The following is a 280747-nucleotide window of genomic DNA, read 5'->3' on the forward strand; positions in this document are numbered from 1 at the left end:
AGACAAGGTCTCTGGCTGTCCTGGAACTCAGTATGTAGACCATACTGGCCTGGCCTCGAATTCACAGAGATCCTCTCTGCCTCTTGAGTGCAAGGGATTAAAGATGATTGCCACCACACCCCACCTGTCTTAGAATTTGAACCCAGATCATCTACAAGAGAGAGAATGGGAGCATCACCCAAGAAAGGAGGCGGGCACCCAAGGTAGGAAGCTCAAGACGGCCATGCAGTAGATACACCCTACAAAGAGTTAGAGACGTGAAACTCTAAAGCCCATGCCTTTTTCCCTTTCACGGGAGACTTGTAAACGAAAGGAGGAAACTTACAGAGCAGCAGGAGCCAGAGTGCCAAGTAGTGTGGCAGTCAACTCAGGTGAGAAGCAGGAAGTGGCCATTAGGTGGTGTGGTCTCCTGAACTGTGTCAGGGACACTGTTCTGGGACCCAGGAGCAAAAGGAAGAACTGGGCATAGCCGGATGAGGAGGGGGAGAGTTGGCATGAAGAGGAAGAGGACTGCCCACCACCACCACTCAGGGGGATGCCGAAGGAAGGGCTAGGGCAAGCTGCAGCAAACGCACTGCGGTGGGAGCAGCTGGGGAAACTGAGGAAAGCCAGGAAGACCCAGAGAATAAACCAGTATAGAACTCCGGGGGGGTCGGACGGGGAAGGACCTGGTAGTCATACTACCCACTTCAGAGTCAAATTCCTACAGAATATGATGGCATTGTGAGGTGCTGGGTATGACGGAAGAGGAAGTGTGTTCACAGGTATTCAGTTAAGGAAGATGAAAAGCTCTGGAGACTGGGGCTGGAGAGATGGCTCGGGGGTTAAGCTGTTCTTACCATGGTCCCAGGTTTGCTTCCCAGCACCTACATAGCAGCTCACAATCATCTGTAACCCCAGTCCCAGAGGATCTGATGCCTCTTCTCAAACCCCCAAGCACCATACACACAGTACAAATACACACACTCAGGCAGGCATCTATATACATAAATATATTTTTTAATTATGTGCATCAGTGGTAGTAATGGTTATAAGATACAAATGACTTAAAATGAGCCAAATAGATGAGCTCAACATACTCGGTTCGCACGCCATCCTATGTTGAGTTTTGAATCGTAAGGCCCCAGCCTTGAATAATAAAGGAAACACTTCCAGACTACAGGCTTAGATCAAAACGATGCGGAGGAAAGAGCTGTGACTACAGGCCTCTGTAACTACAGGCCTCTGTGTCCTGCTGGCAGAAAGACTGTCGGCCATCCCCAGCACAGCTCCCCAGAGAGCCTGACACAGAGCTGCTCTTGTATCAGTACTGAAAGCATCCCTGAGGGGAACATACCCCACACGGGGAGAATCACTCCGCTCTGTTGGTTGGGAGAGTCTGGAGACATAGAGGGGACTCTGATGACCAACTGTGACTGTTCCCACTGTTTCAATAGATCACCGTCTTACCCAAGAGGACACATTGCCCAACCCCCTTATGTCCTCACTGTGAGGAAACAGAGACTCGGAGAAATAAAGCTAGTCGCTCAGAGTCAACCCGCAGGTAAAAGTAGGGGTGTCATGTCTGTCCCCAGCAGGATGCTCCCCGAGGCAGACTCCCCTGACACCTTGTTCCGTCAACTCACAAGTGGCACGACTTGGCAAAACTCTTGTCCAGCCTAGTGGCAGGACAACAGCTCGCTGCCTTCTCACCTCACAGGGCAGCTGTGAGGATCAGGAAGGGAATGCAGAGGACTGGCTTTGTCCCCTTAAGATAGTAAGGCTCAGGCTGCAGGGTGGTTTGGCAGGAAAGTGCTTATCTGGCATGCATGAGGCCCAAGGTTCAGTCTCCAGCACTAATAAGAAGTTAAGGGGCGGGGCAGGGATGTGGCTCAGCTGGTAGACTGCTTGCCAGTCATGCATGAAGGCCCAAGTTCAACCTACAGCCCTGCACACACTGATGGTGGCTGGAATCCCAGAATTTAGGAGATGGAGGCAAGAGGATCAGATTTACAGGTCATCCTCAACTACAAAGAGACTCTGAGAGGAGCCTGGGCTACCTGAGTGAGTGAGTGAGTGAGTGAGTGAGTGAGTGAGTGAGTGAGTGAGTTAGTTGGCTGTCCTGAAACTCACTCTGTAGACCAGGCTGGCCTCAAACTCACAGAGATCCGCCTGGCTCTGCCTCCCGAGTGCTGGGATTAAAGATATGCACCACCATGCCCGGTACATTATCTTTGGACTTACTGGAATTAAAATAACTTTGCTTGCCTTCCAGGCGGTGGTGCCCAGCACTCCAGGAGGCTGAGGTGGGCAGATCTCTGTGAGTTCGAGGCCAACTTGGTCTACAAAGTTAGTTCCAGGACAACCTTTGCTATACAGAGAAACCCTGTCTCAAAAAAAAAAATAATAGTAATAATAACAATAACAATGTAAAGAAAAGAACTTTGCTCCGATGGGCTGGGAAGGTGGCTCAATGGTTATTGTTCTTCCAGAGGACCTGTGTTCAGTCCCCAGCATCCACGTCAGGGGACATGGCACCTTTTTCTGACTTTCCTCTGAGACAAGCAAAGCCAAGGGCTTGTTGGCTACCTCGCATGTCTAGTCCTTGGACCTGAAAGCCAAAGACTCTCGGCAGGGACTGGGGAAGAACTCGTCCACTCACTCATTCCAGGTATTCAAGAACTAAGTGATTCTAGTCCTAGAACTGTATGGAGATGAGTAGGACATGGTCCTGCCTGTAAGATCCTTACAGGCGGGTCTGGGGAGATTGCTTGGCTGTAAAGAGCACTCTCGGCTCTTCTAAAGGACCAGAGTTCTGTTCCTAGCATCCACATGGTGGCTTCTGACTGTAACGCTAGTCCTAAGGGACCTGGCACCCTCTTCAGGCCACCCTGGCACAAGGCACACACGCAGCGCACATACATACACTCAGGAAAGATACTTATGCACACAAAATACAAACAAATAAAAACAGGGTTTCTCTGTGTAGCTTTGTGCCTCTCCTGGGTCTCACTCTGTAGCCCAGGCTGGCCTCAAACGCACAGAGATCCACCTGGCTCTGCCTCCGGAGTGCTGGGATTAAAGGCGTGCACCACCACCGCCCGGCTCTTTTTTTTTTTTTTTTTTTTTTTTTTTTAAGTAAAGATGGTTACAGCCTGCAGACACAGACAAAACTGTAATGTGGTGATGGATGTCTATAATGAAGAGAGGCCCTGGATCCTGGGAGCTGCCTAGCACCGGGTGGTGGGTGTGGGAGAGCATCAAAGTACCTAAGAGGTGCTAGGCATGGTGGCACACCTTTAATCCCAGCACTCAGGGGACAGAGGTAAAGAGATCTCTGTGAGTTCGAAGCCAGCCTAATCTACCTAGAGAGTTCCAAGACGGCCAGGGCTACCCAATGAGCTCCTGTTTCAAAAGCAAAGAACCCTAAGGTGGTTGCCAGAGAATGAGGGCTTTCTAAGGGGCGCCCTGAACGCTGTGCTCAAACCAGTCAGGTCCCTTGCATGCGTGGAGGACTTCAATGGGACAGTGGAGAGAATGGGTAAGGAATGATGCGGGGAATGCCAGGGCAGACTCGCTGGTCCTCCTCACACCCTACACACACACACACACACACACACACACACACACACACACTGCCAGGGCAGACTCTCTGGTCCTCACACCCTAGATACACACACACACTCTCACACACACAATGCCAAGGCAGACTCTCTGGTCCTCCTCATACCACACACACACACACACACACACACACACACACACACACACACACCATCCTCTTCTGGGCAACCACTTTGACCTTCACAGCCGCGTGCTCCCTTAACTTCCCTCTGAGATCGCGTTCCCCTGGAACTCTCCTCCTGCTGCCCCCTCACCAGCGCCCCCCATCTGACCGCTCAGGTCCCAGCCCATCTGTCCTGAGCTATGTCAGAGTAAACCCTGAGCTCAGACCCCTTTCTTTGACCAGGTATGTGGCGCCCCCTGCTGGAAGGCCCCATCCGACCCTGAAGTTAGGATTTCAAGGCCCTGGCGGCGGAGCGCTAGGTAAGAAAGGCACGGAAAAGGTGGGGAGACCCGGAAAAACCAAGAGTGGAAAGGAAAGCGCAGGGCTGGAGGGCTGACATTCCCTGAGATGCTTAGGGGAGCTTGACTGGAGTCCTGAGAAGGCTCTCTGGGGGGTTGGAGGCAAAGGAAGTCACGCCCCCTAATGAGCCCTTTCTTTTTCTTTCTTTCTTTTTCTTTCTTTCCTTCCTTCCTTCCTTCTTTTTCTTTCTTTCTTTCTTTCTTTCTTTCTTTCTTTCTTTCTTTCTTTCTTTCTTTCTTTCTTTCTTTCTTTCTTTCTTTCTTAAGATTTATTTATCAGAATACAGTGTTCTGCCTGCATGTACACCTGCAGGCCGGAAGAGGGCGCCAGATCTCATTACAGATGGTTGTGAGCCACCATGTGGGTGCTGGGAACTGAACTCAGGACCTCTGGAAGAACAGCCAGTGCTCTCAACCTCTGAGCCATCCCTCCAGTCCCCCCTTAATGATTCTTTCTATCTCCAAACTACTGTGCCTCCACGACCACCGCTACAGCCCCTAACACAAACTCTGGATCCCGTCTCCCAGCCCCCAGCTTCTCACAGAGAAGCTGGAAAAGTTAGCAGGGCTGCCCAGGGACCCGGGCAAGGTAAGCATAGGGTGTGGAGAACATGATATGGAAAGGGGCAATAATTATACAGCAAGGGCCTCCCGGGGGCCGTGGGGCTTGTGGGCAGAGGCCTTGGAAGGATCCACTCCTTCAACATACCACCTCGGCCACAAACACCTCTCCACATCCCCAGAGGCCCATGCTTCAAGGGAGAGGGAGTAGGGAGCTAGGCCTCCGGGGACGCCCTCTCCCCTGAGCTACAACTCAACCATGCCATCCCTCCTCACCCACCCCAAGAAAGCCAAGTGCCAAGGAACAAAACCATTAACAACCCCCTCCCCAATAAAGCCTTTGAGGGCAAAAAGTGAGAGGAGACAGACGTAGGGAATCCTGTTAACCACCATGCCCTGACCTCGCCTAACCTCAGAAGCTGAACGGGGTCGACCCTGGGTAGCACTTGGATGGAAAGTCTCTCAAAGGAGGCAGCTCAAGGCGGGGAGAGGGGCTGCTGCAGGGCTGGGAAGCAGAATAGTCCTCAAGCCCCGCAGCAGCCCCTCTGAGCACAGCCTTGGCCTCGAACACAGGGCTGGGAAGCAGAATAGTCCTCAAGCCCCGCAGCAGCCCCTCTGAGCACAGCCTTGGCCTCGAACACTGGCCACGGAATCCCAGGGGCAGAAGTTCTCTTTTCTAAGGTTGTTAACAGACCGCACACCCTCAGACGCACTTCCGTCCCTCCCTCCGCCAGGTCCCGCCCCTTGGTACGTGCCTCCTTCTCACCGGCAGGGCAGCTCGCGACCTTCAAACTTCAACACCAGCCTCAAGCCCCTGCCCACATTCGCTATGAACCAGTCAGGGCCTTGAAGGGGGCGGGCCTGAAGGTTGCCTGGGTAACGCTAGGAGATGGGGGGGCACCCCTAGGAGGAAGGCAGTTACCAGGGTGACCAGGACAGTGGGGCTGGGACCCAAGCCAAGGCTGGCACATACTGGGATCAGCAAAGGGGGGGGGGAGGTTGCCGGGTTGGTTGTTAGGTTAGTTGGTTGGTTGGTTGGGCTGGCTGGGTTGGTTGGTTGGGTTGGTTGGTTGTTTGGGTTAGTTGGGTTGGTTGGTTGGTTGATTGGTTGGTTGGTTGGTTGGGTTGGTTGGTTGGTTGGTTGGGTTGGTTGGGTTGGTTGGTTGGCTGGCTGGCTGGCTGGCTGGGTTGGTTGTTTGGCTGGTTGGTTGGGTTGGTTGGGTTGGTTGGTTGGGTTGGTTGGTTGGTTGGCTGGTTGGTTGGGTTGGTTGGGTTGGTTGGGTTGGTTGGTTGGTTGGGTTGGTTGGTTGGGTTGGTTGGTTGGGTTGGTTGGTTGGGTTGGTTGGCTGGTTGGTTGGGTTGGTTGGGTTGGTTGGTTGGTTGGGTTGGTTGGTTGGTTGGTTGGGTTGGTTGGTTGGTTGGTTGGTGACAAGGTCTCTCTCTGGGTAGCCTGGGCTGACCTTGGCTCAGCAATCATCCTGCCTCAGCCTCACGACTATCCAGGTTACAGGCATGCGCTTTTGCCCCAGCAGCAAAAGTCTTACTGTTCCTCTCCGTTCCGACTCCTTTCCTATGGAGCAGCCAGCGCCCCCTGCTCATAACCGGGTCTGGGGCGCCCGGGGTGCTGACGCTCTGAAAGGAAACCCAAGAGACCCTTTCTGCACCTGAAAAGAATCCTAAGGGACCAGGCCTGAGAAGTCAAGGAAAGAGGCGACTCCGGGAGGGACTGGAGAAGGGACAAGGCTTACTGTTTCAGAACTTGGGTTGACGGTGTCGTTCACCGGTCCAGCGTTTGCCTCCCACTCCTGGGTTCTCCTGGGTTCCAGGTTGAGGAAAGGCACTTCCGGACTTGAAGTCTAAAGGGCAAAAGAGCAATACCACCGGACTGACATTTCTTATGAGTCCACCAGAGGGCAGGGTTGTCCACTTAATGGATTACCTGGAGTCCCAGCGAGGCGCGGTAATCAGCCTGGCAGATTGTTCCTGCCTCCTTGGTTACTGGGCCCACAACAACCCGCAGTGGACACAAATACACGGTTTTCTTCGGCCCACACCCAGCTCTCACCAGGTTCCCTTAGTAAGGGTCATGCAACCTTTTGCTCAGAGCAGCTAAGGAGTACGTTAGTGAAAAGTGTCCTGGTCTGCCGGGTGTCACGGTGTGAGGGTTACAGAGTCCAGAGGTGAGGACCACACTGTTAGAATTGTGCGTCAGACCTTAATCCTCACAACGTTTCAGAAAATAGCTGAAGTATTGTACTCCCCCCTGACAAAGAAGAACCCTAAGGTGTAAAGGGGTTCAGTAACTTGGGCTGGCAAGTCGGCTCAGCGGGGAGAGGCACTTGCCACCAAGCCTGAAGAGCTGACTTAGATCCCAGGGACCCACATGTGGAAAGAGAGAACTTACCCCAGAAATTTACTGTGCTGCCTTCACTCTCGTGTACACTTGCGCTCACACTTGAGGGTGCGCACACACATACATACACACACACACACACACACACACACACACACACACACACGCACACACACTTATTCAAGTTCACATAACCAGAAAGGGAGGTTGCTTAGATACGGGAAGCCTAGTTCCAGCAGAGAAGCTAGAGTAAGGAAAGGACTCCTGAACGATTTTATCTCAAGATTGCATCTATACTGAGACCTAATAAAAGAGTTACTTTGGCCAAGAGATTTGGAGAGTGGAAGTTGTGTGCTAGGATCAGGCCTTGACAGGCTAAGTGTGCACACACCACACTGAGCTCCTGAGCTCCAGATGAGTTGTTCTAAGGAGACAGTTCCTCCTCGGATGATAAATTGGAAAGCTACACCCGGGTATGTAGTCTGGGTGACTGACATTCGTTAAGCAAAGCCTGCAGGACAGGGCACATCTGAGGGGAGAGGACTTCTCTTGATCTGTGATGTTTGAGGTGCCTCGGGTTCTCTGGACTGGAGCATTAGCTGGTATTATGCACCTAATGTCTGCTGCTTGGAGGAAAGGGCTGGCTGTGTCTTAGCATCTCACTTGTCTTTGCATCTTCCACATTGGATAAGAGTGTGAAAGCTGTGTTCTCTAAAGAAACAGAAAAAGGAGACACCATTTCTGCTCTCAAGGTGTTGGCAGGGTGTTGTTGGTTTGTTTCTGTTTTTGTTTTCAGACAGGGTCTCACTGTGTCACCTTGGCAGTCCTAGAACTCTCTATGTAGATCAGGCTGACCTCAGACTCACAGATATCTGTCTGCCTCTGCCTCCCAGGTACTAGGGTAAAGGTATGAGCCACCATGCCCAAGTTCACAACAGTTTACAGGTTTTAATTCCAGAGAGGAAAGTCTACACACTTTATATTTGCCTATTTTTTTTTTTTCCGAGACATGCCTTCCTACTGAAGTTTATACATTTTGATCAGTGAACATTTCGTGAGATGGCAAACACTTTCCGTTTGCTAAGGGATCTCCAGAGACACGGATCCAAGAGCTCTCTGAAGGCTGGGGCAGGAAGATAACTTGAGTGTGAGACCAGCTTGGGATGCATTCCAGACTCTGTCTTGAAGAAGAAAAGGAGGATAGGGGAAAGGGTTTGGGGGAGGTGGAGAGGGAGAGAAAGAGAAACTGGGGTCCGGGAAAAGGTAACCAGTGTAAGAGACCACCTTGAAGCCATTTTATCACTTCTGTCCTTGGGGTCACACCTGAAGACCCAGGCTGGCCCCGCACCTGAGCTGCTCCCCCGTAGCTCGCTGCCTCCACGTCAGACATCTAAATATGGACCTCTCTCGTACTCTTATGCCTTAAACTTCAAGCTCTTATTCAGACATGTAAGACCCTGCAAACAAAGGCGCGGCTGGGAACGCAGGGGTCCGAACTCCAAGCACCACCACTTTCGAGCCCCGTCCCATCTGGCTCTTTGCCCCGCGGCTCCCACCCTTCCCAGCCCGATCGCTCCCTTTGTTCCATTAAACCTCAATTTCAAGCTCACGGGCCCCCTAGCTAGTTTTCTTCCGGTCTCAGTACTTGCCATCACCTCCCCAACTTCTCAGCGTGTTCCCGGCCTCCTCCTCTCCTAACTTCTTCCTTGAGACCTAGGAAAAGCCAGCCTGGTGTGTTTCACTTTCCGGCTTCGTTCAGCATCCTGGGCTGCCCCAAGTAGCTGAGGCCGATCTTCACCTCCCCGTCTGCCCCCCTGGGTGTCTCTCCGTCCCTCCTTCCGTGGGAGACTCCCGCCTTCTGCTCTTTGCTCTGCACCTGCCTCGCGGGGGGCTCCTGGAGCTCTCCGCCTGTGTCTGAGCCCCGGCCCGCTCCCCTGCCCGCCTCGCCCGCTCTCTCCGGTTCCGCTCGACTCCGGAATCCGGTCGGCCGCCCCTCGCTCGCGGCCGTCTACCTTTGTCTGTCTACTCCCGCTGTCCCGCTAGTTCTCCGTCTCTGCTCTGGCTCTCCCCTCGGTGACTTCTCTTTTGTCTCTCCTCTCCCCTTCCTATCTGGGTCTCTCTCTCTCTCTCTGGATCTGCCTCTCCCCCCACCCCCAACCCCTGCCCGTCGCCCCGTCTGTCCCCGGTCTCTCCGCCTCGGTCCCTCCCGACTCCCCCTCCCCCTCGTCCCTCGCTCGGTCTCTTCGTCTTTCTCTGGGCCCGTGCTCCCTCGCTCCCTCCCTCTCCCTCTCTCTCTCTCTCTCTCTTTTCCTCGGCTCTCTCCGGCTCCCTCTCTCGCCTCGGATGACAGCGCTACCTCTTTTGTTGGCTCCGCAGCCAATCGCGGCCGCTGACGACACGGGGGCCGGGGCTATAAAGGGCCCGGCCCGGGCTCGGGCCCCCCCAGCCGCCCGCCCCGGCCGCCCGCCCGCCCGCCCCGCCCGTGCGCCCGCCGCCCCGGCCCCGGCCCCCCTCGGCCGGGCAGCCCCCAATCCCGCGCCGCCCGGACCCCCTCCTCCTCCTCCTCCTCCTCCCTCCTCTTCCCTCCGCCCCCTCCCCGCGGGACTCCGGCGTCCCCGCCCCCCAGTCCTCCTCCCCTCCCCTGCAGCATGGTGCTCGCGGCCCCGCTGCTGCTGGGCTTCCTGCTCCTCGCCCTGGAGCTGCGGCCCGGGGGGAGGCGGCCGAGGGCCCCGCGGCGGCGGCGGCGGCGGCGGCAGCGGCGGCGGCGGCGGCGGCCGGGGTCGGGGGGGAGCGCTCGAGCGGGCCGGCCGCGTCCGCGGCGCCGGAGCCGGACGGCTGCCCCGTCTGCTTGTGGCGGCAGCACAGCCGCGAGCTGCGCCTGGAGAGCATCAAGTCGCAGATCCTGAGCAAACTGCGGCTCAAGGAGGCGCCCAACATCAGCCGGGAGGTGGTGAAGCAGCTGCTGCCTAAGGCGCCGCCGCTGCAGCAGATCCTGGATCTGCACGACTTCCAAGGCGACGCGCTGCAGCCCGAGGACTTCTTGGAAGAGGACGAGTACCACGCTACCACGGAGACGGTCATAAGCATGGCCCAGGAGAGTAAGTGGGCTGCGGGGTGCGCGCGGTGCGGTCCAGTCTCGGGAAGGACCCGGAAGCCCTTTCTGCAAAAACTTGACGGATTGGGGAGCCTGGCCACTCCACACAACTTTTTCCGAGCAGTGAAGATGGGCAGCGGAGCTGAGTGCACGCCCCGTTGGGGAGGGGGGTGGTACGTTGGGGGGAGGGCGGCCAAAACGGGCAGGTTGTGAGATAGTGCTTCCCACCCCTTGTGCGGAAAAAGATTCAAGTTGAAGTAGTCCAGAAACTGGCACCCAGCAGTGACTCTCCTTGCAGCGCTAGGCGGGGAGGTTCCGTGACTCGTGCAGTCAGTCCCAGCTGGGCCGCAGTGCCATCTGCCCATTGCTTTGGCACCAGCTCCAACTCCTGCCTAGTGCTCCGTGAGGCGCCCACCAGGCTGCGGAGAACTGAGGTTCCTCTAACCGCACAGGCATAGGACCCAGACCCGGTGTCCCTCTGACTGACACCTTTCCTCTCTGCACCTGATCTCGCTCGCACTGGGCATCCCCTAGGAGCTTGAAGAGCTTTTCCTTCTTGTACAGAAAGAGTTCAAGCAACTCCACTCCACTTCGCTTGCGACTTACTGAGTATCATTTGGTTACTCCCACCTTAGTGTTCTGTCCCGTATTCCCTGTCCTACCCACAGCTGGAGCCAGAGAAGACCCAGGGAGAAAGAACTAGATGGGGGGGGGGATGGGAGAACCCAGGCATCCGAGCCCCTGGCCAAACGGAGGATGAACACTCTAATAGACATGAGCTGCTTTGAAATTTTATGGCCTGGAAAATCCAGGCCAATACTACCACCCCCACTGCCTGCTCTCCCTAGGGTCAGGTGACTCCCTCCTCCCCTCCCCCACTGACTCTGTGTGTGTGTATGTGTGTGTGTGTGTGTGTGTGTGTGTGTGTGTGTGTCCACGTCCCCAACTCCAGGGAACCAGGCTTTCTCTATTCCCTAGTGGTTTGGCAAGCCCCCTCCTTTGGTTTTTATGACTCTGAACAGAAGGGGGGGGGGAGAGACTGGTTTATTGGCAGATGGGTCATAAAAAGCTGGGGGCTGCGGGAAATCCTAGTAGCCCACCCCCAATGGTAGAGGTACAGGAACCCAGGTGTGCATCTGGAAGGTTGAGTGCCTGGCACTGCCACCAGTTTCTGCAGAATTCAACTCCAACTTAGTCAGGCTTGTAAAGAAAAACTCTAAGAACCAGGAAACTAACTCACTCTCTCTTTCTCTCTCTCTCTCTCTCTCTCTCTCTCTCTCTCTCTCTCTCTCTCTCTCTCTGTGTGTGTGTGTGTGTGTGTGTGTGTGTGTGTGTGTGTGTGTGTGTGCGCGCGCGTGCATGGAGATCTGATCTTGGGTTCTCGGTCTCCCTTGTTCTTAATACTTCTACTTTTGGAAACCATGGTCAGTCTGAGATTGCTAAAGGCAGGGATGGGGAAAGGATTCTATCCAGAAAACAGTTGTAGAGAAATTATGAATGACCTGAAATTTCCGTGTTCGGTCTGTGTGGTGTAAAGAGTGTGTTTCCAGGGTGAGTGACCGAGCTGCGGGTTTCCCGTTGCCCTCCACTACCCCTAGCATCCCTTAACCAAAAGGCTCGAGCCGGGAATTAACTCTGGTAGTGGGAGCAGCAGGAAGTGAAGGGACTGGACGCCAGGACTGGGCAGTGGAGGTGAGCCCGGGGGTGGGAGTGCACCAGTAGCCGAGGCTGGGGTCTCGCCCTAACTTCCCTTTTAGTACCACTCCAGACTTTAGGTAATCCAGGAGCTGGGTTTCAAACCAGGTATTGTACTTCCCCTTTAAGAATCTAGCTGCGACCTTAAGGGAGGGAGGGGGAGCTGAGGGAGGGGAGGGAGAGAGAGAGGGGAAAGGAAAAAGAGACTTTTATAGTCTAATCCCCAGGGACCCGCTTTAATAAGAGACTTGTGCTCTGCTAATCGGGGGAGGTGTTTGTCAGCAGAGATGGCCTCTGCTCCCCTCCCCCTGCCTCCCCTCCCCCAGCCAACCCCGGACCCCAGCCCCCACCTTTCCTAGGCTGTTCTGCCTGCCCTAGTTCCCTCTAGCCTCTCACTCTCCCACCCTAGCCTGCATCCCTGGGAACCCAGCCCCCTGCTCTTCTGGGAGCCAAGCCCAGCCCCTCAGTTTGTCTCCTGTGCTCACTAAGAGGCCCCTGCCCTCTCGCCCAACCTCCTGCCCCTGGGCCATCCAGCCTGCGTAGGGAGAGGGTGTGTGGTGGGGTGGAGGCTGTAGGCAGAGAGGGGGTTGGGCCTTTGCTGAAAATAGTGCAATGACCTCTCTCCCCCATCGGCACCGCCTACTAAACCTGACCTGCCGCCTGCCACCAACCAAATCAATCCAACACAGATGTGGCCCCTTCCCCTCCCCACCAGAGCTGGGCCTAAATGGGTGTTGGGGACTCTCCAGCCCTCTCCTCTGTGGCTTTACCTGCTCCTTTGTTCCTTCTGCACCTCACCATCTCTGCCCCAGGAGGTCTGACTCTCCTACCCCTGCCCTCTTAACCCCTGCCCACCCAGCCTCCCACTTCCCAAACATTTCCTCTCGTTCCTCTGCTGCTCTCCTCTAACCTGCCTTCTTCCTTCTTACCTTGTCCTCGCCAGCTTCTTCCCCACATCTTGTTCCTTAGGAACACTACCTGCACACACACAGAGACATGTATGTGGATTCCCTGTGGTAGAAAAGAGAGGAACCCTTGTCCAAAGGATCCAGACTTAAGAGAGTATCCTATTGCCTTGTCTCAGCTTTAAGTGGGCTGCTTAGTTTATAAAATGAACATTTATTCATTATAGGATCATAATAAGCTATTATTTTCCACACTATTTAATCACACTGGGAAGTATGGTCAGTAAGGTTAGCGGGCAACAAGCCAGGCAATGGGTAAACTTACTTTGGTTGCTGCCAGAGAAGAGTCTAGAAGAACCTGCCATTCAACATAATTTACTGCTTGACATTATGGGGCACACGGAAACTGCAACAATGACAAGACAGTCTCAAGACAGGTATAAACCTCCAGAGAGATAAGAACCTAATGGCAAGAAACAGATGATTCTAGCTGGACCTGGTGGTACCTGTGTGTAATCCCAGCTTCTCAGGAGATTGAGGCAGGAATTTCTGAAGTTCAAAGCCTGCCTGAAGTACAGAGTTCAAAGCCAGCCTGGGCAACTCTGTCTCAAAATAGAGACCGGGAATGTAGCTCAGTGGTAGAGTGCTTGCCTAGCAGGTGTGAGGACCTAGGTTTGCTCCCCAGTAATACACACGCATGCATGCACACACGCACGCACAAATAATCTATGCTCCAATTAGATGTGATATGCCTTTGAACTCTGATCTCATCAGTATCTTTCCTGACCCAAACTATCCTAATCTCCTTATCCCTACGCTACCTTAAGAGAGAATATCAAAACACTGGGATCTTGGAAGAACATAAGGAAAGATGCTGCAGGACATGGTGTGTCACGTTCTGAGTATATAGTCATTGAGTACTTTCTCCCTCACCACATTTGGAGAATCCTCCTCCTGGGGTGATGGGGAGCTAACCAGAGACAACAGATTATGCAGGTGGTAATGCTGGGTGTGACAGACAGGCAAGGGCCTGGAGGTCACCATACTTCCATGTCTCTGGAAAAACCTCCTTCCATTCTTCCTATCTACAGTGAGAATGGCATACCTGTCCAAAGGACACATGACCTAGGCCATCTCTAGCACACTTAGGAGGTCAGGAAGAGCTAGGCATCATGGTACAGGAAGACTGCTGCTAGCTGAGGCCAGCATGGGCCACTTAGTTCCAGAGAAGCCAAGGACACAAAACAACAAAGACTGAAAAGAGTTTAAGGAAAACTGAGGGGAGCTGGAATAGAAGGAAAGGGATCTACTGAGACCTAGCCGGGCGGTGGTGGTGCATGCCCAGCACTCGGGAGGCAGAGGCAGGAAGATCTCTCTGAGTTCGAGGCCAGCCTGGTCTACAGAGTGAGTTCCAGGACAGACACCAAAACTACAAAGAGAAACCCTGTCTTGAAAACAACAACAACAACAAAAAAAAGTTAGAGCCATCCTTGGTAACAAGGGAAAAGGGCCAAAATGTAAAGTGGGGCCACTGGACCTTTGTAGACTTAGAGGCGCTGGACCGAGCAGACAAGGGGAGCTTGGGTAGAAAGATGGCTGCTTATAGTTGACTTGGTGTGTTAGGCATTATTTCTGATGCTCTGGGCAGGTAGGACACTCCGTAGCTTTTCCTCCTCTCAAAAGCTGAGATGAGTGTCTCTGCTGGCAGTGAGGACAGAAGTCAGAAACACAGGAAATGGTTGGCAGTTCCGTTCTGTACCATGTGCTGTTGGGAGTAAGAGCCTAGATCTGAATTCTGGTTCACTTTATAAATTCAGCCCACACTCCATCTCTTTGAACCCTGGGCTATTTCCTCTGATGCCCCCTTTGCTTTTTTTTTTGGGGGGGGGGGGCTGCCAGGCTCCACCTGCACATTAGACAGACCGGGGCAGAGATGGGGCAGAGTAACTTGGACAGCAGGTACAGTGAGAGTTACGGCTTCTGGGACGAACACTAAAGATCCACAAGAGGCTGGAGGCAGAGAAGGCTTCAGAGACTCAGTGACTACCTCAGCAGGTCAGATCCTGTGTGAGGAGAGATGGTATCGGGAGAGGGTATTGATCAGTAAGGCCTAACAAATTCATCATCCTAGAGATGAGATGATTTTAGGTACCAGAGACACGGTAGACACCAAGACACAGAAGGGTGAAGAAGACCTGGAAAACAGGCTGAGAAGAATCTGCTAATGCCACCCAGGGCTGCTAAGCCCTCCGCAAACACCCTTTGCTGACGCTGTGCCCCTTCTCTCCCATCAGCGGACCCCGCAGTGCAGACAGATGGCAGCCCTCTCTGTTGCCATTTCCACTTCAGCCCCAAGGTGATGTTCACAAAGGTCCTCAAGGCCCAGCTGTGGGTGTACCTTCGGCCTGTGCCCCGCCCAGCCACAGTCTACCTGCAGATCTTGCGACTGAAACCCCTAACTGGGGAAGGGACGGCAGGGGGAGGGGGTGGGGGCCGGCGGCACATCCGGATCCGCTCACTCAAGATCGAGCTGCACTCGCGGTCCGGCCACTGGCAGAGCATCGACTTCAAGCAAGTGCTGCACAGCTGGTTCCGCCAGCCGCAGAGCAACTGGGGCATCGAGATCAACGCCTTCGACCCCAGCGGCACGGACCTGGCCGTCACTTCCCTTGGGCCAGGAGCTGAGGGGCTGGTGAGCAGGGGCCTGAAGTGGTGGTGGATATGTGTAACCTGTCCCCAGGAGATAGGGGTTAGAAAAAAAAGTCAGGAATGTGGAGGTTGGGGCCAGAAACTAATTCCAGAGGAGGTGGAGGTGGGGTGGAAAACTATCACTTTTCGGGGATTTAAGCCAGGTAACAGCCGAAAACTGAAACTGGATTGGGGTGAAGGTGTCAGTTAGTGGGAGACCCGTGGGAACATAGAACTGACCCTTGTCTGGGCGTGGTGTTATCTAATCCTAGCACTAGGAGACCAGGGACGAGGATCAGGAGTGCTAGGCTATTTTCTGCTACATAGCAAATTGGAGGCCAGCCTGAGCTATGTGAGATCCCATCTCAAATCAAAACTAAACAACTTGGCCCTTGATGAGGCCCTGGGCCAAGGAACTGATGAGGTCACACTGCCAGGAAAGGAAGAATGAAGCAAAGTGAGCAGCAGAGCTAGCTGGATGGCGGGAAGTGGGTCGGTCTGTGGGTGGGAGCAGTGAGCCGGCAGAGATGCCAATGGTTTCTGACCTGATGCTCTTGAGATGCAGGTAGGAAAGTAAGAGAAACTCTTCAGGGCTATGTCACATCTCTTTCCCCTCTCCCTGACCCTCAGCATCCTTTCATGGAACTTCGAGTCCTAGAGAACACAAAAAGGTCCCGGCGGAACCTAGGCCTGGACTGCGATGAACACTCCAGTGAGTCCCGCTGCTGCCGATACCCTCTCACGGTGGACTTTGAGGCTTTTGGCTGGGACTGGATCATTGCACCTAAGCGCTACAAGGCCAACTACTGCTCCGGCCAGTGCGAGTACATGTTCATGCAAAAGTATCCACACACCCACTTGGTGCAACAGGCAAACCCAAGAGGCTCTGCCGGGCCCTGCTGCACCCCTACCAAGATGTCCCCAATCAACATGCTCTACTTCAATGACAAGCAGCAGATTATCTACGGCAAGATCCCTGGCATGGTGGTGGATCGCTGTGGCTGCTCCTAAGGTGTGGGCTACAGTGGATGCCTCCCTCATAAACCCTACCCCAAGAACCCCGGCCCTGGTCCCCATTCCCCCAAGCCCTAGAGCGCCCTCCACCTCTTCCCGTGAACACCACACCTTGTTCCCTGACCAAGCAGTGTGCAATACAACAGAGGGAGGCAGGTGGGGATGGAGGGTGAGGGGTTGGGAGGAAGGAAGGGCAGTCAGGGTGGAATGTATCTGAGATTTGCAGGTGAGAAGGTTTGGCAAGAAGACAGATGTAGAGACAGAGAGAGAAGACGAAGGATGGAGACAGAACAAACAGAGCAGCGCTGAGAAGGCAAAGGAGTAGAGGCTACAGACAGACAGACAGACAGACAGACAGAGCGGAGACGGGAGTACAATGAAAGCCCTGCCCCAAGCCTCCCTTCTACCAGCAAGGCCAGAGGCTTGGTCGAGTGTGGGGAGTTCCCCGACAACGCAGTAGGAGTAAATCAAAAGCCCATTCTTAGCTTCTCCCTTCCCTCCTTCCAGTAGTCGTCAGAAGTGGGTGAGGATGGGGCAAAGGAGGACCTGGGAATTTTTATTTATTTATTTATTGTGACTTTTCGTTTTTTTGGTATTTGGCTTTACTGGAACGGGAGGGACCCCGCCCTCTGTGCCCCACTGGTCCAGCCCCCCAACCCTGCTCTCCCCGCACCAACCCACTTAAGCACTTGTTTTACGCCTACAGGGTTGGGAGTGGGGTAAAGGCAGGAGGGCTGACACATGGAAGCTTCTAACCCATATCACCCTAACCAACCTTCTCGAGCCAAATGGGTTGAGCCGAGTGGTCATGGAAACAGAAAGTTCAGACTTAAGAGCTGGGGGGGGGGGGGGACGACCTCAACATCCAGGATCTATGAGAGCTACTAAACTACCCCTCAGGCCTACCTTATTCGTGGTATTATTTAGCCAGAGGGTACCGCCTGCTTACCCCAAACCCCCCTCAGCCAAGAGACCAAAGAGCCTGTGGAATGCTCCTGCTCTCAGCCTCTATCTTCAGGTCAGTAAAAAGTAGAAATCCCAGAGTCCCCCAGGTCTGGGAAGGGTTAAGGGTCAAGAAAATAGTAAAGAGGCTGAAGGTTACAGGGCATTTGAATCCAAATCACTGCTCTAGGCTAGGGAATACAGCCAGCAGACCAAGGTGGAAGGGATTCTGAAGGGGGGACATTTTAGTCCCCCTACCCCAAAGCTCAGGGTGGGAGAAGGGAGAACAAGGGAGCAGAGTGTCTATAATTTTATCTTTTATTTTTGGAATATAGCAGTCCTGAAAGCAGGGAGGGGACAGTATAGGCATGTGACAAGGCCAGTTTCAGCAGAGGATGGGAGGATGGAGAACCCTTGGTTTGGAAGGCTTAGGAAGCAGGCAAGCAATTAGTTGCCACTTCAAGTCACTAACTGGGCCCACTCATTCCTCCCACAATCCTGACCTACTCTCCTCTGGACTCACTGTGCCTCAGTTTCTTCCCCTTGACGGAATGAGAAACAGCAGCACCCGCCACAGCCAAGAGATGAATTCTGAGCACTTACCACGGGCACTTTATGGACATAAAATACCTCTCGCTGTGGGACTAGATAACCAGGGCACCACAATGTGAGGCTTAAAGGAGTCACAGGCTTCAGAGCACAAGCACCCTCTGCCTCTCAGCTGGACAATGCCTGAAGCCAAGGAGCTGAAAATCTCCACACCCTAACCATACCTCACCAGTGGCCTCTTGGCTCCAGACAAGTCTTAAGAGGATGGGGGAGAGGGGAGATTACAGCAAAATGATCACGTGTCGCGCCGGCCATTATGGTAGAAAAAGAACTGAACTGAATGAAGCCTGGCCAGGAAGGTCTGTGCTTCCTAAGAGCGTATTGTTTCTCTCCCTTGGGCCAGACCATAGAAAGGACAAAGGTATGTGACTATCCTTGGCACCTAACTCCTATTCTCATAGTGAGAACAGGAGATAAGATGTCTCCTATGAGGATGGACAAGGGTTAAGCCTTTCAACTCACTTCCCATGTAGCAGCTGTTAGTCCCAAGCCTCTCCTCTCTGGCCCTGTTCTTCGTCCTCTTTATCTACCCCATCTTAAAGAACAAGACACATTTGACCATCAACACTAAACCACACTTCCTTGGTGGAGGAGAGGAATAGAAAAGCAGAAGATGCTTTCCTCCAAGGTCAAATGCCTCTTGATCTTGGAAAAGGTAAGGGTTGGATAATTAGTTATCAGGTAAACTTCTCTACAGTTGAGAGAGCTGGGGCATTAAACTTCAAATATTGCCTCTTTATTACCACCAAGTAAATACCTTTCCAGGGGGAAGGGGTTCTCTTATGAATACAAACCTGAGTTAAGCCTCAGTTTCCTGGTCTTTTCTATCCCCTAAGAGGCTTGAGGACATGGCCTAGCAGTTGAGTGGGACCTGGCACTTCTCACACCTTACCTTCGTGGACTGGCCAGTCTCCTCTGAGAGTATCGTTATTAGTGTAATTCTTTACTGTGTATCTGTTACACCATCGTGTGTGATTGCCTTTGTTTGTTAGGGTGTCTGAGGACAGGGGCTGGCGGGGCACTGGAATGCCAGGAAAGGACTTCTCCACTGAAACCAAGGCTTCCAGGAAGGAACCATTACAAAAAGGCCATCAGGCAGTTTTCAAGTTATGTGACAGAGGGCAAAGATGGCCATAGGGTGCTCTGAGTTTTGGGACTGTCACATGACACAATCCAGCACTTGAACCTGAAAAAAGAAAAATAAAAGCAGTCAAAGAGTTTAGAATTCAGTGGTGAGCTCTTCTCCCTAATTGAGGGTCACGTTTACACCGGGAGACTAAGAACTAAAGCACCTAAGAAAAGAACCTTTTTAAGAAAAAGAGGACTAAGAAGATGAGGACCATGGAGCAAGAAAGGAAACACTAAGGGTATGGGGAATGCTGACTGGGACACACAGATGGAGGATGGACAGAGGCTGGGAAAGAGAGAGGACTTAAGAGTCAGTAGTATTACCAAAATCAACTGGCAGCTCCCCATTGTAACTAAGTGTTTCAAATGCTGAATCCACTAGAAAAACTCCCACATGCCTACAGCACAATTCATAAGGCACCAGAGCCAGGGGTAGCAAAGTAATCTTGCTTGAGTCCCAGGATTCACTGAACCACTTGGCTTTCTCTGTCCCATTAATTCCATCAAAGCTTTCCTGCCAATGAGCTAGATTAAAGGGGCAATGCCTGGGCCTCTTCTCAGTCTTACCCACCTGCCCCCACCCCAAAAGAAGCAAGACTGCATAAACAGGTGTATTCACACACACAGAGGCCAGATTACTCCACTCACCACCTGACCCCATCCTCTAGCTGGAACCTACTTGTGGGGAGGCGGAGGTGGTTCCCACTTATCCCAGATCTCAGTTTTACTTGGGTAAATTTCAGAATTAATACTCACAGAAACTACTATGTAAACTAATTAGGAATGTGTACTTAAGCACATGATAACGTCATTTAATTCTCACTGCAACCCTCACAGTAGTTTGCAAACAGTCACAGAGCATTTAAGTAGTAAGGTAGAACAAGGAATCGAACCCAGGTAGTTAACACGCAACAGTATGTTTTAATCTGTTTTCAAATGATATGAGAGGCAGCAAACTGAATTTAGGGACAACACAAAGTGAGAAAGTTGAAGAACACTTTGGATCCAAAGGGTTGCAGGGTACAGAACCTTTCCCAATGTCTTCCAAGAGAAAAACTAGTGAGCTCAGGGATGGGATGTAGCATGGCTGACAGAGTGCTTGCCTAGTGAATATGGAGTTCCTGCCCAGCACCACATAAAACAAGGCATACTGGCACAGGCATGTAATCCAAGCCCTACAGAGGGAGAAGCAGAAAGACCCAGAAATTCAAGGTCACCCTCAGCTTGCTTCATAGCCCATTTGAGGCCAGTCAGGGCTGTAAGAGACTTGCCTCAAGAAGAAAACAAGAAAAAGGACATTGGATTTTGGAGGGATTAATAAACAAAATAAGTGCCACTGTCTATCAGAGGCCTTATATGAGAGAGCAGTTAAGAAAAACTTATCTGAGAGTTTGAGACCAACCTGGTCTACAGAGCTAGTTCTAGGATAGCCAAGGCTACACAAATGCTGTCTCTAAAAACCAAAAAAATATCCTAGCCAGGTAGGGTAGCACACACCTTTAATCCCAGCACTTGGAAGGCAGAGGCACACACCCTTAATCCCAGCACTTGGAAGGCAGAGGTAGATGGATCTCTGAGTTCTTGGTCATCCTGGTCTACAGAGTGAGTTCCAGGACAGCCAAGGTCTCTACGTATAGAGAAACCCTGTATTGAAAAACCAAAGGGAAAAAAGTCATCTTATCTCAACTATCTGAATTCCCTCCTTCCTGTTTCTTATGTCAGACTAACATGTCTCAAAGACTCAAGAAATATTGCTCTTACACCTTCCTTCCTATAGCCGTCACCCCTAAAGTTTCTAGCCTTTCTACCTCCAGCAGTTCTCAGAGATGGCAGAACCATCAAAAGGTACAGCTTTACAGCTAAAGGAGCCAGCCCTCACTGTGGCTAGCACAGATCCCTTAGGAACTTCTGGGGAATGTCAATTATCAACCACAGAAGACTGGGAGATGAAGAACGGTGCTTGGATCCCAAACCTAGATGTCTGTCTAGCCAAACAAAATGGACTTGTGTTTTAAAGACTAAATTAGTAAAAACATAGGCATTCTGATCTACTCTTGCTCATTGTGTGGAATGACTAAAGGACACAGAAGAGGACGTTCAGGCTTAGAAGTTAAGAGAATCTTCTGACCATTGTATGAACAGCTAGAGAAATGGAACAAAAAGGGTTAATAGAGAAAAAAAGAGCTGGGTGGTGGTGGTGGTGGTGGTGGTGGCGGCGGCGGCGGCACATGCCTTTAATCCCAGCACTCAAAGGCAGAGGCAGGAGGATCTCTGTGAGTTCGAGGCCAGCCTGGGCTACAGAGTGAGATCCAGGACAGGCTCCAAAGCTACACAGAGAAACCGTCTCAAAAAAACAAAACAAAAAAAGAGAGAGAAAAAAAAAAGGTGGCACACACCTTTAATCCCAGCACTCGGGAGGCAACAGCCAGGCAGATCTCTGAGTTCAAGGTCAGTCTGGTCTACAGATTGAGATCCAGGACAGACACCAAAACTACACGGAGAAACCCTGTCTCCCCAAAAAAAAAAAAAGCCCCGTGGGATAAGAGGAGGACCTGGGGCTAGTCAGTCAATGCCTGCTGCTCAAGTATAAAGATCCTGAGTTTGGACTCCTACTTCCCACATAAAAAGCCAGGTCCAGTAGCATTTGTCTATAACTCCAAAAATGGAGGTTAGAGACAGTAGATCCTTGGAAATTATTGGCTGGCCAGCCTAGCTAAATCAATGAGTTCCAGATTCAGTAAGGGGCCTTGTCTCAATAAATCAAATGGTGAGAAACCTGATGTGGACTACCAGCTTCACCAGGCACACATACCTACCTATATGAACACATGTCTATGTCATACACACATAAAAGTAAAACCACAAAGACTCTTAGCCAGGCATGGCAGTAATCCCACCATTATTAATAATCCTAGCACTCAGGAGGCTGATGCTGAAGGATGCTGTGAATTCAGAAGCAGCCTGGACTACAAAGTGAGACACTGTCTCAAAAATGAGGGTGGGTAAGAGCAGAGAGAACCTAGGTTGAGTGGAGTATGTCTCTGCAAGGTTATGGAGGATAAAGAGATAAAGACCAGCGCTGGGTTGTGGAGTCTCACACCTTAATGGTGTGTGTGTGTGTGCGCGCGCGCACGTGCGCGCGCACGTGCGCGCGCCTGTCTCTGAGTTCAAGGCTAGCCTGGTCTACAGAACAAGTTCCAAGACAGCCAGGGCTAAATGGAGAAATGCTGTCTCAAAACAACAACAAAAACAGAAAAATCACATCGATACCAGGAATGACTTAATTTTAACACTGAGGTGGCAGAGGCAGGCAAATCTCTCTGAATTTGAAGCCAGCCTGGTCTACATAGGGAATTACAGGACAGTCAGGGCTGTTACATAGACACATCCTGTCTCAAAACACACCAACACCACATCGAAGGACCCCCACTGCTACATTCTATTATCAGCATCTACTTTATTCCTTCAGTATTTATTGATTTATACTCATTCTGGATATAAATACTAATGAACCTATACTCTGTCTCCTAATAGTTTTCTGATGGAGACCCTGTGGAGAGGAAAATAGTAACTGGAGGTTACAGTTTTGCGTAAGAAGGGGGGGGGGGCGACAGAAGAGAATGATTGGAAGAGAAACTCACCCAATTACATCATTGTTTTGGATGAGGGGATAGAAGTTTAATCAGCTTTTCCTCCTGTATTCAGTTTTTCCAAAGTGTCGGAGGAGACTGAGTTCACAACAATGGCAAACGAAGTCCTCCCGGGCCTTTCTAGGAGCCGGGGACAAGCATCGGCTCAGCCTGAGTCTGCCTCAAGCAGTGCTGTCACCACAGGCACACACGGCGCTGCACGGCACAAGACTGCAATGTTAGGGAGGTTAGCTTTCTACTAATTACAAACCCAGCTGGTCTGGGTAGAAGTAAGGACAAAGATTTACATCACAGCAACACAAGATTTAATTATGGTAGCAAAGTTTTCAAGTAAAGTGACTTTTATGACCTTCCCAAAGAAATCTCCCAAACCAAGCATTTATTGATCCGGAAATACAGAGATTAAAATGAGAAACCCAAGCAGGTGTGGTGGTGTTTGCCTGTAATCACAGCACTAAGAAGGCTCAACAGATTCAAGGCCTCCTCCAGGCTGCAGTGAGACCTCTCTCAAAAACCAGGAGGAAAAAGGGGACACGAGGAGAGGACTTATATTAACACATCGAAAAGGCTAAGTAGCAGGTTTCAGATTTCCATAGAACGCAGAGAAACAAGCAGTCTGCTCATTCAGCCAAGCCTCTGCTAAGTAGGTGACTCAGAAAAGAGAATGAATTTTAGTGACACCCAAGACACATTCCCACCATACTGCAATAGCACTCTGCAGCAGAAGAGGACAGAGGAGCACAGAGCCTGGCTACAAAGTGCAGCCATAACGTGCTTATCCAGCAGAGACACAGCCCTGTGTCTGACCCCCAGACTGGGATGGGGTCAAAACCACCAGGCATTGTGTTCTACTTATGCCCCAACAACCTAGGTAACAACACCTAACGTCTCTCTGACATCTGGTCTTGATTTAGGTTTCTATCCTTCTACTTAAGGAGTGGCCAGCCCACTCACCTTCTTGAGGGGTAACCACCAAGGTCCCACACACTGACTTCTGCTCTAATCAGACAGTGCCATGCCAAACCATCCTGGGAAACGGAGCCCTTTCATTATGGATTCTATTTTATCCAGTTAGGCTTCATTCAATGTCCTATATCTTATTCTTTACATTTCCTAAAATCTCCCACACTTTCTCCACATTATCTCAGCCTCTATTTATTTATTTATTTGGTTGGTTTTTTCAAGGCAGGGTTTCTCTGCATAGCCTTAGATGTCCTGGAACTCACTCTGTAGACCAGGCTGGCCTTGAACTCACAGAGATCCGCCTCCTGAGTGTTGGGATTAAAGACCACCACCCAGCTATTTCAACCTTTGGGTGACATGACCTCATCATGAAAAATAAATAAAAGCGTATCTGTAGGTATGAAAAAGATAATAAATAGGCTTAAAAGGTAGACTCAATCTCTTCTTACCTTCTTTTCCATGGGATGAAGGTATTACAGTTAACTCCCCCTAATATCTGCCACTGACACTCTCTCTGTGTGGTTTTCCTAACCTTGCTCTAGGAATTTAAAGGAGCACCTAATAAAACACATGTTCTCTTTTCTTTCTTTTTTTATTAATAAGCAAAATAATTAAAAACAAAAATATAACAACCTTAAATGCAGAGTAGCAGTTAAACCAAACTGCTGCTGGAATTCAAGGACGTACCCAAGGTACACGCTTCCTCACTGTGAGGCAAATGGCTCTGTGTGTGTGTGTGTGTGTGTGTGTGTGTGTGTGTGTGTGTGTGTATAAAAAAACAAGAATTTGAGAAACGGAAACCACTATGGGGCAGAAAGCATGAACTTTTCATTATGCAATCCCAAAACGCTCTGCTCTTTTCCTTTTCTTTGCCTGTAATGAAAAAGCAAGAAAAAAAAAATTAGATTGTAAGACAATAGCAGATTAAGTTCCTGGCAGCTTTAATCCAACCACATTAACTGTCAAAAAGGCCCAAGACGGCTGTAGAAGAATGTTGTAAGGGTGTTACTTCTGTTTATGTTGCAGTTGTTTAGCTCTGTGAAGCTGTGTTACTGTGCCTGTCTAACACACCTGATAGTCTAATAAAGAAGTGGCCATTAGCAATAAGAAAGGATGGGTGGGGCAGGAGGCAGAGAGAGTATACAGAGGGAGAAATCTGGGAGGAGAAATGGAGAAGGAGCCAGAGAAGGGGAGGACGTCAGGGGCCAGCCACCCAGCTAGACAACCAGCAAGCCACGGAGTAAGTGCAAGATTTACCGAAGTAAGAGAAACTAAGCCAAGCCAAGTCTGGACATTCTTAAGTAAGAATAAACCTCTGTGTGATTTATTTGGGAGCTGGGTGGTGGGCCCCCAAAAAGAGCAAAAACCCTCAACATGAGATAACCACTGACTTCAAGCCAGAGACTTTGTTCCTGAATCCCTCCAGCTACCTAGCCAGAAGTGGGGAGGTTTAGAGAAAAAGGAAGGTGAGAAACAAGGCAAAATGCATCCATACACATAACACAAAAATAAAGGTTAAACAGAGTGAGAGGTAGGAAAAACGATTAAGTGAGAAGGGGGAAGGAAGAGTGGCAGGAAATGGGGAGACATGAGATTTCAGGAGGAATGGGTTCAACAGTACTATCCACAGAGCAGTTGGAATAAGGCAGCAGCTATGCCTTAGGCCTCTAGTCCGCAGGGAAGTTGATTCTTCAATGCCAAGAGAGTAAGTTGGAGAAGAAAGGGTGTTTGCAAGAAAGTCCTTATTATGGATCTCTCTCTCTTTTTCTCCTTTTTTTCTTTTGGTTTTTCAAGACAGGGTTTCTCTGTGTAACAGCCCTGGCTGTCCCGGAACTCGCTTTGTAGACCAGGCTGGCCTTGGACTCAGAGATCCACTTGCCTCTGCCTTCTTAGTGCTGGGATTAAAGATGTTTACCACCACTACTGGTAACCTCAAACGTGATCCTTTTGCCTCTGCCTCCTTCAGCAAATCCTACCAGTGTGCTCCAACACAACCAGTTTTTGTTGTTGTTGTTTTTGAGACAGGGTTTCTCTGTGTAGTTTTGGACTCTGTCCTGAACCTCGCTCTGTAGAACAGGCTGGCCTTGAACTCACAGAGATCCGCCTGGCTCTGCCTCCCGAGTGCTGGGATTAAAGGTTTGCGCCACCAATGCCTGGCTTGTTTTTGTTTTCAACCAAGACTTTGCCCTCATGTCTGAACATTTATTCTTCCACCTTGTAAAGTGGTGCTGTTATGTCTCTAAGCATAACATAACATAAATAACATAACTGATAGCCTAGCTACTTTTAGATACCTTCTTAATTACCAGGGTCATATGGTGAGTACAATGTTATGTATATTATGCATCTCTTAAAGAAGGCACAAAACCAGCTGTAAGTAACTCAGGAAAAAGTATTTGTGTCCTTTATATTTTTTTCAACCACTGCCCCATAACGCAGGGAAGTTTTCTGTCATCAATTCACATTGCAGGTTTGATGTAGTTTTTTGTTTTGTTGGACTAATGACACAAACTCCTCTGGTCCACAGAAACTGCCTGAGCTTCAGAGCTACTCCTTCCTCACAGACTGAGTCCAACCAAAGCCACTGCTCCTACCACCTCTTGAACCCGGAGAAGCCAACGTACCCACTTAGTCAAATACCTAACAACAGCTTCCACGTAAGAAGGAAATATTCTACCAGAACTGAAGCAAGCTCATCTTGTTAATCAGTAAGTAAGCAGATACTTACTACAGATAATATTTTATTTTAGTGGAACAAAGTCTACAGATTCCTTTAGGTTTTTTCCTAATGAAGAACCTAACTTTATTTGACTATAATTTTTTTAGACTTACTTATTTTATGTGTTATTTATTTTATGTACATGCTTGGGATCAGACACAGGTCCTGTGCAAGAGCAACAAGTACTCTTAACTGCTAAGCCATCTCTCCAGCCCTTGATCTATAATTTTCATGGCATATATACTTATTTATAAAGAAACTTTAGGGAATAGCAAGATAGTTCATTTGGTAAAATGCTTATTGCACAAACAACCATCAGAACTCACATGAAAGCTGGGCGGTGGCTCATGCCCATAACCCTATCACTGGGTGAGGGGAAGATAGGCAGATTTCTGGAGCTCAATGACCAGGCAGCCTAACCCATTGGTGAGCTCGTTTCAGTGAGAGACCATCTCAAAAAACAGAGGAAAGCTGGGTGGTGGTGGTGGTCCACACTTTTTATCCCAGAGAGGCAGAGGCAGAGGCAGGCAGATCTCCAGGAGTTCAAGGCCAGCCCAGTTTACAGAGCAAGTTTCAAAACAGTCAGAGCTACACAAAGAAACCCTGTCTCAGAAAAAAACAAAAAAACAAAAAATTAAAAAATTCTAGAAGGATGAGGGAAACAAGTGGGAGTGTTAGCCAAGCAAGCCGGACACCCTGGGTTCAATCTCCAGAACAGGCACAGCCAGCCAGTCTGGAGTAAGCTAGAGATCAAGAAGGACTCCCCAGAGTTGTCCTCTGACCTCCACAGAAGCCTTGACATGTGAGGACATGTGTATGCATGTCTGCACACAATCCTGGTGGGGTTTTTTGTTTGTTTGATTGTATTATTAGCTCTATGAAGCATTCTAAATATAGTTTACCTCTGTGTCCTCAGTAGTTCCAGTTCCAGCTGAGTTTGTCACAATCCCAAATCTCTCCTTCCTTTTTTTCAGCTTCTCATCATCCTCAGACTGTCAACAGGTAAAGGCAACAGGTGAAACAAGTTAGTCTCAATTTACAAAGTTTATAGGAATAAAACTAATTTATTGGTTACAATATGCAAGTCAACCTTATATATCAAGAACCAAAGATCACATAAATACGAAAGACAGATAAGAAAATAAACACCCAGCCGGGCAGTGGTGGCACAGGCCTTTAATCCCAGCACTTGGGAGGCAGAGGCAGACAGATCTCTGTGAGTTTGAAGCCAGCCTGGTCTACAGAGTGAGTTCCAGGACAGCCAGGACTCAAATAAATAAATAAATAAACAAACAAACAAATAAAAATAAACACCCCAGTGCTATGGCTTAGGCTCAGTTTGACCCCAAGGATTCACGTGTTCTAAGTCTGGGGACTACCTAGTGTGACAGTAGTGGGGATGGGAGATCTTTAAGAGGTTGGGCATTAAAAGGCCTTGGATAGTCACGGGTAGTATTATTTCAGAAAGGATTAAGGTTGTTCTTGTAGAAGTCCGAGTGGATTCTTGTGAAAACAAATTACCCTAACAAATCTAACCTCTGCATCATGTTCGGACTTCCTGTTTGGAAATGTGATCTTTTCATCCTGCAACACTCCTGCCATCATGTATGGTAGCCAGGGGGTGGGGGGCCCTTGCTGTTTGGGCTTTCAGCCTCTAAAACTGTGAGCTAAGCAAGTTTCATGACCAAGTTACTCGGCCTCAAGTGTTTTCTTAAAGTAGTAAGAGATGAATACAGTTAACACAAAGCATATTATACCGAGAATAACTAAAACTTTTATGTTAAGTAGGGCCTCAAAACTCCTAAGTAGAGCCAGGCAATGGTGGCGCACACCTTTAATCCCAGCACTCAGAAGACAGAGGCAGGCAGATCTCAGCGAGTTCAAGGCCAGCCTGGTCTACCGAGTGAGTTCTAGGACATGCAGGACAGAGAAACCCTGTCTTGGGGAAAAAACAACAACAACAACTAAGTACAGTGAAATACTCAGGCATGGTGATAAGTACAATACCAGCATTTAGGAGAAAGACTCAGGAAGATTGTGAGTTCAGGGCCAGCCTGGGCTAACCGTGAGTTGAGGGCCAGCCTGGGCTAACAGTGAGTTCTAGGCCAGTATGAGCTATACAGCAAGACTGTCTTAAAACTAAAAGGCTAACATGGCTGAGTCACAGTCAAGTGCTTGTTGTATAAACATAAGAACACCAACTCAATCCCCAGCAACCATGTAAGGGACCAGATAAGGAACCATGTGTCTGTCCTCCCAACACTGAGGAGAAAGAGACAGGCAGACAGATCTCTAGGACTCACTGGCCATTAGCCTAGCTACTCAGCAAGCTCCAGGCCAATGAAAGACTACCTCAAAAAACACAGTGGAGCAAGCTGGACGGCTTCGCCAATAAAAGCCCTTGCTGGCAAGCCTGACCATCTGAGAATGATTCTTGACACCCACATGGTAGGAGAGAACCAATTCCTCTAAGTTGTCCTGTGAGACAGTCAGTCAGACAGATAGACACACACATACATGCAGTACCTGAATAACAGGCAAGGTTGACCTTTGGCCTCCACATATACACAAACTCATACATTTAAATAAAACAACTTTTTTATTTTAAAAGAAATACATGTAAAACAAATTCCTTTACTCAAGAAATACTGGCAATGCAGATAAGAGAAAAATATTTCACTGAGTAGATCCTACAGAAAATAAGTTGGTAAAGATATCTGAACTACTTCTTGTCCACTACTCACAAGTTCCAATATATATGGCAAGCAAGGAAGGAAAGAACAGGGCCAGAATTATATTTCAGAAATTTGCTAAGACAGTCAAGGGCTTGCCTGAACTATCCAGTAAGTCACAGAAAACTAGACAATATATAACTAACATAACCCCTGAGCATGTGTCTGTCATCACATGTGTGCCCAGTGACCAGAGTCCTGCAGAGGGCGTTGGATTCCCTGAACCAGAGCTACAGCTGCCTGTGAACCACCATGCAGGGCTGAACCACTCCCCTGGACAAGCAGCCAGTGCTCTTGATTGCTGAACAATTTCTTCAGTACCCAAAAAAGTTTTAAAATGAGACAGGTGACAACAACAGCCGTCTACAGAGAGGCTCTGGGTATTTCCCAAGCAGCTGAGGTTCACGTCTGCCCAGTAACTGGGGAGAGTACTTCAGCTTACTATGTATGAGTGGGAGCTGGTCATTTTCTTAAGGCTTTTTAAAGATCCAGGCTGCAGCTGAGTAGGGGGAAGTGTGCTGAGATTGAATGACTGGTGAATCTACACTCTAGTTGGGTGTAATAGAAAAGACAGTAAAAGAGGAAACACAAAGCAGATAAATAACTAAGCTGCACTTAAGTCCTCACAGGAATATATGTCGGCTCTCCATAAACAATACTGGAGAAAGCAGAAGGTCTGGCTTTTTGGTTTGTTTGTTTTGAGTCAGGTTTCTCTGTGTTCCTGGAACTCCCTTCTCACTCATCGATTCCCCTGCTGGAAACTAAGGCACAGGCCACCATACCAGGCTTTTTGTTTTCATTTTTGAATTGCATTCCTGTGAGGTTCTTCTAGGTTAGATTTTTTTGTTTAAATTTTGATTTTTTTTGTTTGTTTGTTTGAATCCCAAGAATTTATATTCCATAGGCCACACTACGTCTCTGAGTATTCCAAAACCAGGGGCCAAACCAAAGATAATCAAGAGAAGTACAGAAACACAAGAAATTGCCTTTGGCTTGGAAAGAAGAGGCAGGGGGATCTGTGAGTTCGAGGTTAGCCTGATCTACAGAGTACACTTCAGGACAGCCAGGGCTACACAGAGAAACCCTGCCTCAAACCTAAATAAATAAATAAAATAAAATGAATAAAAAATTTTCAGTTTTCAATTCCACACTGAGAGCACCTAAGCACGCTCAAAACACAACACACCAGAGGTGAAACGGCCATCACTGTGAGCACAAACCTGGGGACCATGTACCTTACAAAACTCATGTGCATATGGAATATGGTGAGCCAGCATTTTTTTGTGTATTTTAATTATTATATTGTTATTATTATGTGAATATGATGGGGGACACCTGAGGAGGTCAGAGGTCACCTTTGTAAAATCAGTTCTCTTCCGTTTTCCATGGGTTCTGGGAGTGGAATTCAGATCATGAGGTTCGCACATGAGGTAAGTGTCCTTACCTACTGAAGCCCCTCTCCAGCCCAGTGGGTTTTTTTGAAAAGGTCTCGTGTAGCCTAGGCTGGTATTGAACTCCCTAAGTACCTTAGGATGACCTTGAACTACAAGATCCTCCTACCATGTTGGGGGTGGGGGGCAGCCCATTCTGTAGTTTTTATTCTGATTCTGAGTCTGAATTCACCTTTTAAGCTGAAAGATGAGAGAAGAATGAGCCAGGAAAAGGTCCTGACAAATTATCTGACTCCATACAAGCTTTGTTTTTATTCAGATCTGAGGACTTAAGAGTTTAGGTAAAGCCCAAATATATCTTCCTCAGTCCAACAAATACCCTGCCTGCCTTTCCCTCCCCAACTCAGAACCCTCAGCTCTTTTCTAGTGCTGCTCCTCCTTGCCCTGCAGGGAAAAGCAACCAACAGTGCCAGTAAACCAACACAGTTCTGATGATCTCCCCAACTTGGCCCTTGCAGCACTGACTCTATCTCATAGAAACAAATATACAATAAACAGAGTGAGTTCCAGAACAGCCAAGGCTACAGAGAAACTCTGCCTCAAAAAAACCAAAGAGAAAAAAAGAAAAATGAACAGAATAACAAAAACAGGATAGGCTGGATGTGGTAGCTCATGTTTATAACCCTAGCACTCAGTACAGTGAAGTCATTACAAGTTTAAAATCAGCCTGGACTACAAAATGAGACCATCCCCCAAGGACAAGGAGACAAAGACAGAAAGAGGAAGAGACAGGACAGAAAGCACAGTCTACACTTGACAAGTGTTCATTTAAACACGGGTTTATTTGTTCAGTTTTTGTTGTTGTTTGGAGACAGGGTGTCTCTGTGTAGCCCTGGCTGTCATGAACTCCCTCTGTAGACCAGGCTGGCCTCGAACTCAGATCCACCTGCCCCTGCCTCTCGAGTGCTGGGATTAAAGGTGTGCACCACCACCGCCAGCCTGCTAAACATTTATTTTTATTTTTAAATTGTGTGTGAGTATGTGTACATGCCTGAGGAGGCCAGAATAGGACATCAACCCCCCTAGAGCTGCCCACATGGGTTTTGGGAACAAATTCGGGTCCTCTACTACAGCAGTATGTGCTCTCCAGTCCCTATCACTGCATTTCCCACTGTAAAAGACAGTGCAAACCTGGCCCTTTAGAAGGCACTCTTAACTTTTCCAAGTTGACTTCTCTCCTTATTCCCTTTTATATTTACCAAGTCCTCAAGGAATATTAAGAAAAAGACCCATTGAAAATATGACTAAGACATTCAAGAACGTTCTAAGATATGAATCACATGAACAAAAGTGCTTACCTTGCCAGGTGGCCTTTAACCTTGGAGGCAGAGGCAGGCTGATCTCTGTGAGTTCAAGGCCAGCCTGGTCTACAGAGCAAGATCCAGGACAGGCACCAAAGCTACACAGAGAAACCCTGTCTCAAAAAACAAATAAATAAATAAAAATAAAAAAGTGTTTGCTATACATAGTAACTATCCTGAGGTAGACAGATGCCAGGTGGTATCGCAGTGACTGATGTCAGGCTGCTCTGTCTTACTCAGGTGGCCCTGAATTGTGACAGTGCTCCTGCCTTAGCTTCCCTGTTCTGAGATTACAGGCAGATAGCATACACAACTCAGGTGTGTGTGTGAGTGTGTGTGTGTGTGTGTGTGTGTGAGAGAGAGAGAGAGAGAGAGAGAGAGAGAGAGAGAGAGATCTCTGTGAGTTCAAGACCAGCCAGGGTTGCACAGTGAGACTCTGTCTCAAAAAAGAAAAAGGATTTACTTCACCCTAAATACAAAAGAAATGTTTTAAAAATATCTCAGCTGTTCTAAGGAGGCAGAAAAGTAGGTACTGGATCATAACTACACACTTTACTTCAGAGCTTGTGGCAACCGTTTCCACTGCAGCCAGGAATTAAGCACACAGGAGAAAATTACCTACAGCAACTGGCAACTAATACCATCGTTTTTTAAAAAGGTGATTTTCTCATTCTTCCCACCAGAATACCAACATTAATCTCTTATCCAAAAATGAGTTCAAGCTTTTGTCGGCTTCCAAACTCAACTTTATCTTCAAGATTCAAATTCAAAAGAACATTTTAGAAAACTTACTAATTTTATCTTGAATATACAAAGACTGCTTGTACGTAGACTGATATAATTAGTGCCCTGTGAGCAGTAAGTTCAAGCATTCAAAACAGTCACCACTCTAGATCATAAAAAGAAAACCACAAGAAACTATGATCTGAAGTGTAATTCAGGCACATTTAAAAATTTTGAACTCAGAAATTCCCAAGAACACAAAAGTAGTCACCGGACTCAAAATTAGAAAAACATTCATTATTATCTTAAGAGACCAAACAAATCTGGGTACTCTTACTGGTGAGTGCAACAAAGTTATTCATCCATCAGCCCTCTTGTACCATGTGAGGACAAATTCCAATCTGGAGACCTAGATACCTCTACAAGTAGAAAGAACCTAAGGCACTACAACTAATTTTCCCTCAGGAAACCTTTCCTCTGGAGTGATTAAAGAAGCTTGACGTGAGCTGAGCTAACTGTCTTCCTGGCCCCACCCCACCCACCCCACAGTATAAGGATGTCCTTGAACACGTTAGCGCTCTACCACTGAGCTCTAACCCCAGCCCCAAGCCAGTAAAACTTTCCAAAATACCAAACAAGTAGCTAGTGCTTTCTGTAAATGGATTATATGCATTAAGATGTCAGCAGTTCTCAGGCTAATCTGATTTTCTAAATGAATTTAAGGTTGTAAGGCAAAAAGGCCTTAGGCTCACCACCTGAATCTACCACCATGTGACCGACAACAGGACGAAAAGCAGGGCCTAGGGGACAGTGGAAAATTAATGTCGATACGGCCTTGACTTCCCAGAGGTGAGCGTTATGACACACTCCAGGGTGAGTGACAACACTGGTGGCTTCTCTCAGAAACACTTCAAAGCTTGAGCACACAGCTGTCAGCGCCCCGCTTCAATGCCTGAAACCACCTCAACATTGTTTCCCTGAGTCTTTATGCCAGCCAGTGCAGAGAACACAAAGTGGTCCCCCAAAACTAATGTGCACAGTGAAGGCAGATTAAAGGTGAAACACTGGACGAGCGGGAGGCATGCCACCTTAGCACACGCGTGGTAAAGAGGTTTAATATAACACTCCTTAAACACATACACAATAAAGTTATCTTTCCTGCACTCAGCAGTCTCTGTGACATCAGAATCTTTTCTGGGGACAACAGAATGTGAGATCTGTAAAGCCAAATTGACTCAGAGACCACCGAGGACCCCTGTTTTCTACCTTTGTAGGGTTTTTAAACCAAAGTCATCATCACTCATCATGAAATACTCTTCTCACAAGTTCCTGTCACTTTTTCTGGACACCCCCCCCCACGACACACACACTCACCAGAGGAGGTCATCTCAGCCTTGCTCTCTAGCTGATTGTAGGACAAAGAAAAGAGGTGGAAGAAATGAAGGCTTCACACTTGAGACCCCAGGAAACCAATTTCTATTAAAAGTTCCCACCTTCTTCCCTTAGAAGCCAGGAAGCGATTGCTTCTAAGGATAAGTGATGCAGAGCTTGGCAGAAATGTCAAGAAGTCGATAAAGGGAAGTAAAACTTTTAAGAGAAAGTGAATGTTATCACAGCCAAAATATCCAGAGAGTAACAACACAACAGAAGGATTACTTGAGCACTCAGAAGTGCTTACTTGGACTATTTAAAAAGCACAGATCCACGGTGTCAAACCAACCCAATACATAAGGGTCTCAAAAGGTCAAGCCTACAGAGCTGTATTCTTTGTTATTATTTATTAATATTGTACATATGCACACGCGCGCGTGCGTGCGTGCGTGCGTGCGTGCGTGCGTGCGTGTGTGTGTGTGTGTGTGTACACATATGCTTGTACTGAAACAGTTCACGGTGAGCACTTAAAGGTCAGAGAACAATTTTTGGGATTCAGTTTTCTCCTTCAACTACAGATTCTTGGGCCCGAATTCAAGCTGCCATGCTTGCCAAGCAAGAACTCTCACCTACTGAGCATCCTGCTGGACTACTTCAAAGAGCTGTTCTCTTTGTTGTTTTGAGACAGGGACTTACTGTGTGAACCTGGCAGGCTGGTACTTGCTTTGTAGACTAGACTGGCCTTAAACTCAGATATTCACCTGCTTCTCCCTGGGATTAAAAGCATGCACTACCATGTCTTGCCAGGAACTGTTTCTTAAAAAGATCCTGGTATTTACTTACGTATAGTCATACTTAGAAATATCTACAACTATATTTGACAAAGTACTGATAAAAAAATTCAAAAACATCTCATCAAATCCAAATAGGGCTGCCATCTGGCTCTACTTCCCCCATAAATAAAGACCTCAGCTACAGAGATTTTTGTACAAGTCAAGAGAAAAGCTGGGAGGTTGGAGAGGTGGCTCAGAGGTTAAGAGCAGTGGCTGCTCTCCCAGAGGTCCTGAGTTCAATTCCCAGCACCCACATGGTGGCTCACAACCATCTGTAGTTGGATCTGGCGCCCTCTTCTGGTCTGCCTGCACACATGCAGGCAGAACACTGTATACACTATAAATAAATCAAAGGGCACTGGGTGCTTTTCCAGATGACCCAGGTTCTGACCCAGGTTCAACTGCCAGCATCTACATAACACAACCATTTCTAACTCCTGTTCTAGGGAATCTAATGCCCTCTTTGGTCTGCAAGGGCACTAGATACACAAAAAAATATACATGCAGGCAAAATACACATACACATAAAATAATAAAAAAATTTTTTTAACGAAAAAAAGAAAAGCAAGGAAAGAATCAGAGATACCTATTACATTCCTAGAATTCAAACAGAGAAGCAGTGAGAATCTTTCACAAGCATAACTCAACAAACAAAAATATGCCAAAAGCTTGAATCTGGAAATTGAGAGCACCCTGAGCAAAACAGCAAACCAAAGCTCAAAAAAATAATTAATGAATGAACTGTTTTTAAAAAGGCAACAAGATCAGGACACACTTGTGCAGAGTCAAGAGTAGGACAGTTAGATTCAACCCTGAAAAGGCCTTCAGAACTCACAGAGAAGCAGGTGTGTCAAAAGGATGGGGAAGGGATTTCTCTGAAGACACAGACTAGTCCAGAACACACTGAGGTCAATCCTCTGAGGCCTCTCAAAATACTGTTTATTTTCAACTGCTCCTTCTCAAAAATCACTTCCACATAAACGGCATGATAGTGAGAATTCTGTAACTGCTTCTGTGTTATATCCTAGTTAATTCTACACCAAAATAGTCTCTATAAAGTCTACACTAAGCATTTCAAACAATCTCAGTACGTTTCTGTGAAATAAATATGAGAAATTAAAAATAAATAGGTATAAATAAAAGACACACTCCACTCCAAAAACAAAACAAACACAACACAAAAAAGTCACAGAATATGTAGGTGAGAAAAGAAATTAGCATGTTCCAGATTTTGACAGAACACCCTAGACTATATTTATAACTATCACTGCCGTCACACTCAGTAACCGCCAGAAGAGTCTCGATAGGATGCTGCTCAGATATTTTCATTTTCCTGGAGACCCTATCCCATTACCAAGGTTAAAGCTATACAACTGCCACCCATCAACTTGTTTGTCTGGTTTTTGTTTTTTTGAGACAGGGTTTCAATGTGTAGCCCTGACTGACCTGGAGCTCATGAGTTTCATCTGCCTCTAGAAGAGGGCTGGGATTAAATTAAAAAAAAAAAAAAAAAGTCCAGATGAATTCACTAGTGAATTTTACCAGACCTTCAAAGACCACCACCAATGCTTCTCAAACTACTTCATAAAACAGAAAAAGCATATTACCAAACTCTTTTTCCTAATGAACATTCTCATCAAGATACTTGTAAGCAAAGGATGTATACTACTTTGTAATTAAAAATTATACTTTTGGGCCAGCAAGGTGGCTCAGGCATGAAAAGACAGTTGCTGCCAAGGCGGACAACCTGAGTTTAATTTCAGGGCCCACACTGTGGAAGGAGAAAACCAACTTTGGCAAGCTGTCCTAACTTCCTCAGACATGCACACAGTGGCATACACACCATCACCCCATAATAAACAATTTTTAGATTATAATTTTAAAGAAGATGTCTTAAGAAAGGTATCCTGCATAGGTGGACAATGCTTCCTCCACATGTTATAAAATGAAAATCTAAGTGCCCAGTGTGGGATATTTTCCTATGGATTATAAAGGCCCCCAAAGTAACACAGCCTATTAGTGATGCTATAAAATAAGACCTCATTGCTGAATACACAGCACTCTTTGCTATTGGGACACAGAAATCAAGCTAGAACTGACTGGGAAACTTCCTTCCTACTGGCTAGCTTTCACAGTGCCACTACACAGGACAGAGGACAGGGGCATAAAATCCATCAATGCACTTAGCTAACAGTGGACCCTGCAAGCCAGAATACCAACAAAACATGCCCACCAGTGAAAAAATGGTATGACCATTGTGATAGGTGACCAACTGCTTTCTGACTGATTTTCAGAACTGTTCCACATGTGGGAATTCATGCCTTGTACTATAAGCCTGGTCAAAAGCACATGGTGAGGGAGGATATAATCCCTAGGTGGGAACTCACAATTGTTGATTTGTTAAATGGACGCATTGTCAAACTATCTTCTAAATATTTATATTTATACCCACAGGCCACTCCTGCTCTCAACCTTAGCCAGAAAAGCTACTTTTTACAGTATGTAGCAGTCATGCAGACTCATAACTGGTTAACATGCTAAGAATGCTCAGCCCTAAACGGGATATACATATCAACCTCTCATGTAAGGCTCAAATAATATCAAAGAAAAGGGGAGTATTAGAAATATAAGAGTTAGGGCTAGAAATGTGACTCAAAAGTTAAGAGCACTTGTTACTCTTGCAGTGTGTTGGAAGCATAAGCACAAAAGTCCTTGTGCCCACAGAACTCCAGAGAAACCAAGAATGTTAAGCAACACAGGATGTCTCTCTCTCCAATGGTCAAGATGTCAAAAACCTGTTCTTCAGTCCAGAAAGCTGGAAACCAGAAGTGATTAACAGCCTGGTGATCTGCATTATCTGTTGGGCTAGGCCATATCAAGCTCCTATAACCAGGACCAGAGGTGGCTAGCATTCTAAATGACCCTTACAGTCAGGGGCTCCCCAAGCTCCCACAACCAGGACCAGAGATACCTAATGTAGGGAAAAGGGGCTAAAGAAACCCACCCTGACCGTGGAGCCCAGAACTAGTGAAAGAAACACAGCCTGGATTTGGGACCCGAGCCAGAGAAAAACATTTTATCCCTGAACCCAGAACCAAAGAAACATGCCCTGACTCTGAAACCAGTGCCAAAGAAACACACTTTGTCCCTGGAATCAGAGCCAGTGAAAGAAATATGCCCTAGCCTTAGAATTAGAGCCAAAAAGCCAAGAAAGGCCAGTGAAAGAAACACAATTTAGCCCTACCAAAATGTAAGTGAGTGTTGCAACTCTGGAGGAAAGGTATCCTGACTGCTCAGGAGTCTAAATGGCCCTTACATCTGTATAGCCAAAGGCTTCCCCAAGCTCCCACAACCAGGACTTGAGGTGGCTAACAGCCCAAATAACCTCTACACTATCTGCATGACCAAAACCAGGCCAAACCCTTCCTTAGGCTCTTAAGCTAGTATAGGCAGCCTATCTCTAGATCCCATCTTTTTAGAAGGAATTACATGTACCCCGAGTTGAGTTTCATTGTAATTCCGCTTCCGCTTCCTTATGCACTGGGAAACTTTATACCAGGAAACTTTTTTCCAAATTATGTTGTGTTTAAATTTGTTGGGAATAACCCGCCTGGGATCAGACTCCAAGTCTTGATCCTGGTTGACCAAGTCAATCTCAACTCTTGCTGTTTGCTTTCCTGCCTGCTGTGACCACCTACAGGGTCCTCCTCAGCAGAGGACCCAAGTTTGACTCCCAGTACTTATATGGTAACTCAAAACCGTAACTCTCATCCTAGGGAATCTGATACCCTCTTCTTTGATCAAAGCCAGCCAGGTCTTAAGCTCTCGTCCAGTCAGGTCTATAAAGTGAGACCCTGCAAGGGGCAAAAAAGCTATTAGGTATTATTTAATTTTATCTGAATGGTGCCTATGTAAGTAACTGCTACCCTCCTCAGCAATGCTCCAAATAATATCACATGTGTTAGCTTTTTGAGGGTCAGTATCTTAAACTTTCCTAAGCTTCTACAATCCATAGATCAGGAAAATTTCCTACCAAAAAAACCCCTAAGAGTTGTAGGTGTAGTTCCACAGTAGAGTGCTTGCTGCTTGAGTCTCTAGATTCAGTGCCCAATACTGCCCGCCCACCCCATAAAATTAAACCCCACAGACACACACACACACACACACACACACACAGACACACACACACACAGCAAAACAAACAAAACCCCAGTTAACACACAATATAGTCTGACACCACAAACCAAGCACCCCCATTTCCTCTTATACAGGTTTTTATAACTTTTAAATTGGTGTGTTTGTGTGAGTAATACTTAAAAAAAAACAACAACAAAGATGTGTCTAACCTTAAGGCAGAGTGTGAAAACAGAAGTGAACAAAGAAAACCCCATTACCATCTAGTTAAAATTAAGATTATCTTTTCAAGAACTCTGGGCAGGAAAAAAAAAATCTGCACTGGAAGTGTAACAGGAAGGAGAAAAAGCTGGGGCAGGGGAAATGATGAGGAGGGAGGTGAAGATGTATTTGTTACAAATAAACTGGACAAACAGAGGTCAGAGAGTCCCCTCTACTATCCAGGACAGGAACCAAACAAAGCTACATAGAGAAACCCTGTCTCAAAAAAAAAAAAAGAAAAGAAAAGAATCTATAGAACAAAGTTATTTTGTTTACAGTTCATATGATATAATCAACAGTAAGGCAGTGATATTCAAATGACTTATAAAAATGAAGTGCTAAGAAGCCAGCTTTAAAAAATGACTTCATGAAGTCATTTCTAATCTGTACAGGCTTCCCAGGCTGTTCTAAAATTCTAAAAACAGCGGTTACAGCAATATATATTACCTTTCTAGAGATGGAAGAGACATTCAAACCAAATCTCTGTGCTCTTTCCTTTAGTTTATCCAAGTTAACCTACAAAAACAGAGATACATTAAAAAATAAGAATAAAAAAACAGAGAAGGCAGAAACTATGGTCTAAAGCTGAGTTCAAATAAGCCTACTGACATTAACCATACCCTATGTGCCGAACTCAGAAAACACGTGACACCTACTAATCCCAATGACAAAAAGTCTCTTCTGAAATGTGGTGAAGGTGAAGGGTTCAGCTCTAACTCCTTTCTTCATCAATGGTTACAAGGGCTTAAGAGGGCTCAAAATCAAAGTAGGCCAAACACTGCTTGAAAAAAACTACCATATATATAAACCATTCTCTCTAAACACAAGCTCTAAAAGTCGTTTGTGTGACTGGTTTTTAAATTTTCTGCGACAGGCTCTCCCACTACGAAGCCCAAGACAGCCTTGAACTCACTATGTACTCCAGCATGGCCTCAAACTTGCAGCAATCCTCCTGCTGCAGTCTCCCTCCTGCATACTGAGATTACAAACTCTGCTAAGTGATTCCTAATTGTTATCTTCAAGCAAAGACAAACTTCTCAACTTTAGAAGACAAATGATACTACTCAACTCAATTCTCTTTCTTTTCTTGGAAGCCTTGGTACGATGTTAACTAATAGTAACAGTAATAAAATATTTTCATTTCAGTTACAATACAATCCTAACTGAAGCAGGATTTCAGTTGAATATATTTTATCACAATATGTTTCTATTTTTAAAACATGCTACCTAGTCACAATGGCCCAGAAAATACCAGTCTAATTCTACATTTTTAATTCTCATATATGCATATAATACATACACACACACACACACACACACACACACACACACACACACACACAATACGTAACAATATTTTTGTGTGTGACATCTGACCGTGTAGCCCTGGCTTGCTTGGCTCTGTAGACCAGGCTGACCTCCAAGTGCATAAAGATCCACCGCCTCTACCTCTGCTTCCCTCCCAGGTGCTGGGATTAAAGGCGTACACTACCATGCCTGCCTTCTCCTCTTCAGTAAGAGACAGAAGGCTGGGGATGCAGCACAGCGGGTGGAGCGCCTGCCGGGTGTGCAGCCTGGGTTTGACCCCCAGCGCCATATTAAGTGGGGCAGACAGAGTGTGGCAGAGTGAAGTATGCCTGCAACCCATCATTCTGAAGAGGCAAGAGAATCACAAGTTCAAGGCCATCCTCAGCTGACCCGGGAATCATGAGACCCTGTTTCAAAAAATTAAATAATTAATTGATTTTTAAAAAGAACAGTATCTGCAGATAGAATTTATTAAGTTGCTTCCACAGATTCTTTGCAGTCATTAAGAATCAGACATTGAACCGGGCAGTGGTGGTGCACCAGCACCCGGGAGGCAGAGGCAGGTGGATCTCTGTGAGTTCGAGGCCAGCCTGGTCTACAGAGCGAGATCCAGGACATGCACCAACACTACACAGAAACCTGTCTGATTCCCACCCCCAACCCTCCCAACCCCCCCAACCCCGCAAAAAAAAAAAAAAAAAAAAAAAAAAATCAGACACTGGGGCTGGTGAGATAGCTCAGCAGATAAAGTGTTAGTTCCACAAGCCTGGCAGTTTACACCCAGAACCCAAGTCAAGGTGGAAGAAGAAAACCAACCCCACCATGTTGTCCTCTAATCAACACACACACACACACACACACACACACACACACACACACACACACACACACACACACAGTGGCATGCCCCTCTCCAGCACTTGGGAGGCAGAAGCAAGTAGATCTCTGAGGTCTACAGAGTGAGTTCCAGGACAGCCAGGATACACAGAGAGACCCTGTCTCAAAGAAACAAAATTAATTATTAATTTGAAAAAATTAGGCATTACCAAAAGCTGTAAGGCCTAAAACTTCAGGGTCATAAAACCAAAGGGTTATTTAGCTAACAAAAATCTACTTATCCTTTCAAAGCGATGGCTGGTAGGAAAGAAGGTTATCTATAGTAACTTGAAGATGTGGCAATTTTTCTATCTTCCCCAGACTTCAAATACTTAAAATTCAAGGCACACTATACTGAGAAGTTAGCAAACTGATCTGACAGAGATTCTATCTGTAAAGCTGCACAGTCTCAGACCGGCGTGTGAGAGATTTAAAGGGTTTCATACCATAGGCTTGGTGTCAGATGACAGACCTGCGGAAAAAAGTTGAGTTGTTTAATATTGTTAGAACTTACACAATTAAATCTTCAAATCAAACGAAGAGCATAAACATAATACGCACGATAAAAACCCTTTAGACGTACATGAGACCTTGTCTCAAAATTTTATAATTGATTCAAAAAAGAACAATACCTACAAACAGACCGTTCTGTGGTTATAAGAATAAGACACAGGCTGGTGAGATGCCCAGCAAGTAAAGGTGTTTGTGCACAAGCCTGCAGTTCATCCCCAGAGTCCAAGCAAGGTGAAGAAGAGAACCAACTCCATCTAAGTTATCTTGTAGACATGAGTTAAAAAAATTGAAAAACATATATTCATACAAAAACTTACAAATATTCACAGCATCATTAACTGTATCAGATAAACAGTGAAAGCTATAAGCTACTATCAACTGATAACTGGTTAAATAAAATGGGGCATATCTGCTGTGGGATGGTCTGTATGTCAAATTACTCTGATTGGTCAATAAATAAAACACTGGCCAGTGGCTAGGCAGGAAGTATAGGCGGGACTAACAGAGAGGAGAAAAGAAAGAACAGGAAGGCAGAAGGAGTCACTGCCAGCCGCCACCATGGCAAGCCTCATGTGAAGACACCGGTAAGCCTCAAGCCACGTGGCAAGGTACAGATTTGTGGAAATGGATTAATTTAAGATATAAGAACAGTTAGCAAGAAGCCTGCCACAGCCATGCAGTTTGTAAGCAATATAAGTCTCTGTGTTTACTTGGTTGGGTCTGAGCAGCTGTGGGACTGGCGGGTGACAAAGATTTCTCCTGACTGTGGGCAAGGCAGGAAAACTTTAGCTACACATATCCATATAGTGGAATATACTATAAGCAATAAAATTAATGAAATATTCTTTAATATCAATCTAGGAGACATGTTAGACTGAGAATGTTCAGTGGCAAAGCACCATTTATATACACAGAGAGATAAGACATACAAGCCTGGCAGTGGTGGCACACGCCTTTAATCCCAGCACTTGGGACGCCGAGGCAGGTGGATCTCTGAGAGTTTGAGGCCACTCCAGTCTACAGAGGCAGTTCCAGGACTGCCAGGGATACACAGAGAAACCCTGTCTTGAAAACACAAACAAAAACAAAAAAAAAGACATACAGAACAGGCCCAGTGATGCAGATCTGTAATTTTAGCATTTGGGAGGCTAAAGGAGAAAGATCGTAAATCGGAGACCAGCCTAAGTAAGCTACACAGCAGGTCTGAGTCCTTCCAGGGGTACAAAGTGAAATTCTCTCTTCCTCAAGTTGCCTTTCATTATGATGTTTTGTCACATCAACAGAAAAGTAACTAATATAGTATTTATGTATCAGAGAATGGCCCTGAACCCCAAATCCTCCTTCATCCACTTTTCCACCCTCAAGAGCTGGGATTACAGGTAGGTACCACTATACTCGGTGACAATTATTTGTTCCAAACTGTAACAGGGCCCAAGATCTTAGTAAGCCCTGAGACCTTAGCATAATCATCCAGGATGGAAGTACCATTCAGGCTGTAAAACTCACCACATAGACCACATCATCTGCCAAAACTAAAACAAAGGCCTAACCCATCAAATTCCATAGTCTCTACGTGTACTAAACTTGCTTTTTGGCTTCTGAAGTTCTTTCTACTCCTAGCTAACTGTTAACTGAAGTATGTCAACCAAGGACATAGTTTTTGTGTATAAAAGCTCACCCTGGGAAAGGCTATACACTGGGATCCCAAACACCAAGTATATTCATCGGCAAAGACTTTATTTCTTTTAATGTATTTATTTTTTTTTAATTTTATGTGCATTGATGTTTTGCTTGCATCTGTGTCTGTATGAGGGTGTTGGGTCCCCTAGAACTGGAGTTACAGACAGTTGTGAACTGTCATGTGAGTGTTGGGAACTCAACCAGGGTCCTCTGGAAGACCAGTCAGTGCTTTTAACCACTGAGCCATCTCTCCAGCCCGGTAAAGACTTTCTATTGACTTAAACCCTTTCTATTGAGCAGTCTTCATGGGGGCTACCCCACAACAAAACTTTTTAAACTTTTCTTTAAACTTTCAACTAACCTTAATTTCTCAGAAGGGGTTCCCTAGCTCCCCACTGTAGACATTCAAATATATATGAACTATTAAGTGTCTGTCTTATGCTCTGGTTCAAAAAATATTATTTCCTTTCACATTTCCTAAATTCTTCTAAGAGTCATCCTGTAGTTTGTTTGCTTGTCTGTTTTTCGAGATAGGGCTTCTCTGTGTATCCCTGGCTGTCCTGGAACTCACTTTGTAGACCAGGCTAGACTCAAATTTAGAGATCCTCCTGCCTCTGCCTCCCCAGTGCTGGGTAGGATTAAAGGTGTGCACCACCACCACCACCACCACCACCACCACCACCACCACCACCACCCGGCTTATTCTGTAGTTCTAATGTCAGAATGTATAAATAACACTGCAAATGTTACTTATATATTACATTATTGACCAAGTTTCCTTTTCAGATTATTATTTTTGCTTTTGGGGGAGTACAGAGAAGAATTGGTTTTTGTTTTATTTTATTGTTTTGTTTTGGTTTTTTGTGGTGTTTTGAGACAGGGTGTCTCTACATAGCTCTGGCTATCCTGGAACTCAGAAAGATCTGCCTACCTCTGCCTCCCAGTGCTGGGCTCAAAGGTGTGTACCACCGTGACCAGCTTTAAAGTTGTTTAGACAAAGAGTCTCACTGTAAATCAGGTTGGCCTTGACTCTTGGTGACTCTGCTTCAGCTTCCCAAGTGCTGGCATTATAGCACTTGGGCCATATCATCTGGCTTAATTTTTGCTTTTATTTTTCTTCATAAAGCATCATCTTTTAAGTCATCTCTGTAGTATCCACACCAATTCTACTGGATTTCTTTTGATATAATCAAAATTGACAAAACATGTCATTTCTAAAATATTAGTGATGGCTGGCAGCTTTTCTCTTATTCTGTTTTAAAGTGCTGGGAACAAACGCAGGGGTATGCTCCAAGCCTTGGTGTTTTTGCAAGTATAGCAACCCGACCTCTTTGGGACATTTTTTTCTCAACACATTAAATTACTGAAAGATCACAAGATGACAGGACTGGATTGTAGCTACATTAAATCCTGGAGAACAGGTACTATATTCTTTTCTAAGACACAACTTTGAAGCCATGTGAGATGGTACACGCCTTGAATCCCAGCACTCGGAAGGCAGAGGTGGATTCTCTGAGTTAGAGGCCAGCCTGGTCTATATAGTTTCAAGTCAGTCAGGGCTACATAGAGAATATATATGTAACTTTCCTTCTTATTATTTTCTTTTTTAAAAAATAACACATATTTATTGTATGGATTAAAAAAAAAAAGCAAAAAGTCATTCAAAATTCCAGTAACATGGCCTGATTAATACAAACAAATCAGTGTATATCCTTCTGATCTTTTCTTCATGCCCATATGCTTTCTCTTTTATAAATAAGACAGTAGCCTATTTGGTAATATAATTATAGAACTTGCCTTTCCACTTATCTTTCTAACTGGTAAATATCTCATCCTTCTGTGAGGAGGGTAGGCTCTAAGGACCAAACCCAGGGCCTTGCTTATGCCAGGCCAGCACTCTCTACTGGGCCACACCCCCACACCTAGGATTCTTTTGCTGGAGCCCCATGCAAAGCTGACCCCCAACACCCTAGGTAGCTAATGACGACATGAACTGGGTCCTTGTGCCTCCGCGATCCAAATGCTAGTATTCAGGCAAGCACCATAACGCCTCGTTTACATAGTACTAGGGCTCAAAACCAGGGCCTCCTGCATGCTAGGCAAGTACCTTACAAACTGAGCTACATATCCAGCCATTAGGCCCTTCTTTTTTAAGACAGCCCCCACACCCACCCCATTTTTATTTATTTATTTATTTGTTTTATTATTTATTTATTTGTTTGTTTATCAAGGTAGGATTTCTCTGTGTATCCTGGAACTCTAGGCCAGACTGGCCTTGAACTCAGAGATCCACCTGCCTCTTCCTCCCAAGACTAAAGGTGTGCACCACTACCCCTCAGTTAAGACTTTTTTTTTTTTTTTTTTTGTTTTTGTTTTTTGAGACAGGGTTTCTGTGTGTGTGTGGCTTTATAGCTGGAGCCTTTCCTGGAACTCACTCTGTAACCAAGGATGGCCTCGAACTCACAGAGATCTGCCTGGCTCTGCCTCCCGAGTGCTAGGATTAAAGGCATTTACCACCACTGCCCAGCCAGGTTTTTTTTACTACATAGCTGGATTTCAACTAGCAATTCAGTCTCAGTGCTAGAACTGCAGGAATACACTGCTATACCCTATCTTAAAATATTATATTTTGTGTGTATATGGGAGGCCAGAGGACAGTCTCAGGCATGGTTCCTCAGGCTCTGTCCACTTAGCTGTGTTTGGTTGAGACGGGTCTCTCACTGGCCTAGAGCTCACCAATGAGGCAGGTTGGCAGGCAGAAGGTCCCAGGTACACCCCCACCTCAGCCTGCTCAGCCCTAGGATCATAAGCACGCACCATCATATTCTGCTGCTTTTTAAATCCGAGGTCTGGGGCTCAAACTCTCCTCAAGCACTTTACCCCTGAGCCACCTCTTCAGCCCTAAAGCAGCATTTAACATTCCAAGTAGTCCACTGTACTAGAGTATACACTTAATTAATCCTATATTAGATACATTCTTTCCAATTATTGATCAATATGTGATGCTAACATAAGTCTCATGGCTAAGTCTAAGTGTATCAAAGATCACTTCTTTGTTAAGCTCTTAAAAGTAAAATTGTGATGTTAAATACAGTCTCCTTCACTTTTAGTACTTATGTTAGCTCAGAGCCCTGAAAAAGTACACAATAACTTTATGCTAATAAGACACAAAAATAAGTAAACAAGATACCGGAAATTTCTCAGATGTCCTAGGAAAGGAAAACAAACGGTGAGATCTCCTCTATCATAATTTCAGAACCTTCTCTTAATCATTCCTAAGGTCTTAAGGGTGCAAATGCTATTAACTCTTTAAGGGCTTCTAGAGCTAACAAATTTACTTTAATTTGGAGGAATGAAATCTATTCTCAGAAAAGAAAGTAAATTTTCTTAGAAGAACCTCTGTATTCTCACCTTTTGTTGGAACAGAAGAAATTCCAAATCTGTAGGAAGAAAAGACAAGCTAAATTTTAGGAAGCTGTTCACACTCTTAGTTGTCTGTGTCCGTGTCAAGGGTACATGACACTTCTTCCTTGTGATCTCAAACTTTGCAATCATTAGCTAATTCTAACAACCCCATGAAAGAGGTTCAGTTACTCTCCTTCTCACCAAGAGTCCAGGAGTCCACTAACAGCCCTCACACTCAGGAGCAGCTGTCTGTTCTGACTTTTACCTATTATAGGAATCCTGACCATTGATGACAAAACCCAATGCATAGTGACAATATTCAAATCAGCAGAAATGTTCTGACTATGGCCCAAACTGTATTCATTAATTTTAATGAGAACACTACTCCACTTAAAATCAACAATTATATCTAGAAACAAAGATCTGACCTCTTGCACTAAACTTAACATCTCCAACTTGTGTCCAAAGGGCTAGACACACTCACCTGGCTGCCCGCGCAGCCTTCTTGCTCTCCAAGCTTACAGGGACATTGAACCGTTCAGCCCTCTTCTGCATTCTCTAAGTGATGACAGACGAAAACAGAGAACACTGTAATGTCTCGTTAAAAAGAAGTCAGTTAGGGTCATTTCTTAAGGTCTAACTGAAAACACTGACTACTTGAGACCATATCAAGTAGTATCCATTCTTAGGCTTAACACAACAACTATTTCCAAAAAGCAACACACACACACACACACACACACACACACACACACACACAACTATTATTACATTCACATTCTCAAAAACAGCAACAACAAAAAAGAGTAATTCTACACAAACCACAAACCACAAAAGTTGTATTTGGTTGCCCTGTGAAAAAGATCAAAGGAACATCTTGGTTCCAGTACAAGTAATCTAAAAGTTAAAAAACACTACTTGACTGAATTCTAAAATAAATAAATTTCTACTTTGAGCAGGGCAGTAGTAGCACACGCCTTTAATCCCAGCACTCATGAGGCAGAGGCAGGCAGATCTCTGTGAGTTCAAGGCCAGCCTGGTCTCTAGAGTGAGCTCCAGGACAGCCAGGGCAACACAGAGAATACTATCTCAAAAAACCAAACCAAAAAAACAAAAAAACCCTCTACTTTGAAAATATAAAAGCTTAACACAAGATCTCAAATGAAACCTGTTTTCATACATCTTGAAATAAGAATCCAAAGAAATTTCACTCTTACCAGCTACTAACAATTTAAAGGAACATCTACCATTGCTACTTTTCCAAGACACAACTTCTCATACTCTAATCCTACGCCTGTGAAGTTACTACTAAGACCACAGTGGTATATGTAACAGATGGCAGTTTTAAGGTAACTGCTCACCCTGCCAGCCCAAATATTTTCCTGAGTAGGTAGAGAAAAAAACATCAATTGTCAATATTGAATTTGTCTATTATTAATTTTTTTACATTTATTTATTTTTAATTTTGTGTGCATGCATGGATGTATGCATCTATGCTACAACATATGTAACTCCCTTGCTCCCTTCTAACATATGGTTCCAGGGGATCAAACTCAGGTTGTCACTTCAGCCTCAGGTACCTTTACCTACAAAGCCAAACTAACAGCCCTACATGAAAATTTTAAATGATGTAGACAGAAGAAAGCACAGTGACATGTACCTAGACTCCTAGCACCTGGGAGGTTGATTTGTGAAGATTATACTTGGGGCTAGCTTAAGCTACACAGTAAGATGCTGTTTCAAAAAACAAAAACAAACAAAACCAGCCGGGCGGTGGTGACGCACGCTTTTAATTCCAGCCTCGGGAGGCAGAGCCAGGCGGATCTCTGTGAGGCCGGCCTGATTTACAAAGCGAGTTCCAAGACAAGCTCCAAAGCTACACAGAGAAACCCTACCCTGTCTGGGGGGGGTGGGGGTGGGGGGTGGAGGATGGGGACTCAGTGGGTGAAGGTGCATGCTGTGCAAGTCTTAAAACCTGAGCTAGAATGCCCCAGAACCCACATTAAAACAAAACAAAAAACAAACAAACAAAAAAAAACAACCATGTAAAAACCCAAATGTGCTAGCACACATCTGCAAACCAAGCACTCCCGTCGCAAGATGGCGGAGATCTGCTGGAGGCCCTTGGCCAGTCAGCCTGGGGCACACAACACAGCAGCAGACAAGAGACCACCAGACTGTGCCAGGGAGATAGTTCAGGGGGTAAAGTTGTTTGCTGACTAAGTTTGGTCTCTGCAACCCACATGCTAGAAGAAGAGAACCGCCTCCCCCAACTTGTCCTCTGACCTATACACGCACTCTCGCCCACACCCCCCACACCCCCACTCATCCACACAACTGACAGATAAATAAAAGGCAATTTTTAAAAATGTTTTTAAAAGAGAGAGAGACCCCTACCTCAACAAAGTGGAAGGCTAGAACTGACTCCAGAAAACCATCCTCTGACCTCCACACGTGTACCATGGCATTCATGCACCCTCACCCTAATAAATACCTTAAAAAATGAATGAGAGAGGGATCGCTGCTAAAAAGAACACTTACTTCAGTCTGAGGTATTCCAGATGTAATTTTTACCACCTTCTTTTCTGATGCCCTAGGAAAAGACAGATTTTTTTAAAAAATCAGAAAATTGCTTTTTAAAATTAAAACCTTAGAAATGTGTAAAAATTCACCCGAGTCACATCCTCTGCCCCATATGTGTCTACCACCCTTTAATCTAAAGAAACATTAAGTCCATAAGAACTCTGGTTCCTTGAACTGTCGCCTACTGAGAGGAAAAAATTAAAACTAAGCTACTTTAACTAAGGTGTAAGAAAGTAATCAGCAAAGAAGTCAGGCTGAATATACTGGGCTAAAGGGACTAAATCATAAATCATTCTATTTGCTTTTAGGAACGTTACAGTTACTTTTGAACCCTCTTTCCAACCTTCAATTAAATGGAAGCTCTCCACTCTCATCACAGTATTTCACCGTGACGTGCAAGCCCTGATTTTGATCCTCCCTAAGTCCCTGCTGCTCCCGTGGGATTTCAGCTCTAGTGAGAACAGTCAAAGCAGAACAAACAAAACTGCCACAGGAAGTGGAGGAAAAGGCTAAGGAGACGGGGTGTTGAATCAGGAAAACATGGTGAGTTACTGGTCAAAAGGTTTAAGAGAAAACAAAAGAAGGGGACCACAGGGGCAGGAGACAAAGTTCGGAAGTCCCAGGATAAATGGAAGGGCATTAACTCTCCAACAAACAACTCCCATAAAACTGTGGGTCATAACCAGTCTCATTAAGGTCCCTTGTTTAGAGACATGGGCAGCTTTTGTTCCAATATCCTAAACACTTTTCCCATTTGATGCCCTGAAAGGTAGTAATGGTTTAATGACATTTTCAGAGGAAGCAATTCTGGAATAGGACCTGACTCTGTCCTCTATCCTTTTGTTGGAGGTCCTCAGACCAACAGGCAAGCAATGGATGCCCCCTGCTGACCATAACTAAACCTTACAATATTAACAGCCTCGACTGTGTGTGTGTGTGTGTGTGTGTGTGTGTGTGTGTGTGTGTGTGTGTGTGTGTGCGCGCTGTTTTCACATGTAACTTCAGACCAAAGATGATGTAAAGCGATTTCCCTTTGGATAGATAAGGGATTCAGATCAGCCCAGAAATGTTCAGACTGTTTTAAGAAATTCACCAACTCTCCATCTTCTCACTGCTGTTGTCTGAGCACGGCTTCTCTCATGAGGTCGGAGCTATCTTCAGACTCGGAGTCCTCATGCCTCCACCTCTCATCACCGGTCACTACACACTCCCCCAATTCTCTTCTGAAGACAGGGCCTCATCTTGTAACCCTGGCTTGGCCTGCAATTTCCCATACAGACTTGGCTGGCCTTGCTTGATCTGCCCCGCTCTGCTCCCTAAGTGCTGGGATTAAAAGCATGGCCACAGCCAGACATGGTGGCACACACCTTAAGTCCTGCATTTGAGAAGATCTCTGTGAGTTCAAGGCCAGGTCTACATAGAGAGACCCTGACTCAAAGACAAAAAAGGCACGAGCCATTAGGCCCAACAGGACTGTTCTTTTAATGAAATTAGACTTCAAATAAAACAAACTTCTGTGACTTTTTCCCTGATTAAGATAGAGGGGCAAAGGCAAATATGGTGGCAAGCACCTTTTAAATCCCAAGGCTTGGGAGGCAGAGGAAGGCAGAGGCAGTCTTCCCCATCAACTTCAGGACAGTGACTTCCACATTCTCATCTGGTTTGTTTTTTGTTGTTTTTGAGACAATTTCTCAAGGATGACATTGACCTCTGATCCTTCTGCCTCCACCTCTCACTGGGATTATAAACATGCAACCCTGCACCTAGTTTTACGCAGTGCTGGGGACTGAACCCAGGGCTCTGAACATATGAGGCAAACACCACACCAACTAAATTACAATCTCAGCCTCCATGCTCACATCTTGAAAAACAATCATTACAGTAGACCTCAGAGTAGAAGGGGAACCCAAGAGGGAACTTCCTCATATTATATACCAATTCCTTTAGACACAAACTCAGGCAATAAATACAATTACATCCTCATAGGATTCATGGGAAATTTCCATTTCATTGACTAATTTCTCTATCTAGTCACATACAAAAAGCCTTCTCCTAATGTATTAGTCAGGGTTCTCGAGAGTAACATAACTCATAGGATGAAAGTCTCTCTCTCTTATACGTATATACAGAATTTATTGGAAAGACTTACAGGCTGGAGTCCAACTAATCCAACAGCCGCTAGCTGAACACAAAGTCCAAGAATCTAGTAGTTTCTCAGTCCCACGAGGCTGGGTATCTCAACTGATTATGTGTACATGCTGGGATCCCAGAGGAGTTGGCTCCAACGCCAGTGAAGGAATGGATGTGCTGACAAGGTGAGGCAAGCAGGCGAAGGATGAATGAACCCTTCCTTCTTCCATTCTCCTTATATAGGCTTCCAGCAAAAGGCGTGGCCCAGATTAAAGGTATATCTTCCCACCTCAAGATCCAGATCAAAGGCATGTTGTCTTCCAACCTCAAGATCTAGATCACAAGTGTGCCCTCCATTTCTGGACTGTAGTTCATTCCAGGTATAGTCAAGTTGACATCCAAGAATAGCCATCACAATCCACCCTCTGTCAACTTGACACACAATCATATCTCCTTATATCATGATTAATTTCCAAATGAAAAGAACCAGGTCAAAATAACTCCTAAACATATATATCCCATGTACAATTGTAAATGCATTATAAATTTAGAATAGGTGGCAATGTCCCTTGAGGGACATCCTTTTAGCATCTAAAACTTAAATATGATAACCATTGATATTCTCTTGATGTTAAAGAAACTAAAAGAAAACACAAATATCTGTACAAATTCATTCTTAACAAAATACAGCAGAAGCACTCATGTCATTTGTAATCCTCAGTTTCCGCAACTGGTCATGTGGCTTTAGATGGTGTTTAGAACTACCTTCCTCTACTACCCATTCTGCATTTCCTCCATCCTCTGCAAGCACCTCAGCAGGTCTTTGGTCTTTTCCTGAAGGAATGACCCAGCCCTTCATTCCTGAGGGGTCTGTGCCGTTTGGATCCCTTCTGGATTAGACTGTTGTGGTTTTCCATTCATTTTAATCCCAGGGCACAGTAGCATCAAGAGACACTCTAACGGAGCTCCTGCACTCCAGACATGTTCCTTCTTACCTCCATTGTGGAGAGGCAATTCAATTTCCCCACGGTAATCTGGATCTATCACCCATCCTAACACTGTTATTCATTTCTTAGCCTGTTGGTTTAAGGGCATTAAAAGTCCAAAGCGGGCCTGAAGAGATGCCTCAGAGGTTGAGAGCATTGGCTGCTCTTCCAGAAGTCCTCAGTTCAATCTCCAGCTACCACATGGTGGCTCACAATCATCTCTAATGAAATATGGTGTCCTCTTCTGGAGTGCAGACATACATGCAGACAGAGCACTGTATACATAATAAATAAATAAATCTTTAAAAAGAAGAAGGAGGAGGAGGAGGAGGAGGAGCAGGAGGAGGAGGAGGAGGAGGAGGAGGAGGAGGAGGAGGAGGAGGAGAAGAAGAAGAAGAAGAAGAAGAAGAAGAAGAAGAAGAAGAAGAAGAAGAAGAAGAAGAAGAAGAAGAAGAAGAAGAAGTCGTCCAAGGTGACCAAGGAGAAGCCTGATATTCCAGTTCAATGGATTGCTTGTTATGGTTCCTGGTAGGAGTACTGTCCTCTATGGAACCAAACTTCTATCTAGATCAGCAGAATTTAGAGCTGTGGGAACAGGAATCAAAAACTTCCCTAATGCATCACTAGGGGTGATACAGTGAGCCTATTTTCTTTTCCACTCCTTAATTCATGGACCCATGGATCCTGGCTAGAGGAGAAACAGTACCATATATTGAACACTGATTCAGAGCATATACTGCCTTCTGGAGAACCTTGCCCAAGCCCTCAAGATTCTGCCACCAAATTGGCACTGTAATGGTGTGTTCAAAACACCAAAGTCCATTCCATCCTTCTGTAGGCCAGCTGCTTCAGAAGGGTGAGGAATGTGGTAAGACCAGTGGATTCCATGATCATGGGCCCACTGTGGCACTTCTCTGGCTGTGAAATTAGTTCTTTGGTCAGAAGCAATACTGTGTGGGATACCATGTCAGTGGATAAAGCACTCTGTAAGTCCATGAATGGTGATTTTCTGGCTTCATTACATGCAGGAAAGGCAAATCCATAACCAGAATAAGTCTCTACTCCAGTAAGAATAAAGCATGGTCTTTTCCACAGAGGAAGTGGTCCAATGTAGTCACCAAGGGTGCTGGCTGGTCACCCCGAGATTGGTGCTATATATGGGGCTCAGTGTCGGTCTCTTCTGCTGGCAGATCTGGCAATCAGCAGCAGATGCAGCCAGGACAGCCTTGGTGAGTGGAAGTCCATGTTGTTGAGCACAAGCATAACCCTCATCTCTGCCACCATGGCCACTCTGTTCATGGGCTCATTGGACAACGAACGAGGAGGGGAGAGAGACTGACTCTCCACAGAACGGGTCATCCTACCCACTTGATTACTGAACTCCTCCTCAGGGGAAGACACCTTTTGAGGAGTACTTACAGGGGGCACAAGTGTCTTCACATCCTTTGCCCATTTGGGGAGATCTAGTCACATACTTCTTCCCCAGATGTTTTCCTCACCAATTTTCCAATCCTGCTCGTTCCAAGTCCCTGATCATCCAGCCAATCCATTGGCTACAGTCCATCAATCAGTGAACAACCACACATCTGGCCATTTCTCTTTCCAAACAAACTGTAATACTATGTGTACTGCCCGAAGTTCTGCTCACTGTAAAGATTTCCCTTTGCCAGTATCTTTCAGGACGTCCCAGAAAGGAGTTGTAATGCTGCAGCTGTCCACTTCTGGGTGGTGCCTGCATAATGTACAGAACCATCAGTCAACCACACCCTAGTCTTCTCTTCTTCTCTGATCAACCGATCAGAGGCTATACTGCATAAGGCTGTAGGTGCATGCTTGACAGAAAGTCTGTCTTTGTGCTGCCATGCTTCCTGCCATGATGACTATGAACTAAACCTCTGAACATAAGCAAGCCACAATTAAATGTTTTCTTTTATAAGAGTTGCCATGGTCATGGCGTCTCTTCACAGTAATAGAATACTAAGACAGAAACTAACAGCTTTATAAGTATTTGACAGAAATCTATCAAAATGATAAATGCACACTCTGTGTGATACAGAAAATCTTCCAGTGCACATTCATCCTCCGGATGCGACTTGAATAACTATGAGAATCGTTGGATATGGACATAAAACACTACAATTACTGTTTTTACGAATAATCCAAATGTTTATCAACAGGAGACTGATGAAATAAATTACTATTCCTCCAATGAAAGGAAGATACTAATTGAAGCCAGATGTGGTTGCTCATGTCTATAATGTCAGCACTTGGGATTAGATGATCAAGGTCATTCTTGACTAAATAGCCAAGTTCCACACCAGCCTGGGCTACTTCATCAGACCCAAAAGAGAAGAGTATAATTACTAGAAAGGATAAGGTTCCAAAGTTAATAGCCATTATATCTGGATGATAAGTTGACCACTTGCTAGAACAATTAACATCATAGGGTTGATGCAAGGATTAATAAAACAGAATATTAAAATTATGTCTAACATATAACATTTAAATAAATTATTAATGTAATATAAAGATCCCCAGATGTGAAAGAAAAATCAAGAAACAACGTGCATAGCACCTAAACATATACCCACATATTCATATACACACCCACACACTCCATGTTAAACACCCACAAAAAAATACTAAAAACCTTTGTAAAGTTTCATGGAATGTGCTCAATTTCCTTTTACATGTTTTGAGTGTTTTGCCTGCATACGTGTATGTACATGTATGTACATGTATGTAGTGCCTGCAAAGGCCAGAAGAGGGCACTGTATCTCTGGAACTGGAATCACCCAGGTTGTGAGCTGCTATGCGAGTGCTGGGAACAAAAACCTAGGTCTTCTTTAGGAGTAGTACACACTCTTAACCATCAACCATCTCTTCAGCCCCTAAGTTTTCTAGCTTTTTTTTTTTTTTGGTGGTGTAAGGGATCAAATCCAGGGTACTTCACTAAGCAATATACTCATTTGCAACTTCTAGAATCTTCTATGATCTATTTAACACCTTACCTTCTTCCCTGCCCCCCTTTCTCTGTATATTTTGCATTTTAAAGGTTTTGGTCTATTCCAGCTATCCTAAAAATTGAGAACTAAACACTAGGCCTTATACATGTCATGGAAGCCCTCCACCACTGACCTATAGTCCCTGGTTCATACACTGCCTTTTATAATGAACCGCACTTAACAAAACTACAGGCACACACCTGTAATACCAGCATTCAGGAGGCAGGACAGGATGACTATGAGTTTTACACCTTGCTGAGCTACACAGAAGATCCAGTTTCAAACTAACGACACTGCTATGAAGAACAAAGACGGCAGGACTACACCATGCCTAATGTCTCAAAGTGCAAAATGGCTACAAATGTGTGAAAAGAGCCCCAATACGATGTTCATGAGTAACCTCGTAGGATAATTTAAACAAAGCAAAATCTACTTTCTGCTTCGGTATTTTGTCTTTTTCCCTCCACTGTAAATCATAAATCATAGAGGGTAGACTTACATGAGATACAGCTTCTACCAATCTCTCCCTCTGACAAAACTCCTTATACACAGTTTCACACTTTTCTACAAAAGTAAAAAGTTTTCTGTAAAAGTATAAAATTCTATGAGTAAGGGATTACAGGACTGGGCATGGTAGAGCATGCCTTTAATCCCAACACTCTGGAGGCAGAGGCTGATGCTAAAAGGTTTTATAGAAATTTATACTGCACAGGGAATCATAGATTCTAATCTAATAATCTATTATGGTGGGCACAAAAGAACAAAGACTAGGAGAACTGAACTGTGCCTGTCTTGAAGTTAACCTGGTTCTAATTATCTAATACATAGCACAGAGAAAAAACTCATTTTTTTCCAATGGAAACATACCTAAAGCAGGCAGACCTTTCTAAAGGTGCCTGACCTTATCAGAAATGGAAAGGTTAGGGGGAATGTGTAACAAGTAAACAGAATGAAACTTTAAACCAGTATTGTTTAAAGCACTATCTGGGAGTCTAAGTATTTAGTTGGTAAATGCTTGCCATACAGAACCAGAGGGACTGAATTCAAGCTACAGTCTCCCTGTGAAAAAGACAGGTGTGGAGCTGGTGCCTAAGAGATCAGCACTAGACGGTGAGGACAGGAGGCGCCTGGGCCTCACTAGACGGTCACTCTGCTCTGGGTGAGCTCCGTGCCAGTAAGAGAGCTGGTCTCAAAGACTAGGTGGAGTCAGGTCAGGTGTACATCTTCAATCCCAGCACTCAGGAAGCAGAGGCAGGTGGATCTCTGTGAGTTGTAGGCCAGCCTGGTCTACATAATGAGCTCCAGGACAGCCAGGGCTGTATAGTGAGACCCTGCCTCAGGGAAAAAAAACAAAAAAACAAAAAAACTACTAAGGTGAACAGTGATTAAGGAAGACACCTGACACACTAGCACACCAAAAAAATAGATCTACCTGCTCTTATTTAGATTATTAAAAAGGGCTGTGTGTGGTGGCACACACCATTAGTCTCAGCACTTGGGAGGCAAAAGCAGGTGGATCTCTGAGTTCTAGGACAGCCTGGTCTACAAAGCCAGTTCCAGGCACAGCCAGGGCTTAAAAAAAAAAAAAAAAAGATTATTAAAAAGGAATAATTACACATCGACAGCTTTTTCAGGAGGTTCTTCCTCTTTAACAGGCAGTTCTATGGGCTTCGGTTCTTCTTCCTAAAACCAAACAAAACAACACGGTTAACATAAATCAAGACTATCCATTAAGAGCAAGGGGTCAGTGGTGCACACCTCTGGTCCCAGCACTCGGGAGGCAGAGGCAGGCAGATCTCTGAACTTGAGGCCAGCCTGGTCTACAGAGCGAGTCCCAGGACAGACAGAGCTGCACAGAGACAACAACAACATCCATGAGGGTTAGGTACTGGAGAGATGGGCTAGCACTTCAGAGTGCATACTGGGCCTGCGGTGGTGGCACATAACTTTAATCCCAGCACTCGGGAGACAGAGGCAGACAGATCTCTGTTTGAGGCCACCCTGGGCTACAAAGAGATTTCCAGGACAGCTAGAGCTGTTACAAAGAGAAACCCTGCCTTAAAAAAAAAAAAAAAAAAAAAAAAATGCAAACTGCTCTTCCCAAGGACCCAAGCTTGATTCTCAGTACCCATTTCAGGAGCTCCTAACTGCCTATGACTCCAGCTCCAGGGGATCTGAGGCCTCTGGCCTCCACAAGCGCTGCACCCACATGAACATAACATACCTACATAATAAAATAAAATCTTCAAAGTTTTAAAAACAGAATATCCATTAGAGCCAGCAAGAGCAAGATGGCTAGTCAGTAGGCGAGACTCTGGTGGTGGTGTGCTCGTGCCGAAAGACCACCACAGCGCCGACGTCCAGTGCAAGCCACACAGGGGTTTGCTGATAAGCAGCAAGCCCTGAGCTCTCAGGGTGAGGGGTTTTTAAAGGGAAAAACCTCAAGCAGGATGGTACAAGCCTTTGCATCATATGATTGGGTGAGAGTGTGCAGCCTTTGAATTTACTGGTTGGGGGTGACAGTTATCTTTTTTGGGCAGGCCTGGACAAGTCCCAGGCTCTGTCCTTGAGCTGCCATGGAGGCTGGCTAACCTAGTACATACTGCCTGTGGGGCTGACTCAGTGGCCCAGGCTCTGTCCTTGAGCTGCCATGGAGACTGGCTGGCCTCACATGTTCACATTGACCATGCACATACAGCTCTAAGTTAGTGAGGGGTCCCACAGTAAACTGGCTGAACCTTGAATAGTCAGAGTACGAGTATGTGCAGAGAGGGAGCTACTGCAAGGACTATCTAAGTCTTTTGTTGACGGCCCTCCCAGAAACTGCTTGCTCAAGTCTCAGGAAACTGAAATTAAGGCCTGATCTCTGAGAGAAGACTGAGCAGCCTGTCATGGTGTCTGCTTAGTCCTTTCAGTAGTATCAACTTGAAATCCTGAGTTGGAACCAAGGAAAAGTCAGAATCAGTGTGCTGATCTACAACCCAGCAGTCCTACAGCAAGATGGATGACTGAGACAAGAAGTATCTGGGTAAGCTACCCTGGAGAACCCAGCTCAGCAAAAACAGTAAGAGAAAGTCCTGCCTCAAATAGGGCGGAAGAGAATAATCTAGAAAAGTTCTCCTTTCTATGTGCTTGAGCCCAGTATTTCACACACTTATACACACAATTTTTTTTCTTTGATCCCAGCACTTGGGAGGCAGAGGCAGGCAGATCTCTATGAGGAGTGGATGGGGGAGTAGACAGGAGGTGGGGGAAGAGAATGGGAAGAGAGGAGGAAGAGGAAACTGTGGTTGGTATGTAAAATAAGTGAAAAAAAATAAATAAGGAAGGAAATAAATAAGGAAACAAACAAAAAACAAAGAAAAAAGTTCGGGTTATCCTCAATACATAGCGAATATTAGGCCAGCCTGGGCTATGAGACCCTAGCTCAAAAACATTAATTAAGGTTTATTAAGAAAATAAAGGAATTTCCACCAAGAGACAACATCGAAAATGAACCAGTCTTTGGTTCCTCTTAAGCACCTAAGAACCCAAAGGACCGACAATAAGCAATTTAGCCAAAGCAGTGGTGCATGACCAGGCCAGTGACGACCTCCCACTCACCTCGGTCTCATCTCCCAGGACATCCTCTTCGTTCGCTTCCTCTTCAGCTAGAGAACATTGAAACATCCAGGTCAAGCCCTGCTATAAAACCATCCTGATCACTGTGATAAGATAAAATTACAACCACTTTGCTTCCCAAAATTATATTCAATAATGATGGCAGAACCAATCTTTACAAAATAAGCCATATTTAGAGAAGATAAAACCAGATCTCTATCTAATGTAAGTATAAAATTGAATTCCATCTGAACTGAATAACTAAATGCAATTAGATTGTAAGTAAGTCACACTTAAGCCATATTTAGAGAAGATAAAACCAGATCTCTATCTAATGTAAGTATAAAATTGAATTCCATCTGAACTGAATAACTAAATGCAATTAGATTGTAAGTAAGTCACACTATAAAATTAATTTAAAACTAATTAGGACATGGTATAGTGGTGCATGCCTTGTAATCCCAGAATTTGGGAGATAGAGACAAAACAATTAGTAAATTCAAAGCCATTCTTGGTTACAGAAGCCAGCTTAGGCTCTATAACGCCCTGTCTCAAATAAGCGAAACAAAAAAAGTGTGTGTGTGTGTGTGTGTGTGTGTGTCTGTGTGTGTGTGTGTGTGTGTGTGTGTGTGTGTGTAGATAACACAGTTCAATTCCCAGAACCCACATAAAAATGTCAAGCATGGTAGTGGTGGTAGACCTTGTAATCCCAGACCTGGGGAGCCAGGCAGCCAGATCCCAGGGACAGAGCCTGACTAAAATGACAAGGTGATGGTTCCTAAGAACAATACTCAAGCTGGACCTCTAGTGAGAGCAAGAGGGAGGAGAGCAAGAGAGAGACAGAGAGACAGAGAAAGAGTGTGTCACAGAATAACAAAGAAAATATCTCTGAAAGTGGTGGAGGGCTAGAAAGATGCCTCCACCATTAGTGGATCATAAGCAAAACACCGAGAGACTTAGGAAAGGAGTTCTTTAAAAAAATAAGCAAACAAGCAAACAAAATGGTAGGTACTGAAGAGGTGGCTCAGAAGTTAAGAGTACTAATTAGATCCCAGCACCTAAATCAGGCAACTCACACTACCTGTAATCTCAGCACCAAGAAATCTGATACCTTCTACTGGCCTCCTTGGACACCCACACACATATACATGCACACACACAAAATAAGTGAAAAAATTATTTTCAAAACTATGCACTACTAAAAAATACCCAGGGGAAAAAACACAAAAGACCAATGACAAAGATATTTGTGTTTAAAACCAGCAAGGTGCCCCATGCCTGCCGTTCTAGCACTGGTGAGCAGGCAGCAAACCCACCAAACCAGGAACAGAGATAGTTTAAACAGGTCAGCAAAACTAGGCCGCTTGACAGGTAGATAGAAGAACCCTGAGTGGGCTGGAGACATGGCTCAGTGGTTAAGAGCACATGCCGCAGAGGACCTACGTTTGGTTCCCAGCATCTACATGACCACTCATAACCATCTACCTTTAACTCTAGTTCCAGGGGATCCAACACCCTTTTCTGGCCTCCTCAGGCACTAGGCACACACGCATATAAATGAAATAAAAATATTTTTTTCCTTTTAATTCTTTTAATCTTTTTTTAACGCATATGGGTGTTTTGCCTGTATGTATGTCTGCACACATGTATGTAGTGCCCTTGGTGGCCAGAAGGGGGAATCATCCCTCAGGACTGGAGTTACAAAAGGTTGTGAACTGTTATATCAGTGCTGGAAACTGAACTTGGGTCCTCTACAAGAGCAACTAGTGCTCTTAACCTCCGAGCCAACTCTTTAGCTCCAAATAAAACCTTTTTAAAAATAAATATTTTTATTTTTTAAAGAAAAGAACCCTGGCTGGATGGTGGCGGTGCACATCTTTAATCCCAGATCTCTGTGAGTTTGAGGCCAGCCTAGCCTACAAAGCAAGTTCCAGGACAGCCTGGGCTGTCACACGGAGAGACCCTGTCTTAAAAAAAAAAAAAAAAAAAAGAACCCCAAAAACAAAAAAAGGAAAAGAATCCTGATATCCTAATATTTGTAAGGCAATTTTAGGAAGCAAGTTGGCAGTACTAAATCATATTAAGTATTTATACATTTGTGGATATATAATAATTACAATATTAATCTAGGTATATACTATATAATTTCACAGGCACATAGAGAAAAGTAGTTTATAAGAGAACCATATATCCTAACAATATTAATAATATGTAATATATAGTAGTATATATTACATACTTATAGCACTAAATCACCTAGGGCTTGGAGGAAATACAGGTGTCTGTCCAGGAATGGAACAAAGAATGTGGTAACTTGGCCGGTGAGATGGCACTGATATTTGCTACCAAGCTTCATAACATGAATTCAATCCCTGGGATCCACATGATAGAAGAGAACTGACCCTGCAAGCTGTCATCCACCAGACTTTGGGATGTGCACCATGGCATGTACACGTACACACATACACACACACACACACACACACACACGTAAATGTAATAATTTTTTTAAATGTGGTGGCTATATATCATAGAAAGCCACTCTAGAAATGGAATGAATAAAGCAAATAACCACAAAACCTCATGCCACAGATATAAGTTTTAGTTTATTTCTGTGTGTGGGTGTGTGTGAGTATGTATGCATGTGAGTACACCTATGTATATGTGTGGAGTCCAGAAGAAGTTAAGCATCCTGCTCTAACATGGTCTGTCTCACATCCTTGAGACAGACAGGGTCTCTCACTGAACCTGGAGCTTTCCAGCCACAAAGCTCCCAGGATCTGCCCACTGCTACTCCCCTGGGCTGAGGTTACAGACCTGTACGGATACCCAACTCCCACTTAAGTATTAGGGAACCAAACTCAAGTCCACATGATTATGCAGCAAGAGCCCTTACCCACTAGATCATCTTCCCAGATCTCCCATGTATACAACTTAAAAATAGTAATAATAATAATTAGAGAAAAAAGTGAGACATACCCATACCAATGACAGAAATTAAAATATTGTATTAGGCAACATATCTTATTTTGTATGTTGATTCTATATGTTTGTATCTATGTGATGCATGTGTACATGTGCACATGTATAGGCCATAAGGTGTTCTGCTCAACTGCTCTCCACCTTATTCTTTGAGATGGGGTATCTCACTGAACCGGGAACTCGCCTGGTGGCAGCAAGCCTAAGGAATCCTCCTGTCTTCACACCCACAGCACCCATAGGCTTGTGAGACTACATCCAGCGTTTACATGGGTGCTAGGGTTCAAATCCAGGTCCCCATGCTTGCAAAGCAAATGCCCTTATCCACTGAGCCATCTCTAGCCCCTAAATGTATCCTGTATATCAACTACATAAGAATGGGTGTCTAAGAGTATTCAAAGGAAGTGAAATGAGGAATGGAAATACAAGAGAATAAATAAAAATTAGAAAGATGTGTACAAGCTGAGATGATAAAATGCACCTTACTGGGGGGGGGGTATTTATTTTCAAGGTAGAATAGGGGGATATGATGTCCAGGAGGAACCAGAGATTACCTAGTTTAAGGATTTCAAGGGTCCAGACACTTGTCTTGATACTGTGAAAGATAAACACTTAGCTTTGCAAACAGTGACTGTCCAAACATATTGTAGTCAACTTTTGCACAAGACAGATTAAAATTAAAGCCTTCAAACTCTTAAACTAGTGACAGCATGATAGCATTGTATATACACACATATATACATCACACACACACACTCACACACACATATTAAAGGTATGGCCCCACCAAGTTGTTCAATTGGGCCTCAAACTTCGATTCTCTTGCCTCAGCTTCTCAAGCAGCTGAGATTACAGGACTGGCTAATTTTATAAATATTACTCATTTTATATGTATGAGTATTTTGCCTGCATGTTATGTATATATATCATGTGCACCAGAAGAGGGCATCCGATCCTCTGGAACTGGAGTTGCAGATGGTTTGAGTCACGATGTGGGTATTTAGAATTGAATCCAGGTCCTCTGCAAGAGCAACAAGTGCTCTAAACCACTGAGCATCTCTCCAGCCCCCTCCATGATAATTTTTAAATAACATGCGAAAATAATCACAGCCAAGTAGGCAACATGATAAGATCCTATCTCTTTAGTATAAAACAAATAAAAATATTTTAATACAAACACATATAGTTTTTTTGAGACAGGGTCTAACTATATAGCTCTGGATGACCTAGAACTCACTCTGTAGCCTAGGCTGGCCTCAAACTGATTCTCAGGCCTCAGCCTATTGGGTACAGAATTACAGACATGTACTACAACATCCAGCTCAGCCCAGTAGTATTTTTTGGGTTTTTTTTTTTGTTTTGTTTTGTGGTTTTTTTTTGTTTTGTTTTTTGTTTCTTTGTTTGTTTTGAGATAGACTCTTACTTTGTAAATCAGATTGGCCTTGAACTTGAGGTGATCCTCCTGCCTCTGCCTCCCAAGTGCAAGGATTAGAGGCATGAACCACCATGACCATCTCTAAAAGTTTTCTTGATGTTGTTAATTTAGACCTTACATCACCAATGAATGACCTAAGAGAGGAAGAAATCTTTTCAGTGTCAGAGCTTGAAACTTACTGCTTCCCTCATATCGTGTCCCTCCACAAAGTACTCACCATGTTCTTCAAGATATGCCTGGAGCCTGTTGATAAGATCTTGTTTTATTCCCTTGGTCTCTAAACCACGAGCAAGACATTCTTGCTTTAGTTCAGCAAGCTGGGAAAAAACAAACAAACAAACAAACAAACAACTTTTTAAATTCCTATGAATGAAAAGAGGTAGTTCTCACAAGAGAGGGTAATGATAATGATGATGATAAAGGTCAATTCCCAACTTGCAATTATTATCCCTACCAAGACTCTGAATCCACAAAGGTAGTTTATTTTTTTCTTTAACAACATTCAATATACAATAGGACTTTCTAACATACATTGAAAAAAAATCACACTTAAGTAAAATTATAATCTATTTGTACAATTGTTCTTTTAATAACTAAGGGGGGCAGTCCTAAAAGATTACTCTGCCAATAACTGGGGAGGGGCAGGGAGGGGTTTTCAATCTTCAATCAGAAAATTCAGTGTCCTAAATGGAGACTGTCCCTACCATCCAGCTGTGGTTTGGTATGGCAAAAGTGTGTCTTCCCGCACAGTTTGTGTTGGAAGCTTGGTCCTCAGTGTAGTCATGCTGGGACTATTAAGAGGTAGAGCAGCCTGACCTAGTGGCACACAATATTAATCTTACCAACTGTCCTGAACTCTCACTAACTGCCGGCTTTTGGTCCTGCCATGTAATCTCTCCTCAAAACTGCTGCCACCAGCCTGGTGGCAGTGGTGGCGCACGCCTTTAATCCCAGCACTCGGGAGGCAGAGGCAGGCGGATCTCTGTGAGTTTGAGGCCAGCCTGGGCTACAGAGCGAGATCCAGAACAGGCACCAAAGCTACACGGAGAAATCCTGTCTCGAAAAAACACACAAACAAAATAAATAAATAAAACAAACAAAAGTTGCTGCCACCATCATGTCATATACTATGACACTGATACCAGGGCAACACTATGCTACTGGGACTTTCAGTCTCCAAAGTTTGGAAATAAATAAATCTCTGTTCTTTATAAAGTACAGCCTCAGGTATTTTGTCATAATGGTAGAAAATTGACTAATAAACACCTATTATCCCAAAGGTGTTATTACAATATACCATGCACACATCTATAAAAATAATCATTGTAGAGTTAGATTGATGTGTTAGCTGGCTTAATGTCAACCATGAACTAACTAAAGGCTTTATCTACATCACCACAGAAAGTAATTTAACACCCTCCCATAGCGTACTGTTTAGGTTTTTATTTTGCTGTAGCTGTGCTGTATATCAAATCCAGAACCTTAAACGGACTGAGCAATTACTCTATCTCTAGAACTATATATGCCCCAGCCCTATTAAAAATTTTAAGTCACACAGCAGCTATGATTTCCTGCACTAGATATGCACAAAACTGGACCACATCAGCTCTTGCCATGCAAGAGCAAGGGGATCCTAGGGATCCTCTCTGAGAATTTATACAGTTAATGGTCCATGGGGGGATTTCTTCAGTAGTGAAACCAATGGTAGTACTCATGCTCCCATAAAGAAACTCACTGGTGCTCTTATAGATAACCCTACCCAATAAACTCACTGGGTCATAGGAAAAAAAAAAAAAAACAAAATACATAAGTAGAAGGGGGACTAGTTGGGAAGAGGAAGAGGATTAGTGGGAGTTAGAAGGGGACAAGAGAAGGTAGGGGTACCTAAATATGATCAAAATACATTATGTACATATATAAAGATGCTGCATGAGACTCGTTTTTATAAACAACTAATATATGCTAATAAAAACATTGAAAAATATTAACATATGAAGAAGCCAGATGGCAAAAAGACTGGAAATCCAACCCCATCAGGATTATCTGTAAGGGTCAGAGCACCCCTGAGAAATGCACATGATATACAATGTAGGAGCAGGCACCTCCTACATAAGTGACTTAAAGGGAGCGTCACGATACTGGGAACTCAGGGCTTTTGAGCTATGGACTTATCCCAGTTCTGTCCCCACTCCATTGTTAGACATGCCTTCCTTTTTCTTAACAAACTGTCTCCATTTCTCCCAGACACACACTTTTTAAATCAGTGAAAATGTATACTTACCAATCTTACAGACTACAGAAGGAATGACGATGGGTAACTAACAGAACTAAGAGAGAGGACACCCACATCAGAAGTCTCAAAACGCTACAGAGAATTTAACAACCTCTTCTTTCCTCCTTGGGGCTCTCTGGCCACCTGCATCACATGCACAAGGCCCGCACACAGACACATAATTAAATTTTTTTTAAGTTTGCTGTGACATTATGCCTCCTAAGAACGTCAGAAGCTACACTCAGAGCCTCGACATGACTGCCTAACAAGAGCTGAACAAAGACAACAATAAACACACTAACATGGAGGGAGGGGCAAGTCTAGGAACCTCAACCCCACACACAGAACTACAGGCAACTCAGGAAGGCTGAGAGTGGGAGACACCATCTTCCCCAGAGAACGTAACAACTGTTTATCAATGCCAATGGTCAGCCCTGAAAACATGCACACAAGTAACATACAGACTGAGCAGGTTGTTCTTACACATTTAGGTGTGTATATGTAGAAAGACATATGCATGTAATAATAATGAAAAAAAGGGGCCATGAATTTGAAAAGGGGGTACATGGGAGAGTTTAGAGGGAGGTAAGGGAAAAGGTAAATGATGTAATTATATTATAATCTCAAAAACTAAAAGAAATATTTTTAAATTTAAAAAAAGGGGTATAACTCAATAAAAGTGACTTCTTGCTATATATGATGTCTTGGAATTGATCTTCAGTGCCACATGCATAAATAGACGGAGTGAGCTGGAGGAGCTGGCACATACATGCCTGTAATCTAGGACTCAGAGGATAGAAGCTGAAGAATCAGAAAAGGTCAAGGTATCCTTAGCTAGATAGTGAGTTTAAGACCAGCCTGAGTTATATGAGACCCTATCTCAAAAAATAAAAATAAAAGTAGATATATATGTGAAATCTTCTATTTACGATTCAAATCTTCGATCATACAAAAACTAGTAGAGGGCCGGATACGTGGTTCAACAGGTAAAGACATTTGCTGCCAAGCCTGATGAGGTGGGCTCCATCCCTGAGACCATGTGGCAGGGAGCTGTCCTCTAACCTCCACACGAGCTCCATACGCCCATAAACACACACACACACACACACACACACACACACACACACACACACACAAATTATTGTAAATGAATGAAGATTTGGCTCAACAGTTCATCAAAAAAGGAGAGCCAGAGGCTAGAGAGAAGGCTCAGTGATTAAAAGTTTGCTGCAGGGGGGTTGGGGATTTAGCTCAGTGGTAGAGTCAAGGCCCTGGGTTCGGTCCTCAGCTGCGGGGTGGGGGTGGTGGTGGGGGGGGAGGTTGCTGCTCTTCCAGAGGACTCCGGTTCTCAACTCCTATGTTAGACAGTTCACAACTGCCTGTAACTCCAGATCCAGGGGATCCAACGCCCTCTTCTGGTCTCCACAGGCTCCTGCACACATGGCACACATGCACACAAATATATATACACATGCACATAAATAGAAATAAAAATAAAGACAGTTAGGTGTGAAAGACAGTCAGGTGTGATGGCATGTGTCTTTAATCCCAGTACTCAGGAGGCAGAGAGAGCTGGATTTCTGTGAGCTCAAGGCCAATCTGGTCCAGGCCAGCCAGGGTGACATAGTGGGACCCTGTCTCAAAAAACAAAAAACAAACAAACAAAAAACATTCTGCTGGAGCTGGAGAAATGGCTCAGCAGTAAAGAAGACTCACTGCTTTTGCAGACGATGCAGGTTCAGTTCCCAGCACCCACATGGCTCATAACCATAAGCCAGCTCCAGGAGGGATCCATCTCCCTCTTCTGGCCCCAAAGGGCACTGCACCAACATGGTGTACCCACATGGAGGCAAACCACTCACACACATAAAAATAAATATTAAGAACAAGCAAAAAGATAAGGACCTTACGGTTTTAGGGAAAGAAGTTACCACCAAAAATGAGTAGAGATTATACATAGCTGAAATTATAGATGCTTGATTAAAGTATGCAATAGCTTTCCTAAGATGGATATACACTCTTTAAAACACTTGTTTGTGTTCATGTCCATGCATAGAGGTGTGCACATACCCTACCACAATGTAGAGATCAGAGGACAACCCTGAGCGTCACTCTATACCTTCCACCTTATTTGAGGCAGTCTCTCGTTTGCCACATACTCCAGATTTACAGGCTGACAGCTTACAGCTTTAGGTGTTTTCCGCAATTATTTTCACTTTACATATTGAGACAGGATTTCTCACTTGAACTCAGAACTTGCCATTTTGGACAGTCAATCTAGTTGCCAGCTTGCTCTGGGGAATCCTCATATAAGGCGAAAAGTAAATGAGGAAAATGTCTAAAGCCAACCTTGGGCCTCTACATGTATGAATGCATACACTATACAAGCATATACATACACATACATACAAGAAGGATGGCGCTCAGTCTCAACAATGAGGTCACACTAAAAACAAGCTAGATTTAAATTCTACCTTTACTACCTACATCTAGGTATTACTGGAAATTAATGTATAGTATCTTATGCCTCAGTTTCCTTATCTATAAAATGAGAATACCAGTTTTATAGAATAATTATGAAAATTTAAACTAGTAAGCCAAGCATAGTGGCTCACGCTTATAATCCTAACATTCACAGGTAGAGGCAGAAAGACCATGAGTTTAAGGAACAACAGAGTTCCAAGCCAGCCTAGGCCACATAGTTAGTAAGACTCTGGGTTTTTTGTTGTTGTTTTTTCTAGGCAGGGTCTCTCTGTGCAGCCCTGGCTGTCCTGGAACTCCTCACTCTGTAGACCAGGCTGGCCTCAAACTCACAGTGGCCTCAAACTCACAGAGATCCACCTGCCTCTGCTTTCCTGAAGGCTGGGATTAAAGACATGCACCACCACTCTGTTTTTCTGTTTTGTTTTGTTTTTAAATAACCTCTTTTATTGAGACTGAGTCTCTCTACATAGCCTTGGTTGTCTTCTAACTCACTATGTAGTCAAGGCTGGCCACAACAAACCCCGAGATTCACCTACCTCTGCTTCCCACATGCTGGGATTAAAAGTGTTTACACAAAGTAACTTGATGATCTGAGTACCCAAGTACCTACATAGTAAAAGGAGAGTCCTGACAGTTTTCTTTTGACCTCCAAATGTATGACATGGCACAACCCACCCTAACACACACACACACACACACACACACACACACACACATACACAGAATGTGAGGGCTGGCAGGGCGGTGGTGGTACACGCCTTTAATCCTAGCACTCAGGAGGCAGAGGCAGGCGGATCTCTGTGAGTTCGAGGCCAGCCTGGGCTACAGAGTGAGTTCCAGGAAAGATGCCAAAGCTACACAGAAAAACCCTGTCTCGAAAAAACAAAAACAAACAAACAAAAAAAGAATGTGAGAGCTAAGAGATGGTTCAGTGGTTAGGAGCACTGTTGGCTCTTCCAGAGGCCCAGGCTGGATTCCCAGCACTCACCCAGCTCACAACTGGTCTGTTCCACCAAATCTACACCCTCTTGAAAGTGCTCACCTGACATGCCAGCCCAACAACCTGAAGTTCTACCCACTGACACCACTGAGGAAGGAGAGAACAAACTCCCCAAAGTTGTCCTTTGATGTCCACATGTATGCCACGGCACAGACAAGCCAACATTCAGACACATACACACAATAAATATAAAGTGAAAATGTAAAAGAAATTTAACATGAATTCTGGAGACACTGCTTGGACTGACAAACCACTTATTAGTTGCAATAAGTGAACTAGGGCAAATTAATCAATTACTATATCGGCCTCAGTTTTTCTTTTGAAATGAGGATCTAGAGGCATTTTACTTTACAGAGTTATTATGAGAATAAAATCAGCTAATATATATAAACATCATCAACTGGTGCTTGCCACATAGCAAGTATGTCAGCAAATAAAGAACAGATTCATTTTGAAGAAATAACTTATGTATGGTAGTTGGAGGGTGATGGTGTAAAATGAAGAGATTAGCAGAGACAATGAAAAGGCCCTCTGAGGCAGAAGAGACTATTGTAACCGTCCTAACCACAGCAGTCTTTCCTCTAGACCCCATCCTCAACACTGCCAAAAGAACACAAACTGATCAGCTTCCCTACCTATGCTACAGCTACAAGAATTAAACTGTTCAAGGCTACAGAGATAGATGACTGAGTAGTTAACAGAACTCCAGCCTCCTATTGAACAGGTTACACCTCATGAAATCCCAACACCTGAGAGGTGATGGAGCCAAGGGGATCATAGAATTCTAACCCAATGTCGGCTATATAGCACTGTTTTACACACACACACACACACACACACACACACACACACACACACACACTAACTGCTTATACAATTTAAGAAGACTCTTTTTAGCCAGGCAATGGTGGCGCATGCCTGTAATCCCAGCACTCGGGAGGCAGAGCCAGGTGGATCTCTGTGAGTTCAAGGCCAGCCTGGTCTACAGAGAGTTCCAGAAAACCAGGGCAGTTACAGAGAGTTCTTCTGAGGTTCACCTTGAGCCTAAGGTTAGTCTGGGGTAGAGAGAAGCCCTATCTTAACCTAAAAAAAAGACAAGAGGGTTTGAATAGTTCAGCAGGACCTGACTTTTGATCCCTGGAGCCCACCTAAAATCAGATGAGGTCGCATGTAATCCTAGCACTCCTACAGTGGAGGCAGACACAGAAAAGTCCTCAGAAGCTGGGAGGCCAACTTGCCTGGCATAGGCAGCATGAAACAAGAGATCCTGTCTCAAACACGGTGGTAGGTGAAAATGGACACTAGAGATTGCCTTCTAACTTCCACAAATGTGCATGCCTGCATTCGTACAAAGGAACACACAAAGATTAAAAAACAAATAACAAGAACCCCACCCTCAACACTACTCCAATTTACTTTTATAGCCACAGTTTCACTAACTTTCCGAACCTTCAGCAACATCAATGTTGACATACTTCATGTTTCAATAACACAAATACTTCACTGTTCTCAACACTATGACACTATTATATACCTTCTGGTTCTCTCCACCTTTTATCATGATTAGTTATAAATCTGGTTGTTATACTTCAAGACATTCTCAACATTTCCAACTGAGTCAGAAGGACTATATTGCCACCAACTTTTCAGAAATTTGCACTTGATAAGGACTTACGTATCAATGCAGATGTTTTAATCCTTCATACTTCAAAGCTTGTTCCTTTCCTCTGAACTAAAGTCCCAATTTCTCTTTATAAAAATGGAAAGAACTTTGGTTTTTTGAGACAGGGTCTTTCCATGTCACCTTGGCTGTCCTGGAACTCACTATGTAGACCAAGCTAGCCAGGAATTCACAGAGATCCACATGTCTCTGCTTCCCAAGTGCTGGACTAGAGACATGCACCACAATGCCAGGTTTCCAAAGAGTTGGCTTTTTTTTTTTGCGGGGGGGGGGGGCACGGAGGAAGTTCAAGTCAGTTTTTTCTGTGTTTAGCCCAAGTTGTCCTGGAACTTAATTCTGTAGACCAGGCTGGCCTCGAACTCACATAGATCTGCCTGCCCCTGCCTCCCAAGCACTGGGATTAAAGGTGTGCACTACCATGAGTTCAAGGCCAGCCTGGTGTACAAAGTGAGTTCCAGGACAGCCTCCAAAGCTACACAGAGAAACCTTGTCTGGGGGGTTGGGGAGGACCACCACTCCCCAGTGGAAAGTATTTTCCTTTTTCTTTTTTTCTTTTTTTTTTTTAAGGTATTAAAAATCCTAAATCAGACCAGGTGGTGGTGGCACACACCTTTAATCCTAGCTCTCGGGAGGCAGAGACAGGTAAATCTCTGTGAGTTGAAGGCCAGCCTGGTCTACAGAGTGAGATCCAGGACAGGCACCAAAACTACAGAGAAATCCTATCTTGGGGGGGAGGAGACACACACTAAATCAGCTGATAATGTGGCACCTACCTTTAAGCCCAGCCCTGGGAGACGGAGGCAGGCAGATCTCAGTGAGTTCTAGGCCAGCCTAATCTACATATCAAATTCTAAGCCAGCAAAAGCTACATAGTCCCTGTTTCAAAGATAAATGAAATAAAATAAAAACTCTAAGTCAATCCAAAAAGTTAGACTACTTAATCAAGATCAACATTAGAGACTAACATTGTCTTCAAAGCCAGAATTTATATGGGTTCTTAACCAGAGGTCTATGGACTCCTCAGGGCTACCAGGTAATTTTATGGAGCCCCTTACATTGCATGCAAAGTACTGTACATGCCTTTTTCTGGGGAGAGGGTCCGTACCTTTCATCAGAGTTTCAAAGATATCTGTGACCTCCAAAAGTTTAAGGAGTGCTCTAGAGAAAAAGCAAAGACAAGCAAATGTGATTAAAGAGTAAGTCCTGCTAGGCCCTCAGGAGTGCCTCATGTGCTCTGAAGACTACAGCACCTGAAATCAGGTCAGAAGACATTAGATGGATTTACTCAACCAAATGCAAGTTTATTGAAGTAACAAATATTAATATGCTGGAAGGAAGAACTCCTTAAGCAAATATAATATCCATAAAGGAAAGTCATAGAACAACTAGTGACTTACTCCAAGATTTAAAAAGGGGAATGAACAAGAAAATATAAGATATCACACTAATTTTTAATCTCTTTCACCTAAAAATTAATTTTCTGTGTATATCTTATAATATGTATAACAGTACAGAACTACATAACTTATACAGATAAATAAAATGGAGGTAGTTGCTAAATTTTTCTTACTTGTTCAAGTAATCATTAGGAAACCACTGATAATTCATTTCAGCACCATCAATTAACAGTAACTAAAATAACATGAAATCCACTAATGAGGTTGAGAGTACAATAGTTAAGAAACATACTTGCTGTCAAAAGGTCATATCACCTGAACAGATTAAATTATAGGGACTTTTTCTTCTTCTTTTTTTAAGATTTTATTTATTATAAATACAGTGTTCTGTGTGCATGCTTTGCAAGCCAGAAGAGGGCACCAGATCTCATTACAGATGGTTGTGAGCCACCACGTGGTTGCTGGGAATTGAACTCAGGACCTCTGGAAGAGCAGTCGGTGCTCTTAACCTATGAGCCACCTCTCCAGCCCACAGGGACTTTTTCTACACACACTTCAAACTTACACTTTTTAAGAAGGACAAAAAATCTCAACAATTATTAAGGTTTTTTTCAAGATTAAAAATGATTCCCTCTCTCTCTCTCTCTCTCTGTGTGTGTGTGTGTGTGTGTGTGTCACACACAGGAGCAGGTGCCTAAGGACACCTGAAGAGAGGATCTGCTCTCTTGGAGCCGGTGTCCAGGTGGTTGTGAGCCACTTGACTTAGGTGCTGGAAACCAAACACAGGTCCTCCAGAAGAGCAAGTGCTCCTAACCACTGAGCCATTTCTTCAGACCCAATCACCAACTTTTAAGAAAAAAAAGAAGTTTTCAGGGCTGGAGAGATGGCTCAACAGTTTAAGAGCACTGGCTGTTCTTTCAGAGGACCCGGGTTCAATTCCCAGGACACACGGAGCCTAACAACTGTCTGTAATTCTGCAGGCACACAGACATACATACAAGCAAAATGCCCGTACACATAATCTTTTTGAAAAATTATCTCAATACAATAATTAAAACAAAAAACAAAACAAAACAAACCAGGCATGATGGAGAATGCCTTTAATCTCAACACTTGGGAGGCAGAGATAGGAGGATCTTTGTGAACTCCAGGCCAGCTAGAGCTACACAGTGAGATCCTGTTTCAATAAACAAATAAATAGAACAGTTTTTAGTTTTTACTGAGTAAGTTTGATTTGTACCAGGTTTCCAGGATAAGGTGACCAAAACAACTAATGGCAAAGCTACTTGTGAAAACACAAACAATTATCAACATGGTTTCTTAACTCTTCCTAAAAAGAATCACTGTCCTGACAGAATAATCATCGAAGTGTAAGTCTAAGAAAAGTATGATTACCAAAATTTAAACTCAAAACAGGTCCTGTGGTTCAGAATGTCACCAAGAAGTGGCACCAAGGAAAGATGGCTCAGCGGTTAGGAGCGTTTACTGCGCCGGGCGGCGGGGGCACACGCCTTTAGGCAGAGGCCAGCCTGGGCTACAGAGCGAGATCCAGGACAGGCACCAAAGCTACACAGAGAAACCCTGTCTCGAAAAACAAAACAACAACAACAAAGAGAAATAGCTCTTGTAGAGGACCCCAATTCTCTTCTCGGCACCCACATCAGGCTGCTTACAACTGCCTGTAACTCCAGCTCCAGGAGATCCAACACCCTCTTCCAACCTCCTCGGGCATACAGTCACACAGACAGACACGTAAATAACAAACATAGATTAAAAAAATAATAACAGCACCAAAAGACCCAGGGTCCTTCCCAATGATAAAGAGGACAAGAAAAATCCTAATGTTTTCTAACATGCTTCATCTATTTCCAAAATACTACAGCTACACCTTCTCTCTACCTCCGGAGAAAACTCACTTTTCGGGCTAACGTGTTCGTCTCTCCACACTCTCGAGCTGCCTCTCCCCCCGACTTCCTATCTGAAGGCCTCTCTGGTTTCAGACTTGGAGGCCGGGGGCGTAACCCCGCTAGTTAAGGAGGATGGGGACATGCTCTGGGTTCCGTCTGGGACACACTCAGGTAAACACATGCCAACGAGGGGTCTCTGCTTCGGGGCTGGAGGACAACACACTGAGAAGAAAACCTAATTCTGGGTCCGCATGGGCCACGGGCGAAGGACCACTGACGTAATGCGGATCTAATGAGAAAAGAGGGGCGCACAAGCCAGCGGGCGCTCCACAGCCGAGCGGGGAGGGGGACAGACAACAAAGCAATGGGCAGAGAGCCGAAACAACGGGTAAGGACAGCGATAAAGTCCTGAGGAGAACGGGGTTTCAAGGCGGGCCTAGGAAAGGAGGCACAAGACTGCACCGGGAGCCGGGAAGGAGTGTAAGCGCCCAGTCGGGAGCCACGCGGGCGGCGGGCGGCGCAGGACGCCGTGCAGACCTCGGCCTCCAGGAAGCCGCACCCCGGCCTCCCGGTAACGTACCTTCAGCTTGTGCAGCTCCACCGTCTCGGTCGCCATCTTGCTGCGCTTACCCCAGACCCGGCGCGGCCCCGCCAGGAGCCCAGGCCGTCCAGCCAATCGCCGTCGCTCTTACTCCACCCCACACCAACGGCTCTCCCCATTAGTCAAGGGCGGCGTCGCTCTCACGCCTCTCGGCCGCTTCGCACCGCCCCCTGAGAAGGCGGACCCGGCGGAGGGCGGGGCTTGCATGGCCTAACGCTGGAAAAGGCGGCCAACCGCAGGTCCGCACTGCAGAGCCGACCAATGACGGGGGCGGCGCCGGCTCCGCCCCACCAATAGGAGAGCGCGGACGGGCGAAGGGCGGCCACTTCCTGGAGACCCAGGTGTGGAGCCCTGGCTGCGCCCCCGCGGGACGGGCTTCCGAAGCTGGCAGGTAGGGGCTGCGCGGCTTGAAAAGGCACTGGTGGGAGCACTGGGAGGGGCGGCGGAGATGCGAGTCCCCGTGAAGACATGCCAAAGTGGGGCTCTGGGAGGAGCCTGGGCGGACTCGGTCCTTGATTTGGGGACTGTGGGGACAGGCAAGAGCAGGTTAAGAAGTAGGCGTTTGCGTTAGCAGGAGTGGGAATGCCAAAAGAGCCCTAGAAGGGTGAGGGCTCCATTTCTTGAGGGGCTGAACTCAGGTCCCTTCCTAGACTAAGTAAAAAACTGGGTAAGTTCTTGGAGCCGAAGCTGCTGGCTGTTGACATGCCATAAGGGTGAGAGACGGAACAGACGAGCCCCAGAAAAAGATGGGGACGGAAGTAGCTTTACCCTCGATGCCTTCTTACTGGCCCCTTGATTAACTGCATAGCTTTCTTGTGGAACTCTGGGTGTGGGTGACCTCTTTATGACTCAATAACTTCCTCAAGAAAGTAAATTAAAATACTCCCAACTCCCCTGATGCTTCAAGTGAACGTCACAGTCTAAGCTTACTGTTTCATGTTATAGTTGAAGTGTAAAGATGGGAGTAAAAATCACCATGTTTCTATCGTAGGGAGGACCTTTTTTTCTTTCTTAAAAACAAAACAAACCACTTGTGTGGGTATGCACTAACGACGGCAGGTATGGAAGTCGGGACAGCTTGCAGGAGTCTCTCCTTCCACTGTGGGTGCGGAGGATCCACCTCAGGTCTTTAAGCTTGGTGGCAAATGCCTTCCTTTTCCAGCTTAGCCATTTCCAAGACCCTCTTGCTTTTCTGTTTGTTTTGGAGAAATGATCTCACGACGGTCCTCATGCCTCAAACACCTCCCAAGTACGGGGATGACAAGCATGAGCCACCACACCCAGCTGCTTCCGTCTTCTCGAGTTTTAACCACGTCTTCAGTTTTCCCTTTTTTTGCATGCTAGGGGAATTCTTTCACTCCCAAGAGTTGAGGGGATTTGGGCTTTTCAGGAGACAACTGGGGAACAAGCTCAATCAGGGTTAAGAGGAGACTGAGTTGAACTCCTGCCTGACCCTCACTGTGGTAGGATGAATGTGGGGGTGGCACACAGCGAAGTGAACCCCAACACTCGAGTGATGAATAGTCGGGGCATCTGGCTGGCCTACATCATCTTGGTAGGACTGCTGCATGTGGTTCTGCTCAGCATCCCTTTCTTCAGCATTCCTGTTGTCTGGACCCTGACCAACGTCATCCATAACCTGGTGAGCACTGAACCACACCCTTGTACCCAACCCAGGTCTATCCCAACCAAAACAAAGTAAAGCCACCAACTGTTTGGGAATTTATGTCTTCCTTTTGGGATCTTAGCATAATTCTTGATCCGAAGGACTACTTTCTAGCCCTCATTCTGTCCCTTTCCTTCTTCCCAGGCAATGTACATCTTCCTACATACAGTGAAAGGGACACCCTTCGAGACCCCTGACCAAGGAAAGGCTCGGCTGTTGACACACTGGGAGCAGATGGACTATGGGCTACAGTTTACCTCCTCCCGGAAGTTCCTCAGCATCTCTCCTATTGTACTGTGAGTCTGGGGATAGAGGAGATGCTGGACACAAGTGGCCTACGGCCAGGGAAGATGAGCTAGGGTGGGGAAATGGCTCCGTCAGTCACGTGCTCACCACACAGGCATGACGCCTGAGTTCAGTCCCAGCACACACGTAAAAGCCAGATGGGGCCACACAGAACCACGGGTGCCTAGAATTGCGGCACTGAAGAGCTGGAAGCAGGAAGATCCCTAGGGCTTGCTAGGCAGGTAGTTTAGCCAAAGTACTGCACTTCAGAGTCAGAAAGAAACCCCCACCTTAAAAAAAAAAAAAGAAGGTGGTGGAGAGCAATCGAGGAAAAATCATGTTGACCTCCGATCTCCAAACATGAACATGTACCTACACACACACACACACACACACACACACACACACACACACGTGTGTGTGTGTGTGTGTGTGTGTGTGTGTGTGTGTGTATGGACTAGTATACAAGTCCTAAGCCTACAGAGTATTATAAAGTACAAGGTAATATAGTCAAGCATTCCTTGCTGGTTCCATGGTAATAAGGAAAGGGAGGGAGAAGGGACTGAAAATAAACCAAACTCCTGTCTAAATCCAAGTGATTTTACAATCACAAAAGAAGCAAATAGGTGAGGGCAGAATTGATATTAATGGTTAAAAAGTAAAACTGATTTTGGGAAAGGAAGCAAAAGGGGATCCAAAAGTCATACAGGTGCTGGGTGGTGGTGGTGGTGGTGGTGGTGGTGGTGGTGGTGGTACACGCCTTTAATCCCAGCACTTGGGAGGCAGAGACAGGCCAGCCTGCCAGTCTATAGAGCAAGTTCCAGGACAGCCAGAGCTACATAGAGAAACCCTGTCTCAAAAAAAAAGTCATACAGGCTGAACCAGCTTTGGCTGTCATTTGCAATTTATCATTAACAATTAGCAAACAGGAGCTGGGTTTGGCTCAGTGGTAGAACGCTTGCCTAGCAAGCACAAGGCCCTGGGGTTAGTCCTCGGGTTAATCCCTGGGATTAGCAAACAATATGATTTATAATGTCTAGTTATATCCTAAACCTCATATTAAATACTGTTGATTTAGTTAAAGTAGTTTTGGACTGCAAGGGACTATATGCAATAAAACTAGTAATTCAAAATAGAAAAAAACAATCACTGGAAAGGCATAAATGTGGGTGTGGAAGGCCAACCTTGGTCATCCTATTTTTTTCTCCCTAGCTACCTACTGGCCAGCTTCTACACCAAGTATGACGCTGCTCATTTCCTCATCAACACTGCCTCACTGCTCAGCGTACTGCTGCCTAAGCTACCCCAATTCCACGGGGTTCGTCTCTTTGGAATCAACAAATACTGAAAGATGGGTTGAGAGTCCTGCAGGCATTGAGGGAAGGCACTGGAACAAAGAGATATAATGGTTTCTGTTTCTTCTGTATCCTGGAAGCCTGAGAGATAAGACAAACCTTTCTAAACTCCAAGGAGGAAGAAACTGAAAAATGGGGTTCCTGGGCCCAGCCTTAATTGGGTCAGGATTCTCTGACTCAGGGAAGGTGGATGAGGTTAAGGGCCACACCACTCTTCTCTGTACAGCACGAAGCCATCCAGGCTTGGGCAGCTTGTCTGGTGATTATGTTTTCCATGTCTTCCAAACCTACCACCTTCAAGTTCTGTTTGCTGTATATTTTCCTTAAAATAAAGTCTTTTCAGTTGTGACTGAAATTTGATAAGCAAGAAGAATAGAGAGATGTTCTCATAATGCTGGGGAGGAAATACGGAATCCTGACTTACTATAAAAAATTTAAGCAAATTTTTATCACTACTCCTTTGATCCAATACGGGGTACCCTTCACTCTCAGCTAAACAGCAAGGAAAGAATCCTCAAAAAAGAAAAAAGTGCTCCTGAGCTGGGTGTGGTGGCGCAGGCCAGCCCTCAGGAGGCAGAAGCAGAAGAATCACTGCAAGCTGGAGGCCAGCCTGGGCTACATAGCAAAACTGTCTCCAAAAGAAAACAGAAAAGGACTCACAGCTACATGGGCAAAGAAAAGAAGGAAGATATAAGTTGCCAGTTATATATTTATAGAAAGATAATCCCCTGGCTTTAAATAGATATGTACATACAAATATGAACAAACTTAAAAAAATACAAACCCTTGGCTCACAAGGGGGCCTCTGGGAACCCCTCTGTACTTCCCCCTCACCCAAGGGCACAGGGCATAAGCCTGCTTTTTAAAAATTAATTAATTTTGGCCATCCTTGCAACAAGCCTGAAGTTAGGTGGTTTCCCATAAAGTGAAAAGTCAGAGGAAAAATTCAGTTTCCACTCTGAATTCTGTATCTCCAAAATTAGGGCTACATGCTTATTCTTTTAGCTAGTACATCAGGGTAAAGGGGGTTAAGAAATAAGATACACTCATTTAAAATGGGGTGTGTTTCACTTGCTCTGAGAGCAAATGATAAGATAAAGGCATACAGACCCCAGAGAAATCCCCAGTTCCCACACCTTAGGAACAGACTGACTGGACTAGGTCCAGACCCTAAGCTCGTTGCTCTAGCCACCTCCTATTTCTTTGGTATTGTCAGAAGACAAGATTCAGTTCCTAGGTGTTGGGGAAGGGGGGGTTAGGTCATGGACTTCCTCTAAGTACTGAGTGAACAATTTAAATTTTTCCCTTTTTAAAGTATTTAAAAATAAACAAATCAAATTCCATCCTGTGCTGTACACAGCCCTTTGGACTCCCTGACATTGATGTGAGGAAGGAAGAGAAGGGGGTCAGCGTTGGAAGGGCCGCCTCACTTTCTTCCGCCGTTTAGGTTTGGCTTCTCCCTTGGGTACTGTACTGCTGGGCTTGGAGGTCGGAGTGGCTCCAGGGCCAGGGTGAGGCGCTGCAAAGAAGTTCCCATTGGACATCTGCCCTGGGGGTGCTTGAAAGATCCGGCTCAAGAAATCCTGCAGGTCAGCAGGAGGGGCCTCTGGAGTGGCCCTGAGGGAGAGAAAATATGAGGCAGGAGACATTACAGTCAGCTACTGAAATTACCACACAGTGGGTCAGTTCCCAAACCTCCTCAAGAGCTGGGCATCTGAAACCATACTCACAAATCAAACAGTGGTTAAGTGAGAGAAGTGACACCTACCTCTGCCGACCACTGGTGCCAGGAACCCGAGAACCAAATGAGATGTGGTAAGGAACTCTGTGGGTATCTGGAGAGATTCCCACACGCTGGCATCCAGCCCACTCTGCGAAAAGAGATAATTACCCAAAACATCCATCCACAGCAAATGAGATAAAGAAATATGATCTTGTACTTAGAGGTCAGAAGTGTACCTGTGATGTCATAGACCTTTCCATCCATCAGTGCAAAGTAGGTGATCTTGAGACCTAACATGCTCGACTCTGCCCAAAAGTCTCCCTCCTCAGCAGGATGCAGCCTGTTACACTCAGCACAGTATCTGGCACTCTTAGGTTCCCGGTCCATTTCAAACCTCCTGCAACCCAAAACAAGAATTCCTTAATACTTTTCAAATGGTCATTACTGTCAAATATAGCCAAACACTAAAAGTTACCTTTACTCAGCTATAATATCTGCTTTTCTATACCCTGCCTTCAACTTTCTTTTAGTTTGAGGCTGGGTCATGGTATGTAGCCCAGGCTAGACTTAAGCATATAATGCTTCTACCTTAGACTCCTAAATGCTGGGATTACAGGAGTGTAGTTCCATACTCTACTTTCACGTTTCTATATTTAAACTAATTTTTCTTTCTTTTTCTCTGTTTTTATTAGCATATAACAATTATAGACAAGCGGGGCGGTGGTGGCGCACGCCTTTAATCCCAGCACTCGGGAGGCGGATCTCTGTAAGTTCGAGGCCAGCCTGGACTACCAAGTGAGTTCCAGGAAAGGCACAAAGCTACACAAAGAAACCCTGTCTCGAAAAACCAAAAAAAAAAAAAAAAAAAAAGAAACAATTATAGACAATAATGGCTTTGATTATATTTTCATACATGTATACAGTGTATTTGATCCTATTCGCCTCCTATTATCCTCTCTTTCTTACTCCTATTCCCACTGATACCCTTCCTCTTCCTAACTAATGTTCTATTTTCATGTTCTGGCCCCATCCACCCACCCCCTTTTGTGTGTGTTTTGGGGAGGGGGTTGTAATGACCTAATTAGTTTCATTAGTGTTGCTTACAAGAGCATGGGCACCTTACCAGTGTCTATACAACTTATGAAATTTTCTTTCCTCGAGGACAGCCTAGTCTACAAATATAGTTCCAGAACAGCTAAGATTGTTACTCAGAGAAACCTTGTCTCAAAAAATGAAAAAAATTTAAAGAAGAAAAAAAAGAAATTTTCTCTCTTCCAACAACCATTAACTGCCTATAAATCCTCAAAAAGGTAAGGCCTTGTGAACCCTTTCTTTTTTTCCTACTGCTAATTATATGATACACACACCCCAAAAAGCCACACTATGTTAAAGATCTTACAAAGGTGGTTGATTAGCACTAATGATGACTATGGGATTTGAACACTGCGTGTCCATAGCCCAATTATATCGGACTACCTTTAGCCCCTTCGGTAGCCACTCACTGCCCACTTGGGTTCCCTCACAGCCTTGTGACCACTAGGACATCCTTTGGTATAGACGAGCAGACCACTGGCTTCCTCCAGCTCAGAACTAAGGCTGTCATGAGCTTCACCCGAGGCCCACTGACTCCCACCAGTGCAGTGAAGACATCCTGAGTTGGAAAGAGGCTCAGGGGTTAAGGGTGCTGTTGTTGCTCCCTCAGGGGTTAAGGGTGCTGTTGCTCCCTCAGGGGTTAAGGGTGCTGTTGCTCTTGCCAAGGACCCAGGTTTAGTTTCCAGCACTCACACAGTGGCTCACAACCATCAGGAACTCCAGCTGCAGGAGATCCAATGCCCTTTTCTGAGCTCTACAGGCACCAGACACACATGGTACATATATGTACATGCAATCAAAACACTCATACACACATAAATCTAAAAGAAAAAAATTTAAGTGCTTGATTTATAAGTTTTAATCTTTAACTATAAAAATTTGGACTGGTACGATGGCTCAGTGGACAAAGACATGTGCCACCAAGCCTGAGGACCTGTCTTCATCCCCAGGGTTCACATGGTGGAAGGAGAGAACTCCACCAAGTTGTCAAAGGACTTCCACCTCCACGCCTCTGGGTACACACACATGCATGCAGCAAGCAAATTTACACAAGTAAAAAATGTAATTTAAAATATTTAAGAAAAATAACTTCAGGAGCTGGACAGATGGCTCAGCAGTTAAGATCACTTGTTGCTCTTACAGAGGACCTGGGTTTGATTCCCAGCTTACAACAATCTGTAACTCCAGTTCTAGGGAATTTGATGCCCCCCTTTTTTTTTAATGGATAGAATCAGTGTCATTTTATTTTGGTTTTTAAATTTTATTTCTTTTATGTGTATAAGTGTTTATATGTCTGTGTACCACATGCATATCTGGTGCCCTTGGGGTCAGAAAAGGCACTGGGTATCAGATCCTATGGAACTGGAGTTACAGATGGTTGTGAGCCACCATGTGACTGCTGGGAATTGAACTTGGGTCTTCTGGAAGAACAGCTAGTGTTCTTAACCACCAGTCTCCAGTCCTTGATGCCCACTTCTGACTTTTCTCCAGCACCAGGCACACAAGTAGTATGCATATATACAGGCACACACACATAAAATAAATTTTAAAATCTAAAAAATAAGTAAATAAAAACTTCCTAAACTGTTACTATGTTTGAACATGGTTTGGCAGATAACCTGAATCTATGTTCCAGGCCATGGTCATTCCTATGTGGCTACAGAATTAACTTTTATTGCCTTTAAGGTGAGACAGGATCTCACATAGCCCAGCCTAGCCTTGAACTTGATATATAGCTGTGAATGGTCTTGAACCTCAGATCTCCTGCTTCTACCTCCTGAATGCTGGCATTATAGGCATGTGTCATCACACCTGGTTAATGAGAGCTGTATTTTGGCATCAGCAGTTGAGACCCTCAAATCTTTTTATTTTAAAGATTAGATTTTAGCCTGGCAATGGTGGCGTACACCTTTATTCCAGCAGTCGGGAGGCAGAGGCCAGCCTGGTCTACAGAGTAAATTCCAAAACAGCTTTTATAATTTTTAAGTTATATATATGTGTGCATCCCTGCAGATGACCTCAGAGCCAGAGCAGTCTGGCCAGAGCTGTAGTTACAGACAGTTGTAAAGCATCTGCTGCAGGCGCCGGTAGCAGAAACTGGATCCTCTGGGAAAACAGCAATGCTCTTGACCATGGAGCCATCTCTCCAGCCCTAAATCCTCAGTCTCTTAGTAAGAGGGCAAAAGTAGACGACTTGGGGTCTTTTTCCTCATCGTCTGTACTCCACAGTTAACAACACTCAAAGGAAGGTCTCTGGTTACCAACTCTCTGGCTGTAGCTGTCATACTCCTGGGTCCTGTTTCATACCTATGCTTTCCTTGGCATCGGCTACACATCATAGTATTCATTGCCTCCTTGAGGTCATCTTGTAGCTTCGACAGAAACTCATTCACTGACCGGCTCAGCTCATTCTCTGCCATTCGTTTCCTAAAAGGAGAAAGGCTTTCTAGGTCAGGGTATTAAGGAAAAAAAGAGACAGATCTGGATGCTTCTACAGCAGTGGTTCTCAACCTTCTTGATGCTATGACCCTTTCATACATTTCCTCATGGTGTGGTGACCCCCAACCATAACATTATTTTTGATGCGACTTCATAACTGCAATTAATATCTGACAGGCAGGACATCTGATGTGCGACCCATGTGAAAGTCACCTGGCCCCGAATGGGTCACGACATGCGGTTGGGAGCCACTGCTCTAGCTTCTGGCTCAGCTAGAATGACAACTGACGCCTTTCTGCCTGGAGTCTCCACCCACAAGTCCAGGGCCTTTTACTGAGGATGTCCCATTTTAAACTCACATCTCATACTCCTTCCGCCTCTCTGGGTTGCTGACAATGTCCCAAGCTGCCCGCAAAACTTTGAAGGCCTCCTCAGCCCTGGGATGATGATTTTTATCAGGATGAACCTACACAAAACACAAAGAAATTTCATCACAAATCAATTCCAACCCTCCTCCACCTCAGGTCGTGTGTGTGTGTGTGTGTGTGTGTGTGTGTGTGTGTGTGTGTGTGTGTGTCTGTGAGAGCATACCCATATGTACATATGCACACCATGTGCATGCCGGGCACCCATGAAGAGGGTGTCACATCTCCAGGAATGGGAGTTACAGATAGTTGTAAGCCACATGAGCAACAAGTACTCTTAACCTCTGAGCCATCTCTCCAGACCCTTCTCTTTATTAAAGATTTACTTTTTTGTTTTCTCCCCCAGACAGGGTTTCTCTGTGTAACAGCTCTGGCTGTCCTGGAACTTGATTTCTAGACCAGGCTGGCCTTGAACTCACAGAGATCTGCCTGCCTCTGCCTTCAGAGTGCTGGGACTAAGGTCATGCACCACCACTGAGTGCCCAGCTAGGTTTTATTTTTTCTTAATTATGTGTATATACATGTGTGTCCATGTGTGGATGTGTGTACATAAGTGAGGTGCCTCTGAAAGCCAGAGGTGGCAGATCCCCTTGGAGTTGGAGTTGTACGCAGCTATGAGTTGTCCAGCATGGATGCTGGGGACTGAACTTAAGTCCACTACAAGCCTGTGCTGCTAACTACTAAGCCATCTCCTTAGACCCTCATGGATATTATTATATCAGAGTCCTCTTTCCTTATCCTTTTAGAGAATCAATATAGTTTCATGGTCAATTACTATAGCTTGTGGAAAGAGCTGAGTTTAAATTCAGGCTTTTCTTTTAAGATGTATGGCCTTGAATATTTTTATTTGTCATAGATTTTTAAGAGGATTAAATAAGAATATCTATGAGCCAGGTGGCAGTGGCACACACCTTTAATTCCAGGACTTGGAAGGTAGAGCCAGGTGGATCTCTGTTAGTTCAAGGCCAGCCTGGTCTACAGAGCGAGATCCAGGACAGGCACCAAAACTACACGGAGAAACCCTGTCTCAAAAAAACCAAAATAAATAAATATATTCATACATATATATATATGAAGATGGCTTAGTGGGTAAAGGTGCTTGCTGTGTAAGCATTAGGACCTGAGTTCAAATCCCCAGAACTCACATAAAAGCTGGACTATACAGAGATCAAGTGTCTATAAGCCTAAGCATCCCTACATTCCTATGAGGAGATGGAAAGTAGAGACAAGAGAATCCTCAGAAGCCAGCTAGTCTAGTATAAGCAGTAGAAAACAATGAAGAGACAGCGTGCGCTGACCCCACCCCACCCCACATGTGACCACATTCATGAACAACACAGACAAAGTTTCCATATAAAGTATGTGTCACAGAATCTGGCTCTAGGATGATCTTCCATCCCAGTTTGTCTGGAACTATCCCAGATTAGCTCTGAAAGTCCCATGTATCAGGAAACTCCTAACCAGACAAACAGTGATATGTGAATCTTCCCAGCAGCGGACACTGAAAGCCCTTGCATTTTAGTTTTATTAGCAGTCTTAATATAAAAGTTTCCAATATGTTGCACTTCAAACTCATTCTTTTCCAGTTCAAATTTTCTTATTTGGCAGGGCACGGTGGTGCACACCTTTAGTCCCAGCACAAGAAAGGCAGAGGCAGGCAGATCTCTGAGTTCAAGGTCAGTCTGGTCTACAAAGCAAGCTCCAGGACAGCCAAGGCTGTTAAACAGAGAAACCCTGTGTAGAAAAACAAAACAAACAAAAAAAAATTTTATGCAAAATTGCAAGTGGTAGCACATTCCTATAAACCAAGCAGTAGGATCCTAAAATTCAAATCCAGTCTCTCCTCTCTTCCTCTCCCTTTCAGATCAGATGTAAGCTCTTAGCTACTGCTCCAGCACCATGTCTGCTGCCATGCTTCTTGCCATGATGGTCATGAACTCATTCTCTGAAACTATAAGCAAGCTCCCAATTAAACGCTTCCTTTTATAAGTTGCCTTGATCATGGTGTCTCTTCATAGCAACAGAAAACTAGGAGACCCTCACATCTGAAACTTTCTACTAGTCTGCCTTTCTGTTCCAGAAATGAAAGTGTATTAAGATCTCAGAAGTTTTTTATATGCCTTTTCAGCCTTTTTTCCACAACAAATAATAGCCTGTCCTCCTACAGCTTCCTGATTTTTCCCATCTGCACACCCAAAAGCACAGAGATGAGTCTCATCACTGATGCCAAATAAAAGAGAATGCTTTTAAACTTCACAGTCTCAAGCTAATATAACAGCCCTTTAAAGGTGTTCACACTGGGGCCTAGGTTATATAAGAGAAGCCAACAGGAATTCTAGCCCAGAACAAGAGAGATTTTGGGGGTAGAACCGAGTATATAAAGGACGAGGGAACACCTCTACTCCAAGACAAGTTGGAAAACAAGAATGTTTGTAAGAATGATATTCTCCAAGAGAACATGTCTGCTAAAAGACATGAGGGGGAAACAAAGGAGTTCTACTACTATTAGTAACAATCTGAGGAACAAAGTAACTGTTATCTACTCTAAGAATATTCCAGGTCATCCAATAAGGAACATGTCTTTTCCGCCAAATTAAGTTCCTTGCTAAGTTATCAGTCTGGGGCCTCATTGTACTTTCAGTTGTCAAGGAAAACCTTGGGTACCCATTCCACTTTATGTCATAGTGCCACTGTGGTAATTTGTGTATTGTCATGTTTTATTAATCCAGGCCCATATATTCAGTCAAAGCAGCCTCAACCAGGTGCACCTTTACACACATTACTTATATTCGTACTATAGTTTTACTTGTGCAAACAGAAATAGCAATAGCAGGGCTGAGGGCTTTAGCTCAGTTGTAGAGTGCATGCCTAGGAGGAGCAAGACTCTAGGTTTGATCCTCAGTACTGCAAAAAAAAAAAAAAAAACCTAATTTCTCTCAAGTATACAGTACATCGAAACTCCCACCTACGTAGTGAACAAAAGCAACATATCTTCGTGCACATACATGACATACATGGCTCTCTTTCCTTTCCTTTCACATTCTGAGCCTTAAAATTCCTGTTTTCAGGTTAGGGATGTGTGCACATCAGTGGGACAGCACCTGCCTAGCATGCACAGGCCCTGGACTCCATCCTCAATCTCACAGGGAAAAAGGTGTTTTCTTCTTCCTGGTCCTGGAATAACCACTCACGTGGACATCCTGAACACTCCCACACTAGGTCTACACCTGCCTCTCTAGGGGAGGCTGGTTTTCTCCATGTTTAAATCTCCTGTTGGGGCTGGAGAGACGTCTCAGTGGCTAAAATACTCGATGGTCTTGTAGAGGACCCGGTTCAGTCCCAGTTCCCACATGATGGCTCACAACCATAACTGACTCAAGCTCCAGGGACCCACACTCTTCATCTCCTCGGTTACCAAGCTGCACATGGCATACATGCACACATGGAGGCAAACCTCACACACACAAAATAAATCCAAAAAGATAATTTCTTGCCAGGCATTGGTGCACGCCTTTAACCCTCGGGAGGCAGAGGCAGGTGGATCTCTGTGAGCCTGAGGTCTACAGAGCGAGTTCCAAGACAGCCAAGGCTACACAAACCCTGTCTCTAAAAAAAACAAAAACAAAAACAATCTTTTTTCTTTAAATTCCTCCTTTACCATTCATGGTAATGCACACTTATAATCCCAGCACTTCACAAGCAAAGGCAGGAGAATCACAGATTCAAAGTTAGCTGGAGCTACACAGCAATACCTTACCCCAAACAACAAAAGAAAAAATTCCTTTGTTCAGATGAGAGCAACTAAGGTACTGCCTGACTGGGCCTCTCCCTAACCTAAGTAAAAGGATTTCATTTAGCTACTGCAGAGTGAGTGAGTTCAACCCTGCCTGTTATATGACACCCCCCTGCCCCCCAAAAAAACTCATGACAAAACACTAAACAGAGAGAAAGTTAGATCCCTAGTCAGAGAAAAGTCTTTATGACTCTTTCCTGAGAATGTGTCCCTTAGCTAGGAATAGTGACAAGTGCCTATAAATCACAGCACTCAGAGGTGGACGCAGGAGAATCATGAGTTCTAGGTTAGCCTGTCTACATAGTGAAACCCTGCCTCAGAAACAAAACAAAGGGATGCAATCCTTCAGCTCCAAGTTGGCCTCCTGCTCAGTCTTCCCTTAATTTTACACTCCCTAAAACTGGAACGGAAAATACAAAAGAGGAAGGAGAAGCAGCAAAGGATACTCACCATCACCGCTAGCTGCCTATAAGCCTTCTTCAGTTCAATATCTGATGCTGTAGCTTCAACCCCCAGCACATGAAAAGGGTTGAGTTCATCCTCAGGAACCCCAGCCATGGTCAAAAGGCGGGCCACTTCCTCTTCTGGCTGGCAGTAGCGCCCACTAGCTGCAGTTGCATTACCTTGCTTATTAGTCCTCTGCCTGACCCAAGGCAACTCCAGCCAGTTCCACTGAACTAATCTTACCAGCTGCTGCCATGCCCTGCTATCTCGAAACAGAGTCAAGCCACGGTGCAAGGCTGGAGAATCCAGCCAAGAGAACATCCAAGTGGTCTTATCCCTCCAGCCTAAACGGTCACCCAGGCCCACCAAAAACCGCCAGCCCAACTGTAGACAACCCAAAAAGAGGGCAAGAGCCAGGAGTAGGAAAGCACCCACTAGCCTAAGAAAACGGGTGAATAGCCCCGCTGCACAGTAAAAGCTCTGGCTTAGAAACTGGGCCATCACCTGGGCCCAGCCCCCCAATCTCCCTGCCCAGACTCCCACCCAAACTCGAAAAAGGTCCAGATCACTGCCTTTCAGCTGCCTGCATGCATAAATGAGATGGCCACAAGTTTCTACATACTCTCCCACCAATACCAGAAGTTCAATCAGCCACCAGAAGCCCGCCTGTCCAAGCTGACATAGTTCCTCTACTCCCCACAGTCCCAGGCCTCTGCGCTTATCCGCCTGATTTCGTTTTCGGCCCAGCCGATGACGACCAGGAGACCTGGGATCTCTGCGTCCACTATCCCGAGTATCCTCCTTGGTCAAAAAACGGTGTCTCTGCCTCCGGGATGGGGGTTTCTTCCCACTGGACACACGTGAGAAATCACTGGGAAACTTAAGAGGTTCCTCATCATCATATTCTTCTTCTAATTCTTCATCTTCCCCCAAGGCTGGAGAGGTGCAATGGTGGCAGAAGTTGCTAGAAGGGCCATCTCCTTCCTCAGAGTGAGCCCCTTCAGGGACTCCAGGGCTTCCCCGGCAGTTACACGCAGATGGAATGGAAAGAAAAGAAGGGCTCCCATCCTCCTGGTACCCAGTCTCATTATCTCTTGAGAGCTCCTGGTCCACTCCGGACTCTTCCGAAGACGCGTCACTCTCGTCAGGGTCACCTCCTTCCCTGGGTGGTCCCGGACCCCTTGGAGGACCATGGCTTGGATCCGACCAGTGGGCTGGGTTCGGGGGCTGTGTGTACTTAGGACCAGAGTGCTCGGCGAGGCAGCGCGTACCATTAGGAGCCGTCTCCGATGAGTCCCTGAGTCCTGAGAATGAAAGTTTTTCAGGGTCCACAGAGGGTCCTGAGGTCCTGAGGGAGGCACCACAGCTGTGCTGGGCTCCACACAACCCTCCTTCTCCGGGGTGCTTCTGGGCCATGACCCCGGGGCTTCCTGCGGACTTTAGGTCACAGCCATCATGGTTAAGTTCTACTGCCTGCAACAAAGGCATCAAGTTGGGGACGGTCAGGGGACAGAGCCGAGAGGGAAAGTTAAACAATGCCCCCACCCCCTCCTACCGCGGAGGCGCAAACTCTGTGGGGAACATTTCGCTAACCCTAACAATAAACCGGAATGAGACTGACCACAAACCCTGCTTGCACCAACCCCGACCTCAGAAAGCAGCCCCGACCCCCGAGGTCTTCATGCTGTTTCTTCTTCTCCCCCCCCCCCCCCAGGAAACTCAACTCTGTTCGGATCTGGGAGACGGGTGGGGGGGTGGGGTCACCGCAAAGGGTGTGGTCGGGGAGGGGGGGATTACTCTTGAAATAAAGACTGCCTGAAAGAGAGAGGCCGCGATCTGTCAGGAAAGGGTGGGGACCGCACAGCTTCAGGGGGGAAGCTAAGGGCGGAGCTTACGCGGTGCCCCGGCAAAAGGCGCCCCCCGCCCCGGGAACCCCCCGCCCGCCCGCCCGCCCGGGGACCAGGGGCAGGGGACGACGTACCGAACAGCGGCGGTAACTCCTCCCCCTCGAGCAGCAGCCGCGCCGGAGGCCAGGGGGAGCTACGAGAGCAGCTCCCCCGGCTCCGCCTCCCGCTCACGCTCCGCTTCCGCCTTCCGTCCCCGCCGCCGCGGCGGCCTACTTCCACTTCCGGGGTCACCGGGGGGGGGAGGGGAGCGGAGCGGAGCGGAGCGGGGGGCGGGGAGAAAGACGGGAAGGGAAGAGCGAAGCGGTTGGCGGCGGCGCGAGCCGGCGCGGCCAGCGCGGGCGTCGAGCCGAGGGGGCGGTGCTAGGGCGCCCCGGCCACGCCCCCTTAAAGCGGCCCCGGCCGCCCCGCGGGCCACGCGCAGGTCGCGCTCCCCGTCCCCGCGGAGAACGGAAGAGGAAGGGCCGCCGCCGATCCGCACATCGCCTGTGGCTTGCAGGCAGCCGGAGCACGCCGAGGGCCCAGACCCTGCCCTCTCGGCTGTCCGGCCGGAGAGGAAGAGTGTGTGCGTGTGCGTGTGTGCGTGTGTGTGTGTGTGTGTGCGCGCGCGCGCCCCGGACTTAGCAAGCCCCCCGGCTGCCTGCACACGACCCTCCGCTCCCAGACCCCCTGGTCCCGCCCCCGGTGAATGCAGCTCGCGCGCCGGGCCACGCAGTGCGGCCCGGGGATCCCGAGCGCCGCTCCCCGGGGCTCCGAACCCAGCCGAGGGTTGCAGAACCCCGCGCTCATCGGCCGGCTGCTTTGCATCTCATGTACACAGCAAGCTCGGGGGGGTCGACGCCCGCCCGCGCGCGCGCGCCCCGACCCCTCCGCAGACCCGTGTGGCTTCCTCTCCTCTAGACACGCTCCCGAAGCCTTACAGTTCTGTCATTGTCCCTGCCAGGCCCTCCTTGCTCCGCAAGTTTCCTTCCCCCCACCCCCCACCATGAGCACCCCCACCAGCACGGGTAAAAACCCTGCCCCGCATCCCGGATCCCGACCACCCGGTGCTCCAGAGAAGACAATACTCCAATTCTCTGGGAAGTGGGAGAAACCAAGCTGGACCTGGGGGTGCGTGGGGACCCCACTGGGGCTTTGGAAACGTCAAGTGGTCGATTCATCTGCTCAGCATTCAGACACTTTGCATCTTAGTCTTGATGGGCGTCCCAAAATTCTTCATTAGTATGATTGGGGGGGTCCCTGATCCTGCATTAGAGAAGTAGGTAGCCTGGGTTCCCCCCACACACAGGGGTAAAGATCGAGGGGGCCCGCCCCGTGATGTCATCCCCCCCCCCCATACACACACCCTGTCTCCTTCCTCCACACACACCCCTACCCCCAAGCTAGTTGCATTTAGCTCACAGGGTTTGGGCTCGGACTTGCAGGAGTTTAGGAAGCAGCGAGCACGGAGGGCCTGGAGGGGTTGCCTGCGGCCAACGGCCACCCCTACGCCTAGGAGCTCTGGGCTGGGGTGAAGCTGGAGGTCCAAGCAATTGCACCCCTTTGCTCTCTCCTCAGCCCCGGAGGGTGGTGAGTAGTTAACACCCTCCCTAACCTCTCCTTGTTTAGGGTCCCAGACTCTGAAGCGATAGAGAAGAGCCCCGGGAGTTCTCCAGTCCCTTAGCCGAAGACCTCAGTGTCCAAAAGACCGCAAAAGGAACGTGCATCCGCATCACCCTATCACAGTTTCCCAATGCCAGCCCCTCGGCAATCCTTCGGGATCAGAATTCAAATCCCATTGGCAGCCCAGGCATGCCAGGATGAGAGGGTGGGTGGAACAATTCCCATGCCTGTCTCAGGCGAGTAGCAAGTGGAATCCAGGATGTGAGATGTCTGTAGGCAAGGCAAGCCTGCTCACTCCATGTAGGGCCATGGGATTTGGACGGGCTGTGAATACAGGCTTTCCCCAGCAACTCCATCTCGGCATGAAGCCAAGACTTCAAATCTTGACAGGGTGATTGGATAACTCTTAATTCCTTATCCAAAAACTCTTTTAAAAGTCTGTTCCCTTTCTTCCTTGGGGGTTGCATTTAGCTCACAGGGTTTGGGCTCCGACTTGCAGTTTAGGGAGCAACAAGCACTGGCGGGAAGAGGGGCCGGGGGGCCTGCCGATGACCACCCCTGTGTCCAATCCCCTGGGCTGGGATGAAGCTGATCTAAGCAATTTGACCCCCTTTGCTCTCCTCGGCCCTGGAGGGTGGTGAGCAGTAGTCCTGAGACCCTAAGATGACTCATTGCCTCCTCTTCCTTCCTCCCCCATTTCATTACACTGCCCTGTCCGATTCGGCGGGGGTGGAGGGGTGAGGGGGGTGGTACTGAGTCCCAACTGCAGATGAGGGGGAGTTGCTTTTTAGTTGGAACAGGTCTTTTTTTTTTTTTTCAAAAGAAATGGAGGGACGACGGAATCCTCAAGATCCTCATGGTTTCTGCTCTGTTCTCTTCCAGGTTTACCAACCCCGGACAGATAGTGATGGGTGGATGAGAGACGCTGACTCCAGCCTCCCACTCTGTGACCATCTCCCCGGCTACCATGGAGAAAGCCTTGCTGCCCCTGACTCTAACATCTGACCCGAGGCCCTTTAACCAACAACTCCCAGAGCCTCCAGACCTGAGATGTGTCTTGGAACCCCAGGACAGCCTTGAGTTGGCCCCTGCCTTAGTCTGTGCTCTCTGCTGCTGCTTCGGTGAGGGCGGGGCCTGGGGGCGGGGCCTGGAGGGTCTGGGGGCGTGGGGGGGCAGCCACCTGAGACTGCTGTCCTCAAGAGTGATTCCAACTTCTTCCTTGTTCCGGTATACTTCACCTCCTGTCAGGAGATGCCTGCCCTCGGGGTTTTCCATATGGCCTCTGCGGGCTTCCTGTCCTTTTGCTTGCTCGTGCCCTCTGGCTTTCACCTCTGGCTCTGTTATCTGTCTTTATTTGTCTCCTACCTCAAAGTTCCATTCCCAGATATCCTCCCCACCGGAGATTTCAACTTTCCTCAGAATCACAAACCAATCTGTGGTGATTTCCTATGTACCGTTCCTGGAGGAGGAGCTAGACGTTGTCCACAATGCATTCACTCTACCTCCTGGTTTCTCCACCAACCCCTTCGGGAGTTTCTGAATGTTCTTTTTTTTTTTTTCAAGTTTTGGTGCCTGTCCTGGATGTCGCTCTGTAGCCCAGGCTGGCCACGAACTCACAGAGATCCTCCTGGCTCTGCCTCCCGAGTGCTGACACACCGCCCAGCCTTTGTCTTTGTCTATTACTGGGCTTATCCTTTTCTTCCCCTTGCCTGGAGGTCCCCGTGGTATACTCCTCTTGGCTTCTACTCCTTTGGTTAGCTGTTCCTTTCCCAATACACCAGAGCCATCCCTTTCTGCCTCTCAGTGCCTCCTGCCTCCCTTCCCAGGCTACCGCTGCTTCAAGGCAGTGATGTTTCTCTCCGGTCTGCTGTCAGGAGCTCTGGTGATCTTCCTACTGTGCCACAAGGAGAGGGTGCTGGAGACACAGTTGAGCCTGGAGGTGAGCGCAGGCATCTCGCTGGGCATCGGACTCCTCTGCGGCCTGGTCACCATGCTAGTCCGAAGCGTTGGGCTCTTTCTGACCGGTCTCCTGCTAGGTCTAACCCTGGGCGCTGGAACCTTACTGGGCACTGAACCCATCTACCAGCCACATTCGGCCTGGGTGCCAGTCGGTGGACTGATGGGGCTGGCGCTGCTGGGAGCCCTGCTCACGCTCCGGTGGCCCCGTCCGTTCACGGTCCTAGGCACAGCCCTGCTAGGTGCTGCGGTGCTGGTGGCCTGTGCTGACTACTTCTTGGAAGGGCTGACCCTGGGCACTCGGCTGGGCGAACGCCTGCAGGCCCTCCCGGAGTTGCTGCCTCTTTGCTGGTATAGCTGGGTCTTACTGGGGACCTGGCCGATCTTGGGGGCTCTTGGGACACTGGCCCAGTGGAGACTCATGACTGAGGAACGTGGAAGCCACACCAATGGTGAGTGACTGCTGAGGTACAAAAGCCGCCATCCTGCCCCTACTACTGTCCCAGATTCCTACACTGGAGGGGAGGGGAGAAGATTGAGAGATGAGGACTGGGGAGGACTCCCATGTCAAACAGAGCGGCCCTGAAGCAGAGTTAAAGCTGGAATAACCAGAGGAAGTCTGGAAAGAATAGGAAGAAAAAAATGCCAAGGGATACAGGGCAGAGTTTTTTAGGATTGTTACGAGAGGGTGGAGGAATCCCAGAGGAGGAAAATACAGAAGAAATCTAATAACTGAAGGGAAGTTGGGGCTTGAGAAGTCCACAACAGGAAGGCCAAGTGGGTTTCTATGGAATTTGATTCTGTTTGGAGTTGGTATTCAGGACCTTAAAAAGCTCCCCTTGACTCTGTATTGCCTGCTCCCCAACAGTGATCTTGAGCCACCAGCGAAGGCATCTCCAGCTCCTCCGGATCCATCAGCAAGAGGCTAAGCGGCATCGGAACCCGTCTGGAGTGGGACTGTGCCATGGCAGCTATCGGAGTCGGCTTCCCCCCAATATCCAGAACCCTGGTGACAGGCTGGCTCCAGTGAGTGGGAGGGTGGGGCACCCTGGGGAGGATGGGTCAGAGGGTGAGCAGTGATGGCCAGGAGGAGCTGAGGGCTCCGACTCAGAACCCCCTTCTCCCCTCTCTGCCCTGTGTCCACTCAGAGTTATCTCCAGAGTCTGCGTGAGTGCCAGCTGGAGCCGAGCACCCAGGCCACAGCCCCCCACACTACCCTGGACCTGGATTCTGACTGCAGTTCCACCCGCCTCCTGGCCACACCTTCTCACTCTGCCCAGACCTGAGCCTAAACTTCCAGAGATACTGACAACCCTAGTGAGGGCCGGAGACTGCTAAGTGGATGGGGCCTGAGCCCACGGGACCCACACCAATTTCCCTACCTCTTGGATTGGGGATGGGCTCCGTGCTCAGATCAACCCTTTTAGAGACAGGCAGAGAGAATTCTTACAGATGCGGGAGAGTGAAAGCACAGGCACCTACCTCTCTGTCCAGTAGTAGAGACGCCCTGGTTCCTAGGGACGCTGACTCCAAACCCAGGTGGTTTACCCAAAACAGTTTTTTTTTTTCCTGTAAGTTCCTGTAATGCTGAGATGGAACCCAGAATGTTGCCCATAGCAGGCAAGCATTCTACCACTGAATTATAGTCCATTCCCAAATATCCATTAACATGTCTCAGTGTGCCTTACTGTGGTAAAATACGGGGCTTTTTTTTTATAGGACCTATAGAAAATTGGGGAGCTCCCGAAGGCATTTGATAAGTTTTTTTGGTAGGGAGAATGGCACAGAAGTACTCCAAGATCCCCAGCCCCCAGGCTCCTTATTAGGGGTAACTGGGCTTCTGCTCGGCCTTTCTCCATGGACCCCATAGTCTGGAGTCCCCTCTACCTCAGTGGGGAGCACAATCCTCCATGGTGCTTTCTCCTCTCTCTTCAATGAGGGAGGACCCCAGAGTCTGCCTCAACTCCCCTCTCTCCAAAAGCTGGCCCCTTGCTCCAAGAGAGCCTTGGCTCACATGGCTGACGCTTGCCTCCTTGCTCAGAGGGACCCGGGCTTTGGGTCTGCGCGGCAGTCAAGTGCCTTCTCTGACTCTCGGTGTAGGTGATGCCAGTTTCCTCCCCAGCCAGAGTTTGGGTCCAGCCACCAACCCCTGCTAACTCTCCCTCCTCCGACTCTCCTGAGCACGTCGGCCTCCTGGCCTCCCGGACAGTATGAAGGAAGACTACCCCTCCCCTTCCCGAGCAGCAACTCTGTGATGAGAGGGAGGAAGAACAAGGGCGCACGGGAATAAAATGGCGCTGAAAATTCAACCGGGGAGTCGAACCTCAACTGTTGCTTTTCACTTTCTTTGCACCACAAAACAAAGGGAGTCTGTCCCCCAAAGATCTGCTGTGGCACCTTTATCATACACACTGTGTATGGGATGCGTATATACGTATGATACATATATATGTATATGAATATACAGGAAGTTAGCCTTTATTAAATACAAATGTGTCAGACTCTGTCAGACACGTCACATATAGTATTTCACATAACCTAGCAACCCTGTAACGTTGATAATAACCTTATTTTGTTAATGGAGAATCCAAGGCTTTACAAGGGTAATTAACCTGCTGGAAGCCGCCGTCCAGCGGCTCAGGGACTCCGAAGCCCTTGCTCAGTTTACCTGCTGTGTTCTTTCTTCAGTTTGCCTGGGAAGAACAGAACCCAGGCGGCCAGTGGCCCAGCCACCGCCTCCTGTCAGCTCAGGACCCAGCTGACAGCCAGGCATGGTCACAGTGCCTTAAAAAAAAAAAAAAAAAAAAAAACACAGAACACAGGGGCTGGAGAGACGGCTCAGCGGTGAAGAGCACCGACTGCTCTTCCAAAGGACCTGGGTTCAGTTCCCAGCACCCACATGGCAGCTCACACCCATCTGGAACTCCAGTTCCCGAGGATCTGACACCCTCACATGGGCACACGTGCAGCAAAACAGGAATGCACACAAAAATAAAAATAAAATGCTAGCCAGGCACTCAGGAGGCAGAGGCAGGTGGATCTCTGTGAGTCCGAGGCCAGCCTGGTCTACATAGAGTATTTCAGGATAGCCATAGCCAGTGCTATGTAGAGAGAGACCTTGTCAAAAAACAAACAAACAAAAAAAGCCTGATTGACAATTTCCCTTCACCAGAGAATAGGTGGCACACTTGAAAGAGCTTTGTGACAAGGAGAAATGGGAATGTGGGACTAATTCAGAATTAAGGGGGCACCTTCTAGGAGCACAGGAAAATGGTGTCCAGAATTGGAATGTTTAGGGGCATGAGACCAATGGCTAGTGCCAATGCTGTGACGTCTGCACCATCCTAGTGATCAGATAACACTGATTAGTTCTTAGGCCCCTAGCGGGGTGACATTAGCAGGGGATGAAAGGGTGGCAGAGTCTGTAGTTGAGGGAGCCATGTCCAAGATTGAGTCCACGGTTGAGGGAGTGGTGTCCGAGATCGTGTCTGTGGTGGGGGGAGTAGTGTCCCCAGTGAACGAGTTAGCGTCTGGAGTCTGAGGACGGCAGTGCATCCAGTGTGTGGTATTTCTGGGATAACCCTTTGCCACTCGAAGCTGCTGGTTAAGACGCCAGTGGTCTTTGCCCTTGAAGAAGTAGACTTGGCCGTCTTGCCAACTCATCGCTGCCGAGGGTTGGTCTGGCACTCCAGTAAACAATTCCTTGATGGGTTTGGGGTAGCGGCTGAAGTCGGTGCTGGCCAGCTCATCCCATTGCCAGTATCCTGAGCCCTGATTTGGAGTGGGTGAGAAGAAGAGGATGAGATAGCGTGGGGACCTCAGAGGCTGATCCAAACTGCAGATGGTGCCCCTGTAAGGGTGAGACTTTGCCCCATTGGCTGGCTTGGTTATACCTTAAACAGGAACACCTTCTTATTGATAGGCCAGTAGAGCGCTGCATCCAGGTTGGGTTCTACTCTGTTGAGTTTCATGGGAAAGCCAGGAGACATCTTGAAACCCACATAGCGCCACACCTTGTTTCCTGAGGACGGTTAAAGGGAGAACAAGTTGCCTCTGTCGTCCGACGGGAGCTTTTGGTCCCTCTCTCACCCTCTCAGAAGCCTCTCGATGCTTCCTCCCATCTTCAGCTTTTTAATGACCTTAAGCGAGACCTAAGGACCCCCTTACCCTTGAAGAAATGGGTCCATCCTGTTCTAGGAGAGTAGACGGCAGCATCTAGGTTTCCAGGGAGCCCCTCCCAAAGAGCAGACACTCGGAACAAGGGGCCCGGACCTGAATCTGTTACAGTCCACACGTAGTCCCCCTTGAAAGCATAGGTCTTCCCACGGGGTCCTGCGAGCAGAAGCATTTTAACAAGCTTAAAAGATAATGAGTGTCTCAGGTGGTTTCCGCACTGGCCACTAATGGGCCCTTCAAAAATTCACTCAACTTCAAAAAAGGCAGAGAAGGAAGACACAGTGCTGAGCCTCTCCCTTCCTCACAGCCCTCCAGGTAGTCAGCTGTTCCTCTTTGGAGAGCTAGTGCCCCATCCCAGGTAGCTTTAAAATCTTAAAACCAGGTACAAATAAAATCCTCTCTAATAGACATTGCAGCCAATTCCATCTTGCTATGTTTCCACTTTTTTTTTTTTTGTTTTTTGTTTTTTGTTTTTTGTTTTTTTGAGACAGAGTTTCTCTGTATAATAGTCCTGGCTGACCTTAAACTCACAGAAATTCACCTGCCTCTGCCTCCTAAGCACTGAGATTAAGGGCGTGGACCACCACTGCCCAGCTACCCAGCCCTCTTTTAATTTGACTCTGAGCATTCCCTAACCATGCTACACATCTTCCCTGGTCACCAGCCTTTGCTCCTGCTTTGGTCCCACATCATCCCCATCTGTCCAGGCCTTGGAGTCAATAGACTGCCCCCATTGCCTGTCAGCAGCCTGCTTGGGAAGGGCCTCACCCAGCATCATGGCATCCAGTTCACTGTTGCAGGGGTTTGGCATGGGACTGGGTTTTGTGGTCACTGGTGACATGGTGGAAATCTCTTCCTCCTCATCCTCTGTCTCTGGGCTCTTCTTGCCTGCAAAGTGAAGTAAGGCAATGCACTCAGCTTCTCCACCTGTCTGCTGTAAGTTCTGCTCAATGGCCCCATGGAGATGGAAAAGGCAATTCTAAGGAGTTTCCCTTTGTGGTCCACAAAATACAGGAGATACAGTTTTGTTTTGAGAAGCACCAGAGAGAAGGAAGTTTCCTGGAATGTATGTTCTGCATCTTCAAGAATGGGGATGCCAGACACCCTTAATCCCAGCACTAGGGATGTAGAGACAGAAGGGTCTCCATGAGTTTGAATACAGCCTGGACTACATAGCAAGTTCCAGGACAGCTAGAGCAGCATAATAAAGACCCTGTCTCAAAGCAACAGGCAACCATAACAACAAAAGAATTAGGTAGGGTGTGAGGGAAGAAAGTCCAGGAAGGGAGATTAGACATAAAAGAGTCAAAAATAGAGACAGTTTTTGAAGATGAATAGCTTGAAGAACTGGGCAGAGGAAGAGGAAAAAAAAAAAAAGCCATTTTACTCCATGAAAGCAACTCTTGTCTCCTTGAGCCTAGAGAGATATTAGTCAGACTGACTCTCATGCTCACCATAGAGAGCCTGGATCCCTGCCACATCATCTGGGTGCAGCCTGAAGTAGGGTTGGTAGCCAGCATAGACAGGAGCCATAAGCGCCTGAGTGTATCGGGAGTGCCCAAGGCCCAAGGCATGGCCCACTTCATGGGCTGCGATGATGCGCAGGTTCACTCCTTGGTAGGTCCCCTCAGTCCAGAATTCATCTTTATCGAAGTGTACACTGCCGAGCTCTGGGATATCTGCATGGGCCAGGACCTTTCCTGGGCAAAGGCAAAGGTAGACAGTAAGGTTAGAGCCGACAGAGCATCGTTCGCCGACTATGTACTCAAGCTACGTTCAGATGTGATAACACACCGGTAATCACAGCACTTGGAAGGTGGACACAGGAGGATCAGAAGTTCAAGATCAGCCTCAGCTGCGTAACGGGTTTCATGTCAGCCTGGGCTACACAAAACGCAGGGTACACCGTCATAGCTAGCTCGGGTGCTTCTTCCGGATTTCCTAGTCATCACTCAGGGAAACCCAAAACAAAATCTTCACCTCCCCAGCCACTCCTCTGTGGCCCAGTCCCCTCTCAGGGTGAGGTTTGAGAGAGGAAATGAAAGCCAGGCATAAGACTGAAAGAGGAGAGCTACTAAGGGCCTGGCTAGGCAAGAAACAGCTTCTCTGGGAAATAGTAGAAGGTCAGAGTACAGGGTATCTTTGGGCAGAACCAACAACCTGAACCTGAAGATCTCAGCGTCACTGGCTCAAGGAGACAGTTTATTGCTGAGGTCTGTTGCAAGTCAAGAACTAGTGCCTACCAGGCCCATCGAAGGTGTTGGAACAGTATGGGCTTTGGCGGCCGTGGAACGAGAGGCGGATATCAGCCCAGCCAGCCTTCACCTCCCGGAAGGTCAGGGGGGCCACGCTGCTCCAGTACTTAAAGGCTTGACGCAGGGCTGCCTGGGCTCTGGAGGATGAGAGGGTGGAGGGCAGGTTCAAGATGCGGTATGTCAAATGCTTCTTTCTCCAGCGGCCTGGTGAAGGGACCAGGAAGTAAGTTAGAAACACAACCAAGAGAGCCGCTCAGGGTGAGGGCACTCGCCGCCCTCCATCGCAGGTTCACACTCAGGGCCAGGCAGCCCTCTCCCTCCCTTCCCAGGCTCAGTCCTCACCCAGAAGCAGGTATTTAAGGGTCTTCTGGTTGAAGGGATCCTCCAGACCACAACGGGGCTGCTTCATACGGGCCCTTGTGTCATCATCCATCTGGCCTGAAACGGGCAGCTCGGATGCTTCCTGGAAAGCTCTAGAAAGAGAGAGGGGCCGGTGCACAAGGGCAGGTGCGTCTGGAATGGCTGGAAATTGGGGATGCATCTTTGACCTCCTGGTGCCCGAAGTAGTGATAAAGAATGACACAAGGTCTTTGAAGCTGGAAAGGACACTCCAGTCTCTAGTGCTCACAACTGGGGCTTTGTCTTCTAGTCTGCAGACATGGCGGCACTCCAACTTCATTGCTCCATTTTCGGGATCTTTTGAGGAAGACTGACCTGAAGCCTTCCTCTCCCTCTGCTTCCTCACTTTCTAGCTTTCTGCTCTAGCAGGTGAGCAGCCCCGCTCACCCCCTGGCCACCCTCTGGAGAGTCACCCTGCACAGCTGCTGCCTGCCCTCTGAGGTCCTACCCACTTCAGCCCACTGGGCTCTCCTCCCAGCCTGCACTGGGGCAGCCTCGCCCACCCATGGCCTGTCATAGGGTCTTCTGTCGTAGGACCATAAAAAAAAAAAAAAAAAAAAAAAAAGAAGAAGAAGAATGCAGCGGCAAAAAACAGCAACATGTAAAGGAACACAGAGTAGAAATAAATAAATAATGAAGTGTCCACAAAAGGGAACATCATAGAGAGTCAATCTGTAGCTTTATGCATGCGGCGCCCCCTGTGGGCTGCAAATGTCAGTGTTTTAGCTGTGAAGGACAGAGCATCCAAAGGAGTGTTCCAGGCCTTGGAGGATCCACTGGCCCTGTTTCTCATTTTCTTTGTTTGTCTTTCCAGGCAAGGTCTCACTCACTCTATAGCCTAGGCTGGCCTCAAACTCACTTTGTAATCCAGGCTGGCCTTAAATTCATGGCAATCCTCCTTCCTTAGCCTCCTGAGCACAGGAATTAAAGATGTGAGCCACGTGTCTAGCTGTTTGGGTTTGTTTTTATTTTTAAGATTTATTTTTGGGCTGGAGAGATGGCTCAGCCATTAAAGGCTAGGCTCACAACCAAAAATATAAGATTTATTCTTATTTTATGTGTATCAGTGTTTCCTCTGCATGTATGTAAATATACCACATGTGTGTCCCACCTACAGAGGTCAGGAAAGAGCATTGGATCCCCTTGAACTGGAGTCATAGATAGTTGTGAGATGCCGTGCGGGTGCTTGGAACCAAGCCTGGGTCCTCTACAAGAGCAGACAGTGATGGTAACCACTGAATCATCTCTCCAGCCTCATTTGCTTTGTTTTTGAGACAAGGACTGGCTAGGTGTGCATAGTGGCTCATCCAGTGATCCCAGCACTTTTGAGGATGATGCAGGAGTAAGGATGAACCTCACTCACTACATCGCAAGTTCAGGACCAGCCTGGGCTACACGAGACCCTGTCTCAAAAAATCAAAAGTGGGAGCTGGAGAGATGGCCCAACGGTTAAGAGAATGTGTTGCTTTTACAGAGGACCTGGGTTCAGTTCCCAGCATCCACATGGTAGTTAACAACCATCCTTCACTCCAGTGGCAGGGGGTCTGATGCCCTCTTCTGACCAGCTTGGGCACTAAGCATGTCCATGGCACACATACATATGTGCATAAAATAAATATTAATAAACCAAAAAAAATTACATCAAAATGGGCCAGTGAGGTGACTCAGTGGATTAAAGGACTTGCTGCCAAGCCTGAGTATGTAAGTTCAATCCCCAGGCCCCACATGGTGGGAGGAGAGAACTGGATCTCTGAATATGTACCACGGGATGTGTGCACACACCCACACCCACACCCACCCCCCCCACACACACAAATAAATGTAATAAGAAACTGTAAAACAAGCAGCCCTAATTAATGTCAGTGGATTATAGAGAAAATAGAAGAGGATCTTGTTTGGGGAAGAGATTTAGGAGGAATGGAAGGGAGATGATAAAGCAATGGGGCAAATGACCAACGCATGCACACACACAGACACACACACACACACACACACACACACGCACGCACGCACGCACGCACGCACGCACGCATGAGCGCACGCACGCACGCACGCACACAAATACACGGACACACACACACGCACATATTCATAAGAGTGTGTGTGTGTGTGTGTGTGTGTGTGCGTGTGTGTATGAAATCATCAAAAATAATCTAAAAGTGTAATGACAAGAACTCCAGCTCAGCATGGTGGTTCACACCTCTAACACAATAGCATGGTAGAGGCTGAGGCAGGAGGATTGCAAGGAGTTCCAAGCTAATCTAAGCTACAGTGTGAGACCAGGATCAAAAAGTAATAATAAAAATTAAAAATAAAGATAAATACTCATCGTGTGGTCCAAGCTAACCTCCAGCTCTTTTGCTAAAATTTTCGTTCTTAACTGAACGGTGGTGGCGCATGTCTTTAATCCCAGCACTCAGGAGGTAGGAGGCAGAGGCCAGCAAATCTCTGAGTTTGAGGCCAGCTTGGTCTACTGACTTCCAGGACAGTCAGTGCTACCCAGAGGGACCCTGTCTCTGGGGGAAAAAAAAAGATTTTCATTCTTGTGTGTGTTTCTATACGAGTAAATGTTGTTAACATATGTTTGGGTGCCTAAAGAAGAAGGCATCAGATCATTCGGAGCTGGAGCCACAGGAGGCCATGAGCTTCCTGATGTTGGTGATGGTCCCCTGTAAGAGCATCAAGTACTCTTAACTGCTGAGCCATCCTTCCAGGATTTCATCGTTTCCACTTCTCCCTTTTTAAGGCAGTGTCTCACTGTATAGCTTTAGCTGTCCTGGAACTCTCTGTGTAGCCCAGGCTGGCTTCACACTCATAGAGATCCACCTGCCTCTGCCTCCTGAGTGCCAGGAATCTGGAACTAAAGGCATGGACTATCACACCCGACTCGTCTCTGCCTCCCCAGGACTGAGATCACAGCTGTGTGCCACCACACCTGATCTGTGGGCTCCTCATCCCAATTCTCCATCTCATCCCATTTGACAGATCCCTGCTATAGATTAGGGTCAGGCAGAGGTGAGCCTGGGAGAGGGGAGAACTTGACACCTCTGATAGGAAAGCATGTACCTTGTGACCTTAGAGCCTCACCTTAGGGCATCTGTGATATCTTCTAGCCTGAAGTCATCAGGTCCTTCCAGAGGCTTCTGTAGATACCCATACTGCAACAGGTAACCCTACAATGGCACACAGGTTGAAAGAGGTTTAGTCTCGGGGTACAGCTTCCGAGTGACGGAACAGAAGCAGAACTTGGTGTGCGCACACCTTTAATCCCAGCACTCAGGAAATGGAAGCAGGCAGATCTCTGTGAGTTCAAGGACAGCCTGGTCTTCAGAGTGAGTTCCAGACCAGGCGGGGCTACACGGGGGACCCTGTCTTAAACAAACAATCCAAACGACCTAACAGACCCACGAGGAGAGAAGGGGACAGATGCAGAAGGACTGATGTGTGAGTGAGGGGCCTCCAATGGAACAAGGAAGAGAGCAGGAGGTGGACAATGTAGATCAGGGTGCCGAGGAAACAGGGAGAGGCGGGTAGGTTGTAGGGCAAGAGGGAAACCTAGAGAAGACCATAGCATGGTAATCCCTGTCAATCCAGAGGACTCACCAAGACGGCCTCCTTCTCTGCAGGCCCCAGAGCCCGGCCTGAGACTGTCATGGGAAGTAAGAAGGTCAGCCACAACTGTTGCCAGTCCATGGTCCCAGCAGACAAGAGCTCCAGCGGTTGCCTGAGGCCTCTGACCTGAGGCTTCTGGGAGCCTGGAGGAGCAGCCCTAGGCCGGGGACTCTTACCTCCAAGGTCTCCTCTGTCAGCCTCTGGTCCTCTTTATAAACCATCTGTGGGGAACAGTGCCGTGGGAGGTGACTCAACCCAGAGATGTTGCAACTCATCATTAACTCCTGCCCTACCGAAGAAGAGCGGGAGCCAAAAAAGCCCCTAACTCTCCTTCCCCCAGAGCCCTCTGCCGGAGACCAGAGGACTTTCTGTACTGCTCGGGGGTCTGTCTCCTGGAGGGCTGAAAGCCAGAATCTCTAGAGACTAGGACAGGACCAGGGCTGCCCCCTAGAGTTGGACATTGCCGCTCCTTGGGGACCTGGGGCCAGCAAAGCTCTCGGCTTCACATGTCCTGACAAGGGAAAATCAATAAAAGCCAAGAGGTAGGAGGCAGCATGAGTTCCAAGTGAAGGGGTCAAAGGTGAGGCCTGCCTCTCTGGACTTGTTGTTTGAGACAGCAAGCATCTCTCTACATAATCCTGGCCAGCCTGGAACTCCCTAGGTAGACCAGGCCGGCCTGGAACTCCCTAGGTAGACCAGGCTGGCCTGGAACTCCCTAGGTAGACCAGGCTGGTCTGGACCGCACAGACCCACCACGTCCAACTCTGAGGTCTGTTTCTTTGCAACTGAGATCAAGTTGGGAGTTTATTTTAAGCTGGAATCTAGCTTTGCGGCCCAGGCTGACCTTGAGCTCTTCGTCAAGGCTTCTTAAACATTTGCCATGTGTGACTCTTTTTGCTAAAGAAAAAAATTTTACCAGATATATTGGTTAATAAATTTAATACTTTATAAATAAAGTAAGTATTATAGGGACTGGAGACCTGGATCAGCAGTTAAGAGAACTTGCTGCTCTTGTAGACAGGCCCTGAGTTCTGCTCCCGCCACAGATGCCTCCTCCACAAAGGGCGTAACACAAGCACACGACTTTCATTTGTTTTGTTGTTGTTGCTGCTGTTGTTTGGTTTGGTTTGGCTTGGTTTGGAGACAGGGTTTCTCGGTGTAGCCCTGGATGTCCTAGAACCGTAATATTAGCACTTATGAGCTGAAGGAAGATCAAAAGTTCAAAGTCATCCTTAACTAGATAGCAAGTTCTAGGCCAGCTTTTAGCTATGAGATCCTGCCTCAAAATTTTAAATACATAATTAAAGCAATTAAAAGCTATGTGTTTTATTACTGTGAAGGAAGAATTATTCCAGTCTTGGGGGGACAGGGCCACATGGTGGCACATGCCTTTAATCCCAATCCTAAGGAGGCTAAAGCAAGAAGATCTGTATGAGTTTGAGGCCTCTTGGTCTATTTAGCAAGTTTGAAGCCAGCCAGGGCTGTGAAGAGAGAGCCTGTCTAAAAAAAAAGAGGTGAAGGAGGGAAGAAAGAAAGGAAGGGAGGAGGAGAGGGAAGGAAGGAAGGGAGGAAAGGAGGGAGGGAGGGAGGGAGGGAAAGGGGAGGGGACTGCAGAGATGACTCAGTGGTTAAGAGCATTTACTATTCTTTCAGAGGACCCAGGTTCAATTCCCAGCACCACATGGTGACTTATAACTGTGGTTGGTATATTGTGCACCCCAATAAACGTCTCTGGGGGTCAGAGAACAGAACAGCCACTATATTAAACATAGGTTTAGGCAGTGGTAACACGCCTTTAATCCTAGCATTCCGGAGGCAAAGATCTGTCTGGATCTCTGTGAGTGCAAAGCTACACTGGAAACATCCAGGCATGGTAACGCACCATTTTTAATCCCAGGAAGGGATGGCAGGAAGCAGAAAGGTATATAAGGCATGAGGACCAGGAACTAGAGCCTTTTTTAAGCTTTTAGCTTTTAGCAGCAGTTCAGCTGAGATTCATTTGGATGAGGATTCAGAGATTTTCAGTCTGAGGAAACAGGATCAGCTGAGGAACTGGCGAGGTGAGGTTGGCTGTGGCTCGTTCTGCTTCTCTGATCTTCCATCGTTCACCCCAGTACCTGGCTCTGAGTTTGTTTTTGTGAGTAAAGACCTTTAAGATTCGTGTTACCCATAATGTCATGATTCGAACCCTCCCCATGCCTTCTACAGCAATTGGGAGAGAGGGCCCTGCACCTTGCCTGGGCAAACAGTAGTGGTCCCCGCAATACGAACGAGGGGCACTTGGGTCTGAAGGCCTGAGAGCAGGAGACCTGGCCCCACTCCCTGCTGCAGGCTGCATTGGGTGAGCTAGAGGCAGGGCTGGAGAGCTCATCAGGTGGCGACAATGAGGGAGAGCTGGCAGGCTGACCAACCCAGCTACCACCCAGGCCCAGAACCAGGGCTATGAGTTGGCCCACCCCAGCATTCACCAAATCTGTAAACTGTGAAGGGAACGAATCTACAAATTCAAAACAACAGGATCTCCATGATACAGGATATCCAGGAGGAGTCCCAGTGAGAGCCCATTACAAGTGGTTTAGCAGAAACCAAAGGCCTCAGACCAGAACAATGACTCATAGCAATGGACACTTACAAATAAAGATGTATGGACTGAAGGGTAAACTGTGTGACTCGCCGGGCCACACAACAACTTCCAGGGCAAGATTTTATTTTTGTTTTTTGGGTTTTTTTGTTTGTTTGTTTGTTTGTTTGTTTTGGGGTGTTTTTTTGTTATTGTTACTTTTATTTTGGATCTTTGTTTTGTTTTGCTTTTTCCTTTAAATTTGGTTTTGTTTGGGGGAGAGGTTCAAGGGTAGAGGGTGGTTGTGAGGGGACAGGGAGGTAAGTGGGACTGGAATGCGTGTGAAATCCACAAAGAATCAATAAAAGTAAAAATACCAAAAAAAAAAAAAAAAAGATTCGTGTTACATCATAACCATCTATAATTCCAGCTCCAGGAGATTCAACTCCCTCTTCTGGTCCCTGAATACACCACTCTAGGCACCTAAGTGCACAGACATACATGCAGGCAAAACATTCATACACATAAAATTAAAATATAAATGTGGAATATTCCTTTACACCGTGTGAATATACGATGCTGTGGTTGGTTTAATAAAGAAGCTGATTGGTCAATAGCTAGGCAGGATTTTCAGGGTGGAGAGAATTCTGGGAAGAAGAAGGGTGGAGTCAGAGGAGTCGCCAACGCCAAGGAGACACGGGGAGGAAACAGATGAGAGGTAACTCCACATGGCAGAATGTAGATCAATAGAAATGGGTTAATTTAGCCAGGCGGTGGTGGCGCATGCCTTTAATCCCAGCACTCGGGAGGCAGAGCCAGGCGGATCTCTGTGAGTTCGAGGCCAGCCTGGGCTACCAAGTGAGTCCCAGGAAAGGCGCAAAGCTACACAGAGAAACCCTGTCTCGAAAAAACCAAAAAAAAAAAAAAAAAAAAAAAAAAAAGAAATGTGTTAATTTAAGTTGTAAGAGCTAGTTAATAATAAGCTTGAGCTATCGACCCAGCATTTATAATTAATACTAGGGCTCTATGTGGTTATTTGGGAGTGACTGACCAGACACAGAGAAACTCCATCTACATACAGATGTTTTAATTTTAAAAGGGAGGGAGGCAGGGCTTGAAGTGTTGCTTAGCCTGGCCCTAGAGGTCAGGGCTCAAATGATCCGCTGTGGCCTCCAAAGTCCTGAGACTACCTGAACTGCCACGCTAGCTTTTTGTTTTGTTTATCTAGATATTCATTTTTTTATTTAAAATTACATTCATTTACGTGTGTGTATGTGGGGGGGGGAGCAGGTGGAGGTCAGAGGACAACTTTCAGGGGTCCATTCTGCCCTCCCACTGTGGATTCCAGGGATGTAACTCAGGTTTGTGTTATAAGAGGAGAGGGCAGTTTGAACAAGGGAAGCTTGAGCATGGCCACGGAGAACCTAACTGGCCCATTACCTGGCTCTCTAACATGTGCGCTTCCGCACACCACACAAACTCTTGAGTTTTGTTCCAGCCCTTCCTCAGGGTTTGTTTTCTTTGAGACAAGGTCTCACTGTGTAGCCGGGGTTGGCCTGGAACTCTGGGATTACAGGGATGCACCACCACCATCCCTGGCTAACACTGCATCCATTGTCTCCCCATCAGAGTCAGACCCCTGCACCCCGGGTGACGTGTGGGGACACTCACCACTGTAATGATGAGGAAGAACAAGCACATTCTTGATGCACAGTGAGGAAGGTACGGGGATGGGGGAAAGGTCAAATTCTTGTTTGCAGTAGGTTCTCACTTCTGACCCATTCCCTTTCTCTGGGACCTCACACTCCAGGATCGAGGTAGGGGAACACTCCTGACTAATTGCCCTCAGTGATGATGGACCCATGTGACCCAGCCACCCAGATGGGTAAGATTTGGGTGACTAAGTCCCAATTGTGACAGAAAGAATACCGAGAACCTCAGAAGATATCATCAGGCTCGGTACACCCAGGAAACGATGGCATTTGGGAACAGCCACAACTCAGCCCCCTGCAAGGCTTCTCCTCATCTTTCTTCTGTCTCTCTAGTCCTCACCATGTTACTCACTGTGGCTATGGAAGGCCTAAGGGTACAACCACGTTCTAGAAACCCAAGCATCAGGTAAGAGCAGAGCAGAGCAGGCGGTGGAAGCCGCCTAACTGTTTGCCTCCTTTAAGTCTTAGTGCGTTATGTTGTCACCTCTTTGTACCGAAAAGGAGTACATGTCTAGTGAGATGTTTCAGGCAACGCAGCTAGGAAACATCAGTGTCACAGACTCCCATGACATCTGCACATTGCTCTTCAGTTTTCGGAAAGTTAATGTAAACAAATAAAACCCCTGGAACCAGGAGCTGTAGTCAGGGTCTGTCTTCGAGAGCAGGATGACTAATTCCACTACCACTCTGTGTCATGACCACCCCTGCCAACAGCCCCCACCTCTGAGCCAGGCTGACCCTGCTTCCCCCACCACCACCACCACCATGTGTCATTTCTCACTGGGGGAGTTTCGGGAATGTGTGCAAAGGGTTAGGACTTGTGGCAAGGCTGTTCTAAAAAGAGAAGTTGGCTTTGAGAGAAGGAACTCCGTTGACTTGCTGCTCACTCTCTTCCTGTAAGCTGGTGTCTCTGTCCACAGACTATGGCAGAAGACATTTAGATAGATAGCTTTTTTGGTTTGGTTTTGTTTTTAGTATAGATGTTTTTTTTTTTTTTTTCTTTCTTTTTTTTCTTTCTTTTTTTTTTTTTTTTTCAAGACAGGGTTTTTTTGTGTAGCTTTGCGCCTTTCCTGGAACTCACTTGGTAGACCAGGCTGGCCTCGAGAGATCCGCCTGCCAGTGCCTCCCGAGTGCTGGGATTAAAGGCGTGCGCCACCACTGCCCGGCTAGATGTGTTTTTTAACTAAACAGTATCAGAGAGCAATAGGAAGAGTTCTGAGAGTATTTTTCTAGTGACCAAAGGTCATGGGCTATGGGCAAAAGACAAAAGCATGCAGTGGTCTCTAGGCCCATGAGAAGCAAGTGTCTTAGCTCCTTCTGACGGCACTTACCCTGTAGGGGTTGCCAGATGTTGGGCATCTGAGTAGATAAAGGGCAAGTCCAGATGGCTAGGGATACAGCTCAGTAGTAGCACATTTCCTTAATATGAATGGCAAATCTCATTCTGAACCTGGGAACTGTAGGGGTGAAGAAAAGTGCACGTGGGACTGGCGCAATGGCTTAGAAGGAAAGGCACTTGCCACTGAGCCGGACAACCAGAGTCGTGTTCCCAGGGCTCCCCGTGGTGAACGGAGAAGACCTATGGGTGGAAGTGTCTTCTGACCTACATTGCAGGCTGCTACACATGGTACCTACAAATACAATACATAAATAAATAGAGGACAGGTAGATAGATAGATAGATAGATTGATTGATAGATAGATGATAGATAGATAGATAGATAGATAGATAGATAGATAGACAGACAGATAGACAGACAGACAGATAGATATAGATACATAGGTAGATGATAGGGAGGTAGATACATACACACACACATACACACATACATATATAAATACATCTTTAAAAACTGTGTTTGGAACAAGTTAAGACTGTCTAGACCCCCAACCTTGCCATGTGGAAAGTTGAGGGGGGGCGGGGGCTAGCCTGTGGTCTATCTTCCCTTCGGAGCCCCGAGGGAGTTAGGAGAAAAGAAGTCTTCCATGGTAGTGAGGCTAAGTTCATCAGTCTGTTACCCTGGAAACCTGTATTTATTTGAGTATCCCTACCCCCCCCCACACACACACTCCTTTAATTAGTCATCAGTTTCTAGAAGCCATATGGAAAGTGATGACCAGGCCTGTGTACAGCTGGAACGGGTTAGCGTCCGAGGACGTGGGAGGAGCTTAGGAGGGATGATTCAGGGACGGGGCAGGCACATTCTGTTCCCATGATGCCCCAGACTTCAACGCTGCCAAATCCTGGATCTTCAGTTCTTCCCAAAGCGGGAAGAATCGAGATCTGCTCCCCTTCACCTACTCAGCGAAGACTCCCTTGCTGGGGAATTGCGGGGAGCCAGTAGACTTCCAGGCAGCTCGGTGCCCAGTGCCGGAAGAGGAGATAACGCCTGCTCCAGGAACCGGGAGTAAGGGAGGAATAAGAAGCTCGGGGCTCTCACTTTCCGGGATGGCACGGAACAGATAACAGAACAGGATTTTGCTCCTTCTGGGAACGGTGACCATTTCTTTCACAAAATGCTGGCCTGCATTGATTTTATATGGGAAAGCACTTTGGCCTTTTGTCCTCTCTCTCTCTCTCTCTCTCAATGTGACCCCAGGAAACAGTTCTGTCATGACGTTGGAAAATGTTTGGCTCCCCTTCTGTTGACAGAGGTTCACTAGGGAGCTGGCCACGAAAGAGTCCCTGACAGGCCTCCACTTTCGCAGAGGACTGTGGGGACGGAGGAGGCGGCTCTGTTCCGCCAGGTCAGCAACTAGAGAACGTGCTGTTGGGGAGCTCAGATTGCTAGACGGGAGAGGTAACGGCCGGTCCCCTTTACCTCGGTTTTGTCCCTAACTTGAGCGGAGACGGCATTCACCAGTGGGCTCCTGTTGTGGCATTTTGATTCATTAATTAGGCTGATATTCTGTACAGACTCGTTCTACCCATAGAAAGGGAAAAGAGGACTGAAAAGTACCACAGGGGCCAGGCTTGTTTTGGTCCACATGTGTGATCTCAGTAGCACTTGTGATCAGGAATTCAAAGTACTCCTCAGTTGCAGGGTGAGTTTGGCACCGGCTTAGATGGGTCAGTGGTTGAGAGGACCGGGTTCCATTCCCAGCACCTACATAGAAGCTCACAGTCCGTTTGTGATTCCAGTTCCAGGGGATCTGATGCCCTCTCTGTCCTCCACCTGCACCAGACATGCAAGTGGCATACAGACATACACTCCTGCAAAACACCCATACACATAAGACAGAAAATAAATAAATCTGAGCCGGGAGTGGTGGTGCACACCTTAATCCCAGCACTCAGGAGGCAGAGGCAAGTGGATCTCTGTGAGTTCAAGGCCAGCCTGGTCTACATGGTGAATTTCAGGACAGCCAGGGATACACAGAAAACTCAACAAATAAAGATTTGAAAATAAAACAGAAATAAATACAAAACAGAAATAAAGAGAAAGAGAAGAGAAGAGAGCAAATGCTAGCCGGACATGATTCCAGCTTGAGTTCAGGCTCACACAGCTTTGGCAAAATGAGCACACACAGCCCCTTGGCTGACCATGAAATAGTTTTTTGTTTGTTTGTTTTTGGGTTTGACTTTGATTTTGAAATCCTGAAATGTGCTTACCTATTGCCTATTTGTTTATTTCTTCTTCCTTTCTCACCTCCTGCTTCTTCTTTTTTTTTTTTTCCCCCTTCTAGACAGGGTTTCTCTGTGTAGCCCTGGCTGTCCTGGAACTCACTCTGTAGACCCTACTGGTCTTGAACTCAGAGATTTCCCTGCTTCTGCCTCCTAAGTGCTGGGATTAAAGGCATGCACCACCACTACCCGGGTCTTTTTTTTTTTTTTTTTTTTTTAATGAGTGCTCTGGCCGCATGTACAACTTTATGCCAGAAGAGGGCATCAGATTCCACTATAGATGGTTGTGAGCCACCATGTGGGTGCTGGGAATTAAACTCAGGACCTCTGGAAGAGCAGCCAGTGCTCTTAACCTCTGAGCCATCTCCCCAGCCCTACTCTTCTCTCTTTTTTTTTTCTTCTAATTGAGACATAATCTTACTATGTAGTCCAGGCTGCCAAGGAATTTGAGATCCTCTCCCTCAACTCCCCAAGTGCTAGAACTTCAGTCACGAACTACCCACCTGTCCCTTATTGCCCATTTCTTAGCAAACCCTTGTCAGGGTTGGGGAGATGGCTACCAGGAAAGTGTCTGCCTTGCGAGCACAAGGACCTGGGAAGCCATGAAAAGAAACCCAGGTGCAGGAGCCTGGAGTGATGGGTCATAGGTTAAAATCAGTGCTCCTCTTAACCAGGCGGTGGTGGCCTTTAATCCCAGGACTCTGAGGCAGAGGCAGTCCGATCTTCCTGAGTTTGAGGCCAGCCTGGTCTACAGCATGAGTTCCAGGACAGCAACAACTACAGAGAAACTCTTGTCTTGAGAAAAGAAAAAAGGAAAAAAAAGTGCACAATACCTGAAGTAGAAGAATCCCAAGTGGCTTAGTACAGAATATCAACCACAGAGAAACACTGTGAGCAGCATGCAAGTTAGGGTGAGGGCGGATTTGGCTCACACTTCCACATCGCTGTTTATCAGCAAAGGGAGTCAGGACAGGAACTGAAGCAGGGCAGGAACCTGGAGGCAGGAGCTGATGCAGGGGCCATGGAGGATGCTGCTTACTGGCTTGCTCAGCCTGCTTTCTTATAGAACCCAGGACCACCATCCCAGGGGTGACACCATCTGTGATGGGCCCTTCCTCACTGATCACTCGCTGAGGAAATACCTTGCAGCTGGATCTCATGCAGGCATTTTCTCAGCTGAGGCTCCTTCCTCAGCTTGTGTCAAGTTGACATTAAATCAGCCAGTACACCAAGTTTCAGGCCAGTCTGAGTTTCCTGGTGAGTTCAAGGACAGCCTGGGATACATAGCAAGACCATATCACACAAACAATAACACACACACACACACACACACTTATATGCTGCATTGGAGGAGGCTTAGTGTGTAAAATACTTGCAAAGTAAGCACAGAGACTAGAGTTTGGATAATCACACTTATAAATCCTAGTGACCCATCTGTAACCCCACTGCTCCAAAGGCAGAGACCGGGCATCGTTGGAGTAAGTTGCCTACCTAGACCAACCAAATTAGCTGGGAATTCTGGGCTCCACTGAGAGATCTCACTTCCATATATAAGGTGGAAAGTGATCAAGGAAGACACAATACATCAACCTCTGACCTCCCGTGCATACACACACAAACATGTGAATACACATGCTTGCACATACCTGTACACATGCAAAAATCCATTGTGATGTGTTTGTGCATGTGTTTAAATGAAGATGTTACAGAACTGTCCGCCTATTTTCTTTTTAAAAAGACTTTATGTGTTTTGAGTGTTTTGCCTGTATATATGCATGTGTACTATATGTGTCCTTGATTGCCACAGAGGTCAGAAGAGTGTGTCTGATCCCCTGGAACTGAATTAAGGATGGTCATAAGCCACCGTATGGTTCCTGGGAATCAAACCTGGGTCCTCTGAAAGAGTACGAAGTGCTCTTGACCACTGAGCTCTCTCTCTAGCCCTCCATTTACTTTCTTTGAAGTCATGACAAAAAGCCATGTGTCGTCAGGTAAGGAGTTCACTGAGAGGAAAAGAACTCAGAGAGCTTTGTAAACCAAACATTGGAATGGGTGGAGAATATCCACTTGATCTCTTGCCGTAGAATAAAGCATGGCCATGGTGGTCAATAACACTGAGAACTGATCTGCAAGGGTCTTAATCTCCTGCCATGAGGCTGACAACGGCGGCCAGTGGCAAAAAGAGAATCAAGCAGAAGTGAATGGCCAAGCCTGGTGACATGGGCTGGGACAGCAGGTCAGCTTGGGCTACATAGTGAGGTTTTATCCAAGATGCCGGGAGGTGGCTCCATGGGTAAAAGTGATTGCCGTGTGATCTCGAGGACCAACATTCTGATCCTCAGAGCCCACGTAGCAAGTCTATAATCTCAGTGTTCCTGTGTGTGGTGGTTTGGATGAGAATGGCCCCCTTAGGCTCGAATATTCGAATGCTCAGTCCCTAGTGGGTGGAACTGCTTGGGAAGGACTAGGAGGTGTGGCCTTGGAGGAGGTGTGTCACTAGGGGTGGGCTTGGAGGTTTCAGAAGCCAATATTGTTTCCGATTCTCTCTCTCTCTCTCTCTCTCTCTCTCTCTCTCTCTCTCTCTCTCTCTCTCTCTGCCTCATGTTTGTGTCTCAAAATGTAAGTTTTCAGTTATTGCTCCAGCACCATGCCTGCCTGCTGCCATGCTCCCAGCCTTAATGGTCATGGACTCTAGCTCTTTGGAATCACGAGACCCCAAATTAAATGCTGTCTTTTAAGTTACCTTGGTCTTGGTATTCGAGACAACAGCAGAAAAGTGAGTAAGACATACAGGAAGAGGAAAAGTGGACATCAGAATTCCTGGACCCTCACACCTCAATGTAGCTCAAGTTGAGTTTTGACTCAGGGTGTAGTTAAAGGTGTCCTCTAACTTCAAATATTTTTGCCTCTGTCTCCCAGCTCAAACATGTGACATCAAGCTCAATATTTTTGTGTTTTGGTTTGGTTTTTTGATTTTGGCCACAATGTCTTGAGACAAGGTCTCACTATGTATTTTCTAAAATTATTTTATGTGCATATGTGTTTTGCCTGCATGTATGTCTGTTGTGAGGGTGTCAGATCCCTTGGAAATGGAGTTACAGACAGTTGTGAGCTGCCATGTGGATGCTGAGAATTGAAGTTGAATCCTTTGGAAGAGTAGCCAGTGCTCTTAACTGCTGAGTCATCTCTCCAGCCACCCTCACTATGTATTTTGACTGGCCTGGAATTTACTGTAGAAACCAGTCTGGGAGCCAGGAGGTGGTGGTGCACACCTTTGATCCCAGCACTCTGTGAGTTTTAGGCCAGCCTAGTCTACAGAGCAAGTTCCAAGACAGTCACCAAAGCTACACAGAGAAACCCTGTCTTGAAAAAAAAAACCAAAAAAACAAAAGCAGAAAAAGAAATCAGGGTGGGCTCAAACTTGAGTTATCTTTCCAATCTCTGCCACCTGGATTGCTGGGAGTGCAGACATGCACCATCACTCCCAACTCAGACCTTTAAATTCGTGCCTATATGAACAGTTTACAAAGAGTCCACAAAACATCTTTTAATCATTTTATGTGTATGAGTGTTTTGTCTGCACGCATGTCTGTGCACCACATGTGTGCCTGGTGCCCAAGAATGTGTGAGCATCCATGTGGGCACTGGGAATGGAACCTGAGTCCTTTGCAAGAATAACAAATGCTCTTAACCACTGAGCCAATTCTCCAGCCATAAATTTATTTATTTTCATTGTGTGTGTCATGGTTCATGTGTGGAAGTCAGAGGACAAATTGCTGGAGTTGGTTCTCTCCTTCCACCAAGTGGGCTAATTTTGAAGAGAGAAGAGAGATGTAGTCACCACCTCCTGAAGTTCTTGGGAAACTAAATGGGAAAGATTGTCCAGCATAACAAGTCTATTTATAATCAAAGCATGCAAGAGGATCAGAAGCTTAAGGTCATCCTCAGTTATATAGGGAAGTGTTTTATGGTAGCCTGTGCTAAATGAGACCCCACCTCAGAAAAATGGGAGGGATGGTAAGATCTGTCAGCAGGTAAAAGTGCTTTTGGCCAAGCCTGACAACCTGAGTTCAATCTGGACTGGTAGGAGGAGAATTGACTCCCACAAGATGTCCTCTGAGAGGTACCCATACACTCCCGCACACAGGACACACACAATAGATAAATGTAGATTTTAGAAGTTTTTATAGAGGAGAGAATAAACCTATCTGCTGCTTTGAAGACAGGCAGGGCGAGGATAATTTCCAAACAACTGGCCTCTCAGTACCACCTAGTGGACAGCTAAAACAATACACGCTCTGATCCCAAATGACCAGTCCTAGAATAGCTCACTTCCAAATTCCTGGAACCTTTGCTACCTACACATGACGGGGAGACCATAATGAAGAAGTGTCGAGTAGCAACCCAGCCTCTGGAATAGAAAAGAAAGCCAGGAGTTAAGGTGCCTTTTCATAAGCTACGTTTGGGGAAGTGAGTAAGTTCCAGAGAAAGTGATGCTTTATTCCCTCATTATTGGTTGTAGCAGTGGCTTTGGAACTTTGAACATATATGTACACATACATTACTTATTACACACACCACATACACACACACACACACACACACACACACACACACACACACACACACAGGACCGGGCACATATTATGGGCTGAATTATACTCTTACTGTGATAGTATTTAGAAGCAAGACTTGGACAGAGCCAGGCGGATCTCTGTGAGTTCAAGGCCAGCCTGGGCTACCAAGTGAGCTCCAGGAAAGGCACAAAGCTACGCAGAGAAACCCTGTCTCAAAAAAAAAGAAGAAAGAAGAAGAAGAGGAGGAGGAAGAAGAAGAAGAAGAAGAAGAAGAAGAAGAAGGAGCAGCAGCAGCAAGACTTTAAGGCAATAATTAGATTTAAACAAGGTCATGAGATAGGGTACCCTTGATAGGATTTGTCAAAGGGGCCTCTAGGGTGATAAACTCAGGAAAGACCATATGACAATACACAAGAGGGCAGCTACATGCAAGGCAAAATGAGAAACCTCTTGGGATTGAAACACTGGTTGTAATTTTTTCAACTGACTTTGTAGGGGAAGTCAAGTTTCTCCTTTATACTGTTCTTGCTTGTTGACTTGATACATTTGGGAAGGGGGAATCTCAACTGAGGAATCGCCTCAGATTAGCCTATGGGCATGTCTGTGGGGCATTTTTCTTAGGAAAATTGGAGGAGGTCCTAGGTGAGTGGTTCTCAAACTGTGGGTGGAGACCCCTTGGGAGGGTCGAATAACCCTTTCATAGGGGTCACTTAAGACCATGGGAAAACACAGATATTTATAATCCATAACAGTAGCAAAATTACAGTTATGAAGTAGCAATGAAAATAATTTTATGGTTGTGGGTCACAACAACAGGAGAAACTATGTTAAGAGGTCTCAGCATTAGGCAGGTTGAGAAGCACTCTTCCAGGTGGTCCTGGCTTGTATAAGAAATCGAGCCGAGCAGAAAGGCAGGGAACAAGCCAGTAAGCAGCGTTCATTCCCTCTGGTTGTGTTGCTGTTTGTGGTGCTTTGTTGGTTGTTTGGTTGGTTGATTGGTTGGTTGGTTGGTTTGTTGGTTGGGTTTGTTGGTTTGGTTTGGTTGGTTGGTTGGGTTTGTTTGTTTGTTTTTTTTGGTTTGGTTGTTTGGTTTGTTGGTTGGTTGGTTGGGTTGTTTGGTTGGGTCGTTGGTTGGTTGATTGGTTGGTTGGGTTTTGTTGTTTTGAGACTGGATCTTACTATGTAGCTCTGGATGGCCTAGAATTCACTACATAAACAAAGCTGAATTTGAGCTCAGAAATCGTTCTTCCTCTTCCTCCCAAGTGCTGTGATAAGAGCATGGACCACCATGCCTGGCTCCTCTGTGATGTTGAGTTCCTGCCTTGACTTCTCTTGATAGGCTATAGACTAAATGAAGTAAACGCTTTCTTTCTCAAGTTGGTTTTGGTTGGTGTTTTATCACAGCAACAGAAAGTGAGCTAGAAGGGCTCTTTCACAGTCCGACTGGACCTGAAAATCACGTTGGCATCAGAACAGCAGATGAGAGCACACAGGCTGTATTGTTATGTTTACGTGTGCATGGGGCACCTTCACATGGGCAATGAGGGCACAAAGAAGCCGGTAGGGCCGAAAGCTTGTATTTAAGTTAAAGTCAACTGTGGACATGAGAGGAGAGGAGAGCTGGGACAGATGTTGGGAAATATGAATAAGAGAAAATAGGTTAGATTAATAAACTTTACTTTTTGTTTTTTGTTTGTTTTCTGAGACAGGATTTCTCTGTGTAATAGCCGTGGCTGTCCTGGAACTCGCTTTGTAGACCAAGCTGGGCTGGAACTCACAGAGATCCACCTGCCTCTGCCTCCCAGTGCTGGGATCAAAGGTGTGTGCCACCACTGCCCAGCTTTGGGTTGGTTTTTGTTGTTATTTGTTTGTTTAGTGAGTCTCATGGCCTCAAACTCACTATTTGGCCGAGGATGACTTGAACTTCTGATCCTCCTGGATTCCTCTCCCAAGTGCTGGGAATACAGGCATGAGCCACCACACCTAGCTAGTAGGTTTTGTTGGTGACAGAGTTCTCTCAGTCTCAATTCCCCATCTCTGGTGACAAGAATGTCTCCTTCCCCCTGGAGACCTTGTGCCTTATCTTCGGCTTTCAGGAAGAAAAGAGAAAACAAAAAGCACCAATACTGTATTTTCTTCAACTTACAATACTCCATATGCTAAAGTGGTGTATTTCAGTATGGTCTGCTCTAAATTCACCAGCTCTGTGGGCCATGTTCTTCTGTGAAAGGAAACAGGCCCCTTCGAAACTGACAGCAAGTTTGGCACATAGCTGTCATACCACTAAGACCTTCAAATACAGGCCAGGTCTTCACTGTCGGACTTTCATGAGGTGTTTGCTGGTCACATTATTCAGACTCCATCCTTGCTGGGCATGGAGGTACATGCCCATAGTCCTAACACTAGGGGTGTTGATGTAGGAGGATGCTTGAGGCCAGTTTAGGTAACTAACATAGCAAGGCCCAATCTGGGGGCCTGGGCATAAGCCTTTAATCCCAGCATTCAGGAGGCAGAGGCAGGCAGATTTCTGAGTTCTAGGCTAGCCTGGTCTACAGAGTAAGTGCCTGAACAGCCAAGGGTACACAAAGGGACCTTGTCTCAAAAAAGAAAAAAAAAAAAACTATTGATTATATTGGGAAGTGGGCCTCTGGGAGGTGATTAAATCATGAAGGCAGAGAATGGGGTCAGAGTCTTTATAAAAGAAGTCCTGGAGAACCACCTTGTCTCTCCTCTACCCTGTGAGGAGGACACTCTGAGAAGGGACACTTTTTGAAGCGGAAAAACAGGCTCTTACCAGATACCAAAACTCCAGAGCGTTATCTTGGGTTTCCCAGCCTCCAGACTATGAGGGGTAAACCTCTGTCATCCGAAAGACTCGTAGTCTATGAGGCACTCGTTGCGACAGCGGCCCAAATAGACTGAAACAGCCATTGTTCTTCCACAGTAACTACTTTTGAGCCGCTGAGACCCAAACACCTGGCAGCAACAACTCGAGCAAGGAAAGGTTTATTTTGGTTCACCGTGTCGGTGGACCGCGGTGGGGAAGGCACAAGTGTGGGCATGTGCGGCAGAGGCTGTTCACATCGAAGTCAGCCAAGGAGCAGAAAGCAGGACGGGAGCCAGGCACAGGCTTCAAGGGCCAGTCCCTAGCCCCTTCACCAGCTGGGCCTCGCTCCTATAGGTGTTACAGCCTCCCAGAGCGCTCCAGCAGCTGCGGAAAAGGCATTCAAAACATGAGCCTATGGGGAACCCTCAGAGAACCGTAACACCGGAATAAATTCTCTTAGCTACTCCTCAGCATGTAACTACCACATAGTGTGGTAGTTTGAATGAGATGCCCCCACAGCCTCATGTATCTGAATGCTTGGTCCCCGGTTGGTGGAACGGGGAGGTGTGTCACTGGGGCTGGGCTTTGAGGTTTCAAAAGCCCTGATCATTCCCAGTTGGCTCTCTTCTGCGCCATAGCTCTCAGTTCCTGCTCGGGTGCCGTGCCTGCCTGCCGTGATGGTCACGGGCTCTCTAACTAACCCTCTGAGACGGTCAGCCCCAAACTGACTCTTCTAGAAGCTGCCTCATCACAGAAATTCAAAAGTAAAAGTAACTGAAACACATAACAGTTAAATACGCCTGCTACCTTTAAAAAAAATTTTTTTTCCCCTTTGAGACATGATCTTATGATCTAGGCTGGCCTAGAACTTGCTAGGTAGAGTAGGCTGGCCTGAAACTGAGTCCTGAATACTGGGGTTAAGGTGTGCACCACCATACCTATGTGGCTTTAATAAAGGATTTTTATCAGTACTGGATAAATGAGATTAAGAGCATCCTGCTCTTGCAGAGGTCCTAAATTCAGTTACCAGCACCTACTTCAGACAGCTCACAATCACCTGTAATTCCAACTCCACGGAATTACGCCCTCTTCTGGAATCCACAGGGACAGGTATTTAGATGACATTCATTTACACAGACACACACAAGTATAAAAATAAATCCTTAAAAATAATTTTTTGTTGGGTTTTTTTGTTGTTTGTTTTTCAAGACAGGGTTTCTCTGTGTAGCCCTGGCTGTCCTGGAACTCACTCTGTAGACCAGGCTGGCCTCGAACTCACAGAGATCTGCCTGGCTCTGCCTCCCGAGTGTTGGGATTAAAGGCGTGCACCACCACCACCACCACCACCACCACCACCACCACCACCTGGCAGGATTCATTTTAATTTTGAGGCAGAGTCTAAGGCAGCTGAGGATGTCCTTTATTTTTTATTTAAATCTTATGGGGGGGCGGTCTTAGAGTTTCTATTACTGAGACGAAACACCATGATCAAAGCAATTTGGGGAGGAAAAGGTTTACTTGGCTCACACTTCCATATCACTCACTGTTCATCACCGAAGGAAGTCAGGACAGGACTCAAGCAGGGCAGGAACCTGGAGGCAGGAGCTGATGCAGAGGCCATGGAGGGAGCTGCCTCCTGGCTTGCTCCTTGTGGCTTGCTCAGTCTGCTTGCTCTATGTCTGCACTGCATATCAGAAGAGGGCACCAGAACACATTATAGATGGTTGTGAGCCACCATGTGGGTGCTGGGAATTGAACTCAGGACCTCTGGAAGAGCAGCCAGTGCTATTAGCCTCTGAGCCATCTCTCCAGCCCCACCAGCCTCTCTTTCTTTCTCTCTCTCTTTCTTTCTTTCTCTCTCTCTTTCTTTCTTTCTCTCTCTCTCTCTCTCTCTCTCTCTCTCTCTCTCTCTCTTTCTTCTCTTTTTTTTTTTTTTTTTTTTGAGACAGGGTTTCTCTGTGTAGCTTTGTGCCTTTCCTGGAACTGGCTTTGGAGACCAGGCTGGCCTCGAACTCACAGAGATCCGCCTGGCTCTGCCTCCGAGTGTTGGGATTAAAGGCGTGCACCACCACCACCACCACCACCACCACCACCACCACCACCACCGCCGCCCGGCGCCTCCTTTCTTATAGAACCCAGGACCACCAGCCCAAGGAAAGCACCATCCATTAAGAAAATGCCCAAAGGCCTGCCAACAGCCTGATTTTATAGAGGCGTTTTCTTGAGGTCCCCTCCTCTCAGGGGACTTAAGCTTGTGTCAAGCTGACATAAAACTACCCAGCACTGGGGGTGGGAGGGGGTGGGGGGGTGGCAGCGTCAGGCAGATTACTACACCCAGGAATCCTGCAAAGTAGATGTGTCTCCTTAGAGACAACCTTTACTCTCTCAAAAAATTTGTCTCAGCTGGGGCGGTGATGGTGCACACCTTTAGTCCCAGCACTCAGGAGGCAGAGGCGGATCTCTGTGAGTTCAAGGCCAGCCTGGACTACAGAGCGAGATCCAGGACAGGCACCAAAACTACACAGAGAAACTCTGTCTCGAAAAAACAAACAAACAAACAAAAGCCTCACATTAGCAGTGAATACTCAGGTATTGCCCTGAATTAAGATATCCTTAACTTGTAATCCTCCTGCCTCTGCTCTCAGCGTGCTAAGACTGCAGGCTGGTGCCGTCTTGCTGTTTTGTATTGTTGTGGGGATTACACGCAGGCCTTCGTACACACCAGGTAAGCACTCTGCCCACCTTCATGCTCCCCGCACCCTTCAGGAACTTATACATGGATGATGTGTATGTATATCACACATGTAAGGTATCAGAAACTACATATAAAGTCATTGTTGTGTTCCTGCAAAAGGGAACTCAGGCTTTTGGTCTCTTATTGGTCCCAGTCAAGTACTGATTATTAGCTGTGTTCTTTTCTATGCATGGTTCAAAGCCTTATTTCAGTTGGATATTTGAGAATTTAACTGTTAGGCTCTAGGAATACAGTAGCCCACACCTACAATCCCAGCACTGAGGGAAGTAGATGCAAGAGGATCACAGCCTGGTCTGCCCAGTGAACCCCAGTTCCAAGCCAGCCAAGGTTACACAGAGATCCTGTCTCAAACTAACCAACTAGTTTAGGAGCTGGAGGAACCCATGGTCTAATGCAGGGTGGTGGAGAATGAAACAAGCATAATGTAAGTCTGACGTCATCGTTACAGGTAGGGACGATAACTCAGTTGGTAAAATGCAAGCATGAGGCCCTGGGTTCACCCCTAGGAGAGGCGGGGGAGCCCGTCTAAGGAGGCAGAGACAGATGGAGCCCTGGGACTTACCAGCCAGTCACGGAGCCCCAGGTCCTTAAAAAACACATTTGTGCGCTACCGTGGGCACACAGACAGGGTGAGGGGAACGGTAAGGGAAGGATTCCCAAAGATCCAAAAGCTAAGAAAAGACTGGGAGAGGGCAAGGATTTAACAGGGTTGGACTTCGGAACTCCTGAGAGCTGAGCACGGTTGAGGCCTCTCTTTTCCCCCACTCTTCTATAACCAAAGGTGCAGCATGGGTAAAACCAGAACTGAATGGCAGATCTTGGCTGTGTCTGGACACATCATTACTCTGCCCTGGCGCCTGTGGGAGCCCACAAAGATTCCAACTTGTGGTTTGTTTCCATTTTGACTCAGGGTCAGAGAGTCCGAGTTTGCTTTGCCCCATAAAGCTGCACAGTAGGATGTTTTGGACAACGGCATGGTTACCAGGTGCCTTATGCTTCAAGACGCTTTGCCATAAGGTGTTACCAGGTGTTTAGAGAATTAAAGTCTACACTTGTTTGTACTTTGATCTTGGGGGTGGTCTCTCATCTCTTCCTTTGCTAGTATAAAAAGCCCAATAGGAATAAACTCGAGGCGACTGAGTATTGACCCAGGGCCCTCCCAAAGCTATCCTGTGTCTTTTTCATCTATGTCTATATTTTTTCCTAACTAGCATTTCTCAGTTCCTCACTGCCCCACTTCAGGACCTTCGACAGTCAGGGCTGGACTCCACCAGGTGTCATTTTAGGCAGCGTTCAAGGCAAAATTTCAAGAGCTACTCTAGGCATTCAAAGTAAATCACAATTAATTTCAAAAGCAGTGAGGAAGGAACAACGGACTCAGTGCCACGTGGTACAATAACACATACATTAATATGTCAAGTTACTTTTGTTCTAAAAATTTCACTGGATAACAACACTAACTTCTGCTTACTGAGGTCTGGCTTTGTCGTACATTACTTTCTCTTTGTTGAGATAGTCTTACCCTGTAGCCCAGGTTGGCCTTGAAATGCTGTCAATCCTGTCTCTGCCGACAGAGAACTATTTATTACAGGTGTTCACTCCCAAGGCCAGCTGCACTCAATCTTAAAAAAGTAAGGGCCAGGGCTGTAGACCAGTGGTAGATCTGCTGGGTTCAATCCCTAGCACCATTAAAACATTTGAACTTAAGTGTCTTCCTTCACCAAACTGGCAAACCCGGGTTGAGAAGAGAGCCAAAGCCTGACCACATGTTGTCTACTCCAATTTATTCTTACTTTCTTTAAAAAAAAGAGGTTTAGGGAGGCCATGGAAGTAACTCAAACACTGAACAGGAAAGAAGACTCCGAGACTTGGGGTACTCCTGTACCCCAACCCCAGCTCTCAGACTCCCACCCCCCGGTTTTCTTTTCAACAAGACACCCAGATCAGCAGCAGAGGTACCCAGGGTGGTCACCGAGAATCTGAACACTGGGAATGGGAGGGGAAAGTCCAAAAACAGGAGCTGAGCACAAGGGAAGGGATGGCGGGGAGCCTAGGGCTCTGGAGGATGGAGCGGGGCCGCAGGTGGAAGTGAGCCAGGAAGGGGCGCCCCCCGACTGCCGCGGCCCACACGCCCGCCCGGACCCCAGAGCACCCCATGGTTTGTTTATTCTGCAGTCCATTCCCCACTCCCGGGGCTCACAGGCCCAGCTCCAAGTCCTCCAGCTCCTCCTCCAGGGCCCTCCGCCGGGCCAGCTTCTCCAGCTGCTCTCGGCTGGGCTGGCTGACCTCGCCGGCCTGGATGCGCTGCTGCAGCTCCTCCACCTGCCGCAGCTTCTTCCTCAGGCTCTTCATCTTCTTGGCTTTCTCTGTGGTGGCAGCAGGGTCGGCTGCATCCGAGGCAGCTGGAGGGGCGGCCTGGCAGCCTTGGAGGGCACCGGGCGTTTGGGCCGCGTCTCCCAGAGACACCTTTTCCAGAGTCCTGCTCACGGCCTCCGCCTCCTTCTGCTGCTGCCGCCGCTTCTCCTTGCGCTTCAGGTTGCGTTTGGCGGTCTTGGAGAGGCCGGCTTCACCGCCCTCGGGTCTGCAGGGCGTGGCCGGAGTGGTGGCCTCAGGGCTCAGCCCCGGGGGCAGTTCCGGTTTACTCTTGAAGAACTTCACGTACTTGTTCTCATAGCTGCAGGAAACAGAGAGCTTGAGCTTCCTTCCGGATGCGGCCGGCTCCCTCCCGGGTCGCCCACCTCACTTCCTCCCATTCCATCCATCTCCTCTGCCCTTCGGGCTCCCTCGTCTTTAGGAGGGTTCTAGAACTCACAGCTCTGGCTCTCAGAGGTCAAAGGTAGGCTGGCTGGGGACCCTCCCTCACCCCTCAATCCCAGCTCCTTCCTCTCCTTCCACTTGCTTGGGGCGAGTCACCCCTGCCCTCGAAGGCACAACCCTTGTGCGGGGACCCCCTAGACCCCCGTTAGCCTAACCACGCACGCACACTGGAACCTCCTCTTGGGGCACGTATCCCTCTTTGACCCTCCGCTGCTTGCGCCAGGTCCCGTCGGGTCTCTGTGTGGAGGCAATGTACTTGCCTGAAATGACAGAAATTAAGTTGAGGTTAGAGTCCCTCATTTTCAAATATTTCCCAAGACGAGGAAAGTGTTGGTAAGTGAGCACAGCTCCCCAGCAGCCCTCCACCCGCCTAGTGCAGGACAAGGGCCGCCATGGAGACCAGGTGGGCCTCGATCTGCGCTCTCCCACCTCCCCAGTGCCAAGGTCACAGGCATCCAACGCCCCCAGCTCAGGCTCGTTCCTCATAGCAACTCGTTTTCTGCCACCGACTGACTGGCACACTCTCCTTGCCCTCTTTTTTAACTAACATAGGCCGACAGACCAGGCAGAGAAGGCATTCTTCAAGTACAGGGCAAAGGAAACAGCGAAAGCATAAACGAACCAGATCAGAAAGGGCCAAGCTGGGGGACGGGAAAGGGCAGGGGAGAATGAAGGAGAAACTCCATTTAGAAACTTGGAGGAAGACAAAACTTTTAGGAAACCAGATTAGAAAGCCATCAGAACACGTGGATGTAGAGGATACTTGTTCATACACTAACTTTTATTTTTATTATTTATGTGCATGTGTTTCTACATGAGTGTGCTGAATTATCTGGAGCTGGAGTTACAGGTGTTTGTGAGCTGCCCAGTGTGGGTCTGGGAACTGAACTTGGATTCTTTGGAAAAGCAGCAAATGCTCTTAACCACTGAACCATCTCTCCAGCCTCCGCATGTTTAAATTAGTCAAAAGCTGAAAGCAATCTAAAAAGCCAACAACATGTGGCCTTGGTTCAGATATACAATGGAACACCGTGCTGTGGGTAAAAAGAAAAAAAGTTAGATATGAATTAATAATATTCAGTAGTGGTACTGAAAGTGTTCATAGTTTACTAAGTGGAAATGCTGTTTCTCACTAAGTTCAGTAGCTGCCCCTTAACTGCGCTCCTAAATCAGCACTTGCAACCTGGCCGTGGTTAGGCTGCCCTGGCCATAGCCAGGCGGGAATTCTGTTCCCTCAGGCACCGGCTCTGCCATGGCAGCTAAAGGGAACTCTATCTAGATCTCCATCCCTCTACAGAACTCAGGGTTCAAAGGCTGAGGTGGAATTCTGCTCACTCACAGGGCTGAATGACAAGTAGCTGACCTCCTAGCTCGGGTCTCCCCCAGAACAGGTGTCCTTTTGCTCAGCACCAGCTTAAGAACCCTGGCTACACATGGTTCCTCCCTATCACTTCCTGTCAGCTAGCTGCTGACTCAGCTTCCTGACGCCAGGTTAATTTTAATCAAACAAATGTAGTATGTCTTTGCATCATTAAACGAATATTCCACAGCATAAACAAATGTAACACATTTTCAAATAATATTCTACAATATGGAAGTTGTGATTCACACCGTAACTCCAGCACACTTTAGGCTGAAGCAAGAGGGAAAAGTTCAAGGCCAGCGCCAGCAACACGGGGTGTGAGGACAGCTCAGGACAGAAGAGGTTATCTCAAAACAAAACAAGTATTCTCAACGTTAGCCTAAAGACTCACTTTTACTCTCTGTGTGTGTGTGTGTTAGACAGGGTTTCCCTGTGTAGATTGGGAGCCTGTCCTGGAACTCACTCTGTAGCCCAGGCTGGCCTCGAACTCACAGAGATCCGCCTGTCTCTGCCTCCCAGGTGCTGGGATTAAAGGCGTGCACCACCACCGCCCGGTTACTCTTACTTTGTTATAGTATGCATTTCTTTATGCAATAGTAAGCAGTCGTATTTATTTCTTCAGAAGAATCTTATTTTTATTTATTTATTTTTGTAATATGTATGTGGGGGCACATGAGTGAGATCCCTTGGAGCTGAGGTTACAGGTGGTTAGTTGTGACCCACTGGGTGTGGGTGTGCTGAGAACCAGCCAGGTCCTCTGGAAGAGCAATGAGTGCCTGTTGGGCCAAGCCACATCCCCAGCTCCTAGAAAAGTCTTAGCCATTAGGAAGTTGTTTGTCAGTTCACTGGAGAAGACAAAAGCTTTTCAATTTTTACTTGAAGGTTTGAATTTTACGGAGCTGGAAAGATGGCTCAGTGGTTAAGACTGGCTGCTCTCCCAGAGGACCCAGGTTCAATTCCCAGCACCCACATGGCAGCTCACAACTGTCTGTGACTCCAGTTCCAGGGGATCTGGCACCCTCACACAGACATACATGCAGTCAAAACACCAATGCACATTTAAAAAATGAATTTTATTATTAGCAACAAACAGTGAACATTGTTTTACTTGAAACCACAGGCTTGTATTTATTAATTTATTTTTGTTTTTTTGAGACAGGGTCTCTCTTTGTAGCCCTGGCTGTCCTGGAACTCACTCTGTAGAACAGGCTGGCTTCGAACCTAGATCCACCTCTTATGCCTCCTGAGTGCTGGGATTACGGGAGTGCCGCCGCCACCGCCACCACCACCACCACCGCCACCGCCACCGCAGCCAGGTGGCCGAACAACATGCACACTCACAGAGACATTTTCTGACAGGAAAGTGACGGTCAGATCTCTTCACTTCTATGACCTTTCTAAGTCCTCTCAGGGAACAGGGCGCCCTGCTTAGCTTGCACTCAGCAGGGGTCCCTCCTGCAGGCAACACCTGCTCTCCTGTGTGGCAGAGCTGGGTCACCCCTGCCCCCCTCAGTCAGGGAAAGTCATGCACTGAAGACGGGTTTAATAAATATGTCGTTTTCATCGTGCCCTGCCCACCGTGTCTTTACACCGCCAGTGCACAAACGAAGGCATGCTGGTGCTGGTCTAGCAGCCCTGTAGCGGGAATCTTAAAAGTTCTTATTAATAAAATCAAACCCGAGGTCAGTTATTGGGGTCCATGCTGGTAGATCAGAGAGACAGAACAAACCACAGCTATCTCACCTGGCCAATTCCTCAGCTGGTCCTGTTTCCTCAGACTGGAAGCTTCTGTGTCCTCATCCCAATGGCTCTCAGCTGAACTGCGCTGCTCGAAAGCCTGAAGCTTAACCAGCCACATGCTTAACCAGCCAAATGCCTCTAGTTTCTTGTCCTCACGCCTTATATATCTTTCTCTTTCTACCACCACTCCCTGGGATTAAAGGCTGGCTTTCTGGGATTAGAGGTGTGTATCATCATGCTTGGCTATTTCCAATGTGGCCTTGAACTCACAGAGATCCAGAGGGATTTCTATCTCTGGAATGCTAGGATTAAAGGTGTGAGTGCCACCATTTTCTAGCCTTTGTATCTAGTGGCTGTCTGTTCTCTGACCCCAGATAAATTTATTAGAGTACACAATATTTTGGGGAACACAATACCACCACACAGCGCTGCCCACCGTGTCTTTACACCACCAGTGCACAATCAACCCAGTGAAAAAGGAAACAAATCGGTATTATCACAAAGGGGCTGGGGCCCCCCAAGGGGCTTTGGATACCTAAGAACCACTGGGGTATTGTTTGGTCCCATTCTTGTTGAGACGACGGGAGGACTTAATGGTCCATGCAGCCTGTGTTTAGAGACAAAGAGAAAAATGTGGAAGGACACACAGCAGGGCTGTGATGCTCCTTACATTAAGAGGGTAACTGGTAGGAGAGATGGAAGAGATCATTAATTCATTAATTTCTCTATTTATTTATTGGTTTTTCAAGACAAGTTTCTTTGTGTAGCTCTGTCTATCCTGAGACCTGCTCTGTAGATCAGACTGGCCTCAAACTTAGAGATCCAATTGCCTCTGTCTCCAAGAGCTACATGAAAGGGTACACCACCACGACAGGCTAGAAACCATTAATATCTTTAGTGAGAATGACTGGAGGAGACCCAGCTCAGTGCTCAGAGTGCTTGTTTAGCACCCCAGCACCACATAAGCCAGGCATGGTTGTAACACTAAAACTGTGATTTTTATCTGTGTACATGTGTGGATGCCAGGCATGCACTGGAGTCACAGGCAGACGTCAGATGTCCTGCCCTGACTCCTCCAGCCCCCGTCATCCCAGAACTTAAACACAAACAAAAAGCTAATGAGAGCAGTGTTTTTAATAAAAAATATCATTGTGGGGTATGTCTGCATACACACAGACGTAACACAGTGCCCAGGCAGAAATCAAGAGGACAACGTTCAGGAGTCAGTGCTCTTTCCACTTTTACATTCTAGGGATTAAACTGAGGGTCTTGGGTTTGGACAGCACTTTATCTACTGAGCCATCTCGTGGGCCCAAGAATTATTCCTATTTAGAAAAAACAAGTATTGTATAAAAATATATACACATAAGTAGATATCTAAATATTTGAGACAGGGTCTTGGGTACCCCAGGCTAGCCTCAAACTTGTACTACCAACCCAGTCTATGCAGGGTTTGTAACTGATACAAATGAGCTACCCCCTAGCCCCACAAAAAGCTTTAAGGCTCAGTGGACCTAAGTTTGATCCCCAAGACCGACATGGTGAAAGGAGAGAACCAACTCTGGTTTCCACACCTGCACCATGGCACATACGCATATACATACACTAAATAAATATACTCAAAATAATTACAAAATATTTTTTAGAGGGTCAGAGAGATGGCTCAGCAATTAAAAAGCACTTGCTGCTCTCTTTTTGAGGGCCCAGGTTCAATTCTTAGCACCCACACAGAGGCTCATAATCATCTGTAACCTCAGTTCCATTCAGGGATCCAATGCTGCACTCAAACACACACACACACACACACACACACACACGTCTATCTATACATAATTAAAAATAATAAAAGTAAATCTTTAAAAAAGATTTTTAGGGGGCTGGAGAGATGGCTCAGAGGTTAAGAACACTGACTGCTCTTCCAGAGGTCCTGAGTTCAATTCCCAGCACCCACATGGTGGCTCACAACCATCTGTAATGAGATCTGGCGCCCTCTTCTGTACACACAATAAATAAATAAATCTTTAAAAAAAAAAAAAAAAAAAAAGATTTTTAGTCTGGCCTGGAGTCACACATCGTTTTGAATTCAAAGTCAGCCTGGTCTACACAGTGAATTCCAGGACAGCCACAGCTACATAGTGAGACCCTGTCTGGAAAAACAAAAACATAGAAACAAAAAATAAAATTTAAGAGTCAAATCTGGGGAGTCCCACATAGATTACATGCACATGCTCTTTTGTAAATTGTGGGTTTTTTTTGTTTGTTTGTTCAAAACGGGTAAGAGCCGTGAGAAGAAATGGCTCATGGGTAAAGAAGCATGACAACCCAAGGTCCATCCCAGGACCCACACAGTGAACTGACCACGGGGGTCCTCAAACTCACACACACTCCATTCACTAAATAAAAATGCAGTAATTTTTTTTTTTCTTTTGAGGCAAGGTTTCTCTGTGTAATAGCCCTGAGGGTCCTGGAACTTGCTGGGATTAGAGGCGTGCACACCACCTCCCAGCAGGCATGTAATGAAAAACTTTAAAGAAGAAAATGGTTAAGATATGCCATGACAGGTGGAAGTGACAGAAAAAAGCAAGAAAGACACAGTAGTGGGCCTAGGAATTTAGGGATCAGAAGAGTTCCTTGGATTTTTGGCGGTGTGTGTGTGTGTGTGTGTGTGTGTGTGTGTCCCCTGGGGGTTGAACTCAGGGCCCAGCATATACTAAGGCAAGCACTCTACCACTGAGCCACGCTCCCAGCAGTAAAGAGTTCCTAGGTGAGTCGGTTGATATCAAGGAACGACGAGAGCCAGGTTGGAAACGAAGGAAGCAGTTAAGAGCACTGGGCTCTTCCGGAGGACCGAGACCGGGAGGCAGAAAGATCAGGAATTCAAGGCTGAGCTTTGGTTACACAGCAATTTCAAATCCAGTCTGGGCTACATGGGACCCTGTCTCAAAAAAAACAAAAAATTTAAAAAATGAAAAGTGGAAAATGGGTTTGGAAGAGAAGTTCACTCTGAAACCAAAAATCAAGACTGCAGATGGGGAAGGGAGGCTGGAGAGATGGCTCAGAGGTTAAGAGCACTTGCTCTTGCAGAGCGCCCAGGTTTGGTTCTCAGTATGCGTGGAGGCTAACAACCATCTGTAACTCCTGCTCCAGGACATCTGTGACTCCCTCTTCTGACCTCCACAGGCACCAGGCACACACACAGCACACAGACATACATGCAAACAAAACATTCACATACATAAAATAAATAAACCTGGGGGCAGGGGAGACTGTAGATGGCAACCTCAGTCTGGCTGAGCCGAGGATGCACAGACTGCGGATGCCAGTCCAGAACCTTACTGTCTGGCACATGCCATGCATCAAGAAGTATCTGTGAAATGAGTCCTTAGTAAAAAGGTTGTTTTAGGGCCTTGGGTAAATGAATAAATCCTTCATCTAATACAGTGTTTTAAGTCAATCAGGCACAGTGAGAAGGTAACTCAAAACCACAAAAATCAAACAAAACACTGGAGACTAAGAAAGCTAGTTAGAAAAACAGACTGCAAAAACCTTAGCCTGACAGACTAGAATGGACTGAAACAGAGAATACACAGGGATCCATCGTGCTGGCTAGTTTGATGCATTATCTGAAAGGACAGAACCCTCAGCCAAGAAAATGCCTCCATAAGATCGAGCTGTAGGGCATTTTCTTAATTAGTGAATGATGGGTGGGGCCATCCCTGGGCTGGTGGTCCTGGGTTCTATAAGAAAGCAGGCTAAGACGGGTGGTGGTGGTGGTGGTGGTGGTGGTGGTGGTGGTGGTGGTGGTGGTGGTGGTGCACTCCTTTAATCCCAGCACTGGGAGGCAGAGCCAGGAGGATCTCTGTGAGTTCGAGGCAGATTGGTCTACAGAGTGAGATCTAGGAGGGCACCAAAACTACACAGAGAAACCCTGTCTCAAAAAGAAAAAAAAAAAGAAAAGAAGAAAGAAAGGCACTAAGCAGCGCCCTCCATGGCCTCTGCATCAGTTCCTGACTCCTGTTCCTGCCCTGTGTGAGTCCCGTCCTGACCTCCTTTGGTGATGTGGAAGTGCAGGACAAACAAACCCTACCCTCCACAAGCTGCTTTTGGTCACAGTGTTTGTCACAGCAATAGATTTATTTATTATGTACACAGTGTTCTGTCTGCATGCATGCCTGCAGGCCAGAGGAGGGCACCAGATCTCACTACAGATGGTTGTGAGCCACCATGTGGTTGCTGGGAATTGAACTCAGGACCTCTGGAAGAGCAGCCAGTGCTCTTAACCTCTGAGCCACCTCTCCAGCCCTGTCGTAGCAACAGGGACCCTAACTATGACATTCCTGCTAGATCATCACCAAACAGTAATATGTAGGAATTCACTGAGTAGGGGCGAAGTTAGGGGTCAAATACATTTCATCTCTCGTTAGCTAATCCCAACCTTAAGATTTTAGCATAAGAAAATAGTTCCCCCCCAAAAAAAATCAAAAACAAACAAACAAAAAAGACCAACTCACAGCATTATCTATAGGCAGCTAAATTAAAAATAAACTTTATATCCAATTTTACAAGAATGGAAAAATACATTTTAATTTCAAACAAGGGTTTAGAAAGATGGCTCAGCAGTTAGAGAATTGGCTGCTCTTCCAGTTCCAAGCACCGTATTGCAGCTAACAACCGTCTGTAACTCCAGTTCTAAGAGGTCCAATGCCCTCTTCTGGTCTCCACAGGCACTGCATGCACACAGTGCCCAAACATGTAGACAAAACACCCACACACACTTTTTAAAAGTCTCAATCACTCAGCGGGATGGCATTCTCAGTGGGCACACACACTTGCAAGATTGGCAACCTGAGTTGGGTCTCCATAGTACACAGCAGAAGAACCATCAGCTCCCAAAAGTTGTCCTCTGACTGGTAAATGAGGACCCCTTGGAGGGACAGAGAAAGGGGAGGGGGGGAGACAGAGAGAAAACGTGTGTGTGTGTGTGTGTGTGTGTGTGTGTGTGTGTAAAAGAGACAGCATAAGTGTGAGAGAGAACATTCACATACAACCAAACATTGACCCCATACTTTTTTTTAAAATCATACAGAGGGTCAGGTGTGGTAGCACACATCTTTTGGGAGGCAGAGGCGGGTGGAGCTCTGTGAGTTCGAGGCCAGCCTGTTCTACAGAGTGAGTTCCAGGACAGCCAGGGCTACACAGAGAAACCCTGTCTTGAAAAACTAAAACAAAACAAACAAACAAAAAAACCTTTACATTTAAGCCTAAATGGCTTGGAGAATGATAGCTACATAAAGGAGTGAAGTTATTTTTATTCTGGTTTTGGCTTTCTGAGACAGGGTCTCAGAAAATATCTAATACAATGTAAACAGGACAGGAGTAACTTTTATACTGTACTGTTTAGGGAATAATGACAAGGAAAACTTTACATATTTCATATGAATTCAGTATTTTTTGCTTTTCTTTTAAGAGATGGAAAGCTAAGTGTGGTGGCACATGCCTATAACCCAGTGCTTGGGAGACTGAGGCAAGAGAAGTGGATGGCAGGAAACCTGGGGTCAGTCTGGGGCACATAGTGAGTACAAGGTCAACCTGTGCTCTACAGCAAGATGCTGTTTTAAAAAATAAAGGTGCTGGAGAGCTATGGTTAAAAGTGCATACCACTCCTGCAGAGAACCCAAGCTCAGTTCCCAGTACACAGGTCAGGTGGATAGTGCCAGCAACTCCAGCTCCGGGAGATCCAACACCCTCTTCTGGACTTTATAGGTACCTGCACCACACACACACACACACACACACACACACACACACACACACACACACGGGAGGAGGTTCTTGCTGTGTTGCCAGGACTTCTGGGCTTAAGTGACCTGCCTGCTTCACCCTCCTCACTGTAGGCACATGACTGTAGGCACATGACACCTTACCGTTTTGAATATTTCAGTCCAGGGTTGGTTGAACTGGCAGGTGCAAAACCCACAAGTACAAAGGAGCAAACGGGTCATAAACTCAGAGTAGAAAAAGTAAAAACAGCCATTGCAATGTGAGAAGACTCGACTTAAGATGGTTTACATAGTATTGACAGGAAAAAGAAAATAACATTTTGACTCTATCACCAGGATCCAAAGACAGGATTTGTGCTGGAGAAGACATAAAAATGTGACGGAGGGCCGGGCGGTGGTGGTGCCCGCCTTTAATCCCAGCACTCGGGAGGCAGAGGCAGGCGGATCTCTGTGAGTTCGAGGCCAGCCTGGGCTACAGAGTGAGTTCCAGAAAAGGCTCCAAAGCTACACAGAGAAACCCTGTCTTGAAAAACCAAAAAAAAAAAAAAAAAAAAAAAAAAAGTGTGACGGAGGACTTAACGTGGTGTTGTTCACGTGTATAGTCTTATTTTTCATAACGTGTCTATTAGAAAGACATATGGTAGTAACATTTATGCACACATAGGTTTTAAATGTTTATGGAGCACTTGCTGCTGTGCCAGTCTCTGTGAACAGGAGCTATAGATACATTAATGAATAAAGCAGCAAATTCTTGCCTGCTTGTAGCATACACTCTAGCAAGGAGATAACAAGGGACACATTCCACGGTGTCCCAGTGGGTGATTTAAACTGCAAGTAGCCAGGCAGTGGTGGCTCACACCTTTGATCCCAGCACTCAGGAGGCGGAGGCAGGGGGATTTCTGAGTTTGAGGTCAGCCTGGTTTACAGAGTGAATTCTAGACAGCTTGAGATACAAAGAAAAACTCTGCCTCAAAAACAAACAAACAAACAAAAAAGGAAAAGAAGAAGGGAGGGAGAAAGGGAGAGAGGGAAAGTAGCACTGAACACTGCACACTGGTTCAACATCCTTAATCCAAAAATCTAAAATCTGAAATGCCCCCAAATCTGAAACTTTTTGATTGTTGACAAGACGCTATGAGTGGAAAATTTAATGTAATATAACCTCATGTAATAAGTCACAACCAAATCCAAGTACATATATCCAAGATACTTTATAAAATTAAAATTTGTTTCAGTCCAGTCAAGACTACATAGTAAGGCCTTGCTTTAAAAGAAAATAAAAATAAAAATAAGGTAAGGCATGGTTTCACACACCTTTAATCCCATCACTCAGAGGCAAAGATACATGGTATCCCTGTCAGTTCAAGGCCAGCATGGTCTACATTGTGAGTAGGGCTACATAGAGAAATCCTGTCCCAAATAATAAGTGAATACATAAAAATACACTTTTTAGGCTGTTATAAAATACGTATGAAACATAAGAGAATGTTGCTTAGATCTCATCCCCAAGATATTTCATTATGTATATACAAACATTCTAAAATCTGAAAAAAGCCCCAAATCCAGAACACTTCAGTACCAAGCATTTTGGATAGCGATGCTCATCTTGTATACTCTTTTCTCCTTACACACAAACCTATGATAAAGCTTGATAATCTATAAATAGCAAATAACAGCAAAATAGAGTAACTAAAACAATATACCATAATAAACATTGTGTAAGTACGGTATCTCTAAATATTGCGCTGTATTGTACTTTTTTCTTTTCTTCTTCCTTTTTTTCTTTTCGTTTTTTTGATTTTTTTGAAACAGGGTTTCTCTATGTAGCCCTGGGCATCCTGGAATTCACTCTGTAGACCAGACTGGCCTCAGATTTACAGAGATCTGCCTGCCTCTGTCTCCTCGGCGCTGGGACTAAAGGTGTGTGCCACCACCGCCCAGCTCGCTGTCCTTTACTTTTGATTCTCTACTCAGCCACAGGTAACTAAAACTACAGATAAAAAGGGTCAACTTTTTAGCTAAAGGTTTGAGAGAAGTAAGGACAGTGAGGAAAGAGGCAGAAGCTACTGAATGAAGCCCTCAGAGACACCAAGAGCCCAGTACGACAAAGGAGCACCTATTTTATGTTAGCTTGGTTCCATCCTCTGGCCTTGATGGTATCCAAGGGTGAAGTCAAAAGGGGAGAGGTGTGTCGATTCCCACCCCTAGAAATAAAAACCAAGGGCAGAATATCAGGACTCTCAGATAACATTTTTAGTCAGAAGCTACAAATTAGGAGCTGCTGCTATAGAAAACTTTAATATTTCCTTAACTCTACTAGCAAAAAGCCCCTTTCTTTTCATTGTATTTTGTGCACGGAGTGTTTTGCCTGTGTGTATCTATGTGCACCACATGTGCCTGTGGCCTGGTTCTTTAGGACTGGAGCTACAGACAGTCACGAGCAGCTTTGTGGGTGCCAGGAATCAAACCCAGGTTCTGTACAACAACAAGTGCTCTTAACCATCGAGTCAGCTAATCCCAATAAAAGCTCTTAGGACGGCCAGGGACTTGACTACAGAGTTGAAGACAGACAATACACAGTAACACAGCAAGGCCTGGGAGTATTTATTCCAAGTAACTTGGGAATTAACTGGTAAAGATATGAGTCTCTGGGACCTGCTCTAAGTAAAGAGATCTGGGATACAGGTTTGAGCTTCTCAGGACTAACAACTGTAAAACTTGGGGACAGTTTTTCTTTTTAAAGATTTGCTTTTGTTGTTGCTGTTATTATTAAGAAGATTTACTTTTGTTATTTTTAATTATGGGTAGGTGTGTGCCTGTGTGCAGGTGCCCACAGCAGGTGGAGGCACCGCATTCCCCTGGAGTTATAGACTATTATGAGCTGTCTGATGTGGGAGCTAGGAACCAAACTCAAGTCCTCTGGAAGAACAGCCAGTGCTCTTAACTGAGGAACCATGTCCCCAGCTTTATTGATTTTAATTACGTGTATATTTGTGGGTACACACATGAGTGTAGTATCTGCAGAGGCACAAGGTCTCAGATCCCTCTGGAGCTGGAGTTACAGGCAGTTATAAGTCAGCTAACATGGGTGATGGGAACTGAACCTGGGTCCTCTGGAAGACCAGTATGTGCTCTTTTTTTTTTTTTTAAAGATTTATTTATTTATTAAATATACACAGTGTTCTGCTTGTTTGCATGTACCTGAACACCAGAAGAGGGCACCAGACCTCATTACAGATGGTTGTGAGCCACCATGTGGTTGCTGGGAACTGAACTCATGACCTCTGGAAGAATAGCCAGTGCTCTTAACCTCTGAGCCACCTCTCCAGCTCCAGTATGTGCTCTTAACTCTCAACCACTGAACCATCTCTCCAGACCCTGGGTAACAACTTCTAAAAGAGAAAAAATAGAGCCAGTGAGAAGGCTGGGTGGGTAGAGCTGCTTGCTTCTGGACTTGACCACCTGTTTGGTCCCTGAGTCCATGCGATGGAAGGAGAGAACTAACATCTGTAAGATGCCCTCTGACCTTCACAAATGGACTGTGGCAAGCCCCTCCCAATGAACAAGTACATAAATAGATAACCGTGAAGAGAGAAAAAGTATAAAAAGAGTGTCCAGGCTGGAGAAATGGCCGTGGTCACTGCTCTCGAGGAAGGACAGAGCTACGCCGGGGAAACAAGTCTGAAGCGACAGCAGGTGGAAAGGCACGCTGGGCACTACTGTGGGGCACGTGTTCCGCACCGAGAGATACCAGAGACTAAGGATGGGGAGGAATTACAAGTATCGCTTTGCTAACCTGAAATATTAATTTATCTTCCAAAAATATATAGATGGCCTCAAGAAAGCACAGTGGTGAGAAGTCAGGCTACGAGTGAGTTAAATGTGACACACTTGTTTTGATAACCGCATGAAGACTGCTATACTACGTCCTCAGGATCATCAATAGGAACAAGATGCCTTTAGTTTCAAGAATCTACAGCTCACGTGGAAGAGACTGAGGCAGGAGGACTGCCATGAGTTGTAGGGTTGCTTGAGCTACATAACAAGGAACAAAACAGCCAGTACTACATATCAAACCCTCACACACACACACACACACGGGATGGAGACATTACCTCAGTTGGTGGAAAGCTTGCCTCAGATGTCCGGGTTTAACAACCAGCACTGCATACTCTGGGCATGGCAATACATGCCTGTAATCCTAGCATACGAGTGGTATTTGAGGTAACAGGACCAGGAGCTGAAGCCAGACTTGGCTATCTATGTAAGACCCAATCTCAAATATACAACAAACCAATAAAAATAATTTTTTTTAATTAAGAGGACGTAGACAAGTCAGGCAAACAAAGAGTTGATGATGGCATCACACCAGCAATTTCACATCATTTCTGGTTGACTCTAAGACAGCAGGTGGATAGAACTACCACTTACAAGCTAAGCACGGTCTTCAACAAGTTTATTTTTATTTTATTTGTGATGACATCACACTATGTAGCCCTGGCTGACATAGAAATCACCAAGATCCACCTGCCTTTCACTCCAGAGTGCTGGGATTAAAGATTTAGCGTGCCACTAAACCTGACTAAATCTTCAAGAACAAAACTTGGCACAGTGGCTCAGGACTGAAATTCCAGCACTCAGGAAGCTCAAGCAAGAAGACTGCCGTTCTTCTGGAGTTCAAGTCCAGCTTGACTTAAAGAGAACTCATCTAGAACACAGCAGGGCGGGGGAAGACTGTGCTCATGTTACAGAACAGTGTCTTTTATCTTGAGACAGGATCTTATGTGGCCCAGGCTGGCTTCAATCTTGTTATGCGCTGAGGATGACCTAGAGCAAGCCTCTAAGTCAGTCTCTGGCTAAGCCTGTAAAGCAGCGGTTCTCAATCTGTGGGTCCTGGTCCCCCTTTTTGGGGGGTGGTCTAATGACCCTTTCACAGGGGTCACCCAATGGAAAGCATTATGATTCATAATGGTAGCAAAATTACAGCTATGAAGCGGTAACAACAATAGTTTATGGCAGGGGTCACTACAACAGGAGGAACTGTGTTCGCGGGTCACAGCACTGGAAGGCTGAGAACCCCTGCTGTAAAGGATGTCCTCCATTACACTAAGATGGGAAGACCTATTCTCCTAAAGCAGACAATACCGTTCCCCAGGCTGGCTGAGCACCACGCTTCACTGTTCTCTGCATCCTAACTCTGGACAAGCTCCACCCCCAGGGCTTCCTTACCACGATGGACTGCACTCTTGGACTGTGGCCCTGAATAAACCATTTCCCCCATGACTGCAATGGTCTGGGCTTTTCTGTTGTTGTCGTTGTTTGTTTTTTTGAGACAGGGTTTCTCTGTATAACAGCCCTGGCTGTCCTGGAACTCGCTCTGTAGCCCAGGCTGGCCTTGAACTCACAGAGATCCGCCTGCCTCTGCCTCCTGAGTGCTGGGATTAAAGGTGTGCGCCACTGTGCCTAGCTCACAAAGGCTGTGGTAGGGAGATGCTGCTGCCTGTGGGCCTGAGTCGACAGCATGAAATGAGCTAAGCTGTGCAGCTGTTTAAGAATTTGCTCACGCAGACAGAAAAGGTTACAGATATGCAGTAAAGTAGATTCAAAAGGAAAAACCTCTAAACAGGTTACAGTGTGTTTAAAAAAAAATATCTGTAGGCTTAAGAAAAAAAAGGAATATAGACAGCCATAAAAAAAAATAGTTTAAAGATAATAAAGTCTTGCCGGGCGGTGGTGGCGCACGCCTTTAATCCCAGCACTCGGGAGGCAGAGGCAGGCGGATCTTTGTGAGTTCGAGGCCATCCTGGGCTACCAAGTGAGTTCCAGGAAAGGCGCAAAGCTACACAGAGAAACCCTGTCTCGAAAAGACAAAAAAAAAAAAAAAAAAAAAAGATAATAAAGTCTTTAAAGAGAGTAAAAAGAAAAAGAAAAAGAATAAGCCATGTGGAGATCAGAAATACACAGGGAGTCTGGATCCTGTATGGTATTGTACTGACTTTAAATTTTTTGATTGCTGATGAGCTGAGAGACACTGGATTATAAAAACTACTAGGTTACACCAACCTATATTTTTAAAATGTCTAAATTTCAAAATGAAAGTCAAAAAATGTTATGTTGGGGAAGAGGTTATGCTTTTGTTTCCACAGAAAATGAAAGGCTGTGGTTTATTCAAGGTTGATAGAGATCAGATTTGATCGGGGAAGACACTCTGGAAATCCTGGTCACAGACATAAAGAAATAAACCTTAAAACAAACAAACAAAAACCAGAAGACAGGCGACATATATTTTACATGCTCAATCATAAAACAAAAAATCATCTTTGCACACGGCACAGCCCATACTCATGTTGATGCAGATACATATGTTACCTTTGAAAGTTTGTGTTTTCAGAGCAAGGGGACCAAACACCAATGAAAATGGGTGGCCCAGGTGATCCAGCCTCTCACAATGTGTCTGCTGCAGTTTCCTCAGAGTTCTGTATCCAGAACAGCTTCAAAGCTGCCGGCTGAGATGATCCAGCCTCACAGACTACTCCAACCAGACTTTAGATAAGCCCTACATTTTCCCATCACACCAAGACTAGACACAGCTAACTCTCCTAGGACTTGAACATTATCCCAATTTTCCCAGGGTCCCCTAAAGATGCCAGTGCCCCAAGACAACAGGAAGCAGTCTAGAGAACATAACACCCACACTCCCAAGAGGTGGGATGGGTGGTTTTTGGTCATTTGGTGGGTTATGGATGTCTGTCATTGTTTAAGGGTGGGGTACAAGTTGTTACTGGTCCTGGTCAGAAAGAAAGCTGAACAAAGGAGTTAGATTCAGGGATCTCTTTCCAAAGGGAGAAAGGGGGGTAGAACATAAAAATGATGAGATAAAAGGGTAGATTGTTGAGTCAACTTTTGAACAACCACTAGTCTCAAATATTATACATTGGTATTGATTCTGGTATATTGATACAAATTTAAAGTTATTTTGTTATACTGAGTGTATGTTTCTATTCTTGTTTGGGGTACTGTGCTTTTGCAGCCCATTAAAAAATATAATGTATCATTTAAAAATGCACGTTAGTAGTTAGTCACCTACTACAATCAAACTTGTAGTCAGTATGTTTTCAAGGTCAAACAGAGATATATTTTAGATAGATAAATGGTCTTCAAACACTTCAAAGACCTAGACAATATGGCATTTAAAATGTTTTGTTAACATAGGGCTTTTCATAACAATGAGACATGTCTGCTCCTAGCAGCACCAATTTACTTCAGAGAAGATGATGGGCACTGAAGAAACTCCATAAGGAGTTTGCTTTCACTGTGGCAAGGTTAGCCACTGGGCAAGAAACTGTTCTTCTCTTGACTGCTGACAGTATGCTATGCAAACTGGACAAGCAGGATAAAAAGGAAAAAGACTGTGGAACTTTGCCAAGACAAAGCAGAACAGTCCTTCAAAATTCCTGCTTCATAGAAAAGTCTGCTACACATTCTACAGGACACACAGGAAAGTGACTGCTGAACTTGGCTAAGACCAGGTGGGACAGTCCTTCAAAATTCCTGTTTCATAATATGTCTGCCAGATATTCTAGGCCTGTAGGTTGAGGATGGATGTCCCCAACGTCGCAAAAGAATCTTGGTGACTATACAGGCAGCCAGCGGTTTCTGTCAATTCTTATAGTTTGGGAAGTTGTTTGCTCTGCACTTCCTGTTTACTCAGGTAATATTATATGCTTCTGGGGATATTGATGAAGTTGAAGACTAGTTTTCCTTAGTTATGATAGAAGGTAAATTAGGTACAGAGCTTTGGACTCACCAAGATAGGATTAATAATTTAGAGTATTTTCTCTGAATTTGCCAAATATAAATGGACTGGACATTGTAAATGTAATTCTTACCTGATAATTGTTCTTTTGTTTGGTTGGGTTTTTTTGGAGACAGGGTTTCTCTGTGTAGCCTTGGCTGTCCTGGAACTCACTGTGTAGACCAGGCTGGCCTCTGCCTCCCAAGTGCTGGGATTAAGGCGTGCGCCACCACAGCCAGCCTGATAATTGTTCTTATTGTATATAGTTTTACTGTGTTAGAGTTAAAATCTTTCCTTTTTATTTAGATAAAAAGGGGGAAATGTGGAATAATTTTTATATACTGTAAAAATATGTCACTCTGACTGGTTTAATAAAAAGCTGAACGGGCAGGATTTCCAGGCACAGAAGATGCTGGGAAGAAAGGTGGAGTCGAGGGGAGACATGGAGACAGAGCAGGCAAGACAAGCAGGAGGAGAGGTAACAGCCACGAGCCACGTGGTAGTGCACAGATCAGGAGAAGTGGGTTGTCTAAGTTGTAAGAGCGAGCTAGAAGCAAGCCTAAGCTGTCAGCCAAGCATTTATAATTAATAATAAGTCTCACGTTGTGATTTGGAGCTGGCTGGTGTGACAGGGAAAGACTGGCTACGAGATGCTGTGTGTGGAGACTCACTCCTATAAATCTAGCAGCTGGAAAGCTGAAGCAGGAGAACTGCTGTGAATCCAAGGACAATCTGAGCTACACAGTGAATTCCAGGATAGCCTGGTCTACCAAATGAGACCCTACCTCAAAAAGCCAAAACAAACAAACAAACAAAACAAAAACAAAAAATAGGAATAAACATGTTAGGAAGAAACTCCAAATAATCTGCCTTAAAAGGAAAGACTAACATCCACTCTTTACCTCGGCTCCTAAGTGACTGCCCTCATAAAATACAAATTGGGGGGGGGGGGGCGCGGCGATGGAGACATGGTAAGTACTACTCTTCCAAAGGACCAGGTTCAATTCCCAGCACCCACAAAGCAGCTGACAACCCTAACTCCAGTTCCAGAGGGTCTGATGCCCTTTTCTGGCCTCAATGGGCACCAAGCGCACATGTGGACAGACTTACATGCATACAAAACACCCATAAAAATAAATAAAAAATTTAATGAGGAAAGGTGAATTTTTACAGTGGGAAGACCTTATGAACACTACTTCAGACAGCTATCAGTGTTACTACACACGGGGTGGGAGGGAATCACTGCTATTTTATGCATCCTGTGGTCTTCTTCCAAAAAACACCTAATCTAAAGTTAATCACGATGGAAACATCCAATAGTTGGGGAGGGTGACATATACCTGGAACCCTAGTACTCAAGACGCTGAGGAGAGGCGGATCTAGAGTTCAGACAAACCTGGAATGGGCGTGAGTGCGTGTGCGTGCGTGCGTGTGTGTGTGTGTGTGTGTGTGTGTGTGTGTGTGCGCATGTGTGTGTGTGTGTGTGTGTGTGTGAAGAAACACAGAGGACATAGAACTGGGGATGGTGGAGAAATAAATTCCAATGCAAGGGTAGTCTTCAAAATATGTGCTTAACATTGCTAAAACCTGCTTTGGAGAGTGGCTCTGGGTAAATGCACTGCTGCACAAGCATAAAGACTTGAGTTAAAACCTGAACACCACTTGGGTTGCAGAATTGGCTCAAGAGTTAAGAGCATTTGTTGATCTTCCAGAGGACCCAGCGGCAGCTCACAGCCATCTGTATCTTCCAGAGGACCCATGCACCAGGCACACACATATTTGTTGGCAAAACACTCATAAACACACTCATAAACATGACAAAATATCTTTAAAAAATCACCAGTGCGCAAGTAAAAAGCCAGGTGTGGCCATATGCACCTGTGAGCCCGTACCATGCGGGCAGAAATGGAAGACTGCTGAGGCTTGCTCCAGGCTCAGTGAGAGGCCCTGTCTCAAGGGAACTTGGCTGAGGTAGAACAGGACACCAGCTGGCTTCCTCTGGCCTCTGAAATCATGAATAGGCACATATGTGCATATATACAATACACACTCATACCCATGTACCCACCCCCCAGAAAAATGATTGAGGACAAGTAAAGTCTGAGAAACTGACATTAGGAGACATGAGACCTATATGCTAGATGAGATCCTGAATAGAAAAAGAAACTTTTTTTTTTTTTTTTTTTTTTTTTTTGAGATCAGGTCTCCATACTTAGCTCTGGATGTCCTAGAACTCATTATGTAGTCCAGGCAGAGGTTTTTTGTTGTTGTTTTTTGTTTTTTTTCAAGATAGAGTTTTTCTCTGTGTATCCCTGGCTGTCCTGAACTTGCTCTATAGACCAGGCTGGCCTCAAACTCAAAAAACTGCCTGCCTCTGCCTCCCGAGTGCTGGGATTAAAGGGGTGGACCACTGCTTCCAGCTTAAGGAAGTTTCAATACCTGGCTTGCTTGTTTTTTGAGACAAGGTCCATGTAACCTGGGCTGGCCTCAAACTGTAGCAATCCTCCTGTCTCTGCCTCCCAAGTGCTGGGAATCCTGATATGAACCACCATGCCTGGCTTTGACAACATATGACATTAGTTACTAATAATGTAGTGATGCTGATTAGTTAACTGTGAGAAATGTACTTCAACAATGTACGATGCCAGGAAAAGGGAGAGGTATACAGGTGTCCTGGTGGTATACAGGAATTCTTTGTAGCATCTTCTCAACTGTTCTAAACACCAATATAAAGTCTGTACCATCTCACTGTTAAGGAATAAATAAAATCTAGACAAAGCCTTAAGAGGGAGAAATAACAATGGAGAGACTAGGGGAGTCAAATATGAAATGTGACAGTCTATCCAAGAGTGAGACACTCAGCATCAGAAAACAAAGGCATAAGCAGCTCAGGAGAGGGACTGTGCCAGGAAGAGCAACGACAGACGAGCAGTGAGGGACTAGAAACAGCAGATGAGACCTCATGCTCAAGAAATGGATTTTAACAGTGGCATCCCATGCCTACAATCACAGTGGTGCACGCCTTTAGTCCCAGCACTCAGGAGTCAGGCGGATCTCTGTGAGTTCGAGGCCAGCCTGGTCTACAGAGTGAGTTCCAGGACAGCCAAGGCAACACAGAGAGACCTTGTCTCACAAAAATAAACAACAACAACGACAACTTCACAGTGCTCATGAGGCTGAGGCTCGAGGACCGCCATGAAGTCATGAAGTTGAGGGCGGACTGGGCTGGCTACACAGTGAGGCCTTGAGGGAAGGCAGGAGAGAGAGGAGAGGACAAACACCTGCCCGTGACTCAGAAACAGAAACAACAGAATCCTTCAATGACTGGAAAGTGAGGGTTTGGGGCACAAAGGAAGAATTGAAGGCATAGTGACAGAGGTCTGGAAAACGGCTGGTGCACTAGCCATGGGAGAAGTTAGGACACCAGAAAGCAAGAACTGGCAAAAGCTGTGATACTGACAGACGTAACGCTGTACTGAATCTTAACCTGAGTTTTTTTTTCCTAGCAATATGTTACAGACTAAAATCAGAAACCAAGAGAAGAGTTGATGGATATCATTCAAGATAAAGACAGTCATGTGCAGTAGTGAACTGATGCCTCTAATGCACGCATAGGTGGGGACAGGGAGAACAGGAGTTCAAGGCCAGCCTGGACTGCAAGAGACTTTGCCTCAAAAAGCCAAAAATGCCAAAAAAAAAATAAATAAATAAACAAACAAAAATGATAAAGAGGGGCTAGAGAAATGGCCCAGAGGGTAAAACATTTGCCACACTAATATAAGGACCAGAATCAGATTGCCAGCATCCACATTCATGCTGTGGGCTGGTGGTAGGACCATAATCCCAGCACTTGGGAGATAGAGACAGGATCCCAGGAGCAAACTGGCTTGCTAGACTAGCTAAATCACCACACTCTGGGTTACAGTGAACGATAATGCCTGAGATATAAGGTGAGGAGGGATGGAGGAAGATGCCTGGTATCAACATCTGGCCTCCACATGCATGTGGACCTGTACCCACACATGCACGTGCACACAAGCAGGCACACACATTCACACACACATGGAACCAGAAAACCTAAAAAGGGCAAAAAGCTGCCTCTGTGGATTTGAGACAGTCAAAATGGTGACTGGTAGAGAAGCTAAAGTGAAGGGGAATACCTGAAAGGAAAGTAGTGTCACAGATGAGGTCCAGGTTGTAGTAATCCTGAGGTGTAGCTGAAAATACAAAGGTATGTCAATGATCTCGTGCTCAGGAACTAGGGAGTTCAGAGTATTCCCAAAGTGCTAGAGACAGAATAACAACAAAATAAAAACAAAAGGGCTAGAGAGATGGATCGGGGACTAAGAGTGGCCCTGGCAGAGGACCTGAGGGCCTGGGTTCGATTCCCAGCACCAACACAGTGGCCTACAGCTCTAACTCCAGTTCCAGGAGATCTGATACCTCTTCTGATTTCTGTGGGCACCAAGCACACACATGGTGCAGACACACACACAGGCAAAACACTCACACACATAAAATAAGTCTAACAAAACAAAACAAAACATCATTTGTGGATAGTAGATAGGAACACTGTGGTGCTTGGGAATTTTATAGGAACCACTATAATTGCAAGGCAATACATTACACAAGGATCACAGGGACAGCAGGAAGGAGGAGAGGAAAACAAAAGAGCAGTTTATTTCTTTTTTTCTTGTCACAGAAAACATAAAATACCCCTGGAGGCAGGGCAGGGCCAGATGAGTTATGTGGATAAAAAGAATAATAAGGTAAACATCAAAAGCTGCAAATTGCCCATCATGGCAGTGGCAGTGTGCGCCTTTAACTCCACAACGTGGGAGGCAGAGGCAGGAGGATCTCTATGCCTTTAAGGCCAGCCTGGTCTACACAGTGAGCTCCAGGCGGCCAGGACCACATAGTAAGACCATGTTGTGGGGAGGGGAGTTCCAAGCCAGTCAAGGGTACATAATGAGACTCTGTCTTAAAAGGCACAACAAACAAAAACCCAGTTGCTAGTTAGAGACCTACTGAGTAGAGACTACAAGGAAACTCTTTGAAATGCAAGACTAGGGAACGGTAGCAGAAGTACCACAACGTGGGAAGCCTACCTACAGGGAACACATAAAGCAGACCAAGAGGCATACACGGCACATTTTAAATACGCCATGCACACACTGCACACTCACAGGATCACTTCTGTGAAACACCAGAGCCGGTGAACACACATGAAGACTACAATGAGGGACACAGAAACAGAAACCAGGCCCTTGCACTGCGTTTTACAAGACTTTCACATGCCTACATGACCATCTCCGGGTCAGTACGGCTGTTGTGCACATTATTCTAAAGACAAGGCAATTCGAATAAGACAAAAATACCAGGAAAACTAATCCTCAGTTTCACACACAAACACAGACTTCCAACATTTCAGACAGCTGGACTGGAATGCTACTCAGGCTGTTCGGAATAACGGGGTTCTGTGCATTGTCAAAGATGTTGGAAGAAAGGCCAGGAGATACTTTCCTGTTCGCTTCCTCTCACTTTAGATGGAAAACTCCCATCGATGAGAAAAGTCAGGTTGAAAGTTACATTCCTCCTCCCTTCGTGTACCTCTGGACTTCAGTGACCCCCCACAAATGAAGATGAGGCAAAGAGTGAGGAAAGCACTTATGTAGCAATGAGACCCTCAGCAGATAGAGCTCGGAGAGACAGAACGAAGACGGGGGTGGGGTGGAGAGCAGGTTTAGCAGTGTCGGGGGGAGAGGGCTGGAATTGGAGGGAACCGGCGGGGCGGGAGCCCGTGCAGCTGGAGCACCCTGGGGGGGTCCGGGGCTCCAACCGCTGCAAAGAGCCGGGGCTGCTAAGGGCCCCGGAGCAGGGGACATCGAGGGACCCCCAGGGTCCGGGAGACCGGAAGCAGAGACCCCCCCAAACCACGAGACCAGAAGGGGGCGCCGGTGATAACCCACAGGAATGAATGGGGAAGGCGGTCCGGGGGCGGGGCAGAGGAGGGGCCCCGGGATGGGCGTGGCACGAGCCCCTCTCCAAGTCCGAACCCCTAACCCGCGCGTCCCGAAGGGAGCGGCTCCGCGACTCCCGCACTCACCGCCGGTCTCGTCAGTTACATAGGGAGTCGCCATCTTGAGAACCCGAACCACTTCCGGCGTGAGCGGGCCGGGGTCCCGCCCCCTCCCCACCGGAAGTGGAGTCCTCATCATCGCCAGCCACCATTTTCCTCTTAAAGGGAGACCGCACCATTTCCCGGACCCGGGCGGAGAGAGAGGGAGGGCGGGCGCTCAGAGCCGTTTACAGAGTCGTCCGTGGGCTCTTTTACTGCCACCGACACCATTATTTAACGCCTGAAGCATACAAAACGGCCCTCGGGGCTCCCAGGAGAAGTTCCGGCATAAGCCCTCGACTTGTAACCCCGAAGTAGGGCTCGCACGGCCCCAGGCCCGTGGGCACCCAATGGAAAGGCACCGACAGGGCCCCCGGGCTGCACCCGTGCAGACACAGGGCCCCCGGGCTGCACCCGTGCACACCGGGCCCCCCGGGCTGCACCCGTGCACACCGGGCCCCCCCGGGCTGCACCCGTGCACACCGGGCCCCCCGGGCTGCACCCGTGCACACCGGGCCCCCCGGGCTGCACCCGTGCACACCGGGCAATGGCTGGCATGGGGCAGCGACGTCCCGGGGATGCCCGGGACGCGCGCGTGTGGCCGGGCACGGACGTGCACACCCCGGCCAGCACTTGGGGAGGTGGGCAGGTCGACGCGGCACAACGACGGCCCGGGGCAGAGACCTGCGGAAGGGGCGCGCAAAGGGTGGGGGGGCGCCGCGGGTCGGTCACCTGTCCCCGGGGCCTCGGGGGTGCCGGCGGCTTCCATGGCAGGGGTGGGCGGGCAGCCCTCGCCGCCAGGTCTGCCCCCCGGGAGTCCGCCGCGGGGTGACTCCTCGCCCTGCTGCCCAGGCGCGGATCCGCCCGGGTCGGAGGGCACCGGGGGAAGGCATCGGGGCGGACCCAGCTAGTATTCTAATGAGCCGCGCCCCAGCATGCGCCCGGGCGAGCTTGGGCGACCGCCGGCGGGGCCACCCTCCGCGCTCTCGGGGACGCGTGGTGTTCGCCACTCCCTTCGATAGGTCGTGCCCTGCCCGGTGCCTCGTTCTTCCGACGAACCCCAAGGGTCGTGTCCGTGTCCCCCGTGCCCCACCCCCTAACTCCCCACTCCTGCAACTCCACTCGGCAACTTAGTTCCTCCGGGGCTAAGTCCTGTTAAACTTGTTTCCCCTGCAGCCCGGAAGGTACTAGCTGCAGGCTCTTCTCAGGTGTCCCGCTCTGCCCTCCTTTTCCAGTTTAGTTTTTTTTTCCTTAACTCTTTCACCTTCCTCTGTTGCCCTCCTCTGGCTTAGGTGAATGTCCAGCAGGGCCTCTCGAATTGAGGAGAAGGGGAAAAATATTAGTGACTACCTCGGCAATCAATACACATCTTGTCCTACTAAAAAGTAAGGGGGGTGCGGGGAGCCGGGCGCCTTTGATCCCAGGACTCCGGAGGCAGAGACAGATGATCTCTAATTTCGAGGGCAGCCTGGTCTATAGAGGTAATTTCAGGACAGCCAGGGCTACAATTAGAGACCCTATCTCAAAAAAATAAATAAAATAAATAAAAAATAAAAAGCAAGCTGACAAGGACCTTAATTAAATTCAGCCTTAGAAATCTTTGCAACTCCACATATTGCCTTCTTTACAATTCTCCCGAACTCTGATTTCTCTCCCCGGGGGTCCAACTCAATTCTCAAAATCACATAAACTATTTGTATGTACTACATGTTATTGCAAGTGGTTTTTTTTTTTTTGGTTGGGGGGGTTTCGAGACAGGGTTTCTCTGTGTAGCTTTGCGCCTTTCCTGGAGCTCACTTGGTAGCCCAGGCTGGCCTCGAACTCACAGAGATCCGCCTGGCTCTGCCTCCCGAGTGCTGGGATTAAAGGCGTGCGCCACCACCGCCCGGCTTTTTTTTTTTTTTTTTTTTTTTTTTTTTAAACAGGATTTCTTTGTGCAGCCCCGGCTGTCCTGGATCTCGATCTGTAGTCCAGGCTGGCCTCGAACTCACAGAGATTCTCCTGCCTCTGCCTCCTGAGTGCTGGGATTAAAGGCGTGCACCACCACTGCCTGGCAATACTTCTAATCCCTGTGTGTGTGTGTGTGTGTGTGTGTGTGTGTGTGTGTGTGTGTGTGTGTGTGTGTGTTCGCCCGTGCCATTGCCTCCCCCTGCTTGTATGTGGTGGGGGGTATGGTGCTGGGAACAGAACCTAGGGTCTAGCTAGCCTGTGCTAGACATCCGTTCTGACCAGTGAACACACCCCACCCTGCCAGCCCACACCTGCTCTCTCTCATCAACTGTACTTCAGCCCTGCCCACCTGGTACCCTTTCCTCAGAGAGGAAAAGGAGATGAGGATACAGAATGGTGCATGACTCTTGACAGAACGGTTTCAAAGTGGTTTCTACAACGTTTAGTGGACCTGCTCAATGAGGGGAAATCCTAATGTGACCTGTTTACTCTCTAACTCTGGACACTCCCCATCACCATCACGGTACCCCTCAGACATCCTGCCCCCATCTCTGAAGGTTGGCAGGAAGTGAAACTCAATTGTCTGTTTAGTCGACCAGCCTTGGACCCAGCCCTGGGCCCCGGATGTGTACCCCCACCCAGAGGAGGAAGAAGAGGCTGGGAAAACAGGCTTGTTTTTTCCTTTCCCTTTGTTCTTTGTGGTTTCTTTCGTTCTAACTTTTATGATGTGGTTGATTAAAGAGCTGAGCACCTGGAACTGCAGGCATTCGACACCTCCTCCTTAGATGTTTCTTTGCTTTTCTTCTTCCACCCCACTGACAACTGACAGGGTATGATGAAGCACAGATCCTAAAGGTACAATGAGGATAGAGTAAGACTGGGTGCCTCGCATTCTTTATTAGAGAAATCTTATTCCAAATGATTTTTTAAACGTAGGAGTGTCTCTAATTTTAAGTAAGGACTTGTTGGAAGAGTGGTTGGGGACATGGTATTTAAACAGTCTTTGTTTAGAGTGATCAAGAGCTGGGGAGCTTTATGTGCATCTAGCCTCTTGCTTCGGTCTCTGCTTTTGCTCATCCTACAGAACTGAGAACGAAAGTGTTTGTTGAAGCCAGGAGGGGTGGCACACACCAGCAATCCCAGCACTTGAGAGGCGGAGGCAGGGTGGCAAATTCAAAGCCAGCCTAGGCTACATACATACTGAAATCTTGTCTCAGAAAAGAAATAAAAAAGTGTGTTGGCTGTGAGTAAGGAAGCTGTATAGGAAGGTGAGAGAAAGCTTTGCCAACAATGAAGAATCAGGGCAGTGGTGGCACACTGGGGAGGCAGAGGCAGGAGGATCTCTGTGAGTTCGAGGACAGCCTGGGCTACAGAGTGAGATCCAGCACAGCCAGGGCTGCTCAGTGAAACCTTGCCTCAGAAAACAAAACAATGAACAAAAACAATGATGATGATGGAGTGATGATGATGATGGAGTGATGATGATGGAGTGATGATGATGATGGAGTGATGATGATGGAGTGATGATGATGATGGAGTGATGATGATGGAGTGATGATGATGGAGTGATGATGATGGAGTGATGATGGAGTGATGGTGATGGAGTGATGATGGAGTGATGGTGATGGAGTGATGATGATGGAGTGATGGTGATGGAGTGATGATGATGGAGTGATGATGATGATGGAGTGATGATGATGGAGTGATGATGATGGAGTGATGATGGAGTGATGGTGATGGAGTGATGATGGAGTGATGATGATGGAGTGGAGTGATGATGATGGAGTGATGATGATGGAGTGATGATGATGGAGTGATGGTGATGGAGTGATGATGATGGAGTGATGATGATGGAGTGATGGTGATGGAGTGATGATGATGGAGCAGTGATGGAGTGATGATGATGGAGTGATGGTGATGGAGTGATGATGGAGTGATGGTGATGGAGTGATGATGGAGTGATGATGATGATGATGATGGAGTGATGATGATGATGGAATGATGATGATGGAGTGATGGTGATGGAGTGATGATGATGATGGAGTGATGATGATGGAGTGATGGTGATGGAGTGATGATGATGATGGAGTGATGATGATGGAGTGATGATGATGGAGTGATGATGATGATGGAGTGATGATGATGGAGTGATGAGAAGGAGGACGGAAAAAAGAAAAAGGAAAAAAGCAATGAAGAATCAGTATGCAAATCAAAACAAAATAAAACAAAAAAGACCTGGAACAGAGACAATCATTCTCCATCTCATGATCTGGACCTGCAGTTAAAATTAATAATTAATAATAATAATAATAAATAACAATACCAAACCCTATTACTCTAGACTCTAGAGAGAAGTTGCTTCAACAAGCTTGTCTCCACATAGTTGAGAACGGCTTAGTTCTCTGTTTCCACTAGAGGGCCTAATATATTCTTTTTCTTTTTCTCTCTGACCCTCACTGAGCCCAAATATTTGTATATATGAGGTGTGGGCGTGTAGACAACACAGACAGACAGATACACACCTTTCCAACCGGCAGTCTCTCCTCCTGCTCCTTTGTACTCCCAGACATAAGAGGAGGCAATTCCAAGAACCCCAGGCTTTGTGACTCTCCTACCTCAGCGGGGGGTAGGAGGGGGTTAGGCAGGGCTTGGGGGCGGGGCCTGGGAGCAGGGTGCCCGGGTCCCCAGTTGCGACCAGTAAGTGCCTAGGCCTTGGTCTCTTCTTTCTTACTCTCCCAGCCTCACACCATCCATGCTGCCCCGAGAGTCCTGACAACTCCGGAGGACAGGTAGGAGGAACTGAAAGGCTGTGCCTTCAGCTACTACCTTTGCCCGGACCCTTCTGTGCCGTCTGCCAAGGCCCGAGGGTAAAGGGCCAGGGCTGGGTGTGGAGAGAAGGTGAACACAGACGATCGTGCTCTATACATCTAAACCTCCACCCTGGTCTTAAGGAAAGGATATGGATTTTGAGAGAAAGAGGTGTGCATAGACAAGCTGAGGAATCCGGAGGAGAGGTGGACAGTTGTTTCAGGCAGGGTCAAGCAATGCGGAGCCATGTGGAGAGGGAGATGCACCTAGGTCTTAAGTTATGAAGTGTGGGCACTCTGGCCTTTGCCCCTCAGGGTTCTCCTGAGCGTGGAGTCATTGAGTTGGGCAGGTGAGTCCAAGATGACGATTTGGAGACTGGAGGGCGGGCCGATTGCTGACCAGTTGCTGGGTGGTGCCAATCAGCACCCTGACCCCTACCTTGGCCTCCGGTGGGAGAGGCTGTGAATAATTAGAAAGAGGAGAAAAATAGAAGCAGCGCTGCCCCAGGCGTGGGGAGACCAGCGTAGGAGTGGAGAAAGTGGCACAGGCCAGGGAGAGCCCTGGAGATACATCTGAAGAAGGCTGTGTTGGGAAGCTGGCGGCAGCGGTGGTCTAGGCAGCGGCGGGAGGGCAGGCTGGCGGGGGGCGGGCAGTGTGTCGTCAGGAGCTGGGCGGCCCTGCGGCGGCCGCAACAGCTGCCTGGCCCGGGACTCCAGCCCCGCTCGGGCTCCCTCGCCCCAGCTCCTCCGACGACGGCGGTGAGCTCTCCCGGGGCAAGGTAGAACCCCCGCCAGCCCCGCCCCGCTCGCACACTATCGCACCCGGGCAGAAGGGCCGCGGAAGGGGCCGCCCCACCGGCTGGGTGAGGGCTGCCGCGTCCGGAGGAGGGAGGAAGCGCTGACAGCTGGAACCGGCTGCTGGGAAGCGTTCGCGCTCGGACGCGGGGAGCTGCCGGAGGGGCTGGCTGCTGCAAGACCCGGGTAAGCTGCGTCTCCCCGAGACCTCGCCCCCACCCACCCCCACCCGGCTCGATCGCTCCAAACTGCTGGGGAGGCTCGACCCCTGGGGGACTCGGGAGAAAGGTTTCCCTTTGGGAAACCCACAGTGCCGCACGGGCGAAGGGGGGTTCCTCCGTGGCCTCCCATCCTTTCCACACCTGTCGCGGGGAAGTTTTTCTGAAAAGACTGGGTGGGAATCCTTCCCGGCTTTAAACTCGATCACTAAACCTGGTCAGCGAGGAAGAAAAGCAGATGTTATTGGTCATCTCTGCCCGCCCTCAGAAAATACAAGCCCACATCCCCCAGCCATGCCAACGTCGTAACTTCCTCCTGCACTCCCCGGAGCTACGACACCCTCCGCACAGGATCATAACGTGCCACCCCCTCATCCAGGCAACACAATCATCCCTGATGTTTGTGGCGATTTAATGAGTTCTGATGCTTCAACAGAAAAAAAAAAAATTCCCCCTGACTAGTTAGTAGCAGGGATGGGGAAGAGAATGGACTCTCAACCCTGGGTTCAAAAGGGGGCACCATCCCTGATATGGTTAAGTCCAGCTCATCAGGCCTGGCTCCAAAATTGGGAGTGCCTGAGCTGTGAGGTTTCTTGCTGGGACATCCTGAATGTCCTAGAGACAGCTAGTTCTTGAATAATGGTGAACTTGGAAGTGAGCAATGAAGCGAAAAGGAAACTTTAAATGTTAGTGCCAGTCGTGGAAACCTTAGCTATTTGATAACTGCAATTTCTAGTATTCGATGTTTAAACTCAGACCTAGAGAATGAGAGGCACAAGACTTGGTGGAATGTGCTGTGGACAGAAGTGTGGAATGTGCTGTGGACAGAAGTCTTGACTGCAATCCTGATCTGTCTTACTGTCTTTCTGAGCCCAGGATGTTGTAAGATTCTTTTCCTCCCTCCAAGTCAGTTTCTTCCTGTCTCACCCTAGGTTGGTAGAGGTGAGTCGGGAAACCAGGGGAGGGAAGGGACCGGTGAGTCACAGGTAGCTGGGGGTAGGGCCATGGACCCCACCCTTCCAGCCCTGCATGTGTCTGGACTAGCCCAGGTTATAGCCTCAGGGTCGGGTTGGAGCTGAAAGAACTTGTTCCGGGCCTTTGAGGCCCCAGGATCCTGCAGTTTGCTCCCCTTCAGGTCCAGGAGCATTCATACTCCTGGTGACAGAAGTCAGGGCAACTGAATAGATCCCCAGGAGCCCCCATGTCCAAGGTCCCAACCCACAGATGTCCCTGACTCTATAGTTTCTGGCCACCTCCTCGTTGCTCAGAGGCACATTCACGATCTTGATGCTACTGCATGTCTGTACCTGACACAAGTATTTTTACTTTGGGGTGGAAGGAACATAACTGGGCTTCACTACGTGTTGAAGTCACTAAATTTGTGAGTTCTTGGTGTAAAAGTATAATTTTTTCCTAATACCCAAATGTGTTTCTTTTCTTTTTTTTCCCACATTTTTTCCGGGAGTGGAGGACAAGGTCTCAACAAAATTGCCCATGTTATCCTTGAACTCACTCTGTAGCCCAGGCAGGCCTTTCATCCTTCTGTCTCCTGAGTAGCTGGAACTTCCTATACCACCACAACAAACCAGACATAAAATTAGTTTCTGTGCATTACTTTATATAATACTGACTGATGTTTATTGAGTTCTTATTCTGTATCATGCAGTTTGCTATGTACACTTCCTAATATAAACTTACTTAAAAATCACTCTGTGGCTGATTAGGTACCTCTTTACTCTGTTCCACTCTTCCTGTGGTTTTATTTTATTGATAAATTTGAGATAGTGTGTATAGCTCAGTAGAAGGCTTACCTGACATGCTTGAGTCTTAAGGCCTTGGGTTCAATCCCAGCTTTAAAAAATTAACTTGGTTCAGTGAGTAAAATGACTCATCCAAGAGCTAGCGTTCTAACTTGTACCTAATTCAAAAGTCCATTCTTGAGCAGGGTGTGGTGGCAGATGCCTGTAGTCCCAGTACTTAGGAGGCTGTGACAAGAGCTATATAGTGAGACCCTGGCTCAAATACAAACAATAAAAGGAAACACATTCTCAGTTTACATTATTTTCTCTCCAGGTGTAAGACCTGGGGGGCCAAGGAAGGGATTGGAAAAAAGCGTCTTGGCCACTCTCCTTCTCACTGTCCCCTGTTTCTTCTCCCTCAGATTCCATCTCCCACAATCCATCCTCAGCAGTAATCAGAGATGCTAATTAAGCTATTCAAGCTCCATTGATCATAAGACTCATATATCCATTAGCTCTGTTGGCAGCCGGGGATGAATTATTACAGCCATTGGTGAGAGCCAGCAAGGCAAAGTCCTTTCCTCGGGTGTCACTGTCCTAACAGACCCTTTTCAAGTGTCCTCAGAGAGTCCTTGGAACGTGGATGTTGTGCTGCGTGTGTCGTGGGGCAAAGGTTTCAGAGGAGATCTGATGCCATCAGACAGGAAATGGCTGGGCTGTTCTTGTAGCCCCAGCTGCCTCCCTGTACCCAGGCCCACATTCCCTAGATCAGTGGGTAGAGGTCAGAGTGTTTTGGAGTCAAAGCCATCTGGCCTTGAAATCCTGATCTTTCTGTCTCCATCCACTTCCCAAATGCTGGGACTACAGGCATGTATCATCAGGCTCGGGTTATGTGGTGTTGGGGATTGAATTTGTGCATGCTAAGCCGGTACTCTGCCAACTGAGCTACACCTCCAGCAAGGCCAGAGTGTTTGATGGAATACCTCAATGAGTGTCTTTTAGCATCAGTCACAAATTTGACAGCTACGTATTTAGTACCTACTATCTACCCTCCAAATTATCTCATACTTCCCCGACTGCCAAGTGGACACTTGGTGGCATTCCCTTTATCCAAACTTGGATGGATAGTCCCCCAAAAAATGACTACTCAGGTCTACACAACCATTTCTAGAACCAATGTTGAAAGACTGAGTCCACGCTGAGTCCTGTTCTAGGTACTTAGGATAGAGTAGGAAAGAAGACTGACAAGTTCCTGCTTTTGTGAAACCAACTTTTTGGTAGAATATGAACACTTAAAGAAGGGGTTAAAATTTTCTGCTTGTGATTTGAAGGGGAACCACACCTGCAATAGAACAAATGAAAATAAATAATAAAGAGGCTGAGGCAGGAGTTTCAGGCCAGCATGAGCTAGTGAGACCCTGTCTCAACAAAAACAAAACTGGATGGAATATCCAGGAAGTTTTCGTGAACAAGCTGGTGTTTTAGGTGAGATGGCTCTGCCAGGAAGAGGGAAAAGTATTCTAATCAGGCAGGACTGCGGATGTCATGGTGATAATCAGGTAAAAACTTGTCATGAGATGGAGTCAGAAAGCAGTATGTGGCAGGGAGAGTGGAACAGAGTAAAGGCAGAGAGGCCTTCCTGTGTCCTCTGCTTATCGGTTGTCTTGGGCTGTTCCAGCCTGTGACTTCCTTGAGCTTCAGCTGTATCTTCCTTCTCCTCTCTTCCTCTTCCTTTTTTTCCTTCTTCTTTTTTTATAAACTTTTTAATGTGAGTGTACGTGTGTGTATGTCTGTGTGTGCCAATGTGGCATAAGTGTGCAGATCAGAAAACAACTTTGTGGAGTTTTTTCATTCTTCTTTTGCCTTTGTATGGGTTATGGAATGCAGCTCAGGTTTCCAGGCTTGTTCAGCAAGCTCCTTTAGCTCCTGGACCTTCTTAACAGCCCCTCTTGGTTTTTCAGGGTTTTTGTTTTTATGTTTTGAGACGGACTTTTTGGTAGGGACCGTCAACTCCCCAATAATAACATGGAGACTTATTATTAATTATGAAAGCTCAGCTGATAGCTTAGGCTTGTTGCTAACTAGCTCTTATAACTTAAATCAACCCATCTCTGTTAATTTACATGCCGCTGTATGACTCGTGGCTTTACTTGTCCTCCTTCAAGTCTTGCTCCCTCTCCACTTGGCTGTCAACTCCACTTTCTTCTTCCCAGCAGTCGCTCTGCCCTGAAAATCCTGCCTAGCTATTGGCTGTTTAACATTTTATTAAACCAATCACAGTGACTTATCTTTATACAGTGTAAAGGAATATCCCACATTTCCCCCTTTTTGTCTAAATAAAAAGGAAAGGTTTTAACTTTAACATAATAGAAATATAAACAGTAAGAATAATTATCAGTTCGAGGCTAGCCTGGTCTACAGAGTGAGATCCGGGACAGGCACCAAAACTACATTGAAACCCTGTCTCAAAAAAACAAAAAAAGAGAAAAAAGAAAAAAGAATAATTATCAGGTAGGAATTACATTCACGATGTCCAGTCCATTTGTATTTGACATATTTGGAGAAAATACTTCATTATTTATTCTATCATGATCAGTCCAAAGCTCTATACCTAATTTACCTCCTATCATAACTAAGGAAAACTGCAACCATAACTGTCTAGTCTTCAACTCCATCAAAGACCCCTGAAGGATGTAATATTGCCTGAATGAACAGGAAGTGCAGAGCAAAGCAATTTCCAAAACTATAGAAATGACAGGAACAGCTGGCTGCCTGGATAGTCATCCAAGGTTCCTTTGCAACATTGGGGACATCCATCTTTGACCTACAGGCCTAGAATGTCTGACAGGCCTTTCTATGAAGCAGGAATTTTGAAGGACTGACCTACCTTGTTTTGACAAAGTTTGGCAGTCACTTACTTCTGTGTCCTGCTTGTCTAATTTGGACAGCATACTGTCAGCAGTTGAGGCAGGGGCAGTTTCTTTGTCCAGTGGCTAGTTTTTTGCCCCAAAGAAAGCAAACTCCATATGGAGTTTCTTCAATGCACATCATCTCTTTCTGAAGTAAAATGGTGATACCAAAAGCATATGTGTCTCATTATCATGAAAAGCCTTACAATTATTAAAACTTTTTTTTCCGAGACAGGGTTTCTCTGTGTAGCTTTGTGCCTTTCCTGGAACTCATTTGGTAGCCCAGACTGGCCTCCAACTCACAGAGATCCGCCTGGCTCTGCCTCCCGAGTGCTGGGATTAAAGGCGTGCGCCACCACCGCCGCCGCCGCCGCCACCCGGCCAATTATTAAAATATTTTAAATGACATATTCTGTAGATTTCTGAAATGTTTGAAGACCACCTGTCTATCTAAAATATATCTGTTTGACCTTGAAAATATACTTAACATGGCTACAAGTTTGATTGTTATAGGTGACTACCTACTAACCTGAATCTATTATCCTAAATAGTTAGTAATAATAAATTTCAAGGACTAGAAATTTATATTACATTGTTAAATGAGCTGTGTAGGTACAATACCTTAAATAAGAGTAGAAATGTATATACAATATGTCCTAACAAAATAACTTTAAATTTTTATCAACATACAAAATACCTTAAACAAGAGTAGAAATATATATATATAGTATAGCAAAAATAATATCAATATACAAAATTCCATGCCAGTGTAAAATATTTGAGACAAGAGGTTGTTCAAAAGTAGACTCAACAATCTATCCTTTTATCCCATCATTTCTATACTATATTCCCCTTTTTCTCTTCAGAAGGAGATCCTTGAATCTAGTCTCCTCTGTTCATTTTTTTTCTGACCATGACCAATAACAACTTCTACCCAACTCCCCTAAATGATGAGAAATATCTATAATCCACTGAATGACCAAAAAAACCACCAACCCCATCTTCTTGGGAATGTGGGCATTGTATTCTCTAGACTGCTTCCTGTTATCTGGGGGCACTGGCATTTTTTAGGGGACTCTGATTGGGGTAATGTTCAAGTCCTAGGAGAGCTAGCTGTTGTCTAGTCTCAGTGTGATGGGAAAATGTAGGGCTTATCTACAGTCTGGCTGGAGCCGTCTGTGAGGCTGAACCACCTGGGTCACCCGTTTTCATTGATGTTTGGTCCTCTTGCTCTGAAAACACACAAATTTTCAAAAGTAGCATACGTATCTGTATCAACACAAGTATGGACTGTGCATTGTACACAAGCCAGCCAAAGATGATTTTTTGTTTTATTGTCTGAGCAGGTAAAATATATGTCACCTGTCTTGTAGTTATTTTGGATTTCTTTAGGTCTGTAGCCAGGATTTTCAGGGGGTCTTCCCCCCCCCACATCAGTTCTGATCTCTGTCAACCTTGAATGAACCCACAGCCTTTCGTTTCCTGTGTAAACAAAAGCATAACCTCTTTCCCAACGTATCATATTTTTTGGCTTCTATTTTGAAGTTAAGACATTTTTTTAAATATATAGGTTGGTTTAATTGAGTAGTTTTTATAATCCAGTGTCTCTCAGCAGCTGTTGTTTGCTCATCAGCAATCAAAAATTTAGTCAGTTCAGCACCATACAGGTTCTAGACTCTCTGTATATAGACCATCTCTACATGGCTTATTCTTTTTATATTATTTTATTTTCTCTTTAAAGACTTTTGTCTTATTATTTGTAGACTTTTTATATGACTGTCTATACCCATTTTCTTTTCCTTTTTAAGCCTATGCATATTTTTAAACACCTTGTAAATTGTTTAGAGTTTTTTTTACCCATCTGAACCTGCTTTACTGTGTATCTGTAACCTTTTCTGTCTGCATGAGCAAAATATCTTTTTTTTTTTTTTACATTTTATAAAATCTTTATTGACCGGTAATTCACATAGTATACAATTTGCCTGTTTGCACAATTTAATAGACTTTAGTCCAGCATCCTCATAGGCCCATGACACCATCACTACTTTCTGTTTTAGAATATCGCTGTCTTCAATTTCATACACACATATAATGTATGGTGATTACATTCCACCTTTTTTTTTTTTTGGTTTTTCGAGACAGGGTTTCTTTGAGTAGCTTTGCGCCTTTCCTGTATCTCACTCTGTAGACCAGGCTGGCCTCGAACTCACAAAGATCTGCCTGGCTCTGCCTCCCAAGTGCTGGGATTAAAAGTGTGCACCACGGGCCGGCGGTGGTGGCGCATGCCTTTAATCCCAGCACTTGGGAGGCAGAGGCAGGCGGATTTCTGTGAGTTCGAGGCCAGCCTGGTCTCCAAAGCGAGTTCCAGGAAAGGCGCAAAGCTACACAGAGAAACCCTGTCTCGAAAAACCAAAAAAAAAAAAAAAAAAAAAAGTGTGCACCACGACCGCCTGGCCCACCTTTTTTTTTAAATGAACATAATATTTGCAATTGTAACCATTTTTAAGTTCACAATTCAGTGGCATGAATTACATTCAAGATATTAATTACACTTATGATATTCATTATTTACTCTCATGATATTAATTACATTTGTGGTGTTCATTGATTACATTTGCAGTATTCATTTAATAACTATATTTATGATATTCATTAATTACATTAATTGTATTGATTTATTACATTCATGATCTTATGTCCTGACACTACTGTCCGTTTGTGAAGTTTTTCCATCACACAAAACAGAAACTCTGTACTCAGGAAATCATTGCTCTATGTTCCTTTCTTCTCCATCATGGGATAACAAACATTTAATCTTTCTGTCTCTATAAATTTGTATATTCTATATATTTCATGTAATACAATTCTATAGTATTTGTCCTTTTTTAAAATGTAAAAACATTTTATGTGCAACTGCAGGAGAAATAATATACACATAGCTTGAACATAAAAACAGGTTATAAGCCGGGCGGTGGTGGCGCCCGCCTTTAATCCCAGCACTCGGGAGGCAGAGGCAGGCGGATCTTTGTGAGTTCAAGGCCAGCCTGGGCTACCAAGTGAGTTCCAGGAAAGGCACAAAGCTACACAGAGAAACCCTGTCTCGAAAAACCAAAAAAAAAAAAAAAAAAAAAAAAAAAAAAAAAAAAAAAAAAAAAAAAAACAGGTTATAATTCAAGAGTTCAGGGTTATTTGAAACTGGAAAATATTTTCTCTGTAGAAAATAGTAAAAATGATAACATTTCCCAATAAGCCCTTTTAAGCCAAATGATTGATAGCTGAATTATACATATAAACATTGATTAGATTCTGGGATACAGAAGAAACCTATCTTCATCTGTTCAGAGAGCTATGTTTTACTTAAGTTGTGTAAGTGAGATTCCTATTCATCTTCCCCTTCACTGTTTGATTTATAGCAGACATTTTTCTATAGGTTAATCCATAATCTAAAAAGATTTTAGCCTCCCCTCCTGAAAGTACAGCGAGCATTTTCTTTTATCAGCTTGATATGGTACAAATTCTTATCCTAATAGTGAAATGTTTCACTAACGCTTGCCCAGTGATTGGGCAAAACCAAAACTTATTATAAGCCACAGTTTTCCTGGGGTCCCCCTTGCTAGCTAGCCTCCCTGGATCTGTGGGTTGCAGTCTGATTGTCCTTTGCTTTACATCTAGTATCCACTTATGAATGAGTACATACCATGTTTGTCCTTCTGAGTCTGGGTTACCTCACTCAGGATGCTATTTTCTAGTTCCATCCATTTGCCTGCAAATTTCATGGTGTCATTATTTTTCTCTGCTGAGTAGTACTCCACTGTGTATATGTATCACATTTTCTTAATTCATTCTTTGGTTGATGGGCATCTAGGTTGTTTCCAGGTTCTTGCTATTACGAATAGTGCTGCTATGAACATAGTTGAGCATGTGTCCTTGTGGTATGATTGAGCATTCCTTGGGCATATGCCCAAGAATGGTATAGCTGGATCTTGAGATAGATTAATTACCAATTTTCTGAGAAACCGCCATATTGATTTCCAAAGTGGCTGTACAAGTTGAGCAAAAATCTTGGGGCTGGAGAGATGGCTCAGAGGTTAAGAGCACTGGCTGCTCTTCCAGAGGTTCTGAGTTCAATTCCCAGCACCCACATGGTGGCTCACAACCATCTGTAATGAGATCTGGTGCCCTCCTCTGTATACATAATAAATAAATAAATCTTTAAAAAAAAAATCTTAAACAGCTGTGCAGCTTAGTCCATGGCACTGGCCGCTAAAGCCCACAAGCAGTAGCCAAGAGATGCATCTCTGCTTCGGCTGCATGAGAGACCGCAGGACTAGGAAGCCATGTTTGGCTCCATTTTTGTGTGTTTAAAGCCTTTTTTAAAAGCTTTCTCAGGTCTTGTCTACGGTCATACCACCCTGAACGCACCGATTTCGTCTGATCTCGGAAGCTAAGCAGGGTCGGGCCTGGTTAGTACTTGGATGGGAGACTGCCTGGGAATACCGGGTGCTGTAGGCTTAAAATAAATAAAAAATAAAAAAAAAAAGCTTTCTCAGGTCTTATATGGAAATACTGGAATTAAGTGCCCCACGTTGGGTACCATTTGTAATTGGACTTTTCCATCAGGACTGTTGACTCCCCAATGACACAGAGACTTATTATTAATCGTGAAAGCTCAGCCAATAGCTTAGGCAAGTTTCTAACTAGTTCTTCTTTTTTTTTTTTTTTCTTTTTAATTTTTCGAGACAGGGTTTCTCTGTGTAGTCCTGGCTATCCTGGAACTCACTCTGTAGACCAGGCTGGCCTCGAACTCACAGAAATCCTCCTGCCTCTGCCTCTCAAGTGCTGGGATTAAAGGTGTGTGCCACCACCATCTGGCTCTAACTAGCTCTTATAACTTAAACCCATTTCTATTAATTTACATGCTGCCATGTGACTCACTATGTAGCTCTGGCTAAAGGTGTGTGTCTTGGAACTCAATACTACAGCAGTTTGTTCTCATATTCAGAGATCCACCTGCCCCTGCCCCTGCGAGGATTAAAGGCATAGGTCACCAAGATTGATATATATATATATATTTTAATTTATGTGTATATATTTGATGTGTATGCAGTGTCTCCAGAGGCCAGAAAAGGGACATCAAGTTCCTTAAAGGTGGAATTTATAGGCTATTGTAGGCCAACGGTTGTGTGTGTACTGGGAATCAAATCGGGTTCTCCCAAAGTGCAGCAAGTAGGTTTTTGTTGTTGTCGTTTGTTTGCTTGTTTGTTTGTTTTGAGACAGTCTCAAAAAGCTCTGGCTGTCCAGGAATTCACTATAGACCAGGCTGGCCTTGAACTTACAGAGATCCTCCTGCCTCTGCTTCCAGAGTGCTCCGATTAAAGGTATATGCCATCATTCAAAGCTCAGTTGTAATTTTTGACATAAGGTCTCACTACATAGCCCAAGCTGTCTTCAAACTCACCATTCTCCTCCTGCTTCTACCTCCCGGGTGGTTTGGGGATTACAAGCATCCCCCTCTACACCTGTCTGACACTGGGTTTTTTAATTGTTTGTTTGTTTGTTATTTATAGTCTGTTTTTTTGTTTGAGATGGGATCTTAGTGTATCCTACATTGATCTTGAACATGTAAAGTAACCATGAAATGGCCTTAAATCCTTATCTTTCTGCCTGCTGCACCTTTTCAATGCTGGGGTTACGGCTGTGGGCCACCAAAACTTTTTTTTCCCCCCATGTGAAGGAAGGGTGAGAGGCTTCTCACCATGTAGCCCAGTCTTACCTTGAACTCACCATGACCCTGCCTCATCTTCCTGAGCTCTTGGGTTACAGGTGGTGAGACACCACGCTGTTTTGTTTTCTTTTTTAAACTTTTGATTCTTTTTGTGTTCTTATTTCTTTAAAAAAAAATTTTCATTTGAAATTTTAGCTGTGTGAGTACAGTAATAGTTGACATTTCTTGTAGGCTTCCTTTATGCCAGCCATTATTCGAGCTATTTTTAACATTATTTTATTTAACTTCCCAACCGTGAACCACAGGTGCCGGTTTCCCTGTTTCTCAAGTGTAATTATTCCAGGCCCATCACGGCCAAGAGTGGAGTCCAGTTAGATCTGAGTGGCTCTGACCCCCCAACATCCCTGTCCTGTTTACTTCCGTAAACTATATAATTACTGTTGTTGCTGTTGTTGAACAATGGAGGCGGGTGTAGCTCAACTGTGGAGCATTTGCCTGGGAGACCCAGGGCCCTGGATACAGTAGCTGATCAGGGCCAGAGGCTCGGGCAGGTGGTCTATGGGGAACCAGTTTGATGCAGCCTAGGCCACACAACCAGTTCCAGTTCAGCCAGGGCTCCTAGTAGCGAGACCCTAGCACAGGAACAAAATTAAACCGCCAAGAAATGTCACCCTCTCCTACTCAGTTCCTTAAGCGGGAATTGGGCAGGACCACGTGATCGTCGCTGCTTGTGTCCCGGGTCCCGTACCCAAAGGTGGGGTCCCGTAGAAGCTGGTAACCCAGCCCGGTGGAAGATCTGGCGTCCTAGCCGAGCCTGCCTCTCCAACCTCCTCCCGTCCCACGAGCCAGGTTCCCGCCAGTCCCTAGCAGAGCCCCATGGGACACGACCAGGGCTAGGTGGGATCCCAAGCCACCGCCAGTTCTGCTAGTTCTGAGTCTCGCGTCAGAAGCGCTAGAGGTCGTTGCGGTGGGGGGGCGCCGGGTGTGTGGCTGGAGGGGGGAGAAAGCCAGATGGGGTGCTGCAACATGAGGCTGGCTGAGGTGAGAACCTTGGGAGGGCGGGAGGAGAAGGGCAGAGGCCCCTGAGCCAGAAGTGGGTGGTGGGGGTGTGGACTGAAAAGGGCCAGGCGCATTGGGTGTGGGAGTGTGTGTGTGTGTGTGTTGATAGTGGCCAGATTAATCAAGACAGAAATGAAAGAAAATGTCAGGGATGAGTCAGAGAAAGGAAGACAGAGACCAGGCCTTGTCGGGGAGAGCTGGAGCCGGGCACCGGGAAAGGAAGCACACTCTATGCAGACAACTAGCCAGGTCTCCTTGAGAGCTCGGTTCTTCTCCCCAGGCTTACCCTCTGAAAAAGAAACCCCAGAAGCTGTATTACCGGGCTCTCTTCGTGCTGCTCCTTGAGAAGAAAAAAAGGATGGCCAAAGAGAAAGGCCTCATCAGCCCAGAAGACTTTGCCCAGCTGCAAAAATACATGGAATGTGAGTCTTTGTCCTGGCCCTTCAGTTCTGGAGGCTTCCTTCCCCGCAGACTCCACCCCAGTGCCCAGCCACCTGGAGCTGATCCCCCTTCTCACACAGCCCATGCCTGATGCTCCAGCTCTCCGCCCACATACCCTCTCCCTGACTGCTTGCTCCAGGCCTCAAAGCAGAAAACAAGGGCATTCCTGCGGAGGAGCTGAAATGTTCTTCCCCTCTTGCAATTTCTCCTCTCTTTCTAGCCTTTTTCCCCCTGTAGATGTCCAGGTGGGCTGTGGTGGAAGGCCAGGAGAACCAAGCTCTGCTCTTATCCCTGTCTTCCTCTCTCTTCTCGCCCAGACTCCACCAAAAAGGTCAGCGATGTTCTGAAGCTCTTCGAGGACGGCGAGATGAGCAAATATCGCCAAGGAGATGTGAGTGACTGGGGCACCCTCTCCTTGACTACTTCTCATCTTTGTTTTTTTTTTTTTTTTTTTTTTTTTTTTTAAGATATATTTATTTATTTTGTATACAGTGTTCTGCCTGCAGGCCAGATAAGGGCACTAGATCTCATAAATGGTTGTGAGCCACCATGTGGTTGCTGGGAATTGAACTCATGACCTCCGGAAGGGCAGCCAGTGCTCTTAACCTCTGAGCCATCTCTCCAGCTCCCTCATCTTTGTTTTTGTGTCTCCACTGAGATCCCCAGCTTCCGGAAATTGTTGTGGGCCCACTTCCCCCTTTTCCCACCTCTAAATACCCACTTGCTGGTTGGTTACCGCAGCCATTGCTTTAGAACAAGACCAGAGATCCCAGGAACCCGGGAGGTGGCCCAAGGAATCGTATTTGTTCCCAGTGCCTCTCAGCACTGCGTTTGATGTCTGCCTCCCAGACTCCCCATTCCTTAGCCCTCAGCTTCTCTGTCCTGCAGACTCCCCAGGGTAATTAATACTCACTCTGATCACAGGCCATTGGATACATGGGGTTTGAGCAGTTCCTGAAGATCTATCTGGAAGTGGATGAAATTCCCTATCACCTCTGCTGGTCCCTGTTTTGGTCGTTTCACACTAGTAGCGATCAGTGCTTAGAGGCGACGGAGACGAAAGGTATGGCTAACTAGAGGCGACGGAGACGGGGCGGGGCGGGGCGGGGCCTGTGGAAAGAGAGGTTAAAGCAGTTTGAATTTGGGGGGACAGGAGTTGAAGCAGTCGCTCGCTGTGGGCAGGCGGAGAGAGCGAGAGCTAGGAGCTAGTGAAAAGGAAGATAAAGGAGCCCTGAGATGAGCACAGGGAAAAGACGCAGCGTAGAGGGGGCCCTGACCTTGGATCTGCCATGTTTTTGTTTTGTAGCCAGTATGGTCTGTCTCAGTGATGTCTCCTGCTACTTCTCCCTCCTGGAGGGTGGCCGGCCAGAAGACAAGCTAGAGTGTGAGTTTGCCGTTCCCAGCAGGGAAAAGGGTGGGGAGGTGGAGGGGGAAGGGAAGTATTCCCCAGACCCCCTTTCCTCATCCCTTTGGGGTTTCTAAAGGCCAGCAAGGGTGCACCAGAGAACAGGTCTGTTTGCTCTGTGCTCCTGGACTGCCAACACATGCTTACCTCCCCATTCCACCCTTCCCGGTCACTCCAGTTCCCGAGTCTTACATCCCCATGTAGGTGGCCTCGGATGTTCATGGTGCATAGAAGTGTGCGCCGTCTCTATTCTGTTTACCAAGGCTGGCATGCATGGCTGTTTTCCTCCCTTTTTGTTTTATTTGTATGTGACAGGGTCTCACAACGTGTAAGCCATCCTGGTCTCAAACTCTCTACCCTCCTGCCTCAGCCTCCTGAGTCCTGGAATGGCAGGTTACAACCTGGGCCTCCAGCTGTCCAGCTGTCCTTCTGCTCATCTGTTCTATCAGTCTTATTCTTTTGGTTGTTTTTGTTTGTTTGTTTGTTTGTTTGTTTTGGTTTTTCGAGACCAGTTTTCTCTGTGTAACAGCCCTGGCTGTCCTGGAACTCGCTCTGTAGACCAGGCTGGCCTCGAACTCACAGAGATCCACCTGCCTCTGCCTCCCGATTGCTGGAATTAAAGGCGTGCACCACCATTGCCCAGCTATCAGTCCTATTCTTTTTTTTTTTTTTTTAATATGTATTTATTTATTATGTATAGAGTGTTCTGCCTGCATGTATGCCTGCAGGCCAGAAGAGGGCGCCAGATCTCATTACAGATGGTTGTGAGCCACCATGTGGGTACTGGGAATTGAACTCAGGACCTCTGGAAGAGCAGCCAGACTGGCTCTTAACCTCTGAGCCATCTCTCCAGCCCCTCTGTTCTTTTCTTAACTTCAAGCTCCTTCCATATCTCTTTATTTCTCCTGTTTTCTGAATACTCAGGGGCTTTTTAGTTTGGTTTTTATTGTGTTTTTTGGTTTTTTGGAGACAGGGTCTCACTATGTATCCCAGGTTGGCCTGGAACTCACTAGAGATCTGCCTGCTTGTACCTTCCAAGTGCTGGGATTACAGGCCCTTCCGTGGCTGGCCTTGGAATGAATTCTTTAGCTCTCTCTCTCTCATAAATTGACTGGGTTCCTCCAAAACTTCACAGTCACCTTCAAGCTGTACGACAGGGACAGAAACGGGATCCTGGACAGCTCGGTGAGTTGTGGGACCCATGCCCTGGGTAAGGGAATCTGTCCGTCTGCCTGTGCTCTTACTCCCGGACTTCCCCAGGGTCTCCAGAAGCAGAGAAAAGGTTGAGGGTGTAGCCCACTGGCACAGTGCGTGATCGCTTAGCATGCACACGACCTTAGATTCATCTCCAACACTACCCTTTCCCCAGCAACAACAACAAAAGAGGAGACAAAGGAAGAGGTGTCTAGATTCTTTTTTTTTGTTTGTTTTTTTTTTTTTCTTTTGGTTTTTTTTTTTCGAGACAGGGTTTCTCTGTGTAGCTTTGCGCCTTTCCTGGAGCTCACTTGGTAGCCCAGGCTGGCCTCGAACTCACAGAGATCCGCCTGGCTCTGCCTCCCGAGTGCTGGGACTAAAGGCGTGCGCCACCACCGCCCGGCTCTGTGTCTAGATTCTTAGCCTGCTAGGGCTGAATATGAAAGTAGTTCCCAAGAGCTTGAGCTCTAAAAGAGAAAAGGCTGGAGATGTGAAGCATTCGAATATTTATTACTTACTTGTCAGAGAACAAGAGGTGAATTTGGAAGTGGAATCCGGGAGCCACCGATGTCTAGAGATTTGAGTAGTGGTGATAGAAAGTTGCTAGTTCTGGCTTTTACCCTCTTTGCCCCAGGAAGTAGAAAAAATCATCCTTCAGATGATTCGCGTGGCCGAATATCTAGACTGGGATGTGTCTGAGCTGGAACCGGTAAGGTAGTCTGTTCCTTTCTTTGTTACACTCTCTTCCCCAGGGTCCTACATCTGCCTCATGCCATCTCTGACGGGCACCTAGTTCCCTCTGCCAGAACGAGGTGTCTGGGGGCCGCTCAGCGAAAGGCTTCTCTTGGTTCCCATGCAGATTCTTCAGGAGATGATGAAAGAGATTGACTACGACGGCAATGGCTCCGTCTCCCTGGCCGAGTGGGTCCAGGCTGGGATCACCACTGTACCGCTGCTTGTGCTCCTAGGGGTGGATATGGTGAGTGGAAAAGATTTGCAAGGATGGGTCAAGAGCTGGCTCGGGGTTACAGTCACCAGAGGACCAGCGATTAGCCGTCTAAGAAGCTGGCCTCCTCTGTGACCTCCTAGACTATGAGAGATAATGGGGAACATATGTGGAGACCCAAGAGATTCTCCAGACCAGTCTACTGCAACCTGTGCGAGTTGAACATTGGCCTTGGCAAACAGGGACTGAGCTGCAACTGTGAGTGATGATACCCGGGGAGTATGGGAAAAGGCAACCCCGGCAATGAGTGGGGACGTGATGTTAAGAACTCAGAGAAACAAGGATTTGAATTTTAGGCTCTGACATTTGATGTATATGATCCTGCAAAAGCAACATAACTTTTATTTATTTATTTATTATTTATTTGGTTGCTTTGAGGCAGGGTTTCTCTGTGTAGCCTTGGCTGTCCTGCAACTCACTCTGTAGACCAGGCTGGCTTTGAACTCACAGAGATCCGCCTGCCTCTGCCTCCAAGTGCTGGGATTAAAGGCGTGCGCCACCAATGCCCAGCCTCAAAGTAACTTTTATTATGAATTATTATTATTTGTGTGCTGTGCTCAGATTCATACCCAAGTCTATATGCCTTTTTCCTTTTTTAAAATAATCTTTATTCTTTTTTTTTTTTTTTTTTTTTAAAAAAGGGCAGTAATAGCATCCCTCAGCTGTAGGGAGGAGGATCGGGAGTTAGGGGCTAGCCTCAGCTACAGAGGAAGCTTAAGGTCAGCCTAAAGTACAGCCTGTCTCAAAACAAACAAACGGGTTGGTGAGATCATCCAGTAGTAAAGGCACTGTTGCCAAACCTGATGTCCTGAGTTCAATCCCTGGATCCTCTAATGGAAGAAGAGAACTGACTAGAGAGTTGTCCTCTGAGCTCTACATGTACGTTGTGGCACATGCATGCCCACACACATACAAATACAGTCAACACATTAAAGGGGGGCGTTGTTGTTTTGCAGTACATCAAAGACTCACTTATTTTATCGAGACAAGGTTTCACTCTGTAGCTTTGGCTGGCCTGGACTCTCTATTGTCCGTTCCAGCCTAGCATGGGGACAAGGTAGAGACAGAGAGGAGGGGGCGTGTGCATTTTTAGGAGAGAGACAAGGCTTGCCCTTGCAAACTTTAATTCTCTACCACAACCTGGCAGCAAGGGTTGCATGATTTGTTCCAGTAAGCAATCCTTCCTCACTCCCAAGAAAGGCAAGAGGGGAAAGGCCACGGCTGAGGCTCTGACCTTCTTCCCTCTCCCCAGTCTGTAAGTACACTGTTCATGACCACTGTGCCATGAAGGCCCTGCCTTGTGAAGTCAGCACCTATGCCAAGTCGCGGAAAGACATTGGTGTGAGTGACCCTGTGCCCGATCCATCCCCACACCGCCAACCCCATCCCGGCCTGGTCCCTACCCTCCTTGCTGCCCTTCCCCCCACCCAAGACCCTCCCAGACAAGGGCCTGCCTCTCCCCCCCCCCAAGGTCCAGACACACGTGTGGGTTCGAGGAGGCTGTGATTCTGGGCGTTGTGACCGCTGCCAGAAAAAGATCCGAATCTACCACAGCCTGACAGGACTGCATTGTGTGTGGTGCCACCTGGAGGTCAGTTCAGGGGCTGTCCCTCCAGGCTGAGACCCAGAGTCCTCCTCTCTTACTGCCAGTTATTCTTGCTCCCGAGGGCTCTCTTTCCTGTCGGGACTTTCGAGCTGAGAACTGATAAAAGTCTCCCGCGTGGTTTGTTCTCCTTTTGTGCTCCCAGATCCACGACGACTGTCTGCAGGCTGTGGGTCCTGAGTGCGACTGTGGGCTGCTCCGGGATCATATACTGCCTCCTTCTTCCATCTACCCCAGGGTCCTGGTAAGACCGTCAGGCCGCAGCTGGGGAGCGACAGGAGCATATCCCCGATTTCCCGTGCACACACCTCTACAGAGAGAACACCTTCGGTCTGACATGTGGTTTTGTTTCTCACTGTGTGACCCTGGCTACCCTGGAACTTGCTGTATAGACCAAGCTGGCCTGCAACTCAGCTCTGCCTGCCTCTGCTCCCCACTCAAGGGATGGGATTATAGGATAGGTGTGAGCCACCATTGTAGCTAGAGTTTTCCTGCCTGGCCCACAGTCAGGACAAAGCTTTGTCACCCGCCAGTCCCACAGCTACTCAGACCTAACCAAGTAAACACAGAGACTTATATTGCTTACAAACTGTATGGCCATGGCAGGCTTCTTGCTAACTGTTCTTACAGCTTAAATTAATCCATTTCCATAAATCTATACCTTGCCACGAGGCTCGTGGCTTACCGGCGTCTTCACATGCTGCTGGTCATAGCGACGGCTGGCAGTGTCTCCCTCTGCCTTCCTGTCCTCTCAATTCTCCTCTCTGTTAGGGCCGTCATTTGATATACAGACCATCCCACAGCACACCATACTCAGCCAGAGTGACATTCAGAACAGAGAGCCAGGACCGTTAGGGTCCGAGTGAGACCCTCTCCTTCGATTCCTGGATAACCCACCTTTCCGTCCCCTTCTTTGTTCCCCTCCCAGGCGTCTGGACAAGACCGCAAACTGAAGACCACAGACGATACAACCCTCTGCAACGTTAAGGCTCTTCGGGTACAGGGCTGAGGGTCTTGGGCCTAAAGGTCATGCCAGCGTTTGATCGGAGCCTTCTTGGGAGGGGCTGAAGTAGAAAGTAGGGGATACCTGCTGTCTAATAAAAGGTCGACCTTGGTAGAGGAGGAGGGGGAGAGGAAACAGGAGGAGAGGGGAAGCGTCTTGGGGGATGCCAGTCCCATGGCTCTGAAGGACCCGCCTTTATCTTTGACAAAATCCTGCTTTCTTTACTTTCCTCCCCCGCAGATTGACCCTGTTCCCAACACCCACCCACTTCTAGTCTTTGTCAATCTGAAGAGTGGGGGGAAGCAGGGGCAGAGGTGAGGAGACAGGGAGAGGGAGGGTCGGTGTGGAGGGAGGGAGGGGGTGTGGAGGGAGGGGTCCTCTGGGGTAGACGTTCAGGCAGAGTTTGTGAAGATGGAGTGCAGAGTGTTCCTGTCACCCACGCCACGTCCCCTTTTCTATCACACAGGGTGCTGTGGAAGTTCCAGTACATGCTAAACCCACGGCAGGTGTTCAACCTGAAGGACGGTCCAGAGCAGGGGTGAGTATAGGCGTGTAGGAGGTGAGACGCTGTATCAGAAGGTGTGGGGGCTGTGGCGTGTGTGTGTGTGTGTGTGTGTGTGTGTGTGTGTGTGTGTGGTATGTATGTGTGTGAGGTATGTGTGTGAGGTATGTGTGGTGTGGTGTGTGTGTAGTGTGTGGTGTGTGTGTGTGTGTGAGGTATGTATGTGTGTGGTGTGGTGTGGTATGTGTGTAGTGTGTGTGTGGTGTGTGTGTGTGGTATGTGTGTGAGGTATGTGTGGTGTGGTGTGTGTGTAGTGTGTGGTGTGTGTGTGTGTGTGAGGTATGTGTGGTGTGGTGTGTGTGTAGTGTGTGGTGTGTGTGTGTGTGTGAGGTATGTATGTGTGTGGTGTGGTGTGGTATGTGTGTAGTGTGTGTGTGGTGTGTGTGTGTGGTATGTGTGTGAGGTATGTGTGGTGTGGTGTGTGTGTAGTGTGTGGTGTGTGTGTGTGTGGTATGTGTGTGAGGTATATATGTGGTGTAGTATGTGTGTGAGGTATGTATGTGGTGTGGTATGTGTGTGAGGTATGTGTGTGGTGTGGTATGTGTGTGCTGTTTGTGTGTGTGTAGTGTGGTGTGTGTATGTATGTGAAGGATGTGTGGTGTGTGTGGTATGTGTGTGAGGTATGTGTGTGTGTGATATGTGTGTGTGTGGTATGTGTGTGTGTGATATGTGTGTGGTGTGGTATGTATGTGGTGTGGTGTGTGTGTGTGTGTGTGTGTGTGTGTAGTATATGGAGAGAGACAGAGAGAGAGAGAGGAGACAAGACCCAGGAGCTCAGATTTCCAAAAGCTTTTTCTCTTAATGTTATTATGTCCCTCTTACTTTTGATTTTCTGATTCTCTTGGCTTTGCTCTCGAAGGATGGAGACGGAGTGCTTTCTCAAACCATGGAGGGATAAACTTTTCCCATTGTCCTTTCTCTACCCTTACTAAAATCTCAAATCTTTTTTTTCTTAATTTTTTTATCAGTGGTACACCTTGTTTTTTTTTGGTTTTTGTTTTTTTAACATGGGTTCTAGGAATCAAGACTCAGGTCTTTGTGCTGAGAGGGCATTTTACCATCTGAGCTATTTGTCCAGCTCGTTACATATTTATTTATTATTATCACTGGGGTGGGTGTGTGTGTGTGGTGTGTGTGTGTGTGTGTGTGAAGGATGTGTGTGGTATGTGTGTGAGGTGTGTGTGTGTGTGTGTGTGAAGGATGTGTGTGTGTGTGAAGGATGTGTGTGGTGTGTGTGAGGTGTGTGGTGTGTGTGTGAGGTGTGTGTGTGTCTGTGTGTGAAGGATGTGTGTGGTGTGTGGTATGTGTGTGTGTGAGAGAGAAGGATGTGTGTGGTGTGTGTGTGTGTGTGAAGGATGTGTGTGGTGTGTGTGTGTGTGTGAAGGATGTGTGTGGTGTGTGTGTGTGTGTGTGTGTGTGAAGGATGTGTGTGGTGTGTGTGTGAGGTGTGTGTGGGGTGTGTGTGTGTGTGTGAAGGATGAGTTGTGGGGGAGGGTGTTTGGGCAAATCAAAGCCAAGGAACGGTTTCGGGTGTCACCTCTAAGGAGGTCATCTCCGAGCTCACTCACTAGGCTGGCCTGGTTGACCAGTTAGCCCAGAGGTCCTCTGGCTTCCCTGGCAACTCTTGAATGACAACACACACCACCATGTCTGGCATTTTTTGCCAGCCTCTCAGCCCTGGAGTCTTTGGACAAGGGGGAACTGTAACAGGCCTTCTTTTGGGCCACTGACCAGCTCCCAAACCATGACAGAGACTTGTTATTAGTTACGAGTGCTCAGCCTTATGCTTGTCCCGCTGGCTCTTATAACTTAAATTAACTTGTTTCTCTTCATCTACCTTTTGCCTCAGGGCTTTTTGTCTTCCTTTCCTTCTGTGTTTCTGACTGTCACTGCTTGCTCTGTGGCTGGCCGGCTGGCTCTGGGCGTCTCCCTCTTTCTCCCTCATTCTCTCCTCTCTCTTCTCTCTTGTTGTTCGAGCCTAGATCCTTCCTACTTATTTTCTCTGCCTGCCAGCCCCACCTATCCCTCTCCTGCCTAGCTATTGGCTGTTGAGCTCTTTATTAGCCCAATCAGGTGCCTTAGGCAGGCAAGGTGGAACAGCAACCCATCTTCACATAGCTAAGCAGATGCAGCACAAACAGATGTAACACACCTTTGCATAAAGTGATATCCCACAACAGGAAACAGGGTCATAAGAATGAGAGACAAGATGTGACTTATCTGTCCAGGACCTGGGTAAATTCCAGTTATCCTTCTTCATTTTCTCTCCTTCCCTTTTATCTCAGGCTCAGATTTTTCAAAGACGTTCCTCAGTTCCGGGTATTGGTGTGTGGCGGAGACGGCACAGTAGGCTGGATTCTAGAGTCCATTGGTCAGTGCAGGTTCAGGCTCCCTCGGGGCAGGGGATGGGGGTGTGGTGCCCCAGGGCCCGCTCCCTCCATCCTTCTCTTCACCTGCCTCCGCAGACAAAGCCAACTTGCCCGTGGTGCCTCCGGTCGCTGTGTTGCCCTTGGGCACTGGAAACGATCTGGCGCGTTGCCTAAGATGGGGAAGAGGTAAGTGGTCAAGGGGATTTTTGCTGGAGCATGGGGGGAGCTTTAAAAGAAAGACCCAGGACTGGAGAGATGGCTCAGCGGTTACAAGCACTGACTGTTCTTCCAAAGGACCTGGGCACAATTCCCAACACCCACACGACGGCTCACGGCCTTTTGCAACAACAGTCCTAAAGATCTGACTGCGGCCTCTGTGGGTTTCTTTGACATTGTGCTTGACTGTGATAATTGTCGTTATCTGAGGCAGAGTCTTGCTGTGTCCGGTACAGTCTCAAACTTCTGGACACATTTTCCTGTCTGGGAATGAACTGGGACCCGACACAGAAAGGCCCCGGACCTGGCTCCCCTGTGTGAGTGTAAGATTCAAATGTGGGTCTTTGGGGAGAGAAGCTATGAAGGAATGGCTTCTATGAAGGGGGTCCTGTAACAAAAGAGAGTGAAATTTCAGAGGCTAAGTGAAGAATTGTAATCCCAGCCCTTAGGAGGCAGAGGCAGGCGGATCCCCGTGAGTTGGAGGCTAGCCTGGGCTACAGAGCGAGTTCCAGGACAGCCAAGGCTGTTAAACAGAGAAAAACTGTCACAAAAACAAAACAAAAGAAGAAGAAGAAAAACAGTTAAATAGAGAACTATGTATAAAATACTGGTTTTGGCAAGAGTCCTAAACAATCTTAAAAAAAAAACCAAAAACTTAACTGTAGCTAAAGTTTTTCTGGTCCTGCCTGGCCCAAGGTCAGGACAAATCTCTCTCACCCGCCAGTCCCACAGCTGCTCAAACCCAACAAAAACAATAAATACTTAATAGTAAACAAATTAATATAAATATTTCAGATACACATGCCCAGAAAGTTAACAGTTATAAGCTACTCCCTGAAGTTTTGGGGTCTATTTCTCCATGCTATTCTGGATACACACCAATACAGAATCTTCTCATCGTTTTCTTTCCTCCCTTCCTTTTGAGACAGATTGTGGCAATGTGGCCTTGTGATCCTTCTGCCTCAGCCTCCCAGGTGCTGAGATGACATGGATGTGTCAACATGCTCAGCTTCTGTTCTGTTTTACATTTATTTAATTAGTGGCAGGCAGGATGCCATGGTTACAAGTGGATGTCTGAGGGCAACTTGCAGGAGTCGGTTCTCTCCTTCTAATATGTGGGTCTCAGGGATCGAACTCGGGTACTCCGGCTTGGCGGCATATGCCTTTACCCACTGGGCCATCTCACTGTTGCCCTGTGTTGTTTTATTTTATTTAATGTATGTATTTATGTGCATGTATGTGCCCACACATAGTTTTATTTTGGTGTGTGTGTGCATATGTGTGTGTAAATGCAGGTTTGTGTGTGTGTGTGTGTGTGTGTGTGTGTGTGTGTGTGTGTGTAGCTCAGAAGGACAACCTCCAGGGTGGACCCTCTACCACTACCTTTGAAATCTAGGGCCTCTTGTCTTTTTTCCTGATGGATTTGCCAGGGTAGCTGGCTTATGGACTTCCAGGTATTCTGTATCCAGCTCCCAGCTCCCCGAGGAAGCCTTGGGAATACATCACCCATGCTCCTGTGTCTAACTGTTCTTGGTTCTGTATTTTCCAACTCTGGTCCCCATCCTGTGGGCAAGCTTTTTACCCCTGAGCTTCTTTAGCCCAGCACACATGTGACATTTTAACAAACTCACAAGGTCACACTAGACAGATTGTTCCAGGACTTTCTTCATTAATTACGTGTCTTGACAGTCTTTCCTTATTATTGTATTTTATTGTTTCCAATACCTACATCACATTTTGTGGCATAGATTTTTTTTTTTCAGTTTTTCGAGACAGGGTTTCTCTGTGTAGCTTTGGTGCCTGTCCTAGATCTCGCTCTGTAGACCAGGCTGGCCTCGAACTCACAGAGATCCACCTGGCTCTGCCTCCTGAGTGCTAGGATTAAAGGCGTGCACCACCACCTCCAGGCCTGAGACTTGGTGTAGCCATGGAACTTGCTCTGTAGACCAGGCTGGCCTGAAACTCATAGAGATCTGACTGCTTCTGCCTCCCGAGTGCTGGAATTAAAGGCGTGCGCCACCACTGCCCGGCCACAATCAGAATTCTTAACCACTGAGCCATCTCTCTAGCTCCTTAAAACCTTTTTTTTTTTTTTTCCTGGATGGTGGTGGCACACGCCTTTAATCCCAGCACTCGGGAGGCAGAGGCAGGCGAATCTTTGTGAGTTCAAGACCAGCCTGGTCTACAAAATGAGTTCCAGGAGAGACTCCAAAGCTACAAAGAGAAACCCTGTCGGGGGGGCGAGGGGGGGGGGGCCCGCCCGGACGGGACACACGGACGATGACGACACTGACTGTGGACACAAGTTCCCATCACCCACATGGCAACTCCAGTTCCAGGGGACCCAGTGCCCTCTTGTGACCTCGGTAGGCACTAGGCACGCATGTGGTATGCAGACACATATGCAGGCAAATCACCTATACACATAAAATAAAGATTAATAATAATAAAACAAAATAGCTAACTAAATTTAATGCCACAAATTTACCTTTTAGTTTTGTTAGTTTGGGCCAGGAAGGATTAGCTAATTGTATTTACTGCAAACGATTTACCCATAACTTTGTCTGTCTAGTCTGAAGTACCAAGTTACTGGTCTGTTTTGGGGTGGGGAGAGGGTTGTTTTTGTGTTTCAATTTTGAGAAGGTCCCACTGTGTCGTATTGGCTGGCCTAGATCTTGATACGTCGACCAGGCTGGCCTCAAACTGTTAGAGATCCAACAGCCTCTACCTCCCAAATGCTTAGATTAAACACATGCACCACCATGCCCCACCTCTGGTGCTTTTTGGCTCTGCAGTGATAAGAAATTTAACGAGTTCTAATTAGTATTTGGAAATTTTAAGCTGCCTCTTTGAAAGTCTGCCTCCTTCCCAATTCTGTTCACTCCTTGTCCACTACAACATTTTGGTTAAAAAATTGCCAAATTACCTTCTAAAACATGAGTAATCTACTTACGCTAACAGCAAATGAGAGTGCCAGTTTATTAATAAGCCCATTAATCGTTACTTTGATCTGATAAGCAACACAAAGTTAATGGTTTTAAATTTCTTCTGATTATAGTAGCATTGAACATCTTTAATAGGATATTATTGGTATTTCTTCTTCTGTGTTACTTTTTTGTTATGGGTTTCAATGCACTGATCTGTAAATTTGTTTTGGCTTTAATTTTTGTTTTGTTTTTGGATTAAACCTCGGACCGTGCACAATGCGAGGCAAGCACAACAATGGAGCTATGCCCCAGGCTTTTTAAGCATTTTTCTTTAATGCTGGGGAATGCAATCTGTTACAGGTGATTTTTTTTTCCAGTTTTGAATTGTTGTTTTTCATAGTTTTTTTGTTTTACAGTGCTGGGGATGGAATGTAGTTCTTGCATATGATAGACACATGTTCTACTACCAAGGCATATCTTCGTCATTCTGTTAAGCTTGTGTGTATTTAACCTAATTTTAAGTTATTGTCGGGTGGTGGTGGTGCACACCTTTATTCCAGCACTTGGGAGGCAGAGACAGTGGGATCTCTGAGTTCAAGGCCAGCCTGGTCTACAGAGCAAGTTCCAGGACAGCTAAGGCTACAACCCTGTTCCAAAATCCAAAAATAACAAATTTTATTTTTATTTATTTGTTGGCAGATTTTTGTGGGGTTGTTGTTGTTGTTTGCTAGAGACAGGGTTTTCTGTGTATCCCTCACTGTCCTGGAACTCACTCCGTAGACCAGGCTGGCCCTGAACTCAGAGATCCGCCTGCCTCTGTATTGGTGAAATTATTAAGGCCACTCCACGTAGTTAAAAGGATATTTATTTAATGGCATAATCCACAAATTAAGGGATAGGTAGGTCGCAGGGTCTGGGGAAGGTTTATCTCAATCCAGCGGTGTTCTCTGGAGCTCTGCTCGGTCCACCTCCACCGTCTAGGGTCCAGGAACACAGCGCTCGCCCATCCAGATCTCGGGTCTCCAGGCGCCTCCCCTGGCCCTGCCTCGTAGGTGTGACAGTTGCCAGAGTCTCAATGGGGGTTGGAACTTCCAGATCCAAGCTGGAATGGCTACCCACTACATCTCCCCCTTTTTGTCTAAATAAGAAGGTTCTAAACTAATACAAGACTATGTACAAAGGAATGGTTATCAAATATTGTCCAGGAATAATGAGGGATAATGACCTAGATAAGATGGAACTACAATCAATGTGAACAATATCAAGCAAGAAACACATACTAGCCGGGCGGTGGTGGCGCACTCCTTTAATCCCAGCACTTGGGAGGCAGAGGCAGGCGGATCTCTGTGAGTTCGAGGCCAGCCTGGGCTACCAAGTGAGTACCAGGAAAGGCACAAAGCTACACAGTCAAACCCTGTCTCGAAAAACCAAAAAAACAACAACAACAAAAAAAGAAACACATACTAAAATCCAGAGAAGTATAGAGCATAGGTAAATGGCATGTTATAAAGATCGTTCCAAAAGGTGTCCTATCCTAAAGAACCTGAATCTAATACTTAATATGTTCTATCTAAGATATTATATATACTAAGTTGTAACTATAACTGTTAGTCTTCAATCCCATCAAAGACCTGAGAAGGAACATAATGGTACCTGAGAGATGGTAGATGGATGCAAGCAACTTTTGGGAATCTTGCAAGAGTAGACCAAGACAGCTGGCAGCCTGGACAGTCACCTAATATTTTTTAGCATTGTTGGTGCATTCAAATTGGCTACAGGCCTAGAGTATCTGACAGACCATTTTCAGAAGCAGGAATTCTGAAAGACCATGTTACCCTGTCTTGGCAGAGTACAGTGGTCGCTTTCCTTGTGTCCTGCTTGTCCAGAAAGGACAGCATTGCATTTGTACTGTCAGACGTCAAGGCAAGGGCAGTTCTTTGCCCAGTAGGCCATTTTGTGCCAAAAAGACAAACTTCCAAATGGAAATGTCTTAGAAGCCCAACATTCTCTCAGGATCAAATTGGTGCAGCCAGGAGCAATTGTGTCTCACGTCAACAGAATTCTAAGTTATTTAAATGCCATATTCTCTAGGCCTATGAAGTCAGTAGAGCATGAGACTCTTAATCTCAGGGTCCTGGGTACAGGCCCCACGTTGGGCACCAGATATTGGTGAAATTATTAAGGCCACTCCACGTAATTAAAAGGATATTTATTTAATGGCGTAACTCACAAATTAAGGGATAGGTAGGTCGCAGGGTCTAGGGAAGGTGTATCGCAATCCAGCGTTGTTCTCTGGAGCTCTGCTCGGTCAACCTCCACCGTCTAGAGTCCGGGAACACAGAGAGCGCTCGCCCATCCAGATCTCGGGTCTCCAGGCGCCTCCCCTGGCCCCGCCTCATAGGCGTGACAGTTGCCAGAGTCTCAATGGGGGTTGGAACTTCCAGATCCAAGCTGGAATGGCTACCCACTACACCTCTGCCTCCCAAGTTCTGGGATTAAAGGCATGCGCCACCACTGCATAGCTATGTTTTTGTGTCTTGAGGCTGGCCTTGAACTCCCATGTAGCCTGGGACGGTCTTAAATTGTCAGTGGTCCTCCTTTGGCCTGCCACATGCTGGGATTGACATGAGCCACCCCAACCTGCTGTCACCCATCTTTTCCAGCCTTTTCCTGGTTTGTCCTTCACTATTCAAGGTGTATTTGGAGTAATGTCTGTCTATGCACACACCCTGGGGATGTTAATTTTCCATAACAGGGTGGAAGAGATAGCAAGATGCTGACTTTACCATTGGCTCAAGGAGCTTGGGGCTCTTGCCCTTTCACTGGCAGAAGCCTGGGGGCTTGGGTCCTCGGGAGTCTGTGCAGGTGGGCTCAGAGTAGGCTCTCTGAGGTTCGGGGACCCGTACAAAGATGTCTTCTCCACCCCTAGGTTACGAAGGTGAGAATTTGGGGAAGATTCTCAAGGACATAGAGATAAGTAAGGTGGTGTATCTCGATCGATGGTTACTGGAAGTGATACCTCAAGGAAATAATGAGAAGAGTGATCCAGTCCCCTCTCAAATCATCAATAACTACTTCTCCATTGGTGTGGTCAGTGGAGTAGGGTGGGGAGAAGGGAGAAGTGTGGGCGAGGCTGGAGGAGATCAGAAAGGAAGAGACACAGGGAAATTGGGAGTTAGGTACATAGTGGTGTGGGTTGCAGGAGGCACTTGAGACATGCTCTGCTCCAGAGCGGGGAGGCAAAAAGAAGAGGGGAAGGGTGGGGCGGGAGAGGAAAGGGAAGAGAACTTAGTAGAGAAAGACCTCTGAACAGGGAGAAGTCTGATGCCTAAGATATGCTTGTAACTCTCCAGGATGCTTCAATTGCTCACCAATTCCACCTCATGCGAGAGAAATACCCTGAGAGGTTCAACAGCAGGTGAGGAAAAAAAAAAAATAAAAGAGGGGAGAAGGGTGGCCCAGTGGTTATCTACACCCAAGCCCGATGACCTGAGTTTGACCCTTGGAACCCACATGGTGGAAAGGGGGATCTAACTCTTGCAGGCTGTCGACTGACGTCTGTATGCATGAGTGAGCGTACACACCAAATGCATAAGATGTTAAAAAGAGAGAGACGGAATGGACACTCGGTGTCAAGACTGGATTTGTGCCAGGCGTGGTGGCACACGCCTTTAATTCAGTACTTGGGAGGCAGACTTGGGAGGATCTCTGAGTTCCTGGGCAGCTAGGCTTACACAGAAGAATCCTGTCTCCAAAGACTGGATTTGTGACCAAATTTGGCACCAAAGGCTATTAGATATAGTCAGAAACACCCGCGAGGAAACACCCGAGCCAAAGCTACTGCCGTCCCCCCTGGAGTTGGGAAGCTGGCACCTTTTCTTGTCACTGTGTAACGGTCTCTTCTCTTCTGGGCTTTTTGTTGGGGCTGATGCAGAATGAAAAACAAGCTGTGGTACTTGGAATTTGCCACGTCTGAATCCATCTTCTCAACATGCAAAAAGCTGGAAGAGTTTTTGACAGTTGAGGTGCGTATGATAATACCCACTGAACCCACAGCTTTTCAACTTTTTTTTCCACTCCCCCCACCCAGACAGGGTTTTTCTGTGTAGCTTTGGAGCCTGTCTGGAGTTGTTCTGTAGACTAGGCTGGTCTCTGCCTCCTAAGTGCTAGGATTAAAGGCGTGCACCACCACCACCACCACCACCACCACCACCACCACCACCACCTCCACCACCACCACCACCACCACCACCCGGCTTCAACGGGGTATCACATTGTAGCCAAGGCTGGCCTGGAACTTACAGCAATCCTCCTGCCTCAAAGCCCTAAGTGCTGAGATTACAAGTTTTTCATTTCCTACTCAGGAGCCCCTGGGAAAGTCACACATGTGTGGACCTATATTTATTTGATTACCCAGCTCTCCAACCCTGACTTGCCAAGTTCTTAAGATATACTAGTCCCTGGGCTGGTGAGGTGGTTCAACAGGTAACCAGCTGATGACCAGAGCTCAGTCCCCATGACCCACATAGTGTAAGGAAAGAACTAACTCCTGCAAATTGTCCTCTTTACTACACAAGCGCACATACATGTCCCCCCATCCCCTCACATACAGACAAATAATAAATACATCTTTTTTTATACAGGGTCTCTCTTATGTAGATCTGACTGTCCTGGAGCTCAATATGTAGACTAGGCTGGCCTCAAACTCACAGAGATCCATCTGCCTGTCTCCCAAATGCTGGGATTAAAGGTATGGGCCACCATCCTGGGCTAATAAATACATTTCTTAGGTGGCACAAGTCTTTAATCCCAGGACTCAGGAGGCAGAGGCAGGTGGGTCTCTGATTTTTCAGGCCAGCCTGTTTTACAGAGCGAGTTCTAGAACAGCCAAGTGCTATGCAGAAAAAAAACTACTATCTCAAATAACAATTATATATATATATATATATAAGTGTGTGTGTGTGTGTGTGTGTGTGTGTGTGTGTGTGTATTAGGTCTTTTTTTTTTTTTGCTTTCTTCTATTGCACACCTTAATCCCAGCAGGAGCAGCCACATTTCATGACAATGTTATAAGGTGAGAATCTACGCCCTCTCTAGCTGAGTTCTGTCCCTCTCCCCTCAGATCTGTGGGAAGCCGCTGGATCTCAGTGAAGTATCCCTAGAAGGCATTGCAGTACTGAATATCACCAGTACACATGGTGGCTCCAACCTCTGGGGTGATACCCGGAGACTTCATGGGGATACCAGTTCAATCAACCAGGCATTAGGGAACGTGGCCAAAATCATTACAGACCCCGATATCCTGAAAACCTGTGTGCCAGGTGAGACAAGTGCCCTCGGAGCTAAAGTGGTCAGAGCTGAGGGAAGGAAGGTGTGACGTCTTACGGGAGAACCTCTCCTTTCTACCTTGAACCCCCAGACATGAGTGACAAGCGGTTGGAAGTAGTAGGAATAGAGGGTGTCATTGAGATGGGCCAGATCTACACCAAGCTCAAGAATTGTGGACATCGCCTGGCCAAATGCTCCGAGATCACATTCCGGTAAGGAGGGCTCCAGCCAGGGCTCCTGAGGAAAGGAAGGTGGTGGTGTGTGGGAGTGGTGGGAATCACTTTCTTAGCTCTTCCTCCATGACAGAAGTTTCAAAGCCAACCCGAGAAAGCCAGAGTTTTAATGTTTTGGTGGGTAAGAAAAATCTCAAACATCTTCCTTGTTGACCTCCCACAGGACCACAAAAACCCTCCCCATGCAAGTTGATGGGGAACCCTGGATGCAGGCGCCCTGCACGGTGAGTATTGCCTATGCCTGCAGAAGCTGGACCCCCGGGCTCCATGGAACCTGTCTCCATTCTGCAGCTTCTTCACTTCCTCCTGGTGCCCTTGGTCCCCTGGGCACCATTCTTGCCAAACTCTGGCTCCTCAGTACCCCAGAACCCTAATGTCTCAGCCATAAGGCACCAGGACAGGTTTCCAAATATGTGTCCTTCCCTTTCAGATCAAGATCACCCATAAGAACCAGATGCCCATGCTTATGGGCCCAGCCTCCAGCTCCCACAATTTATTTGGCTTTTGGAGTTGAGGATGCACTTTGCCCTGCGCCCACCTCCCTGTTCCTGGAGATTTCCCTCTATGCTCTGTACATTGCTGCCACACGCTCCTGTCAGCCCAGAAGGATGTTTCTCTCCTTCACAGTATTTATTACCCCTCACCACCTCACTGTTCCCACAGACACATTCATACCAAAAACACATAACATTGAAAGTGCCTCATCTAATAAAGTGTCTTTTTCCATCATTGGGAGATCTGCTAAATGAGTGATACATCCCTTTTTATTACCTTCACCCCTTTAGAGACAGATTGAAGAGCAAACAAAACAAACAAACAAAAACCCCTAGCGCAAGGTTCTGAGAATTTATTTCTGGTATTGGTCGTCTCCAAGGGAAGACCGCAGGAAATGCGGGCATTGCCGTCAGTCAACCCCAGGAAATGCACAGCATCGTGAGGGTACTCAGACCTGCTGCCCGCTGAGGAGAGGACTGTTTTCACCGATGCGGCGAGTGCGGAAGACTGGGGGCAGGCGCAGCCAGTGGGTGCGACCGTGTGGCATTTGGGAAGCAGGGCGAACTGAGCCCTGCTGCGCGAGTCTGCGCCTAGCATGGAGAGAAGGGAAAGGGGTCAGCAGCGGCATCCTGCCTGTGCACATCCTGCATCCCCTCTCCCTTCCCCTACCTAGTGCTCATCTACTCTTGTCTCTCTAGCCCCTGCCATCCATCCCCCCTCACCCCTATAAATGTCTCCACTTTGAGGCCCTTAGCACCTCTAGCTAGCTGGGGAGTCTGACATCCCCCTCACCCCCAACACCCCCCGCTTCTTGAGACAGGGTCTTACCATGTAGCTCTGGTTGTCCTGGAACTCACTCTGTAGACCAGACTAGCCTCAAACTCACAGAGATCCGCCTGCCTCTGCCTCCTAAATGCTGAAACTAAAGGCGTGCGCCACCACGTCCTGCTGAATCTACCTTTCTCATTGGTGAATAACTTGCTTCACCCCAACTGCCCTGGTTTTGTTTTTAACTTTTATTTACTTGGAGCAGGGGCAGCCCATACCATGGTACACACGTGGAGGCCAGAGGGAAATTTTGGGGAATTTGTTCTCTCCTAGCCTATGGGCACCAGGGATTGATTCCAGGTGGTCAGCCTTGTGGCAGGTGCCTCCCCACCAAACCAAACCTCTGACCCACTCTTAGTAGTAACCACAGCCTCACATCATCAATTGTTTCGCTCCCCAAGAGGCCTGCCCACATAGCTTCTAATACCATTAATCCTCAGACATTTAAAGCTATTTCAAAGGTACCACAAGACTTCCCCACCTGGGCTCTCCTGGACACCATGCTGTCACCCCTGAAGGAAGGGTGGGTGATGGTGATAGTGGATGAGGACCAGGATGGCAGGGCTCTTACCTATAAATCAGAGATGCAAAGACCACAGCCGCCAACCCCAGTAAGACACCTATAAGCAAGGGAGCCTGCCCGAGGCCGCCGCCGCCTTGACCTGTGAGCAGAACCCCAGATGCTGCCTCAGTGTCTGTCCCTGCCCAGCTGTCCTCTGTCCATTCCCGTTCTCCTAGTTCTTGTCTAAGTACCCACCAGGAACAACAATCTGGGTGCTGGCCACTGCCAGGCTGTTGGCGTCAGCCAAAGACACATTGAGGCAATAGGTCCCTGAGCCACCTCTCAGCGCCTGGTGTAGGACCAGCTGGCAGTCTGGGCTTGGCGGCACAGGCTGGCATAGCCTCTGGGCAGGGGGCTGGCACCCTGGTGACGAAATGTCCATACAAGCTTCCTTGGGTAGCCTGAAAGAGTGTGAGGTTGCATCAAGAGATCTGAGAAGGGGCAGAACAACAGAGAGAAAGACAGTCATTCCAAAGAGTTCACGGGGCGACCAGTAGGACACTCACCCGCCCTGACAGGACACAGTCAGCTCCAACGCATCACCCTTGCTGGATGGCACAGCCTGCAGGATCTCAGCGTTTTCAATACCCTCTGCAAGGTTGCAACTTTTTAAATTAGTATTCTTCTACCAAGACCATACGCAAGAAAGCCCAAGGGATGCTCTTCCAATACTGTCTCTGCCGTTAGAGTATTCTCAAGTAAGTTCTCCCAAGGTATGCCACTACTACTGCCCAGCCCAGGCGGCTTATACCTCCCTTCCTCAGTCCCCAACACAGGCAAGACTCACGGACAATGTCCAGGGTGAGGGAAAAAGAACCATATCGATATAGAACACAATCCAAGGGAACTTGTCTCTTCACAAGCATTAAGGTGTCTGTGCCATCCAGTAGAGGGGTAATGGATCCTGTCAGGAAAAGATTTAAGGGGGCAAAGTCAGGAGATATCACTCTCTTGGAGACAGAGACCAAGCAGGCTTTGCCCCAAGTACAGCCAAGGCTACATGCTCCTAGAGTATGTAGGCTTTGAATCAGCAAAGATCTGGTAGGTCTCGTTTTATGTATAAGGAAGCTATGCTAGAAAGGAAAAAAAATGCTGTTTTTGTTTGTTTTGTCCACATAGTCAGGGAAAGAGAACACACACACACATACTCCAGGGCTAGAAAGATGTTTTAATGGTTTAAAGTACTGGTTATTCTTGTAGACACACACACACACACACACACACACACACACACACACACACAACTCCAGGGCTGGAGAGATGCCTCAGTGGTTTCAAGTACTGGTTACTCTTGTAGAGAAACTGGGTTTGATTCCCAGCACCTACATAGTGGCTTATATCCATCTGTACCTCCACATCCAGGGGAAGGGACCCTGATGCCCTTTCTGGTCTCCATGAGCACCAGGCACACAAGCGGTATATATAAATGCAGGCAAAACACCATACACATTTTTTTTTTAATGAAGAAAAAAAGAAATGACCAAAAAAAAAAAAAGTCTCCAGATATTTATCATGTCCCACACTGGGCTAGGTCTTGGACTAGACCTCTGTCACCCCATTCAGCATCAGCTCTCACTCATTTATTTTGCTTCGCAGGAGGAATTCAGGAGTGGAGAATGGAGAATCAGTCTGTCAGAACCTGAAGCATCTCTGCATTTATGCTTGAACAGGACATGTGACAGAGCTTTGTGAATGACCACAGGCTGTCCCCCTTGGCTTCCTAGCCGTTATCCTTGGAAGGGGGGAACAATCCAGCTCACTCTTCCCTTGTGACTTGGGGTTGGGGTGTGTGTGTGTGAAATCTCATTTCCTGAACGCTACATCTCTTGCATGTGGTTGAGACAATCTGGAGGCTTTAGAGCTAGTGAAAATTCCGAGGCGGCCACAATGCTACAGAAAGGACTTGGTGAGGCGTCTGGATCTTGGGTGAAGACTTCAGAGTAGAGAACCGACAGATAACCCACCTCCCGGAACGTCATTCACGTGTTCTTACCTGTGGAACTTTCTGTAGGCAGGAATGGGCTAGCATCGGGACCCTCGGGTTCAGGGGTGGGTAACTCTTCAGTGGTAGTTCCCGCCAACTCTGTGGCCGTTGCCTGCGCAACTGTGGCTCCAGAGGCCCTTGTGGGTGTGGTGTCTACACCCCGTACGGTCGCCGTCTCTGCCACGGTGGTGTCGAGGACCGCGGAGGTCAGCCGCTGCTCAGAGGTGGTCGTAGCTGTGCCCTCTGCGGTTGGCACTTGTACAGCTGTGGTCCCAGAGGGCTCTGTAGTGGGCATCCGGCCAGCTGTGGTCCCCCCAGCTTTTGCAGTGGTCCCCTGTCCAGATGTGGTCCCGGGTGTCTCCGCAGTTGGCATGTAGCCGTCTGTGGTCCCTGGGACTGGGGAGGAGCCACAGGCAACAAGGGGGATGGCAGCCTGCAGGACCACCTGGGCAGTGGCGGAGCCGGACTCCAGATACGTGTGAGTGACCTCAGCTGCCCGAGAGATCAGGGCCCCAGAGCCGTCTCCAAAGTCCCAGGTGAAGGAGAGGTCAGCCCCAGCCAAGTAGCCGCTGGGATCGTGCAGCTGAAGGGCAAAGAGGAGCGGCTGGTTTCTCAGGAAGCGCTTGTTTCCTCCATCCAAGGCCCGCAGCTGGGACACACTCACGGAGAAGGGGACCTGGTCTGGGGTTGGAGCCAGAAGAATTAAGAGCCGAGCCTGAGTCACACCTTCTTCACAGCCACGTTCTCCACACACACACACACAAGCTGGCTAGCCAGGTCTTTGTCTCTAAGCCCCACGTTTCTCTGCCCAGGTCTCTGTGCCCCTCCCCGCGGAAGGTTGGACATCCCTTCCTCTTTCTTGTCCAAGCCAGCCTCCCTACCTCATGCCCTCTGCCGGCCTGGCCTTGTTCCCCTCTAGGCTCTTACCCGTAATGGTGAAAGCCGAGCTGGAGTGAGCAAGGGGCACGTAGCTCTGGGACCCTCGTCGGTGGTACACGGTCACTTCCATGGTGTGGGTGCCCAGCCTCGCGTGGCCTGTTGCAATGCTCAGCCTGGACACGGGGCCCCCCAGCACTTGCCAGTATTGTCCTGAGAGTTTCCGAGACAAAAGCGGAGAAGTGTGTGTGTGTGTTGGGGGGGGGGGGGAACTGGTTAAAGAGAACGGAGAGGTACAGTTTGAAAAAGGCTTCAGAGAAGGGAGGTTGAGGAGTTCCTCCAGGTGTTTGGAAGGGTGGGTTGCTTGGGTAGGATTATATTGGGAAGGGGTGGCTAGGAGGTCTCACCCCAGGTCTTCCAAACATAGACAAAGCTTCTTCTTGGAGGCGGAGGACCAGACGGGCAGGGTCCACCATCAGGGAAGATGCAGGCATCGTCAGGTTCCTGTGGATACACTGACTGTCCTCCCCACACCTGGCTCCCTGGAAGGTAGATAGAGTCAACCTCAAGCCCGGCATTCTTTTGTACGCACTCAAACTCCTAAAATAGTTCCTAGCGGAATAGTACTGTAGAAGTACTCCTTAGCTGGAACCACAATCTCCACACTATAACCCACATGGGATGGTAGTTGGAGAGTGGGGATGTACGGAAACCCCAACTTGAGACTCACATGCATATCAAACATAAATAAAAGACTGGCTAGCCATAGACTAAAATGTTTACAATGGCTCTCTTGAGATTAAGAGCAGCAGCAGCTAACATTAAATATTTATTGTAGGTCCGTGCAACCCTGCTGAGCACTTTATATTTATTTATTTATTTATTTATTTATTTATTTATTTTGGTTTTTTGAGACAGGGTTTCTCTGTGCAGCTTTGCGCCTTTCCTGGAACTCACTTTGGAGACCAGGCTGGCCTCGAACTCACAGAGGATCCGCCTGCCTCTGCCTCCCGAGTGCTGGGATTAAAGGTGTGCACCACCACCGCCCGGCTGTCTGAGCGCTTTATATAGATGAGTCTGTTTTCATCTGGGTAATAATCTGTCAAGGTACCACACCCACTTTATAGGCAGGAAAACAAACTCACAGCAACTTACCCATCCAGGGTCACATCTAGTGATGGATGAACATGTAAGCCCATGCAACTTCAGGAATCTGCTGTTCTCTAATTTGGAAACCGATTTTATCTGCATTTTCTAATTTTAGTGCAATAAGTATATACTACATTTTATATATTTACAGTATATATTGACTGCATTGAATATAAACATAATTTTTTAAAAGAGTCTATGAGGGATAACGGTAAATGGAATAGCACTTGACAAGCATGTGTGAAGGCCTAGGTTTGAACCCAGTACTGTTAAAAAATAGAAGAGGAACCGAGTGGTGGTGGTACATGCCTTTAATCCCAGCACTTGGGAGGATCTCTGAGGCCTGGTGTACAGAGCGAGTTCAGGACAGCCAGAACTACCACAGAGAAACCTACCTCGAAACAACAAAAAGAAGAAAAGGAGGAGGAGGAGGAGAGGAGGAGGAGAAAGGAGGTTTCCCTGGGTTTACTGGAGATACCTGGGAATCTGAGCCCCTGGAATAAGGCTCAGGAGGTACTGAGAGAGGTACTAACCATTGACGATGGTGTTGTTGGCCCAGATAACCTGCCCATCTGGCAGTACCTTTTGACTTTCAGGGAAGTGTAGGGTAATGGAAAAGGAGGCATTTGCACCAACCAGCGTAGGTCCATCATTTCTGACCTTCAGAGACACCTGGCCACCTGGGAAGGGAAGCTGCATTAGCTGAGAGGCTGGCTTCTCCTCTCCAAATCTCTCTGCCAACCTGCTTCAGTTTAACCTAGTTCTTACTCTCTTCCTATCCAGTTCCCACCATGCCTTTCCCCAGAATATTCAAATCCTACCTCTCCAGCAGTCAGGCCCCTGCACCTCTGTCCACTCAGGGTACAGCTGCCTGTTCCAGGCGTGAGTTCTAAGTTGCCGTGGGACACCAAGCCAGTCCTGGTTCCTGGATCCTAAAAGGAATGTTCCATAAGATCCTAGGATCTAGCCGGGCGGTGGTGGCGCACGCCTTTAATCCCAGCACTCGGGAGGCAGAGCCAGGCAGATCTCTGTGAGTTCGAGGCCAGCCTGGACTACCAAGTGAGTTCCAGGAAAGGTGCAAAGCTACACAGAGAAACCCTGTCTCGAAAAACCAAAAAAAAAAAAAAAAAAAAAGATCCTAGGATCTACCACTGGTTGAGGTATTCTCAACCCTCTTCTTAAATTTTCTTTAAATGCTTTTATTAAAAATGTTTAGCTTTGTGTAGTGGTGCATACATTTAATTCCAGCACTCAGGAGGCAGAGGCAGGAGGATCTGTGAGTTTGAGGCCAGCCCGGCTTACAGAATTGGTTCCAGGACAGTCAGGGCTACACAGAGAGACCCACTCTCAAAATAATTACAGAAACAAAAAAAAATTTGTGTGTGTGTGTGTTTTTTTTTTTTTTTGACAGAGTTTCTCTGAGTAGCTCTGGCTATCCTGAAATTTGTTCTGGCTTGCCTTGAACTCATAGAGATCCTCCTGCCTCTGCCTCCCAAGTGCTGGGATTAAAGGCACACATCATCACATCCAAAATGCTTTTTTAAATTTTCATTTATTTAAATTATTTATTTCTGTGTGTGTATGCTCACGTACACACATGTACACACGTGCACACACACACACTAGACCATGGGGTATATGTGGAAGTTAGATAAATTTAATTAAAGTTTGAAAAGCTTATGGTACTAAAGATTGAGCCCAGGGTTATAAGCACATTGGGAAACACTTAATTTTTTGTCGGTCTCTGGCTGACCGACACTGTGAGAAATGAGGCTGAGGAGATGAGTTAGAGCAGTAGTTCTCAACCTCCCTAACACTGAGACCTTTTAATACGCGCTTCATGTTGTGGTGACCCCAACCACAAAATTATTTCTGTTGCTGCTACTTCATAACTGTAATTTTACTACTGTTACGAATCGCAATGTAAATATCTGTTTTCCGATGGTCTTCGGCGACCCCCGTGAAGAGGTCATTCAACCCCCAAAGGGGTCAAGACCCACAGACTGAGAACTGCTGAGTTAGGGACCTCAGTTCCAGTCCGAGGTGTACGACCTTCCTTCTTTGCAGGTAGTTGGTTTTCAGTTGTTGTTGGTGGTTTTGTTTGAGACAGGTCTTCTGTGTAGCTTAGGCTAGCCTAGAATTTCCCATTCTCCTGCCTCTGCCTCCTGAGTGCAATCACAGATGCTATACACCTGGTGCCTTTCTGTTCAGATTTGTTTTGTTATTTTGAGACAGGGTTTCTCTGTGTAGCTTTGGAGCCCTTCCTGGAACTCACTCTGTAGCCCAGGCTGGCCTCGAACCCATAAGATCCGTCTGGCTCTGCCTCCTGAGTGCTGGGATTAAAGGCGTGCGCCACCATTGCCCAGCTTGTTCAGATTTTTTTTTTTTTAAAGAATATTCATTCTTGCCAGGCAGTGGTAGCACATGCTGCCTTTAATCCAAGCACTCAGGAGTCAGAAGCAGGCAGATCTCTGTGAGTTCAAGGCTAGCCTGGTCTATGGCTAGTTCCAGGACAGCCAAGACTATACAGAGAAACCCTATCTCGAAAACCCAAATATATTATATATTGTTTTCTTATGTGATTGTTTTGCCCGCATATATGTCTGTGCACCAAGTACATGCCTGGTGACCCCTGAGATCAGAAGAGGGCATCTGATGCCTTGGGTCTGGTGTTACAAACACCAGTTGTGAGCTGTCATATGGATGCTGGGGATTGAACCCAAGTCCTCTACAAGAACAGCCATTGAGCTAACTCTTCAGCCCTTCAGAGTTTTTTTGTTTTGTTTTTTCTTTTTTTGGGTTTTTTTGTTTGTTCGTTTGTTTTTTAGACAGGTTTTCTCATTGTAACAGCTCTAGCTGTCCTGGAACTCACTCTGTAGACCAGGCTGGCCTTGAACTCACAGAGATCCACCTGCCTCTGCCTCCCAAGTGCTGGGATCAAAGGTGTGCGCCGCCACCGCCCGAACAGAATTTTTTTTTTTAACATGGTGATATGTGTATTTTAAAAAGGCCACTGTGGCACCAGGACATGGTGGTTCACAAAAGTAATCTCAGTCCGTACCCAGGAGCCTTTGGCAAAAGACTCACCATGAGGTTAAGGCCAGCATGAACTACATAAAAGTTCCAGACTAGCCTGGTCTACACAACTTTGTCTCAAAAGAAAAGAAGAAGAGAAGGAGGAAGAGGAGGTACAGGGAGAGAAGGAGGAGGAGGAGAAAAGGAAGAAGAAGAAGAAGAAGAAGAAGAAGAAGAAGAAGAAGAAGAAGAAGGAGAGAAGAAGAAGAAGACTGTGGCAAAAAGGAGGGAGGAATGAGTAGACCCAGGTTGGAGGTGGGGACAAAGCAGACATGATTATTATCATTAAATTGGGTATAGTGTCTCATGTCTATAATCTTTTTTTTGTTTGTTTTTGTTTTTCGAGACAGGGTTTCTCTGTGTAGCTTTGCGCCTTTTCCTGGAACTCACTTGGTAGCCCAGGCTGGCCTCGAACTCACAGAGATCCGCCTGGCTCTGCCTCCCGAGTGCTGGGATTAAAAGCGTGCACCACCACCGCCCGGCCTCATGTCTATAATCTTAACACTCAGAAGACAGAAGCAGGAAGATCACTGCAAAGTTGGAGGCCAGCCTGGTCTACATGGTAATTACCAGGACAGCTGGGGTTACACTGGGAGACCAGAGCTAAACGTATATCTGACAAGAGAAGAACTGTAATCGGCTTCCACATCCCTTCACCCAAATCCAACAACTACCCACATTTTGATACATTTGCTTTATCCTTATTAGCTGGTGCTTTTGTCTATGTATTCAGAAGAAATTCTCAGGCAATCGAGATGGCTTATTAGGTAAAGACACTTTCTGCCTAGCCTGACAACCTGAGTTTGGTTCCCCAGACTCACATGGTAGAAAAAAATAATAATTAAAGTCAGTGTTCAAAATGTAAGCACAGTATCTTAAGAGCCTCAGAGGTGTGGGTATGAACAGGACATTTCCAAAATACATTAAGGCACTTAGCAAAAGAGGAAAAGAAAAAAAAAAAAAGCTAGCAGCACATACCTGTCTGTGATTCTGGCACCCAGGAGGGAGAATCAAAAGGATCTACTACGAAGTGAGTTCAAGGCCAGCCTGGGATACAAGGGACCCAAGGAATGAAAAACCAAGCAAAAACCCTGGAAATTGCAGTACAAATGAAGAAGCTAGAGTAGGGAACTTTCTAGAAGTTTGTGAGACCAGGGATCCAGAGAGAGAAAAGGAGGCCGTGATATGATATGATATGATATGATATGATATGATATGATATGATATGATATATATGATATGATATGATATATATGACATGTAGGATATAGTATATATACTGTAGTGTAGCAGAAATTGTCCTTATCCCGATTCTAACGTCCACGGGGAAGCCAGAGTTGCTGCTGGGGGTTGGTCTGTGGTCATCTCAGAGAGTGTTCGACCACTGAAGCAAGAGCAGTCATAAGACATACCGTTCTTTTCTGACTTCCACCCTCCCTCCTCAGCAGCACGGGACATTCCAGACCCTCTGGCCACCCTCAACTCCCTCCCCTTTGCTCCTGTCACGAGGTCTCAATCCCCCAGAGTCCTTTCATGTGATGCTCAGCTGAGACCCTTCTGCTTGTCTCTCCCAGCCCTGGAATGTAAGGCCTGGGCCATAGTCATCCATACCCACCCCAAGTGCAGAAGGCAGTACCAGCTAGGTCTTATTGGATACCACATTCTCTTTCTTTCCACCTTAAATCTCCTACCACAAGCACTGAAGATATTACGTCAAGGATCTCCCATTCATTTTACCACCTTGGAGCCCCCGTTCCAGCTGCCTGTCTTAGGAGGCCTCAGAATCACTGCTGTGCCTACTTGTCCCTTGAGTCAGATAGGAATACTTCCATGCTCCGTCCTAAATTTCACATATAAAGCTGGGCGCCAGGGTTTATATCTGGAATCCCAGTACTTAGGAGGTGGAAGCATGAGGATCAGGAGTTCAAGGCTATCCTTGTCTTGAACAAATGAAGCAAACAAAACTATATCCTCACTAAATCAAATAGGACAAGCCTGAAATATTGACATGTCTTGTTAGAAGGGAAACCCCGAGCAGGTAGGTGTTCAACATGGCACTTGCCCCTGACCACACATGCACACGCTTACCTTCTGCGGCCCCCACAGCCAGCAGAGCACCCAGCAGGAACAGAGGGAGAGAGCGTCTTCTTGGCACACCCATCCCGTTCTTCCTTTCAGCAGCCAAAGGTGCCAGGGGGGTGGGAATGAACCCCTATATAGAAAGGGGTTCATTTGCATAGCCCTTCCTCCTATCGCTCCAGAGGAGGGGAAACCCGGGAAGCAGGAGAGGGCCAGAACGGATTTCAGTCCCTGGATGCTCAGTGACAGTTTCCCGCTCCACTAGGGTCGCATTCATCCTGACACACACGATCGTTCTGGAAACAGTTGACGGATGGGCAGCCACAATTCACATACTTCCCAGTCACGATTCAGCAAGAGAGCGAAGCCATGAATTGAGTCAAACCACGCAGCTCCTTAAGACAGCAACAGCTCCTTTATTCAAAAGCAGTCCCAAGGGGCTGGGAGTGTAGATTCCCAGCCATAAATCAACAAAACCAACCGACGGACCACGGACCACTAAAACAGTGAGACAGGACTAAGCTAGGCTGAGAAACGACTTGGTTTTCTGGCCTAAGAATCCTTTACAATAAGAGCCCTGGCACACAGGAGGCAATGCCAGACGGACCTTTGCTAGTTCGAAGCCAATCTGATTTTTTTTTTTTTTAAACGCATTCCAGCCGGCCGGGGCTGCATTATGAGATACTGTCTCAAAAAAAAGGGGGGTAGGAGTGCTGGAGAGACGGCTCAGCAGTTAAGAGCATATGCTGTTCTTGCAGAAGATCAGAGTTCGGCTCCAGCGCCCAAGCCTGTCGTGGCGGCTCACAACCGCCTCTAACTTCGGCTCCAGACGATCTGCGGTGAAAACCTAAACACAGACACGCACGGATGCACATAATTGAAAATAATATATTTATTATATATTAATATGTTAATATTATTAATATATTATATATATATATACACACACACATTAAAGATTCCTAGATTTCTGCTTTTTAAAGGAGGCTCTCTTGGCTTAGGTAGGATTTAATCTCACTTAAGGGGTGGTGAAAATTGTGAGCGAAAGGTAAGGAAATCCGCAGACCAGGGACGACACCAGTTCCGGCCGGCGGAGCCCACACCAGGAACCGGGGGAAAGTCGCGGTGCGGCCCGCTCAGTTCGCCCGCCCAGGGCGGGGAATCGGCGGCGGGAGCGCGGGGGGCCCGCCCCGCCCTCGTGACGCCGACCAATCGGGAGGCTGGGAGGCGGAGCCAGGGAAACGCGGGAAGGAGGGGCGGGGCCTCGGCGGGCCGTCTGGAGCCGTGGGGGAGGCGGCAACATTGTTTCAAGTTGGACAAATTGTCAGGGGCTGAGCTCGGCTTGCGTTCCATCCCGAGCTGGGGCTGCCGAGCTCACCGGGGGCCCCCAGGTCCTCCGCCCCGAGTGCCGGGCCCGTTTCCTGCAGGGTTCCCGGGCCCCGCTCCCGGGGGCCTGAGCCGCCTCACTAGCGCTCCATGGAGAACTTCCAAAAGGTGGAGAAGATCGGAGAGGGCACGTACGGGGTGGTGTACAAAGCCAAAAACAAGTTGACGGGAGAAGTGGTGGCGCTTAAGAAAATCCGGCTCGACACGTGAGTGGCCTCCGGAGCCGGAACTCCTTTCCCGGGACCTCTTGACTGTCCGTCCGTCCGTCCCCCCACCCCCCCAGCCCCAACCCCAACCCCAACAGGCGGGTAGCCGTCCGGGGCCGGAAGGTAGCGGGGAGGGACTCCGAAGTGGAGGGGGTGTTGGCGGACGGTAGACGCTCGGGAGACTGTCCCGGGGCTGGAATTCAGAGAAAACTTTCCTCTCGAGCTCCACCCGGTGTGCCCCCCCGATCTGCAAGAGAGAGTCGGGGCTGAGGGCCGAGGCAGGGTCGGGGGGTGTTCATAGAGCTGGGTTATGTAGGGACAAGAGGATAATAGTTCCTTTCTGAATGGGGCGCTTCCTCGCTGCTCCAGCCCCCTACTTTAGAACCCTCGCCCTCTTTCAAGAGAATGGCAGTTGAGACTCACTGGCCCTCTGGGGAGGCTGGGAGCTATTCTCAACCCCCTCGGCTCATTACCTTTCCTCTGCTTCACATTCACCTGGAGGCTCCACTTACCTTCCACTGGAAAAAGAGGAAATAATTGACCTTAAATATGTCCAAAAGCCACACCCTGACTACCCAGGAATTAGCTCCTGACAGTATCTCCCTCTCTGACTTCCTGAGGGGTTTTGGGGGGGATGGTGTCTCCCTGAGAGAGCAATGTTTGTGACCATATTCTCACCTCTGTTTTCCCAACCTCTCCAAGTGAGACTGAAGGTGTACCCAGCACGGCCATCCGAGAGATCTCTCTGCTTAAGGAACTTAATCACCCTAATATTGTCAAGTAAGTGTCAGAGATGGTCACCCAGATGACTTCTGTTTGCTTAGACTCGTAATTTCTCTCCCTCAACTCCATTTCCTGGACCTTCTCTTGCAGGCTGCTGGATGTCATCCACACAGAAAATAAGCTTTATCTGGTTTTTGAGTTTCTGCACCAGGACCTCAAGAAGTTTATGGATGCCTCTGCCCTCACTGGCATTCCTCTTCCCCTCATCAAGGTAATCCTCTTCAATTCCAGCTCACATATTTTGGGGAAACTAGAGGCAGGTAATTCGGACTGGTAATGATTTATTTCAGCTTTTTTTTTTTTTCAGACTTTAGCACTTCCCACCCCACCCCCATCACTTATTTATTTATTTATTTTTATTTATTTATTTATTTATTTATGGGTTTTTTGGTTTTCCGGTTTTCCGAGACAGTTTTCTCTGTGTAGCTTTGGAACCTGTCCTGGATCTCACTCTGTAGACCAGGCTGGCCTCGAACTCACAGAGATCAGCCTGGCTCTGCCTCCCGAGTGCTGGGATTAAAGGCGTGCGCCACCCCCGCCCGGCTCCACTTCCCTTTATTTGTGTTGCTTTTCCTGCTCATTATAGTCATTGACCGTAGGATGGACAGAAGAATCAAAATTGAGCTCCTGTGAGTCAACCTAGGCAGATCAGATAACACCCAGATAATGGCGCTGAGGGAAATTGGTGGGTTCCTCCAAAAAAATTTCCCACCTGTGATGTGGGAGAAAAACCAGAGCTGGGTTCACTGCTGGAGTTAATGGATGCATCAGCAGGTATATATTCAGCACACAGTTATCTAACACCTTCAATGTGCTAGGTGCAGGGTTTTGAAAGGGTTGCAAAAATTGAGTAATATCTGGTCTTTATCCTTGACAGGCTGAAAAATCCAATGAAAGAAATAGCTATTAAAGGTGTGGTTATGTTGTAGCTATGTGTGTTAGCTCATGCTTGTAACCCTAACACTCAGGAGGCGGAGGCAAGAGGATGTAAGTACAAAGACAGCCTAGGCTACAGAGTTCCAGGCCAGGAAGACACTATCTTAAAAGCAAACAGGGCTGACAAGAGAGCTCAGCAGGTAAAGGTCCCTGTCTCCAAGTCTGATGACCTGATGACCTGAACTCCCCAGGTCCCACACAGTACAAGAAAACTAACTCCTGCAAGTTGCCGTCCGATTTCCTCATGTGCACTGTGGCATGCCCCCTCCCCCCAACAAATAAAAATGTGATCTAAAGAATGAAACAACCCCCCGCCCCCAGTAGTGGCGTTATCTTCTAACATAGTTAAGGCTTTATTTCATTTTGAGGGCAAAGAACAAGTTGTATCTGTTCACTGTGGCGATTGAACAAACCCCCGTCTCTCCTTTATCAGAGCTATCTGTTCCAGCTGCTCCAGGGCCTAGCATTCTGCCATTCTCACCGAGTCCTACACCGGGACCTTAAGCCCCAGAATCTGCTTATCAATGCAGAGGGGTCCATCAAGTTGGCAGACTTTGGACTAGCAAGAGCCTTTGGAGTCCCTGTTCGTACCTATACTCATGAGGTAAGTCCCTCTGTGATTTTTCTTCTTAAGAACCTTGGGAGATGTTCATAACAGTATTCACAAATTACCAAAATACCAGGGCAGGAGTTCCTTGGTAAATGGAATCTCTGAGCACCCAAGGGTCTTTTTTTTTTTTCTTCTTGATTTTTCAAGACAGAGTTTCTCTGTTAACAGTCCTAGCTGTCCTTTGTAAAGGGCCAGGCTGGCCTCGAACTCACAGTTCGAGCCTCTGCCTCTGCCTCGGCCTCCCAAGTGCTGGGATTAAAGGCGTGTGCCACCACTGCCTGGCTAACCCAAGGGTCTTTACTTATTTATGTAAAGTGTATGAGTGTCTTGCTTGCATGTATGTCTGTACCACCATCCATCATGCCTGGTGCTCAGAGAAGTCAGAAGAAAGTGTCTGATCCCCTGGAACTGTAGTTACAGATTGTTGGGAGCTGCCATATGGGTGTTGGGAATTTAACCTGGGTCCTCTGTAAAAACAAGCCCTCTTAACCACTGAGCCTTTCTCTAGCCCTTGACCAAAGGGTCTTAGCACTGAATTCATACTATAAGGTTACCTATAATGGACTTAGATACTAAGCCAGGAAAGCTAGTTGGCACGCCATTTAAATGTCTCAGATTTTTTTCCAGGAGCATCCCAAATCTGGGGGTTCAGAATACATGGCTGGGGATAGAGAGATCGTTCAATAGTTAAGAACAAATGATGCTCTTGCAGGTGAACTGTGTTCAGTTCCCAGAGCCCATGTCAGGCAGTTTACAATAGTCACCCTTAATTCCAGCTCCAAAGTTTCAGACACTTCCTTCTGGCCTCGGAGGGCACTGCACAGTTGTGTAAACCTACATAGACGTGTATACACATTATTAAAGTTTAAAAAAAAAATAATAAAATCCCTTGTTAAAAGAGGGCCGGGGAGGTAGAGCTGGGTTTTGCTGAACTGAGGGATGTGACCTTGTTGTCCTCTTGCTCCCCAGGTGGTGACCCTGTGGTACCGAGCACCTGAAATCCTTCTAGGCTGCAAGTACTACTCCACAGCTGTGGATATCTGGAGTCTGGGCTGCATCTTTGCTGAAATGGTATGGAGGCTTGCCAGGTTCTCGCCAGCCCACTCTTGCCCACATCCAAGAGCAAAACCCATTTCTTGACCTGGCACCATGGCCCTTTATCACAGTGTTCTCTCAAGTGTCGCCACTATAGAGGTAGTTGCCCTGATACCGACTACAGTTTTAGAATATCCCTAAATAGATTTAGTTACCTAGTATATATCTCTTATTCCCCCAAATGGAGCTAAATCCATTCTGTACCCATCAGCTGCTTGGCTTTATTTTTCTGTTTTTGTTGTTTTGTTTTGAGATGGTCTCACTATGTAGCCCAGACTGGCTTTGTAGTCTTCATCTTCTGCCTCAGCCCCACACCCCCCACTACCGTATATCCCGTGGGACTGAGTTGACAGGCGTGAACCACCCTGGGGCTCCACCGGTGCAGCTGTTCCGCTTTAATCCTCAAAAATTTGGAAGAATGAATTCCATTTAGTACAACAGGTGGCCCACAGGCCGCATGCTTCCAACGATATCTACGAATGTGGCCTCAACACAGAATCAAAAACTTACTTAAAACAGAGTGGACTTAAAACAGAGTGGGTTTTTATTTTGGTGGTGGTGGGGCATTTTTGTTAGGTTTTTTGTTTGTTTGTTTGTTGGCAGGGGTGGGGGCTTTTTGTTTTGTTGCTTTTTTGTTTTTGTTTTTTTTTTTTTTTTTGGTTGTTTTTTACATTGCAACCAAAGTTTTCCTCCTCCCAATTCCTCCCCCTTTTTTTAAAAACTTGGTTTCATGGCATTTGAGCTTAACCTTTGTAGATGACAACATCATCTACAAAGTGTCAAAAGTTTGGACAGGTCTGATTTTTGTCTTCTTCATTTAACCTATAGACCTGTTCTTGGAAATAAGGAATTTAGGGAAGCTAAATGCGTTCAGCTGATCCACATCTATCATTTTTGTAGACTTGGTCATGCCCTGCCCCCTCAACCTCTGGCTTTTCAGATCGAAGGATCCTTGAAGCCTAGCTTCATATGGGAGCTCTCATCCCATTGAATGCAACAGTGTGAAGACAGATCAGTAATATTTTTTTTGATCTTTCACCTGGGTTGAAACTGGGGGCTTGGAGACCATTAGCCTAGATATAGATATACATAGAGCATGTGAATTTATCCGCCAGTACCTTACAGTTGCCCATATTCCTCTCTCAATTCATCAAAAAATATTTGTTAAGCACCTAGTGTGTACCCAGCACCATGCTAAGTGCTGTGGGGAACACAGAAGAAACGGAAGACACAGTCTCTGCCCGCTGTGCTCCTATCTAGAAGTGGCGGCATCACAAGGAGGGGGGATGACCGCAGTGTCTACCCCGTACCCCGTGAGTGGCTTGGGATCCCTTTGCTACTTGTCAGTGGCACCCCAGACATTCACCCCCTCCCAGCCCCACCCAGCCTTGGGGATCTACCAAGCCATGGTTGGGGGAAGGAAGGAGGGGCGAGGAGACAGATGAAGGGACTCCATTGTCTCAAGCTCTGTATGACCGACCCCATGAGAGGCCCTGGGGAGGGGAGTCATGGGGCCCTGCTGACCTTCCACTGCCTGTGGGAACCGCCTCTATATAAGGAGCAGTGTTGACTGACGTCAATGTGGGTCTCGGCCTCTCCTCTTTCCCCACCTCAGGTGACCCGGCGGGCCCTATTTCCTGGAGATTCTGAGATTGATCAACTCTTCCGGATCTTTCGGACTCTGGGGACCCCAGATGAGGTGGTTTGGCCAGGAGTTACTTCTATGCCTGATTATAAGCCGAGTTTCCCCAAGTGGGCTCGGCAAGATTTTAGTAAAGTTGTGCCTCCCCTGGACGAAGATGGACGGAGCTTGTTATCGGTAAGAGGCCGGAGTGGGTGCCTATATAACCCCTCTCCCATTCCCCAGAGAAGAGAAGCTGAGCCCCCGACTCCCTTAGGATGACCCTCGTCTTTGATGCCTCTCCCAGGCTGGTTCAGAGAGGGGAGGAGGGAAATGAGAACTGGGTAAAACAACACCAGTTTCCGGGGTTTTGAGTACACCTGCTCTCTCTCCCCTGGTCCACCGTTACATCACTGAAGTCAGAATACATTTTTCCCCCCAGCAAATGCTTCACTATGACCCCAACAAGAGGATTTCAGCCAAAGCGGCCCTGGCTCACCCTTTCTTCCAGGATGTGACTAAGCCAGTACCCCACCTCCGACTGTGATGTCCTTCCCAAAGCCCTCCTCACCCTTGGTCTGACTTGACTCTGGGCCTTTGGGACACACACACAGGTCAGCCTTCTGCTCTTCTCTGGCTGTCTTAGCACTCACTTTTTCTCTTGGCCAGTCAGTTCTGGGGATTCAGAGGTGCAGGGAAAGATGAGACGAAAGGAGAAAGTTTTGGTATTAGATGCACTTAACCCGGCTTTTACCACCTCTCCCTCGTAGTCATTACCGAGGAGGATTGGTACTCAAAAGAAAACAAAACCGACCATTCTCTACCCTGCCCCATGTCAAGTTTCACCATCCCAGTCTTAGACTGTCATAATTGTTATGTCCCATGTTTAGGAAAACACACCCCGAGTTGCTGCTGCCACTGTTTTGTAAAGGCCAACCGATAAGCAGAAATCTCAGTTGGGACATTTCAGAACCAAGCATCAGGGGTCTGTTTTAATGAGTTAGATTTAAAAAATAGATCCAAACAGTTTATACCTTAGTTTTAGTGTTTGGCCTCACCTGACAATGAAGGAGGCCCATCTGGAGAAGCAGAAGACATGCTTCCCCTCAGTGCTGTCTACCTTCCGCAGGGAAGAAGAGTCAGGAGGGGCGGGGATTGGTCTCTTCACCGTGGTCTCACAAGGCGAGGTGAAAGACGCTGGAGTTTTTCTTTTAGCAATTTTATTGTTTTCTGGTGCTGACAGCTGCACCCAGGACCTGGCCCTCACTAAGCAAATGCACCACCAATGAGCCAGATTTCTAGCCCTTTTTGAGTTCCTCAGTTGTCAGAGGTCCCGGTGGCCACCTTCCTCTGAGTCGCCTGTCACTCCGTAGGAGGGGAAGTGAGGCTTCAGAAGTCATTTTGAGGATGCTGGTACTTCTTAAAGGCTTTGACCTGGGTAGGTCGTTGGGGGAAATTTTCTATAAGAGAGTGGACAATTATATTTATATTTCAAGTTATAGTTTGGATATTTTAGTGTTTTTTCTCTCTCTCTCTTTTTTTTTTTTTTGTCAGTGTGGATGGATTTGTTACCATGTGCACTTTGGAATTTTGTAATTCAATTGTTCAAAGAAAATATTTCTTTTATGATTTTCTTCTCCCTCCACCCCTTGTCCTCCAGTTAATATTATTTGTAATTTAGTTTGTAATTCATTAAAAGAAATATTCTCGGTTGTATAGCAAACCTCTTTCATATTTTATCATTTTTTATCATTTACTGAAAGAATGGTGTGGGCGACAACCTGAATATGAGCCCGAGAGTAAGTGACCTCAGCGTCCTCCTGTCCTAATGTCCTAATGTCCGCCTATGCAGGATGTCCCCCCATGGTGGTTCTAAGGGCGAGCAAACTGGGTATTGTCCCCACTTTACCTGCAGGGAAACCGTAGCTTCTTTCCTACTTTTCCCCACCCACCAGCTAGCCCCTGCTCCCCCCCCCCCCCACACACACACACATGAGTGGAGAACACTGTTTCAGTGTTCCTGTTGGCGGCTCAGGGGCGTCACCCAACACCCCATTTCCCAGGAAGGAAGCTTTTCCCGCGCGCGCGCGCGCGTGTGTGTGTGTGTGTGTGTGTGTGTGTGTGTGTACATGTGTGAGTATGTGAGTTGGTGTCCGCAGAGGCCAGGTGTGTGTGTGTGTGTGTGTGTGTGTGTGTGTGTGTGTGTACACGTGTGTACATGTGTGAGTATGTGAGTCGGTGTCCGCAGAGGCCAGGAGGGGCCCTGGAGCTCCTCCAGGCAGTTTGGATGCGGGTCGGGTACGGGTGCTGGACAGACCCTGGGTCTTCTGTAAGAGCGGCACCTGCTCTGAACTGAGCCCCGGCTCCAGCCTAGCCTGCCCGAGGCCCTAGTTTCCATCCTCACTTCCACAAAAAATCACACGTAAAGGCGTCTAAATGCTTGATGCACGGTTACCCACAATTCAGAAAATAGCAATGATATGAAAACTTAGGAGGTTCAAGTGTCTTCAGTCTACCCCAAAACTCCTGTTCCCTAATGCTCCGCTAAAAAGGCCTTATGCGGGAAAGCTCCTGGTTTCTGGTTCTTGGGGGGTCTCCAGCCTCGGGGCACTGGGTAAGCCCCGCTTGGAGCTCCCTGTGTGGGCCGGGCTGGTCTGGAACTCGCGGAGACGCTAGGATTGAAGACGGGGGCCACCAAGCCCGGCTCGTTTCCTTTTTTCTTTTTCCTTTTTTTTTTTTCCCCCCCTTGTCAAACTGAGCCCTGGTCTCAAGGAGCCCAGGCTAGCCCGTGAGGGAGCCTGACCTAGAACTCCCAATCCTGCCGTCACCTCCCGGGCTAGGATTAGACAGGCACGCCACACCACGCCCGGCCCAAAGCTTTTCCAGGGCGGCTTTGGCGCCCGCCTTGCCTGCCACTCAAGTTGGGAAACTTCCCAGGACTGGTTAAGATTTCCTTTTTACCCGCCTCCTTCGCTCACCTGATTAGATGTTTACGAGTCAAAAGGCGGGGGAGGGGTGTCACCGGTGTCGAGGTTTTATTGGCCGGCACAGGTGCCTGTCAGTGCTGCACCGCCCTCTTCCTCAGGCTCTCTCTCTCTAGTGGCTCCTCACTCCGTCCATCTTCAAGGCCTCCCGTCTAGGTATTGGCTTGCGACCTCGCCAATCAAACCTCTCGCCGTTAGTGGTTGGTGAGAGCTCCCCAAAGCCCGCCTTTCTCCCGAAGATTGGCGGCCGAGCGCGCACACGGCCCACCCTCCACGGGAGGCCGGTGATCTTGCGATTGGCTGGAGCCCTCGCCCCGGCCAGGAGGAGGCGGCGGCGGAGGAGGAGCAGGGGGCAGGAGGTTTGGTTGAGCCGCAGCTGTTTGTCTGTTCCACACAGGCTTGGGCCCGACGGGGGAGACGGAGCCCCAGGTACCGAGCTGATGGAGCCCGCGAGGGCAGAGGCGGAGGCGGCCCGGAGAGGAGCGCAGCCGGGCCTGCAGCACGGGCGGGTCGGGCCGGAGCCGGGGCCGGAGAGCCCCCCTGGAGCGGGCAGACGGGGCGGCCCCGGCAGGCCTAGTGGGGGCGCTGAGGAGGTGATCGGCAGGGCTGGGAGCCGAGCCGCCTAGTCGGGGAGGCGGCCGGGCGCCGGCACCCGCAGCCGGCGAGGACCCGGGCCGGCCTTGCTGGCCCCTCCGAGCCCCGCGGTGCGGAGGGAGGAGCTGGGGCCGGGGGCCCCGCCGGCGAGGGCGGGCAGAGCCCGTTTGGCAGGAGGTGTGGAGGGGTCGGCGCGACGCCCAGCCCCGAGGGTAGCCGAGGCGGGGTCTCTGGAGACGGCCAGGGTCGGGCGGTCGGGGCGTCGGGGCGGGAGGCATTCTTTCCGGGGAGGGAACTGGGGGCGCTCCGGTGCGGCCGAGAGGGCTTGGCTTGGTCTCGGTGGAGGGAGCGCCTGAGTCGATGAGGAATGCATTGCTGAGCTAGGTCGAAGTAGAGGGAAGTAGAGGCAGGCAGGGCCTGGTATCGGTTATGGGAACTTCTGGAACGATGGGGGGGCATGGCTCTGCGTCCTGGAGTTCCCTACTCTTGGATGTGGTGGTTTGAAGTTTTGGGGTACTCGAGGGGTAGGAATGAAGACAAAGGTAAAACCGTGTTCTCCGTGGCTCCAGGTTCAGCACCCCCGCAACAACTTTAGTTGGCCCTGGCCTCATAGCTGGTCTTGACTGCAGCTTGCTTTTTGTTTGTTTGGTTGGTAGTTGTGTTTTTGTTTGTTTGTTTTTTTTCCTATTGCATGTACTGAGAAAGAACTAAGAATTTGGGGGTGCTTTGCCCAGTCTTTCCCACTCCATAATGTGGTCTGGGTTGACTATTCTTAACTCTTCCATAAAATTGGGGGACTCTGTCATCTGCATGGAAAGAGGTTTAGCGACCCCCAGCCACCGAAAACATGGACCATGTTTGTTGAAACTTCTTTGAAGTTTCTGTGAAATGCTTGGGCATTTCCTAGGCAGTTAATGGAGGTCTCCAGGCCTGGACCTGTGAGGTGATATCCCTACGGGGATTTGGGGAAGAGTTGAGAAGTTCCCTCCCCGAAAGTTGGCATCCTTTTCCCTTTTCCCTTGTCCACTTCTTCAGGAGGCACTTTTGTGTGATTAGCTAGTTAGGTCAAACTCTGAGGTATAGGAAAGAAGGATTATAGAGAACGAAGATGGCTTTAAAATTTATTACGTGTGTGTGTGTGTGTGTGTGTGTGTGTGTGTATGTGTGTGTATAGATTAGATATATCTATACACATACACACATATGTGAATATATATATATATATATATATATATATATGAGAAGGGGGAGGTTTACTGGACTTGTCAGTTTGCCATATATCATCAGACCCTGTTGTTTTCTCCCTTAGGGGCCTACCTCCTCTTTCTTTTCTATACCAATGCTATTTATCACTGCATTTATTGCTATATTTACATATAAAATACATTTTACATATTTATATTTAATATAAAGTTATATTTAATTTTATGTGTATGTATGTGCACTATATGGATGCAGGAGCCCTCAGAGGTCAGAAAAGATATAGGATCCCCTGGAACTGGAGTTAGAGACAATTGTGAGCTGCCGTGTGAGCGCTGGGAACCTAGAACCCAGGTCCTCTGCAAGAGCAGCCAGTGCCCTTAACCACTGAGCCATCTCTCCAGCGTGTATCACTACATTTCTTAATTACCAAAGTAATATATACATATTGTAAAATGTTTAAGCTATACAGAAATAAAATCCGAGTCTTTCCACACATAACATTTCATTTAGGACGGTTAGAGATATTAAATAGGACTAACCTTTTTGTTGAGGGATGTGCCAGCAAAGATGGGTTTTTTTTTTCCTAAATTCTGTTCTGTCATTCCACAGTATTCTCCTCTTGGGTGATACTCTTTTATCGTCTATCAAATTCAGAACAAGCATAGAGCTGTCTCCGAGTTATCATTTGCCTTCTTCAGTACACACTCACACAGTCATGCACTGGGTAGCCTATAAACTGCCCGAATACACGAACAAAACTTTTTAATGGGCAGGAAGGAAACATTAAGGAAATCATTTTGTTTGGGACAGTTACTAGCATGTCTATCAGAGTGAAGAATCTGAAACGCCCAAATTTTCACAGTCTGTGACTGTTTCTTCCTTATCAGACAGAGTGATGGTTTTGGAAGAGGATCTTGTACCTGGCTTGTTACAGTGACCCAAGAAATTCCCATATGTCTCTGAATTTTAAATTGGGTTTCCTCCAAATTTAGAAGTACAGGAGACTTTTCATACTTCTACCTTATTAATTCAAGTTGACTCTTTTGACCTTTTGAAGCCGTCCAATGTGCTAATTGTACAGTGTCCAGCAAAACTTTTCTCACCTACACAGCCAGTCCTGGAGAAAACTGCTGGGTTGTGTCTGTGTATTCATCCTCTAATCTTTACCATCTTTAAACCCTGATCATATCCTGACCTATTCTGTGTGTCCCTCTGTGGGATTGTTGTGCCCCTCCTCCCCTTAGAAACTTCTTTCAGGAAAGGATTGGAAAGCTGGGCATGGTGGTACTTGCCTTTGATTCCAGCATTCAGGAGGCTAAAGCAGGGTCCTGAGTTCAAGGCCAGGCTAAGCTACACACAGCACTGTCACTACTGCCCAAAAGATTTTTTTAAAATCTGGGTTTTAGGATTATAGCCTAGTGGTAGAATGTATGATTAACATTTACCAGATCCTGGATACAGAGAGAATGAGAATAAAGGTTGTATCAGGAATTGCTCAAACTTAAGATGTAAATAATTCGTAATGACTTAAAATAATTATTTTCCAATGGCTTCTGCATATTTAGGGAGCTAAAGAGTGGACTCAACAGTGCAGAATTTCAAACACAGACCTGGAGTTAGAATGTGTGTGGAGATGAGGGCTTTTTCTCGTTGCCCCTGACATGCCCCATATCTTCTCTTACTTTGCTGTAGCACAGGGATTACTCCTTTCTGGTGTGCTTGTCTGGATGTGTTGTTATAAATTTGCCTTCTGAGAAGGACGCGCAGATGGGTAGGAGAGGCATCGGACACCGACTTCCTGATCCTAAGGCGGCGTTTCGGGGGAGCGGTCAGTGGTGTAGCTTGCCCAGCATGTGTGAAGCCAAGTATAACTGACGTGTGAAACAGTGAGCTTCAAGTAAGGAAATGCAGTGGCCGTCTGGGAGGAAGGATGCTCTAGAGCCACACATAATAATCTCCTGCTTCCCAAGAATATTTCAGGGAAGATTTAGTCATTTACTGAACAGTTACTGAAAAAGGAGCCGCCCAGATGAGTAAAGTAGACTTCTGGGCTGGAATGTAGCTTTGGTTTAGGGGTTGTGGGTACCTGGCTGTATGGTGGTATGACTTTCGTTTCTAAACTTGTTTCTCAGGCATAGGGGTAAACACAGGTATAATGACCCAAAGCTTTTTTTTTTTTTTTGGTTTTTCGAGACAGGGTTTCTCTGTATAGCTTTGCGCCTTTCCTGGAACTCACTTGGTAGCCCAGGTTGGCCTCGAACTCACAGAGATCCGCCTGGCTCTGCCTCTCGAGTGCTGGGATTAAAGGCGTGGGCCACCACCGCCCGGCTGACCCAAAGCTTTTTTAAAAACCTCGGAGAGTTTTGTTTTTAGGGCCTAGGGTTTGCCTACATGTTACAGAGTCACATTGGGTGTGATTAGGCCTTGTGAGACATAGTAACAAGTGACAGGAAAAGCAGTCAGCCCGTAAGAATTACAACAGTATCTTGGGGCAGTCACAAAGCACCTAAGAGGAGGACTGTGTCTGAAGCCTGTCAGAAACTCCCTAAACTGAACTAAAATCTACCCAGTGCCACTGAAGGGGAGGAGTTGGTTGGGAAGGGTTACTTTGGCCTTAATTTCAGGAGCACTTAAAGAACAACTACTACTGCTCTGAAGATTTATGATTACATAATTTAAAAAAATCCACTTTTTGAGAAGTTAGTGATTTAGCAGCGCAAACAGATATAACTGTAATAGAAATGCAGTGTTGCTGGGGGGGGGGATGGCTCGGCAGGTGAGGGATTTGTCACTAAGCTTAATGAGGCAAGTTTGAGTCCCAGAACCCACAAAGGAGAAAAATCAGCTCCCAGAAGTTGTCCTCTGACCTCCACAAACGTACTGTGGCATTCAAGCACACACACACGTGTGCACACATGCACAACAAATGTTTAAAAGATTTTTAAAGAAATACAATTTTGATCTTCCTTTTTAAAAAATATGGCCGGGCAGTGGTGGCACACGCCTTTAATCCCAGCACTTGGGAGGCAGAGCCAGGTGGATCTCTGAGTTCGAGGCCAGCCTGGGCTACCAAGTGAGTCCCAGGAAAGGCACAAAGCTACACAGAGAAACCCTGTCTCGAAAAACAAAAAAAAAAAAAAAAAAAAAAGTGTGAATATATACATACTTATGTGTATGTTGTATATATTATCACCATGTATATACATGTATTTGTGTCTGTGTAAAAACAGTGAAGAATTAACACAGTAAAATACAGCATGCTGATCAAGCTCTCTATCACTGAGCTATATTTCCAGCTCTTAGTTTTACTTTTTCATTTTTTTTTAACTTTTTACTCTGAGACATGGTCCCACTAGGTTGCCCACACTGGTTTTAAATTTACTACCTAGGCAGGCCTAACGTTTTTAGAAATTCATTTATTTTTATCTTATGTGAATGGGTGTTATACCTACATGTATGTATGTATACTACAAGCCTACCTGGTGCCTCTGTAGGTCAAAATAGGTTGTCTGCTCCTTACAACTGGAGTTATACTTGTAAGAACCCAGGTCCTCAGCAAGAGGTCTAGTGCTCAGCCATCTCTCTGGCCTCTCAGTCTTGGTCTTAATTAGCTTTTCTTTGGGACTGTAGAGCAATAATGAGTTTTGCTGTAGTAAGAAGATAATTACGCAGTTTCACAGGTGATGTTTGTACTCAACCCTATAAGTTTGGGTTTTGCTAAGCAGACAGATTAAGGAATGGCATTCTAATCTTTCCCAGGTCAATAATAGGGAGTTAGCACTACCATGCTGATAGGCGATAAGCATGCTCTTTGCCTTTTGGAGGAATACAGGGGGACATGGAGGAGGCAGAGCTCTTGAGCCAGTGACTCACGGGGTAATACTAACCAGCAGAATTAAAGAGCTGAGCTAAGTAGTGCAAATCTCAGTTCAAGATTTTGGTGATTTGGGTCTAAACCAGGTTGGAAAAGAAATGATGGCATCTGTTGGCTTCTGTCCCATCTTCCTTTGGAAAAGCTCACCAGGTCCCACAGATTGCCAGTGTCCCTTTTGCCAGCTGTCCAGGCAGGCCTGACACAGAGGAGTAGTGGTCATCCTGTGGGAACAGTGTGAGACTAGATCTAGGGAAAGCCTGCTTTCCCAACGTGTTTTCAGTTCCAGGACCAGCACTTCCTGAAGCTGAACTGAGGCAGAAGCTCTATCCAGTGTACGCTCATATTTGTATTTTGGTACCCTCTTCAAGCTAAGCATTTCCTGATTCCTTGAGAAGTACAGTGGAGGGGTTGGGACTTCTGAAGACTTAATTTTGATCCTTAAAACTCATGTAAAAAAAAAGAAAGAAAAACTGGCACACACTTGTAATCCCAGCACTGGAGAGGTGTAGACATAGGAAAGTCCTGAGGCTCACTGGCCGTCCGTCTAACCTAGCCTAACTGGTAAGCCAGCAAGAGACCCTGTTTCAAAAAACCAGATGGACAGTGCAGGAGGTCACCATGTGCATGCTTGTGTACAGGTTCAGTAGAGCTGGTGTGGGGGCGACTTTAATCCCCGCACTTGGGAGGCAGAGGCAGGCAAATCTGAATTTGAAGCCAGCCTGGGCTACAAAGTGATTTCCTTCCCTTTTTTTTTTTAAAAAAAAATCCTGGCATGATCAGACACTAGATGGCCTGGGAATTGAACCCAGGTCCTCTAGATCATCGGTCACTGCCTTAACCGCTGAGCCACCTCTACAACTACAAAGTGATTTCCATGCCAGCCTGTCTTCAGCAACCACAGAAAGTACAGTAGAGCTGGGTGTAGTGGTTTACATCATAATCCCAGTGTCTGGGCAGCTGAGACCAGAGTATCACTACAAGTATAAGACTGTCTTGTCTCCAAAAATGTTTAAAAACAAAATACAGTGAAGGAAAGCCAAGTCAAGTGGTACATGTCTGTAATCCCAGCACATAGAAGGCAAAAGCAGGTGGATTTTTCTGTTGTTTTATTCTTCGAGACAGGGTCTCTCTGTGTAGCCCTGGCTGTCCTGGAACTCACTCTGTAGACCAGGCTGGCTTCAAACTCACAGAGATCCGCCTGCCTCTGCCTCCTGAGTGCTGGGATTAAAGGCCACTGCCCAGCTAACAGATGGATTTTGAGTTGAAGACCAACCTAGGATACACAGCCACAGCCAAACAGTCTCTCAAATAAATAAATAAAATAAGGTGGGGAAAAAAAGAAAGGAAAAAGTATAGTGGTATAAGGGGGAGAAATACTGTTTAGCTGGCTATACTTAAATTTCTTTAGAGATGGTTTCTTTTTATAACAGTTCTGGCTGCCCTGGAACTCACAGAGATCTGCCTGCTGCTGCCTCCTGAGTGCTGGGATTGAAGATGTGAGCCACCACTCCCCAGCCTGTCTGGCTATACTTCATGCCTGACAGATTGACTTACTTTACGAGCCTCGATTTCCTTACTTCTAAAGTAGAGGCAGACTGTCTGAAGTATGGATTGGCTCTTATCTGGGTGACTGGCCTTACAGGGCTGTCATTTCGGACTGAGCAGAGTGTGGTGGCCATGTACTGGGAACTCTTGTTTATCGAGAGATGCTAGACCTCTAGACGTTTTACATACTTAGTGTAATTCCGCTAAGTTGGAGCAAGTCAAGGGGACCTGAGGAATGCAGTCTTGGTCTAGTTGGTACTGGCAGGCTAAGAAACTTTTCCTGTTACATCATCGTGTCGCTGCCCGGTGGTGGCCTGTGGACAGACCCCAATCCTCCCAAGTTAAGGATGTTTCATATGCCCCTCCTGTCTGTGGAGCTGCCTGTTCTTTCCATGTAACCCTGGCTGGGCTAGAACTCAGGAGACCGGGTTGGCTGTCAATTTGTATTTTTTATTTTTTCAGACAAGATCTCACTGTGTAGCCTTGGCTGGCCTGGAATTCACAGAGATCCACCTGTCTCTGACTCACCTGTGCTGGAATTAAAGATGGATGCCACCACACCCTGCCTGACTTTGAATTTACGATCCTCTTGCCTCTGCCTCCTGTGTGTTGGGATAACAGATAGGCACTGCTGTACTCGGCTTTGTTGTCTGTTTTGTTTTTAGACAGATTCTCACTCATTGTGTAGCCCTGATTGGCCCTGAACTCTCAGCATCCTCCTGTCACTGTCCTGAGTGCCGGGATCGTCTGCTTGACCCTGTAGGCCCTCAGCTGCACTTCTGAGGAAGTTAAACTTGGTTGCTTCTGCTCTGCATGGAAAGTGGCCTCAGGTTGGAAGGTGGTGAAGGTGAGGCACCTGCTGCTTTGCCGTGGGGTGACCTCGTCTACCCTTGGACGTGTTTGTAGATCTTAGCAGGCAGCATGTGATACCCTTGACTGGAGAACAGCCCTCTCTCCAGGACCTTGTTCTAACTGTGAGGGAGGAAGGTGACACCCACCTCGCCAGCCACAGCCAATCAACCCTGGAGGTTGATGGATGATTCGTTACAGCCAGAACACTGTTACTTCTTTTTTCTTTGTCTTTAAGTGGATCATCTGCCCATTGTCAACTCTTAGCCCACTCCCCACCCCCAAAAAACCCACACACAACTGAGAATGATGTTGCAGGCCTGTAATCCCCGAACTCAGGAGTCAGGCAGGGCAGCTTGGGCTGCATAATAAGATCCCCACTCAAAATAAATAGGGGAGGAGATAGCTCAGCGGTTCTGAGCAGAGGACCCAGGTTCAGTTCCAACCTCACAGTCATCCGTAACTCTAGTTCTGGAGGAGCTGATGCCTATTTCTGACTTCCAAAGGTACCAGGAATACGTATGGTATACATACATACATACATACATACATACATACAGGCAAAACATTGAACACAAAATAAAAAGAAAATCTTAAAAAAAAAAAAAGCCAGACCTGGTGGTGCATACCTTTAATTCCAGCACTGGAGTGTGGGAAAGGGGACACGCAAGCGCGCATGCATGGATGCATGCAAGCACACACGCAATTGCGTACAGGTGTCCATGGAGGCTAGGGACATTGCATCACCCGAAACTGGAGTTACTGGTAGTTGTGAGCCACCCAGCATGGGTGCTAAGAACTGAACTTGGATCCTCTTGAAGATCAGTACATACTCTTAACTGCAGAGCCACCTCTGCAGCCCCGAAAGTTTGGTTGTCTTAGGTTTTAATTAAAAATTTAACCTTTATTTTTATTTTATGTGTGTGGGTATTCTGTCTGCATGTATGTCTTTGTACTCCATATATACAGTGCCCTCAGAGGCCAGAGGAGGGTGTTGGATTCCCTAGGACTAGAGTTACAGAGCCACAGTGTAGGTGCTGGGAATCAAACCTGGGTCCTCAGGAAGAGCAACCAGTGTTAACTGCTAAGCCGTCTCCATCACACAGGGTCTTACTATGTAGTCTAGGCTAGCCTCGGTCTCATTCTCTGGCCTCAGACTCCCAAATCCTAGGATTACAGGCATGTGTGATCATGCTGAACTTGAATCTTACATGTCTATTCTTCTGATCTTTGAGACTAGTTATTGCATTTAAAAATGATGTTTTTATAATCATGAGATTAATGATGGTTTATAGATTGGGTTGCCCCTCAGTTACAGATTGCTGAGGTCACATATTGAAGTGAGAGGTAGTCTTTTCTAACTCAGTAGTTATTAATCTCCAACCACCCAAGGTTGCTTAGAGGCAAGAAAGTTTGGTGGCCTGTGAGCCATTGCTTGACTTCAATCTCTGGGATAACAAGGACTCTGTGACCCAAGTGTTCTCAGGATTCTTCTCACTCTCCCCCGTGCGCCTGCTGTAAGAATTCACTCTGTCTTAGTGCCGTGCTTTCATAGTTTACAAAAGAAACATTGAGGCTTAATGTTCTTCCCCTTGGATCATATGCTTTGAAATTGATAAAGTATGAGGGAATGACTAGAAACTTTTCGTGTGTGTGTGTGTGTGTGTGTGTGTGTGTGTGTGTGTGTGTGTGTGTACACGGGGCCAGAGAAAGAGATAGAGAGACGGAGGTCACCTAGACTGCTCTTGAAATATATGTGTCATTGCTTTATGTATTTTTAATTTTTATTAGATTTGTGTGTGTGTGTGTGTGTGTGTGTGTGTGTGTATACACGTACAAGTGCATGTAGGTCACAGCAACTTGTGGGAGTTGGTTCTCTCTGCCACATGGGTTACAGGGATCAAGCTTTCGTTTGTCAGGCTTATGGGCGAGGGCCCACTGAGCCACCTCACCATACAATTTCATTTTTATTTTATTTATTACTGTGTGAGGGTGTGCATGTGTATAATGTGTGTGTGAGAGAGTGCCATGACTCACAAATAGAGATCAGAGACAACTTTTGGGTCCATTCTCTCCTTCCACTGGGGGTTCCGAGGATTGGACTCAGGTCACTAAGGCTTTTCCCCACTGAGCCATATCTCTGGCTCTTGCCATCTGTTTTGAAATTTAGATGTATAGTTCCTTCTCTCTTCCTAGAAGGTATTGAATATGTACCACAGAAAGATGTTTTTAGAAATAATTCATTCTCAGATACCTTTTTTAAAAAATACTTTTATTTTTTCTTTTTGAGGCAGGGTCACTTGTTGCCAAGGCAGACCTCAAACTCAAATTCCTTATGTAGCTGACAGTGATCTTGACTCCTCTTGCCTTCACCTCCCAAGTTCTGGGATTACAGCCATTTGCTACCTCACCCAACACAGATTTCTCAAATGTTTGTAGAACTCTGGAAATTAAAGCATATTCATTCTTGGTTATCTTCACCGGTCTTCCCCTCCCCAAACACACTTACTAGATAAACTGAGGTTCAGAAGCCTAGGTGAGAAACTGAAGTCTCGGTGGCTTGAGTCACAGCAGAACAGAGGGCTCGGACTCACCCCGTGACAACGGCCCGACTTTACGTGCCGTGCCGGGTTGTTTTTTACCTTAATGATTGCTCTATTACAGAAGCAAGGTTGAGGAATCTTCTGCCCCCGGGAGCCTCTGTATTCAGTTCTCATCTAAATGGCATCTAAATTGGTTCAATAACAATGATAGCGATAGGCTGGCCAGAGAGAACTCCATTCCACCCCTCAGATTTCAAGATCACTAATGGTGTACAGCCCACAGTTCGAGACAGACTGCACAGTTGGTTAAGAAGCAAATTAATTCTGATTTGCAGTAACAGTTTTCAGATTTCTTGGGATAATTAATTGTGTGTGTCCATGTGTGTAGGTACGCCCACACATACATGTGGAAGCCAGGTTAATCTGGAACTTGTGTGTAGCCCAGGCTGGCCTCTGCCTCTCAGATGTGCAACACCACACCCAGCCAGAGTATAAGTCTCTAGAAGAGTGGGGGATGAGGAGGGCAGCAAGATGGCTTAGCAGGTAAGACTCCTGTTAAAGCCAGGCAACCCGAGTTCAATCCCTGGAACCCATGTGGTAGGAGAGAACAAACTCATGCAAATTGTCTTCTGACCGCCACACACACACCATGAGTGATTTAAAAGCTGTTGTTGCTGTTGCTGTTGCTGTTGTTTTGTTTTTCGAGACAGGGTTTCTCTGTGTAACAGCTCTGGCTGTCCTGGAACTCTGTAGACCAGGCTGGCCTCTGCCTCCTGAGTGTTGTCGATTTAGAAATCTTTTAATGATACTGTGTCAGGATTACTAGGACTGGTGGTGTAGTCTACACAGGGTCACAGTGATTTGTCATTCGTCCTCTGCTGACTTCCTTTTTACCCTTCCCCTTTATTTCTATATATCTTTTTCATATCTTGGATGCTCTGCAGGAATATATTAATAATTAGTATATGTGTAAATGTTATATATATATATATATATACATACATACATACATACATACATACATACATACAGGCACAGAATCAAGATATCAGAAAAAAATCAAGGTATGGTGGTCCGCACCTGAATTCCCATAGATGAGGCCAGCCTAGGCTACATACTAAGCACCACACTAACTATATCGTGAGATCCTAGCTAAGAAAACTGAAGTGGGGTGTAGCTCAGCAGTAAATTCTTGTCCCGCTTGTATCCCCAGAACCAACAAAAAAAGAAGAGGAAAAGAAAAAGACGCCCATAGCATACGGGGTGTCTGGTGTACCTGTGGTTGGACAGGCCGACTAAAGTTTGAGTTTGCTGTGACTCAGAAAAAAAATCTGAAGACATGGTGGGGAATTAAAAATCTTTTCAGTTGCCGCTTCAGCTCCCTTGTCTGTTACACTCTGGTGGAGCAGTCTTTTTGTAGATGCAGTTCGTTGTGTGTTTCATGATCCTCCTGCCTCTGCCTCCCGAATGCTGGGATTACAGATAGACATCACCACACTCGCCCAAAGCAGTTCTCGTTTTGCTGTCTACCACCCTACACTGAATGTCAGCTGTCTAGGACCTCATCAGAAGTGTGAGTGACCTTTTGGTGTTGGATAATTGCCAGACCAAGCTCTAGGAACAAGGAAATGAAGAGATTCTGTTCTTATCTGAAACGTGACTTGGCACACCTGTGGTCGCAGCACTCTGAAGAAGATCAGGGAGATGACAGTGATTTCAAGAGCAGCGTGGTCTGCAGAACAGTGCAGTGAGATCCTGTATCAGAAAACCAAAGCAAGCTGGGCATAGGGAGCATGTGGGCCTGCAATTGTAGCACTTAGGGGAGGTGAAGGCAGAAGGATCAGGAAGGGGGGGTTCAGGTCACCAGAGCTCTCTAGAAACCCTGTTGAGTATGGTGGGTCATGCCTCTATTCACAGAACTTGAGAGACTGAGGCAGGAAAATTGTTCCAAAGCCAACCTGGGCTATAGACCAAAGTTTTTAGACCATTTCATAAAACAAAGCAAAAAAGCTGGGCTGTGGTGGTGCACATCTTTAATCCCAGCACTCAGGAGGCAGAGGCAGGCGGATCTCTGTGAGTTCAAGGCCAGCCTGGTCTACAGCGTGAGATCCAGAACAGCCAGGGTTACACAGAGAAACCCTGTCTCGAAAAACAAAAATTGCTAAAGGGGAAAAATGGCTGCAGACTCGGTGGTCCTGCGTCTAATTTTATCCACTTCTTCCCTACAGGACTGCTGGAGCCTGGAAGCCCCTCCCCTCCCCTCCCCCTTTGCCGCTTTGTGGCACCCCTCCCTCCACCCTGCCCTACTGATAACCTGGCTATGACTAGCAGAAGTACAGCCAGGCCCAATGGGCAGCCCCAGGCCAGCAAAATATGCCAGTTCAAATTGGTCCTGCTGGGAGAGTCTGCAGTGGGGAAATCTAGCCTGGTGTTGCGTTTCGTCAAAGGGCAGTTCCACGAGTACCAGGAAAGCACCATTGGAGGTGAGTTCAGTCCTTAGCGGGGTGGAAGGAACATCCAGAACTTGACTGTGGAATTAACCCTGCAGGAAGATCAGGTGTTCAAGACCATCCTTAACGATACAGAGTTTGAGGCCAGCCTGGCCTACAATTAAAAAAGAAAAGCAAAACCAGGCCAAGCATGGTGGCGCACGCCTTTAATCCCAGCACTCAGGAGGCAGAAGTAAACAGATCTCTGTGTGTTTGAGGCCAGCCTGGACTCTATAGTAAGTATAGTTATGTACTATGTACATATATGTATAGGCTATGTAGAGAGACCCTGCCTCAAAATCAATCAATCAATCAAAATAAATCACAAGTAAAAGCTGGGCCTGGTAGCTAGTGCCTCTAATCATAGTTTTCAAGAGACCGAGACAGGGAGGTTGCTGCCGGCGGGTGAAGGCCAGGGATATTGCCTGGCTTTGTACCTTTTCTCTTTTTTCCCAGTGTAGTCTTGACTATCCTGGAACTCTCTTTGTAGACCAGGCTGGCCTCAAACTCAGACATCCGCCTGCTCTGCTTCCCGAGTGCTGGGACTAAAGGTGTGCGCCACCACCCCCCAGCTGCTTTTACCTTTTCACATAATCCTGCAACAGGTCCAGGACACTTGTCCAGGGAAGGAATGATGTAGTTCTTCTAAGAGGTTTTGTTGCAGTTTTTAGTTTATTTTCCTCTTTTGTGTACAATGTCTTGCCTGCTCCTGTGTCTGTGCACCACTCTCGTGACTGGTACTCATCTGGGCCAGAAGGGGGCTGGATCCCCTGGAACTGGAGTGACAGGTGGTTGTGGGCCGTGCTGTGGGTGGTAGGAACTGAACCCCGATGCTCTGGAAGGGCAGCTAGTGCTCTTGACCCCTGGGCCCTCTCTCCACCCTACACTCTCCTACCACACCCCACATGTTGAATAAATGCCCTGCTTTGAATTAGTGCCAAGAAAGAAGGTCGCAAACATGGAAAAGGCAGATGCTCCCATGGACTACATAGTAAGTCCAGCCAGCCTGGACCACAGAGTAAGATTCTGTTTCAGAGAAGAAAAAAAATTGTCAGAATGCCAAAAATTAGATATATGTGTGTTCATACTTCTGGAAAAAAGGTTTTCTAGAAAAAATAATCTTTATACATCAAGAAAATTTTCTGCCTTACTCCTCCCTATCATTTATTTTTATTTATATTTTTGTGTGGTTTTTGGTTTTTCAAGACAGGGTTTCTCTGTGTAATAGCCCTCGCTGTCCTGGAACTCGCTTTATAGACCAGGCTGGCCTCAAACTCACAGAGATGCACCTGCCTCTGCCTCCCGAGTGCTGGGATTAAAGGTACCACTGCCAGGCTCTTCCCTATCATCTTAATGCCAGTGAAGTTCCATTGAGTGACATCAGGAGAGATAAAATTAGATCAGGGTGACATGGGAACACTCTGGAAGCTAAGGTAGGGGACTACTTCACGTTTCCGGTTAGCCTGAGGCCACCTAACAAGACCTGTGTCAGACACCCAGGGACTTGAGAGGTGACTGAGAAGTTAAAAGCACACATTTGTTTGGAGGGTAGGAGGGACAGACCCAAGTTTGGGCTGAGCAAGCCTCCTCAGGTGGCTCACAACCACCTGTAACTCCAGCCCCCAGGGATCTGATGCCTCTAGCACTGCCCACACAACACATGAAGTTTATAAAAACAGATATTTTAGAAACTTATATACATAATTTAAAATAAAGCCTTTAAAAACAAAACACTTAGGCCTATTGACACAGGCCTGTAATTTAAGCTCCTTGGTAGGCTAAGGCGGGAGGATCCAAGGTCAAAACTTGTATGTGTCACAGAGTGAGTTCCAGATCAGTCCTCATTACAAACAAGACCCTGAGAAGAAAAAGGATGAGGAACATAGCATGCATAGATTCATGTTCAGTCCCCAGGACCGTCCCACCAAAACTGTCAAATCCGTAATCGGATGGATCTCTTGATAAGCCACACCCACCTCCGTGTGCCCTTAAGCACTAGCACTCTTACTTAATAACCTTGTCTGTATTAAAACCCTTTCTAAGAAATGTTCGTGGGAATGCTGGGGAGATGGCCCAGTGGTTAAGTGAGCTGTTCTTTCAGAAGCTCGAATCCCCAGTGTGGATCATCAGGTGGGCAGCTCCAGGGGATCCCACGCCTCTTCTAATTTATGTAGGCATCTGCATTCCCATGCACATACCCATCATAGATACACAAATAAGTGGCGATTATTTTAAAAAGAAATAAAAATTGCCATTTTATGGGGGTTGGGGGCCGTGGTATATGGGCCAGCAAGATGGCTCACAAGGTAAAGATGCTTGCTATGCTGGCCTGAGGCCGCGGTTCAGTCCCAGAACCCATGGGAAGGAAGGGGAGGGAGAGAGCCAGCCCCACAGGATTGCACCTTGGAAGTGTGCTGTCCTAGCCCATCCTCCTCATCCTCCTCGTCCTCCTCGAGCTTTAAAGTCTTGTGGATTTGTTTGTTTGTTTAAGGCAGGGATCATGTAGCCCAGACTGGTGTAGCAGGAATGACCTTGTTTTCCTGATCCTCCTCCCTCTACTTCCCAAGCGCTAGAAAAACAGGTATGTCATGCCCTGAAAATATTCTCATTCTTTTTTTAGTTATTATTTTTATTACAGCATTTCTTTATGTAGCCCTGGCTGTCCTTAAACTCTGAAATCTTCCTGCCTCTGCCTCCCCGAGTGCTGGGCCACCGCCTAGCACTTCATTATTTCTTGCCCCTTAAGAAGGTTAGAACAAGCTGAGCAGTGGTAGTCAGTGGTGGCGCACACCTTTAATCCCAGCATTCGGGAGGCAGAGGCAGGCGGATCCCAGTGAGTTCAAGGCCAGCCTGGTCTATACAAAGTGAGTTCTCGGACAGCCAGAACTGTTACACAGAAAAACCCTGTCTGGAAAAACAAAACAAAAACAAACAAAAAAGTTAGAACAAGCCCAGTGGTGGTGATATGTACCTTTAATCCTAAGGAGGCAGAGGCAGGGGGATCTCTGTGAGGTTGAGGCCAGCCTGGTCTACAAAGTGAGTTCCAGGACAGCCAGAGCTGTTACACAGAGAAACCCTGTCTCAGAAAAGAAAACAAAAAAGGTTAGAACATGAATGACTGATGTCAGTGACAGGTGTACTCTCTATCCTTCACAACTTATGGTACTCACTGTTCCTTGGCTGGAAAACTTTTGTTTTCATGTATGTGTAACATGCATGCAGTGCCTGTGGAGGACACAAGAGAGGGTCCGGTCCCATGGACTGGAGTCAGAGACAGCTGTGAGCCGTGTGGTTGCTGGGATTGAACCCGGGTCCCCTGAGAGCAGCAGTGTCTTGACTGCTGACCCTTTTGTTTGTATTTAACCCCAGCACTGAGGAGGCGGAGGCAGGCGGGTCTCTGACTTCGAGGCCAGCTTTAACGAGTTCCAAGAGCCGGCACTACTATTGAGACCCTTCTTAAATGAATGAACAAACAAATACAGGATCTCACTTGCCCAGACTGGCCTCAAACTTGCTAAATAGCCAAATATGACCTTAAACTCCTGACTGACCCTCCTGCCTTCACCCACTAGTGTTCAGAGACCATCTTAATCCTGTTCCAGTATTCACACAGAAGGAGATTGCTAAGCCTGTAATTGACAGGCCTGGGTGGGGCCTGGTCTTAGAATGAGAAGAGATCATTTGAAGGGGAATAGGATCTTCCCATCCATCCTCCCACTTACAGCGTCTTCGTTTTCTTCTTCACAGCGGCCTTCCTCACCCAGTCTGTGTGTCTAGACGACACAACAGTCAAGTTTGAGATCTGGGACACAGCTGGGCAGGAGCGGTACCACAGCCTGGCCCCCATGTACTACAGGGGTGCCCAGGCGGCAATCGTGGTGTATGACATTACTAATCAGGTAAGTGGGCGTCTGCAGGAACTAAATTAGGTGGGGAGGAGGACACAGGTTCTAAAAGAGCAAAATAAAAGTACCAAGTCTGCTTCCAAGCACTAAGCCAGAGGAAGTAAATTATGAGGGGGGGCACCTGGAGGAGGATGGGTTGAGGGGATGACTGTGGGTCGGCACTCACTCCAGCTGTTCCCTCCTTCCTGTTGTCCTAGGAAACCTTTGCCCGGGCAAAGACCTGGGTGAAGGAGCTGCAGCGGCAGGCCAGCCCCAGCATTGTCATCGCCTTGGCGGGGAACAAAGCCGACCTCGCCAACAAGCGCATGGTGGAATACGAAGTAAGATGCCCAGAGCCCCTCCCTAACTAACACTCCCGCTCTAGAGGTGGGACCTCTTTTTTCCAAACCCGTCTCCTGAAAACCTCATGTTAGTCACTCATTGTCTCGAATCCTAACTGTACACCAAATTAGATACATCAGCACTGTGACCATAATGGCAGCCAGGAGACTTTAAAGGAATTAGGAGAAAATTGCAGATCAGAGGGTTAAGGAAATAACACTTGTAGGGTACCAGGGTAAAAACAGGAAGGAAGGAACAGTTAAATTTGAGGTAACAAACTATTTTCATGCCATAACCCAAATTCCAATCAGTTCACCCTTCTCCATAGTTAAGATCTCTCACACTGGGGAGGTGGCTCCAGTGTACAGTATCTGTGTGGTAAGCCTGAGGACTTGGGGTTCCCAGGACCACATGGGAAAGGCATGGTAAGGTAGCACATGCCTGCAATCTCAGTGCTGGGGATTGGAGACCGGAGCGTCTCAGGGACTTGCTGCCAGCTACTCTGGCTAAAACAGTGAGTTTCAAGTTCGGTGAGAGACATTATCTAAGTAATAAGGTGCTGGGCAGTGGTGACACACGCCTTCAATCCCAGCACTCAGGAGGCAGAGGACAGCCTGGTCTGTAGAAGTTCCAGGACAGCCAGGGCTGTTACACAGAGAAACTCTGTATCTAAAAAATAAATAAATAAATAAACAATAAGGTGGGGACTAGTAAGAGGTCTAGCAGGTAAAGTTGCAAGCCTGGAGACCTGAGTTCAATCCCTGGAATCTGCATAAAGGTGGAAGGAGAGAACCACCTCCATCATTGACTCTGACCTCCACCAGCACACCGTGGCCTTCAGGCCTGGATGTACAAACACATGCACACATGTACATGCATACAAACAGTGAATTGAAAAGATAAGATGAAAAGCAATTGAGGAAGATATCCAAAGTTAACCTCTGGCCTATACATGCATGCATGTGCACACATCTGAACGTGGATACACAAATAGATTCCTGACATCTCTTTGTTGAACTTAGTGGACATGGGTTTATTTTCAGGGAATAATTACCATATTACAGGTCTGGGACCAACTGGTACAAAGGGGCATTAAGAGGAGAGAAGGTAAAATATTCCCTCCAGAGTGCCGCAGGAGAGTAAAAAAGCAATACTACTTTCACCCTTTTTAGGAGGCTCAGGCATATGCAGATGACAACAGCTTATTATTTATGGAGACTTCCGCTAAGACGGCTATGAACGTGAATGATCTCTTCCTGGCAATAGGTAAGGTCAGAGTGGGCTGAGGTCTGTCTGTCTCCTCATCTAAATGTGTTTTTATAAATTACTGTAGGGATGGGGTTGGAGATGTAGCGTGGTGGTAGAGTACTTCATGGGAGGTGGAAGGCCCAAGGTTTAGTAACCCAGCACTGCAAAGAAGCAAAACAAGAAACACTTAAACCTAAAGCTGGGCATGGTGGTACATTCTTGTAATCTAGCACTTGGGAGGCCAAAACAGGAAGATTGCCACAGTCTGAAACTAACTGCACTAATAATCAGTACTAGGCCAGGGGTTCTCAATCTTCCTAACGCTGTGACCCTTTAATACAGTTCCTCATGTTGTGGTGACCCCAGCCATAAAATTACTTTGTTCTGTAATTTTGCTAATGTTTGAATCATGACGTAAATATCTGATATTCTACTTACAGATTGAGAACCACTGTACTAGGCCATAGCTGGGCATGGTGGTGCACACCTTTAATCCCTGCATTCAGGAGGCAGAGGCTGATCTCTGTGAGTTTGAGGCCAGCCTGGTCTGTATAATTCATTCCAGGACAGCCAGAGAGACCCTATCTCGGGAAAAAAGGAAGGAAGGAAGGAAAGAAAAAGAAAGAGGAAGAGAAGAAAAAAGATAGAAAAAATACTAGGCCAGCCAGGCCTATGTGTTGAGACTTGTCTCAAAAGGAAAAAAAGAAAAGCTGGGCAGTGGTGGCGCACACCTTTAAACCCAGCACTGGGGAGGCAGAGGCAAGTGGATCTCTGTGAGTTGGAGGCCAGTCTGGTCTACAGAGCAAGATCCAGAGAAACCCTGTCTTGAAAAACCAAAAGAAAAAGGGGGAAAAAGGCAAATCAAAACAAACTCTTCAAACTGGCCTGCGTACAAGCTCAGGTGGGGCAATGGCTGGAGCAGGAAGGTTGTGAGGACGGGGTGAAGCAGGAAGGTTGTGAGGACGGGGTGAAGCAGGGAGATTGTGAGGACGGGGTGAAGCAGGGAGATTGTGAGGATGGGGTGAAGCAGGGAGATTGTGAGGACGGGGTGAAGCAGGAAGGTTGTGAGGACGGGGTGAAGCAGGGAGATTGTGAGGACGGGGTGAAGCAGGGAGATTGTGAGGACGGGGTGAAGCAGGAAGGTTGTGAGGACAGGGTGAAGCGGGAAGGTTGTGAGGACGGGGTGAAGCAGGAAGGTTGTGAGGACGGGGTGAAGCGGGAAGGTTGTGAGGACGGGGTGAAGCACACCTATAATCACAAAACTTGGGAAATGGAGGAGAGGATCAGGTCATCCTTGAATGTTTGGCAAGTGTGAGACCAATCTGGGCTACATGAGACCTTGCTTAAAAAAGTGGGCTGGAGAGATGGCTCAGTGATGAAGAGTACATACTGCTTTTGCAGAGGACCTACAATTGTTTCCAGACACCCACACCAGGTAGCTCAAACCGCTCCAGCTCCAGAGGGTACGACAGCTCTGACCTCTGAGGGCGCCTGCGTTCATGTGCGCATACCCACTCACACACACATATAATTCAAAATAGAGTAAAAAAGGAACCAAGAGACAACAGTGGTGTGGTACTGTACACCTTGAATCCGACCGTCTGGGAGGCTGAGACCAGAAGGTGAAGAGTTTGAAGCTAATCTGGACTACAGAGTAAGAGAACCCAAGGTCAGGGGTAGAGCAGTGAGTTCCATCCCCAGCACCATCCAACAAGAGAATCTCCAGCTGTAGAGACAGCTTTTGTAACCTCCATCCTTTGGTGGCAGCTTAGCTCCTGTGTCCACTAGGTTTGCAAATCTTGTGCCCTCTTCAGATGATTATTTTAACCTGACTTGGCCCCCACTCAGTAGTCTTTTTGTTTGGGGAGGAATGTATATATGAGTAAAATCTGCCATGCTCTGTTCCATTCTCTTTATTGTAGCAAAGAAGTTGCCGAAGAGTGAGCCCCAGAACCTGGGCGGTGCGGCGGGCCGGAGTCGGGGCGTGGACCTCCACGAGCAGTCCCCGCAGAACAAGGGCCAGTGTTGTAGCAACTGAGGGGGCAGCAGCAGACACGTGTGGAGTGAGCACGAGAGCTAAAACATGACCTCTCCATCCCCACCCTCAGCACACAGCCCCCACGGTAACAGCACACTGAGCCCTGGCTCCCGAGGGCCGCCTCCTGGCAGCTCCGTCATGGCACTTTTTAACGCTTCAGCAACCAACACCGGGCAGCTGTTGCCACTACTATGCCCTGCTCTGGGGTTGGGGTCAGATCTCCCCAGGACCTTCCTTCCAAAACAAACTTTCTTCACTTCGTATTCTAGGTGCAAGACAGTGGCCTCCTCATTGTTACTCCCCGCCCGCCCTGTTCTTCCCAGTGTTGCAGGGAAGGCTTCTGTCTCCCACCTCTTCCCCCTCCATCACTCCCTGTTCTTGATCCTGTTTCCTCCTCTTCCCAAGATGATGGCAGTAAACCCAGGGACTGAGAAGGGAGACAGTGTGATTTGAGTTACAGTAAGGGCCCTGCAGGGACGGTAAGGCTCAGAGCAGGAGGGTAAGGAAACATTTCTTTTTTGTTTTATTTATCTGGTAGGAGTTTCTTGTCTGTGAGACACTGCAGCACCCGTGAGTTGGACTTGTGGAGGGTGACCCTGGGGAGGAGTGAGACTGGGGAGGCGAGTTATCAGCTAACTGGATCAAGGTTGAGGTGCAGTGTTCTTCTGTGCTTTGGAACTCGTCCCAAGGCTGTCTTCCCTCACCTGGCCTCTTAGGTAGTTCTCCGCACCCACTCACCCCACTCCAGTGTAGGGACTGGACCTCAGAGTGCTCCAAAGAATCTTCACTGGTTGCCTGCACCTCCCGTTCTGCTGTGGTCAGCCTGGAGGAGGCACCAGTTTCTGATACCACCCTCGGGTTTATACATAGGCATTCCCCACCCTGGCCTTGAGATGGCCTTCGCCCCAGACGCCATGCCCTGCCGTTTGCACTTTAATTGATGGTAGTTCAGTCGGGATACATGTTTTGTGGGGGTTTTGATTGATTGACCTGTCCTTCAGCCTTTTTAATTAAATGTAATCTACAGTGTATGAGGTTTGGGAGGCACTATAGAAAACAGTGTCAGCGACTGAAGCCCAGTGTGCACTGCTAGCATCCTCGGATTCGGGCGTCTGTTCCTGGGTATAGGTTTGTCTGAGCAGCTGGGGAGCGGCCTCAGTCTAGCAAGGCCGTGGTGGGGGAGTGAAGAGGGTCGGGCAGAGGGAGTGGTCTATCTTCCCAGGGTTCACACTCGACTTGCTGTATCTTACCTTGCCTTTTCTACTTCCCTGTAAATACTTAGTCTCGATTCTCACTGTGCAGTCTGTTCTGTCTCCTATGGCCCTGCTTTCCTCTCTGTTAGTATCTTGAGTTCCTCCTTCTCCTCCCCCTCAGTTAATCCGTGTACCACTAGGCTCCTGCCACAGAGGCCACTTGTTCTTTGACAGGCGCAGCTAGACTTGAAGGTGCCTCACCGCTGCCTTGTGTCATCAGAGGGCTTGGGTCCTTCCTGAGTCCTGGCCTCTGCATCCTTTGTTAGGTGTTTTAGGGTGTCTGTGGGAAGCCATCAAGGCAAGAGAGAACTCAGTTCTTTTGTGTGTTAGCCAGAATTTTGGGAAAATTTTCAGAAGAAAAGAAAAACCACAGTAACCTAGAGTTAGAACCTTTCTGTCCTTTGGCTTACAGACTGCCTTTTGTTCCAGAGCAGCTGAGGAATCCACGAAGCCAGGATCCTCAAGGACTCAGCTTAGGTTCTTCCACTTAGGCCTCAGTTCTCTTCCTTTTCCAGGGGCAGCCTTAGTTCTCACGGCCCGGAAGCACACGTTTCCAACTTTGTTTTCCTTGAACCTGTTAATCCCCAAAGCACCCAGGCGCATCCTGTTTACAAGTGGAGAATCTAGGGTGGCTTGTAGAAGTTTAATTCCTTCTCTGCAGTTTTTCCATGGGACAAAAGTGAAGATGTTTTAGTGCCTAGGGGCCGGGAAACCATTTCCCTAGGCTTTTTCCCTCCCTCCCTCTCTTAGGAACAGTATTGGCCTTAGCTCCTGGGCCTGGCTGCTGCCCCTCTTCTCCCACCAGCTCTTCTGCCTTCGTTGGAGCTCTGTTGGGCTTGAGGGTGTTTGTTGTTCTCTCCTGCCCTCCTGTTACCTTTTTTCTTTTGATCAATTTTTAGGGGGAGGGGTCATCTTTTTTTGCCTTTATTTTTCCTAAGAAAGGGTTCGCCTTTCTTTCCCTCTCCTTCTAACATAACAATCGTGGTAACAGAATGCAACTGCTGATTTATCGATGTATTTAATGTAAGTAAAAAAGGAAAAAAAGAAAGTACAGTGGACTGTTGTTTTGTTTTTACCATTTGTCTGCCTGATACTGAAAGGAAGCTGGGGGGGATGGGGGCGGGCGGCACACGCCTTTAATCCCAGGGCTCAGGAGGCAGAGGGGACAGACCTCTGAGTTCGAGGCCAGCCTGGTCTGCAGAGCAAGTTCCAGGACAGCCAGGGCTACACAGAGAAACCCTGCCTCGGAAACAAAAAATTGGGACAAAAGGGCCTAATGAAATCTCATGGACCCCTAACGTACCCTCCTCCCCATCTTGGCACCTCGTCATTTTCTCTGACCTTTTCTTGGACACTCAACCAATTTGGAAAATAACCTTTTTTTGTTTTGTGAACTGTTCTGCTCAAAGACACCGATAACTTACCCAGCGCAACTTATCTTTTTGTGTGCAGTGGTGTGGTCTGTGGATCTCTTGAACCGCTAAGACTGAAAGAAGAACGGCATGTCTAAACTGTTGGAAGAACTGTGCAATATTTTTTTTGCATTTTCCTAGGACTCATTTGTATATTAGTTTCTGAACTGGGTCCATAACCTAAAGATTCAAAGAATCAAAAAAGAGGGGGCTGAAGAGATGGCTCAGCAGTTAAGAGCACTGAATGCTCTTCCAGGGGACCTGGGTTCAATTCCCAGCACCCACGTGGCAGCTCACAGCTGTCTGTAACTCCAGTTTCATGGCAAAATATGGGGAACCAGCCCCCACCATTATTTACCTCAGGGACTCTTAAGGAATGAGGGATAAGAGACTTAGTTAGAAATGGGGTGTGGGGGCAAAACAGAGAATACAAGGTAGACTTGGGTGGACCTGGATCCTTATCCACCAGCCCAGAACTTTATTCCAAAGGTCTGTTTTATAACAATGCCAAGGGGTGGAGCAAAAGACCTTCCCCTTGCTGGTTAGACCCTCACAAACACCTGGTACCCGACCCCGTGGTCCAATCAACCTCTTTTGCAGTCCTGCTGGGTACAGCCACTAGGAAACCTAATGGGGCTCCAACAGCAAAACACCAATGCCCATTGAAAAAAGAAAAAAAAGATTCTTAGAAGATGGCTCAGTGGTTTAAAGCACTGTTGCTCTTGCAGAGGACCTGGGTTCAATAACCAGCGTGGCTCACAACCATCCACAACTCCAGTTCCAGGGGATCTGATGCCTTCTGGCCTCCACGGGCACCGGGTACACACATGGTGCATGTGCAAACTGCAGGAAAAACACTTATACAAAATCTTAGACGACAAGCTGAATGAACTTGATCAAGTATCTTCACCCCAACAACAACAAATTTGCCTGGATCTGTTTTGGTTTCTTGTTTGTTTTCACTGTGTATCCCTGGCTGTCCTGGATCGCGCTCTGTAGACCAAGCTGGCCTCGAACTCGGAGATCTGCCTGCCTCTGCCTCCCAAGTGCTGGGAATAAAGGCGTGCGCCGCCACCACCACCACCCGGCTCTGGATCTGTTTCTTATTTTAAGTTAGAATGTTCAGGGGACTGGTGTCAGCTACCCTTACTTTGCAGGCCATTTCTAATTCACCAGCTACGGGCCTTGGTCAGGTTAGCACTCGGCTTCAGTCTCTTCATCGGTGAAGAAGAGAGTGTGAAGTCTGTCATCCAGCACTTGGGAGTTTGAGGCCCATCTGAGCTACAGGAGATGTTAGCTCGATAAAATAAAACTGGGTGGCGGGCGTTAGTAGACGGGAAGAAAGCATACCAAGTAGAATTTATTTGTTTGACAGGGTCTTCTCGTAGAGTTCAGGTTGGCCTCCGCCTCCCTTGTGCTGGGCACACCAGCTGAAACTTCAACAATCATCAGGATGATCTACACAAAGGCTGGAAACCTTCCCATTCCCAAAACTTTAGAGCCAACATCACCTTTTCACTCTCCCTGCCCGGGGTCCTCGAGTCCTCGCAAAAATTCTGTTGGAGAACTAAAGGAAAAAATGATCTTCGGGAATGTTTTGCTTTAAATCGATAGGACTGTAGCTCAACCCTCTGATCTCTAGAGGGCAGTCTAAGAATGTTTGTTCCCGAAGCACGGGCTAAGTGTCCCGTTTTCAGTCTCTAGTAACGGGTTAAGAGTAACAACGAATTTACTCCATTAGTGTCCTTTACTTTGATATACGAGACTTAGTTAAACTGCCATTTTTCTTGTTAAAGTGGATGTTTGTGTTTTGTTTGGTTTTTCAAGACAGGGTTTCTCAGCTAACAGCCTGGAACTCGCTCTGTAGCCGGGGCTGGCCTGGCCTCGCACTCACAGAGATCCGCCCCTGGAGTGCTGGGATTAAAGGCGTGCGCCACCACGCCCGGCGCTTTTTTTTTTCTTTTCCTCTCCCTCACTACGCAAAATTTAGAAGGTGGTTTTAAGGACTGGACATTGTGGCGCACGCCTTTAAGAAGCAGGGGCAGCCGGATCTGTGAATTCTGAGCCAGCCTGATCTACAAAATCAGTTCCAGGCCAGCCAGGACTACCTAGTGAGACCTTGTCTCAAATGAAAGATGGACTTTCAGTGTTGTTGGTTTTTGCATTCAGAAACCCACTCTGGGAGTCTTGGAGCCACTATTTTTAAGGCGTCGTTTCTTCCGTTATTCTTGGCCCTAAAACAGAAGCGGGGCTCAACAGTTGCAACCCCAAACAACTGCTGAGGCGCGGGACACACCCGCAGGGCCCGGATGCCTCTGGGGAGGTGGGGGGAAACGAGCCTTGGTCCCCATGCTGGCGGCCACCTTTGCAGCCCTCGTCACCTTCCGCTGCCCAGGCGCCCGGCATCAGCGAGGCCTGCCGGGGCCCCGCGGAGCTGCGGCCGGCTCGGGTCATCACCCGTGCGTGTCCACCGTCCCCGGGGCGGGGGAGAGGCAGGCCTGCACCCGCGGGGAGCCGGCCACGCTCCGCCCTCCCCCGGCCTCGCCTCCCGCGACCCGTGACAGCTGCCAGTCCTCGTCAGGAGCAGCGGCGGAGCGAGGGGCCAATGACTGCGGCGCGGGCGAGGGGCGTGAGGACGCCTGCACGGGCTGTGCGCGTCCCGGCCAGGCCCCGCCCCGCCGCGCCCCGCCCCGCCCCGCCGCGCGCGGAGCCCTCGCCCCGCACCGGGCCGCTGAAATTGTTCCGCTGCGGACATCGAGCCGGGTAAGGGGACTGCGGTCGGGAGGGACTGGAGGGAGAGCCACGGCAGGGCCAAGGCGGTCCGGGAAGCTCCAACCCTCAGGAGCAGCAGAAGGACCAGTACCTCCTCCTCATACGATGTCCGGGCGCTCCCGGGGTCGCAGACTGCGTTTCTGTCCGGATTCTGGACAGACACACCCTCCCTCCCTAAAGTGTTCCGCAGAGTTGGGAGCTTTGCAACCACAGAGTGGTATTTCGGTATTTAGCAGGCCACCCCCTCCAAAGCCCGGGACCAAGCTGGTAAAATCGGGTTGCTGAGATGAAGGGTAGATGGCTGGAAAGAGTGCGGGTCCCGGGGCCCAGAGGTAAAGAGAAGCGGAACTGGCACCTATTCCCACCTTCCTCTTTTCCCTATCGCTAACAACCCCACCCCTAGCATCTCAGCGACCAGCAGCCTCTCCGCTTTGACCCTCCGGGGTCAGAGAGGCACGGGGTTGTGAGGGAGATACTGTTGCCGGACAGAGAGCAGAAAGATGAACTTCCTCCCCAGCCCATCCCCTGACACGCTGGCCATTGACTTCTCCACCACGTTCGCTGAGATCACTACAGGCTAGGGTGGAGACGCTGAATTGGGGTTCAGTTCCCAGACGGGGTATTTATTTTAGAGGGGTGGAGGGAGAGAACTGGAAAGGCCTGAGTGAATGTTATTACTTGTTTACTCTTGGTATCAGGTCCTCTGGGTAGAGATGAGGATACAGTTTCAGGGAGGCCCACTGTGTTGCCCGGGGAGCCTGGGTTAATGACGAGGCCCGGTTGTACAGACCCAAGGCGGTTTGCTTCTAGAATTTGAACTCCTCTACCCCACTAGGTTGCCGCTACCCTCTTGTCTCGGTTTTCATCGATCTCACTTTAGAGGTAATTACAGACTGGGGGCCTGGAAGGATAGATAGCTCAGTGGTAGAGCACTTGTCCAACATTCTCAAGGCCTTGGGTTCAATACCCAGTATCATTTTTTTTTTTAAATTGGCAAACCTAAGCCGGGCGGTGGTGGCGCACTCCTTTAATCCCAGCACTCGGGAGGCAGAGGCAGGCAGATCTCTGTGAGTTTGAGGCCAGCCTGGTCTACAGAGTGAGTCCGAGGAAAAGGCGCAAAGCTACACAGAGAAACCCTGTCTCGAAAAAAACAAAACAAGAACAAAATAAATTGGCAAACCTGCATCTGCCCTTTCGCTCCTTGGCCTGGGGCATTGTTCTCTCTGGAAGCCTGTGTACCTCCGTCATCCCCACCCCACCCCACCCCCATCCCCTTCCACCTCTTCAGCACAGCCGACCCACCGCCGAAGTGTTCCAAGTTTACTCCAAGAACCCATTTAGGCCCTGCATCCTCAGTTCTCCCAAATGTCCCCTCGCAGGGGTTTTCTTGTTCTGAAACCCAGAACCTTCTCCCTGCAGGTCTGCCACAATGCTGCTGCGGCTGTACAGGACGGTGGTGGTGGGGCTTCCACGGGCCCTCAGGTAGGTTATCCCAGCCCGTTGCTTATCTCCTAGACTATCTCGTAATTACCTTATCTGGCAGATATTTATCTTATCTGGGAGATAAGACGGTACAGAAATGGCCCTGGAGGAAAGAGAAAGCCGTGTTTCGCCGGTCCTACCCATCCGGAAGAAACTAAACTCCAACTGAAAGCTGGTGACTAATGAGGGAGAGGCAGCCACAGACCTCCGATAGTCCTTTTCACAGGAATTTTTGTGCTACTAAAGATCTCTTTCTTCCAGAGTCAAGACCACTCCCTCAAGGCTCTGCATCCCAGCATGCTCCACAAATGATTCATTTAGACCCCAGCACCCCAGCCTCACCTTTTCTGATGATAACTCAAGAACTCAGGGGTGGAAAGTCATAGGGACCCTGCTGGGCCTTGGCGCAGCGCTGGCCTACCATGACTTGCGCTGTAAGGTAGGCAGGAAAGGGGCAGAGGGATCTCACACGCTCTTCCTGGTGGCGGCTCTGTCTTCATGCACTACAGACATACTATCTGTGCCTTTAATTCCCCAGTCCAAGACGATGGACGGGTGGTGTCAGAATGACCCAGAGTGATTTAATATGCGGTTCCTTTTGTTTCTCCCTCCCCTACCTGTAGGCTGCTCAGGAGTCACCACGGATGTACACTAAGGAGGAAGTGAGGTCCCACAACAGCCCCGAAACTCGAGTCTGGGTAACTCTAGGCTCTGAGGTCTTCGATGTCACAGAATTTGTGGACCTACACCCAGGAGGGGCATCAAAACTGATCCTGGCAGCAGGGGGTCCCCTAGAGCCCTTCTGGTCCCTCTATGCTTTCCACAACCAGCCCCATATACGTGAGTTACTGGCCGAGTATAAGATTGGGGAACTGAACCCTGAGGATGAGGTGTCACCCCCCACCTTGGAGGCCTCTGACCCTTACGCTGATGATCCTGTCCGCCATCCAGCCCTGAGGATTAACAGCCAGCGCCCCTTTAATGCAGAGCCTCCTCCTGAACTGCTGACGGAAAACTACATCACGCCAAACCCTATTTTTTTCACCCGGAACCATCTGCCTGTACCCAGTGTGGACCCAGACACCTATCGCTTGCACGTAGTAGGGGCGCCTGGAGGTCAGTCGCTGTCCCTGTCCTTGGATGATTTGTATAAGTTTCCTAAGCATGAAATCACCGTCACTCTGCAGTGTGCTGGCAACCGGCGCTCTGAGATGAGCAAGGTTAAGGAAGTGAAAGGCCTGGAGTGGAGGACTGGAGCCATCAGCACCGCCCGCTGGGCTGGGGCACGGCTCTGCGACGTGTTAGCCCAGGCTGGCCACCGAGTCCGTGAGACCGAGGCCCACGTCTGTTTCGAGGGACTTGACTCAGACCCCACGGGGACTGCCTACGGAGCATCTATTCCTCTGGCCCGGGCCATGGATCCTGAAGCCGAGGTCCTCCTGGCGTATGAAATGAATGGTCAGCCCCTGCCTCGTGACCACGGTTTCCCTGTACGGGTGGTGGTTCCCGGCGTGGTGGGTGCCCGCAACGTCAAGTGGCTGGCCAAAGTGAGCGTGGAGTCGGAGGAAAGCCACAGCCACTGGCAGAGGCGGGATTACAAAGGCTTCTCTCCGTCCGTGGACTGGGACACGGTCGACTTTGATCTGGCCCCATCAATCCAGGAACTGCCTGTCCAGTCGGCCATCACGCAGCCTCGAGATGGGGCGACTGTAGAGTCGGGAGAGGTGACGATCAAGGGCTATGCATGGAGCGGTGGTGGCAGGGCCGTGATTCGAGTGGATGTGTCCATAGATGGCGGACTCACCTGGCAGGAAGCTGAGCTGGAGGGAGAGGAACAACGTCCCAGGAAGGCCTGGGCCTGGCGGATATGGCAGTTGAAAGCTCAGGTGCCCGCAGAGCAAAAGGAGCTGAACATCGTTTGTAAAGCTGTGGATGACAGTTACAACGTGCAGCCGGACACCGTGGCCCCCATCTGGAACCTGCGAGGCGTACTCAGCAATGCCTGGCACCGTGTCCACGTTCGCGTGGTTCCGTAAAGGCGTGGAACAGAGCCATCTGTACCCAAAGAACCACCCAGACTTCCCAGCCCATCCCTGATCCTCGTTGCCATGGGGAAGCGTCTCCGTCCTCTTCTTGGGCCCTGACCCTGTATTCACCGTGTCGTTCTTGAACTGCACCCAGGCACACACGTTGCACATCTCCACACAGGAACGTGGACTCTCCTGGCCTCCGACTCTGCCGGGAGAGAGCGGTTGGAGAGTCTGGAGGTTGAGAAAGCAGTTCTGAAGACATGGCTTTCTCCTCCTACCGCACCTCCACTTCTAACGCCTCCCCACCCGGGGCCTTCTTTTCGCATCGCTCAGATGCTCCAGCCAAATGTGTGTAGAATGTGTAAGAACCATACATTACCGTTTCCTACCGCCTGTGGGAAGCAAGGGGCTTCCCTCTTAGAGCTCTACTTAAAAAATATATATATACACCAATAAAGTGTCTGTTTGCGGTTATGGCCGGGACCTCGCGGGCCTGCACAGTGAACACGTTGCAAGGGGCAGGCATGAGGCTAACCCAGGCGAGCGGGACGCAGGGAGGCAGGTGCCGTCGCTGGAGATGGAGGCGTGGGTCTGTCTCCCTTCTCGGGTCGGCGGCTACCGCCTAACCGAGGGGCCCGGCGATGCCAGGGAGGGGAGAAGTGGCTGCCTTTTTTACATGGCACCCTCCACCCGCCTCCCCGATCCCTGCTCGCTCGGCGGAATTGACAAATAACGCGCAGAGGTTGAAAAATCAATATCTCGGGGGAGGGCATGGGGCAACCCTGGGCCCCAGGAGCCAGACCCGCCGGGGCACCCGGGGCGCCCGCGGTGCAAATTAGATGCCGACGAAGAGAGAGATTTGCCTTCACCTCTGCACCGCAGGGCCTCTCGGACTTCCATCTTTCGGCGCTCGGCTATTCTCCCCTAGCTCCTCTCCCTTCTTTTTTTTTTCCCTCCCTCAGCAGTCTCCCCGGCTTGGGGGCGCTCGGTGTTTGGCCCAGTCGCCTGTCGCCTGGTCGTGGGACCGGAAGTTATTCCGGAGTGGGGGGTGGAGGGGGGGAGGAATGGCCGTGATGGGGGGGCTCGGCGGGGGGGCCGCTCCCTCCTCAGGTGAAGCCCCTGATGGCGATGGAGCCGCCACCGCGGAGCGCGGGGACCCCGACTTCGGCCCGGCCGCCGCCGCAGTGACCCCATCCCCGCCGCGCCGGGCCGGAGTGGGGGGCTCGTCCGCCCGTCCGTCCGCCCGCCCGACGGACGGACGCGGCCCTTCTCCCCCAGCCCCCACCAGCCCGCGCGCGCGCGGAGCCGCCTCAGGTGAGCGAGGGGCGTGGCCCGCGCGGGCCGGGGGCGGGGCTTGGCCTGCGGGGCGGGGCTTTGGCTTCTGGGACTCAGCAGCCTTGGCGGCGGCGGGGGTGGGGTGGGGAGGGAGCCGCAGCCTGGGGGAGGGGAGGGGAGGGGAGGGCGGGCTGGCTGGGGTCTAGAGGGGCCCGGAGCTCTCGTCTGCAGGACCTTGGCCCGAGACCTCAGGGTTGGGGACTGGTAAAGGGGGGGTGGACCGACAGGTCAAGAGAGGGGCCGAGGACGGCCACCGACTGGCATGGGGGAGGCATGGCTGGGGTAGAGCAGAGGGGCACAGCGACCCAACAAAGCGACCCGGGGCCAGGAAGAGCAAGGTGCCCGGGGGCTGCATTGAGAAGGTGGGCGGGGGGGGGGGCAGACCCGGGTCTACCCAGGACTAACCCCGGGAGGCCGGCGAGGGGTGGGAGGAGCAGCGGAATGCAGCGAGGTCCGGTCTCGGCCGGTGAGAAGTATGTGTGTGTGTATGGGGAACCTGAGGAGCGAGGCCGGGAAGGCAGAGAATCCACTGCCCAGGGGAGAAGAAGCCGCAGAGAAAGCCCTGTGGTAAACCTCTGGACGGGAGCTACATACACTTGGGTAGCCAAGTGCCTCTTTCTAAATATGAAATCCATCCTCCGTGTACCTCCGCATACAGACCCCTCTCGGGGTTTTATTTTTGTTTTTACCCTTTATCAGGTAGAGTTGCGTTGTTTGGTTTAGTGGTTTGTTGAGTTGGTTGGTTGGTTGATTAATTTGTGTGTGTGTGTGTGTGTGTGTGTGATGTGGTGTGTGTGTGTGTGATGTGATGTGGTGCGTGTGTACACAGCACAGCGCCATGCCAGGGTCAGGACAACTTTGACGTCAATTTTCGCTCTTTCCATGGGTTCCGGGGATTGAGCTGATGTCTCCAGGTTTTCAAAGCAAGTGAGCCATGACTGGGTGTTTTGAGACAGGGTCTCTTGCAAGCCAGGTTGGGCCTGAACTATGAAGCTCATGATAACCTTTAACCCCTGAACTTGTGATTCTCCTGCCTTGGCCTTCTGAATACCATCCTGAGCTGTTGGTTTTTAGGCCCGGATCTCCTGTTTCCCAGGCTGACTTCTCATTTGCTATAGCTGAGGATGACTTGGAACTTTTCAGCCTTATGCCTCCATCTCCCAGGTATTGGGATTACAGACTTTCAGCCTATAAATCTTGCTATGTCTTATTTAAATCATGACTGGCCCCTTCTTGGAATAAGTGGAATGTTCGATGGAATGTGGACTTTTTGATATGAACTATTTCAGAAATAAGGTACCTCATTTGCCCATCCAAGGTTGAGAATCTACCAACTGCTACCAGGAAGATTTGGTGTGTCACCAACTAATATGTGTAAAGCTTTGCCCACCTTATTTACCACATTCCTTTTTCTCATAGAGGAAACTGTCAACCTTTGTGACTCGCTTAGTGGAGGTAGGAATCGAGACATCACTCTACAGTGTTGCTCACAGCAACCTGAACAGTTCCTTTAGTCTTTGCGGAATTTAAACTCAGGGAAAATTTTTTTTTTTTTTGTTTCAAGACAATTTCCAAATGAGCCAGTGTGAAGAGAATTGGTGACTGGCAAGATGATATCTTGGTGAATGAAAGGTACCTATTGCCAAGCTTTTGGTTTGTTTTTTTTTTTTTTTTTTTTTTTTTGAAGACAGGGTTTCAATGTGTACCCTGACTACCCTGGAACTTGCTCTATAGACCAGGCTGGCCTCGAACTCAGAGATCAGCCTGCCTCTGCCTCCCAAGCGCTTGGATTAAAGGCCTGTGCCACTACTGCCCAACTCCTATCTCCTAGCTTTAATGACCTAGCTTGAGTTTAATTCCCAGGACTCACAGGAAGGTAGAAGCAACCCTGAAAGTTGTCCTTTAATCTCCCAATACATGCCGTGACACGCACACACACAGAGTGTTTGCCTTGCCAGCCTGAGTTTGAGTCTTCAGCATCCATGTAAAAGCCAAAAGCCACAACACACATCTGAAATCTCATTGTGTGTGTGTGGGGGGGGGGGAGGCACAAACCAGAATCAGGTGGATTCATGGATTTATTAGCCAGCCAGCCTAACCCGTTAAGTGAGAGACCTTGTCTCAAAAAATAGGGTGGAAGCGGGAGAGATGGTTCCGTAGTTAAAAGCTGTTCTTCTAGAAACATTCAATTCTTAGCCCCCGCGTGGCTTATAACAGGCCGTAACTCCAGTTCCAGGGGATCTGCTGCTCTCTTCAGGCCTTTGCAGGCAGTAGGCATGCACTTGGTACAGAGACATCCGTGCAGGCAAAGCACCCTGTCTTAGTCACTCTTCTGTTGCTGTGAAGAGACGCCATGACCGAGGCGACTGCTACAGGAGAAAAGCGTTTAATTGGGGCCTTGATCAGAGTTTCAGGGGTTTAGTCTATTACCGTCATGGTGGGGAGCATGGCCGAGGCATGCAGGCAGACACTGGAGCAGTAGCCGAGAACTACATCCAGATCCATAGAAAGAGAGCCACTCTGGGTTTGGCATGGGCTTCTGAAATCTCAAGGCCCGCCCCCAGTGACACACTTCCTCTAACAAGTCCACACCTCCTAATCCTTCTAATCCTTTCAAACAATGCAACTCCCCAGTGACTGAGCGTTCAGATATGTCAGCCTTTGGGGGCCGTTCTCATTCAAACCAGCACACACCCATACACATTAAAAAAATAATATTAAAATTTAAAAAACAACAAAACATGGAGTCCTCCAGCATCATGATGCACATCTTTTTTTTTTTTGGGTTTTTTTCGAGACAAGGTTTCTTTGTGTAGCTTTGCGCCTTTTCCTGGAGCTCACTTGGTAGCCCAGGCTGGCCTCGAACTCACAGAGATCCACCTGGCTCTGCCTCCCGAGTGCTGGGATTAAAGGCGTGCGCCACCACCGCCCGGCCCTGATGCACATCTTTAATTCCTAGCACTTTGGGAAACAGAGGCTGGCCACCTCTGTGAGTTCAAAGCCAGCCAGGACTCTATAGTGAGACCCTTTATCAAAAATAAAATAGCTGAAGAGACTTTTGCCTGCATGTATGTGAACCATGTTCATGCCTGGTACCCTCAGGGGTTAAAAGAGGGCATAAGATTCCTTTGAACTGAAATTATAATTATGATGCATCCTGCAGTTGCTGGGAATCGAACCTGGATCCTCTTCAAGAACAATAAGTGCTCTTCCCTTCTGAGCCATCTCTCCAGTCATGTCCCCCCCACCCAATTTTGATAAGTGAGCAGCTAGATAACAGTGTCTCAAAAAACAATAAAATAAAAGGGACTGGAGAGTTTGCTCAGTGGTTAGTTACAGAGGACCCAGGTTTGAGACCCTGAACCCGCGTGGTGGCTCACAACCATCTGTGATTCCAGTAACGGGATCCAGCAGGTACACAGTGATACACACACATGTGTGCAGGTAAAGCTTCATGTGCATAAAATAAATAAATCTTTAAAAAAATATCTGGGTGTGGTGGTGGACGCCTTTGATCCCAGCGTTCAGGAGGCAGGGGCAGCCAGATCTCTGAATTTGAGGCCAGCCTGATCTCCAGAGTGAGTTCCAGGGCAGCCAGGACTACACAGAGAAACCCTGTCTTGGAAAACCAAAATAAATAAATAATAAAATAGTGGTCAAGGGAGACAACCAAGGTGAACTTTTTGGCTCCATGTGATCTTCTATACTGTGTGCCTGCACACACATGTGCACATAAACCCACAAAAAGAAGAGTTTAATTATTTTAAATTTTTTATTCAGATTTTCTGTTTTATGTGTACAAGTATTTTGTCTGCGTGTATGTATGTATACTACGTGCATGCCTGGTGCCTGTGGGAATCAAAAGTGGGCATCAGATCCCCTAGAACTGGAGTGATGAATGATTGTGAGCTACCATGTGGGTGCTAGGAATCGAACCCTGGTCCTCTGTAAGATTAACAAATGCTGTTGATCCCTGAGCCCTCTCCACCAGGTGTGCCCGTGTGCCCCGCCCCTCTCCGGTAAGTGAACTAGACAATAGGGTACTTTGGATGGGGTCCTAACCTGAGAGGTTAAGACAAGAGCCTCTGTGGCTCCTTAAGGGGCTTAGGACGTGTCTTCTTGTAAAGGTGGTTTCTGGCCAGAGTTTTAGAAAATTGTAATTTTGTAACTGGAAAAGGAGAAACTGCCTTAAGAAAATGTTAATTGTGCTGAAATTTGTGATACTTGGCTGGCGAGAGTCTTCAACCAGACTCTGGGGTAAGGGTTCCTTTCCTTCTTCACCTCTCCATAATTTTCCCTGTCTTTCTATCCTGCCTCTTTGCCAGCCCTCGTATATCTAATAAGTTCTGTTGTCTGTCTTCCCTCATGCCTCAAAGCCTCAGTGGTAGGCTTAGTACCTGTCAGCTCTGGGGCTTTTCATCCTCATAGCCAAACAGGTGGCCATTGAGGCCTGCTTATCTCCCTTTACTGACATTATTCACTTTGCCTGAGACGTGTTAATTTTCTAAGGAAGCATGAAAAACAGGTTTCTGACTACTGGAAATATTTCCATTTAAATTAACTCAAATTCTGGGAACAGGGCCAGATGAAATGTCGGAGTTGGGTGGTAGTGCACACCTTTGATCCCAGCACTTGAGAGGCAGAGGCAGGCGGATCTCTGTGAGTTTGAGGCCAAACTGGTCTACAGAGTGAGTTCCAGGAAAGGCGCAAAGCTACACAGAGAAACCCTGTCTCGGAAGAGAGAGAGAGAGAGAGAGAGAGAGAGAGAGAGAGAGAGAGAGAGAGAGAGAGAGAAGAAGAAGAAGAAGAAGAAGAAGAAGAAGAAGAAGAAGAAGAAGAAGAAGAAGAAGAAGAAGAAGAAGAAGAAGAAAAGGAAGGAAGGAAGGAAGGAAGGAAGGAAGGAAGGAAGAAAGGAAGAAAGGAAGAAAGGAAGGAAGGAAGGAAGGAAGGAAGAGAAAACAGGGTTCTCCAAACTTCCCAGCTGGGGCAAGATTAAACCCCATGGCAGAAACTTCTGCTCATATCCCCAGTTTATTTCTGCTACTTTTTGTTAACCAGGTAAGTGGCTTTTGGCTTGGGTTTCATCTCCAAAAGATTAGAGATCAACTTTCAACTCCATTCCAGCTCTAAGCTTTAGGAGCCTCTGTCCTAGGCCCGGTTCAGGAAGTAAAGAAGCTTACCAAAGTAGCTTACCACAAGCAAGAATCTTTGTTACCCAAGGAGCCTGGAAATGTCTTTTTGGCCCAAGTAACAGTAAGCTCTCTGGATCAGCATGTGTCAGGGAACTTCTGGCCAGAATTACTACCAAAGACTGTTTTTCCACCTTCTCAGAGTTTACCACCCTTCTCCAGTCAAGACTTCTGTGTATTTCCAGGCACCTGTCTGGGGGATCTTTGACTTCAAAACTGACTATTTTAAAGCTCAAATTAAAAAATGCCAGCATGGTGGCACACAACTATAATCCACCCAAATACGCAGGGCGCCAAGGCAGGAGAATCGCCGTGATTTTCAGGCTGTATAGTCCAGACTAGGTTGAACTCTGTATCAAGATTCTGTTGGGCAGGTGAGATGGCTCAGGAGATAAAGCTTGTCAGGCCTGTGGGCTTGAGTTCCACCCCCTCCACACATGCTCATACACATCCACAAAAATAAAAAAAAAAAATGTGATTTAGGGGCTGCAGATATGGCTCTGAGGTTAACACCACAGGCTTCTCCTCCAAAGGACCTGGGTTTAATTCCCAGCCCTGACATGGTGGCTCATCTTCTGTAACTCCAGTTCCGGGGATCTGACACCCTCTTCTGCCCTCCTCGGGCACCAGGCACATGTGTGGCACACAGACAGACACGCAGGTGAAACACCCGTACACATAAAATAATAATTGAAAAATCTTACTGTAATTAAAAAAATAAGGATTCTGTCGGGGTGACCTTCAAGATGACTCGGCAAGAAGTGTTTGCCGCTAAGCCTGATGCCCTGAGTTCGACCCCTGGAGCCTACCTGGTAGAAGGAGAAAACTAACTCTTACGTTGTTTTACAACATCCCCACTGTAGCACAGATGCCCACGCACAGACACACAAAACAAAACAATTTTGATAAAATAAAGATGAAAATATTTAAAGATCTTTTTAAAGACGGCTCTGCTGTTCAGAGTTCTTATGGCTCATCTGGACAAGCTAAATCCAGGTCCCAGTACCCATGTCCAGGAGTGACAGGTACCTGTCACTCCCCTGGCATGGGGATAAAATGCTTCTGGTCTTAGGCACTAACACTCACATACATGTAAGTAGACACAGACACATATGTGTATTTTCTTCCCTGAATTTTATGTATTGAGGTGCGGTATGTGCACATGAGTCCAGGTATCTGTGGAGGCCGGAGGAGAGTGTCGGAGTTCGTGGAGCTGAAATCACAGGTGGTTGTGATCTGATTTGGGTGCTAGGAACTCAGGTCTGTGCTTAGCCATCTCTCCAGCCCCTCATCCATATACTTTAAAATAATAAACTATTCTTTCTTAAAATTTATTTTATGTGTATGGGTGTTTCGCCTGCAGCATGTGTCTGTGTAGAGTGTCCATGCAGTGCCTGAAGAATCCCGAAGAGGGCAGCAGATCCCCTGGAAGTAGAGTCACAGACAATTGTGAGCTGCCCCATGGGTGCCGGGAATCAAACCAGGGTCCTGTGGAAGAACAATCAGTGCTCTTTCTTTTATTTTTTTTAAAGAATTATTTATTTATTTATTTGTTATCTATACAGAAGAGGGCGCCAGATCTCATTACAGATGGTTGTGAGCCACCATGTGGTTGCTGGGAATTGAACTCAGGACCTCTGGAAGAGCAGCCAGTGCTCTTAACCTCTGAGCCTTATCTCCAGCCCCTAAAATAATAAAATATTCTTAAGAGACTTACTTGGGACTGGAGTGAGAGTTGAGTTGGTAAAATGCTTTTGCACCCGTGAGGGCCTCAGCTCAAACCCCTAGAATCCATGTTGAAAAAAAAAAAATAGATTAGGACAAATAAATAAATAAATAGCCAGGTGTGGTGGCTCAGTCCTAATCCCAGCACAAGAGGATCCCCGAGACTCATTGGCCAGCTACCCTAACTACTTGCCCAGCTGCACACCAATGAGAGGCCCTGTCTCAAAAGCCAGGGTGCAGCTGGTGGGAGAGATCGACAGGTGAAGACCAGTGCTGTCAGCCAACCCCAGTTCCACTCCAGGGGCCCCCGCATGGTAGAGGGTATAGATGTAACCAACCGTCTTATTAAATAAGAAACACAGAAACAATGTGAAAGAGAAAGCCGAGAGGTCAGAGCTCAGAGGTAAAATCTCACCCTTCCTCCTGCTGTCCCAGCTTCGCGAAAAGAGACCTACTTCCTGTCGGTTCGTTTTTTTATAGTATGTTGTTCTGCCTTCTCATTGGTTGTAAACCCAAACACATGACTGCCTCGTCACTGTCTGAATGTACAGCCCCCTAGGTCTTAAAGGCATATGTCTCCAATGCCGGCTGTATCCCTGAACACACAGAGATCTATGGGATTAAAGGCGTGTGCCACCACCGCCACACTCTGTCTATGGCTCTAATAGCTCTGACCCCCGGGCAACTTTATTTATTAACATACAATCAAAATCACATTTCAGTACAATTAGAATACCACCACAAGAGGGAAAGGGCCCAGTCCCTCAAGTTGTCCTCTGACCTCTGCCTGTGCCCGTACACACACACACACACACACACACACACACACACACACACACACGAATACAAATGAATAGGAATAACAGCCAAAGCTGTCCTCTGGCCTCTCTATAGATATGTGCGTGTGCACACACCCAAACATACCCAAATAAAAATTAAAAAGGACTCTGTCTTGAAAAAAAATGAATAAAAAATAAGAGTTAATAAAACTCACCCGGAGCTCCGTCCCCTGCTTTCTCTGCACCTCCAGGCATACAGCTGAACAGCAGCAACCTTAAAGAGTCTTTCCATAAACCCGGGCTTGGGTCCTCAGTGCATATCCACAAGACTCAGAAAGTGTCATCCCTTGCGCCCTGTACCCTATGATTCAAAGTAATTAGTCTGGCCTTTTCCCTTAGTTTCTTAAATCCTGAAATGAGATATGTATTTGGGGTGGGGGGTTCACAGAGGGGAGATTCCGGTCCTTCCGGTAAACCTGAGCTTTCTCTCTCTTCTGCAGTCTTCATGGGGAAGACAGGGAAGCAGAAAGAACAAGAGAAAAGACGCAGCCCTCTAAAAGGAGACAATGAGGTGACAGGTCCCCCTGCCCTGGGGCTGTGTTTCCACCCTTCTTATTTTAAAGACTGGCCGTTCCTGGCATGCCCTGGGACTCTGTCCCCTCTGGGCCGCTCCTAAAGCACTTGGATCCCAAAACTGAACTTCTTTACCGGGTTTATACATAAACATACAGCAACAGCCTGTTGGAGCTGGCATTGTGGAGCCTGGGTCTGTTTCCTGGGAAGGGGGGTGCAGCCAGTGACAGACAATACATCTGTCTACATTTGTCTCTAGTCCTGTTCCCTCTGCAGCCCCGGTCTGTAAAGCCCTCGTAGGAAGCAACTCCAGCTTCCAGCATATCTTTGCCCTTTGGGGAGGCACACACTGGAGAGGATGATACTGTGGGTCTGGTCTACTCGTGGCTCCTGAATTATTCACATTCAAGACTCTGGAAACTATGTTTGAACTTGCTGAGAACTACTGGACTCCATCTCAGGTCCTAAGGGGAACCATGGAAATGTTCCCACTTCTCCGTTTGGAAGAAAAAACCAAAAGTGTAGCCTGGAGCCGTGCCGCGTGTCCGCCTTCCTGCTCTCCCAGCACCGCCACCCCCACCCCCGCCCCCCCACCCCCTGCCGCCGCTCTTTACCCGGTTAGACCGCAGCAGTGTGCTTTATATGCCCACCTTTGGACATGCCATTCCTTTAAGCTGGATTCTCTGGCAGATTTGAACAGTTTCGCTTACTGAAAACAATCGTATTATTTCAGCCTACTAAAGCTAGTTCATAGCAGGGCATGGTGCCTGATGCCTGTAAAATCCCAGCATGTAGAAACCAGTTTGGGGCTGGAGAGATGGCTCAGTGGTTAAGGGCACTGGCTGCTCCCCCAGAGGTCCTGAGTTCAGTTCCCAGCAACCACAGGGTGGCTCCTAACCATCTATGATGGGATCTGATGCCCTCTTCTGTCATGCAGGCATGGGTGCAAATAGAGCACTCATATGCATAAATAAATAAATCTTTAAAAAAGAAAGGCCAGCCTAGGCTGCACAGTGAGTTCTGGGACAGCCTTGTCTATAGAGTGAGACCTCTATAAATAAATAAATAAACAAACAAACAAATAAAATAGGACATGGTGACACAGGCTGTCATATCAGCATTTGGGAGGTGAGGAGGATCAGGATCTCAATGTCATGTTCAGTCACATGGCAGTCCAGAGGCCAACCTGGGGTATACAAAAACCTATCTCAAAAATTTAACACAAGAACACTAAACAATAGCCAGGTGGACATGGCACACACCTTTAATCCCAGCACTTGGGGAGGCAGGAAGATCTCTGAGGCTAGCCTGGTCTACACAAGTGAGTTCCAGGACAGCCAGGGCTACACAGAGAAACCCTGTCTCGAAAAACAAACAACATGTCAGTTCATTTATTACATGGAGAAAATTTTCCTTTCTCATATATTTTTCCTGAATAGTTAGAGCCCAAGTGATGGGATTACAGGTGGGTACCACCAGACCCAATGTATTCATGTTGCTTTAAACCACTTTCCTTCACATCTGAGATCTGTGAGCCAAGTTTATATTGGATTGCTAACTTCTTTCTCCTATACTACCTAGAGGGTGTCTCTAGCAGGCTCTGCCCAAGTTGACCCAGTTTCTCTAAGGAGACAGACCTGCTTGCCTGCTCAGGTAGGGGAGGAGGTGCTTTGAGGGGTGGAGAGTAGGAAAGTTGAGAGTCATGTGCTATGGAAAGATTTGGGCAAAGAGTAAAGTCCATCTACTGGTTTGTTCCTAGCTTTCAGAAATCCAATACTGAGTGCCGGTGGGTTGGTGGTGGCGCATGCCGTTAATCCCAGTACTCAGGAGGCAGAGGCAGGCCGGTCTTTGTTGAGTTTGAGGCCAGCCTGGTCTACAGAGTGAGATCCAGGACAGCCAGGACTACACAGAGAAACCCTGTCTCAAAAAACAACAACAACAAAAAAGGAAATAAAAGAAAACCAATGCTGAGCACATCAGACCGTAGACCACTCTCACTTCCAGGTTTACCGTCTTGGCTTTTGGATCAGTTGGAGGCAGATGAGTGCTGATTTTGCCCAAGATGTATCCCACAGCTAGTGCTTAGAGCCATTAAGAATGAGGAGAGCGCCGGGCGGTGGTGGCGCACGCCTTTAATCCCAGCACCCAGGAGGCAGAGGCAGGCAGATCTCTGTGAGTTCGAGGCCAGCCTGGTCTCCAAAGCGAGTGCCAGGAAAGGCGCAAAGCTACACAGAGAAACCCTGTCTCAAAAAACCAAAAAAAAAAAAAAAAAAAGAATGAGGAGAGCTCAGTTTACCACTAGGACACAGCTCAGTCGAAGAGTGAGGAGACCCTATTCAGTTGTCAGCATTGCATAAAGCTGGGTGTGGCGGCACATGCCTAAAATCCCCGCATTGGGGAGATAAGTGCAGGAGGATCAGAGGATCAAGATCATTCTCAACCACATAGCAAGTTCGAGGACAGCCTGAAGAGAGAAAAGAGGAAGGAGGGGACCAGGCATGGTGGCTTGTACATGTAGACTATGTGTAATATGGGGAGGTGGAAACAGGTGGATCCCTCAGGCTGGCTGGTCAGGCAGCCTAGTATGCTTGGCAAGTTCCAGGCCTGTGAGAGACCATCTCAACAACAGGTAAATGGCATCTGAGAAATGACACCTGAGACTGTCCCCTGGCCTCTATATGCACCAGCACACACATACATGCATGCACATGTACACACACACACACACACACACACACACACACACTCCCAAAAGGAAACACCCCTCAGATCTTTCTGGAAACTGGGCCGTTTCAAAAAGGATCCAAGAATGAACCACTGTTCCTGAGACCGTCTTTCAGCTGGAGAAGCAGCTCAGCTTGTTCTTCCTCTTCTCTTAAGAAAGAAACCCCTCTCCTACAAGGGTCACTCAAAAGAAAGATTTTTTTTTTATTTTATCTATTTACTTACTTATTTTGCTTTGCTTTGTTGAGACAAGGTCTCCTGGAGCCCAGAATGACCTTAAACTCAACTTTGTATCTGAGAATGGCCTTAAACTCCTGCCCTTCCTGCCTCCATCTCCCGAGTGCTAGGATGATGGGTGAGCCGCTGTGCCTGGAATCCAACTCCGGGCTTTGTGCACGCTGGGCAAGCACTCCATCAGCTGAGCTCCAGCGCCAGCCCAGCTTAGCTTTCGGAGGGAAGCAACAGTGTAGAGGAAAGAAGGACAGGAGAGACGCCCCGGTGGCGAGGAGCTCGTCCTGCTCCTGCTCTGCACCTGCACCGGGCGGCTCATAATGGTCTGCAACTCCAGCTCCAGGGGAATCCAGTGCTTCTGGCCTCCAAGGGCACCTACACTCACTTGCATGCATGTGCACACACACACACACACACACACACACACACACACACACACACTTTAAAATAATAAAAATAAATCTTTTTTTGATCAGTTTATTTTTTTATTTTTTTCAGTCTTTTTTTAACTTTTTTTACTTTATAATTAATTTAATTTTACATATCAGCCACAGATTCCCCTGTCCTTTCTCCTCCCACCCCTCAACCTTCCCCCCCCCAACCTGCCACCCCCCCCCATTCCCCCTTCCTCCAAGACAATGTCTCCCTTGGGGAGTAAGCCCAGCCTGGTGGATTCAGTTGAGGTAGGTCCAGTCCCCTCCTCCCTACACCAAGGCTGTGCAAAGTCTCAGCAGAGGCCTCAGGCTCCAAAAAGCCAGCTCATGCACCAAGGACAGGTCCTGGTCCCACTGCCTGGGGGCCTCCCAAACAGTTCAAGCTAATCAACTGTCTCACTTATCCAGAGGGCCTGGTCCAGTTCCATGGGCGCTCCTCAGCTAAAAAGTAAATCTTTAAAGGAAGAGCACACCTCAGAGAAGCAGGAGAGCTATGTTCTAATTCTGGTTCCAGCAGTGACAATCCTTGGGACATCGGCTTAACTGTTTTGTTTTTTTTTTCAAGACGGTGTAGTTTTGGTGCCTGTCCTGGAACTCACTCTGTAGCCCTGCTGGCCTCAAACTCACAGAGATCCGCCTGGCTCTGCCTCCCAAGCACTGGGATTGCACCGCCCGGCTGGCTTAACTGTTTTTGTTTTTTTTTAAAGATTTATTTATTTATTATGTATACAGTGTTCTGCCTACATGTATCGCTTCAGGCCAGAAGAGGGAGCCAGATCTCATTACAGATGTTTTCAGCCACCATGTGGTTGCTGGGAATTGAACTCAGGACCTCTGGAAGAACAGCCAGTGTTCTTAACCTCTGAGCCATCTCTCCAGCCTGGCTTAACTGTTTTAAGCCTCAGTTTTTCCAAACAGAAAATGGGAAAATCCTCTCCCTTCTGAATGGGGGAGGGGGACATTCGAGGGAAGTCATGCATGAACACTTTGAGCTTTGTAGTTGTTTTCGGAAAAAAGTCCCAAAGGCCGTTTGTGGAGCTGATGATTTCAGAGCACAGCCTGACCTCCTTTGTCTGGAGATCTCTGACCACCTGGAGATTTGTGGCTAGTTCCAAAGGGTATGAGTTATTTGACCGTGTGCACCACGTGGGCTCTTCTGAATGTTGCCCCCAAGGGAAACTTTAAGCAGCCGTTTATAATTGTGGCTTGTTGGAACGCGGCACGCAGCTCAGTGGCGCAGAGCTGTGGCTTCTTCTAAAAGTCTGGTTCCAGAGCTCAGTCCGTCCCAGGAGGTCAAGACCAGTGGAGTTGGAAAATAACCCTGAATTGTTCTCACACACCCAGGGTCCCCGAGGTTAATTCTAGGAATCTCTGGTGAGAAGAAAGGGAGGATTGCTTTGCAAGAGTGAGCACCAGACTGCACTTCAGGCTTGCTACGAGCTCTGCTCCACGTAAGATTTGGGCAGGAGAACAGACATTCCTCCCCTGTGAGCCATCCACGTTCCCTTAAGATAGCTTTACAAATGAGCCACACTTTCATCTGCCTGCCTTTGAGAAAGGCTTCAAAGGGCCCCAGACTCCTGGTGGCATCTCAAGTAGTTTTCCAGCTTCGCCCTTGTTTCTGCAGATCTGCCCCCGGGGCATTTATGTCTATTAGGAGAGTGGCAAAAGCAATCGAGGGTGTATATACATCTCCACCACGTAGATTCTTTTTAAAGATGTGTTTATTTCATTTTATGTGTGTTAGTGCTTACCCGTCTGTAAGTGCACCGTGTGTGTGGTGCCCCTGGAGTCCCGAGGAGGGCATCCGGTTTTTCTTTTGAGATTTTATTTTTATTTCATGTGTAAGAGTGTTTGACTGAGTGTGTGTGTCTGTGCACCATATGTGTGCAGTGCCCACAGAGGCTGTAAGAAAGCATTGGGTCCGTGGGACTAGAGTTATACAGTTTGGAAGAGCAAACAGTGCTCTTGACCACAGAGCCATCGCTCCAGCTTTTTTTTCTACAGAGTTTCTCTGTGTAGCCCTGGCTGTTCTGGAACTCCATCTGTAGACCAGGCTGGCCTTGAGCTCACAGAGATCCGCCTGCCTCTGCCTCCCGAGTGCTGGGATTAAAGGCGTGCGCCACTGCAGCCCAGCCTGAGACTAGTCTCAAACCCCTGATCCTCCTGCTCCCACGTCCTAAGTATTGACAGATGTTTACACTTTTTTTTTTTTTAAATAAACATAGTGGGGCTGGAGAGATGGTTCATAGATTAAGAGCAATGACTGTGCTGCAAAGGACCCTGGTTCAGTTCCCAGAACCCACGTGGTGGCTCTCAAACATCTGTGAAACATCTGTAACTCCAGTGTCAGGTGAAACATCTGTAACTCCAGTGTCAGGTGAAACATCTGTAACTAACTCCAGTGTCAGGTGACTCAATACTCTCTTCTGACCTCAGGCGCTGCACTTATGTGGTGCAAATAAATACATACTGGCATAGCACTCACACACATAAAATAAAATTTTAAACATATTTTTTAAAGTTAAGATGAAGGGGTTGGAGATTTAGCTCAGTGGTAGAGCGCTTGCCTAGCAAGCACAAGGTCCTGAGTTTGGTCCTCAGCTCTGAAAAAAAAAAAAAGAAAGAAAGAAAGGAAGAAAAAAAGTTAAAAAGAGCCGGGCGGTGGTGGCGCACGCCTTTAGTCCCAGCACTCGGGAGGCAGAGCCAGGCGGATCTCTGTGAGTTCGAGGCCAGCCTGGGCTACCAAGTGAGTCCCAGGAAAGGCGCAAAGCTACACAGAGAAACCCTGTCTCGAAAAAACCAAAAAAAAAAAAAAAAAAAAGTTAAAAAGAAGCCAGGAGGCAGTGGCTCACACCTCTAATCCCAGCACTCAGGAGGCAGAGGCGAGCAGATCTCTGTGAGTTTGAGGCCGGCCTGAAGCCTGATCTACATAGAAGGTTCCAAGACAGCCGGAGCTGTATAGAGAAAGCCTTTCTCAAAAACAAAGAAAGGAAAGTTTAGGCATGATGGTGTAGAGGTGTTACAGCATTTGCCTAGCATGTGTGAGGCCATGGATTTGATCTTCAGCACACAAACACACACACACACACACACACACACACACACACACACACACACAGAGTTTATTGTATCTTCAACAGAGAAGCTATCACTGAACCTTGAGGAGGACTTCTCTCCAATTCCACATTCTACTCCTCTGTGACCCTACCTTCTGCTACAGATACCCAAAAAGAAAAATATACCTATAAATAACTTAGTATGTCTGTTTTTTCCCCTCCCAAAATCTCACTACATAGTTTGGGCTAAGCTGGAACCCAAGATTTTGTAGCCTTCTCTTCCTAGTGCTGGAATTACAGGCATGCGGCAGCATCCATGATTTGATTCAGCTTCTTTTCTCTCCGATCCTTTAACTGAAGTCTGGCACCTCCATGAGGCTGTTTCTCTGCTTCTTGAGGACAGAAGTGTAACCTGTCTGCTACATCAGCTACAACTCAAAATCCAGAACCACTCTGCTAAAGGAGTGTGAGTGTGTCTATCTCAGAAGTTTGAGTCCTAAAGAACTGATGAGACAGGCACTCATACAGTGAGTTCCAGGTCAGCCAGGGCTGCGTGTCTCAGTAAACAAATAAATAAAAGGTAGGTTGAAGGAAACCTCTACATTTATATGTCAGGATACATTGTCTATTTCCCAGGACCAAAAAAAAAAGTTTTTGTTCTGACCCTTTAGATTTCTTGTTTACTCCATAATGTAAAAGAAAACAAAAACAAACAAAAAACCCACCTCATCCCTCCCCAGCCATGGCTCCTAATAGCAGTCTCTTCTCTTTCAACAGGATCTCTCTAAGATGGACATAGAAGACTGCAATGGCCGCTCCTATATGTCTGGTATGCCTTCTGTGTGTTCCCTTCAGACGGGCGTGGGAGCAGACTCTGTCCTGTGGATGAAGGCAGAGAGCCTTCAGCCCTGGCCCCCGGCTTCTGCTTGACTAAATGTCAGTCACAGCTGCCACTCAGTGCATGGTGCTTGGAGGTAGTATGCAATCCCTGTGGTCTTCCGTTCCTGATGGTGGTTCTTTTCCAGGCTCTGGAGAGGAGGAGGGAATTAGAGTGGAAATATGAAAGGGATGGCCCGAAGCAAACAGGCGGGAGGAGAATGTGGTTCTTTTTCCTGTGTTATAAGGTCACCAGAACAGAGTTCTGTCCCACCCAAGTAGAGTGGACCATCTTCAAAAACTTTAAAGTGGTCTGGAACAGTGGATAGCTCACATTTTTAATACCAACATTTAGAAGGCACAGGCAGACAGATTTCTGTGAATTTGAAGCCAGCTTGGTTTACACAGTGGATTCCAGGCCAGCTACATAGTAAGATCCTGTCTCAACCCCTACTACTGCAAAAAGCAATGTAATAAATAAATAAACAATTTTAAAAAGAAATAAAAAAATGTTAAAATCAGTAAAGGAATGACTCAATATTTCTAAAAGTGCTCCACGAGGCAAGGCAAGTTTGTGTATGGTCAGCACTTGGGAGGCTGAGACAGGTGGATCTCTCTAGGTTTGGAGCTAGCCTGGTTTACATAGCAGTTCCAAGATATCCCAGGCTAAATAGACAGACTCTGTCTCAAAAAATAAAAATAATAATTGAGCAGGGCAGTGGTAATGCACACCTTTAATCCCAGCACTCGGGAGGCAGAGGCAGGTGGATCTCTGTGAGTTTGAGACCAGCCTGGTCTACAGAGAGAGTTCCAGGGTAGCTAGGGCTACACAGAGAAGCCCTGTCTCAAAACAAAATAAAACAAAATAATGATAATCATTGATATGGTCTGAATTCAGCCAGGAGGCCTATGGTTAACATCCTTTGAAGACAGGGACAGAGAACCCAATTCTCATTCTCCTCAGTCCCTTTCCACAAACATAGCATGCTACAGATTGTTGACACCTGCTAAAAATTCTTTTTTTTTTAAAATGCCAAATGCTGTTTATTGAAGGAGGGAGCCTTACTGCAAATTGGAGTCCTTGTAAGATGGTATCCCAAAAGCCTTAAATACAGGCTTACAGCACAATGGGAGAACACTGGAGGGCAGAAGTTCACTACAGATGTTTTACAATCTTGCATCTAAGCTGTTAACACCCATTATGCAGGATACACAGATAAGGAACTTTCCTTAAGCATTCAGGAGGGTGGGACCCAGCAGGGAATTAGCATTGGGAGGATATCAAGGTCAAGGTCAGCAAGCAAGGCAACAGTTACCCAAAACGGGAGCCAGGGCCCTACAGGTCCCCCTTTTACTAAAAAATGAGCTTCTGACTTAGGTTGCATGGGACATCAGCAGGTCACCTTACCTGTCATGGAGACGCCTGCCCAGGCCACACAGGTGCTCTGTCTTAGGTTGGTGAGCGCCCCCTCCAGGCATTACCCGTCTCTGAATACTCATTATCATACAGGCTCAATCCTGTGTGAGCTGCAGAGTTAACTGCTGCCAAAGATCTCAAAGTGGCACTGGGCTTGCAATCTGTGTGTTCGACACAGAAAAGACCAACAGAGGTCCTAACCCACCCATAGCCAGTAGGTTAAAGACACCTGAGCCATTCCCTTCCTTAATGAGCCTTACTGCAAATTGGAGTCGTTGTAAGATGGTATCCCAAAAGCCAATGGAACTTGAGTTTATAAATTTATAATTTTCAAAGCCAATCGAGATGTATGTAACTATTGAATTAAATTTATCATGCCCAATAGAATGAAAGATTCACTAACTGTGGTAGCTACTTTTGTTGCCAGGGTCTCCACTGTGCTAGCTGTAATAAGTAAGCAATTATGAAATGATAATCCCAGAAACAGTAGCGACACCTGCTAAATATTCTTACAGAGGGAGAAGACATCATTACCTATTGCGAGAGTGGATTTTAGAAGTATCAGAACAATCGGTTTTAATGAGTTAAAGAGAAACAAGGAGAAGGGAGGACTGAGGTGCATCTGGGGTGGGGGGGTAGGCTGCTTGCCTAGCATGCATGCATGTAGCAGGCCGTGGCTTTGAGCTGCATAAACCAAGCACTCCGGTACATACCTGTAATCCCAGCATGGGAAATAAGGAGCTTTATCCAGCTAATTTTCTGAGGAGAGTCTGTTGTAGCCTGGGCTGCCCTTGCACTTGCCTTGTAGCCAAGGCTTGACTTAAACTCCTGGTGCTCCTCCCTGTACCTCTCAAGTGCTGAGATTATAGATGTGTGCTTCCAGTCGGGCTCAAAGGTTAGTCTTTTTATTTATTTATTTATTTATTTATTTATTTATTTATTTATTTATTTTAATCTATGTGTATGCATGTCTATCTACTGTGTATGTGGGTACCCCAAGAGGACAGAAGAAGGCATCTGATCCCCTGGGACTGGAGTTACAGAAGGTTGTGAGCCACCACGTGGGTGCCAGGAACTGAACCTGGGTCCTCTGCAAGAACATCAAGTGTTCTTAACTGCTGAGCCATCTCTCCACCCCCCTCAAAAGTTAGTCTTTAAGAATATGAATATATATATATATATGTATATATATATATATATATATATATATATATATTACTATTAGAATGTCAGGATCAAAGAAACAGGTATGGTATCACACTGCTATAATTCTAGTACTTGGGAGGCTAAAGCAAGATCATGAGTTCTGAACCATCCTAAATTATACAGCAAGATCCTAACTCAAGCTAAAAATAAAATTGCTGGGCCTGGCAAGGTGGAGCAGAAGCAGACAGATCTCTATAAGTTCAAGGCCAGCCTGGACTACAGAGGCAGCTCCAGGCCAGCCAAGGATGTATCACAATACCTCACCTCAAAGCAACAACAATAAAACATGGTACGGACTATGGTGGCCATAATATCAGCACCCAGGAGATGGAAGCAGGAGGGTTATGAACTCGGGTCTAGCTTGCACTGCATATTAAGAACCCATCTCAATAAAACAAGTCCAAGTGCCATCGTGGAAAAGAGCTATGAGGTGCTTTATTAATTTTCTTTAAAGTGGAACCAATGAAGGGATTATTGACACTCACTGATGGAGATATCGAAGTCAGACACACCTGAGAATCACGGTCCTCATCTGGGTAATACACAGAAAGATACTGACTCTGGAGGAATTTGCTTAGGCACAGGCATGCAATGCTTGCCGCATGCTGGACAGAATGACACACTTCAGGTGGGCCGATTCAACGGAAAGAGGTCCTTCCGAGGAACCAGCCAACTCTCCCACCTCCGGTCCAGGCAAGTCTATTCACTATTGAGCAACAAGAACACAGAGGACCTAGTTAGCGATGGACGGTTACTGTCAGATGGATAAAATCCAATTCCTGCCGTAAGGTAGGCAAATGAGACGCTGTGAAGGAGGCTGGGGAAATGTCCCATGGGCTCTTTTCAGTAGTGTCTCTGGAGAATGTTGAACACTAAGCAGAAAATTTCTGAGGCCTTTGCTTCACTGCGCTCTGAAGCCACGCTTTGCTTCCTTAAGGTGGATTGGTGAGAAGAGACCTCTGTACAGATGGTTTCTGAGTAAGAAGAGAAGCCCACACCGCGCCTGTGTTTTGAGAACTCTGGATGTCAGCAGCTACCTTCCAAAAGACAAAGTCAGGGCAGGGTTGACATTAGGTCTAAAGAGTACCCCCTTCAGCTAGGTGGTGGTGGTGGTGGTGGTGGTGGTGGTGGTGGCACGAGCCTTTAATCCCAGCGCTCAGGAGGCAGAGCCAGGCGGATCTCTGTGAGTTCGAGGCCAGCCTGGTCTGCAGAGTGAGATCCAGGACAGCCAGGGCTACACAGAGAAACCCTGTCTTGGAAAAACCGGAGGAAAAAAAAAAAGAGAGAGAGAGTGCCCCTTCCAGGGCTAGACAGGGCCAAGATGGCCCAACTGAGGTATCTAAGAACCAGTTACTGACCCCCACCCTCTCCTAGGCTGATCCAGAAACAGAGGGTCAGCCCAGTGTCGAGCCTTTTACCAACCCTTTCTTGGGTCACCATAGATAGCTCTCTGCCTGAAGGTAGATGGTCTTCCTTACTGGCCACCCTGGTAAAGGGAGGCATTCTCCTGTTCTTCCAAGGGGGTTTACCACCTCCCAGAACCCGCTGAAAGACCCCTCCCCACTTCCATTTTTTAAAGATACAGATAATTCCCACGGGGAGAAGGGGAGGGAAGCAAGAGTTACCACACAGATTCCCACCCTACCCCCACATACACCAAAAACCAGAAACTGAGTTGCCCAAAGCCAGGCAAGCAGCTGAGGGGCCACTGCCTGTCCCGAGTGTCTCGGTGCTGTGAGACATTTCTACGAGAACCTGAGGAGAGAAGGATGCTCGGATTGGCAACCCAAAGTTTCACGGCCCCTCCCACCCCCAAATTCTTGGAATCAGAATATCCAGTCTTGCGAAGTAGGTCAGCTCAGGAGTGAGCAGTTTCTCTGGAAGGGAGCAGGGGCCTCTTATCCTGATGGAGGACAGATTCATCCGGGACTCCAGCGGCGGGGGCCCCAGGGACACAGGCGGGAAGGAGACAGGGAGACCGAACCAGCGATCTGAGAGAGCTCAGGGTCGCAGATCTCCCCGAGTCGGGCTGGACTGCCATGCTGAGATGCTTCTTACCCCAGCGGCGGGGAAGGGGGTTGTGGGAGGAGGGGAGGGTGGACAAGGGACTGAGTTTGCTGGGGGAGGAGCCTTCTGCCACTTTAGAGCCTGGAGGCTGCCCCTGTGTCCTGGGCCCCATGACCTCTGGGGCCTTGGCTTCTCTGGCTGGCAGAGGATTGGGCCTTCCCTGGGATACCCCCCTTCCTCCTCCCCACAAGCCCGCTCCTCTCTCTCTCTCTCTCTCTCTCTCTCTCTCTCTCTCTCTCTCTCTCTCTCTCTCTCTCTCTCTGCGTGTGCGTGTGTGTATCTCTCTGCGTGTGTGTGTGCATGTGTGTGTCTCTCTCTGTGCGTCTCTCTCTCTCTCTCTCTCACACACACACACACTTGCCTCCCCTCTCAAGCATTTGTTGTGCAGTTCCTCTTTGTCTGCTGGGCAGGAGGGCAAACACATCTGCCTCCCCTCCCCGTGTGCCTCCGCTCCCACCCCGCCACTGTCTTGGAAGAGGGATGTGGTAGCCTAGCATCCCCCACACACACACACCACCACCACCACCGCCACACACACTTGTACATTTTCTCCTGCCCCCTCCCCAAGCACATCCACACCTCTCTCTCTCTCCACTACACACACATACACACGCACACGCGCGCATACACACCACACACACACACACACACACACACACACACACACACACACACACGCACGCACACACCCTGGGCTGAGCGGTCCTGCCGGCTGCAGCCGCGGGCCCCTGCTCACCGTGCGGCTGCCCCTGCCTGCGAAATGACGGCGGTTCCCCTCACTTCCAGGAATCCACGCTTCCTGGAAGGTGAGTGGCTGGGCTCACCCCTGCCTGCCACCGAGACGCAGACATGCACACACCACCCGCACTCCCGCGCCGTTTCCAAGGCGGCGGCCGCGTTCGCACCCCAGGGTCTCACCGGCAAGGGAAGGATAATGTAAGTTCAGGCAGAAGGCGGCCAGCGGAGCGGGGGAGGGGGGCGATGGGGCCAGGGGGAGCCAATTCAGTAACAACTCCCGAGCCTGCCGAGAGGGAAAGGATGGGGGCCGCGAGTGTGCAGCGGGGGAGGGGGCGTTCCTCCTCACGCTCGCTCGGGGAGGATGGGAAAGGGTGTTTGGTGTTGCTAAGCGAAGACGGTGACTTGGACAGTGGGAGCTGGTGGTGACATCTTGATTAGGCCTTGGGGACAGAGGGAGAGCAGCCAGGGGAGGAATGCCGAAACAGGCCTGGGTGGGAATGGATAGTGGAGAGACCTGAGGCGAGGAAGAGGAGTTTTGACAGCAGATGCTTCCTCCTGGAACAGAGGTGTGAGTGGCCTCAGCCTCCTGCCCACAATAGAGCCGCCGGCGGCAGCGGCGGCTGTCTTTCTTCGCTCATGCACTCGCTGGTCCCTGATAGCAGGCTAGCATCCTGCCACCTGGAGCCCATGGTCAAGAAGAGAAAGCAGGAGGATGAGGTCCCTTGCAGAGAAGCGCAGAGGCTTGCCGAGCTCCAGGTTATTCCCCAGAGGCAACCACTCCAGGGAGGCAGGAGAGGGCTGGTCTCCGTCAGTGTGGGAAAGGCTGGTACTGCTTCCCATCCCTTCCCTCCAGCTTTTCTGCCCTCCTGGTTGCTCTGATGTGAACCTCAGGATTTAGCTTTGCTCCCTGGGGGTTCAGCCAATCCATGATGGCTTTGACCAAGAAAATGTCTCTGATACCTGAGAGCGGCCTTAATTCTTGGCTTTGACAGTCTGAGATTTCTTGGAAGTCCCAGGCATTTGAAATTCCCTCACTGGGGTTTCTGGGGCCGGGAGGGGAACTGATGAGTTCCCCAAATCTGACTTCTGTCCCTGTCAGCCTCAGGCTAGAAATCTAAATCCCTGGAGCCCCACAAAAAGACCTTCTGGCCTTTGACACAGATTCCTCCTTAGATTTTAGTGCCAGGAAAGTAGACTCGAGTCTGTTTTCCTCTTACCTTTATCCTAGAGATGACAGCGTCGAGGAGCCTCGGGATTACTGGTGCTCCTCGAGGCTCCTGCTTTCTCTCCTGTTTCCAGCCCTTCACTGGGAGAGCCACAAAGAATGCTTTCCCCTCAATGTCCCTAAGTATCCCCGTAAGAATATTGTCCCGCCAGCTAGCTAGCCCCTAGTCTCAGAGGCTGGGACCAAGTATGGATTTCCAAGAAGCCCCTCATCATTTGAGGATCAAGGCTTTAGCAAGGTCCCTCCTTACCAACAGTGAGTGATTTGGAGCAAGTCAGCACTAACCTTTGGGAAGGAGTAAGAAGCTGGGTGTGGCGCATGCCTGTCACCCCGTGCTTCCGAGGCTGAGGCTGAGGCAGGAGGACCGTTGGGTTTACTTAGCCTTCTTCAGCCTGCCCAACCTTCTAGCCTCAGTAAACTCAGTCGAAAGGGCACGTGTTAAGACTGGACCTGAATCTACAAGTCTTCACGGTTGGGGGGGCGGGCTGCTCACATCATGGCTTGTGTCTTGAGGCAACTTTTTAAGGGAACCAGGACTCGCCTAAAGAGCCTCAGCTGGGGGACATCGGATTCAAGCCAGAAGGCTTTTTCTATAGGTGGTGAACAGGCCTCCTCGGCTTCCGTGGGATAGAATGGGGAAAGGGGACTTTAGGAGAGGATGCGAACGGGAGACGGTCCCAAAGTCCTGAGCGGTTGTTTTCTTCCCACTGACCAAAGCTGGAGAGGGATCCCTCAGGAGGGTGTGTTCCGGATTTCTTGCCTCAGGCCCAGGACTCCAACCATTTTATAATGGAATCTTTATTTTGTGAAAGTAAGTATGTGTGTAGCTGGGGTCTGGGTAAAGTGTTCACCAAGGTGGACTCTAGGGATGAATTTTAGGGTCTCTCTCTCTCTCTTCTCTCTCTCTCTTCCATGTTTAGGCTTTATGTGCATGTTCATGTTAGCAGATAATGTATACGGAGGTGATGTTTACCCCAGTAGGTATGTTCTCTTTATGTGTATCTACGTATGTGATCTGTGTGTGTGTTTATCTACATGTGTTTTTGTTTCACTCATATATTTGTGCAGAAAATTGTGGGGAAGGGGGGGATTTTTGAAGACACTCCTGTTTTTCAGGTATGTTACCAGATTTTTTTAAAAAAACATAATTTCAAAAGATATTTTTAAAAAGTATTTGGTCAACAAGTTGAAATGGATGCATTTAGGATCATTGATATTTAGCTCTCGAGAGAACATCAAATAGTAACTATTCGATCGGACTCGGGTCAACGAGAAAGCTCTCTAGAGCCTTCAAAGTTTGGCTGAATTTAGAGAGCTTCATGAGCTCACCCCCACCGAGACAGTAACTGGCCAAGCAGTGGTCAAGGACTCAGCATTATCTCCTCTGTGGTCCTACCCCAGCTCAGCCACTGCCAGCTTAGACACGTGACATAAATTTCTTCTGTGTCTCCTAATCCAAAAAATTAAAGTAATACCTACTTCATACGTGGTTTCAGAGCTTCAGGAAGACGGTGTGTTCCAAGCACACAGACCGAGGCCTGGTCCGAGCCCATACTCACTAAATATTAGCGGCTATCATTATTGTTAACGGATATTATCATCAGGTTCTGGACAGTTCCAGATGCCCACCCTGCAGACTCCAAAGCCACTACTGGTTGCTCCAGAGGGAGCAGTATGAGAGAATGCCTGTTCCCCCTTCTTGTCAGGTCCCTGTCCTCTCTTCTACCCTGGCCCGCCCAGCCCTGGCCCTGCTTCCTGCAGAGTTAGAGACCGGGTGCTGCCCTTCCCCTCAGCGGTAGATAAAGGTAGGGTAGGCCAGACTCAGCTACCGAGTTCACGGAAGTCGAGGTCAGCACTGGGCACCAGGCCCCTGGGGTCACAGGGTAGGGTTCTCCCATTCAACCTACCTTGTGCATGGCTATAGGAGAAGTGCTTGGGAAATTTAACTGAAGTTTTTTTTTTTTTTTTAAAAGATTAGGCAGCGAACTGTAGAGGCTCCAGCCCAGGCTTCACCTGCCGTCTGTTCTCTCCTCCAAGGTAGCGGGGACTCGTCTCTGGAGAAGGAGTTCCTCGGGGCCCCAGTGGGGCCCTCCGTGAGCACTCCAAACAGCCAGCCTTCTTCCCCCAGCCGCTCACTCAGTGGTAAGTGTGGCCCCTACCCACTCCGGGCACTGGGCAGCACCGTCTTTGGCCCCCCGTTTGCCTTCTCCTGGCCACCATTTCCCCATCATCTCCTTCCGGTTTCCTGCTCAGAAACTCTTGTGGAGGGAAGGAGCCAAGCACCGCTGCTCTCCTAGCTTGTGAAAAGTGTAAATAGCTAATGCCAGACTGGGGTGGAATTAAAAGGTGTATGGGTGACCTTAAGATAAAGGTCCCAGCAGGGCATGGTGGCGCACGCCTTTGGTCCCAGCACTCGGGAGGCAGAGGCGGGTGGATCTGAGTTCAAGGCCAGCCTGGTCTACAGAGCTAGTTCCAGGACAGCCGGGGCTGCACAGAGAGACCCTGTTGTGTGTATGTGTGGAGAAGGGGCAGGGTGGGGGGTGGGGGGTGGGGAGTGGGGGTGGAGGGTAAAGGTTCCAAAGAGAAATTCTGGAGTTGGAGACAGAAGCGGTCATTGGGTAGGGAGAGGCAGAAAATGAACAGTAACAAGACTTTACCACCTCCCACCCCACTTTGCCTGCCTGGCAGAGCCCCCCACCCCCACCCCGAGTGCCCCTCCCCAGCTGGCCCTAGATCTGTGACATTCTCTAAATGGTTGAAATAGCCAGGAATGTAGGTCAGAGCCAGTGCCAGAGCTCCTCCCCTGGGTCCCCTCAGGTTCCCTGGAAGAGGCATGGGGGGTTCAGTCCCTTAGGGGAGAATAAACCATACCTGTCTTCCAGTCCCACTCAGCCTTTAGCCTGTGGTCCCCTTCAGTCTCCCCAGGACGGTTTTCCCGCCACTGTTACTTGCTGGCTTCCTGCCTGAGGCCAACTCAGACTTCAGTCTATGTGTCTTTCTTCCTCTTTTCTTTCTTTTTCATTTTTCTTTTTTAGGCAGCGTCTTGCTGTGTAGCCTTGGCTAACCTGGAACTCACTCTGTAGCCCAGGCTGGCCTTAAACTTACACAGATCCTCCTGGCTCTGCCTCCCGAGTGCTGGGATTAAAGACGTGGTCACCACTGCCCAACCAAACATCTTTCTTAATGAGAAGAGAGTGTGCAGGCAAAGGGTCCTCGAAGTCACCTCTTCTGCCTGCTGATAGAAGACATCCTGTGCATCCTTTTTTTCTTTTCTTCTTCTTCTTCTTCTTCTTCTTCTTCTTCTTCTTCTTCTTCTTCTTCTTCTTCTTCTTCTTCTTCTTCTTCTCCTTCTCCTTCTCCTTCTCCTTCTCCTTCTCCTTCTCCTCCTCCTCCTCCTCCTCCTCCTCCTCCTCCTCCTCCTCCTCCTCTTCTTCTTCTTCTTCTTCTTCTTCTCCCTATTTGCCTGGTGGGTGGTAGGTGGGAAAGATCGCTTTCAGTTCAGATGAGTTCTGGAACGACCCCGAAGATAATAAATAGGCTATTGCCCCTCCTGACACCTGTACAACTCAAGGTTTGCAGTCGCCCCGTTGGACTATAGAAGTGTCGTTCTGCCCGGGAGCGGCTGCGCCTTTGCCTGTCTCTGTTCTAAACCTCAGTCCCCTGACCCCCAGCCAACTCCATCAAGGTGGAGATGTACAGCGATGAGGAGTCGAGCCGACTGCTGGGCCCGGACGAGCGGCTCCTGGATAAAGATGACAGCGTCATCGTGGAGGACTCCTTGTCAGAGCCCTTGGGCTACTGCGATGGAAGTGGCCCCGAGCCCCACTCCCCTGGCGGCATCCGGCTCCCCAATGGCAAGCTCAAGTGTGACGTCTGTGGCATGGTCTGTATCGGCCCCAACGTGCTCATGGTACACAAGCGCAGCCACACGGGTGAGTAAGACGGAGGGCTTCGTGGAAGGGCTCCGGGTGAGGCTGGCGCGACCAGCAGAGATGTGCTAGGGCGTCGGCGGGGAAGAGGCTGAGGAGACCCCTCTGCAGGCGGGGGTGGCTCAGAAAGGGAAGGGTGCATCCGAGCACGGTTTCTAGATGACGAAAGAGAGAAAGGCGTATGAGCCCCTCGGAACACCTGTAACCTCCCTGACCCTTTTCTCCAGCTGTTGTGAGGAGGAGAAGCTACTCCTCCTTTTCTTGGAGTGTGGACAGAATGGGTCCTGGGGCCTCTAGAAGGATTCCTGAAACCTCAGTATAGATTAGTGGTGGGGATGTGTGCATGTGTAAGGCCTTGTGGTGGATCTCAACACCAAAAAATGTTTGCAGACCTGTGTGTGTGTGGAGGGGGGGGAGCTGCCTATAGTCATCCCAAGAGGGACAGAATTCCTGGGCCTTCTCATCTCATAATTTAAAAGGAGGTGTGGGAGGGGGAAACCTCTGCTTACCCTCCTCAGACTCTGAGCTGAAGCGTTTATCTAATTATTCTTCATCAATAAAAGATCGGGAGTCAGATATTAGGGTAAGAACCTGAATGATCAGAGAAGCTTCGTAGAAGCCACCAGTCACCTCCTACCAATATCTGACTCCCGATCTTTTATTGATAAAGAATAATTAGTTAAAGGCTTCACTGAGCTGTTTTGGGTAGTCGTCTTGTGGCAGGTCTTCTAGGCACAGTACTGGCTACAAGGCACACACCTCTAATCCACAGCTTCCCAGGGTAAGAGGGCCCCCAGGTGACCTCTGCAGATCAGAGAACCTTCCCTCCACGCTCCAGCCCCTCATGCCGGTCTCTGGGACCTGCTCTTTCACCTGCAGGGGAAAGACCCTTCCACTGCAACCAGTGCGGCGCCTCCTTCACGCAGAAGGGGAACCTGTTGCGCCACATCAAGCTGCACTCCGGGGAGAAGCCCTTCAAATGTCCCTTCTGCAACTACGCCTGCCGCCGGCGTGACGCGCTCACAGGCCACCTCCGCACACACTCAGGTCAGTGGCTATCCAGAACCAGCAAAGAGGGGGGGCCCCAGCCTGCTCAGAAAAGAGCTTTTCTCTGCCCTGGATGGTGTCTGTCGTCGAGGAGTGGGAGCACTCACAGAGCACTCACGGAGCAGATAGAGCAAATAGAGCCTTCTCTGCCTTGCTGACTCCAAGATCTATGAGGAATTTGTGGGACTCTTGACCGGGGTATTTTACTGCCACATTCTGTGACATGAAGCAAAAGGAACATGGTTAACATTCCTGGCTTGTCCCTGATGTTTGTTTTCTAAGCATTTTAATGATGTCAACACCATATGTGTCCCATCACCGGGGACTCTGAGCCCTGCGGGAGGGGGAGGGGGCTTCTTCCCTCTCTCGTTTGCACCAGGAAACTACACCTGTCACCATCTTTTGGTTTGTTTGGTTTCGAGACAGGGTTTCCCTGTGTAGTTTTGGTGCCTGTCCTGGATCTCGCTCTGTAGCCCAGGCTGGCCTCGAACTCACAGAGATCCGCCTGCCTCTGCCTCCCGAGGGCTGGGATTAAAGACGTGCGCCACCGCTGCCCAACACCTGTCAACATCTTTATTCCACTCCGACTCCCAAAATACCAGACAATGCTTGGACAGTCACTGCACCCTCTACTTCCTAGTGGTTCCTGTAATTATCTTCTTCAGGCCTCCCAAGCTGGAAGGAAGGGGACTAGACCTCCACATAGGAAAAGACCGTCCCATTTCTGCTCTGCATCCCAAGAAATGGTGATTTTCTCACAACAAAGCAAATCCAGAGAGTACCCAGTACTAGAGAGGTGGGGGCAGAAAGGTCAGGTTTTCAACCAGCTTGGGCTCTGTGAGACCCTGTCTCAAAAATAACAAAGTAAATAAAAGACTTTGAGTCAGTATTGGTTGGAAGGAACTGGAGAAATAATGAATAATGCTTCCTAGGTGTTTTACTAAGTTTTGGCCTCTTGGCTGGACTGAGCTGGCAAGGAGAGGGTAGCTGAGGGTTGAGGAGAGGAAAGAGAGGAGAGGATTGTCATATCTGACCTCAGAATCTTCCCTGGGCTTTTCTCTTTTTCCAAACCCTCCTGGGTAGGACGTAAAGGGACAGAGAGGCACTACAGCAACTTCTGCCTCCTCCTTCCTGCCTTGTTCCAGATTCTCCCACATAACGGGGACCTCTTTGTCTCTCTGTGTGTAGAAGCAGAGGTATAGTGATTATCACTCACTTATGCTCTGTAATCTGCAGAGAACTTATCTTGTGTCTCCTTACGTGACCATCACAAGAATTTCAGACACAGGCAGGGGAGTGAGAAAAAAAAAATTCTGGATGAAAATGCCCCACCCCGGCCAGCCACTTGTTGAGATGGGGTCTCATATAGCCCAAGCTGACCTCAAACTCACTGTGTAGTCAAGGATGACCTTCACTTTCTGACGCTGATCTTCCTGCCTCTGCCTGCTGAGTGCTGGGATTGCAGGGGTACACCACCACTCCTGCTTAGGAGCCTGTGGAGATGGGACCTAAGACTTCCCACGTGCTAGGCTAACTAAGCACACTAACAACTGAGCTACGGCCCCTGCCCTTAACCCCCCCCCCCCCCGCCCCCAACTTGTTTAACAAGGAAAATGATGCTATGGGGAAGGAAATGAATGTTGTGGTCTATATATAGCCTAGCCTGCTCCCATCAAGGTCCCATGGCCAAAACATATGCTCCTTTTTCTCAGGATCAAACAATTTACCTCTGGCTAGCCTAGAACTTGCCATGGAGACCAGGCTGGCTTCAAACTCATAGAGATCCAATTACATCTGCCTCCCAGGTGCTGGGATTAAAAATATGCACTATTAGCCAGGCGGTGGTGGCGCACGCCTTTAGTCCCAGCACTCGGGAAGCAGAGGCAGGTGGATCTCTGTGAGTTCCAGCCCAGCTTGGTCTACAGAGCAAGTTCCAGCACAGGCTCCAAAATGACACGGGGAAACCCTGTCTCGGAAAAAAAACAAAAAACAAACAAACAAGCATATGCACTCCCCTGCCCCCAAATTCTTGACAAGGTCAGTTGACTAGATTTCGAATGTTGTTCCGTAGAAGACTAAGCAGGGAAGCAGACACACATGCAGGTCCCATCTCTGTGAGATGTGTTCTGTTACAGATCACACTGTGAGAGACAAGGTTAGAGGACTGTTCCTCTCCTGCCGCGTTAAACTGTTTCCCAGAGGGTCGTGGGTGGAGAGGGCCACTCATTTCATCCCTTAAGCACTTCGCTGACAGATGAAGGGCAATGTGGCCAAGGTTGATTTCATCGTAGCCAAGCGTAGATATTTGAGGGGGGTGAATAACAGTCACTAATCCCCTCGCCATGCCTTCTCCTGCCTCCTTGCTCAATAGCGATAAACACAAACATACAGTACCCTGCTCCTCTTCAGGTTTTTGGTTTTTTCCCTCTCCTCTCACAAAACAATCGCCTCCCAAGAGTTGTGTTTAAACAAAGCTACCAGTCTTAGTTTTCCCATATTTTTTTCCTTCAGAGCTTTATAACACATTCTTTTTAAAACAAAAAGTAAGAACCCAGTTGTTCTCTTCTCTTGCTCTTCTTCCTTCATCTTCTGTTCCTTTGCTCTTTGTCTCTCTTTCCGTCAGTCCTGGGCTCTCTGGGGCTCTCTTGGTATCTCAGTACAGTGACAGAAAAAGACAATGATCAGTAAAACCAGGCAAGGGCTGGAGGTTAAAAAAAAAAAATACAAGTAAAGGCCAACCACCTCGGCCCCTCCCGCATGGGCAGATCTGAAGACTCTCTGCTCTGCGGCCTCAGCCCACCCATTTCCCTCCAGCCAGAGCAGGGTGCTTGCAGCCGAAAAGTCCCCTTGTCTGATAAACAGTATTACACCCGCCTGCCACATGGAAAGGTTAAACCGCAGCCTGAGCCCCAGACCCCGAGGATCCTGGGGTGGGGCCTGCTGTGCTTGCTTACCAGGGAGGATCCCCAACTAAGTCCCCTGGTCGTCACTTCCTTTCAGAAGCCGCAGCTGGAGCACCTAGAATCCAGTGTGCAGCGGTGTGCCAGGGGGGCCCCCCTCTCTCCGCGGTACACCGTCAACTCTTCCCCGAGTTTGGTCCGCCTGTTCTCTGTTGTAGGTGGGGCTGGGGAAGGGATGTCAAGCCCCGCGCCCCAAAGTTAACAACTGTTCTTTCCTCTGCTTGCAGAATGCAGCCGCTCCTGCGTGACGCTTCAGAGCCGCCCCAAAGTTAACAACTGTTCTTTCCTCTGCATGCAGAATGCAGCCGCTCCTGCGCAGGCTTCAGAGCCGGGTACAGGGCGCAGTTAGTTACTCTCTCTCTCCTCCGCTCCCTCCTCCACAGTCTCTTCTCCCACCGTGGGCAAACCCTACAAGTGCAACTACTGCGGCCGGAGCTACAAGCAGCAAAGCACCTTGGAGGAGCACAAGGAACGATGCCACAACTACCTGCAGAGCCTCGGCACCGAAGCCCAGGCTCTGGCTGGCCAGCCAGGTGGGGCAGTGGGTAGCGCCACAGGGGAGCTGAGGGCAGAGCCAGGAGCTCGGGCCAGGGTGATTCTAGCACCCCGGCAAACACAGGTCACACACTCAGTAAACCTTCCAAGCACCTAGGTGTTCCTAAGCATCCCCGCGGACGTCCAGCACAGCTCTGGGGCAGGTGTTAGGGAGATCCAGACAGAGAGGAAATCTGTATCTTCAGGCTAATGGGAGAGAAAACACAAAGGACAGAGGATCAAGGGGTCGGTGTATATAACTGTCCTCAGATGGTCTGAAGTGTTACTAGAATGAGCTTTAGGTAGGGTAAAGAGCCCACAGTTTTTTTGTTTTTTTGGTTTTTCGAGACAGGTTTTCTCTGTGTAGCTTTGCGCCTGTCCTGGATCTCACTCTGTAGACCAGGCTGGCCTCGAACTCACAGAGATCCGCCTGGCTCAGCCTCCCAAGCACTGGGATCAAAGGCATGCGCCGCCCCGCCGCCGCCGCCCGGCTGACCCACGCCTTTAATCCCAGCATTTAGAACACAGAGGCAGGTGGATCTCTGTGAGTCTAAGGCCAACTAGGGCTGCATAGTGAGATCCTGTTTAAAAACAAACAAAACAAAACAAAAAGAGCCGGATGTGGTGGCGCACACTTTTAATCCCAGCACTTCGGGAGGCAGAGGCAGGTGGATCTCTGTGAGTTCGAGGCCAGCCTCTTACAGAGGGAGTTCCAGAACAGCCAGGACTGTTTCACAGAGAAATCCTATCTCAAAAACTAAAAATTTAAAAAAGAAAGATAGAAAGTCAGCCCCGTTTCCCAGGTATAACCTTCCTTGACTACTGACTGGCCGGCTTTCTGCAGGCCAAGGCTGCTGGGCCACTGTCACTCAAACTCAGCTGCTCCCACCTGCCCCTCCTCTCCAGGTGATGAAATGCGTGACCTGGAGATGGTGCCTGACTCAATGCTGCACTCCTCATCCGAGCGGCCAACATTCATTGATCGCTTGGCCAACAGCCTCACCAAACGCAAGCGTTCCACCCCGCAGAAGTTTGTAGGTAAGAAGAGTCCTGTTGGAGAGAAGACCGCAGCCTTCCGCCATAGCTCCAATAAATCGCAGCTCTGATTGACATTAGACCAGCAGCTTGGGTCTGGTGATTTGATTTTGGGGGGGAAAGCAGCCTAGCGGTCTCCGTGATGCTCAGAATGTCCCTGTGTGGATGGAGAGGGACGACATACTTCTAGAGACTTGGGGGACGCAGCTCAGTCTGTAAAACGCTTGCCTTGCAAGTATGGGAACTGGAGTCTTTATCCCTAGAACCTGCACAAGAATGCCAGGCTTGATAGCATGTGCTTGCAACCCTAGCCCTGGGAGACAGAGACAGAAGGATGCCCTGGGGTCACCGGCCAGGCCGGCTAGCCTAATTGGTGAGCTCCAGGCCAAATGACAGATCCTGTTTCAAAGGATGTGGATGGCACTCCTGAGGATGACACCCAAGGTCGTCCTCTGACCCCCACATGTGTGTACACAGACATACACATGCACCAGCACAGAGATGAATATGCACACCATGCACACACACAGAACATGCATAAAAGACAGAGGAGAGAGCGGTCAGTATTGAGGACTCATCGGGGGTTTGAGCTTTCCCATATTTTGAAAAATAACAAGGGCCGGGCGGTGGTGGCGCACGCCTTTAATCCCAGCACTCGGGAGGCAGAGGCAGGTCTGGTCTCCAAAGCGAGTTCTAGGAAAGGTGCAAAGCTACACAGAGAAACCCTGTCTCAGGAAAAAAAAAAAAAGAAAAAGAAAAAGAAAAATAAGAAGGATTGGTCTGTGTGGGCTGGTCTTAGAGTCAGTGAGAGGAAGTGAGCATGTGGTTCCCTGACCTGAAAATGGCATTATCTCTCTGAGGATCTGAAACTTTATAGAGAATAATGAGGAGCTGGTAGTGGTGTACGTCTTTAGTCCCAGCCCTCGGGAGGCAGAGGCAGGCGGATTTCTGTGAGTGCGAGGCCAGCCTGGGCTACAGAGTGAGATCCAGGACAGGCACAAAACTACACAGGGAAACCCTGTCTCGAAAAACAAAAACAAAAAAAGAGAGAATAATGAGGATGAAACTTCAAAGAGATGCCTTGCCCTAAGACTACAGCTTTCCTTCAGCCTGACCCTCTGGGGAGTAAATGGGATGTATTAAATGATGTTGTATGTAATGATGGGATGTATTCAATGATGTTACCTGGGAGGGTGTATTCAATGATGTTACCTGGGACTGTGGGTATAGCTCAATGGTAGAATATGTTCTTAGCATGTGTGAAGCCCAGGGTTGGGTCTACAAAGCTAACTAATAGTGATGATAACGATGCTGTTATATATAGGCCCCTGGGTTAGAAAACGAAGAAATTGTGGGCATGACTTAGGGATTCTTCAAACCCCGTCCCGATGAGATCTTACTCTCCACAGGTGAAAAGCAGATGCGTTTCAGCCTCTCCGACCTCCCCTATGATGTGAACCCCGGCGGTGGCTATGAAAAGGATGTGGAGTTGGTGGCGCACCACGGCCTGGAGCCTGGTTTTGGAGGTTCTCTAGCCTTTGTGGGTACAGAGCATCTGCGTCCCCTCCGCCTCCCCCCGACCAACTGCATCTCGGAACTCACACCCGTCATCAGCTCTGTGTACACCCAGATGCAGCCCCTCCCCAGCCGACTGGAGCTCCCAGGGTCCCGAGAAGCAGGTGAGGGACCCGAGGACCTGGGAGATGGAGGTCCGCTTCTCTATCGGGCCCGAGGCTCTCTGACTGACCCTGGGGCCTCCCCCAGCAATGGCTGCCAGGATTCCACAGATACAGAGAGCAACCACGAAGATCGGATGGGCGGGGTGGTGTCCCTCCCTCAGGGTCCCCCTCCTCAACCTCCTCCCACCATAGTGGTGGGCCGGCACAGCCCCGCCTATGCCAAAGAGGACCCCAAACCACAGGAGGGGTTATTGCGGGGCACCCCAGGCCCCTCCAAGGAAGTGCTCCGGGTGGTGGGTGAGAGTGGGGAGCCCGTGAAGGCCTTTAAGTGCGAACACTGCCGCATCCTCTTCCTGGACCACGTCATGTTCACCATCCACATGGGCTGCCACGGCTTCAGAGACCCTTTCGAGTGTAACATCTGTGGTTATCACAGCCAGGACCGGTATGAGTTCTCTTCCCACATCGTCCGGGGGGAACATAAGGTGGGCTAGGGACCTCTTCCCCCGGGCCTGTCCTCAGCGCCCCACCTCCACTGCCCCACCTTCGGGTGTCTAGCCCAGTTCCTACCACACCCCAAGGAGTTCCGCATCCACTGGCCACCTCACTTCACACTTGACTCAGACCCTCTTTGCCTGCTCCCCTGGCTGATGTAAGCATTGTGACAGACAAGAGTCTTTTTGCTTATATTTCTCCTTCTGAACTCCTCTCTCCCCGACACTTTTCCTGTTTATTAATGACTTTTCCTCGACCTTTTTAAATGTACCGCAATCTCTGGCCACTCCTTCACTCTCCTGCCCACGGCTCCCGTCTGCTCTAAGCCTAGATTTTTTTTATTTTCCCCCTTTATGGATCCCACCTCCTCCAACAGCCCCAGGGGTTGGAAGCTCCTCTTTGTACTTAGAGACAGGGAGCTTCTTGCTTTAATCCTGACCCTTATTTATCTGACTCTTCACTTTCGATGTTGATACCTCCCAGTGGCCCACCTTAGCTCTGTGGCATTATTATCTCCTCTCTGGGACCCTCCAACCTGGTACTTCATACCTCTCGTGCCCCCTCACTCCAGGCAGCTTGCACTATTCTTAAATGAATGAAGAATTTCCTCACTGGAAGTAGGAGGGGCTGTAGAAACTCTCCCCAGGAACTGTGGACTGAGGGTCCTCTTGACCTCACCTGGGAATACGAGCTCCCTAAAGCCTCCATTCAGGGCCTCCCTCCAGGATGTGATATCGCTCTTCCCTCTCCCCGGCTCACCCCTCAACACCACTCTGGTCTCAACCAGCCGCTCCTCTCAGTGGTGGCTTTTCTCTCTTTGCAGTGCCCCCATTTTTATATTCTCAGGGGCTAAAGCCAGGCCTGCAACCCTGTCCGACAGACCGCCAGCTGCAGGTGCCTAGCTGAGAACCAGGGCACCGGAAAGGGGGTGGGTAGAAATCTCTCCTCCACCTTTCAAACTTTTTCACTCCAGTGACCTTCCTAGGCTCTCAGGGACTCCTTCTGTCCCCGTTTTATGAGAAACTGGTGGGTTGCCGCCCGACGACCAGGGGTCTCCCAGCCCCATCAGTCACGCTGCCTTTTTCCTCTCCCTTCTAGCAGGATTCACCGTCTCGTTCCCAGGCTCCTGGGCCCTGTTGTTATCAGTGTCAGGGGGAAAGGAATGTCTCTTTTCTCTCTGCTAATTTTCAGTATAACCAAAAATTGTCCCAGGATGAATGGCATGTATGTGCCCGCCGACCATTCCACCCTTGTTCCAGCAAGAATGGGATGGACGCAACTAACCGGGCGTCATCCTTCACTGCCCTTCCACACTCGGCTCCCGACACAGGGCAGGATGGGCACTCTCTTCTCTGGTGGTTGCAGGGACCCTGGCTATCTGGATAATCGAGGGTTCGTGAGACCACGCAGGAGAAGGTTTAGCTCCACCGAATGTGGAGGTCTCTCTCTCTCTAGAGTTCCCTGCCAAGGCCACAGCCATCCCACTCTCTGCTTCTTTGAGATTCAAACCAAAGGCTGTTTTTCTATGTTTAAAGAAAATAAGAAAAAAAAAAAAAAGTAAAAACCAAACACAGCACCTCATAAGTTATAAGTCTCGGTCTTCTCTCCTCCTTTCCTTCCCCTCCATCTTCCTTTCCACGTGTCCTTTCTTCGTTGGCTCCTCTGCCTCTCTCTGCTTCTCTCTCCCTAGTAGGGATATTGAGGCGCACGGAGGGGTGGGCTACATCAGATCCTGGGAATGGGGCTGTTAAGCCTTCTGGAGAGTCTACTTTCCCTATCATGAGAAGGGCGGGGTTGAAAACACTGTCTTCTCTTCCTTCTCCTGCGTTACATGGCTTCCCAGAAGGGCCAGATTGGCAGGGAGGAGCTTTGCGGGGTGGTTCTTCCTCCTTGACAATGCAGCAATAAGCAGGTGCCGCCAAAGGCGGAGCATGGGGCCTGAGCTCCAAGGGGAGTGGTCCCCAGGGAAGGGCAGGGTGGGTCCCCGCAGCAGAACCTGGCACTAACTCCTGGGATGGCAGCAGAGCTGTGGTTGGTGTCTGCACCTCTCCTGAACTCTTCTGGCCGTTGAGCCTCTTCCGGTTAGACCGGCCCCCACCTCTCCTGTGTCTGTATTTGGGGATACCTCAGAAGGACTAGTTCCTCTGAGGCATCGGAGCCTATGAGTGCCCCATACCTCCCCCCCTTTAGTCAGCCTTAGCACCTGTAACCCCCCCCCCAAACCTGAAGGATTGTGCTCCGAGGCTCCCACAAGAGCAGAGATGGAAGGACAAGACCAGGTGCTAGGGAGGAGAGAGGCAGCCTGTCTCTCTCCCGCCCATCACTGCACTTTAACCAGGGTCTTAGGTACAAAATCCTACTTTTCAGAGCCTCCCAGCTCTGGAACCTCAAACATCCTCATGCTCTCTCCCAGCTCCTTTTGCATAAAAATAAAAAAAAAAAAGAAAGAAAAAGAAGAAAAATCATCAACAACAAAACGCCAAAACCCACACAGAGAAAAGAGGTGTTTTCTTTTTTTATTACTATTCAAAAATAACAATACAGAAAAGTTGGGGGAAGGGAGAGAATTTCTAAATAGACACTTTTCCAGACCTTTGTGTATGTGTGTGTCAGTGTCCAGGCTGCAGGTGGAATTTTGTAATACTTCTGGCAGCTTCTTTCCGTGTGTAAATAATATATATATATATATTTTTAACCAGAAATTATGGAGATCAAACATAGACTAAACACAGAAGCAAGTGCAATACCACCTCTCCTCTCCCAGGGTTCCTTTGTAGCCTGTTTCGTGTCCCCTTTGACCCTTGCCCTTTCGCCTCTTCTCTTGTCCTCTGGTCCCTTACCTACCCCCCCCTTCCCTCTTTCTAAAGAGTTTTTCTCCTTTCTCAAAGGGAGTTAAACCAGCTTTTGAGACTTACTGCGAAGCGTTTTGTACCTGTAATATACTGTAAGTAAATATTTGTGTAATGGAGAAATACTACTGTAAGTTTTGTACTGTACTGGCTGAAGGTCTGTTACAAATAAACATGAGTAATTTAACAGCCCTGTTTGTTCTTGGAGACTCCCTTTGTCTTCCTTCCGGGGAGAGAGGCAGACTTCATACCACCATTTCTCCCTTCACGATGAGGACGAGTCTAAGCTTGAGGGGGACCCGGACAAGACCCCTGAAGTTGCTGGTCTAGCAGAGCAGATTGTTTTCCAGACAGGGTCTATGTAGCCTGGCTGGCCTGGAACTCACAGAGATCTTTCTACCTCTGCTTCCCAAATTCTGGGATTAAAAATGTGGGCTGCCATGACTGGCCTGTATTATTATTTTTTTAGATTATAATTTGATTACAACATTTCTCCCTTCCCTGTCTTTCCTCCAAATCCTCCCAAGTTTCTTCCCAATTCAGGGTCTCCTTTTTCCCCCTTATCATTTTTGTATATATACATTTGGCACTGGACAACCAACTGGTGTGCTCCTCCCTGGGGAGCACCTCTCTTGATCCTGGCTTTTGATGTGGTTCATAGGCATCATAGCTTGGTAGGTCTGTCGGTTGACTTCCTCCTTCGGAAGCTTGAACGGTGTCTTCTGGTACCACAAAAGATGGTCCTCTGGTAGCATTCAGGGGGTGGAGGAAGCATTCAGGTCAGTTTCAACTCAGGGGTCTCTGGGCCCTGTTTTCTGAAGTGCATGCTGTCTTCAGAGGGGTAACCAAGGGCAATGGGAACAGGCTGTATGTTTGGGGGCGGGGTCCCTCGGACAGGAGTCTCCTGCCAACAGTTCAAAAGAGGGGTTCTCTTTTTGTTAACGTTTGGTGTTGGGGACTTTGTTAGGTGATCTTGGAGGGAGCACCATCATCCCTGATGAGAAGATTCATTAAAAAAGAAAAATATACGTGTAAATTTATACAGGGACCTGTAGCACAAATTGTTAGAAGGTCTTATTAATAAAAACAAACCTGAGCCGGGCGGTGGTGGCGCACGCCTTTAATCCCAGCACTCGGGAGGCAGAGCCAGGCGGATCTCTGTGAGTTCGAGGCCAGCCTGGGCTACCAAGTGAGCTCCAGGAAAGGCGCAAAGCTACGCAGAGAAACCCTGTCTCGAAAAACCAAAAAATAAATAAATAAATAAATAAATAAATAAAGTAGATTCAATAATCTCCCTTTTTATCTTATCAGGGAGTTATTCGTATTATAGGGTTTGGGGTAGATAGTTAATAGTATGATTTATATGGCTTTTTCAGAAGTCCTTATTGTTATTTTTTTAGATTTATTTATTTATTTTATATCTATATATGAGTGCTCTATCTGCATGTACACCTTTATGCCAGGAGAGAGCATCAGATCCCACTGTAGATGTTCGTGAGCCACCATGTGGGTGCTGGGAATTGAACTCAGGACCTCTGGAGGAGCAGTCAGTGCTCTTAACCTCTGAGCCGTCTCTCCAGCCCCCTTATTATTTTATCCACTTCCCTCTTCTGTATTTACCTCCCTCCCCTTTCCCATTTCCCCTCTCTATCTCCTTTACCTCCCTCCTTTTTTCTGTATTTACCTCCCTCCTCCCCTAAGAAGACCCCCCCCCTTTTCCATTTCCTTCATCAGACACTTGCACTCTGCTACTCCCCTCTCTACGGCCCCCCCACTCCCACCCCCCACCCCACCCCCACCCCGTCCCCGTCCCCGGATCCCGGCAGTGGTTCAGTAGTGGTTCAGTTTTACTTTCCTGATTTCTGCAGTTGCTCTAGGATATGTACTCACACCTGAAGACTTGGAGCTAGGAACTTTCTATGTGGGTGAACTTTCCCGGTCTGGGCTATCGCATTCAATGTAGTCTTTTCTAGGATTAAATATGGTCTATCTCATTCAATAGGTCCATCTGTTTCCCTGCAAAGTTCATGATTTTGGTTTTTGTTTGTCTGTTTAATGGCTTGCTTGCCTTTTTAACAGCTGCATACCACGTTTTCATTATCCATTCATCAGTTGTAGGACATTTAGGTTGCTTCCTTATCCTGCTATCATGACTAGAGCAGCAATGGACATGGCTGAGCAAGTGTCTTCAGAGTAGGATATCGCGTCCTTCTGGCACATGCCCAGGAGTGCCCAGCTGGGTCATGTGATAGACTTATTTTCCTTTTGATAATTCTCCACCCTGATTTCCATAGTGGCTGCACCAGTTTGCACTCCCACCAGCAGTGGAGGAGCCCTTCCCATCCTCCCCAGCATTTCCTGTGCTTTGTTCCTCTGATCTTTGCCATTCTGACTGGGGTAAAATAAAAATCTCAAGGTGGTTTGATTTGCATTTCCCTAATTGCTAGGAATGATTTTTTGTTTGTTTGTTTGTTTGTTTTTCGAGACAGGGTTTCTCTGTGTAGTTTTGGTGCCTGTCCTGGATCTCTCTCTGTAGACCAGGCTGGCCTAGAACTCAGAGATCCTCCTGCCTCTGCCTCCTGAGTACTGGGATTAAAGGCGTGCAATACCACCACTGGCTCGCCACAGGCTTTTTACTTAGTTCTGGAGACTGAAATCCAGTCTTTAGGCTTGTAGGACTAACCCTTTTACCCTCTGAGCTACGTGAGTGATTACTCTGCGTTGCCTGTAATTCCAACACTTGGGAGACTCAAGAAGACAAGAAATTCAAGGTCACACTTGGCTACAAAATGAGTTCAAGACCAGTCTGGACTGAATGACTATGTCTCAAAATAAAGTGAGAATAACTGTGTGTATCTGATAGACTTGCTCAGTTAAATCGAATGGGTACATACAAGGTACTAACTAGGTTGCTTCCCTGTGCTGATAGGATCTAGGTAATAAAGAGGTAATTCAAGCGAGATGTGGTGTCACACACATCTTTGATCTCAGCACTCCCAGCACTTTAATCCTAGAGGCAGAGGCAGGCAATCTGAGTTTGGATCCAGCCTGGTCTACAGAGCGAGTTCCAGGACAACCAGGGCTACACAGAAGAAACCCTGTCTCTAAATAAATAAATAAATAAATAAAACGTGAATAAATACATGAATGAATGAATGAATAAATGTGGTTAAAAACAAATACATAGTCCCACCCAAAAAAGAAAAATTTGTCTCATTTGAAGCTTTTTTTTAAAAAAATTTGTAATTTATGTACATTGGTGTTTGCCTGCATCTGTGTCTGTGTGAGGGTGTTGGATCCCCTGGAACAGGAGTCACAGACAGGTGTGAGCTGTCATGCGGTTGCTGGGAACTGAACCTGGGTCACTCTGGAAGAATAGCCAGTGCGCTTAACCATCGAGCCATCTCTCCAGCCCTCATTTGAAGCTTTTATTTGGTTTATTTGTTTGTTGTTCGAATCAGGGTCTCACTGTGTAGCTATGACTTTCCTGGAGCTCGCTCTGTAGCCCAGGCTGGCCTCGAACTCAGAGAGATCCGCCTGGCTCTGCCTCCCGAGTGCCGGGATTAAAGGCGTGCGCCACCGCCGCCCGGCTTGAACCCTTTATTTGGAAGGATTAATTTACAAAATGGTTTATTTCCTCCTGGTCCGCCTAGAATCCAATTTCAAAGAAACGAAGTCATGGCGTCTCACGGTGGTGTAGCGCCTCCTTCAGTCCGTCCACTCCGGGCAGGGGACCGCTGGGAGTCACACTACAACTCCCACAATGCACTCCGGGCCGGTGACCGCTGGGAGTCACACTACAACTCCCACAATGCACCTCTGTAGGCCTCTCGGAACAGGGAGGGAGCGTCCGGAGGCCGAATTCCGGACAATTTCCGCTCTGGAGACAACGTAAACCGGATGTTATAGTGCGTATAGAACTACTTCCCGGTTCGTAAAACGCATCACATTTTAGTCTTCCGCCAGCCGGTTAAATAGTCCCGCTGGCACTTGGCTCCCGAGATAATTTGTAGGGACTTATTCTGACCCTACGTCTCGGCAGGAACGCTGAACCACTAGGTAAATCTGAGTACGGTGGTTGCTGAAGAGTAACTGGAATTACACATCTCTACGGGTTTTTTCCCTCCCCGGCGCGAGCGTAGGGATCCCGGACTATATAAGGGTGGCCGGCGCGGGGCCGGGCCCTCTTTCGGGTCTTGGCTCCGAGATGGTGAGTGTCGCCGCGTGCAGGGAGCGCGAGGCTGCGCCCGGGCGGGAAGCGGGGTCTGGGGCTGCGGGGGCCGGGGAGCCGGGGGCTCGGGGGCGGGGGTGGCCAGGCGTCCCCTCCGGGCCCGGGTTTGCGGTGCCCGGGGCCTGCGGGGCGGAAAGGGCTGAGCCGCGGGCGTCGCGCCCCGTCTTGAGTCGCGTGTCTCCTGCCTTCCTCACGCTCAGACCAAAAAAAGGAGAAACAACGGCCGGGCCAAGAAGGGCCGCGGCCACGTGCAGCCGATCCGCTGCACGAACTGCGCCCGGTGCGTGCCCAAAGACAAGGCCATCAAGAAGTTCGTCATTCGGAACATCGTCGAGGCCGCCGCGGTCAGGGATATTTCCGAAGCCAGTGTCTTCGACGGTGAGTGAGGGGTGTGCCTGGCTCCCGCTGGCTTGCTCAGCTCTGGGCAGAGGGCTCCTTCCGTGGCGTAGACAGACAGGCTTAGCGCTGAGGTTTGCTTTTGGGGTGCAGATCGAGGCTCGTGCATGGTAGGCAAACCCTGCCTGCATCCCATCCCTGTGACTACCTGTTTGGGAGAGGGGAGTCCGAGGAAGCTGTAAGGGATAAACATCTGACAGACGTGCTTCATTAAACGACTCCTAAAACATGTTGAGACTGAATTGTAAATAAGGCAGAGTGCAGGCAGTTTATGAGTTTTCGGTTTTTTGGCTGTTTCTGGAACTCACTACGAAGACCAAGCTGGCCTCGAATTCACAGCAGAAATCCGCCTGCCTCTGCCTCCCTAGTGCTGGGATTAAAGGCGTGCGCCACCACCGCCGGCTGTTTTTTAACGAGAATGGTAGTTCGGCGTTATACCTGCAAGCGGAGTTGAGCTTTCTCCTCCCCAGCTTGAGCTATGTTCCTTAGCCTTTTCAGTGGCAGCATCTCATCCAAGAGATGGACTTTTATCTCAGCATATGTAGGCTGTGATGTGTGTTTCCATGGTGGCAAGGTGGGTTTGGTTTGCAGGGGTTAGAGTTGGTTCAGATAACGTTGACGGGTAGAATAGGAGGGAATGGTGAGACATGGATGTCCATCTGAACTGCTTCTCTGTTGGTCAGCCTATGTGCTTCCCAAGCTCTATGTCAAGCTGCATTACTGCGTGAGCTGTGCTATTCATAGCAAGGTAGTCAGGAATCGATCCCGTGAAGCCCGCAAGGACCGGACACCCCCACCACGATTTAGACCTGCTGTAAGTAAATCTTGCGTGTTTTTCCTTGAGACATGGGGTCTTAACCAGAAAAGTGTCCACTTGAGGCTTGAGTGTGCTGTGATAGGTGTAACCTACATTTAAAATGTTTGCTTTCTCAAGAGTTGGTAGGCTGTTTCCAATGGAATAGTGTGGTGTCTGTCCTGATTTGTTTATAGCCTGAAACCATGGTTAGCAGTGATGGGAGGTTCGTGGTTGGGTTCTTTGGTTTTTGTGATGCTGGGGACCACATCTAGGTCTTCAGCTTGCTGCTGGTAAATGCTCTGTCGTTTGTGGTGGGCGGGTTTGGGTTTTTATTTTTCACACGGTTTCACTATGGCCCTAGCTAACCTAGGACTAAGTAGACTGCCCCGCCAGGCTTAACTACCTTCTTTGAATTTAGTTCATCTCTTTTTTTCAGGGTGCTGCACCACGACCTCCACCAAAGCCCATGTAAAGAGATGGCTTCATAAAGACAGAAGAGAAAACACCTTGGAAAAATAAAATGGGACTTACACTTTTTGAATGTGTCTATGCCGGGTGTGAATTGTGTGTTATTTCATTTTCTGTGTGTGCTTCTGGAGACCGTAAGGCAAAACAAACCTGGTGGTGTTTTAGGCTCTGTGTACCTTATTTTTTGAGGTAGTTTCTGCAGGCTAGCCAGCTGGTGAGCTCCAGAATCCTGTTTATGCATGAACCAAACTCAACCTTTTTTACGTGGGTTCTGGAGAATAGACTGAGTCAGCCAAGATTATCATACTCCTGGAAATGTAGGGAGGGCACTCACTGTGGCTTCCAGCCCTACAGACTAATTTGGTCATAGAATGCCAAATTTTGAGCCATCTTCCTTTTGAGACATATCAGATGTTTTGCTGACTTTGAACTTAGGTCCCTATGCCTCTTTGAGTACTAAGATTAATAAAGATGTATGTCAGCCATACCCAGCTAAGTTGGCCAGTTAAGTTTTTCAGAAAGCTAAGCCAGTTGGTACCTTGGGCTAATGATTTGTAAATATAGTCACAAGCAAAGACCACCTGGCGGTGGTCCTGTTTGCAAAAACTTTTATCACACATTGAAGGCAAAGCTGTTGACAGCTCGGTAGAAAATCAAGCTGAGAATTCTGGGTTGGAGTCTGTCCGTGTTTGTGACATGGTTGCCCCTAGGTTTATGGATCTGAGGTAAGGTCTCCTAGCCAGCCTAGGCTGTCCTTGGTGGGTTTGTTGCTAGTTACCGTTGAGTCCCTGCACCTTCAAGATCTTTACCTCTTTCTCACTGACTGGCAGGGGTCAGCTCTTTCCACTGAGTGTGCGATCCATCATCAGGCGTAGGAACAAGTGCCTTTATCCTCGTTGTGGGCCAAATGAACTCAGTGCAGAGAAGTTTTTCTGTAGGTGTCCTATGATTAAGGGCTTAGCATTAATTGCACACCTTTAATCTCAACTTGAGACAGAGCAAGCGGATCTCAGGACAACCTGGTCTACAAAGCCAGTTCCAGGACTTCTACAGAGAAGCCCTGTCTGAGGGGCAGGATTAGTGGAGCTGGAGAGAGATTGTTAAAGAGTACTTGTTGCTTGGGTTCAGTTCTAATACCCATGTGGAGGTTCACGTCTATCCCCAACCCTATTCCCAAGGGTTCCAGTACCTTTCTTTGACCTCCAAGGTTACCTGTCACACATGTGATGCATTTGCATAAGTAGTTAAAACATTTATACAAAAAGGTAGGAGAGCTTGGTGGTGGCAGCCGAGGTGCACACCTTGGAGGAGGCGTTAGCAGGTGGAGTTTGAGTTCGAGGCCAGCCTGGTCTACAGAGCTAGTTCCACGACAGCCAGGGCTGTTACACAGAGAGACCCTGTCTATAAATAAATAAAACACTGGCTACTCTTTGAGAGGACCTGGCTTTGGTTCCTGGCACATACATGGCAGCTCATAGCTATAACTGGTTCTGGGGGATCAAAGATCTTTAATCCCAGCACTCAGGAGGCAGAGCCAGGCGGATCTGAGTTCAAGGCCAGCCTGGGCTACCAAGTGAGTTCCAGGAAAAGCGCAAAGCTACACAGAAACCCTGTCTCGAAAAACCAAAAAAAAAAAAAGAAAAAGGAAAGTCATGTGCTGTAGAAGTGGCCTACAATTCTTTGTGTGGATGTGGGTACGGATTCCTTCAAAGGCCTAGGAACTTAAGGAGCAGATGGCTGTGTGATAGCTTATGTGGGTATTGGGAGTTGAACCAGGGTCGTTTGTAAGTGGTCTCCAGCCCCCTTCAGATGTTAGATCAAGGCCAGCAGCCCACTGCCTAACCTGTGGAGGACTAGTTGGTAGTGAAAACAGTACAATGTTAGCCTTTCCACTAGGTTTTGTTGGTTGCTGTTGTAATGGACGTTGTTAGTGGAAGAGCTTGCTGCAGCCTGGAATCTTAAGTGTTTCTGAGGTGTCCACACTCAAAAGTGTACATGGCAGATGGCGCCTTTGGCTCTACCAATTGTAGGTTGGTGTTCAGCTGCGAGGTGGACATTATTAATGGAAAGTTGACCATGGAGGTCCTGGGCTGCCTTTGCACACTAATGCTTGGATTTCCTCTTTCCCAGAACTAGTGTGGTTAAGGAAGATAGTCCTCATTACCTATTACTATGTAATTTTTTTCTCCTTTGGTTTTTCAGGACAGGATTTTACTGTGTAGCCCTCACAGTTCTGGAACTCACTCTTCTAGGCTTCTGCCTCCCAGGTGCTGGGATTAAAAGCATGTGCCACCACCACCAAGCTTTTTAAATATTTTTGTTTTGGTTTGAAGGTAGGGGCAATATTGTTTTGTTTTTCCTCTGTGTAGCCCTAGCTGTCCTGGAACTAGCTCTGTACACCAGGATGGCCTTGAACTCAAGAGATCTGCCTGCCTGGGTGCTGGGATTAAAGGCATGAGCCACCACCACCTGGCAAATCATTATTATGCACTTATAGCTTGTTTTAAAACTAAGTTGTATTAGCCGGGTAGTGGTGGCACACGCCTTTAATCCCAGCACTTGGGAGGCAGAGCCAGGCAGATCTCTGTGAGTTCGAGGCCAGCCTGGTCTACAGAGCAAGATCCAGGACAACCAGAGCTACACAGAGACACCCTGTCTTGGGGGGGAAAAGGTTTTTATTAAAACAGGCCAGAAGAGCATGTTGGAATACCATGGAACTGGAGTTACAGAGGGTGGTGAGCTGTCATGTGTGTGGTTGCTGGGAACCAAATCCAGTCCTCTGAAGGAGCAGTCAATGTTGTTAACTGCTAAGCCACCTCTCCAGCCCTAACTTTGGTATGGTTTGTCCTGGAACTCCTTTGTAGACCAGGCTGGTCTCGAACTCACAGATCCTCCTGCTTCTGCCTCCTGAGTGCTGGGATTAAAGGTGGCTTGGTTTGCTTTTTCAAGACAGGGTTTCTCTGTGAACAATCCTGGCTGTTCTGGAATTTGCTTTGTAGACCAGGCTGGCCTTGAACTCACAGAGATCCACCTACCAAGTGCTGGGATTAAAGACGTACACCACTACTACCTGGCTTGTTTTTGTTTTTTGAGATAGGACTACTGTGTGTAGCCCTGGCTGTCCTGCCCCCCCCCCTTTTTAATGTGAACATTTATGTAGTGCTGGGGGTTGAATTTAGGGCCTTTTGCATGCTGTATTAGTTAAT

The 280747-nt window shown here is 47.7% G+C and overlaps 14 protein-coding genes, 2 long non-coding RNA genes and 1 other non-coding gene across 28 annotated transcripts; 11 read left to right on the forward strand and 6 right to left on the reverse strand.

Moving 5' to 3' along the window:
* Window positions 1-9627: 9627 nt before the first annotated feature.
* On the forward strand, window positions 9628-20032 carry Gdf11 (growth differentiation factor 11). The gene is given in 4 exon segments (XM_028855445.2): window positions 9628-9685; window positions 9688-10077; window positions 14968-15365; window positions 15992-20032. Coding segments are annotated over 4 exon segments (1227 nt in total). The 3' UTR covers window positions 16373-20032.
* Window positions 20033-24240: 4208 nt separating this feature from the next.
* LOC114681814 (SAP domain containing ribonucleoprotein) lies at window positions 24241-75201 on the reverse strand. Of its 2 annotated transcripts, XR_003732947.2 has the most exons (12): window positions 75014-75201; window positions 72235-72287; window positions 63910-64009; window positions 59282-59328; window positions 57294-57361; window positions 49516-49567; window positions 47459-47532; window positions 46981-47009; window positions 41823-41848; window positions 39640-39708; window positions 27289-27378; window positions 24241-24540 (listed from the first exon to the last, which is right to left on the reverse strand). XR_003732947.2 is itself a non-coding variant. In XM_028855532.2 (11 exons), the coding sequence occupies exons 1-11, from the start codon at window positions 75047-75049 to the stop codon at window positions 24499-24501; spliced, it is 633 nt and encodes a 210-aa protein (XP_028711365.1). In that variant the 5' UTR covers window positions 75050-75201; the 3' UTR covers window positions 24241-24498. The 2 variants fall into 2 exon arrangements, 1 of the variants encoding a protein (XP_028711365.1); XM_028855532.2 differs by lacking the exon at window positions 72235-72287.
* A 121-nt stretch (window positions 75202-75322) lies between these two features.
* Ormdl2 (ORMDL sphingolipid biosynthesis regulator 2) lies at window positions 75323-78710 on the forward strand. Its single transcript, XM_028855432.2, has 4 exons — window positions 75323-75425; window positions 76502-76676; window positions 76845-76996; window positions 78198-78710. The coding sequence occupies exons 2-4, from the start codon at window positions 76503-76505 to the stop codon at window positions 78331-78333; spliced, it is 462 nt and encodes a 153-aa protein (XP_028711265.1). The 5' UTR covers window positions 75323-75425; window position 76502; the 3' UTR covers window positions 78334-78710.
* A 321-nt stretch (window positions 78711-79031) lies between these two features.
* On the reverse strand, window positions 79032-90365 carry Dnajc14 (DnaJ heat shock protein family (Hsp40) member C14). Its single transcript, XM_028855431.2, has 7 exons — window positions 90238-90365; window positions 88263-89729; window positions 83954-84060; window positions 83463-83582; window positions 80300-80460; window positions 80109-80211; window positions 79032-79957 (listed from the first exon to the last, which is right to left on the reverse strand). Exons 2-7 carry the CDS (start codon window positions 89670-89672, stop codon window positions 79747-79749), a joined length of 2112 nt encoding a protein of 703 aa, XP_028711264.1. The 5' UTR covers window positions 89673-89729; window positions 90238-90365; the 3' UTR covers window positions 79032-79746.
* Window positions 90366-90558: 193 nt separating this feature from the next.
* Window positions 90559-96528, forward strand: LOC114681804 (transmembrane protein 198-like). Its single transcript, XM_037196659.1, has 5 exons — window positions 90559-91729; window positions 92645-92883; window positions 93589-94170; window positions 94587-94744; window positions 94867-96528. The coding sequence occupies exons 2-5, from the start codon at window positions 92730-92732 to the stop codon at window positions 95002-95004; spliced, it is 1032 nt and encodes a 343-aa protein (XP_037052554.1). The 5' UTR covers window positions 90559-91729; window positions 92645-92729; the 3' UTR covers window positions 95005-96528.
* A 336-nt stretch (window positions 96529-96864) lies between these two features.
* Window positions 96865-104379, reverse strand: Mmp19 (matrix metallopeptidase 19). The gene is made up of 9 exons (XM_028855514.2): window positions 104152-104379; window positions 103636-103721; window positions 100492-100622; window positions 100138-100353; window positions 99349-99594; window positions 98663-98782; window positions 97886-98050; window positions 97612-97739; window positions 96865-97489 (listed from the first exon to the last, which is right to left on the reverse strand). The coding sequence occupies exons 1-9, from the start codon at window positions 104239-104241 to the stop codon at window positions 97091-97093; spliced, it is 1581 nt and encodes a 526-aa protein (XP_028711347.1). The 5' UTR covers window positions 104242-104379; the 3' UTR covers window positions 96865-97090.
* Window positions 104380-123982: 19603 nt separating this feature from the next.
* Window positions 123983-148689, reverse strand: Pym1 (PYM homolog 1, exon junction complex associated factor). 4 transcript variants are annotated; one of them, XM_028855453.1, is made up of 4 exons: window positions 148561-148689; window positions 145871-145927; window positions 125199-125292; window positions 123983-124889 (listed from the first exon to the last, which is right to left on the reverse strand). In XM_028855453.1, the coding sequence occupies exons 1-4, from the start codon at window positions 148595-148597 to the stop codon at window positions 124412-124414; spliced, it is 666 nt and encodes a 221-aa protein (XP_028711286.1). In that variant the 5' UTR covers window positions 148598-148689; the 3' UTR covers window positions 123983-124411. The 4 variants fall into 4 exon arrangements, with proteins under 4 accessions (XP_028711286.1, XP_028711284.1, XP_028711287.1 ...); XM_028855451.2 differs by lacking the exon at window positions 148561-148689 and adding an exon at window positions 147817-147940; XM_028855454.1 differs by lacking the exon at window positions 145871-145927.
* Window positions 124903-139198, forward strand: LOC119086175. Its single transcript, XR_005089395.1, has 2 exons — window positions 124903-125051; window positions 137746-139198. It is a non-coding gene; the product is annotated as an uncharacterized LOC119086175 (long non-coding RNA).
* Window positions 148690-152309: 3620 nt separating the features above from the next.
* On the forward strand, window positions 152310-184046 carry Dgka (diacylglycerol kinase alpha). 4 transcript variants are annotated; one of them, XM_037196660.1, is made up of 25 exons: window positions 152310-152404; window positions 152518-152567; window positions 165311-165452; window positions 165789-165862; window positions 166396-166534; window positions 166778-166855; window positions 168012-168061; window positions 168705-168779; window positions 168930-169049; window positions 169160-169274; window positions 170329-170417; window positions 170548-170667; window positions 170825-170923; window positions 171608-171676; window positions 171923-171996; window positions 172149-172220; window positions 174530-174615; window positions 174710-174799; window positions 180686-180846; window positions 181110-181174; window positions 181691-181781; window positions 182879-183077; window positions 183176-183296; window positions 183481-183541; window positions 183748-184046. In XM_037196660.1, exons 3-25 carry the CDS (start codon window positions 165389-165391, stop codon window positions 183829-183831), a joined length of 2196 nt encoding a protein of 731 aa, XP_037052555.1. In that variant the 5' UTR covers window positions 152310-152404; window positions 152518-152567; window positions 165311-165388; the 3' UTR covers window positions 183832-184046. The 4 variants fall into 4 exon arrangements, with proteins under 4 accessions (XP_037052555.1, XP_037052556.1, XP_028711302.1 ...); XM_037196661.1 differs by lacking the exon at window positions 152310-152404 and having other exon boundaries at window positions 152440-152567; XM_028855469.2 differs by lacking the exons at window positions 152310-152404; window positions 152518-152567 and adding an exon at window positions 153460-153566.
* LOC114681815 lies at window positions 162641-162758 on the forward strand. The gene has a single exon (XR_003732948.1). It is a non-coding gene; the product is annotated as a 5S ribosomal RNA (ribosomal RNA).
* Window positions 184047-184149: 103 nt separating the features above from the next.
* On the reverse strand, window positions 184150-194484 carry Pmel (premelanosome protein). Its single transcript, XM_028855504.2, has 11 exons — window positions 194375-194484; window positions 190033-190143; window positions 189745-189891; window positions 188470-188604; window positions 188114-188275; window positions 187196-187867; window positions 185990-186106; window positions 185709-185793; window positions 185398-185603; window positions 185212-185302; window positions 184150-184402 (listed from the first exon to the last, which is right to left on the reverse strand). Exons 1-11 carry the CDS (start codon window positions 194445-194447, stop codon window positions 184261-184263), a joined length of 1941 nt encoding a protein of 646 aa, XP_028711337.1. The 5' UTR covers window positions 194448-194484; the 3' UTR covers window positions 184150-184260.
* A 1135-nt stretch (window positions 194485-195619) lies between these two features.
* Cdk2 (cyclin dependent kinase 2) lies at window positions 195620-202725 on the forward strand. 2 transcript variants are annotated; one of them, XM_028855485.2, is made up of 8 exons: window positions 195620-195957; window positions 196660-196737; window positions 196831-196951; window positions 198110-198280; window positions 199256-199357; window positions 200551-200694; window positions 200997-201200; window positions 201445-202725. In XM_028855485.2, the coding sequence occupies exons 1-8, from the start codon at window positions 195842-195844 to the stop codon at window positions 201547-201549; spliced, it is 1041 nt and encodes a 346-aa protein (XP_028711318.1). In that variant the 5' UTR covers window positions 195620-195841; the 3' UTR covers window positions 201550-202725. The 2 variants fall into 2 exon arrangements, with proteins under 2 accessions (XP_028711318.1, XP_028711319.1); XM_028855486.2 differs by lacking the exon at window positions 200551-200694 and having other exon boundaries at window positions 195622-195957; window positions 201445-202722.
* Window positions 202726-204309: 1584 nt separating this feature from the next.
* On the forward strand, window positions 204310-226899 carry Rab5b (RAB5B, member RAS oncogene family). The gene is made up of 6 exons (XM_028855424.2): window positions 204310-204415; window positions 216823-217077; window positions 220831-220982; window positions 221186-221308; window positions 222482-222575; window positions 224480-226899. The coding sequence occupies exons 2-6, from the start codon at window positions 216915-216917 to the stop codon at window positions 224593-224595; spliced, it is 648 nt and encodes a 215-aa protein (XP_028711257.1). The 5' UTR covers window positions 204310-204415; window positions 216823-216914; the 3' UTR covers window positions 224596-226899.
* Window positions 226900-229271: 2372 nt separating this feature from the next.
* Suox (sulfite oxidase) lies at window positions 229272-233997 on the forward strand. Of its 4 annotated transcripts, XM_028855479.2 has the most exons (5): window positions 230007-230023; window positions 230868-230914; window positions 231452-231514; window positions 231776-231953; window positions 232138-233997. In XM_028855479.2, the coding sequence occupies exons 3-5, from the start codon at window positions 231462-231464 to the stop codon at window positions 233548-233550; spliced, it is 1644 nt and encodes a 547-aa protein (XP_028711312.1). In that variant the 5' UTR covers window positions 230007-230023; window positions 230868-230914; window positions 231452-231461; the 3' UTR covers window positions 233551-233997. The 4 variants fall into 4 exon arrangements, with proteins under 4 accessions (XP_037052557.1, XP_028711311.1, XP_028711312.1 ...); XM_028855478.2 differs by lacking the exon at window positions 230868-230914 and having other exon boundaries at window positions 229922-230023; XM_037196662.1 differs by lacking the exons at window positions 230868-230914; window positions 231776-231953 and having other exon boundaries at window positions 229272-230023.
* A 19510-nt stretch (window positions 233998-253507) lies between these two features.
* LOC119086176 lies at window positions 253508-259164 on the reverse strand. The gene is made up of 2 exons (XR_005089396.1): window positions 256078-259164; window positions 253508-254129 (listed from the first exon to the last, which is right to left on the reverse strand). It is a non-coding gene; the product is annotated as an uncharacterized LOC119086176 (long non-coding RNA).
* Window positions 255787-270358, forward strand: Ikzf4 (IKAROS family zinc finger 4). Its single transcript, XM_028855458.2, has 8 exons — window positions 255787-256095; window positions 257840-257933; window positions 259160-259264; window positions 260794-261054; window positions 261931-262098; window positions 265442-265591; window positions 266499-266630; window positions 268037-270358. The coding sequence occupies exons 1-8, from the start codon at window positions 256009-256011 to the stop codon at window positions 268798-268800; spliced, it is 1761 nt and encodes a 586-aa protein (XP_028711291.1). The 5' UTR covers window positions 255787-256008; the 3' UTR covers window positions 268801-270358.
* A 5399-nt stretch (window positions 270359-275757) lies between these two features.
* On the forward strand, window positions 275758-277618 carry Rps26 (ribosomal protein S26). Its single transcript, XM_028855499.2, has 4 exons — window positions 275758-275860; window positions 276082-276259; window positions 276961-277091; window positions 277510-277618. The coding sequence occupies exons 1-4, from the start codon at window positions 275858-275860 to the stop codon at window positions 277543-277545; spliced, it is 348 nt and encodes a 115-aa protein (XP_028711332.1). The 5' UTR covers window positions 275758-275857; the 3' UTR covers window positions 277546-277618.
* The last annotated feature ends 3129 nt before the right edge of the window (window positions 277619-280747 follow it).

The sequence above is a fragment of the Peromyscus leucopus genome, chromosome 18, assembly GCF_004664715.2.
Source record: "Peromyscus leucopus breed LL Stock chromosome 18, UCI_PerLeu_2.1, whole genome shotgun sequence".
NCBI lineage: Eukaryota > Metazoa > Chordata > Mammalia > Rodentia > Cricetidae > Peromyscus > Peromyscus leucopus.

Coding starts and splice junctions, on each gene's coding strand:
- Dnajc14 (XM_028855431.2), bottom strand. CDS start 89,672: ATGGCCCAGAAGCACCCCGGAGAAGGAGGGTTGTGTGGAGCCCAGCAC. Junction 83,583..83,953: donor AGGCGGAAGGAGTATGAGAT/GTGAGTTTAAAA, acceptor TTCTCCTTTTAG/GAAACGAATGGCAGAGAATG. Junction 79,958..80,108: donor GGCACCAGTGGTCGGCAGAG/GTAGGTGTCACT, acceptor TCTCTCCCTCAG/GGCCACTCCAGAGGCCCCTC.
- Mmp19 (XM_028855514.2), bottom strand. CDS start 104,241: ATGGACTGGCAACAGTTGTGGCTGACCTTCTTACTTCCCATGACAGTC. Junction 100,354..100,491: donor CCTTAAATACCTGCTTCTGG/GTGAGGACTGAG, acceptor TCCCTTCACCAG/GCCGCTGGAGAAAGAAGCAT. Junction 97,490..97,611: donor AGAAGGTGTTCCTGTTTAAG/GTATAACCAAGC, acceptor ACTCCAAATCAG/GGCTCAGGATACTGGCAATG.
- Ikzf4 (XM_028855458.2), top strand. CDS start 256,009: ATGCACACACCACCCGCACTCCCGCGCCGTTTCCAAGGCGGCGGCCGC. Junction 257,934..259,159: donor GGAATCTTTATTTTGTGAAA/GTAAGTATGTGT, acceptor CTCTCCTCCAAG/GTAGCGGGGACTCGTCTCTG. Junction 261,055..261,930: donor ACACAAGCGCAGCCACACGG/GTGAGTAAGACG, acceptor TTTCACCTGCAG/GGGAAAGACCCTTCCACTGC.
- Rps26 (XM_028855499.2), top strand. Junction 276,260..276,960: donor CGAAGCCAGTGTCTTCGACG/GTGAGTGAGGGG, acceptor TCTGTTGGTCAG/CCTATGTGCTTCCCAAGCTC. Junction 277,092..277,509: donor CACCACGATTTAGACCTGCT/GTAAGTAAATCT, acceptor TCTTTTTTTCAG/GGTGCTGCACCACGACCTCC.
- LOC114681814 (XM_028855532.2), bottom strand. CDS start 75,049: ATGGCGACCGAGACGGTGGAGCTGCACAAGCTGAAG. Junction 59,329..63,909: donor GGCATATCTTGAAGAACATG/GTGAGTACTTTG, acceptor AATGTTCTCTAG/CTGAAGAGGAAGCGAACGAA. Junction 47,010..47,458: donor AAGGCTGCGCGGGCAGCCAG/GTGAGTGTGTCT, acceptor TTCTTCCTACAG/ATTTGGAATTTCTTCTGTTC.
- Pym1 (XM_028855451.2), bottom strand. CDS start 147,928: ATGATGAGGACTCCACTTCCGGTGGGGAGGGGGCGGGACCCCGGCCCG. Junction 145,928..147,816: donor TGTAACTGACGAGACCGGCG/GTGAGTGCGGGA, acceptor TTGTATTTTCAG/CTACACCTCAGGATTACTAC. Junction 124,890..125,198: donor CCCCAAGAGGAGGTTCCAGT/GTGCGTGCGTGG, acceptor TGTTTCCTGCAG/CTATGAGAACAAGTACGTGA.
- Ormdl2 (XM_028855432.2), top strand. CDS start 76,503: ATGAATGTGGGGGTGGCACACAGCGAAGTGAACCCCAACACTCGAGTG. Junction 76,677..76,844: donor CCAACGTCATCCATAACCTG/GTGAGCACTGAA, acceptor CCTTCTTCCCAG/GCAATGTACATCTTCCTACA. Junction 76,997..78,197: donor AGCATCTCTCCTATTGTACT/GTGAGTCTGGGG, acceptor TTTTCTCCCTAG/CTACCTACTGGCCAGCTTCT.
- Suox (XM_037196662.1), top strand. CDS start 229,610: ATGCTGGCGGCCACCTTTGCAGCCCTCGTCACCTTCCGCTGCCCAGGC. Junction 230,024..231,451: donor CGCTGCGGACATCGAGCCGG/GTAAGGGGACTG, acceptor TTCTCCCTGCAG/GTCTGCCACAATGCTGCTGC. Junction 231,515..232,137: donor GGGCTTCCACGGGCCCTCAG/GTAGGTTATCCC, acceptor CCCTACCTGTAG/GCTGCTCAGGAGTCACCACG.
- Rab5b (XM_028855424.2), top strand. CDS start 216,915: ATGACTAGCAGAAGTACAGCCAGGCCCAATGGGCAGCCCCAGGCCAGC. Junction 220,983..221,185: donor TGTATGACATTACTAATCAG/GTAAGTGGGCGT, acceptor CTGTTGTCCTAG/GAAACCTTTGCCCGGGCAAA. Junction 222,576..224,479: donor TGATCTCTTCCTGGCAATAG/GTAAGGTCAGAG, acceptor TCTTTATTGTAG/CAAAGAAGTTGCCGAAGAGT.
- LOC114681804 (XM_037196659.1), top strand. CDS start 92,730: ATGGAGAAAGCCTTGCTGCCCCTGACTCTAACATCTGACCCGAGGCCC. Junction 94,171..94,586: donor ACGTGGAAGCCACACCAATG/GTGAGTGACTGC, acceptor GCTCCCCAACAG/TGATCTTGAGCCACCAGCGA. Junction 94,745..94,866: donor CTGGTGACAGGCTGGCTCCA/GTGAGTGGGAGG, acceptor GTGTCCACTCAG/AGTTATCTCCAGAGTCTGCG.
- Pmel (XM_028855504.2), bottom strand. CDS start 194,447: ATGGGTGTGCCAAGAAGACGCTCTCTCCCTCTGTTCCTGCTGGGTGCT. Junction 189,892..190,032: donor GGGGCCTGACTGCTGGAGAG/GTAGGATTTGAA, acceptor TTCCCTTCCCAG/GTGGCCAGGTGTCTCTGAAG. Junction 185,794..185,989: donor CCTCACCCTGGACATTGTCC/GTGAGTCTTGCC, acceptor GCAACCTTGCAG/AGGGTATTGAAAACGCTGAG.
- Dgka (XM_037196660.1), top strand. CDS start 165,389: ATGGCCAAAGAGAAAGGCCTCATCAGCCCAGAAGACTTTGCCCAGCTG. Junction 170,418..170,547: donor AGTCGCGGAAAGACATTGGT/GTGAGTGACCCT, acceptor CCCCCCCCCAAG/GTCCAGACACACGTGTGGGT. Junction 171,677..171,922: donor GCAACGTTAAGGCTCTTCGG/GTACAGGGCTGA, acceptor CCTCCCCCGCAG/ATTGACCCTGTTCCCAACAC.
- Cdk2 (XM_028855485.2), top strand. CDS start 195,842: ATGGAGAACTTCCAAAAGGTGGAGAAGATCGGAGAGGGCACGTACGGG. Junction 200,695..200,996: donor CAGTGTCTACCCCGTACCCC/GTGAGTGGCTTG, acceptor TCCCCACCTCAG/GTGACCCGGCGGGCCCTATT. Junction 201,201..201,444: donor ATGGACGGAGCTTGTTATCG/GTAAGAGGCCGG, acceptor TTTTCCCCCCAG/CAAATGCTTCACTATGACCC.